General features: G+C 47.1%; 2 protein-coding genes and 1 long non-coding RNA gene across 12 annotated transcripts in view; all 3 read right to left on the reverse strand.

Annotated features, from left to right (window-relative positions):
• Window positions 1-935: 935 nt before the first annotated feature.
• Window positions 936-182,291, reverse strand: LOC135911672 (endothelin-converting enzyme 1-like). 3 transcript variants are annotated; one of them, XM_070533813.1, is made up of 12 exons: window positions 182,219-182,291; window positions 161,456-161,647; window positions 158,777-158,926; window positions 155,463-155,600; window positions 119,322-119,501; window positions 104,629-104,791; window positions 68,249-68,350; window positions 67,134-67,424; window positions 64,723-64,920; window positions 43,277-43,509; window positions 42,374-42,517; window positions 936-1,556 (listed from the first exon to the last, which is right to left on the reverse strand). In XM_070533813.1, exons 1-12 carry the CDS (start codon window positions 182,255-182,257, stop codon window positions 1,197-1,199), a joined length of 2,190 nt encoding a protein of 729 aa, XP_070389914.1. In that variant the 5' UTR covers window positions 182,258-182,291; the 3' UTR covers window positions 936-1,196. The 3 variants fall into 3 exon arrangements, with proteins under 3 accessions (XP_070389914.1, XP_070389915.1, XP_070389916.1); XM_070533814.1 differs by lacking the exon at window positions 182,219-182,291 and adding an exon at window positions 165,912-166,095; XM_070533815.1 differs by lacking the exon at window positions 67,134-67,424.
• Window positions 80,016-89,861, reverse strand: LOC135921094 (uncharacterized). The gene is made up of 3 exons (XR_010570450.2): window positions 89,455-89,861; window positions 84,802-84,860; window positions 80,016-80,297 (listed from the first exon to the last, which is right to left on the reverse strand). It is a non-coding gene; the product is annotated as an uncharacterized lncRNA (long non-coding RNA).
• Window positions 182,292-205,252: 22,961 nt separating the features above from the next.
• The window catches only part of LOC135921082 (neprilysin-1-like), a 103,043-nt gene continuing 19,937 nt past the window's right edge, over window positions 205,253-288,358 (reverse strand). For 3 of the 8 annotated variants that reach the window (XM_070533816.1, XM_065455399.1, XM_065455400.1), the window contains 10 exons: window positions 278,971-279,120; window positions 272,175-272,312; window positions 258,022-258,198; window positions 251,094-251,262; window positions 244,304-244,399; window positions 243,262-243,546; window positions 236,653-236,850; window positions 229,429-229,661; window positions 228,495-228,638; window positions 205,253-205,797 (listed from right to left, as the gene is read on the reverse strand). In XM_070533816.1, coding sequence (XP_070389917.1) covers window positions 205,438-205,797; window positions 228,495-228,638; window positions 229,429-229,661; window positions 236,653-236,850; window positions 243,262-243,546; window positions 244,304-244,399; window positions 251,094-251,262; window positions 258,022-258,198; window positions 272,175-272,312; window positions 278,971-279,120 — 1,950 coding nt within the window. In that variant the 3' untranslated portion in view covers window positions 205,253-205,437. The remainder of the gene's footprint in view (window positions 205,798-228,494; window positions 228,639-229,428; window positions 229,662-236,652; window positions 236,851-243,261; window positions 243,547-244,303; window positions 244,400-251,093; window positions 251,263-258,021; window positions 258,199-272,174; window positions 272,313-278,970; window positions 279,121-288,358) is intronic. The other 5 variants (XM_070533818.1, XM_070533819.1, XM_070533821.1 and 2 more) reach the window with 5 other exon arrangements.

Consider the following 288,358-nt stretch of genomic DNA (forward strand, 5'->3'; position numbering starts at 1 on the left):
ACTGTAGCAAAGACTACTTTGCACCTTACAGATTGCTGCGATGCATCAGCGACGTTACAATCAGGAGACGCCTCGAGTATGTGTCACAATGTTTGAGCATCGGCAACCCACATGCCCAATTTTAAGTGCACTAACGAATTAAGCCATATATTTCACATACACTAGTGCTTCGTCTGTAATGTTGCAATGTGAGCATTTTTCGTTTTTTTTTTTGAGGTTATCTCATTTCTACTGACCGTTTTGTATGCATGACTTTGCCGCATACCCGCCGTGGTTGCTCAGTGGATATGGTGCTGGGCTGCTGAGCACGAGGTCGCGGGATCGAATCCCGGCCACGGCGGCCGCATTTCGATGGGGCGAAATGCGAAACCACCTGTGTGCTTAGATTTAGGTGCACGTTAAAGAACCCCAGGTGGTCAAAATTTCCGCAGTCCTCCACTACGGCGTGCCTCATAATCAGAAAGTGGTTTTGGCACGTAAAACCCCAAATATTATATATTATTATTACTTTGCCGCATGGCCGCTTTGGTAGATATGACCGCGCAAACATTTCAAATGCGTGAGTATTTCTTCGTGGGAAACATTTCGATATCCGAAACTTCGTGAAGGTTACATTTTTTGCTTTTTACTTCTTTCTTTAAACGATAATAATAATAATATATGGGGTTTTACGTGCCAAAACCACTTTCTGATTATGAGGCACGCCGTAGTGGGGGACTCCGGAAATTTTGACCACCTGGGGTTCTTTAACGTGCACCTAAATCTAAGTACACGGGTGTTTTCGCATTTCGCCCCCATTGAAATGCGGCCGCCGTGGCCGGGATTCGATCCCGCAACCTCGTGCTCAGCAGCCTAACACCATAGCCACTGAGCAACCGCGGCGGGTCTTCTTTAAACGAGTGGGAAAATGATTTCAGATAGCGTTCCAAGAGAGCTTTCAAAACAAAACATGGTATATTTGACTGAGTTGGGGTTAGTTGTGTACTGCCGCTATTACCACCAATGACAAAACTATCCACACGTTATTCCATTTTTCGAGCAGCTGCGTTGCGAGAAACGCACACAGGCGAGTGTATGTGCACAGGCGCACAAAAGCTGGGTTGGCAACCTTATCTATTCTACTACCGACAGAACCTACAATTTATATAGAACCACACGTAGAAAATGACACAACGAACGCGTTGGCTGTCACACTTTCAGGTCCAGAACTTGCACTTGTTTGACGGGTTCATGTACGACCCCCGCTTGCAGTGGAAAGCATCCGAGAACTCGGGCATGTTCATGAGTGGCACGATGCACCGAGAGCGGCCAGGTGCGTATTTACTGCGGCCAGAGAGCCAGCGCGGTGGTTTCGTTGTTTGTTCCTCACACCATGGGGTGCAATGGCCGACGAAGAATAGCTGGTTCGCTGTCATGGTGACGCCAGGCAGCGTAGTTTCTCTCTTTGAGGCCGGCAGCGACCTAAACGCGGAGTACGCCATCGTTGTTCCCCCTAAGTCGGCAATGTTTTCAGAGTCTACCGTATCGTTGAGGACCTCTTGCCTTCGCCTTAGGACCTGCGAGATGAACAGCAATCCCGGTGATCATCAGCCATTTTGTTTAGATTGTAATAATTGGTTTCATTTATAACCTACGTGTTCAAGAACTAGTAGTACCAGTAGCAGGAAGTTATGTAATCACTATTTTGGGGGCAATCACCTTGTGAGCTTGAACAAGCAGGCGCTATCCATTGCTTGTCTTTCTCGATTGGAATGCATTATCGAAACTAATTGTATTGTGTCGTTTGCGTTAAGGTTGAATGCTGGCGGTAATCTTTCTGTACCAATGGAGCAAGAGCTACGAAAATAATGTGCGCTCAATTGAGCGTGCTTCTCGAAGAAGAATCACAATTCTATCCGTGATACTTCAATCTGCGGAGGACAAAACATAAGCACTTGATTTGCAACAACAAACTAAGACAAAATACAGAAGTGAGTGGTAAAGCTTACTTATTTTTCGGCATTATTTATCATGTCCGTGATTATGCGAATCCGCATCGAGTGGAAGCTATGCCGATCAGTATCTGCCCAAGATACCAAAAGCGCTGTAAGACGCTCCCGCACTTCATGGCACGGTAACACCCGTGCAGACGCTTAGCACCCATAGATATCTCTTCGTCACCACAAAGTATTGTCCGCGATTATAACCGGGTTGTTGTAGCAAATACTACGCACTATCATTTTCAAGTTATGTAAAGAAAACAACAGCGAAAAATAAGTTTTATGGTTAGAGAATAAAAAATAAATCAAATTGTGACTCACAGTAACGTTTTCCTTTGAAACGCTATATTCGTGGCGTTTGCTTAAGCCCCTGGTCAATCGTACTCACGAGAGGGCATGCACGTGTTCTTGAACTGCAAGCTGATTTCGTCTCTTAAATCCACAAGTGTGTCATCGCACGTTTTTGCCTAGTCATACTAAAAACTTGCATAGGCGGTATTGAGCAGAGGTTGTTGAGCGTAATAAGAGGAAATGCTTTGGCAGACGAAAAATTTGCACACAAGGGAATGCATGGCTCAACAGACATTCGCGCTGTCTGTCGTCTTCCGTGGCATTCGCGAGATTTTTTTTCGCTGAGAATTATAATAAATGATGATGCGGACCTTGTCATAATAAATCGACCCCAGGCGTTCCTATTATTAAAACACAGAAGAGTTTCTTGAATGTGTTTGCACAAAATCTGAATCAGATTATGGGCGCCAAAACGTAAACCGATTCCAATCTGTTTCTATTCCATTCCTGCCACTGGCCCTGCCCTTTGGTCAAAATTTGTCGGGCACCAGAACTTCGCCTGTCTGCCACGCGACGTCACAACAACTTCGAAAATGCCCCATTTGATATGACGTTTATCCACTGATTAGGCATTATGAGACGAGACAAAAGAAAAACATTTATCTCTAGTTGCAAGTCTTTTTTCCAAATAACCCTCCGTTATTGGTAAAAAATTTTAGGGCTGTGCCTATTTTACGTGCCAATCTAGCAATGTCATCGAACTGAGAAAAGCCACGACGCCAAAGTGACGCATACACACTAACGTTGCACTCATAAGCCCCCCAAAAAAACAACCATTTATTTCGCAACAGCTGGTGACTGCCCCGTTCCAAAAAAAAACATAGTTTGGATGACCGCCTATCGCTCTGGCACTGACTATTAGGTGCCGCAGGTGCTAATGGTTTCGCCTGCGCATAATTTTTTCCATAAAGGTATAGTGTTTTCGAGCCCTTTAGGCACGCATGCCCGATTTCGCTACCGAATATAATACACTCATGTCCGTTTTAGAGCAATTTTTACTGTTGCGTTGCACGAGCCACCGGGATGTTAATTATTCACTGTAACCTAAGGAAAAGTGGACCAAGCATAGATGCCCGCAGCGCCCTGCGTGGCGGTTTACTCGAGCAGCATCGCAAGCCTCCGTATACCTGCAGGCCTGCAACATCGTATATCCTGGTCAACCTATGGGCTGCACTTCTAATAGCGCATCATTCTTCGGGCGGCCTTGGCTTTTCTTCCTACGCCGAGCCGGCATTTCGCAATTCCCACTTGGCGTTCAACTTCGCCTCACCGCCAGCAAATTCACCTGGATGCATTGATGGATGGATGCCATGAGCGTCCCCTTTCGAACGAGGGGGTGGCCTGCTCCAACAAGTTCTTTTTACAATATTGACTAATGTCCTTACCATAGGAAAAGCAAACAAAAAAACAAGCGAAATTCCCATAAAGAAAGCTTCTGAACCCCTATTGACAAGTTTATTTTATACGCCTCCATTGTTTGACGCTTCAATACTTTTCTTCCACCAAACTTCCTATTCGCCTCTTAGTAATTTCTATTGGCGACATGTTTAATTTCACCCTGCACTCACTGAACCCTAGAGCTTCAAGGAGGCCAAAGGTCACTAAATTGACCACTGGGCAGATATCTTCACATTCTAATAAAACATGTTCCATCGTTTCCCTAGCTTTACCGCCGCAACCACGTGATTCTCCTTCCTCCTTAAATCTCGCTTTATAAGTGCGTGTTCTAAGGCACCTTGACCTCGCTTTGAAAAGTAATGAGCTTGGCTTTGTTCTCCCATAAAATGTTTCTTTCCTGATTTCGTCTTTCCTCTTAAGTATTTACTCACAACAGGCTTCTTTTTCATTGCTGCCACCCATGAGATTATCTCAGCCTCTCTGACTTTCAGCCTGACGTCCTTTGTTGCCATGTTGCTCACCGTGAAGACCAAATACTTGCTGGCATGCTTCCTAGTTCTTTTCCTCCACTGTGAATCAGTGTTTTTCCTGCGCACTCTCCCAGCCTAATCAATGTAACCTGAACACTCTCCCAGCCCACTTACTTCCTTCCATATTCCTCAGTCGTTCTTCATAATAAATTCTACTGTGCGCTTCCCTCATTTCAAAACTTTTATCACCCGGTACTGCGTGATTTGTAATTTTCCCGGGAGCACCCAATGCGAGGCATCTCAATGACGTTTGGTTAAAGTCCCGATTGTACCCCTGATTTCAAGAAAACAACCACATTTCCAAATGTAAGCGCTGCAACCATACACCTTTTCACATACTATGGATGTGTTTCATTACGACTGCAGTTCCCTGCCCCATTACTTTTATTGTTGTTTCCTGTGTTTATATATACATATATGTATATATATATATATATATATATATATATATATATATATATATATATATATATATATATATATATATATATATATATATATATAAATATATATATATATATATATATATATATATATATATATGTGTGTGTGTGTGTGTGTGTGTGTGTGTGTGTGTGTGTGTGTGTGTGTGTGTGTGTGTGTGTGTGTAGTGCCTTCGTTAATCTACATATCCAGGTATTTATATTATTTTGTGCGAGGAACTTCCTGACTTGTATGTCCGCTGTTTTCATTTAACATCATAACACCTCATTTTTGACGCTATATTGAAGACCTAAATTCTCACCTTCCTGTCCACAGATATCAGCCAGCAGTTGCATATCAGTTTGCTCGTCAGCCAGCAATACAAGGTCGTCCGCGTAACACAAATCAGGAAACTGCTGCTCGACTAGTGTACCTGCCTGTTTGTATGAGGGATTAAACCCTTTATCACTTCCCTCTAGCACATTTTCCATCCTCACCGTAGACATCATAGACAGCAGTCAGGATAAAGGGCACCCCCTGCCTAATTCTATTGCTGATATTAAATTTGTACTCGCTCCTCATGCCGTTTCATACAACCCAAACGGTATTTTATAGGTAAAGCTCTCTCAAAAGCTGTGTGTGATCGTCTCCTAAGCCTTCGTCTTCCAGAATACCCCGCAAAATGTTGCGCTCAACATTGTAGCGCAACATTTGTTGCGTTGTTGCGCTCTACGTTGCTCCTGTAATGTCTGAAAAAGCCGCATATAGCGATATCCTTTCTAATTTGAATATCTTAATATCCCATGCCTATGCAGCATCAGCAGTGCCCTCTGTGACAGGAAAACTAAATCCTCCTAAAAGAAAACTAAGGACAGTGTTCAGGGCGCAGAAACGGCTGGGCCAGCGACTTCATTGGTCCGCACAATAAACTGGTTTAGAATAGCGTTTGCCACAAAATGTGGAGGCATTAGGCACGTTAAGACATAGCATTGTCACCATTGCGCGCGCTCCAAACGTTATTGAGTTTCTGCAGCTTACGTGCGCCTAGATAAGATGCATGAATAGCGAGTTTAACGCTCGTAATGTTTACGCACGCTAATAAATAGTGTTGTCCAACCTGGCCGCACCCCTGTTGCCCGCTTCAGCCTGAATTGTTGCCATGGCTATGCTATCGCTCTCGTTTATCCCCAGTAACTCTTGATATGAATTTTCGCTGCCTCTAAACTAAATGAAATGTTGGCTTCGAGTGCATAGCACATCGTATTTCTGAAAATGTTTGATGATTCCGACGACGGTATGCCTAAACTAGACGTGCCCGCATAGCAGCAACCGCTTGTCGGCTAACGGATTGACTGGACTTCGAGACATTTGCCACAAGGTACCAGACGGCACTCTGTCTTCTAACCCTTCCCACGTTGGCCTTCCCACACGGTAAACTAAATGTCGTGTAGAAGCGCATCGCAATGTCCCACAAGGTTGCGCTTAACGTAAATAGGCGACTAACGCTATTCAAAAACTGTCTAATGAGTGGTTCACACGCTCTCGACAATGCGAGCAATGCACCGATTAGACAGTCTTTAACCGACTTATCCGTGAACAAAAGATGCGTTATCGATAACCAACTGGTCAACATGCTGAAACGCAGCGACGCACAGCCCTCTACTACTTCTTGCGCATCCCGAATTCTTATCTGAACAAAAGAAAGACGATGCCTAATGATTTTGCGTAGATAATCGACGAGTTAACAAAATTGGCGTACGAGGACGTATATCCTTTGACACGTATATTTTACTATTTCGATAGATTACAAAGAGCAGATCTTTCCCCCGTCATTCGACTCATGTTTCGGATACTGGCAGGTACCGTAGTTGGCGCTGACCGTTAAAGGGCCCACTTCCAACACTTCCAAACCACTATTATTATATTTTCAACATTTCAAGTAAACAGGACCGTCAAGTTCAGAATGCCGTCAAGCATGCCGTGAACGCTGCCAAACACAGCAGCGCTACGCGCCGCGTGCTCACCACACACACAAAAAAAGAGAGAAAACAATCCCGTGCTACACTCGCCGTGTTTTTTCGGGGTCCTCAGCACTCGTCGTGATGTCAGCAGGGTTCGCCTGGCAATGTCACCAGGAATAGACACTGCCGTCGGTTGAACTAAAATTGGAGGACGCTTAAGCTTCGCCTTTAAGAGTGGAACGTGACAGCGTTCCCGTCGACCCGCCAAGGGGTGTAAGACAATGCGCTACGGCGCAGCGATCACTTACGAGGCGCCCCGCATCGGAGTTTGCACCCACCAATCACGCGGTGAGCGTCCAGCAACGCAGCGTTCGGCGCAGCAACGAAACGTGCGCCTGAGCAAGCGGAACGAACCAAAGAACTCGGTGTCTCGGAGGGGGGGAAACGATATACGCCAGCCAAACGTTGTGATAGGCACGGGCAGAGAGAGACAGATAGTGATTTAAAGAAAGGAACGACGCTTGATTCTGCAACCCGTGAGGAAGCACGGCGAAGCGTCGTCAAAAGGGAGGGAGTCCGGGCAGCAACGCGCCTCGCACCGGTCCCCGCACAGCCCCAACGCGCATGGCGCGCCACCTGCTGGGGCAGCGCCGTACATAGAGGGGAGGGGGTCTTCTGCGTTTGCCGCAAGATGGCTCTGCGTGTGTGGAAAGTGCAGAAGAAATGTAGCAGTAGCGGAAACACACTTCGCTACTCGTGTAACTGGGACTTCTGTAAGTTACATGTTCATAATTACCCATATACACCGCAGTATAACTTTCTACGGCTCGTTTCTAAGGCAACACCGCATCCACTAGAGCCGCTTTTGTACCGCTTTTTATCCATCTTGTAAGTTATTTTTTTTATTCATGAAGTGCCTCCCATGATTTATCGCTCATGGCCAACGCCACCGACAGCGTCTTTTCTGGGACACGAGCTCCTTAATGCTGTCGCGTTAAAAACCTAACACTTCCGGTCATTCTGCTAGCAGGTACGCGCGCTCCCTACTCTTTTTCGTTACACTGCTCGCTCGTGCGCACTTGCAAATCGGTATCTATTGCCCGCTACGCAAGTGCCATATAGCTCGCGTTCCAACACAGACGTCCTTAGCGCTGCGATTAGATGCGCCAACAGTCAGACAGTGCTTTGCAATAGGTCGAAAGCATCCGCGCGCAGTGCTTAGCTGCAAAAGTGCCGACTGCAAAAACGAAACGATGCGACACCAGCTGCCTGCAGTCATCGTTTCCATTAGCAACGACTTCTGTCACCTCCCTGCAGCAAACGTTCTCCTCAGAATTCCTATTCATTACGCATACACCGCACGCGCACTAGCATTGATGATCCCATTACCGCAAAATAGGCTAACAGCCAGTGCGTACGGATCCATTATATTAAAGAGCATATGTGGACGTGCACACGATATAGCTTGCATAGCAGCACGCTTCGCAGAAGCACAGGCTGGCACAGTACCAACAACTGGTAGCCGAGAAGCGCGGAGTCGCGGTAACTGGAAGTGGACAGTAGTTCAAAAGCGCGTTGGCTATGACGCTTGTTACGTGACATGAGCGTCACTCTGCGAGGAGGAGACACGGCGACGAACGGAGAATATCGAATGCGAGCGAGGGGCGCGTTTGGTTCATCAGACGCGTGTAACTCCCCTATTACGGCACCATCTCGAAAAATTCTCGCTGTTCCGTATCCGTTTCAGACTCGCGCACAACTGCGACACCACAACTAAATCTCGACCTCTGCGTTGTTTATTGGCCGTTTAAGAACCATGCTTGCAACATTAGACACTTTATACGAAATCACTGTTATGCCCTTCGGTCACTGGAATGTACCAGCCACTTTCGAAGAGACCATGAATGGCACCTTGCGCGGAATGAGGCCGCGTACCTTCATGAGGTTCACTTGTTTTTTCTCAGATTTGACGGACCATTTTTGGCGTTTACAATAAGTTTCGACTACTTTGTAGAACGCAGTCCTACAGCTTAACTCGAGCACAGAAAACGAATTTGCAGCTTGAAAATTGAATATCTTAGCCCACTTTATTTGCGAAAAAGGCAATATCCCTGATCCTTCGAAACTCCGTGCCGTATTGAAGTTTCCGAAGCAGGCCACATTCGAGGCAACATGTAGCTTCATTGGTCTATTTTCGTGTTTCCGACGTTTAGTTACGAATTTTCCTAAGCCGCAAGTCAAAACCAAGTTTGACATGGTGACCACGCACATTCTACGTGCCATGTGATGCTCTTTACGTTCTCTCTATCGGCTGCTTACGTCTGTGAGTTTTACGCGATTGGAACCAAGCGCACTGACAGAAGTTCACACTGATGCGAGCGGTATCGCTCTTGGAGCTGTGTTCGGCCTGCGTACCAGTATCGTTGGCGAATACGTGGCCACCCTATGCTAGTCGTGCTCTCACAAAGCTTCGAACTAATTACTTTGTAAGTGAAAAAGTGTGTCTGGGCATAGTATGGGTTCTTTGAAAGAATTCACCGATCTTTCTACGGTCGGCCTTTTGGGATGTTCAAGGGGAATGGCGATGAGCCATCCTGAAGTCCCTGGGCGTCCACTGTCGTGCTGGTCTAAAAGATGGACGGCTCATGGAGATTCTGCGTTGATTACCCCGCACCTGTATCAAAATGTCACAGGTATGAAACAATTTTCACGGTGTATTTACTCGGCGTATATAAACAGCAGCCGCGAATCCCGAGAGACTGTTGCCACTTCGTCGTCATCACCGTCGACGACCTTGTACCCTTTTCCCGCCGTAACAATATACCTCGCCTCCCCGCCACCCCATGCAGTTGCTTCCCTGCCCTGTTCGCGGGTCTGTCCGTGTTAGCACTCATTAATGGGCACCTGTTTCGTGTGCACTTGCTGGGAACCGTTGGATCGTTATCGTCATGGATCATTTCACACGGTATACCGAAAGCACCACTTGCTGCAAAAGGTCGTGACGGCGCTTCATCCATCCTGCGCGAATTTGTTGTCCTCCATGCTGTGCCTAAAAAACTGCTGAGCCATCGAGGTCAGATATTCCTCTCAGTTATTGTGTATAGTCCCTTTTTTTAACGTTATATTATTGGCCTTACGACTACCGCATATCATCCGCAGACTAGTGGCTTGACAGAACTCTTAGCGACATGCTGTCAATGCATCTTGCGTCGGACCTCTCGAACTGGGATTTTGTGCTCCGGTTAATGGCACAGGCCTACAAGGCCGCCTCGCAACCCACTACCTTATTGTAACCGCTCTCTGCTAGAAGGACCGCGAACCATCCCGCCCCACCTACACAATTCTACCATACCGTCCTCATCCTGACGAGTGCTCACAGGCTTTGCGTATCCCTAAACATGCCGAGGAATGCCGACAACTCGCCCATTCTTCAACATCTGCTTATCGTCACCGCCGATAAAAGTACCACGACGTAAACCAACATCCTGACACTCTATCTATCGACTCCCTCTAGTGGCTGTTGGTCCCTCTTTCTGCGAATGACCATTTATCCAAGCTCAATTCTAGTAGCATGGTCTATACCGCCTGGTTGTGGAAATACCTCCATTCAATTACATGATCGAAATCGTTACGGCGTCTTCAGTTCTCCATCGTCGCGAGTGAATGGCTGTGCGCGTTGACAGATTTAAGCCGCGTTAGAATGCGTTGACCTCGTCCTCCCGCTAGATCACCAGGATGGGTACTGTTCAATGGCACGGCAACTTGGAAAGAAAAAGATCGACATGCTCGGAAGCCTCGTCACCATCGCCTCCCTTGGAGTCAGCATGATATTCTTCTGAGCCCTTGGCGCTGCTGCTACATTTCTCTTAGGTGTGAGATGGTCTCAATAAACCCCCTCAGCACCACAGATAGTTTTTACATTATTATCCTGGTGGCGGAAGAGAAATTATGAGGAAAGACGGCCGATGTCACAGTCGTATATTTTACAACTTTTGTAAAGAGTTTGACCAACGTTAGCTGGGAGATCATGTAGAGGGAACATAAATATTACTGTAATCTGGTGAGTACCTATAAAAAACAATTTTCAAAACCTAATATTAGAGCGTACCTATTATCAAAGGTTGTGAAAAATATAAATGTCATTTTTGAAAAAGAAACTTTATAATTTTACGTTACCAATAGCGCACGAAATTATACATCATAACACACAAAATTTATTTTTCTTTTCGATCTGCCCCAAAGACATTATACGGTTTCTTCTTTTCCTTCTTCATGATTAATTGCTCGCTCTAGACCTGTGAAACCTATCTTTGCGAACTCTCTCCTCAAGAAGCAAGTCCAGACAGACCTCAAAGAATACATGTTTTAATGCTAAGAACAGTGCGCACGTTATGTTGCATTTTCGAGATTGTACATTTTGCATGCGATTTTCGCTGGCTGAGGCCTATCGAAGAAAAGAAATAGGCCGGTAAAATTTGGTAAATATCAAGAAAAAAGTCACATCAATAGAATGTGCTACTGTTGACCGGTCAATATTTTTACCGTACACTCTAAAAACAAAGAGGAACTCTCTTTGAGGGAATATGTGCCTGTAGCATATTTCACTCCCTTTTCTAGAGTAGATCGACCCCCTTTTAGAGGGAGTAGAACTCCCCCTGAAAGAGTTTTATTACTCCATCGCAAGGGGGTGCTAGTACACTTTTGGCGAGTGCTAAAACTCTCTCCACAAAAGTATTCGTACTGTCCCAGACGGAGTGGTTGTCCTCCTCCAAACCGAGTACTTCTATTCCTCCAAAGCGAGTGTTTTTACTCACCCAAACAGAGTGCTTTTACTACTGACAGAGGTATTATACTCCTTCAGAACAGAGTGCTAGTTCGCTTCCAAATAGTATGAAACCGCTCACGATGCAGCGCCATGGTCACGTTAAGCCCCAACTAGACGTACGCGCTGGTACGCGGCTGCAGGCGCCGTACCGCGTCTGGGCGCGTACGGCGTCAGGCGCGGAGGCTGCGTCGCGTGTCGACGGGTGGCGGTGTGGAGACCTAGCACTGCTATGATTTTTGCGCTAGCGCCGGAAGGTGCCGTCCGCGCCACCCGCCCGACGCGCCTCACGTGACCAGAGTGAACCAGCATGACTTCACTAACGACTCTGCATCGACTCCGGATCGAGGTGCAGGGGAGTCCGAGCAAGCTGCGTGCGTTGTTATCAGCGTTCCACACGTGTTTTGGCAGTTGATGACAGCAGCCGCTGGTCATAAACCGTAACGGCTGCATCAATAATGAAATATGCGAAGTCCGAGAGCTGACACAGCATGCAGCACGCGTAGGGCATGCAGCAAGCGAGTGATCATGTTTCACCCGGTTCGCAATACTCGTAGTCAGTCGCACTTGAGCTCACTGAAGCATTAGAAGTCCTTCAATATTGCTACGGCACAATATGTGCGATCACGAAAGGCCAGCAGTGTGAAGACGACGACGATGGTTAGAAGCTTGCGCGGGCTGTTGCCTCTTGGCCAAGCGCAGCGTATTTTCCTTGTAAATACATTTGTACATAGCTTTTCGTCTGCGTCTTCCTACGTAACATATCTGGTGGAGGTGGACGTTCCCTTTACCTCGTCACGGAGCTTCGCAGTGGATGGTACGTCGAGCCTTCCTTCATGGCTCCCGGTGACGACAACCCGACTCCGCCGGCTCCGACCCCTGCTGCCACTTCGCCGACCTACATCACTCTCCCCGCTCCCCGTGATCCTGGCGTATTCTCGGGCCAAGATGGGGAAGACGTCGATGACTGGATCAGCCTGTATGAACACGTCAGCCGCAATAACCGGTGGGACCCTACTATTATGCTCGCCAACGTAGTCTTTTACCTCGGTGGCACACCTCGAGTTTGGTATCGCACGCACGAAGATGAGCTCACCAGTTGGGATTCACTTAAGACACAGCTTCGAGACTTGTTCGGCAACCCCTACGGTCAACAACTTGCCGCGCAGAAGGCGCTTTCCGGCCGTGTGCAGACGTCAACAGAGCCCTATGTCACGTACATTCAGGACGTCTTGACTCTGTGCTGCAAAGTTGACACCCACATGACTGAGTCAGACAAGGTTTCCCACATCCTCAAAGGCATTGCCGATGACGCCTTCAACTTGCTCGTTTGCAACAACGTAGCCACGGTGGATGCTGTTATAAAAGAGTGCCGCCGCCTGGAACTCGCCAAAAGCCGACGTATTGACCAGCAGTTTGCCCGTCTGCCCAACACCCCAGCGACATCTTCCTGTGCCGACGCTCCTCGTCCCACTGCCGATGTTACCAGGATCGTCCGGCGTGAGATCGAGGCCGCCTATCCGGCTGCCTTCGACTCCAGTCCCACCAACACATCTGCAGTCACGGTCTCACTGATCCAGGCAGTTGTCCGCCAGGAGTTTGAAAACATGGGTCTTCACACCATCTGTTCGGCCCATCGTCCTGATACCCGCCCGGCTTCTTTGATTTCGCCCCGTCCCGCAGCTTCTTACCCACCACGTTTCCGCAACCCATCTGAATGGCGCACTGCTGACGACAAGCCTATTTGTTTCCACTGCCATCGAATCGGGCACATTTCTCGGCACTGTCGTAGTCGCTGGAGTTCCCCGATCCGGTCTACTTATACTGCCTACTCTCGCCCCTCAGGTGGCCCTTCTCGTCCCTATGCCGCACGCTCCGATAATGCCGCCACTGATTCTCCTGCAATGACCCGCCCCTATTCTCGTTCGCCTTCGCCCCAACGACGACAATCTCGCTCTCCCCAGCCCCGTCGCTCCTACTCGCCGACTCCCTTCGTACGCCGCTCCCAGCCGGAAAACTAGACGATGCAGCGCCTCGAGGTGACGCTGCATTGCTCCCTACGCCGCCAAATCCTCTACTGACTTTGCCACTCATCTGAACCTTCTAGACGTGCAAGTCGACGGTGTTTCTGTGTCTGCTCTCATAAACACTGGAGCGCATTTGTCCGTAATGAGCGCTGACCTTCGTAACCGGCTCAAGAAAATTATCACGCCCGCCACGACGCCTGTTGTCCGTGTCGCCGATGGCGGAACAGCCCCCGTAATTGGTATGTGTAGCGCCCGCGTCTCCTTCGCCGATCGCTCAACAATCGTGCTATTCACAGTCATCGCCCACTGTGCCCACGACATCATCCTCGGCTTAGACTTCCTCTCCGCACATTCTGCTCTCATCGACTGTTCCGCCAGTACTCTCCGCCTTGACCTGCCTGTTCTGGATCCTGCTGAACCCCACCCCAGTCGCCTCAGTTCCGCCGACTTCATTCGCTTGCCACCTTCGGCACTGACCTACGTTGACCTAGCGTCATCCCCACCAGTCCCCGACGGTCACTACATCGCGGCTCCTATGCAAGACGTCCTCCTCACACACGGGATCACAGTACCCCATACAGTTTTATCTATTACGGCGAATTGCGTCTCCCTGCCAGTGGTCAATTTTGCCTTGACGACACAAGTGCTGCCTCGAGGGATGTCTCTGGCCCAACTTTGCTCATTTGAGGATCACTCTGTAGCATCCATTGCAGTAGACGACACTTCATCCGATACTCCTCTACCATCGCAATCGACAAACTGTACCATCGCTGACTTACGGAAAATGATTGCCCCCGACTTGCCCTCCGAGCACGCTCGTGAACTCTACCGCGTTCTCTTTTCCTACCACGATATTTTTTACTTTAACGATCGTCCTTTGGCCCAAACTACAGCTGTCAAACATCGCAATAATACCGCCGATGCCCCTCCTATTCATCGCCGCCCGTATCGAGTGTCACCAGCTGAGCGTCAAGTTATTCACGCAGAAGTTCGCAAAATGCTTGCCAAGAACATTATTGAACCGTCACGTAGTCCTTGGGCGTCACCGGTTGTGCTGGTAAAAAAGAAGGATGGCTCATGGCGCTTTTGCGTGGATTATCGGCACCTTAACAGGGTTACCAAAAAGGACGTGTATCCCCTACCTCGGATTGATGACGCCCTTGACTGCCTCCACGGTGCTCGCTATTTCTCCTCTATTGACCTTCGCTCCGGCTATTGGCAGATTGCCGTGGACGCTCTCGACCGCGAGAAGACTGCCTTTGTAACACCCGACGGTCTTTATCAATTCAAGGTGATGCCGTTCGGCCTATGTAACGCTCCTGCCACTTTTGAACGCATGATGGACTCCCTTCTTCACGGTTTCAAATGGTCCACGTGCTTGTGCTACTTGGACGACGTTATCGTATTCTCCCCAACGTTCGGTACGCACCTCGAGCGCCTCTCAGCAGTCCTGGACGTTTTTCGGCGAGCTGGTCTGCAACTCAACGCATCGAAGTGCCAATTCGGCCGTCGCCAGATTACCGTCCTTGGACATCTCGTTGACGCGAACGGAGTGCAACCGGACCCAGGCAAGATCCATGCTGTTACGCACCTCCCTGTTCCGAAGTGTGTCAAGGATGTGCGCAGCTTCATCGGCCTTTGTTCGTACTTCCGCCGTTTCGTGAGGCATTTCGCCGCCATAGCACGACCACTAACCGACCTTTCGAAAAAAGACGCTCATTTCCAGTGGGGGCGATAATGAAGCCTCTGCATTCTCTCATCTAATCGACACTCTCACAACGCCTCCCGTTCTAGCCCATTTCGATCCTTCTGCGCCTACCGAAGTCCGTACTGATGCCAGCGGTCACGGAATTGGAGCAGTACTGGCACAACGCCAGCGTGGCCACGACCGTGTTATCGCTTACGCCAGCAGGCACCTCTCACCCGCGGAGCGCAACTATTCCATCACTGAGCGTGAGTGTCTGGCCCTAGTTTGGGCGGTTGCGAAATTCCGCCCATACTTATATGGCCGATCCTTTTCCGTTGTCACAGACCATCACGCGCTTTGTTGGTTATGCTCATTGAAAGACCCTTCAGGAAGACTTGGTCGCTGGGCCTTACGCCTCCAAGAATATTCGTTCTCTGTCACCTACAAATCTGGCCGACTACACAAGGACGCTGACTGCCTGTCTCGCTACCCGGTAGCCGAGCCTGACGACGCCGACAGTAGTACTGCCGACGGCATTTTCTCTGTGTCTGCCTTCGCTAACATCGCCGATGAGCAGTACCGAGACCTATCGCTGCGAGTACTCATCGAGCGTCTGCGCTCTACACCTACCGACGCATCCGTTCGCCGATATGTACTCCAGGGCGGCATTCTGTACCGAAGGAGCTTCCTCCCTGATGGCCCTGATCTTCTTCTTGTCGTGCCAAAACATCTACGACAGACTGTGCTCTTTGAGATGCATGACGCACCCACTGCAGGATATCTTGGGGAACCCGCACGGACGACCGCGTCCGCCGCCGCTTCTATTGGCCTGGTCTCGCTCGCTCCGTTCGACGCTATGTTGCTGCCTGTGATCCCTGCCAGCGTCGGAAGACACCTCAGGTGCTACCTGCCGGTCATCTCCAGCCGATCACCGTCCCTGTGGAACCGTTCTTTCGTGTTGGATTAGACCTGTTCGGTCCCTTTCCCACGTCATCCTCTGGGAACAAATGGGTAGCCGTCGCGACTGATTACGCCACCCGATACGCTATCACTCGGGCTCTCCCTACCAGCTGCGCCACTGACGTCGCGGACTTTCTCTTGCGTGACATTATCTTGCTTCATGGCGCCCCGCGACAGCTGCTTACTGACCGTGGTCGAAACTTCCTCTCGAAAGTTATCGCTGACATTGTGCGTTCCTGTTCCATTCAACACAAACTGACTACTTTATACCATCCTCAAACCAATGGCCTGACAGAGCGGTTAAACCGTACTCTTACCGATATGCTGGCCAAGTACGTTTCCAAGGACCACCACGACTGGGACATTGCCCTTCCTTACGTAACATTTGCGTACAATTCTTCCCGGCACGACACCGCCGGATTTTCTCCCTTTTATCTACTGTACGGTCGCGAACCTACCTTGCCCCTAGACACGGCACTTCCTCCTGCTGCGGTCTCAACAAGCGAGTATGCGCGCGACGCCATCGCCCTCGCCGACCATGCACGCCAGCTTGCCCGTGCTCGACTTACGGCCTCACAGACCACTCAGCAGTGTCAGTACAACGCCCGCCATCGTGACGTATAGTTTTCACCTGGTGCGCTCGTGCTCCTGTGGTCGCCCTCTCGTCACGTCGGACTTTCAGGGAAGCTTCTTTCGCGATACAAAGGGCCCTACCGCGTGCTGCGCCAGGTGACGCCTGTGACTTACGAAATTGCTCCTGTGGGCTCAACCTCGTCCTCTCCTGTGGCATCTAGTGATGTCGTACACGTCAGTATATGCTCAAGGCCTACTACACTGCTTCCGAGTCCGATCTTTAGTCGCTCCGGGACGGCGCTTTTGCAGCCGGGGGTAGTGCTATGGCACAATATATGCGATCACGAAAGGCCAGCAGTGTGAAGACGACGACGATGGTTAGAAGCTTGCGCGGGCTGTTGCCTCTTGGCCAAGCGCAGCGTATTTTCCTTGTAAATATATTTGTACATAGCTTTTCGTCTGCGTCTTCCTACGTAACAATATGTTCTTTAAAATATGAAAACTAGTTTTAAGTTAAAACGTCTTGTGTTTTATTGCCATCTTTAACACATTGTTTAACGTGACTGTTACGCGAATGCTAGGCGTCCTCGAACATGGCAACCTAGAAACACTGTGCCGCCGCGAAGAAACGCGCAGCGACGCGTGGCAACGAGTGCATCGTCTGGGTGCGCGCCCTCTTCCGCCATAGAGCGCGACACAACGTTGACTGAGCGCGGCGCGTGTTGACGCGTTACAACGCGTACGTATAGTCGGGCCTTTAGAAAGGATTCGCTATACTTACATGTGGGGAATATTTGATTCCTTCATAACCAACTCCTGCAGTTATGCTTGGTTAATTGGATGTAATCTGTAGTCGCCAATTTACTCAAATGAAAGCTTTCTTTTTCTGAGAAGATCAAAGTCTTTATCCATCACAAGACAAACTGAATATAATTTGAACAACATACTGACATAGACATAAAAAAAGATAACAATGACGCCCATGAACTGCACAACACATCTTCTAACAACTTGAAGTATCATTATAAAATTTCATCAGTATTATAGTAGAAGTATCCTTTATATTCAATTGGCTCCATATATTCAAAAATAAAGTATATAATGGCAAGGTAAGCATAGAAGAAACGAATGAAAATTCACAAAGCATTGACACTAGAATCGAAGAAAAGTATGTCCCACATTAATGACAAACAAACGTATTTCTAGCACAAAACGCAAGCACTTATGTGGCAGAGGCTACCAAATGAGCTGCTAAGCCTGGGTTTGATGACGTAGATGAATTGTGCAAGATCCTTTTTTGTGCCATATTCTAAGACAGCAGCTCATTTAATAATGTCCTGTAGAACGTATGTTTCTTCCTGGCTGACAGTACAGTGCATTTTGAAACGTGTCGTATATTATCATGTGAGGCCGCAGGTGTACCTTTGGTTATAAATAATTCACACAAGTTATTCATGTATGGACTGCACTCCATTGTTTCTAAGCATGTTTTGTCGTGGTTCTGCAGCAACAATATCCCGCCCTGTCTCAAAGCGGTACAGAGGCGTATCATATTTCCCACTTGGTAAGCGTCCTAATCAAAGTAGTTTCCTGGTGCTGTTGGGAGGGATCCGTTAGACGTTTTCACAAATAAATTAGGTTAAATTTACAACATTATCTAGTGTGTAGCAAAGGGGTATAAAACTGCAAAGAGTATTGCCATTAAAATCTTGCACATCAAATTTCTTGTCACATATGGTAGCGTTTCATTCCGCATTACGGTATGAATGCTATACTCCTTACGAGCAGTTTGCGTAATTACATAATCAATTATTTTGAGTGGTTGAAAATGCTATCTAACTAATGTATATTCTGATTTCATATGTGGACCAAAAATCATATGTGATGAATATGATGCATCAAAGGCGATATAAGCATCAGTACAGGCAGAACAGTGCATCAAAAAGACAAACAAAGAAAGAAATAATGAATTGGGAAAGGCACCATGCCGTTTTACATATCCCTTCCATCCACGTCGACTTTGCATGCGGCTATGCATATACTTGCACAATGAACCAACTACCTGATACCAAAGCTTTTTTTTCCTACTGGAGTGGTTAAGCTATGCTAAAGTAAGAAAAATGTTCGCACATCAGAGAATCTTCGTCTCAAAACAAGTATATATGTGTCTGGGGAGTGTAATACAGTGCCTCAGTGTGCACTCCATCTCAAGTCCAGAAATCGACCTGCCGTGTTTAGTGGCAATGATGTTAGGCTGAACAAGGGGTCGCGGGTGCGAATCCCGGCCACGGCGGCTATATTTCGATGGAGGAGAAAGGCGAAAAAAACACGTGTAATTAGACTTAGGAGCACGTTAAAGAACCCCACATGGTCGAAATTTCCGGAGTCCTCCACTACGGCGTGCCTCATAATCAGAAAGTTGATTTGGCACGTAAAACCCTGGAATTTCATTAAATCCGGAAATTTACTATGTGCAAAAACGCTTTAGTATTATTTTGCCTTGTAAATTTATGTCTGCAGAAGCCATCAAGCTAATGGTATTTTGTTTCATTAACACTCTGTTTATATCCGCCTACTGATGAACAAATGTTCCAACTAGATGCTTTCAGTTCTTTGCATTGAACACATTCCTTGCTCCGCTAGCATAGTTTGTTGGCAAGTAGATTGAGTCACCCTGATCAATATCTCAAATACTTGCCGGAATCACTCATGTAACTGCTTCACAGATGGAGAAACCACTATGTTACGTGTGCCAAATTAAGTTTTCAATTGCAAGCGACTTTCTCGCTTCCAATTAGAACGTAAGGTGGGCACCACCGTGTGTACATTTAAAGGCCTTGCTCCTTGTTCGAACTTCGGGCGCCGCGAGCGGTTCTAATGAGCTGGTTTCGTGAGCATGCACGTAAAAAAATAATGACTTATTAAGCCTGGGGTACTGTCTCCTCAATGCTTCCTCGTTCCGAAAACTAAGAGGAAGTCATACTTCTAAAATTAAGTGTGAACAATAAATAAAAAGGGAGGCATGAAAAACTGTCTGCTCCATGCTAGCGTTTGCAATATAGGAGGACCATGGTTTGTATTTTCACCCTTACATTTACGTGCTGTTAAATTATGTCAACAGCTAACCAAGCATGAGGTGTCGCTTTTTATAGTAAACATAGGCACCGTGCTCATTGCAAGTATATATTATGGCACTAAGCTGCTCTGCGATATTATTGTACCACTATTTTTTGGTCACATTCATATATCTGTTGAGAGACAAGACAAAAAGAGTCCCTTCTTACAAAACTAATCAGCTTTTTTTGTAAAACACATTTCTAGCTGTTTAATGACACTTGCTGCAATGTGTTTGTCTACAGAAAGCGTACTTATTCTTGACTTACCCATCAGAGACATTACGAAAAGTATCATGTTAAGATGACTGCCTTGAGCACATGTGAATTTTCAACTTTGTGTGACATAATGTATTTTGAAAGTTTTGGTGATATTTAGTCAAATGGTACTCCCAATATTTCCACATTCCAGTTTTCTCGTCCAAATTGCATAGCAATGTATTTTGATTCTTTGGAGTGCACTCCTCTGCACCACCTAGAGTCATGCTGGACTAGGTCCTTAACATCCTTGTGTCCTTGCAGCTGTCTTCTTGAGTTATATAAAGCGGGTGCATGAAAAAAATTGTGTGCAGTAGTCATAACGAGGACATGGTGTAAAACCACATCAACACAAGAAATACGTTCACAGCACTAGAAGAAAGTCTGAGCTCTTAGTATTGCTACTGAAATGCACGCCAAACATCTAAATGACTGCAATAGACAGCTGCTAAACTAAATTCGATTTTTACACTTGAAGAATAAACAAATAATCAACAGTTCATCCTGGCTCAGCACCAATGTTGAAATACTCCCACTAGTAAATAAAATATTTGTCATTGTCAGATGTCAAAGTCTGTCACTAGTCGGGTGTGTCACGAACATCACTTGTGACACATCCTAAGCAACGTACCCAGTGTTCCACCACTCCATTCCTGGTTGCGCCACTCCTCCCGCCATAATTCGAGGATCATATCTGCAAACATGATGCTCAGTAGGGTTTAAATTATGGTCCTCCAGTTCAATAGATATTCCTGGATGTGGCTATAAGAATGGGCAACAAGGCTTATTATGGCACTATTACCCTCATGTAAGGACTAAGAAGAAACAGTACTCTGCAGCGCGCATCTGAGCTTAATAAAAGGCGCGGACCTATATCCATTGATGAAGTACGCAATGGATTTCATTTTAGTCAGACTCAACTATTGCTGCAGTTTGAAATCTAGCGTTTTAAATTCTTGAACGGGTGAAAGCTGCAGTTAGAGCGCAGGTAATAGTCTATTGCAGAAACTCTTTGTTTTGCGTAGGACGGACGATGGTAACGCAGAAGTAAGGCATGGTCTTATTTTGATAAGTTATTCCTGCACTAAACATAATAAAGCGATAAACTCATTTTGATCTTCCATGCAGTAGCAAAATGCACAAATTACGCTTGTAACCCCCTGAGAAAGGCTGATTTAACTGTTGATATTGCATAAATCTGAAGCGCCAGCTCATATTAGCAAATGCGCAGGCTTGTACAAAACCGTACGCGTACGCAAAACGCCCCTGCGACTGTAATTCCGCACAGTAGCCGTTATATTCGATTCCAATGCATCACTCTCCGCTTGGCAATTCACCGAGTTTGTACACCATGCTCGAAAACCGTAAAATGAGACAAAGTCAGCAATACAATTATACCATTTCAATACATGAGCAGAAGCAGCTGTCCTATTCATCCTAAAATGGGAATTACTCGTGTATTTTAAGTAAGTTCAATATAATTCGTCCAACAGAACTCTTGCAGCGTGCAGCTGAATGCCTGCGGCAAAGTTTCTAACTAGCACAGGCGCTGCACGTATATTCAGTGGTCGCAGATTACCCATGGGCGAAATATACCGTCAAGCGCGCAGCTTAGTGTAACGAAAGTAGGCCAGCAGCAAAATGAGGCCTTTTGTTATGTGACTCCTTACTTCAACAGCGTTACGTACACTGTAGACTGCCAAACTGAATGAATTCAAACAAACAAAATGCTCGTTAGGCGCGCTCCGCGTAGGCTCGGAATCATGGGCTGGTAAACAATCCATGTTATGCGTCCACACACCTGAGGTCATATGTATACCATGGTTGTAGAGGTGTGTCCGATTTTCAAAGCTGTTACGGATTTCGGTAAGTAATAACATCACGACTGGCTCTTTCGACTGAGATCGAGAGACATAGCGCGCTTCCCTAGTTCGTTGTCAGTGGCGTCGGCTAAGCGTCGCGACGACTTCCTTGCGATAACATGTGCACGTAAGTTAGAATTCACTCACCGGGCAGGATTTGTTCTTATATGCAACGAATGACGACCGACTGTCCTGTTTTCACGGCGACACGAGATGTCGGACACACGGTCTCCTTTCGATGGTTTCGTTCCTACTCACTGGACTGACCACCTTTTTCCGGTGCTGTGCTGTTTCACGGTGTTGTGTGCGCGCGGCACTGTGGCTGCCTATTGTGTTATAATCAAAACGGTGTAGTCTTTTTACAGCCTGCATAAGTGATATAGGCCATGTTCAGGGCCAGCTTGCAACAGCTGACGCAGGAGAGCACGCCACGTTTTCTTTTGTATTGCCGCAATAGTTGAAGCGCATTCTACTCTCTCTGGGAAGGGCAGAGAGAAAAGAAGCTTTCACTCTCTCCTTCTTGATGGCGTTAACAGTGCATTTCACTCTACTCCATATTTTGCGAGAGTGAACCAATAGTTTGAAGAACAAATCGGCCCTTTTACTCCTGCGATACTGTCCCTAGTTTATAGAGAGTAACACACAACAAAAATGTCATCCCTCATTGCACCTAGCAATCATGTGGATATTTTCAAGAAATTATGAAAATGCGCTCATAAAAACAGCTAAGACAACTTGAAAACACAGACAGCGACTTTTCCGTGCAAGATTTCGCGGCTTTGGCACCATTTTTAACCTGCTTGTGCGGCCGTTCATGCTCACCGTTGAATTTCCTTGTTCCCAAGGCAGTGTATGTTTTATTGACGATAAACCTCTAAATTGAGTTTTTGGTAGCTTTCCTACACCATTCGACGTCCAAAAAGATGGTGCAATCTTTTCGGCCATTACGTAATCTCATTTAACCCAACAAGAGCCCGACAAGTCTGTGCTCGTGTCATAAATAAGCTACTAAGCCGGTCGCGTATTGGTGCCTGGTCTGACATTCACCTGTACAATGTTGTTTTCTATCCCCGAAGGCGCCCTCTACCATCGAAGGCATGATTTCAACGTAAACACCAACCTCCATGTTGTACTTATCCATGCCCCATGACAAGATTCTGCGTGTGCCTCAATATGAGCCCGTGTCCTGTTGGAGTTTCACACAAACGCTTTCACGCATACGACGTGTACACCACTAGCATCCCTGTGAACCACGAATGTGTCATCGTCTGTGATAGATACAAACGGAAACGTCTAGAAGCCATGTACAATTTATGTCTCGTATGCGTGCCGTTTTTCTAAGAAAAAGCGTGGCTGTTTATATGACGTGCTATCTAAATGATTGTTAGAATACCAGATAACGCATATTTGATCTAGATAGGATATTGACACGTGCACTTATCTTTATCGGGCGACCACGTTTCGCCGCCTAACAAATGTAATCACGCAGCATGGGATGCGCCTGCGTGTATCCGAAGTTTCTGAAAAGTTATCGATGCTTCAATCCGGCTGTCTCTCGTCCCCGAGCCTTGTGTTATCTGATTTCGTCGCGTGACGCGAATGGTGTAGAACTTTGTGGAAGGCACGCGGGTCTGAACGATTAGTCTGAAACATTCGGTGACTGCTGTATAAAAGCCGACGCGCTTGACCCGTTGATCAGATTTTCGACGATCGCCGACCGCGTTCGCCGTTATCGTTGTGCTATAAGTGTAGCCTGTTCTTGTGGGCACAGGTTCGCCCAATAAAAGTTAGTTTTGTCTATCACAGTATTGCTACTGTGTTTTTCAGCGTCACCACCGCGTGACAATGATATTGTCACGTGGTGGTGACGTAATGACGTCACGTGGTGGTGATGGTATATATGTGTGTGTGTGTGTGTGTGTGTGTGTGTGTTTGTGTGCGTCTGTGTGTGTGTGTATTGTAGTGAAGAAGAATGCCCGGCACTGCAGACATGCCGCCAGTCTTCCTGTAGGCGCGAGCTCGAGATTGCCTAAGCTGCTCTGGTTGAGCCGCGCTGCGTGCTGCTCTCTTGTGCCGTATTCATAATAGATTGTGATGGAGCTGCTGCGGTTTTCCCCCACCCGGAATTACGCACCCGAACTCTGCCATTCGTCGTGCCTGAGGAGCCCAGCCCGACATCCCCCCCGGTTACTCTAGCCATCGTATGTGCCGGTGCCCAGAGTCAGTGGGATCCTGATATCTTCAGCGGCAGCGATGAGAAAGACGTTGAAGATTGGCTGGAATTGTATGAACGCGCCACCAACACCAACAAATGGGACCATCCCCTAAAGCTCGGCAACGCGATCTTCCATTTATCGGGCGTCGCCAAGCTGTGGATCACAAAACACGAAGCCAATCTCCACACGTGGGCTAGCTTCAAAACCGGCATCGCAGAGGTTTTCGGCCGCCCTGGCGTGCGCAAACGTCGCTGAACAACGCCTACGAAGCCGATCCTAGCAAACTAGTGAAATGTTCACCAGCTACATAGAGGACATCGTCGACCTCTGCCGGCTTGTCATTCCGACGATAGCGGAGGAGGACAAGGTACGTCACATCATGAAGGGCATTTCCGACGATGCCTTTCATATGCTGCTGTCCAAAAACCCAGGCACTGTTTCTCAGGTCATTGAGCTTTGCCAGAGTTTCGACGAGCTCTGCAGAGAGCGTCTGCTCACGCGACGCCCCCCTTCGTCCGACGAAACCCTGCGTGTCGACCCTGCTGACATCATCGACATGCCACCTAGTTCCATCGCCCCTCATGAGGTCGCCGGAGTGACCTGTAACCTCGCGCCGGATGTTTTACATAGCTCCACCGCGGACACGTTGACTGTTTCTCAACGCGCCCAGCTTTTACGCCTTCTCGACAAGTTCCGTTTGTCTTTCGACTACCAGCATGTTCCCTTGGGCCGCACGTCAACTATTTGTCATCCCATCGACACGGGTACCAGTGCGCCACTGCGACAAAGATCATACCGTGTATCCGCGACAGAGCGCCATGTTATCGACGACCAAGTAGCTGACATGCTCAAGCGCGGCGTCATATAGCCTTCGTACAGCTCATGGACCTCTCTCGTTGTTGTTAAGAAGAAGGATGGATAGATACGATTCTGTGTCGAATACCGTCGTCTTAGCAAAATAACTCGTAAAGATGTTTACCCTCTTCCGAGAATTCCCGACGCGCTTCACTGTCTCCAAGGCCCAGAGTTCTTCTCTTCTATCGACCTACGCAGCGGCTATTGGCAAGTCCCCATGGTCCCCGAAGACCAGCCTAAAACGGCCTTTTGTAACACCAGATGGCCTATATGAATTTCTTGTAATGCCTGTTGGGCTTTGCGACGCCCCCGCAACATTTGAGCGTATCATGGACAACCTTTTGCATGCCCTCAAGTGGAAAACGTGCCTGTGCTACATAGATGATATGGCTATTTTTTCGCCCCGATTTCCCCACCCATCTCTGTAGGCCGGAGGAAGTGTTATAGTGCCTAACTGCCACCGGCCTTCAGCTCAACCTGAAGAAATGCCACCTTGGCTCAAGTCGGCTCACCATCCTTGGCCATGTAGTATTTAAACACGGTATTCTTCCTGACGCCGCCAAGCTCCGTGCAATTGCTGATTTTCCCAAACCTTCCTCCTTCAGAGAACTTCCCAGCTTCCTTGGCCTGTGTTCTTACTTTCGCCGCTTCATTCGGAATTTTGTATCCATCACCGCTCCCTTGAATCAGCTTCTACGGAGCGATCTGAACCACTGCGCCTGGTCGTCCGCTTGTGACGATGCCTTCCAAGAGTTGCGTCGTCTACTGACCGCGCCGCCTATAATGCGTCACTTCGACCAGACAGCTCCGACCGAAGTGCACACCGACGCCAGCAGTGTTGGACTCAGCGCTGTGCTCGCGCAGCGCAAATCTTGCATCGAGTACGTCGTTGCATACGCAAGCCGCACCCTCACCAAAGCTGAGAATTATTCCGTTACGGAGAAGGAATCTTTGGCCATAATCTGGGCACTTAGTAAATATCGACCCTACCTCTATGGCCGACCCTTCGACGTGATTACAGACCACCACGCACTTGCTTGGCTGTCCACGTTGAAGGACCCCTCAGGTCGATTAGCTCGCTGGGCTCTGCGGTCAGCCGGTCTGCCTGCTGCCCCCGCCCGTGATATAGCAACCTTCATCCTGAAAAACTTTATTTTCCGGCACGGTACCCCACACGAACTTTTGAGTGATAGTGGACGTGTCTTGCTCTCCGAAGCCGTAAACGCACTCCTTGCTGAATGTCTCATCGTTCATCGCGCCACCACCACCTACCATCCTCAATCTAATGGTCTGACGGCAAGATTTAACCGCACCCTTGGCGACATGCCCTCCAAATACGTCGCCTCTGATTACACTGATTGGGACCTCATTTTGCCATTCATCACGCTCGCCTACAACACTGCACAACACGCGACCACAAACTTCTCCCCATTCTTCCTCTTGTATGGCCGCGAACCTTCCACTACCCTCGACACCATTCCTCCGTACAGAGACGACTTATCCGAATGTACACGCATCTCTGAAGCTGCCCGCCGCGCAGAGGAATGCCGTCAGCTCGCCCATTCCTTTACAGCTGTCGACCAATGGCAACAAAAGTCTCGACGTGACGATGATCACCCGCACTGTCACTTTCTTCCGGACTCTGTTGTGTGGCTTTGGGTTCCTACCGTTCCTGCTGGACTGTCATCCAAGCTTGTTTCCAAATATCAGGGACTTTACCGTGTTGTCAGGCAGACATTGCCTGTGAACTATATTGTCGAGCCTGTCACGCCACCTACGGACCAACGCTATCGTGGTCGTGAAACCGTCCACGTACAACGCCTGAAGCCGTATTGCGACCGCATGATACTGTGTTCACCATGAGTCGCCAGGATGGCTCCTGTTCCTATGGGGGTGATTGTAGTGAAGAGGAATGCCCGGCACTGCAGACATATCGACAGTCGTCCGGGAGGCGCTCTGAGCTGCTCTGGCTGAGACACGCTGCCTGCTCCTCTCTCGTGCCGTATTCATATAAGACTATATATATATATATATATATATATATATATATATATATATATATATATATATATATATATATATATATATATATATATATATATATATATATATATATATATATATATATATATATATATTGCGATGAGGTTTATTCTCGTTCACGACGTTGTGGAACGCTACGCAAAACAAGGCACTGCAAGGGCTGTCCGAAGCACGGGGTCGCTCGAGATCACGGCACGGCCCTTCGTCTTCTTCTTCAGACGGCACATACACAGGGGCGCGTCTGCTTCATTACAATGCCCCGGGAGCTAAGCGTAGCCATCCTGGCGACTCAGGGCGCGGAGAAGATGAGCGGGTCGTAGTACGGTTTCAGGCGGTTGACATGTACTGTCTCTCGCCCACGACGACGCAGGTCTGGTGACACGGTGAGCGGCTCGACGATGTAGTTGACCGGTGAAGTGGCCTCGATTATACGGTATGGACCGTGATAACGCGCCAGGAGTTTGGAAGAAAGGCCAGGAATGTTGGCTGGTATCCAAAGCCACACAAGTGAACCAGGAACAAAGTTGGGCGGTGGTTGATGAGCACGGTCATGTCTTGTCTTTTGACGTTCTTGAGTCTCACTAGTCAGGGCACGTGCCAGCTGACGGCAATCTTCAGCATATTTGGCGACTTCGGAAAGCGGAGTATACTCTGTAGCGTCAGGTTGGTACGGCAGTATGGTGTCCAAAGGGCATGATGGCTCACGGCCATACACAAGGAAAAAGGGGGAAAAGCCGGTGGTCGCTTGCGTCGCGGTGTTGTACGCGAACGTAACAAAGGGGAGTACGGTGTTCCAGTTGGAGTGGTCGGATGAAATATACATCCGCAACATGTCGCCAAGTGTGCGATTGAAGCGCTCGGTAAGACCGTTGGTTTGGGGATGGTACGCGGTCGATTTGCGATGAATTATCCTGCACTCAGCGAGGAGGGCTTGGATGCCCTCCGACAGGAAGACACGGCCCCTATCACTCAGTAATTCTCGGGGAGCACCGTGGCGAAGGACAAAATTGCGAAGGATGAAAAAACCAACGTCACGGGCGGTCGCTGCTGGCAGTGCTGCAGTCTCAGCGTAGCGAGTAAGGTGATCTACGCCGACAATAATCCACCGATTTCCACGCCCGCTGCATGGAAACGGGCCGTAGAGGTCGATGCCGACGCGGTCGAACGGACGAGACGGGCATGGCAGCGGCTGCAACGGTCCTGTGAAACGCTGTGTAGGTGTTTTGCTTTGTTGGCATGTAGTGCAAGACTGAATGTACTTTTGGACAAAGTTGTACATGCCTCTCCAATAATAGCGCTGACGCAACCTTGTGTAAGTTTTGAGGACGCCGGCATGAGCGCTTAGGGGGTCAGCGTGAAAAGACGCGCAGACGTCAGAGCGCATATGACGAGGTATAGCGAGGAGCCATTTGCGTCCGTCGGGCATGTAGTTTCGGCGATATAGAATGTTGTCCCGCACTGAGAAGTGGGTTGCTTGGCGACGCAGTGCTCGTGTCGAAGGGACATCAGACGGAGCAGCAAGGTAGTCGAGTAACATTGCAAGGGATGGGTCCTTGCGCTGCTCTGTGAGCATGTCAGGGATGGTGAACGGTGACAGGGTGGACGAGGAAGCTGACAACGACGCCAAATCAGGCGTCAGTGGGGAGCGAGAGAGCGCATCAGCGTCGGAGTGCTTGCGACCAGAGCGGTACATGACGCGGATGTCGTACTCTTGCAAGCGAAGCGCCCAACGTCCCAAGCGTCCAGACGGGTCTTTCAAGGAAGAAAGCCAACAAAGGGCATGGTGGTCAGTAACAACGGCGAAAGAACGGCCGTAAAGGTATGGGCGAAACTTGCTTAATGCCCAGATGATCGCTAGACACTCCTTTTCTGTGACGGAGTAATTTAATTCTGCTTTCTTTAGAGTACGGCTCGCATAAGCGACGACGTATTCATCATAGCCAGCTTTCCGTTGCGCTAAGACCGCGCCAAGGCCAACTCCGCTGGCGTCAGTATGGACTTCCGTGGGAGCATCAGGGTCGTAGTGGCGAAGAATCGGTGGTGAGGTCAACAAGTGGCGCAATTGCTGAAATGCTGCATCACATTCAGGTGACCATGCTGCTATGCCGTTACTGGCGGAAAGTAAACTTGTCAAAGGCGCCATGATGGATGCGAAATTGCGTACGAAGCGACGAAAATAAGAACATAAGCCAATAAAACTTCGGAGGGTTTTGATAGACGTGGGCCTTGGGAACTCTGCAATAGCGCGGAGCTTGTCTGGATCCGGGAGGACGCCGTCTTTTGAGATAACGTGACCCACTATGGTTAGCTTGCTTGCAGCAAAGCGGCACTTTTTGAGGTTAAGCTGTAGACCGGCAGAGGCGAGACAGGTCAGAATGTCATGCAGGCGAGCGAGGTGCGTCGGAAAATCGGTTGAGAAGACGACGATGTCGTCGAGGTAACATAAACAGGTCTTCCATTTGTGGCCACGAAGGATGGTGTCGATCATACGCTCAAAAGTAGCAGGCGCGTTGCACAACCCGAAGGGCATGACGTTAAATTCGTAGAGGCCATCGGGTGTAACGAATGCGGTTTTCGGACGGTCAGGCTTGGCCATGGGAACTTGCCAGTACCCGGAGCGCAGATCCAAGGAACTGAAGTATTCTGCGCCTTGTAAACAGTCGAGAGCGTCATCGATTCGAGGCAGAGGATAAACGTCTTTCCTCGTTATCTTGTTTAGGCGTCTGTAGTCGACACAAAAGCGAATGGAGCCATCTTTTTTCCGCACCAATACGACAGGTGAAGACCAAGGACTTTGAGAGGGACGGATGACTTTACGTTGGAGCATGTCGTCCACGTGCTCCGTGATGATTCGGCGCTCTTCGGCAGAGACACGATACGGGCGCTGTCGCAAGGGGGAGTGGGAACCAGTGTCGATGATGTGAGAAACACCGGTGGCACGGCCCAGTGACGTCTGATGACAGTCGAAAGAAGAGACAAACTTGTGAAGGAGAGCGAGAAGTTGGCGGCGATGAGATGGGGAAAGTGCAGGGTCGATGGCCTTGTCAAAACCCACTGAAGGTGATGAGCCGGAGACCGAAGCGATGGCGTCAAGGTGACGGAGGGAGGCGGCAGGAACATCGAAGTGGTCGACGTAGTCGACCGCTTGAAGGTATCCTACCGTCTCTCCACGCAGTAGGCTGATCGGGTACTGGTAGTAGTTGGTGACCAGCATCACAGTTGAGCCAGAGGTTACAGTAAGCACGGCAAACGGAAGAACAATGCCCTTGCGTTGAGCAAACACATCGGACGGCGTGAACACTACGGTGGCGTCAGATGCGGAATCAGACGACAAGACAACAGCCATCGACGACTCAGGAGGTACGGTTGTGTCGGCATCAACAGTGAGTTTGTCGGCAAAGTGAGGAGAGCTGGTGGGCAGTGATTCACATAGTGGTAAAAGCGACACTTCTGCACGTGAACAGTCAATGACAGCATGATGACGGGACAGGAAATCCCAACCAATGATGAGGTCGTGAGAGCACGATGGTAGCACGAAACACTCGATTATGTACAGAACGTCGTTGATGACGACACGGGCCGTGCATACAGCTGAAGGGTGGATTCGCTGCGCGCTGGCAGTGGCGAGCACCAGGCCAGAGCGAGCTGTAGTCACTTTTCGTAGCTTGCGGCAAAGGCCCTCGTGAATGACGGAAACGGCTGCTCCGGTATCGACTAGTGCCACTGCTGGTACTCCCTCTACAAAAACGGTAATTACATTTTGCGGCGAAGATTGAGGTCTTGAGAAAATCGACGTATTTGCAGTTCTTGCCTCAGGAACTGCAGCAGTCAGTTTCCCTCTTCAGTGGGAACTCGACGACGCAGGGGCGAAATCGAACGCCGACGAGGGGAAGGGGAACGCCGAGTTTCCAACCGGCGATCAGTGTCGAGACGTCGCGGTGATGATGGAGGCGTGGCGGCGTATTGTGGTGCGTAGCGGGGCCTGTCAAAGCTGGTACACGCAGTTGAGGCGCGGCGGCGACAGAAGCGTGCCACATGGCCAGCAATGCCGCAGGCGAAGCAGATAGGCCGGTTGTCTTGAGTGCGCCACGTCTCGGTGGGACGAAAAAAGTGTGGTGACGGTCGGGCAACTTGAAATGAAGCCGGATTCATGGGCGATGGAAAGGAAGCGGTCTGCGCAGGTGGCCGTGCAACCACGGCTGCATAACTGAGCGGCAGCGACGTAGGGTGGTTGGCAAAGTTGGTATGGGCCAGCGGCACACTCATAGGGTTGGGTGGGGGGGTTGTAGGAGCTGCAGGAAGCGCTTCAGATATGTGATTTCGGATGGCTTCCAGCAGCGTTGGAGGCAAAGCTGCCGTAGGTACGTCACTGTGAGGCAGCAGCGAGAGCTGCCTGGCCACCTCTTCACGGATAAAATCTTTGATATGCTGCGAGAGGGTCGAGTTGGTGAATTCGGTAGAAACCGCGATGCTGGAGACGGAATCGGCGTGCTGGATGTTCTGGCGGGCGATGGAACGTTGGCGGCGCAGCTCGTCAAAGCTCTGGCAGAGGTTAATGAGGACGGATACGCTAGGTGGGCCTTTGGCCAGCAACATCTGGAATGCGCTGTCCTCGATGCCCTTGAGGATGTGCTTGATCTTGTCATCCTCTGACATGCTGGGATTGACCCGCTTGCACAAATCGAGAACATCCTCGATGTAGCTGGGGAATGTTTCTCCAGGCTGCTGTGCGCGCTGGCGTAGACGCTGTTCAGCGCGTAGCGTACGCACAGCTGGGCGATCAAACACTTCTGCAAACAGAGTCTTAAAGGCGGACCAGCTTGTAAAGTCTGATTCGTGGTTGAAGAACCAAAGTTTGGCTACGTCGGCGAGGTAGAACGGCACGTTGGTCAGCTTAGACTGGTCATCCCATCGGTTATGGGCACTTACACGTTCGTACGATGAGAGCCAGTCTTCCACGTCGTGTTCGGCGGTCCCACTGAAAATGGGTGGGTCGCGCTGACGAGGGACGCCGGCGCAGATGACAGTGGCAGCCGGTGGGGCGGGCAACGAGGTGGCGGGATCAGGCATAGTGCAAGGCGATCTTGTTGGCAGGGTTCGAGTGCGGAGCTCCAGGACGAGGCGAAGGATCTCAGCAACCTCCACCAAATGCGATGAGGTTTATTCTCGTTCACGACGTTGTGGAACGCTAGGCAAAACAAGGCACTGCAAGGGCTGTCCGAAGCACGGGGTCGCTCGAGATCACGGCACGGCCCTTCGTCTTCTTCTTCAGACGGCACATACACAGGGGCGCGTCTGCTTCATTACAATATATATATATATATATATATATATATATATATATATATATATATATATATATATATATATATATTGGCACAGTCGGTAATGTGGAAAGAAGACGACGCTGACGATGGTCTTAGCGACGACGAAGAAGTGTTTCGCAGTATCGATGCTCTACGCTTGTTGGCTCAGCCATTAAAAGCCACCTGTAAATAGACGAACGCTTCTTCCTTCCAGTAACATCATTGGTGGACGTGCGGGGTAATCACTCGAGCAAGACGGAGCTCCGCAGCGGACCTAACCTGGCCGCCATATCATCCGAAGGAGAGAGTTCAACCGCGGCCCCGTCGTCGCCACCGACGGTCATCCTGGCCCAGCCTCGCGACCCTGGCATGTTTTCCGGGATTGACAACGTGGACGTCGACGACTGGTTACAGAATTACGAACGGGTCAGCGCACAGAACAGGTGGGATAACACGCTTATGCTGGCTAATATAATATTCTCCCTCAAGAAAACAGCATGGGTCTGGTTCGAAACACATGAAGAAGAGATTACTAGTTGGGACCAGTGTAAAGAGAAGCTTAGAGATTTGTTCGGCAAACCCGTCGGCCGCCAACGTGCTGCGATGAAGGACCTTGGGACCCGTGTACAGACGTCCACTGAATCTTACGTGACGTATATCCAGGACGTCCTCGCTCTTTGCCGCAAAGTAGATAACAATATGGCAGAGGCAGACAAGGTCAGCCACGTCTTAAAGGACATCGTGGACGACGCGTCTAACCTGTTTGTTTATAAGAACATCACAACGGTCAACGAGATCATTAACGAATGTCGCCGCTATGAAGACGCCAAGAGTCGCCGCATAGTTGGACAGTTTACGCGTCTACCTAATACCGCAGCTTCATCGACGTGCGAAGACATTTGTCCACCGCGTGAGCCCACCTCCTCCGAGAACATCGTACGTATCGTTCGGCGAGAAATCGAAGCAGCGTCTCCTGCCACGCCAGTGACGCAGTGCTTTGACGATTCCCGGCCGCTTGTGTCCCTCATTCAGTCGGTCATTCGCCACGAACTTGCCTATGTAGGTCTTCCATCCACCTGCTCCGCCAGCCGTCCTGACTTTGCTTCGTCTGCTGCCTCTGCCCCTGCTCCACGTAGCCAATACGGTCCATATCCGAGCTATCACAACCCGGCCGAATGGCGCACCCATGACGATAGACCCATCTGCTTTTACTGTGGACGTGTGGGCCACATCTCTCGCTACTGTCGAAGTTCCTGGCCAGTCCACTCTCGACCAAACTTTTTTGCCTACCGCCGCTCCCCACTGAATCCTCGCCCGCCATCACTCTCCACCGAGGTTGAAGACACACCTGACAACGCTCGAGCGACCACGACCAGCCGATCGCCATCACCCCATAGTCACCGCTCCCGTTCGCCTCAGCTGCGTCGCTCTCCATCCCCAGCTTACCGTCGCCGCTCTCCGACAGGAAACTAACTGGAGCAGCTACTGGAGGTGACGCTGTTCTAGAACACCGGCCTGAAAGTCCTCTGCTGACCCTGCCTACTAATCGGAACCTTCTGGACGTGGACGTGGATGGTTTTCCCGTTACAGCACTCATCGACACTGGAGCCCAAATTTCCATCATGAGTGCGGAGCTTCGAACGCGCTTGAAAAAAGTACTTACTCCTGCTCCGACTCGACTGCTACAGGTCGCCGATGGTGGAACTCCGGCTGTGCTTGGAATGTGTACTGCTCGTATCAGTGTCGCCGGTCGCCACACGTCCGTTTTGTTTAGTGCGCTTGAACGTTGCCTTCACAATGTGTTCCTCGGACTCGACTTTTTGTCCGCCCATTCTGCTCTGATTGACTGTTCCGCCGGTGTTGTACAACTTGACCTACCCCTACCTGTTCCGATTGACCTTCCTGCTCAAGCTCCAGCTCAGCTTTGTTCCGCGGATTTTATACGCCCGCCATCTCTTGCAGCAACCTTCATCCCTGTTTTAGCCAGCCCACCTGTACCTGACGGAGACTATGTCCTTACTCCCACGACGTCAGTCCTGCTTTCTCGCTATGTCTCCTTCCCACACACCATCCTTTCTGTTCTGGACAATCAGACATGTCTTCCCATCCTAAATTTCGGACAGTGCCCGCAAGTAGTTCCTCGGGGCATGTCTCTTGCCACGTTGTCACCAACGCACGAGTGCCACATTTCTGCTCTATCTGTTGCGCCGTCTTCGACCACTGCTCATTCTGCGCCTTCTGCACCAGCCCCGACCGACGACTTTACAAAGATGATTGCACCGGACCTCTCAACCCAACAAGCCGCACAGCTCCGTTGCCTCCTAGAGTCCTACTCCGACATTTTCGATCTGAACGACCACCCTCTGCGTCAAACCACGGTCGTGACGCATCGGATAAATACCGGCGATGCAGCACCTGTTCGCAGACGCCCATACCGGGTGTCGCCCTCTGAGCGACAAGTTATCCAGAGCGAAGTTGACAAGATGCTTGCAAAAGGGATTATTGAACACTCTTCCAGCCCGTGGGCGTCCCCTGTTGTTCTCGTCAAAAAGAAAGATAACAGCTGGCGATTCTGCGTTTACTATCGTCATCTAGGGTGCGATCTTGTACGCGTTCCAAAATAGAATGGAGGCGGTTCGTTCTTTACGTCACGAAATAGGCGGTATGTTCCGTTCCGTTCGTCCGATAGCAGACGACACGGAATGACTGACAGCAGATATCACGTCACAATTGACGTCATGGCATTCGGCACGGTTCAAATTGACGAATAGTATTTGGCTTGGTGGAACGAACCGCCTCCGTTCTATTTTGGAACGCGTACAAGATCGCACCCCTAAACACGATCACCAAGAAAGATGTATATCCACTTCCCCACATTGACGATGCTCTGGATTGTCTCCACGGTGCCACTTATTTTTCATCTATCGACCTTCGCTCTGGATATTGGCAAATTGCCGTGGATGAAATGGACCGTGAAAAGAGCGCATTCGTCACACCAGACGGCCTATATAAGTTCCGAGTAATGCCATTTGGCTTGTGCAATGCCCCGGCGACCTTTGAACGGATGATGGACATGCTCTTGCGTGGTTTGAAATGGTCCATCTGTTTGTGCTACTTGGATGACGTTATCGTATTCTCTTCAACTTTTGCGACTCATCTTGAAAGACTTTCATCTGTTCTTTCTGTATTTCGCACCACTGGCTTGCAGCTCAACTCATCCAACTGCCACTTCGGTCACCGCCAAATAACCATGCTGGGACACCTCGTCGATTCGTCAGGAATTCGCCCCGACTCCGCTAAAGTTCATGCTGTGCAGAATTTCCCCGTGCCAACGTGTGCAAAGATGTTCGCAGCTTTATGGGCCTTTGCTCTTACTTCCGCAGGTTTGTGGAAAATTTCGCCCATGTTGCCCGTCCCCTGACTGACCTCCTGAAGAAGGACGTTCCTTTCTGTTGGGGCTCTGAACAAGCGTCTGCTTTCTCGCAGCTCATCACGCTGCTTACCACACCTCCTGCTCTTGCCCTTTTTGACCCCTCCGCTCCAACAGAAATCCGCACTGACGCCAGTGGCTACGGCATCGACGCAGTTTTAGCTCAACGCCAATGTGGGCACGACCGCGTTATCACCTACGCCAGTCGCCTCCCCTTTCCCGCCGAGCGCAATTACTCGACTGAGCGCGAGTGCCTCGCCCTCATTTGGGCGGTGGGAAAGTTCCGACCCTACATATATGGCCGACCATTTACAGTTACAACCGACCACCACGCCCTTTGTTGGCTTTCCTCCCTCAAGGATCCCACCGGACGCCTCGGTCGCTGGGCGCTACGGCTGCAAGAATACACATGCACTGTGGTCTACAAGTCGGGTCGTTTACATCAGGACGCCGACTGCCTGTCTCGTCATCCCGTCGATGTACCGGACGGTTTAGTGGATGTCGCACCGATCTGCGTTCTTTCGCTCTCAGCGTTGAAAGACATTGGCGCTGAACAACGACGCGATGAGTCGTTACGCCCCATTATCGAACGCCTGCTCTCTCCTCCGTCTGACCCATCTCTTCACATGTTCGTACTACAAAATGGCATCCTGTATCGCCGCAACATGCACCCCGACGGGCCCGAGCTCCTAACCGTCATTCCGTCACATCTGCAACAGATTGTACTGCAGCAACTGCACGACGTTCCCACCGCTGGACACCTTGCCGTCACGCGGACCTATGACCGAATTCGGCGACGGTTCTTCTGGCCCCGTCTCAACCGTTCCGTCCGGCGCTATGTTGCCGCGTGTGAGTCGTGTCAACGACGAAAAAGACCAGCTGTGCCTCCTGCCGGACTGCTGCAGCCTTTGGATTTACCGACCGACCCTTTTTTTCGCGTTGGCGTTGATCTCCTCGGACCATTTCCTATATCCAAGGACGGAAATAGGTGGATTGCCGTCGCTACGGACTATACAACTCGCTATGCCATTACCAGAGCCCTACCGACCAGCTGCGCTACAGACGTCGCTGATTTCTTGCTTCACGACGTTATCTTGCACCACGGTGAACCTCGTCAACTCTCCGATCGCGGCAGATACTTTCTTGCCAAAGTCATAGACGACCTACTTCGATCATGTGCTACTAAACACAAACTTACTACCGCTTACCATCCTCAAACTAACGGTCTTACCGAACGCCTGAACCGCACAATAACTGACATGCTCGCAATGTATGTTTCCTCCGATCATCGCGACTGGGACATTGCCCTACTATTTGTCACGTTCGCCTACAATTCCTCGCGCCACGACACAGCTGGCTATTCACCATTCTATCTCCTCTTCGGCCGTGAGCCGACTTTGCCTTTCGAGACTCTCCTTTCGACCACACTCGACTCGCCGACAGAGTACACTCGGGATGTAAGAGCCACGGCGACCCAAGCACGCCAGATTGCCCGCATTCGTCTTTCTGCTTCACAGACACGCCAGAAGTACCGTTACGACCAGCGCCATCACGACGTCAACTACGAACCAGGTGCTCTTGTGCTAGTATGTTATCCAACTCGGCATGTTGGTCTTTCCGAGAAATTCCTCTCGCGATACTATGGCCCTTACCGCATCCTTCGCCAGGTGACCTCTGTCACATATGAAGTGTCTCCGCTGAATGCTACGGTGCCTTCACCTCTCTCTGACATCATCCACGTCAGCCGTCTCAAACCTTACCTTTCTCAGACCGATGAGCCGCACCAATCAGGTGCTTTATCCGACGGGGGTAATGTCACAGTGGTAATGTGGAAAGAAGACGACGCTGACGATGGTGTTAGCGACGACGAAGAAGTGTTTAGCAGTATCGATGCGCTACGCTTGTTGGCTCAGCCATTAAAGGCCACTTGTAAATAGGCGAACGCTTCTTCCTTCCCGTAACAATATATATATATATATATATATATATATATATATATACATATATATATATATATATATATATATATATATATATATATATATATATATATATATATATATATATATATATATATATATGTATATAATTCAAAATTCAAATTATGACATTTATAGATAATGAAGTGCAAATTTGTTTTAGACGCTGTGGCCGGTCGAAGACCAGCCTTCATCGAAAGTATATGTATGTATGTATATATATATATATATATATACTCTAATATTATACTGTATTAATACTGTAATCTATAAATATAATAGTTTGTATATTCCAAAGATTTCCTCATATGTACATATATACTCGTGGATATCACATGGCACCCAATATATTTGTAAGGACCTGAAAAAACGTTTGCGACTACAAATGAGTACTCGTCCTTCTAGCGGCGGTTTTTTTAGATTCACTATAACGAACATGTCTTCTCACTTGTTCAAATTATAGTTCATGACTAGCATGTTTGCATTTCATATTTTTGGATCTGCTCTGCTCTTACTGCTTTCAATTTACTCTTAAAATGTGATGTAATTCAATGATATACTTGTACCGGGTGCGAGGTCCTGATGAACAGGGACTATTCACGCCCGCGAGACGGGCGTGCGTGCGCACTTTGCGTTCATGCGAAGTATCTGATCTTCCTGTGTGGCGTTCGCTCTTGCACCTGCCACATAGCGCCTACTGAAAACGTAATATTCAACATAGCAATGTCAATGAGCAGACTGTCATTTGGGCAACGCAGTTACAGCGCATTCCAGCCATACACTAATATCCCAAAAATGTAGCGAATATCCATCAGATACGTTTATATAACATCTTTTGAGCGTAAAAAATTGGACTTTTGATAGCACCATCAATGTTATTTTCACGTAAACTAGAGCAATCTCAATCTCTACTGGAGGTGTTGAAGTTCTGACACATCTAATGTCCCTCCAGGCTATGTTCGTGGTTTATTGGGCTTTCATGCGCCGGGACGTCAAGCAATGTGTCAAGACATGCCGTGGTTGCCAAAGACCCCAAGACAGTATCTGTGCATTCCACTAGCTGGTCACACCTTGCTCGTCTATACAGCTCAAGTTTCAGAAGACTAACGTAGATTTGCCTGTGCCGTTCCCACTGTCCAGGACCGGTAACCACTGGACCACTGCTGCCGTGTACTACCTGGCGCAATACAGCGAAATCGGTATGCCCGCATGAGGCGCTGCGAATCGCTTTGCAACGTTCATCATCAGTGACAATGTACTATATCCAAGGCGCTTGAGCAGTCAAGATGCCACCGACCGGGGCGCAGCATTTAAAGCACACCTCATCAGCAATAATACGGAGCTCAATGACACTCTCCAGTGAAACGCCACAGCCCACGATTTCCAAACAAACGGCTCACTAAGCGACTTAACAAAAACAGAGCTAAGTATATTTTCATGCATATTTAAATCGACCACAGAACATGGAGCGACGCCATTCCATGCCAATGTTATACTGGGACATCGCTGCAGTTTATCAAAGAATCGGCTTCCGTCCTTCATGCTTCCTGTTTGTGCCCGACGATTCAACAGTGTTGAACGCAGTTCGTTTACCGGATCACCCTACGCCAGTGTGCGAATACTGCTGTGTTCCTTCTACGCACCACCCACCGTGGTGCCTTAGTGACCATAACATTACGCTGCTAAGCACAACGTCACCGGATGAAATGCCCGCCAAGCTGCTATGTTTTGATGTCGGCGAAATGGATGAATACCTGTGTATGCTGTACATTAGGTGGATGGTAATGATCCGGAGGTAGCCAAATTTTTTCTCTACTGCATCATTACGCATTCTTGCGTTGCGGCATTATGGTGCTGGAGCGCAACACCAGCCAATATAATCACTTTAGCCTTATGCACCGATAATTTCGTCAACTTGAGGTGAAACCATACCTGCCGTCAACAGCACAGCGACGCAAACCAGTTCAACCTTCGTCACCAAGATATGACGTGCTACCTTTGTGATAAAGTATGGGTGTGCAGCACAATCTACCAGCGCTGTTAAGTAGTTAATTATTCCTTTATCTGGTTCTGCAATGACATAGAGACATCTCCAACTAGATTCTTATTGAAGGGAAGCGCGCCAACCACTGCTCCTGTCGCTAACATGAATTTCATGTCATTCACGACTTATCATCCCTGCTCACAGCGCCATTCAGTACTTGCTACCTGTACCTCCACCGTGGTCTATTTTCACCTTCTTTCTCATAGGCCTATCGTCTTAGAATTAGGAAGCTGCTTTCAGGGAAGGAATAAATGACAACTACCTGCGTAGGACACCGAACAGATGTGAATGCTGCACAGCGCAGTCAAGCAATGGTGTTGTTGTACCCTGATGAAGACAACGACCACGGCAACGCTATCAGTGGTTTTATACCTTTATGGTATCGCCTGTAACAGTATTTTATTTCGAGCAAACAATTCCGATTCCTGATAGATCACTCAATCAGGAAAGGAAGACAGCGCTTCACAAACGACTCTCCAGCGAAAAACACTTACATACTTGGAGAGCAAACACAGGTTAGCGACTGAAAGTTCTCTCCAACATGCTGGAACGCTCCTCTACTCAAGACTCCGACGCGGCTCAACGAAGTTGATCGCAGCGCCACCCCAAATAGGAGCGGTCACCGCGACGATTATTGAGAAGGGTACCACTTTAAATGGAGGGGCCGCGCTATGCTCATCTCCTTGTATCGTAGGAACAACTTCGGGGTCAATAAATAAGAGGGTAATTTTTCGCATCGGCGCTATTGGCTGGTATGTTCACAGTGCCGTTTTAGCACAGCAGCAGGCCTTCATACGAAAGAGAATACCATGGACGGAAAATGTTCCATGACCACGTCGGTGCTTTCGTGGCTATGGAGCTTTGAATATGACGTGTCGCTTTGGGTTTCTGGCTAGAGAACTTTCCTTTCATCCGCTGGGGAAAGCAGCAGTGTACAGTAGTTACAGTAGCAGTACAGTAGCAGTGTACAGTGTTAAGGAATCCCACATAGTCTAAATTTATACACATGCAGCCTCCCGCAAAACTAAAGTTGCTGGGCTTGCTTGCGACAATAAATTCTACCATTATTATTGTTTCAATGCCGCCCAGAAACCAGAGTATGTGCGTCTACTGCAAGCAAACAACACGAGGCCTATTTCATTCACCAGCGCTTTGATGTAGGACTGCGAGACGACTCAGGTCACGCAGTAGTGGTTTGCTTTAAATTTATTCGCCTATCTCTCAAACCCCCTGTACAACAAAATAGTAGCATCAGTGGCTGCTCTGCATCTAATGTGGTGTGCATGTCACACCACATCAGGACATGCCTGTATTGGTCGAGAGGCGGGCTCCATTCCGTATCTGAGCCGCATATCGCCCGATTCTCGGTTATAAATCAGTTTTCCTCGAGGTAAAAGTTAATCAAGCAGGTTGTACTCGTGAGGTAGACATTTCAAAGTGCATGGTCCGTGTTCTTTGTCCTATAGACCTTGAGACATCTTATCTGGCGTGACGTCATTTTCAGCGCTGCATTTAAACTGCAGCGCCGGATGCCTTCTAAAAAGTCTACGCGGTAGCTCCCATCGTTAGTGCTTATAACTTTCCACTCCTTATGTGTTACCCATTTTACTAGGGGTCATTAGGGTAACAAATGGGAAAATGCTACTCATGGCAGGACACGGTCCGACTTACCTTGCATGCGCTCAAAATTTATTAATTATAAACTCTGGGGTTATACTTGCCTAAAACCTGATATGACAGTAGGCGCATCGTAACGAGCGACTCAGTAATAATCACGACCACCTAGCGTTCATTTGCGTGGCTCAACGTCAAAGCAAACAAGATTTTTCGCATTAGGCCCCCATTAATATAAGGCCTCCGCTGACGGAATTGAACCGGCGACCTCTAGCTAAGAAGCCCAATGCCGCAGTCCAACGCCACAGCCCCTGGGCTACCGCAGCGGGTGCCCTCGGACCGTCAGCTGTCAGAGCTTTCCTGGGTTCACAATAAAACGAAACATCTGCAGTTATGCACTCCTTGTTATCTTCCTTGAGGTCCATGGCTGAGCCCAAGAACACGTACGTTAACGAACGTTCAGCCAAACAACGCGTGCTATAACTAATAAGTGGCATCCCATAATATCAGCGATGAAGGGCTTGGTCACAGGCCGCACACAATAACGTGTCAGAGGTCAGGCGCATGTATGCATGTAACAAACCTTTATGCAGGTGCTACTGCTGAGCGTAATTTTCGCAATGTTTTGCTGACCATGTTAGCTGTACACATCTATGCCTACGAAAATTATCCACATCATACAGAAAACCTACGAGTAAAATAGGTTCATTCAAGACGTCTATGTTGAAGCTTTAGGCTCTTCATATAAGTGGGAAATTTAACAGAAAAGCAATCTTGGTTAAAGAAGTTTAATGTCGTTTCTGCGACGTTTATGCAAGGCGTAAGTTTTACTGCCAGAAATACCGAACCGCTTCTGAAAAATAAGCTGTGCGTACAAGCGCGGTTACTGCAAGCGCGGATTGCAATGGTACTCTCGCGTGGATTTCGATGTAGCTCACTCACATTTTTGTGGAATTGTCGCAAACAGAACGTTTTGTTCGCGTAGTGCTCGGCTGCTTCACGTGAGAACCACTGCCTCTCCTTGGCGTTCTCATCATACTTTGAATTCTCGACGTCATAGCCATGCATCATCTCGTGCCCCAGAATCTGTCAAAAAACGAGCATAAGCAATGGGGAACAATTTTGACCAGTGAAGAATGGTTATACCATCGGCGTATGGCTCTTTACAGCAGTGTAGAGAACAGCAACCACGCGAATGTGAGGCTGGAACATTCGCGTTACAATTACTGTTTAACTATATTGCGGTGGCATTGTCTGCTGGTCAGCTTGCCTTTTCATAGCGATGTAACTGCAGTATCACGAGAATCACAGTCTGAAAACTGTCTAGTCCTTGAAGTCTGCGATCATTTACAGTACTCTCACTGAGACTCTGGAATAGTTCGCTTGTCAAAGCAGTAAAACACATTACTGTTTGAAATTTTCAGTCAGCTGCAGAGAGCCGAGAATGCCGGCACCTCTTCCGAGGAAGTATGAATAATACCTCTGCTCTCTGTAGCTCAAGATCGTCCTACATGTGACCATTGGCGTTCGAATTGATAAAGGTGCACCTGCAGCTAATAATAACAGTAAGGCATCAAAACATCGCGACCTGCATTTGTGCATTCCTATTTCTTTTTGTTTCGCGTTTGTTGAAAAGAGATTCTACGATTTATTTGGCCTTTTGCACGTGTTACACTTGAACGCCACGAAAGTCACCCGGAAACTACAGAAACCGCACCAAGTCATCAGCCTTCTAAAATGTGGAATATTGAACTAGGCATTAGGTAACTTATGCAAGAAAAACTGCTCTTTTTTGTATAACTCACGAAGTAGCGAATATCCCGTCGTACTAATGCGCATACTCACCGTGCCCAGGCTACCGTAGTTGAAGGCAGCAGGACCTTTAGTGAAAAGGATGCTGGGGAGCAGCATCAATGGGAGCACGACCAGCAGGTTGTACTTGCCGTCGTACATCGCGTTCACCTTGTCATAATTTTTCAGCAGGATCGTTGTGTCGGCCCAAGTTTGGCGAATGGCGGCTGCTTTGGCCTGCCGCCAAGCTTTGAAGAACTGGTTGGTGGGCAAGTCGGGAAAGCTCGCTGTATCAAGAGATGTACTACCCGTAAAAATGACGAGAAAGACATAAAAGGGATTTTCTCTTGTTTTTTTTTTGCCTCAACGGAATCTTTGCTAATTGCCAGTAGCCTACAGAACAAGGCTGATCCTTGACTTCAGTGGGCATTGTTTTGACAATCGAAATTATAATCGACGGACAAAGAAACATTTGCTGCGAATATTTGAAGCTAATACCTTTACGACACCTCTTATAGCGTGCCAGATGTAGCTTGTGAGGTTTAAGGACACCCTACTTAGAATAAATTTTGGAAACGACACCAGCTTCGAGATAAATGTTCCCAAAATGCGGCCCAAAATGCAACAGCACTCCAAGCATTATATTTACTAACTGCAAAAAAGAGATATTTTGCCAGAATCGTCGAGCGACATTGTACTTGACTGCATGTTTTCCACAAATGTTGCCAGTTTTGAAATTCTCTCTAAGTGGATGTGCCTTCAAACCTGACTGAGTCCTATTTGGAAAGGTTAATATGTGCCTGAAGCATTTATTTATACATTTTATTGGTAAAAATGACAGAGGATCGTTTTCTTCGGGTCCGACTATCGAGATGCCTGCAAACACGGAAATAACAACCACTGCAATATTTTTAGTGAAATTTGTTGCATTTGCGTGATCAGTTAAATTATCATATTGCGAGAAGTGAAAATGTTTATTTAGAACCCTAAATGTTTACAGAAATCACCCAAAATATTATACTTTAAAAATTAAAGCACGCAATGCGTAAAAATCTGCAAGTCCATCAAGAACAGGCACTGCAGTCCTGTGCATTGCAGTAGTTAGATCATCTAAGATGAGTAAACCTGCGTCGGCTTCGTATGGCGCACCCGAGCATGGTCGCATGGTCACTATTTGATTACGATCCGCGAGGGGTAGAGTTCAGGCGCCCAAGGGTGATTGTTACGTGTGCGTCGCATAGTTGGCATTGATGAGAGAAGCAGTGCGTCGGAGAATTCGCTTGCAGCAGCAGCCGCTCTTTCTCACGCCAGCGTTTAGTGCTAGGGTCCACGGTCCTCGAGTGAATGCCTTCATGTCCGCCTGTGCACGCATGACATGATGGTTAGCAATTTAGTTAGTAAGCAAAAATTTACTAGTTTATACGGCCAATTAAACTATTATACTAACTGCATATGCCTGTCAAATTATTTGCTTTTATTTTGTTCAATAAGTGATGGAGAGGTTACAGTCATGACTTCTTCCTTCGCGCTTTAAGTGACGGAATGCTATAGGGATTTAGTAGTTCTAATTACGGAAAAGGCGCAGTTGTTATAAACAAACCATGCAGTGCACCAGTGAATTTGTTTAAAACTATAATGTAGCGTTCTAGCGACGGTTAACCACAATGGCAGAACGCAAATCATGAAATAAACAACTTATACGGTGAACCTGTGTATGTCCAAACAAGTAGCAGAAAGATAGCGGCGAGCACATTCGTTGAATGCTTAAATATCCGCACGCAAAGCGCACCGGCTTTTATAGATCGCTAGTCGGTGGCTCCAATGCAATCGCTGGTGCTCGACTACCTTTTAAAAGTACAACACTATTCGCGGCCCGCAAACAATAAGATTACTCAAGGTTCGGCGACAACATAGACAGCTGACCGAATGAACGACAACATTTGAGTAAGTTCCCAAATATGCAGGTGCTTCCTGCGCGAAGGAACAACTTTATGTTGTTAACGTTGTTGCTATTGTTATCTGGGTCATCTGTTTTCTTTGTGATACATTTTTACTCAGTCTTTGCAGAGAAGAACACTGCAGCACGACTGGAAGACGGCAAAGGTGATTCCAGTCAACAAGTCTGGTGATATTCATAATCCTTTACCCTAACAACCGATGTCCTTAACTTGTATTCCATGCAAGATGTTAGAACACATAGTCTACTCCAACCTTGTTAGTTTTCTCCAGACTATTAACTTTTTCACGTGACAGCAGCGTGGTTTTCGTCAACATTATTCTTGTGAGACTCATTCACTAACCTTTACTAATGATTTCTCCTCCACTTTAGATCGAGCGTGAGTGATTGGCTGCATCTTCCTTGACTTCGGCAAAGGTATTTACACCGCTTCACATCGACTACTATTACCTAAATTTAGCGCGCTCCACCTTGATTGCAGCTTGCTCAAACGAATTGAATGTTACTTGCAGAATAGAACACAGTACGTTTCTGTTAATGATGATGACTCTAAATCATGCTACATAGCATCCAGTGTTCCTCAGGGGTCTGTCGTTGGGCCTCTTCTAATTTATATGAATAGCCTGCCTGATTCTGTTATTTCTATTATAAGGCTGTTTGCAGACGGCTGTGTTCTGTACCGCGTAATTTCTAATGAGTCAGACTTCTCAGTTCTTCCATCTGACTATTATAAAATTCCCTTTTAGTGTGATACATGCCTTATTAAACTAAACATTAACAAATGTAAAGCAATGAGAGTGTCTCGTGAAATTGTCGAGTCTACGCCTGAAGGGTATGATCTTAACGGTTGCCCTCTTCATTTCATCGACAGCTAGAAATGTCTAGGCATCTATATCACTAAAAACGTGTCTTGGCAGAACCATATCGACCATGTTATCAACAAAGCTAACACTATTCATGGTTTTCTTCGCCGTAATTTCCGCCTCGCTCCCGTTCCATTAAAACTATTACTATATAAAACACTCGAGCGTTCTAAGCTCGAGTAAGCTTCACCCATATGGGACACGCACACTAACTCAATAACACAGTCCTTAGAATCAAGTTCAAAGCGGCTCATCTAGGTTTATCCTCTCTAACTACTTACTATCGCTCCGCCTGCGTTTCTACATTGAAGAAACAAATTGACCTACCTCTTGTTTCTGCTAGACGTAGAACTTCACGCTCATTCGCTCGGCATGCTCTTGAATCACACAAAGATGTAGTTTTCATATACAGCACTTCTAAGTCCACAGCACAACTTATGAGGCGCCCCGTAGCTGACTTTGCACCCACCAATCATGCGGTGAGCGCCGAGCAACGCAGCGATCGTCGAGGCAACGAAACGTGCGCCTGAGCAAGCGGAACGAACCAAAGAACTCGGGAGTCTCAGAGGAAGAAACGATCTACGCGAGCCAAACGTCGTGATCGGCACGGACAGCTGGGCCGCGACGCGCCATGAAGGCGGAAGCGATCATGGGGCTGACGCCTCGATAGGATCGTCCTCTATCTCGCTTGGGAGCACCAGGCAGACGCATGACTCCCCGCCAGCAGCACGGCACACATCGCAGGAGACGCTTTCCGACCAGACGCACTACGGCACAGCGATCACGTGAGAGGCGTCCCGCATCGGACTCTGCACCTAGGAATCGCGCTGTGAGCGGAAAGAGGAGCGACGTCGCCTAAACACGAGGGTTCGAGTGACGCACGCTGGAAGTTGGAAGGGGAGAGTACCAGAAAACTTATTAAACGCAAGTGTATTGGGGCATCCTCGTACCAGTCCCCGCAGGAACCCAATGCGCTCACACGAGACGAAGGGGAGAAGCGGGCGAGTGACGCGCCACCTGTTGGGGCAGCGCCGTACATTGCAAGGAGGGTGTCTTCTGCGTTTGCCGCAAGATGGCTCTGCGTGTGCACCAAGCGCAGAAGAAATGTAGCGGAAACGTACTTCGCTACTCGTTTAACTGCGACTTCTGTAATTTACAGACTCATAATTACCGATATACACCGCAGTATAACTTTCTACGGCACGTTTCTAAGGCAACACCGCATTCACTAGAGGCCCTTTTTTCCCGTTTGGACCAAAGAACTCATTACTGAGTGAAATAAAGAAAAAAAACTCATTACTGAGTGGTTGCGTCTCCGTCTCACACTCCGGAGACCCTCGTTCAATTCCCACCCAGCCGATCGTGCAAGTTGTTTCTATATATGAATTGCCGTTCCCGGATTTTTCGCTCACGCTTTTTTCACTGTCGCGTTAATAGAAGCACGAATTTAGTTAATAAATGCTAGATTTCTTGTAAGCGCCTGAGAGAATGCAATTGTACTGCAATTGTGCCCCAATAATTGAGAAATAAGCTTGTAGTTTCACATTAGAGAACGCTTATTTGAGTTATTACTCTACCGTGCGAAATACGAAAGTGCATATGTTGCTAATACGAAGAATACACGTTAGATTTCTAGTAATACTTACAAGCTAAGTATCTGGTTGCAATTAGTTGCATTTTTCGAGCGGTGAAGAGTCGAGTTTATAAGTAAATAAAAGTGGTGCGTTTTTCCAGAGATAAAGAGAAGTATACACTTTGTTCACGTCATTGTTGTACTTTCTTTTACCCAGTGAGGAAGTCAGTTAAACTTAACTTGAGGTCATCCTGGCAGCTAGAAGAAATTATCTGGCACATCGAAATGCAACCTTCCGGGAACAACTTTAGTTCAACATGCAGGTTGTATACGTTCACAAGATAATGTCTGCGTAATAAAAATAACAAAGGGTCTTTGACACTGCCCTGTGGAACTCCAGATGTGGCCAAAAGGAAGTTCTAGTGCTGCCCCTTCAAATCGCCGAATTTCTCGATATTAGTCGGATGCGTTGAAGTCCGCAAGTCGCGTCTGCGATGGCAGTGGCGCAGTTTGTAGGCAGTGCCCGGTAGATAACATGTCTTTTGGGGCAGTTGGTAGCTGCTAAAATTCACGTGTTTCCCGTAAAGTAAAACAAGTCGGAAATGTCCCAATGAGACCAAGGACAACGCTGTAGAAGGGGACAATCGGAATCTCGATAGGCGAAATTTGACTATCGGGCAACAAGGAAGGGCGCTTCTGGCCCTGGCAGCACTCGCAGGCAGGAAGGTACAGGCTCATAGAACGATAAATGTCTGGAAAGACTAACCGACGCCGCACCCGGTCGTATGTGCTGGACACTCCGACATGTCCAGCGGTTGCGAAATCCTGTGGCTTTAGGAACGCCGTGAAAGGGAGAGTCGTAGGAAGTACAAGCAGAAAGTCTGAGCTCTGTGAGCTAGTGTTGCGTCGGTAGAGAATACCATCAAGGAGTGAAACAGGTGGATGTAAAGGTCTATGTAGTGAAAGCGTAGGCAGTGGATAATGGGGCGCAAGTCTCCATCATTCAGCAGTCCCTCATGGATAACGCTCAAGTCGAGATGGTGAGGAGACCCGCATTGGAATCACGAGCACCGGAGTCGGGAACGTCCTTTTGTCATCCATTTGTCATCCAGTTGTCATCCACTTGTGAGTGTGGAAGGACAGTCGGGGTAGGGTGCTTCCAGCGTAAACACTGTAGAATTGCAGATGTACTATAGCATGTCATAGCACAACTTCCTACAAATTCTTCCGTGCACTGCGATCCAATGCGAGCGCAGCGACAGTGCCAAAAGCTTTTAATTAGCTGGGAACAAAGAAAGCGCGAAGGGGCCTTAACTACGATAACTCACATCGGCGAACCACACGAAAGATACTGCGAGCTATACGTTACGTGGTCCTCGGGGCCGGAACTGAAAGCAAACATGCTTGGATGGATGGTGACGGCGGTGCGTGGCATTTATATCCTCAAATCCAGGCTGTGAATCGCCACATACTACGGCTGCTGCGTTTATTTACAGGTTATTTAACATTACCTTACTTCAATAATGTTAATAAATTTATTCATATAACTGCCATTATCAGACCGTGCTTGTAGCAATGTGTGGCAAAATATTTCGAAAGTTACAATGGCAAAACTGTCTGTAATAATAACATGTGTCACGGTTCAGAAAATATATGCGTATATATATATACTGTGTGTGTGCATGTGCGTGCGCGCGTGTGCGCGCGTGTGTGTGTGTGTGTGTGTGTGTGTGTGTGTGTGTGTGCGCGTGTGCGTGTGCGTGTGTGTGTGTGTGTGTGTGTGTGTGTGTGTGTGTGTGTGTGTGTGTGTAGTCTGCTGACACCATGTGGACGACAAGTGGACAAGCTTGTCTGTATTGTTCGTGTATATATATATATATATACGAACAATACAGACAAGCTTTTCCACTTGTCGTCCACATGGTGTCCGCAGACTACACACACAACACACACACACACACACATATATATATATATATATATCTTAGAAGAATTTCGTTCTTCTTTTGATGTCGGGCAACCTTCCTTGGGCCGGGCGTCTGTTGTAACGCACCATATTGACACTGGCTCCCAATCGCCATTGCGGCGAAGCATATCGTCCACTTGCTCATTAATCATATGACGTTCTGTGGCAGAGACGCGATATGGTCGTTGCCGCAATGGCGGTTGAGAGCCAGTGTCAATATGGTGCGTAACAGCAGACGCCCGGCCCAAGGAAGGTTGCCCGACATCAAAAGAAGAACGAAATTCTTCTAAGATGCGTAAAAGCTGCGAACGCTGAGGTGGGGTGAGGCCATCGGCAATAGATGAATCGAACACACCTGTGGGCAAAGGGCCGGACGTAGGGAGAGAACCGAGCGTGTTGTAACTGGCGCAGGACGTGTCTTCGGGAACATCCGTAATTTGTACGTCGTCGATCACCTCCACGTGGCCAAGACATTCGCCTTGAAGCAGCATCTCAGGGTATGAGAAGGGGTTACAGATAAAAATAGCTGTGGAGCCCTGTTAGATGTTCACAGTTGCAAAAGGCAGCAGCAGACGTTTTCGAGTATAAAAGCGGCCCGACGGAGAAAGTAGTGCGATGGCGTCATAGAGGCTGCTGCAATGCATTGATACAATCACTGACGAGTCGGGAGGAACGCTGGTGTCGTGCCTGACGAGTAGTTTGTTTGTAATAGAAGCATTATCGGCAAGCGTCATATCTGAGATCAGCGACAGTTCTAGTTCGGCCCGTGCGAAATGAATGACGGCATCGTGGCGGGCGAGAAAGTCCCACCCCAGGATAACTTCGTGGGAGCACAAGGAAATCACAATAAATTCGACGGCGTATACAACGTCCTCGATGAGAACACGAGCAGTGCACACCGCAATCGGGTGAATACGCTGTGCGCCTGCTGTGCGGAGGGCGAATCCAGCAATGGGCGTCGTAACCTTTCGAAGGAAGCGACAAAGCTTTGCGTCCATAACTGATACAGCGGCTCCGGTATCCACGAGGGCATATGTGCGCACACCGTCAACTAACACGTCTATCACATTGGTCGGGCTACGTTGAGGACTTCCGCGTTTCGACGGCATCGCATCCCTTGCCTCATGGAGTGCGATGATTAGTTTTCCTCATCCCGAGCTTCGGGACGAGGCCGCATCGGTGATGGGGAGCGTCGGCGTGGAGAAGTTGAGCAGCGGATGTTGGCGGACCGGCGGAATGGTGGTGACGCAGCCCGAGGTTCGTCGTCGTAATAAGGGCGCGGAGAACCCGCCATAGAACTTGGCCCATATGGTGTAGCGCTAGGCGACTGCACGCGACTACAGTGGCGTGCGACGTGGCCTGCATAGCCGCACGCAAAACATATCGGTCGATTGTCCGCTGTACGCCACCGAGTCGTTGCGGCAGGTCCCATCCATGTGGAAGGACGCGTTGGACGTGGCGGCTGGTGAAGTGATTGCATAGCAGGCTGTTGTCGGGGCATAGCGAGGACTTCTGCGTACGTGAGATGTCGCCGTTGAGGGAGTTGTAGAAGATGGGTGACGACTTCCGCGTAGCTGAGTGGCACAGCCGTCGGGATCTGTTGGGGTCTGGCCATGACTTCGGCGTAGCTGGGAGGCGCAGCCGCAGGAAGACGCTGGTGGTGCTCAGGCAAAACCTCTTGCACTTCTTGCGCAATGACACGGCGAAGCGAGGCGCAAAACTTGGCGTAGGCGCGTGTACCGACTGCGGCTGTGCAAAATCAATCAACGAGAGTTGCCGGGCAACTTCCTCGCGGACGAACGCCTTCATTTCTGCGAGCAACGCTGCCTGGTTGGACATAGCAGCCAAACCAGCGAGGTGTTCGTCACCCGGTAGAGATCGACGGGTCAGTGACCGCTGCCTGCGGAGTTCTTCATAGCTCTGGCACAGTGTGACAATTTCAGCCACAGAGCGCTGACTTTTGGCCAGCAACATGTTAAAGGCGTCTTCTATGCCCTTCAGGATGTTTCGGACTCGATCAGACTCCGCCATGGTCGAATCGACTTTCTTGCATAAGTCCAGGACATCCTCGATATAACTGGTGAATGTTTCGCCTGGCTGTTGAGCTCGTTCTCGCAAACGTTGCGCGGCACGCAGCTTGCGAACAGCAGGGCGACCAAATACAGCGGCGAGGGAAGTCTTAAATTCTGACCATGTCTGGAACTCTGCTTGATGGTTGTTATACCACAGGCTGGCCACTCCAGCGAGGTAGAACAGAACATGGCTCAGTTTGGCCGCTTCGTCCCACTTGTTATGGTCGCCTACCCCGTTGTACGCCGTGAGCCATTCATCCACGTCAATGTCATCCGCTCCAGTGTAGATTGGAGGGTCGCGATGAGGAGGCACCCCGGGGCACGCAGTGGGTGCAGGAGGAGGCGTTTGTTGGGAGGAGTCTTGGGGCATGGTAGATGGTACGGCACGGGACCGGAGTTCCAGGATGATTGTCTGAGGGTACCCCGCACACTCCACCAATTCAAAAGGTGTTTATTTGGCAGAGCTCGGAGCAGCGCAACGTCGACGGGCAGGGCAGTCACAGCTTCCAAGCACGAGAGCCGTTGCTGAGTAGGAGCGCTCGACCCACTAGCGTTTAGAGCCAGTAGCGCTGAAACCACTAGTGTCTCCCTTCGCTAAAATATATATATATATATATATATATATATATATATATATATATATATATATATATATATATATATATATATATATATGTTGTCTGCTGAAACCATGTGGACGGCCAGTAGAATAGCTTGTCTGTAATGTGCGAGTCCAGCATATATATATATATATATATATATATATATATATATATATATATATATATATATATATATATATATATATATATATATATATATATATATATATATATATATATATATATATGCGCGCATGAACCATGACACATTTTACCATTACAGACAGGCTTGCCATATTAAATTTCCAAATATTTTGCCACACATTGCTACAAGCACAGTCTGATGCTGGCAGCTATGTTAATGAATTATATAACTCCCAGGGTTCTACTAGGACACATAAATACCCCAAAAAGTGGATGGGGAAACGACGCCGCGGTAGCTCAATTGGTAGAGCATCGCACGCGAAAAGCGAAGGTTGTGGATTCGGTTCCCACCTGCGGCAAGTTGTTTCTTCATCGACTTTAGTTTCCATTAATTTATCGTTTCCTTATTTCATTTATTAAGAACAAGTAAATACCCCTATGTTGTCCTCGGTGTCAGTGTTGAGTGAGTGAGTGAGTGAATAAACTTTTATTTGGTCCAGCAAAGCGCGATAAAACGCGCACCTGGCTAATCCCACGACGGGACTGACAGATCTAGTCTGCCGGCCCGATCGCGGGCGCGCTGGACGGCCAGGATTTGATCCTCAAAGACGGGACTTCGCAGGAGGGCGTCCCACTCTTCCTTGGTGAACTTCGGGCCCAGCGACCCGCACTCCCAGAGCATATGAGGCAACGTAGCTACCTCACCACAGGCCACGCAAGAACAATTGGTATAAATCTCTGGATATATGCTATTAAGGGACGCCGGATTTGGGTACGAGTTCGTTTGCAGAAGTCTTAGTGTGACCGCCTGCGGCCTGCTTAACTTGGAGTGAGGCGGGGGGAAAACCCTTCTCTCTAAGTAGAAGAATTTAGTTATTTCGTTGTGTGTGAGAGGAGCGTCTCGGTGTCCGGGGAGAGAGTCGCCCGACCCGAGGGCAGCGCGGTCGGTAAAGCCACGCGCAGCCTCGTGGGCAGACTCGTTGAGGTTCAGAGGAACCCCCTCAATCGCCCCGACGTGTGCAGGGAACCAAAAAATCGAGTGCATGGAGGTGTTGCCGTGTTTGGCGCCTTTCAGAATTTGAACTACCTGCCGGGCTACCCAGCCTTTCTGGAATGCCCTGATGGCGGCTTTCGAATCGCTATACACCCTGTCTCTCCGACCGTCTTGCATGGCGAGTGCAATGGCCACTTGCTCGGCCACCTCTGGGTTCGTCGTCCGGACGGAAGCACAGTTGATAACTTTACCCAGCGTGTCAACGACGGAAACCGCAAAAGCCTTGCCGTCTCGGTATGCAGCTGCGTCCACGAAGCTTGCTGCGATTTTGTCCCTGTTTACTTGCTTTAGCATATTCAATGCTCTTGCCTTGCGACGACCTGCGTTGTGAACGGGATGAACGTTGCGGGGCAAAGGGGCGACCACGATCTTCTCCTCTATTTCTCTGGGGATTTGGGTGTCTTCAGCCAAGTTCTTGGTTGGTGCGAGTCCGAGCTCCTCGAGGATACGCCTGCCGGCCGGCGTGGTGGACAGCCGAGTTAGCTGGGCCCGTTCCTGAGCCTCGGCTATCTCCTCCATGGTGTTGTGTATGCCGAGCCGAAGGAGGTCCTCTGTATGCGTTCGGACGGGCAGCCCGAGGGCTCTCTTGAAGAATTTTCTTATGAGGGCATTAAGCTTTTCCCGCTCGGCTCTGAGCCAGTTGTGCATGGCCACCGTGTAGGTGAAGTGACACAGCACAAAGGCGTTGATGAGCCGAAGCAGGTTGTCCTCCTTGAGGCCACGATGCCTGTTCGTGACCCTTCGGACAAGGCGAAAAGCATTGTCGGTTTTCGCAATTATCTTGCGTAACGCAGTGCCGTTGCCGCCGCGTGATTCTATAAACATACCCAGGACTCTGATGGTGTAGACCCGGGGTATCGGGTCACCGCTCCGAGTGAACAGGTGAATGTCACTTTCCGAGACCGGTTTCCAGCCCTTGGGTCTGCGCCCTTTTTCTTTTCTATAAAGGAGAAGCTCAGATTTGGTCGGGGAGCATCTGAGTCCGGTGGGTAGCAGGTACTGCTCCGTGACGTCTACCGCCTCTTGCATGGCGCTTTCCACTTGCCCTTCGCTACCGCCGGTGCACCAGATGGTGATGTCGTCTGCGTAGATGGTGTGTTTGATACCTTCAACTTGGGCCAGATTCCTCGAGAGGCCGATCATGCAGATGTTGAAGAGTGCAGGAGAAATGACCGAGCCTTGCGGCGTGCCCCGTGGGCCCAGGAGCAACTCGTCGGAGACAAAGTCGCCGATCCGCAGCTTCGCTTTCCTCCCCGTCAGGAACGAGCGGACGTAGTTATATAGTCTGGGGCCCAGCTCGAGGTCTGCCACGGAGGCCAGAATGTATTCGTGGAGAACGTTGTCAAAGGCTTTCTCGAGGTCGAGTCCGAGCAGGGCCCCGGTGTCTCTGGTACTGCCATCGATGATTTGATGTTTGATCATCTTCATGGCGTCCTGCGACGAGAGGCCGGCACGAAAGCCAATCATGTTGTGAGTATAGATGTTGTTCTCTTCGAGATATCTGTTTAGTCTGTTGAGGACGACATGCTCCGCCACTTTCCCAACGCAGGAGGTGAGAGAGATCGGTCGGAGGTTGTCCACGTTCGGAGCCTTGCCGGGTTTGGGGATCAGGACGACGTTGGCGGTCTTCCATTGCTCTGGGACGCTGCCGTTTTTCCAGGTCTCGTTGATCTTTTCGGTGAGGTATGCGATCGAACCGTCGTCAAGGTTCCGCAGCATCTTGTTGGTGATTCTGTCGGCACCTGGCGCACACTTCCCCTTGAGCGCGAAAATGGCTTGCCTAATTTCCCCCAGGGTAAAGTCTTCGTCCAATTCCGGACGACTTGGGCCGAGGTAGTCAGGAAACCTGTCTTTCTCGTTTCCACGCTTTATGGGAATGTATTTCTCCATGAGCTTGGCAACCAGCTGGTCCCCGGAACAGGATGTGGTAGCTTCGTGCAGGGCTCTGGCGAGCGTGTGTCTCTGACTGGATCTGGTGCTGCCCTCGTCGAGGAGATGTTTAAGCATGCCCCAGGACTTGCCGTTACGCATCTGCCCGTCTATCGAGTCACAGACCTCGTCCCATTGCTGCTTGCCGAGGGTCCGACAGTGATCTTCGATGGCCTTGTTAAGCTCGGAGATATTTTTCCTCAATCTTCGGTTAAACCTTTGTCCCTTCCATCTTAGAAGCAGCGCCTGCTTGGCCTCGATCAGATGGGTCAGCCTACTGTCCATCTTTTCTACCTCCAGGTCGCTGACGATCTTCTTAGTGGATGACTCGGCGTCACCCTTGATTCGCTCGCACCAATCTTCCAGGTCTTTGGGGACGGGTGCGCTGTCGTTGCCGCGCAGCTTGCGAAAAAGGTTCCAGTCCGTGACAGGGAATTCCCTGGATTTACTTCGGGTGACTTCGAAGCGGGTCTCGAGCACATAATGGTCGCTGCCAAAATTTATTGCGGTGTTGCTCCACTCGGCTCCCTCGACGTTCTTCACGAACGCCAGATCGGGGGTGGTGTCCCGGCTCACCGAGTTGCCGATTCGGGTGGGGAACGCCTTGTCCGTGATGAGCGTGAGGTCCATGTCGTTGGCGTTCTGCCACAGACCCCGGCCCTTGCTCGTGTCGTAGACGTAAGGGCCGGGGTCTGTGGCAGATCGGTGTCAGTGTTTGTTGGCTTCTTATGATGACTATATATATATATATATATATATATATATATATATATATATATATATATATGGTAACGAGTCTTCCAAAATAGACGTTCTCTTTAATGGCGGGCCAGACGAAGAGCGTGCAGCTTACGGGCTACATCGTCTTTCATGGCTCTACCTTTGCGCGTGCCGTCCTGCGGTGCGGGAGCCCCACATCATTGTGTCAATACATATATATATATATATATATATATATATATATATATATATATACACACATATATATATGTGTGTGTTTGTGTGTGTGTGTGTGTGTGTGAGTGCACGCACATTACAGACAAGTCTACCTGCTGTCCGCAGGGTGTCTGCAGACATTCTGCCGACTATAGTCTACAGGTAGGTGACAGGGGTGACTGGTGGGGTACTTGTGGGTGACTGAAAAGTCAAAATCATTTTTGTAAGGGCATGTTCCCACCCTGCCAAGTTCCTGTGAACCATCGCAGAATATATAAATATATTTGTTCAATACATTAAATACATACATGTTTGCAAAAGTACTGCTAGTCATACTTTGGTTCTTTTTTCTTTTGCATTTATTTCTTCTGCAGTTTATGTGTTTACTTACACTGTACTCACTACACTCCTACTGGCGCGTGGGCCCTTAAGGTAAATGAAAAATAAATAAATAAATATGTATTGCGATGCCATATCTTGGATATTTTATATTGCTTCACGGTTTTTTACGTCGCTAATGCCTCCTTGTAAATGAGTCAGTTGTGCCCTTTAATATAGTATTGACATACTAACATTTACTTACCAGCCAAAACATTAAGAGCGCACCTCTTAAGCCCACGGATGCGCAGCGCGAGCTCTCATGGCGAACTTCGCCAGGCATAAATAGACGCGGCGGGACGACGCCGATGATTCGCTAGCAATACTTACATTCAGCGAAACACAGGGGCACGCCGCCGTCCGCTCGCCGCGTATTCGTCAGTGTTGCCAGACTCTACGAATGTGTCTTTGGGTTTAAAAAAAATAGTAAATAGGCGTTTTATTTTATTATTTGTTGTTAGTCACCAAACAACTTGAAAAAAAGTTTGATAGAGGCGCTTACAAATGATGTTCCCACATTTCATTGAGCTGTAAGCATTTTAGCGGGTTGGCTTTGCGCCATCTCGCTACGTTGAAGGGTGGCACCGCGAAGGGCAGGCGTTGTAGAAGGTTTTGTGGTTTTTCCAACAGAGACGTTAGCTTACATTGAGTAAAAACACATTGTGGTTATTAATGTTTGCTTCAGTTTGAGTTCCTGTTTTAAAGCCTCCCCAGACAACAAGCGTTTAGTACTGCAGCAGGACAGGATAAAAATTATCTATATTCGGCGTGAAATGGGCCTTTCAGCGGATCTCCTCGATGCTTCATGCATTCCGTGCGCCACCAGGGCCCACACAGATGCAAACAGCCAGAAGCCGTGGCATAGTCGGCTTCTAACTATAATCTGTCGTCGCTCTTTTTCGTCAAGGCACTCCAGCAGAAGGGACCTATTTTTGTAGTAGAGCAGGGTTGATTTGTAACGGAAGAAGCACGCAACCAAAATTTATGAGCACACGTGCGCCAACAGCGAAAAAAAAATGGCTGTGGCTTAGCTAAGGTTAAGCCCAGGATGCGAAGCATACTAGCCTTTATTTTAGTTGTTGAACCACTGTTTAGCCTGGTGAACTGCTGTTGCTTGGCTATATTTGGTTCGGCTAGACGAAGAAACAACTCATGCGTTACTCTGCTTCGCCTTCAAGAGTGGAACGCGACAGCGTTCCCGTCGACCCGCCAAGCTGTGTAAGACAATGGGCTAAAGCGCAGCGACTACACGCCCCGCATTGGACGCGGTGAGCGTCGAGCAACGCAGCGTTCGGCGCGGCAACGAAATGTGCGCCTGAGCAAGCGACGCACGCCTGAGCCTTAGAAACAGCTCGTTTCTAAGGCAACACCGCATTCACTAGAGGCGCTTTTGTACCGCTTTGAAGCATCGTACTCGTGGCTCAGTGGTAGCGTCTCCGTCTCACACTCCGGAGACCCTGGTTCGATTCCCACCCAGCCCATCTTGCAAGAGTTGAGCCAAAGCCACCTAGAAACAAGCGCAGCTGCTTATATACCGCCGCGAGCGACGGCGCGAGTTGGAGCCCCGTTTCTCCTCTGTCGTGACGTCACGGTGTCACGTGGTATGGCATGGGGTCAAAGGTCATTGAATGCGACACCGCCGCGCCTGAGGAGCTGGGTTGAGCTCTCGTAATATGCTTCGCATAAAAGCAGCTTCGGCGCCCCGAGCGAGAAACCGTTTCGTCCCCTATACCCGAACCTATCTGGGCTCCACCACATGTACAACAAAGGACAGTAATAAGAAAAGCACTACTGTGCACACACAATCTTGCGCCATCAAACCTTCGATGGGGTCTGTTGGAAAACTGCACCGCACTAATAATTATGGTGTGTTCCATGAGAACCTCACTTCATTTTGTAGACGAAAAATAAGCTTCCACGAACTTGTACTATTATTTTCATGCTCTCAAACATTCAATATTCCGCTGTAATGACCAACGATGTCCCTTTCACCCGCAGATAGCCGGAAAGTGCGAGGCCAGATTAGCCGAAACGCCCGCATTTCGTCGTTTCAGCGTGGCCGCGCGACGGACTCTCCAATGGAAAATGAAAAATACACAAATAAAACTGGAGGACGCTTAAGCTTCGCTTTCAAGAGTGGAACGCGACAGCGTTCCCGTCGACCCGCCAAGGGATGTAAGACAATGGGCTTCGGCGCAGCGACTACGCGCCCCGCATCGGACGCAGTGAGCGTCGAGCAACGCAGCGTTCGGCGCGGCAACGAAATGTGCGCCTGAGCAAGTGACGCACGCCTCTAAGGCAACACCGCATTCACTAGAGGCGCGTTTGTACCGCTTTGAAGCATGGAACTCGTGGCTCAAGTCGGCAATAAAGAAAAAAAAATGAACTCGTGGCTCAGTGGTAGCGCCTCCGTCTCACACTCCGGAGACCCTGGTTCGATTCCCACCCAGCCCATCTTGGAAGTTGTTTTTTATTCATGAAGGACTTGCTGGGATTTATCGCTCACGGCCGCCGACGCCGACACCGACGACACCGGCTTTTCTGCGACACGAGCTCCTTAACGCTGTCGCGTTAAAACCAACAAGCTTCCGGATATCTAGAGAGGTCGATCGTCGCTACGCATGGTGCGCGCGCGAGGCGCTCTCGCCACTTCTGATGGCAACTCTCGCCACGCGGAGTTCTTCCGATCCGACAGTGTAACCAGCGGGAGTCAAATTTTGTGGACGCCGAGGGGGCGAGCGTTCGTCGCTGGGCAAATTTCGTGGCTTAGGCGGCGGTTTTCCGCTCCATGTATCCCGGGCTTTAGGCGCTCACTCCTGCGTTGAGCGTAGGCGTCCCCTCGTAAACGTGCGAACGTGTTCAGCGAAGAATGAAAGAGCGCATGCGGAGCGCAGCGAGGAGGAAACCGCAGGAATGGGATGCCGTGGAAGTACGAGGAGGAAAGCGGAGAAGGAAAGAATGAGGAAAGCGTGGAGAGAAAAACGTAGTGTCGCATGAGACATGCTTACTTGTTCTCTAGGGAGCATTCTGCAGCAAACACTTTTCAAATCGGCTCATTAATAGGCGAGACAGAAATATTTCAGTGCCGCGAACCCGTGACTTCAGCAGGCGGGCTCCTCTGCCAAGTGAGACTTTATCCAATCGCGCCGTCTAGCCTCCACAAGCGAAGTTACTTCTCTGCGTTCTCCCATTCGGGACCCCGAGGATCGCGTTACGCTTACATCATGGGCCCCGCCTTCGTTTTAACGCGATAGCGTTAAGGAGCTCGTGTCGCAGAAAAGCCGGTGTCGTCGGCGTCAGTGTCGGCGTCCGCGGCGTTGACCATGAGCGATAAATCATGCCAGGCACTTCATAAATAAAAAATTGGCTGTGGCTTAGGTAAGGTTAAGCCCAGGATGCGAAGCATACTAGCCTTTATTTTAGTTGTTGAACCACTGTTTAGCCTGGTGAACTGCTGTTGCTTGGCTATATTTGGTTCGGCTAGACGAAGAAACAACTCATGCATTACTTCTTCGCCTTCAAGAGTGGAACGCGACAGCGTTCCCGTCGACCCGCCAAGGGGTGTAAGACAATGGGCTACAGGGCAGCGACTACGCGCCCCGCATTGGACGCGGTGAGCGTCGAGCAAAGCAGCGTTCGGCGCGGCAACGAAATGTGCGCCTGAGCAAGAGACGCACGCCTTAGAAACAGCGCGTTTCTAAGGCAACACCGCATTCACTAGAGGCGCTTTTGTACCGCTTTGAAGCGTTGTACTCGTGGCTCAGTGGTAGCGTCTCCGTCCCACACTCCGGAGACCCTGGTTCGATTCCCACCCAGCCCGTCTTGCAAGAGTTGAGCCAAAGCCACTTCTCCTCTGTCGTGACGTCACGGTGTCACGTGATTTCATGGTCACCGCCGCGCCTGAGGAGCTGGGTTGAGCCCTCGTAATATGCTTCGCATAAAAGCAACTTCCAAGATGTGCTGGGTGGGAATCGAACCAGGGTCTCCGGAGTGTGAGACGGAGACGCTACCACTCAGCCGCGAGTTTTTTTTTTAAGCGAAGTTACTTCTCTGCGTTCTCCCATTCGGAACCCCGAGGATCGCGTTACGCTTACATCATGGGCCCCGCCTTCGTTTTAACGCGACAGCGTTAAGGAGCTCCTGTCGCAGAAAAGCCGGTGTCGTCGGCGTCGGTGTCGGCGTCCGCGGCATTGACCGTGAGCGATAAATCATGGCAGGCACTTCATAAATAAAAAGCAATTTCCAAGATGTGCTGGGTGGGAATCGAACCAGTGTCTCCGGAGTGTGAGACGGAGACGCTACCACTCAGCCACGAGTTCGATGCTTCCAAGCGGTACAAACGCGCCTCTAGTGAATGCGGTGTTACCTTCGAAACGAGCCGTGGAAAGTTATACTGTGGTGTATATGGGTAATTATGAACATGTAACTTACAGAAGTCGCAATTACACGAGTAGCGAAGTGCGTTTCCGCTGCATTTCTTCTGCGCTTTCTGAACACGCAGAGCCATCTTGCGGCAAACACAGAAGACCCCCTCCTCTCCATGTACGGCGCTGCCCCGACAGATGGCGCGCCACGCGCGCATTGGAGCTGCGAGGACCGGTGCGAGGCAGTTCGCGGCCCCGACTCCCTCTCCCCTGACAACGCTTCGCCTTGCTCCCTCTGCAGAATCAAGCGTCCCTCCTTTCTTTAGATCGCTATCTGTCTATCTCTCTGCCCGTGCCGATCACGACGTTTGGCTGGCGTGCATCATTTCCCCATCCGAGATACCGAGTTCTTCGGTTCGTTCCGCTTGCTCAGGCGCACGTTTCGTTGCTGCGCCGAACGCCGCGTTGCTCGACCGTATGGCTCGGCGCTCACCGCGTCCGATGCGGGGCGCCTCGTAAAGTGATGGCTGCCCTGTAGCCCACTGTCTTACACCCCTTGGCGGGTCGACGGGAACGCTGTCGCGTTGCACTCTTGAAGGCGAAGCTTAAGGGTCCTACAATTTTCTTCTTTTCTCCGCGCTTTCTTTTATTTTATTTTTTTTGCAGCGCTGTGCATTTTCACAGACAGCATTGCGCGCCAGCTGTTGTAACTGGTTTAACGCAGCGCGGACTTTTGCGCGCTGTGCACGAGGATACATGACTTGTGGTATAATTCAATGTCACACGAATACTGAGGCAGAACAAGCGGATCGCAGAGCATGATCATGGCGCTGGAACACGGTAGAAAATGGCGTAATTTCAATACCTGCGCTCGTGGCTGCATGACCGTGAGAACAAGCAGACGAAGGGAAAGTACTGTCTTGCTTCGGTGCGAAATAAAACAAAATGACGCAGACATTACATTCGTGTTTTATCATTTCCTACACTTCTATTTGTCAATTCAACTAACAGATCACGCAAATAACATTTGCTGCCTGGAATAATTCTCGAAGTTACGTGTCACCACGAGCGGCATCACAATGCGGTCACGAGGGCGTAGGCGCAGGGACACGAGTTCGTCACCACCCGGCTTGGAGCGCAGTCACCGCGAGGGAAAGAGAAAACGGCGTTCGGATTGAAATATCAGACCTTCCCGCGGCGCGGAGCGTCGCAATTCTTTGCGTGCACGATCGTTAGCGCGCATTGTATGTTCCGCACTTCTCAGCTCAAAATGGCCAGACCTGGTGAGGGGCTCTGTCACGGCGGCGACCAGGCATGCAGCAGGCGCTATGGAAAGAAAGCGCTGACGTCGGCTTCGGACTTACTGCGCCACCACCGCTAGAGAATGCGCTCCGCACTCGTCGTGCGCTCCCGTGTTTACGCTGTATTTCCGAACAATGAGCGACGCAACCTCGGGAAATGCCTCGTCAGCCGCTGCTGCTAAACGAGCAGATCGAGCAGAATCACGGCGCTGCCGCCGAGAAGACCCTGTCTTTCAGATACGAATTGTTTGCTGCAATATATCGCGAAGTTGAAGCAGCTTAACAGTGGCACTCGAAATTCGCTATAAGGAGTGTCGTAATCGTTGTTTACTGTTTTTATTGGGGAAGTATGTTGTATTGTTAATATCGCTCCCCTAGTGTTTTATTGTTCACAATGACGTCTACCGCCATGGTGCACGCCGATGGTGCTAGTTTTGTATATAAACAAGCTTCGTCATTAAAATATCGGTTTTTGTGTGAGACCGCTTCAGCCTTTTCGCGTTCCTTCCCAATCACCAGCCCTCATTGCAACATTTAGTTACCTCAAGATCTTCTGGCGGCACATGATCGCTAGAAGGAGGTGATCTGGAAGCAGGCGCTCTTTCCTATAAAAAACTTGCCTTGGCTTTGCGGTGCTGTCATATGGCAGCAAAAGAAGCCACACAACCTTTAGGTTTTGCTTTGCTTATCTGATAATCAGGACATTGTATGACATAACTTGATAGGAAGTGAACGCAGTTAACATCAGCTTGTCAGAAGTATGTTCGGACGTGCGGATTAGGCTACTCAGGCACATGCCCACGGCGCAGATGTAGTCGGAAGAAGAAAACAGCCAAGAAGTAAAAAAAAAACACATTACACAGAAAGCCATTAGACTCACCAGCGCCTATTGGTGTGCCAGTTGGATTCGTTCTAATCACAGATGCTAACATCAAAAATGATTTTTCAACACAATAATGCAGGTGTCCGCAGCTTTCCAAATTGGCATTGTGGAAAGAGAGACAAAGCTGCAAGGTCTAGCACGTTTCAGAGAGCCGACATGGATACTTGGGGTACAAAGGACAAGGTGACCACTACTATGAGCATCATGACGGCGATATCCAAGGCCGAAATTGGGCTAGAAAACATTCGCTTGTCTGACAAAATACAGCGTATCATGTTTGATAATGAACTCGTCAAGGTACAGCCCACACCGGAACAGCTGATTTGTGATTGCGAGTCCAATTATCGAGTTATAAAAGAATGTAAACCGTAAGGCAATCTTCTTGCCTGGCAAGTTGATGAATCACGTGATTTAACGCAACAATCAAGAACCTTGTAATTTCCGCAAGGTGGTACAGATGATGCAAAAAAAAGTCGCCGCATTTATTACATGGAGGAAAAGAAAGACAGGACTGAAGAAGCGTTGGTGTGTCTTCTTTATCTGATAAGTACAATAGGAAGGAAAGATGGGTAACAATAACAGAGAAAGCGAAGACGACAACGAAGCGACACAGAACAAAGGGTGGGAACATATATGGCTAATAAAGTTTTGTGTGCAAAGCTGACAAGTCAACATGTTCCAAAATGTCAGTATGACTTCAATGTTGCGCCAACAGAGGGCGAAACCGAAGAGTGTATGGCGCACTGTGTGTTTCTTCTTGATCAAGACGCAGGGAAAGAAAACTAGCTGTACTTTCAAGGTAAGCTTTTCAACCGTCTAAAGGTCACATCGTTTCCATAAAACGCACTCTCCGCGTTGAGGCTTCTCGTAGTAGCAGACGCACTTGACGCAACAACGCACGCTGGATGAAGTTTATCGGTTTGTGCCTCGCAGCTGCAAGTCTCGGTGCGTAAAGCGATGCTATACAAGCGGTAGTAATTCGCTGAATATATAATGGTCCACCAATATTTACAGCTTTAAAACACATAGAAAATGCGTCATGTAGTGAAAAAGAAAGCGGTCCGTATCATGCCGAATGTGGAGCTGTGTTGCAAAAAGATTCACACTTCAGTTAAGGACTTCATTGAAATTTGCGATCATGTAAGACCTCGAATTCTAACAACGAGTCCCACCGTAGTGTAGGTAATGAACAGCCATTGGATCGATGGTGGCTAATTATGTCCCGGGAGTAACCCACAAGACTCAGAGGTCGGGCCACTATCCAGGTGGTTTTAGGTACGAAGAATCGCGCTTTTGCGCGAAACCTGAGAACTTAGGCACTACTAGCACGCCGGTAATGTCCGGAAATTGGTGCCATCTAGTGTTAACCAAAGTGGCGCAGCGACCCAAAAACGTTCGTTCCTATGGGATTTCTATTCTAATCAATGGGCTGGCTAGAATAGAAATGAGTAGAACATGACCTAATGTCAAACACTTACCATAATATTTCTCTACGTGGGCGGCATCAAGCGACGCACCCACGGCACCGATATATTGCCGCATATTCATCATTTTTCGCCGGGCGGTTTTGCGTACCGATCCCGTTATCCAGCTTGACGATCGGAATGCCGCTTGAAAGGCCTTGCGAATGCTGGAAGCCATTTCATTGGCCTCCATGAACGTCTTTTTGTTGACCACTGGATGTTGGATACAAAAGAGGAGGGAAAATAAAACTGATAATGTTCATACGTTCCGGGCCTGTGATTCCTTCACCGCTACAACAAGTAGAAATAAACGCCCGCAAAGATGGCGGAAATCTCGCTCGATTGACTCAATCTTTCGACCTTTCCTCGATGTTGTCCGCATTTTGTGCAAGCTTTTGTACAAGCTGAACATTTTGCAATGTTTGTTCAGCCTACATGTTCTCCCCACCAGTTCTCTACAACACACAATATTACCAAACTTTCGCATGCGATAAGTTCATTTCCTTATATTTTATAAATACATTCCTGCAAACTCTCTCTCAACCATAACCCGAGCCGATAATGTAAACCTTGTCAATGTAGTTCGTTTACTTTTAAGCATAAGTGCGGCCGCCTAGAGCTTCTCATGACCCCTCTTCGGCGTTGTATATTCTCGCGGTGCTTCATTCTCTGCAGTTCACTTTATTACAAGCTCCTTCCGGCATGTTAGTTCAGAACCAAAAGAAAACATTAAGTAGTGCTCTACTAATAAGCAATGGCCTCGTGAACATCAAACCGAGAGAACCACTGCTCAAGAAATATCTTAGTAAATGGCTAGCACTTTCGACAGTGCTATAGAGGAGTGGAAGGTTCGAGTTAGAAACGCCAAGGTTTCATGGCTACTGCTAATAATTCGTTGACGATGCGGGTGCGTTTCGGCTAGTTTTAGGATTTCACAAATTTAAGGGCGCTACGTTACGAAGAGTGAGAGTGTAGAAGAGACAAACATTGTGGACACGGAGGAAGCTGTAGCTTGGAGCGAACTTTCCGACAACGGGAATTTTCTTCACCAACATCAGTTATTGTTAGTTTAAGGACCCGAGTCAGGGCACTGCAAAAGCAGAAAGCGATGGAAAGCTTCCAACAGGAACGAAAAACAGGTCAGCTTCCAACAGGAACACAAAGTATAACAAATATATTTAATGAGGAAATTATGCAAGCACAACACGCAACACTTAAATAAAATTCGAATGTCATGCAATATTATCCGGAACCAGTTATAGCGAACGTCTGCATAATGCGAAGTGTTGATGGTTTGTAGGGAATGGTTATTAGAATAATGTAAATGTTCCGTTGCTAACACTTATGCGGAGATTACTTGCCATAGTGTTTATAGTAGGTAGGACAGAATATTTGTAAAGACACGATGTGCGACAGATAGCAAACTAAAGCCCAATGGCGCATACCCCGTCACGAATGTGGCACAGCACTATAGAGTGCACTACTAGCCGAATGGGCCTACGGAAACAGCAAGATACCTAGCTCCTCCGAAAAAAGTTTGGGTGCAGTCATAAAACAATATTTCGCAATAAAAATGTAAGAAACAAGTACCTGTTTTAACGAATAGTAAGGATAGCTCCAATATTAGCCAATAATGCCCACTGATAATAGGTTGCTCTATTTTATTCCACTCTATTACGACAGTAGGCAAGAAACGGTGAGTAGTGAAGAGGCCGCATACAAAATGAATGATGTAGAGATATATAAGATGATAGGTATGATCGGCGAGAAATTCAATGCGCGTTTCAGTATCTATATTCAGAGAAACATTGCTTAAATGTATAAAGTGCGCTGGAAGCTTTGCAGTGTGCGTGCAAGGTCATACCGAGAGCATTCGCCCAGACATCATGCACCTTTCAAGCTCTCCAAACGCAGCCCTTTCGTATCTTGTCGTGCGCGCACGCACGCGCTCTCGCACAATGCTGTAGTTAATGTGGCACACGCAACTATTATTTCGATTAGTTACTAATAAACTGGAGCGCCACTGGACATCGTCGGACGCACTGAAAATTAGCATCTCGAAAGTGATGCATTCATTCCTCAGTATTCGTTCCAAGTGAATACGCCATGCGAACTCACCGTTTATAACTTGTACATCCAGATATGTGCGGTAAAGTAATGAGCCAAAAGTTGATTAGCGTAATTATGCTACACCTTTATGGAAACAATTTCATTTGTCGTACAATAAATGACCACCATATCGAGTAATTTAGATCAATAGCTAGAAATATGTCATCTACCCCCGGCAATTTTTAAAAAAGCAACACCCAATTTATATATATTTATGCCCAGTCCGTAGTAACCATTTCAATGGAGAATCAACCCTGTACATCGGCGCAAACTGTACTGGAAACTTATCGTCAATTTAAGCGAACTCATCAACTCACCCGAATGGAAGAACCGGCTGTTGACAGCGTACCCCATCAGCCTTTTGGCCTGCCGGTAGCAAAATTTTAGGGGACTTTCCATGGCGTGCTTTGCCATTCCATCAAGATCTGTGTAATTTATGAGCTTGCGAAACAGGCTCCAGGCCATATAGCACCGCATTCCGTTCAAGCCAACGCCTTCGTGCCCGAGCACCTTGGCCAGAAACACCGGGGCGAACTCCGCGTAGCGGATAGTATCATTGCCTCGGTACATCTGTTTCGTGTACTTTGCGATTGATCCGGCCCACGTTTCTGAAAATGAGCCGCTCCACGTTATGCGCCACAATCACGAAGATTACACAACCTGACGAGCTGATCAATGAGGTCACTGCGTCGTCACGCGAAGGCTTACGTACAATGCTGCAGTGAGCTGCCAGGGGTGACCTTGAGTTTTCGTATGATTAACACGGCATGAAAACAGATTAATTTAGGAAGCAAAGATAAGATGACAAGGTGAAAGCGAATCGTTGCAGGACTTGAAACCCTGAAATATTGATTCCATAAATGGCTCATAATCGTGTTACCACTACATGCACAGCGGGCAGTCCAAATGTGTCAAAATATAGTCCAAATACATATATATATATATATATATATATATATATATATATATATATATATATATATATATATATATATATATATATATATATATATATATATATATATATATATATATATATATATATTTATATATGAAGAAGTATTTGGGATATGAGGCGGCACCGTACGTAGGCGGGTGTGGGCTCCACAATAATTTCTGCATCACACGTGCACCTAAACCGCTGGTGTAACCTGGATTTAGGTGGGAGTTGAAGGACAACAGGAAGTCGAAATTATTCTGGAGGCACAGCCGTGAACCCAACTGTTCACATTACGCTAAGCCTAGGAATAGTTTATTGGTGGAAGCATCGATGTGGCAATTTAATATTTAACGCTTTACGTGTGCACCCTCTGAGAATCTAGGCTATAAAACTGTGCGGAGGAGCTTTGTTTGTAAGAGATCGTGTTGCTTACATTACTGACAGACTGTTGCAGCAGAACTACTTAGAGCGAAAGCAAAAAAGAAAACGTACCCCCAGTGATGATGGGCTTTGTCAATTCCCCCAAGTCTTGAATGGTTCCAAGCATATCGTCCCACCTGTGTTCGCTGAGGGACGAGGTAAATGATGAGCTGACTGTAAAAGAAATACATTTTTTATAACCATGACCAATTCTGCTCCGCTCCTAAGTTTTTTAAGAGTGCAGCACAGGACGGCACATGGGGCTCCATTGGCAAATAGGAGGGACGTCCGTTAACCACCGCATTGTCAAGCATTGCTTCGAAATGAAAGTAAGTGTTGGCTAATCAGCCCCTTGCCTGACCACGACCAATTAATCAAACGAATAATAGGTTGACAAATAAATCAATGAGATGAGAGCGGGCAAGGTTGCAGCTTGGCCCTTACTACAAAAGCTCATATTCAGCAAGCTAGCACTCCCCTATGTTGATACTTAGAGTTCAGTAAGCCAGACTCCATAAGTCGAACGCAGCAGGCACTTCGAACATGAGCTGGACTTGTCAAAGACACACGCATGGGGGGCGCTGTCCTGCTCGGCTTAGCCTATGGCGCTTTAGAAATCTTTAAAATGGAGTGACTGATGCTCCGGTGTAAGCTTCAGTGGTGGCACCACCGCTGCTGCCGCTGCTAAACTTCTGCAGGGTTTGGAGTATAGCCCTGCACTTCGATCGACAATTTCGTCGGTCGAAAACAATTTGGTCGGTACAAATTTAGTGGCATAGGCGCAACTCCCTGCTGTGTCTTCAAAAAAAAAGAAAGAAATCACACGAGACACCCAACCTAAACGTACAATGTCGGCTCATAGGCCTCTTTAAAGATTCTGAATTATATTATTTTCTTTGATTGCCCCATTTATAATCATGATAGCATGTCTGTCTATATCTACCCAACGCCGCAAAATGTGTATGAGCCACTCTAACAGAAGAGTAACAGAATCTTTATAAATGTAGCTAGCTGTGTGCTGTTGCTTTTCGTGTACATAACTGCATTTGCCATTCTTCCCTCGACACTCATTACAACTTCTTCGTTCTGGGGACATCAGTGCCTTCTCATGCTATGCATCGGTCTTATTTGGAGCTTATACTTTCGGATAGTTTGCGAATAGTGCAAAGCAATATTTTAAAAATTACATGACACTAAAGTTCGGATATTTGCAGTGAATGATCATAAAACACACTATTAAAATAAACACAGCTTACACGTCCTCATTATTCGTACATGTAATTAGCCGCTTCACAAAAACGTCGCCCCACCTACGATGACTTGCGTACCTTGCTTATAGTTCTATATAAAGAAAAAATTGCGCTTCCCCTTATTTGTTCTGGCTCAATCTTAGCAGAGAGATAGGATTTCGTGTTACGGCTTGTTCAGTGCAACACTTAGTGCAGCTGTACCTGGTCTTGAAGGAAAACAAATGTCGGGCTGCATAGGTGTATAGCAAAGCTTGCTGCTCTCAAGCTAAGCTAGCATAAATGTCTGTCACGGCTTGTCAATACAGGGAAGTAACTGTTCTTGGAGAATCACGAAGAAAACAGTTCTAGCCCCCATGGAATAGTTGAAGGAAGAGGCAACATGTCGCGCTTAAATTGCTCGTTCAGTATTGATTTGCGACGCTTGTCAGTAAGCGTTAAACGTGAGTATTCTTTTTTTCATAAATGGCACATACAATTGCCTCTGTTCTGCAAAATATAAAATGGTGCAACCTGCCTGTATTTTTTATTGTTTTAAAGCAGAGCTGCTAGCAGCCATGACACTTTCGAATGACATTTTCGAACGCTTGAATAAGAAATGTGTTCCAAAGGCCTATATCTCATGCACGAGCAAGTAACATCGCAAAGACATTAGGCATAACGTTCTGCTACTTTAATTTTGATGACATCGGTAGTCACGCCATAGCAGCTAACAAAATATTTCACTGCTCGTAAAATATACTAATAGGGCTCGAAAGATCCCACACACGTAGTCTATTGCGAATGTCATAGCTTGCCCCACATTTAAATTCGCGCGTTCATTATCCGTTGCCTCGCGTGTACTTTCTCCAAATATAAACGATGTGACTTGTAGAGTTCGCAAAATACAGCTTTCTGGTGTATATTGCGACCTATAGAAGTCAAGTCGTTTCTCTCCGATATCAACTAAAATTGTCGTATCAAGCATGAAAATACACAATGCGTTCAATAATTCTTGATCAAGCTCGGTAACAGCCCAGTAATATGCAAATTTCAGCACATACTTCCCTTACAAAGCACTCATTTATGCAAAATGTGAACTTTCTGGAACGTAGAGTGTCTTGGTACACTGGGGAACTAAGCTGCAATCGGCAGCGCTATACATTCGGGCACTAGCTCAAGGATTATATTGGAAAGCAGCTTTATATTCCTAATGATCGTATCTTCACACATAGATTTCCTACGGCGCTGTCCTCCACTTCGTAGTTTATCAGGGATGCATTTGTAGTTACGGCAAAGTCGCTAGCTAAACTTAGCGCTTCTCGTAAAATAGTCTGGTACAGCACCGGAGTACGTGCATACGTAATTGATGCCAAAGGCCCTAATTTACTCCCACACTTTGGACTTTCGGTGCAAGATATACAAAACGTCTCCTAAGTTTTGAAATTATACAGGAGTTGGTTTGTATGCTTCGTCAATAATACCGGAGAACCAAGTGCAATGCTCGTATTCCGCACAAGAAAACAAAAAATTAAGGTTTTGTACTTATTTCTAACGCTTCCCTCTTAGCCAGACAGTTTTAACCACATAGTAGACATAACTGTCTCCCTATTTTATCTGACTTTCATGTTGATGACATTCGTATTTTAATGATCCTGGGAAATATTGTGGATAACAGGTGTTTGACAGCCTCTGACATTTGATAAGTAAATTTCTACGTAGGTTATAAATACCCTACACAGCTCAAACATTTACCTTCATGCGTCACTCACAGCATGCTTCCTAATTCAACGAGATATAAATAGTGTGCCTCGCCTAGTTCACCGACGAGACAGGGAGAAATGCGTTTTGAGCTGTTTAAAATTGCGATACAGGGGAGCATTGAGTAATTGCTCTCAAAACAGATAACGCACTACACTAACTTTCGGCAGACGTCATGTATAGAGCGACCATCATTTCCTGAAGTTAGTATATTTCCCCAATTTTTCTCTTTTCGAACAAGCGGATGCACATTAGAAGCGTTTCCGGCAACGTATCAAAACCGAACGATAAAGAGGGTTGACAATTTTTCACGTAACCTCTTTTTGACACATTGATAGCGGCATGCACTTGAATACTTGCCTCCGTATTGCCCCTATGGTTTGACACGTTTCCACAATATATATACTTGGTAAGCTAGGTATTTTTTCTTAAGAATGGGGTGTTGCATCTGAAAACGGCCATGGGCATTCTCTGGCTACTTCCCACGACGCGACCGTTTCGTCAGGGCATGGCAAGGCGACGATGGGACCCGGCGCTAATTATTGATGTGCCATGAGAGAAGATATCAATTGGTAATCAGTACGAACACAAAAGCAACGCAAGCAAGAAGCTTTGGAGAGGCGACGCGGTAGTGTGAAGACCCCGAAACTACCACTAAGGCATCAACAACGCGGAGAGTCGCTAGACCTCAGCCGCTTCCGAAAAATGACTACAAAATAATCATTCGTCCAAACTAAGGTCTGCCATTAAGAAACGTGCTCACTCATACACTTGCACGAACGATCATCGACGCGTGCCACAACGAGTTCACGGATGACAAATTCATACTGAGAATCAACCCGGGATGCAACATAGCCATCCTATCCACCCAGTATGAAGAGGTCGCCGAAAAAGCAAGACGCATCCACACCTTAACGCGTAGTGGCAGAAATCACGCAGTGCGCGCATACACTGCCCAAGGAGAAGGCGCCCTCAGAGGAGTGGTACATGGAATACCGTTGCACACAACCACCGAAACCCTCATGGCCCACTTCAGAGTGAGAACACAAGGCGTGGAAATCCTTACAGCCAGGATGATCGGTGCCACTCAAAGTGCAGCGCTTACGTTTATTGGTCCCCATCTACCACGATTTGTATACTACTACGGAGATGAACTCCGTTGCTCTCCATTTAGACCGACGCTCCAAGTCTGCAAGATCTGCAGGGAAAAGGGCCACCGTACCGACGTGTGCCCAAACCCAGACAGACCCATCTGTAGATTGTGCGGACTGATTAATCCAACCTATGGACACAAATGCGAGATAAACTGCGCCTCGTGCGGGGAGGCCCACCCAACCGGTGACCATTCGTGCAAGCAGCGACTCAAACCGGTTCGACCCCGACCCACACCATCATCAGCGCCGACGAAGTCGAAAGCCCCACGATGGTTCGCCTCGGAAGACGAAGAAGAGACCTACAGGGCGGACACTCGTGGCCGGCCGGTCAATACCGAGGAACGCTCCCGCTCGCAATCCAGTTCCCGTTCCCGGTCAGCGAGCCGCGAGCATCGGGCACCACCGACACCCAAAAGGAACCCGTCGCCTCCGGCAAGGAAGCAGAAGCTTTCTTCACACGAGTTAAGCTGGGCGGAAGTCGTCTCTCCCAAGCCACGAAACACATCCACACCGATCACACAAAATCCAGAATACCAGAGAGTCATTGAGGAAAATAGAGAGCAAAAACAGCGTCTAATTGACTACGCGCACAAAATCGAAACTTTAATGAAAAGAGTAGTTATGCTTGAATCGGCACACGCTGCGACCTGTGAGCGATCGCCACAATTTCAATTGCCACAGCTATGCACTCTCACCGGACATCCGACACTACAAACACAACTGCTCCCCTCCCCCCAAACAACACAGCCAAAGCAGCCTCAGGCGCACTCCCGTCTGAGAGCAACCTGGCAACCCAGGACCAATTGCAACAAGCACTGCAACAATCACAACAACAAATAATACAACAAATACAGCAACAATTTCAAGAGTTTTCTGCGGAATTCCAAGAATTAAAGAAATACATTAACGAATCCCTAACCAAGGAACCCAAGCGTAAACGAAAAAGTAGCAAAATGCCCTCTCAGACAGATGACGGTAGCATGCTAACTTCCGATACAGACAGCACAATGCCCTATAAGTCCCATCATGGCCCGTAAACCTCAAATGGAAACCGAAAGCATCACGATCTGGTCTTGGAACTGTAGGTACATTAAAAGCAAGCACGCAGCGGCAAACCTTTGTCCTAGACTAAACGTTTGCTTCGTTTTTGGCAGGCTTCGCAAGCTGTGGGACCGTATCGGCTGGAAAACCGCCCGTATCTTCAATGGCTATCTTCTTCGCAACTGTTCCTGGTGACTGATCTACGCATGCGGATCTCGGGGAAGCTGCAGTTTCGACGTAGCAAGCCATCCTTGACTTCATTGGCTCTGGACCTGCCATTAATGCCCCCCTGGCGTCGATCACCGACTATTTAAAGGCCGTCAACTTCGTGGAACGTTGCAGTCAGCGGCAAACCTTTGTCCTAGACTAAACGTTTGCTTCGTTTTTGGCAGGTGAGTGTTGATTACACCTGTTGTAATTCATCAGTTTTTGGGTTTTGCCGCTGACTGCACCATGCCTTCTTTATGTACTTCTTGCTCAAAAGCCATACCGAGAGATGGAAGATTTATGAGTTGTTCTACCTGTGAGGGCGAATTCCACCTGGGGAAAAACTGCTCGTCAGTTTCTGATAGCGCCTACAAGAAGATGAGTACAGTCACACGTGAAACGTGGAAGTGTCCTTCATGCAAGGTTGATTCGGTTAAGCAACCAGACGAGGCATCCAACCCAGGTGATAGTTCATTCTCACAGCAACTGTCTGCTCTGAATATGAAACTAGATTGTTTGACTACAACTGTTTCAACACTGATGGTGAAAATCGAGGAACTATTGGTGGTCAGGGAAGCTAGTGAAAAGGTTGCTTCGGCAGTCGAGGACATACGGTCCGCTATTGATTTCCTTTCGTCGAAGTATGACTCGGTGCTTGCTACAGTGACCACTCATCAGAATGAGCTTGCAGACCTTCGCTCACAAGTTCAATCGCTCTCTTCAACAGTAGCTTCCCAGACACAGGTGATTGACAGGATGAGTGGGGAAATAAATGACCTCGAACAATATGGCAGAAGATGTAACTTCGAGATTCACGGCCTTCCTGTCAAATCTGACGAAAACTTACACTCTTTCTTAAGTACTTTGGCAGGCAAGCTAAACATAACCGATTTTCAACAAGCAGATATCTCGGCAGTGCATCGGCTGCCATCCAGAGGCGACTATATTCCACCAATTCTAGTGCAAACACGCTCAGTTACTGTTAAGCAGAAATGGCTCGGGGCCCGGAAGGGCCTTCGTGATTTGGTGCATGACGATCAGTCTCCTCGGCTGTTTTTCAACGATAACCTGTCTCGGGCTAATCGCGAGTTGTTCCGTCTAGCAAGGTCTCGTGGCAAAGAAAAGGGTTTTGAGTTCATCTGGACCAAAAATGGGAAGATCCTTGCAAAACAGTCCGAAGGCGCGCCTCTCATTCGTGTCAACAAGCTTTCTGATCTTGAAAAACTAACATAACCATGTCTGACATTGGTTTCGTGAAGTGTTCTAATTTTTCTGAAGTCCAGAAGTTCTTTCAGCATCACACAGGCAATTCATTTCAGTTTACTCACGTTAATATTCGCAGTATACGGAAGCATTGGGACCATTTTTGTGCGCTGATTCACCCTTTTCATTCAAATTTTGACGTTGTTGCTCTCACGGAAGTGAACGTTTCGTCAGATGTGTTACCAAATTTCTCGCTGCCAGGTTACCAATTACATTCTTATACTCGTCTACAACGAACAGGAGGAGGAATCGCAGTTTTTGTTAAAGATTCTTGGTCCGTTTCCGAAATTAGTATTCCATTTACTCAAGCAGAAGTAGTTGCGCTCCGCCTAAGTACACCTTGGTTGTCGTTGATTCTACTCGCAATTTACCGCCCTCCGTGTTGTAACGGTCGAATCTTTTTAGCTGAGCTTGATTCTGCAATATCTTCGTTTTCCAGTGAAGACCACGTGTGCATTATCGGGGATATGAATATCGATATTCTACGCCCAACTGTACCAACGGTCGCAGATTATCTTGACACTTTATCAAAGTGGGGACTAGAGACTAGAATCCACAGCCCTACACGTGAGGACTACTTATCTGGGCAGCTAGTCTCGTCTTGCATCGACCACATAAACGTGCGTTCTCAAAACCTGTTGGTGCGGTCTGCTGTTGTTGAACTCAAGCTTGCAGATCACTATTTCGTCTGCTGCTCGTTAACGGATGGTTCCAGCCACCCTGCACCTTTGCGCAGCCACCAAAGCGTATCAGTACTTGATTATAAGCGTTTCGATGAAAGAATAGCAAAGTACGATTGGGCTTCTTTTATTGACAATGTGTCCCCTGCAGACTTATATGACAGTTTCGTCGAGGTTTTTCGTTCACACAAAGCCGAATCTTCACGCATGGTGACCGTTAAGCAACGAAATTTAGACAATAAGTGGATGTCACCCGTAATACTGGAAGCCATCAAAGAGAAAGATCTGCTCTGGGCTCGATCAAGACGTGCTCCAAACTGTTCTGAACTACGACTGCAGTTTAAACATGAACGAAACCGAGTTAATGCCATGATCCGTGTGGCCAAGCGCAATCACTTTAGGTCTCAGTTTAACGACGCACGTTTTAACAGCAAGAAAACATGGTCATTGGTGAATAACCTGAAAGGAATGAGCGCTGCTATCTATAATGATACATATTTCATATCTCATTTCCATAAAGATGGACAGAGCATTGCGAATGACTTTAACAAACTATTTTCTCTGGTCTCTGGTGCATCTCGTACCCCGCCTAATGACTGTCCTATGCCTCCCAGTGTGATGGAATCTGCTTTCCTTCCTGACATTACCGAAAGTGATTTAAGGTGTATACTTTTCAGTCTTAAACGTAGCAAGTCTCCTGGTCATGACGGCCTCACTGTTTCTGAATTGTGCAGAAATTTTGAAGCGATTAAGGGTGTCCTACTAGTTATGCTTAATAGTATCATTTCCAGAGGTATAATACCGACTTCAATGAAAACTGCTAAAGTTATACCTTTGTATAAGGGTGGCTCCAGAAACATGATGAGCAATTATCGACCTATCTCTATTCTACCATGCATTGGCCAAATTTTTGAAAAGCATCTGTTACTTACCATGACTAATTTTTTGAATACGCACAATGTTCTATCACCTTGTCAGTATGGCTTCATACCAGGAAAAGGAACAACAGATCTTCTTGAAGAATTCTCTGACACACTAAATTCAGCTTTTGATAAGAATGAAGTCGTATGCTCTCTTTTTCTTGACGTAAGCAAGGCCTTTGATAGTATCTGCCACGTTCTTCTGCTTGATAAACTTTCTACATTGGGATTTCGAGGTTCGTTTCTACACTTACTTACTAACTTTTTACAAGATAGGCGCCAGTATGTGTCAATTTCAATATTCCATAGCGATTTCACGGCAATTACTTCCGGAGTCCCACAAGGTTCTATATTGAGTCCTTTGTTATTCAATCTATACGTTAATGATCTTGCTGTCAATGTGCCTGTTTCATTGTTTCAGTATGCCGACGACACTGTCATTGTTGCGCGCGTAAAGAAATACACTGATGCTGTTACCGCATTACAGATGGCAGCTATTAAAGCCATGGACTGGTTTAAGTCTAACCTTATCAATGTTAATACTTCTAAAACGCAACTTATATGTTTTCATAACCCTTTAAAAAAAATTGAGTTGAGTCATCCTGTTTATTTGCACACTTCCTCCTGTTCTCATTGTAACTGTGTAGAAGTAAAATATGCGTATTCGGTCAAATATCTTGGCCTGATCTTCGACAGTGATCTGTCTTGGAACTCGCACCTTTCTTTTGTTTGTCAAAGGCTTCGCGCTGTATCTTGTGTCCTGTATAATATTAGATATTTTATGCCTTTTTCTGTCCGTAAATGTGTTACACACGCTCTAGCTTATAGTGTGCTTAGATACGGAATCACTATTTATGGTCACTGCACGGTTCGTTGGCAGCGCAGGGTGAATTCGCTTCTACGTTTACTTTTAAAGAATATTGCCTACGACCTGCCCATTGGTAATAACATTGATATTTTTAGAAGATTAAAGCTTCCAAATTTTAACGCTCTATTAACAGAAACTATTGTGCTTAAACATTTCTGGTACAGTCAGTTCACCATTCCATATGCTCCTGCACGTGATTTAAGACCTAAATACCGTTACTGCATTCCTCGCTCCTCAACCCGATACGGAAAGCGCACGCGTCAATACTACGTACCTGCCTGTTTCAATAGTATGCCACCTAGTGTATTCCGTATGAGAACAAAATACACCCTGAAAAAAATTTTGCGGTATGTCTCCGCATTACTTCCTGCCCCATAATGATTTAATCGAGTGTTACTCTCTTAATTTCGCATTACTGTCATCCTTTTGCTGTTGTGATTATGTTTCTATATCTGTCTCTATGAGTTGTTAAATTTTTCTTTTTTGTTTTGTTTGTTTGTCGAGTTCGTTGCAACCATCTCTATTTTCCTTTGTTTTGCTAATGTTCGCTGTCTGCCAGGCGCTGCCACTCAAGCCCTTGGTGAGGCTTTGGTAGGCCTGATTTTGGTGTACGAGAATTGACATGAATAAAAGTACTATCTATCTATCTATCTATCTATCTCTCGCTATACGTACAGGCGGCGCTAGTACCCCCGGATATTATCTGCCTGCAAGAGGCGGGAGAGCAACCGAAGCCAATTATGGGGTATAAAATACAGTACGACCGCAGCTACCGTAGGGTGGCCACACTGTAAAAAAAATTTCTTCAGTTTACGGTCAAAGTTGCAGGTAAAACGTTGCCGGACACTTTTCCGTTAATGAAAAACGGTGTTTCCGTAAAACGGAGAGGCCGTAAAAAATATTTCCGTTAAATGGAAAATGGTGTTTCCGTAAAACGGACAGGCCGTAAAAATGTTTCCGTTAAATGGAAAACGGTGTTTCCGTAGAACGGACAGGCCGTAAAAATTATTTCCGTTAAATGGAAAACGGTGAGCTCCGTAGTTGTGATCACAGAATTGACCGTATTTTGCAAATAAGAAAAACGGTGAGTTCCGTAAAACGGAAATGCTGTAAATTGAGCCCCGTACTTGTGATTATAGTACATGACCGTACTTTGGTAATGAAGAAACGGGGACTGGAATGCTTGTGTTCTCGAGCCAAATTGTTTCGTTCATTGGTATAAGTTATTTTCGGCAATGAACCACCCAAGTCGTACATTACAACGTGGATAACTTGCAACATCATTTAAGATATAGCTGGAAATGGGGCAGAAATCATAGCACACAGGAAATACACCACACAGAATGTGCTGTGTTTGCATGTTTCCTCCTAGTGTCATTGTTTTCTACACCGCTTATTCTTCGTGTCAGTGTTGTCATGTTGCACTTGGGTTCTACACCCAACATGTACACAGCATACACACAGATTTGTGTTCGAGAAACAACATGCCACTTGAATCTGAAAAAACCTGTGTTTATTCTGCTTTACTGAAAAAAGCAGGGTGAGACCGGGCTAGTTGGTATTCTATGCTGAAGTGACCAGCGCAAGAGTGAACGCGGGACACTAAAAAGGTGACAAGAACAGGTGCGAACTTCCAATTGGTGTTTATTACGAAAAGGCATGTATATATACTCTTGTGCACTTGATCCTAATCAGTTACAAGAGCCCACTAAGGCCGCCCCACATCCTAAGGCGGCCTCCCACATACAGACCCCAGGTATGCAAATTCTTTAATGTCAACGCTAGGGATAATTTGCTAATGCAGTTTCCTTATGCGTTATCTGCCCCCTCAATGATGGGCCTAGTGCTTTCTTGTGCATTGCTTGCTATTATTTCTGTTTTTTCAGAGTGCATGACATTTGCATTGGGAGTTGTGGATTCCAAGGAAATCCTCTCTCCCTTTTGTACTTTTGTGTTATGTTCCTGTAGTCTCATATTTAGGCACCTTCCCGTTTGTCCCACGTAACGCTGCCCACAGAAAAGAGGTGTGCTATTCACTGCTCCCCCTGAGCATTTCGACAAAACCTTTTCTGTGAGCAATGTTGCATGAAATTGATTGTCTGCTGACAGGGCTGGTTTTGGCACATAACTGAGATAACTTGTTGGGTGCGAGAAAAACGACCGAAACTCCCGCCCTTTCGCCTATTTTCTTTAGTTTATGCAAGATAACGTGAATGTATGGGATGACTGCTAGATTCCTGCGAACAGTATCACATAGGTGTAACTAAAGAAAATAGGCCAAAGGACTGCAGTCTTGGTCATTTCTTCCGCGCCCCGCAAGCTATCTAAGTTATGTGCCAAAACCAGCCCTGTCAGCAGACAATCAAAATCATGAAACATTGTGCAGAGAAAGGGTTTCATCAAATGCTCAAGAGGAATAGTGTATAGCATACCTCTTTCCTGCGGGCAGCGTTACGTGGGACAAATGGGAAGTTCCCTAAACTTGAGACTACAGGAACATAATCGGAAAGTACAAAAAGGGAACGAAGGTTTCTTTGGAATCCATTGCTCCCAATGCAAATGTCATCGGCTGTTTGAAAAAACAGAAATAATAGCAAGCAATGTGAAAGAAAACACTAGACTCATCATTGAGGCAGCGGCTATTGTAGAATGCAACTGCGTTAGCAAGCCATCCCTATAGCACTGACTGTTAAAGAATTTGATTATTTGGGGTCTGTATGCAGGAAGCCGCCTTAGGCCTTGGTGCGCTCGTTTATTTGTGATGGCCATGTTGACTTGCACGATTGTAACAGATTATGATCAAGTGTGCAAGAGTACATATACATACCTTTTTGTAATGAACACCGGTTGGAAGTTTACGTCTGTCCTTGTCGCCTTTTTAGTGTCCAGTGTCCACTCTTGCGCAAGTCCTCTCCGCATGGACACTAGAAATTAGCTGACTGGAGGAAGGATTGGTTGAGACTTGGAATGACTGGCTGCTTGCAGAGGCTTTCGGCTTTGCCTGGAAAGAAAGAAACACCAATCAATTAAGGCTGTTCAATTATTTACTATCATCATCACTATTGTTTTTCAGATAAACAATGATTTCGTATTCACAACTGTCACTACAAGTGCTCTTGTCAAAAGAAATGGTTCAGACTCAGCCATGTTGGTATATATTCATTCGTAGCCTTATAGCATAAAACGCTTCAGATAGAAAGGACCCAAGTCAATTGATGGTTTGCTTGGATGTCACGTGCACATTATGACATTCGGAGATTACATCTCCCATATTTAGGTAGAGCTGCCATGGCCACATACTGCAGACCATAGCTTTCAACTTTCACTGCTCCATTGCTCCATTAAACAACCTTGCAGATTTTACTGTTTCCCAAAACAATGAAGTACTCTTGAAGCAAGCGCAAACCATGCATGTTGTTTACTTCCGACCCAGAACAAGCAAGCCAAAGATATTGTCCAGCTGATAGGCTGGTAGAATAGCAACAATAGCAACAATACAAAAAAACCATGCTTGCACCACAACTGTGTCACAACAGCTGTCAGCCCCTTTCGGATATGGTTTGTGTCACGGAAGAAGTATCAATGTGTAATATTCTTTTTACTCAAGCAGTGAAAATTGAAAGTTACGGTCATGAATGCATCAACACACCCTTCCCATCTTCATAAAAAGTTATAATATTGCACTGTGTTCACCGAAAAATTTGCCCTTTTTGTAACGAAGCCTGCAATTATGCCTGGACCCCATACATGGCTCTGGCAGGCAGTACTGTTTATTCTGTCCGTTTCTTGACTTGCAATCCCATAACGAAACAAATAATGCAACATATTTTTCCAGATTGCATTGCTTCATGTGAATGTGCTTAATTTGGGAAATTTCTGAAATGAATCAAGCCTCTCCTAAAAAAATTTAAAGTAGAGTAATTCATTAACGTGCCTAAACATGAGCACTTCCCGTGGATTTTGAGAGCCAATGAGGACAGAGCTATTTGCTCAAATTTCTACGACTCATGGCAACAGGATGGCCAAATTCCGTGCTATTAGTAAATGCAAAGAAAAAAAACTTTGGTAAATTTATGCAATGTTTCTTTCCAAAATTTTTCTTCTTTATACCATAGTGGGGATACTCTGTGATAATTAGTTGGAATTAATGCTATTGGCCTGCAGTCTGGTACAAAATATTTTTAAAACCGCAGCGACAACACTATTTCCTTAAGGATCTATTCAAAATGCAGATTCGGTAAAATCCAGGGAAAATGCTTTTAACTAAACAGGTAATTCTATATAGTTTTTTGCAGAGACCCCTTTTTTTTTCTTGGAAAACTTAGGTTATTTTTATTGTCGCCAGGCTCGGGCAGCAAAATAAATTTTTAAATCAAAATTAAAAGTGATCGCCAGGCATGTCCAGTTGAATTTATCTGAACATGCCCTACTGTCCGCAGTACACATGTTGCCACTTTAAAGGCCCGCAAGAAGGCACCGGTTATATTTTCTAGGGCAAGAAGGCAATGAAGTATGTTACTTAAGGCAATTAGTCACAGGAGTCCTGGATCAGTAGAAAAAAATTTAAAGACTATAAATTGTTTAGAAGACTTAAGTCACATAAAGGTACCATCATTGCATTGTGCTAAAACTAACCTAAGAGACTGAAACCTGACATGATAAAAATGGAGCTTGAGAATGAAGGCTTGCTCAACAAGCAACAGAACGACAAAAAATGATGCATGATAAATTTTAAAAAACGCGCTGATGAGGACGGTAAAGAACTAGGCACCATGACGAAATTTGTAAATATGCAAGCATAGGATGGAGTCAATTGGCGCAAGCCATATATATTTACAGATTACTAGGAAAGGCCTTCGTCCCGCAGTGGACATAATGTATGTGAGAGCACTGTGCCCCTTCGATTATGCAGTCCCAGACTGTCCGCAAACCACCTGCGGCTTCTGGTCTGGCTTGCATTGACAGAAGGGCACATCACAGTCATGTGATCCCGCTGCCTGGGACTGTCCAAGGTTTTTTTTGAAAGCACCGTGATTGGAAGTCGCTCTCCTGGCTGCTGTTGTCTGCTATTAGCTATTTAAATTATGGGGTTTTACGTGCCAAATCCACTTTCTGATTACGAGGCAAGCCGTAGTAGAGGACTCCGGAAATTTCGACCACCTGGGGTTCGTTAATGTGCACCTAGATCTAAGTACATGGGTGTTTTCATATTTTGCCCCCATTGATATGCGGCCACCGTGGACGGGATTCAATCCCGTGACCTCGTGCTTTTAGCTACTTGAAGATAGCGCCCTACCCAGCAAATTCAGTAGCGTGGTCATCAAAATGGTGCAGTCTCAGAGGCCATGCCGCCGACACAACCATAAAGCTTGCATAATGGAATCGCAGCCTGAGCACATTGAACATGTCAACAAAGCTCAGTTTACATCGTGCTCTCGCTCTTCGGGCCCCTTAACCGCTGTATTCAAGCCAGCTCATTCATTTCCTGTAAAATTTAAGTGTCATTGCCACACAAAAATAAGCAAAAACACGGTTGTGCCACATCACTGTTCACCCACAAAGCACAGGCCGATATTCTCTAAGCTCGTGAAACCGTCTACTAAAGGCCTGACGTGTGTCTAGGACAAAGCGCGTCTACACTGTCTACTAATCCTGCACATCCAAAAGCAAAATTTCGAATTTGGGTAACAGAAGGAATCGGCACACATGTCAACGGCAATTGGTGAAGCTCTGATTATACAGGTTGTCCCATGTAACTTGAGCCAAACAATAAAAATATGCAAATGTGACGTAGCTCGACAGAACCAAGGTAACATTGTTTGCTGTAACTTGGAGATACTTAGATATTTTTTCATTCCACCACAATAAATATTTTATCTTCATTAATTAATCAACTTTTCAAATATTATAATTAGATTAGAAGTGTCCACGAGAAAATTGTAAAGCAACATGAAAAGCTCCCCATACAGCTTTCTGTTGTCCGAAACATGCTGCGTAGAAGTGTTTTTTCGAGAAAGAAGCTTGCGAATACACGCAAAGTGCTGCGAATGTGTGTATTTAGTGTGTATTTGCAATTACACGCAAAGTGCTGCGAATGTGTGTATTTAGTGTGTATTTGCAGGCTTCTTTCACGCTAGGAAAAACACTTTTATGTAGCATGTATTAATCATAATATTTGAGAAGTTGATTAATTACATAATACTAATGATTTAACCTGGCAAAATAAAAAAAAATGAGTATCTCGAAGCGAGGGCAAACAACATTACCTTGGTTCTGTGCAGTTACGTGGCATTTGCATATTTTCAACGTTTGGCTCAAGTTACGTGAAACACCCTGTATGCGACGCCAGCTACCAGCATTAAATATCTACATGCAATATGATATGTTTCCTCGTCCACCAGTTTCACTCATCTGAACAGCGAAATCTACCTGTTTACTATGCATATAGCAATGAGCATGACAGATTTAACGAAACACATCAAGAAAAGCAAGCATTTGCACCTGATCACTGTGCTTTGCCCTAAAAAAACACAAGGACTAAGGTTGCAGCAATTCGACCACTCATGAAAACCTCGCATTATGGCACACAAAGCATCGGTTTAACGGAAGCAATAGCTGAGTGCATGATATTTTCTGTCTGGAACGCGCAAAGTACACATAAACACACAGCCTCTTTTAAAACATGGCGTCAAGCCCCATGCATCTTTTTAAGACAGCCGCCGTCTGGTAGCTACTTGCATATGTCTGAACAAATATCTGCTGACAGCTCCGAGAGTACGCAGAGTCTGTGACTTCTGGTAAAACGAATGCGATACTGGCTGCCCTCGGACTGGTGGATGGGGCTTCGGAAGCTGATTGAAAAAATCGAATGCGGGACAGCAGTGCTAAGCAGTCCAGGACTGTCAAGGACTGATAATCGAAGAGGCCCACTAATGCTTTGTGCTCCTATCCTATGTAATCTCTTCATACTGATCAGCTCAAGCTGCATGGCAAAGAAGTCTCTTGTTAGTGCTGTGAAGACAAGGCTCTTGCCCAAACATTGGCTATAGAGACGACCATCGTTTGACAACTGTTGATCTGTTCATAGAAGTGAGAATTCCGCGACAAACTTTTCAATGAAGTAAGCAATATGATGATGAACTTGTTTCACAAAACTTCATAAGTACACCTGACATTTGACTCACTTTTGCATGTAAGTAAATATTATGAAATTGTCGCTGTGAACAATTGTCCCCGACTGCTGTACACTTGTGATAAAAAAATTAACCGTATTTGAAAGTTTGTATAATTAGCCAGGAGAGCCGCACTTGCTGGATGGCTCATCATTTAATTTGGAAAAAAATTCAGCAGTGAGCAGCAATTGTATCACTAATGACCTTGAACATCTCTTATAATTATTAATTTGTAAACACCTGTTGTCGAACAGCCCACCTACTGAAGTTTTGAACACATTGTACACAATTACAGCACATACTACACGAAATAATATCTGTAATAGACCTTACCAAATACAATATTAGTGTGGCGGCAGGTCAAATGGCTCCTTGCAATGCTTGCGTCCTTCCTGGGAGAACAAGAAACGACATTAGGCTTACACTGACAGCACCAAACCACATAATTTAAGTTGCAAACAAGTGCCCGAGAACATAGGAAGTTCTAATTAGATATGGTCAACCTGCTTAACCATGTCACAGACATTGAATGACAGAATGTACTTTTATGGAGCCTCAACTCCACGAAATACATGCTAATACAAACATGCTAGTACACAGAATCAAATTGGATGCATGAAAATTCTCAGTGAACTTTTCTTTCCTAGCAACCACAAGTTGCTCTTTGTGAAGTGCAACAAGTGAGTGTCTAACCTACACTAAGAAGGTGGAAAATTTGGGATCCTTTCTGGTGAATAACTAACCATATCTCTACGGGTACCCAGCAACACAAAGGTGAATTGTAAGTATTATATTGATTAAAGAAACAGTTCAGTGCTACCAAGCAAGTACAATAAATAAATTATTTCAAATTCATCTTCATGTCAGGCTAATCAAGTTAATTTTCTTTAGATCACGTGAGAGAATGGTTCGAAAAAAATATTGGAATCTGTCAACAATGTTGAAGCAATTTTATGACGGCCTGCAGATAGCAGTTGTTGAAATAAGACCTGGGGCAGGGGGAGAAAAGACAAAGTGTGATAAAACAAAATGGGGCCTGTGCTGAGCAGCTACTAAATGCAGTTTTATTAAATTATGATGTGCAAAACAGCAGATGTAAGAGATGCGAGACCCTCAGGTGGCATTTTGCAATGTTGTTATGATAAATTGTTTCAAGGAGCATGACTCCTTAACCCTTCGAGGGTCAATGACGTAAATATACCGCACCGCGAAGTACAAAAATGGTCAATGCCGTATATTTACGGCGCTGTCTGTAGGTTTAAAAAGCGCGACAATTTCCTAACCTTTTCTTTTCTGTCATGTGCTGCCATTATGTGGAAATACAGGGAATTTCTTTAGCACGCCTCGCTCTCTCAGTTTTCGTTGCATGGTTTGTTTTAGAGCTAGTTTGCTCCTGCGCGTCTATGTACTACCGCTAGCGCATTGGCATGCGCGCGGGCGGGTGGCGGTTTGGGTTTTGTTTTCGCAGGCCGTTTCGGCTTCTTGCGCTTGCAAAACTGATAACTATCTCGTTACTAATCGCTGAAAAGGCTACTGCTTGTTTCTCGCTCATTTAGTGCTTGCAGGGGTGCGCATAGGAAGGTTGCTGCCGTGCATGCGCTTCTGTTGCTCCTTTTCTTTTTTTTTTTAGACTCGCGAAAACTAATTGCATCTGGTTGGCGATAAGATGAAGATTAGTGGAAGTTTGTCACACGTTTTGATTTTTTGATGGGCACACAACCGCACAGTTTTCTTGAGTGCGTGCACCTACACAGTTCGATTACGCTATGGATATACTATCATAAGCAATATGAAAGGGAACACAAGAACGCATGGCAAACAGCCTTGAAACAGACTCGGAGCGATACACAGATGGCACTGTGAAAAACGAAGGGGGTAAGGAGAGCGCTCTTCCACTAACTGTTGGCACTCCCACCACGCTGGCATTTCTACAAAGGAGCAGCTTACATCATGGATCGTCCAACAGCCGATAAGACGGTGATCGTCGCCAGTGACCTACACCGTTTCACTTTCTTTTCTTTCATTCTCTTTTTTTGTTCGTGCAACCGCTTGATAGTACCCCGAGAAGTTTGCCCTGTATTTCAAACCAATTCTTTATTTGAATCGACGCACTCGGTTGTCAGTGGCACCTTGAACAGCGGCGACGCTCGAACCAATGACGACAGAGGAATAGAATAAAGAAAAATTTTAAAAAGAAGAACATTGACAAACTGTCTCTCATGCGACTGTTGCACGAAGTTCGTTCAGAAAAAATTCACGTCGCACACTGCAGTGGCCCACGCAGAGCAGTCAACTCCGAATTTGTAGCCTCAAGATGCCTCAAGTGCCTCTTAAAGAGCGGGAAGATATAATAGAAATGTCTAAAAGAGGTTATACGCAGCGCAATATTGCTCTCGTGACAAGCCGCCCATTGAAAACGGTCAACCGGATTATCCAGGCTTACCGAGACGCAGGACGCATAAACGATGCACCGCACTGCACACGACCTCGATCAACAACGAACGACCAAGACCTTTGCATCGTGGCTGCCATCAGCGACAAGCCATTTCAAAGTGCAAAAGACGTTCGAGGTGCTCTTGGCTTGAACAACTGAGCGACAGCACGGTACGACAAAGGCTTAGAGAAGCAGGACTGCAAAGTCACATCGCCGCAGAGAAACCTCTGCTCACCGCAGCCAACAAAGCGGCTCGCCTGAGGTTCGCTATGAACACCGCAGCTGGAGTGAGAGTAAGTAGAAGTATGTAGTTTTCTCTGATGAGTTCACATTCTCGAGCCGTTGGGACCAATGAAAAAGAGTGTGGCGGACCGCTAACACACGCTTTAGTCCGCAGAATATCCAGGAGGTGGCCGCCAGTGGACACGTGTCTGTGAACGTCTGGGGGGCGATTTCCCACGCAGGCCTAGGCCCACTGGTGAGAATTGATGGGAGGTTCACCAGTGCTGCGTATTGCACTCTGCTCGAGCACCAGATGATCCCCTATGTGTTGAACAGGCCGCACCCGGATGGGTGTTATTTTTTCCAGCAGGACTTGTCTCCCGTTCACACATCGAAGGACGTGGCGCGCCTTTTGGAAGAGCGAGGGGTAATGCAACTTCAGTGGTGTGCGAAGGGTGCCGACATGAACATTATAGAGCACGTTTGGGGCCGTATGAAAGTGAACCTTTCGAAGAGCTCACTAGAACTGGCGAACTCCGACCAACTATGGGAAGCAATAGAACATGAGTGGAAGCCCGCCTTCAGCGTGATACCGCATTCATCGAGGCTGTCTACGCATCTTTGCCTCAAAGAATGGAGGCCGTCGTTAAGTCGACGGCGGCATGACGCATTATTAGGACACCAACGAACAAAGCAAAGGACGAGGATAAGCTGCAATAACGCTATTGCCTTATTTCATTTGCTTCAATATCTTTTTAATATTCAGCAAGCGCCAATAAATTTATTTTGAACTCACCCATAAAGACAATTTTTTCCCGGTTTAGAAGATTTACCACAAATCAATATAGAAGTTCGGAACAGTGCTATCTTTTGTAATGATTCGACGCAAAAGGTTACCAGTGACGCAATATCGAACAGTGTTATCGCTGTCTGCTGGCGATGTGAAATTCCGCACTTTGCAGACGCATGGCGGGAGTGTGAACAATTGTTACAACAGCGTCCCCCTTTCCACTTTGTTTCTGATGGTGGCCGCTGCGTATCACCCATATAGCTGGGTCTGAGGGTGCTTTCTACGCGTTCCTGTGTTCCCTTAGATATTGCTCATAATAGTATGTATTAGTGTAAGAGCAGGAACATTTGAGTCTTGCAAAGTATTCTCATGTGCACATTTTCAAAGCCTTGAACTATAACAATGTAACAAATTTTTTACTCTTATAGGTTTATTTCCGTTTTTATTATTGTTATTCATGAATAAAGAGTACATATAGTATACCAACGCAAAATAATTTTTTTCTGGCTTTACGGACACCCTAGAAAAATTACGGTAAATTTTTTTCGAAATAAGTCCCTAAGAATTGGAATCTGCAATAAAAAAAATCGGCCCTGGGCGGTCGAATATGGCGAAAAAGATCGACCCTCAAAGGGTTAATTATATTCATGTAATCTTTAGAAACGGATGGCATAAAGGACATACTTGTTGACAGTTTCATGCGAGTCATGAACGCGATGCACGCGGGAGTTAAGCATCTTTAAAAAATGCTCTAGAAACTTGCAAAAAGCAAGTTTCTATAACCTCTCACAACACCGAGCTTCACCTTCAAGTGTTGTAACATTTCCTTGCAACGTGCAGCACTGTTTTCACAGACATAGTTTGAATCACTGTGTCACAAGCTCTGGAAACAAAAGTGCATACGTAAGTGCTAAACAAGCACATATGATGCCCTACCCCTACCCCTACTGCACAGACACATTTATCTACACCAACACATGTAGATGGATTATGTCATCCATTTGGTAGCTTCTGATCATGTTCCAAAGCATGAATCTCATAACTGCAAATTCTATAAGAATGTGACACCGACTGATTACTTGGTGACAACATGAAAAGACAGTAGGCCAAACAACACGAGCGCAGGCTAAGACTTTTGGTTAATTGCGCGCGCGCGTGCTCACACACACACACACACACACACACAAACAAATATTAGGCCTATTTGTCCTGCCTAGTTGCAGCTGCAGGACAGCGGGATGTTGTAAACAACCACACAGTTGAACTGCTGCATGTGCCTCTTGCTACTTTGCGTCAAGGCCTGGTCTGATTCACCTTTTTGAACACAGATTTTGAGACTATGGCTGACCTTCTGAATGTGATCTAACAGTGGTCACACCACTGTAGGCCAATGTTAGACCTAGGTATAGAAGTTCTCGACTTGTTGAGGATGCTATTTCGTGCTTCTGTGACAGAGCTTCAGTCGAACAGTGCACTGATGTGAAAGGCAGAATTCCCTCCTTAAAAGACAGGGCATAGATGCAGTGCACATGACACTCACCAAAGAAAACAATGAGGTCAAGAAATGGAAGATCACTGTCTAGTGGTAGTTTTCCAGTAGAACACGTTGTGGGGCTACTTGGTGAAGGGCTTTCAGAAGATGAAGCGCCAACAGAGACAACACTGTAAGAAAGAACAAAGACAGGACAAGGTGCTACTTGCAACTGTTTATTGAGGTCAAAAGCAGCTGAATATATAGCCATGGGGAGAAGGGGAAGAAAAAAACAGAAGCATTGCTTGTGTGAAGGTGCACGCGCGAGAACACAGAAGATGAAGGGAATCATAAGATTAGCCAAAATCTAAAACTTATCTATAAACATGCATTCATTTGTGTAAATATTCAGACACAGGCATGCTGACACAGGCATCCCCTCTATTCTTAATCTGGTTGGCCTCCAACAGTTCACGTGCCACAGTGTATTTGCTTTTAAGCACGATCGTTGTATCCTGAAGCCTTGCTTCACATACTTGCTTATTCTCATTCCTGCAGGCCTTGCAATGAAGTGGCAAGTTTGAGCCATAACTATTTTTCAGCGAAAGCTTGTGCTCCCACAGGTGTTCGCTGATACATGAGCCAGTTTGTCCGATATACTCTTTCCCACACTTCCACAGTATACGACCGCTTCTTCACACTTCACAAAAGGATTTGTATGTTTAATAGAACACTCTACTTTTAGAGTCATGAGATCCAATCAGGAGGCACGAAGTAGCAAGCTTTCGGGGCGCAGCAAAAACTACAGGAATTTTATATTTAGCGGCGACGTGTTTAAGATTACGCGCCACTTCGTGAGAATACGGTATCGCCACTGGATGAGGCAGAAATTCCTTGCAGGCATGAGGTCGGTATACCGACCCTGCAATTAATTGTTGCAGTATAAGTCTATGCACTCCAAGACTGTTAAACGTGCGATTGCCACTATGTGCCTTGAATTTACCCTTAAAAATTGTGCTGTCATAAGGCACACAAAACCTTTGACGAACAGATTTTGAAGTTGAAGAAAGCTGCCTTTCCTTGTTTGGTTTTGAGCAAAGTTTCAGAGGCGTTGTTGAAAAAGGTGCAAAAAGAAAGAAACTGAAGCAGTGAAGAAGGTCAAACATTGGAAAAGAAAGCTAAACCAGTGGTGATACCGTATTCTCACAAAGCAGCGCATAATCTTAAACATGTCATCGTGAAATACAAAATTCCTGTGGTTTCTTCCGAGCCCCAAAAACTTGCTACTTTGTGCCATCTGATTGGATATGATGACTAAGAAAGTAGAGTGTTCTAGTAAACACACAAACCCTTTTGTGAAGTACGGAGAAGGGGTCGTATACTGCATACCGCTGAAGTGTGGGAAGGAGTAAACCGGACAAACTGGCCAATGTATTAATGAACGCCTGCAGGAGCACAAGCTTTCACTCAAAAATGGTTATGGCTCAAACTTGCTGCTTCATTGCAAGGCATGTGAGAATGAGAATAAGCAAGTACGTGAAGCAAGGCTTCCTGATACAACAATCACGTTTAAAAGCAATGACACTGTGGCACGTGAACTTTTGGAGGCCAACCAGCCTAAGAAAAGAGGGGACACCTGTGTCGACACCCCGTCTCCGACTATTTACAGAAATGAACGCATGTTTTTAGATAAATTTTTGATTTTGGTTAATCTTATGATTCCCTTCATATACATCTTACATATTTTTGCACATGCGCGTTCACATAATCAGTGCGTATTTTTTTTTCTTCCCCCTCTCTTCATGGCTATATATTCAGTGCTTTTGACCTCAATAAACAGTTGCAAGTAGCACCTTGTCCTGTCTTTGTTCTTTCTGACTGTGCTTTCTCTGTTGGCACTTCATCTATTGAAATGTAGTTTTCCCCCTTCCATGAGCTCATCTAGCACTGTAAAGAAGACAGAAAACAAATCACTCAACCCATTTAGTAGCCTTACTTCACGTCATATATGGTAAAAAGTTTCCAATGAAGCAGAATACCTTTACTACGCTGGTTCTTACAGCAGCTAGTGTTTTACGACTAGCTGACAGTGTTCTCGGCAGTGAAAAGTCGCAATTAAAGTGGTTGAGCAACTTTTTAATGTCTCCTACAAAGTGCCACGCATGTTCAAGTAAGCAATACTACTGAAAGGCAAGCTCCACTATCTGGGCCTGAAGATTTTCTGTGGTGAGCATTGAGCTGGAGCTATTCCTTGCACTCAAAGGTGTTTTTAACTTTTCTATTGGTGCACCTGAACACTGAAGCATGTTGTTTCTACAGGAACACCAGAGAGCACATTTAACCTTTGGTACCACCCCGACGTGGAGGGTAGCTTCCATAACCAAGTACAATGTTTGCTTTTAACAGTGCGTTCGCACTGCCTTTTAGCATGCATTGCCAAGAAGCATTTAATGGAGTTGAACGTAGTTGACGTCTCAGGTCAGACAACTTCGAGAAAGCCAAGGCCTATGACTGTTATGCAATCTGTACACAAAGGCAACCATCAATTCAAGCAAATTGCTCAGAGAGTTGAAACTACCTTTTTATTTTCAGTGCCAAGCAATCTGGGCATGTACAAAATGTTAACCGGACCAGGGCAACACGTGAAGTTTACATCAAAAAGTATGTGCTGGAGTTGTTCATAAACAGCACCACTACGGTTGGTGCTGTTTACAATATCCCACTGTCCTGCAGCCGCAATTATGTAGGACAAACCGGCCGACGACTCAAGGATTATCTTACAAAACATGCACAGACCCTTGACACAACATGGGGGAGCAACATAGCTATTGATGCTGCTTTGTGCAGTTGTACACCAAATTTTTAGCAGTGAAGTATCTTCATGACACATTTTCATAGCAGACATAACTTTCAGAATAGCTCCCATTATGCTAGCGGCCATCACTTAACCTGCTTGGCAAATTGAAGTATTCAGATCAACCTGCCGAACGTTCTGAATTGGGCTGCTTGGTGCATGTTTAGAAGGGAACCGAACAGGGCTACAGACAGGACAAAGGGAATATGTTGCTGTGTACAACACTGTCACTTCATACTGGCAGTAGCACTGTTCGTTCCCTTTTAAATATTCATATCTTTTGGTCGCCTGACCACGCAACACAGCTGTGAGCTCAGGCTATAATTTTACATTGTTACATTGCCTTCTAATGTTGCACTTAATTACATCATCGCATACTCACCTGTTATAGTTAGCTCAACACTAGCTCACAGTGAGCTTATTCGTGGCTAATCTTAGTTACCATGGAGCCCATGCATGACAGTGCTAACGATCAGTGTGCGGTGTTGTTGCATACTCATTAAGCCAACACTAGACAAACAGTTATTTTATTGGTGCATGTTTTATCTGTTGCCTCAAATCTTAAACTCTGGCACTATAAGTGTTTTTTAAACACCACTCATATGTGCAACCAAGTCAGGTACGAAACAATATCCCTTTCAAGTCGACGTGCTCATACTGAACCAATTTGTTGCCACAGGAAAACAAATCATCTATTATCCTTTGAATGCATCTGCAAAAATTACTCTACTTGCATAGGCCTCGTCATTCCACCAACATTTGCAATCACTGTCTATTAAGACTGCATATGCAAGACAGATATACAATAGAATGGCACAGCTTACCAGAACAAAGAGCACTACTCGACAGACTGCTGTGGCACACTTTCTCAGGCCCACTGGCTGAGAAACTGAGCACAAACCGGCACACAGACATCCTTCAGTGGTGCAATAGCTGCAATTGAAGCAAATATCAGGTATTTTCAGACGGTCATCCACAGTAAAGCAAAAACATTTTCATATACAAATACTCTTGCACATAAGCTTGTCACCGAATTACCGATTGCTGTGGTATTGTTTGGTGTCTTCAATTGTATCATTCAGCTCATTTAAAAAAAGACTTCATGAAGCACCTTCTATTCGGCAAAACAGCAGACATTTTGCTCTACATAACTCACAACATGTATTTTAGAATAATTATTGTATTGATGCCTATATGCTGAAAATTAGTCTACGCAACTAGAGACAGTCAGTATTAGAACCAGCCTTTAACATCAGTGTTGACACATCTTTTGATTTTCTTATACCAGTTTGGAACATTTGTAATTTCGGATGTCCATTACACACTTTTGGGCACCGCTATTCTGTGTCAAGGTTACGTTAAAAATTACTTATCACATGCACTTGCTTTACAATTATGGCCGCAGATGGGCAAAATTTACGTGGCAATCCACTCCCAGATTACGTTAAATGCTGACGTATTGCGTCAGAACGTTGATAGTCAGCCTGGTAGCTGTCTGAAGTAAAAACAAAACAAAAACAAAAATTCGCGAGACATCTGATGCCGATTACCAGCTAGCAAAATAATCAATTTCTTCTCCAGCGACCCTTAGTGGGTATCCACGCGGACACTTTCAAGTGCGATCGCGCACGATTGCTCGGGCTCGATCCCAAAGTGTTCCAAGGCACCGTGTTACACCAGTGTTACGTAACACTGCAGATCGCACGAGGTTACGGCAGCAAGCACGCTACACCGTCCATTCATTGTGATGTAGAAGCATCGCATGCAACATGCTCTATGAGGTCTTCATACACAAGCAGACTTTCGATTCCAGAAGCAGTCTTTCAATTACGCATATGAACACAGCGATTATGCACGCCAAGCACACTGCGTCCTAAGCTTAAGGAAAAATAGAATTCCGCTGTGATGCAATGCGTCGCCGAATACGGCTAACATAGTGTTACACCGCGCCGTGAGAGATTGCTAAGGGGAACACTAACTGCACTTTATTTTGGAATGCCAAGAACACATCACAACACATTGCAAAACTGGAATGCCAACGTCAGTAAACCAGCTGGCACATACAGCCGATAACGAACTGCTACAGACGACATCTTCGCTGATGTTGCCTACGCGCCTCAATGTGCTCTATATGCAATCAGCACAACAAATGCTACACCGTTTATCACAGTCTCGCAATGCCGCGGCTTTATCAATCCTCATGGCCAAGCGGGAATGTCGTTACAGGGCATTGACAGGGCATGCTCACACAACACAGTTGAGCCCGTCACCGGCCATCTCGGTGCATTTCGCACGCGCGACGTGCACCAACAACAAAAAAGGACACTTAAATCACTTACTTGCGTAGCAGTCCATCGTCGATTCCTTCTTATTCTTTCAGTGAAATCCCAAATGCAACAGGCATACCACCACCGCACACCGCCATTTCCAGCCGCTGTCCACTCTATACTGTTGAGGCGGAGAAATGCAACCCGTCGTGTAGAAGCGATGAAGGGTGGTAAGCAGCGCCACCGCTGAAACCTCTTCCGTTTGTGCGTGCGTACTACGATTCGCCTATGAATAATGTTCAAGCAGCGTTACTTATGGTGATATTATGTAACTGCTGGTAAACGTGGGTGGTGTCTTTTCTTTATATTCGTTGCGTGTTGATTTTTCGCTCTTAACATGCTCAGTTGCCCTCCACATGAAATTACGGACGGTTCTCCGTATTTCAAAAAACAGAGCTCACGTCCGTTTTTTTACGTAGAATTCCGCCGTTTTTCATGAAACTGAACGGTCTACGTAATTTTTACGGCAGGTTTGACCGTAAAATTACGGAAATTTTTTACAGTGCACGCTAGTCCGCAAAGATTTGGCAACAACCCTCACAGTGCTTCCCGGTGAGGAAATCCCACATCTCATCACCACGATATGGCCTGTCAAGAAGGGAAGACCTAAACAAGTCGTATGCAACGTATACAGTCCCCCCCGCGACAGAAAGGCTGACTTCGCGTCATTGTTCCGGCACCTACAGGGAATGCTGGAACACCACGATCGCCTAATTATAACCGGAGATTTCAATGCAAAGCACAGCACATGGGGCTACTCGAAAGCAGACACCAAGGGAACCAAGCTCCTAGAAGCCATAGAGCGCCACAAATACACTCTAATTACTGTACCAGGTACGCCTACCCGAATAGGAAAAAGCGCCAGCAGGGACACGACCCCTGATCGCACCATCACCAACGATACCGTGGGAAGAAGCTGGAGGGTCCTAGGCGACTCGCTGGGTAGTGACCACTACATTATCGAAATCACCAGCGCCTCGGACAAACTACGCCGACCCCTAGGAAAAGCCAAAATTACAAATTGGTCTAAGTTTAGGGAGAGGCAACAGCTCGATTTGGATACAAGTCCGCCCTTCCCGGAACAACAAGACCGGTTGACCACTATCAAGGAGTGGGCCCAACGCATCAAAGAACTATATGACGCCAACACTAAAGTGTACCGAACAGATACCGACACGCCGGCAATCGACAACCATCTGATAAACTTATGGGAAGCATGCAGAGGCCTCACAAAAAGATGGCGCAAACAGAAGCTAAATCGCAAACTTAGACTTAGGATATCAAACGTCACAAAACAGGCCAGCAATTATGCCCTGAAGGTTCACAGGGACAATTGGCGCACGTTCTGCGATTCGCTTAAAGGCACGCTAAGCACCAAAAAGACGTGGAACATACTCCGAAGCATCATCGATCCTTCAAATACGAAAACAGAAACAAACACAACCCTGCAAAATCTCGTTGGCGAATATCCGGGAACCCAGGATGAACTCTTACAGGAACTACAGCAAACATACATGGGAATCTGGACCGGGCATCCGAAACCATACCCTCGATATCCGGGACCTCCGAACGAGATACTTGATGCACCCATCACGTATGCGGAGGTATACGCAGCAGCATAGAGCTTCAAGAAAAACACGCCACCGGGTCCCGACGGGATCACTAACGCCATCTTGAGAAACCTAAGTGATGAAACCCTGCGAGCCTTTACAAAGCAGCTGAACGAAGAAATATGGACACCGGGCGGAGCATTACCCGAGGAATGGACTACAGCTCACATAGACCTTATACCCAAGCCGGGAAAACCGCGCAGGCTCGATCAATTACGACCGATCTCGCTGAAGTCTTGCCTGGGCAAGCTTCTTGAACGAATTGTACTCAGTCGAATAGAACAACACATGGAAGAACATGGACTACACCCCAATTGCATGTACGGATTTCGGAAAGGCATGTCAGCACAGGATGTCTTCCTCTTCCTCAATGAAGAGGTCCTCAACCCACAACCGGGCAGCAACAACAACATACTCCTAGCCCTTGACGTGGAAAAAGCATTTGATAATATAGAACACGAAACCATCCTAGATGGCCTCGCCGCCATAGGATGCGGAGAGCGAGTATACCATTATACCGTCGCTTTTCTCAGCCACCGCAAAGCCCGCATCGGCATAGCAGGCCTACAATCAGACATATATGATCTACCGCAGAAGGGTACTCCGCAAGGATCAATAATATCTCCTTTCCTCTGCAACATCGGACTTAGAAAACTTGCTTTACAACTGGAAAACATCCCAAAACTCAGATGTGCCTTCTATGCCGACGATACCACCCATGGACAACCAACCATACGGCGACGGAGAAAACACATTACTCACAGCTATCGGACACATCGAGTCATACCTAACCACAGCAGGAATGAGGTGTGCCCCACACAAGTCGGAGTGCCTTCAAATTCGGCCCAAGCAAACTAAGGAACATCGAGCCCCGCCAATACATCTCGAGATTGCCGGACAACCTATAAAGCGCGTCTCGACCGCACGCTTACTAGGTATGCACGTCCAGGAGAACAATGGCATAAAGGTAGCCTCAGAGAAATTAAATCACGTTATAAGAAGCACCGCATCACTCATCGCCAGAGTAGCGCGCAGCAAAGATGGTTTCACAGAGGACGATATCTTACGACTGGTACAAGCCCTCGTCATTAGCCGTGTCACGTACGCACTCCCATATCAAGTCAAGCGCAAAAGCGAGACAGAGCGCATGGACACTCTCATAAGAATGGCGTACAAAACGGCTTTACAGCTACCGTCAAGCACAAGCACAAAGTAATTACTAGCGCTAGGTGTATACAACACCTTTGAGGAGCTAGCAAGTGCCACGCTCATTGCGCAGAGGGAGCGCCTCAACAAGACTCAACAGGGAAGACACCTTCTTCAACGGCTAGGGTACCCGCTGACACCTCAGTACTGCAAAGAAGAAACAAAGCTCTTGACCAACCACATTACAGAGAACATTATAGTAGACCCTATCCCCAAGAACATGCACCCCACCTACAATCAAGAGAGAAGAGCAGCGCGTGCCCGCATGTTGCACAAACGCTGCTTCAGAGACCCAGATACATACTATACGGACGCTAGCCCGTATCCCTCGTCGCCACGTTGCGGGCCCAAATACACACTCACCGTTGTCAATCAGAGGAACCTGGTAGTCTCTGCCTCCATCCGCGCTACATGCAGCGCAGCAGCAGAAGCAGCAGCGATCGCTCTCGCACATCGCGACGCCGAGAGCAATGGAAGGTCTGCCCACGTCCTTACGGACTCGCAAGCGGCGTGTCGTTTATACATGAATGGAACGCTCCCTATACAAGCCATTCGAATCCTGGGTCGCTCACTAGAATGGACCCACGGTATCGTCTGGTGCTCCGGGCACGAAGGCCTGCGGGGAAACGAAGAGGCGGACTGCGCAGCTCGAGGTCTCACTAGTCGAGCGGCAGACCACACCGTTCTTCAGCCCCCGACAGACCGACGAGCGACCCACGAGTTATTAACGACAGGTCGACAAATACTACAGGACCAACGTCTCGGAAGAACGCAATACGCTCCCCCACACAAAGCTCTCAATAAACTCCAGGCAAGGGACTGGCGCCGCCTGCAAACTAACACATACCCACACTTGTCTCGTCTGCACGCAATCTCCCCATACAGTTATACGCCCTGGACATGTCCCTGGTGTAGCAACCACACAGCAACACTCGCGCACATAACACACGAATGTACCGACCATCCGGGCGACGCAATTTCGCCACGAGTCACAACACACACACTCACTACGTGATCTTGGGAGGCGAGACTCTCCGAACTGGACCTGGGAAGCCAACTGGCGACCCTCGACCAGGCCCGGCGAGCCGCGATCGCCAGTGGAGCCCTGTCAGAGGGAACCACCCTGGAATAAACCGCGCAACAGCTTCTGCAATAATAAAGTTCCTCCTCCTCCTCCTCCTCCGCAAGACCAGGCATGCAGCATTCAAAAAGCCGTCCTCGCTACTGGCGTGCAACATGATCAGCATGCCACCTTTGTCGCTTGGTGGGCGAAGCCCAGTTGTCAAACCTTGCCGAGAAGCATCTTTCCGCGTGCTGACGTTCACGTCCCCCCATACTTTGTCCTCTTGTAGCTGGGATTGACGCACGTTTAGACAAACTAGTATATCGGTCTGGAAGAACAAATATACAATAAATATTTTTGAAGCATGTGCTACAAACGCCACATTTTCGGAACACAGTATAAGCAATGACACAATGGGCACTGTTCACCTATTATGAAACAATGCGCAGGGACCACTTGTTAGTGCTACCGAAAAACCAAGGCATATAGTTTATTGCATTGTAAAATTATGCGTGGCTCAGCTATCACAAGCACCAGAGTCCAGCGGAGCTGCAGGAAGGCCACTAAAGGAGTGGCAAACCGCACACTAGACACACCAGCGCCCGCAACTCGTGCCTACGGCGTCCGCCCAATGCGTCTACTGCGGCATCCGCAATTGGCGTGGTCAACACCGTAGTGAACGCCGCGATTGTCTCCACTCTGTACGGAGCGGCGGGCGTGGAGGACATCGAGGCACCATAGCAGCCGCCGGAGAAGAAGGCCTCTCCTCCCTCGCCTGGCCCCCCTGTCTCGCGCGCCCCAGGACAGGGTACGCATTCGGGCCGTGTTCCTCGCTGGGGTGCGCGCCACCCTTCCTCCCCCGCTAGGCTCCACCCACCCTCGCCTCGTCGGTATGCTGCGCAATGCTATTTATATACTTTGCTTTCCCTTTCTCTCAGCTATCCCAGTTCAACGAAGCTGCGAACGTCAAGAGAAAGCCGGCGAGTTTCTGTAAAACGCTGGCCAGTTGAGTGCTGCGAGAAGCATTGCTACCGTCGAAATGCCGCAATGCACAACGTGAGGCTGCAAAAAGCATTGGTAAATACCACTTTATTACAGCGAAGCTCAATACCGCTACCGTCCAAGGAACTTTTCATGTCGTTGTGGTAAGTAAAAAAAAAAACTCCCCATACGTGTGGCCGATCCGGGCCGACCCGCGGCGTAGGTGCAGCAGGCGTTAAGCACTCCCCATATGTGGGCCGATGGCGAATATAGTACAATGTCGGGCAGACCCGCGGCAGAAGTGAAGCAGGCATTAGGACTCCCCATACGTTGGCCTATCCTGAAGATAGTGCAACACCGGCCCTAGCCGCGGCGGAGGTGAAGCAGGCGTGAAGCACTCCCCATACGTGGACCGATCCCAAAGATAGTGCATTGCCGGACTGACCCGCGGCCGAGGTGGAGTTCGCCACTAAGTGGCCCACTTACACAGCTTCGGTAGTGATCCTTTTTCACAAAGTTGAAGGGCACTGACTTTTTGTGTATCCCACTGATATAATGCATGCACAGAATTGGCAAGCAATAACGCTTGTGTTTGTTTCGATCGCGAGCACCGAAAGGTTGTGCGCTAATGTGTTCTTCCTGAAGTGTATTGGGCTGGACGTGACGACGCGTCCTCTAACTGTAGACAAACGCATGGTGTGACTGTTGCGTCTTGAAATCAGTGTTGTCATCATAGGGTTTCTCACTATATTACTAACGGATAAATCTGTTGCTGCTGCGGCACTGTGGTATGTATGGGAATGCGGGTTTATTGTGATTGGCGTTTTCGGAGTGCCATGACGCCTTGGTGATGCGCCTTGCGAGCGTCGGTTCGACTGTCACAATGATTCATTTCCTACTGAAACATTGCGTAAAATGCTGTTTTAGCTTTGTTACTACGCAATGCATCTTTTGTTTAGTTACGAAGGATTTTTATTGGATATGTATTTACATGAAACATAAGAAGTATCAGTGGACCGCTACAGTCGGAGGACAGACAACTAGATCCGAGCTAGCTTTGGAACAGTTTGTCGCGTGTTCTTGCCTTTCATGGCTTGCTAATGCATTCTAGGTGAGAAAACTTCATTGGAAGGTGTAATATAGGGTAAGGAAAACCTTTTAGGAAGATTTTACTTTAAAAACGGGTTATTTGTGTAGAGATATCCACGTTTTAGACGAAGCCTCTTACAACACCAGCCAACAGAAACAAGCCTCGCAGGCACATATACCGTCATTCCCAAGACAGCACAGGGCCCCTTAGGAAACTCCCATTGACGGTGGTGCTAGATTCTCTCTAGGATTTATAGTGAGAAAATTTGCTCTTTTTAGGGCATAGGTCGGTGGATGAATAAAAAAGAAGACTCATTCTTCTACGCACTACTGAACTTACAAAATGGACCAACGCTCGTACCTACTGTTTTTCAGTGCGAAGTTCTCGGAGGATACGCAGGTAGTGCCATCGCCACGGGATGGCATCATTTTTCTCGAAGAGCGGAAAATTTCTCCTCAGTGTGCGAAATGAAAAGCCTATATCATTGAGTAGCCTTTGCATCATTCGCACGCTCATTTTAGGCATGCTCATGTCACCGTCACTGGCCGCATCTTGAGGAAATTTCGCAGCTATCAGAATTCTATATCTGCAGAAAGTACTGATGCACTTCTGTTCATAGAGCTGGGAGGGAGAAGGTGCCATGAAGTTGCAATCTTGTCCTCGTTGTTATCGCACGGGCATTTACGGCTGAGAAACGCAGGCGCTTCCGCTTCATTTACTTCAGGGTGCCACTGTTTACGTCGAGCTTATTCCGGAAGACTTCACGTTCATTAACACCCTGTCCACTATATCGCTATCCCTCAATTTGCGGCTTTGACAGACAGATGCTGGTCACATTTCCTTGCTTGCGCGTAAACGTTGTGCGCCAGTTTTTTGCCTGTATGGACAGCTTTTGGTTTGACAGCTCTTGGTGTGGCTCCGAAGCTGGTCGACTCACGAGAAGCAGCGGACTTCGTAGGCGGCGTCGACGAGGTGCAACTGGGTTACGCCATGTTTGTTTGAAGCTAATGTGAAAGAGCTATGGACGACGGAAAACCTCGAAAGCTGAAAGTGCGTGAAAAAGAATTCCTTCTACTCCGCAAAATTCCTGTTTATTAATTACTAAATAACTAGCATAAAAACAGAGCTACTGGTTATTTTTATTTAACCTGAATAGTCTACATATATTTTCATTAGGGAACAACCCATTGGGGTACAGTAAAACAAGTGCGATTCGGCTCCGTAGCCTTGGCCATGCTGTCACAGAAAGTTGTCGCCAAGTATTGGCGGCGAGCTCCACCACTAGAAAAGTTTACGCATCATCATCGTTTACCCCACAACGATGATGCGCAAAAGCTTCGAAAGTGCCGAAGCGAGCTGAAAACTAAAGTCCCACCTACGCTGCTGTTCTGATTAGGTAGGGCTTATTTCGCGCTTCCTGTGTCTGCTGAACAACACTTGAAAACACTATTATGTATAGTGGCTGCCTTTCAAGGCGTCCAACATGGTTGGCTACTGTCGGTACCATGGTTCTTGACCTGTGGAACGGAGTCCGGTGTTAGCATCCACACGTCCCCGCAGGACAAGAGGTTGCGCAAAGCTTGCTTCGTGAAACTCATAACCGGCAAGCAGCCATCGGCTGCAACTCGGGTGTGCAGCGAACACTTCCGCGAGGAAGGTGTTTGCTGAGTCATCGAGGTTGCGACGTTCGCGGTGAGTAGCAGAAAGCGCGTACTGAGACTTTTGTCCGCGCGCGCTGCCTGACTAGTGTCATGAAGCTTTGGAGTACGAACTTGTTCACGCTAGATGCTGCCAAGTCACTGGAATGAAAAAGAAAGTGTAAGAAGCACATTAAAAAAAAGGCATGACGTATGCTCATGTTGGTTTTACCACCAAGCAACGAACGTACTGGATCAAAGAAAAAAGCAGCCAGAAATTGCTTGCAGAGAAGACCGATAAACGTACATTGTGGCGCAACTTCAGAAATAATGCTACTGAAACGACGAAGAATTTAAAAAGGAAGAAAGATTGGATCGTTCCGACGGCCCATCAGAACTCGCCGTAGGAATTGTGATGCCATAGTCCTAGTTCTGTCATGTGCCCTTAGTTATGCCAACTAAAGTGGAGCTTGTCACCGGGGACATTATAGAGGGAACGCCTGACCTCCCTGCTCAGTTTTTTCACCGTTTTATCTTGTAATTATCCTTATGTACCCATTCCTCTTTCCCCTACAACGCGTCCTTTTTCCAGTATTGGGTGTATTCTGTTTGTTGCCGGTTTCTCCTAAGCTGCTTAATTACCGTTTTCAAGCCTATTATGGGAAGTTGCTGTCATGCCGATGCATATATCTGGTCCAGCGGACCGGCACACTGAGCGACCTGCCTAGGACCTCTGCCACCGACCTCACCAGCCGTCCTGTCTTTTTCTCTTCTTTCATCTTTCACTTTTTCCTGTATTCTTTCCTCTCTCTCATTTTTCGAACTCTCTTTTGCTCTCTCTGTCATCATAAACCACTGGACGGATTGTTGACACGAAACCTGCCGTACCAGTGCAGACCTTTAGTCATGAACTAATACCTAATCACTGCTGTTACTATGTATTCTTTTAATGTCGGCTATACCTCGGTTTCTTTTTTTTTGGAATCGGCTTTTTTATAAAATTGTACATTGGGTTTCCTACCCCTATTCATTTTCATTCGATTGGCTTAATCCTGTTATACTTTTGTGGAGTGGGTTTTCCTCACTTCTATTTAAATTGTTTTTCACATTCAGGTACTCCAAAATATGCCACAGGCGTCGAAGTCTCTATTGTAACGATATTTTTTAACAACTCTAATAGTACACGCAGCATTGGTTGCTTTTGTACAGGGAAGTGCTGCTGATATGTTTCGGGTTAAGGCTCAGGACACGAAGCGAAGCGTTGTCGCAGACATGCATGCAGACGCGCAATCGGTCGCTGCGAGCTCGTGTGATCGCTACATTGAGACTCCATTATTTATGCCCAATTTGTTTAGAAAGACAGCCAACTATAAGAACATATTTACATAGTTTTCTATCAGCGATTGCCGACCTATCACGCAAGAATCAGGTTCGGGGGACTTCACCATGGAAGCCGCGCCCAGTGGACGCTCACTGTAAGTATTCGGTAAAAAAGATGGCGTCTACAAACCATTCTGTACTTGCTGTTTTACCTAAGATTGTTATTTTGACAGCGAAAATCTTCCCCCGTTTCGAGAGTACATACGCGAGCGAGGCGCTACCGACAAATGGCAGCTCCATAAGTCCTCGCCCCCAATACTTTGCGCTGGGCGCCTAGAGATTCGTGTTGACAATGGAGAGGGAGGCTCAGTGCACCCCAGCGCGGAGCACTTCGGGATTCGTGGCGTCATGGTAGAGGGCTAGGCACTTGTATATGACAGGACGCGCGCGTTGGCTTGTCTCTATTGCGTGCTGCAAAATGGATCCAGGCGCAGCTACCTCAGAGACGCCTGCGAAAACACGTTGTCGCCGCGAAAGTACGGCCCGGAAGAAGAAGCAAGGGCCCAGTACAATGAGACTTGGCGCGGAATGTAATTGCAATGCAATCACATTTCAGAGGTATGCATCTACGTCTTTTATGGCCTATGAAGTAATGATCGTTGGCGTTGAACCTCCACTACAAGCAAGGACACGGTAACTTGGTTTGTTAATGGAGTAAATAAAAAAGAGATTCTGATGGTTCAAAGTGTGTATGTCTTCACTTCTAGCAACAGTTCTAGGGCTACTTGAAAGCGCTAAAGGGAAAACATTGGGGGACCACATGGGGTACTACTATGACGAAATAGATTAGAAAATAAAAGCAAATCATAATAGTTTGACCAGTATATAGCCCCCAATGTGTTCACCTTACAGCTTTCGCAGTAGCCCCTGCAAATGTTGCGGGCTCCCCAATTTTTCATTTTTTCGAAAGTCGCGAGAACTACCAGGTGGGTCTTATACAAAGGTGTGACTTATACACCGAAAAAACGGCAGTCACTTTCGTACGAAACAATTTGCGGTGCAGCCAGTCTAAGTAGGTGAAGTGAAGTGACCGAATATGAGCTCTTCATATTTAGCGTTGACAATAAGGGAAGAATAAAAAGATTTTGTTCTTACTGTAAGTCTCGTATTTCCTGATTTCTAAGTACAGCCCTTCGACTCGGCTTCTATCAACCCCGTACTTTTGGAGTGATCTCAAGTGATCATTCTTCACCACTGGTGTATGTTGGTCAGTATCTCCATCCCCCAGCAACAGGAGATCAAATGAGGTGGGTATCAACTGTGGTGAAGCATAAGAAGCAAGAAGAATTTGATATCATTAGAGTAAAAAAGCGTGGATCTGATAACTATGTCATCATGACAGAATACGGATCCACAATACACGGGCACAAAGGAATGTTGAGAAACAGCAACAAAAATTATAGCCTGTAGTCAAACGTATAGAGTCCTTAATCATAAACACTCTTCAAAATTGTACTTTTGAGTTTTGTGCCTCCCGAGAAAAAAAAGCATCTTATCCAGAAATATATTGGACGTTCTACGAAAATCAAAGTTCTTTTTAACGCTGCCTTAGTCATCAGCCACTGACAGAAGCAAGTAAATAGAAAATACAGTTCTTAATTATTTTCATTGATGGCGGAGACCATACAGGAAAAAAAACATATTTTAGAAGTACAGTAATTATACATCCAACTGGTAACCGGGGCTTTCGGGAACTCATTCGCATTCACAATTAAAACAATACAAGCAGGAAGGTAGTGGCAGCTGACGCTTGTTGTGAAGATTGAAACGTGGGTAAGGGCGGCAACATGATACGTCAAACACGAATTGATGAGTGCTTCTGGAAAGATATTCACAATGATAGTAACTAAAGACAGTCGCTGAAAGTATGGTTGTAAGAAGAGATTTTATGAAATAGAGTGAAACGCGAGATAAAAAATTAAATTATGGGGTTTTACGCGCCAAAACCACTTTCTGATTATGAGGCACGCCGTAGTGGACTCCGGAAATTTCGACCATCTTGGGCTCTTTAACGTGCACCTAAATCTAAGTACACGGATGTTTTCGCATTTCGCCCCCACAAATGCGGCCGCCGTGGCAGGGATTCGATCCCGCGACCTCGTGCTCAGCAGCCCAACACCATAGCCACTGAGCAACCACGGCGGGTAGTGAAACGCGAGATATTTAGAAGTGGCAGGTAAGGCAAAACGAGATTGAGTTTAAATGAAGTGGCACTCGCAGTTCTGAATGGCTTCTATGAAAACTGACATGGAAACTGAATAAATGAAACTGACATGAGGATAACAGTAACTGATCTTGGTTATGTACTAAGAATATGCATTGAGAAATATATTGAAAGGCGGAGAAATCACCACCACAAGTTCCAAAGTAGCTGCAGTCACTTGTGTAAAAGCCTGAACGCAACAACATTGCACTTTAACATACGACCGTCTTCTACAGTCTCGTTCTATGTCTCACGCAGTTAGCAGATGGTGAATCAGTACCAAAGAGCCCAAATTAATGTGGTGAAATATTTAGTGCAGAAACATAGTCCCTCAACTTACATACATCTCATTGTTAGTGGAAGTAGGTTTACTATATGAGGCCCGTATATCCAAAAGGAGAGCAGCGGTGAGCCTTTCATGAAATGGTTTCCATAAACAATGCGACCCTATTTGCACAGTAGTGTATTTACACTTGCACGATTCGAATTGTTCCCGCCATCATTGAGACGAATCCACTGTGGGAAAGAGAAACAATGAAGCCGATAGTTAACGAAACATCTTTGTAAATAAAGCAAAGCATAACACAGACAAACCAACTAAACGAGATGTAATAACTAAAGAAAGAACGTCCAACCAGCTTTAGATGGTCTCACACAGCTAAATAATTTTTTAAACAGTAAGGTCCGTGACAGGCCACAATCACTTGACATGCGTTGCGGTGCCGCTGGAAGGCGTCGGTCGCGTGAGTCGTCGGTTGTGAGAGTCGTCGGTTGCTTCTCTAGGATCAGCCGCAGCTCGACCACGTAACCATAGGAGGGGAGTGGAAGAATTTTCTTGCCTTCCGCGCCATGTCACCAGCGTCCGCGAATACCACTGGTTGGAGGTAGGACCGAGCTTGGACCGTCGCTTAAGTGCTGAAGTTAGAGCCCGGAGCCCGCCAGTTTCGCTCCTCGGCCCGGCGCTTCGGACGTCCACTATTCCAATTCGGAATCCCACTATTGTTTTACGTCTTTGAGGTTCACTGGCCATCCGCCGCACGAGACACGTGCACATTAGTCTTTACACATGACAGAACCCTAGTTCAGGTGGAGATTTCGCACTGTGAGTCAGCGATCCTACTTTCTCTAGGGCTTCCGCCCCCTTCAATAAATTATGAGTATATTTGATCTTGATAATGTAATAGAAAAGATCACTGAAATTTCAGTGTCTGGCATTCTTGGGCTAATTCATGCGCTTTCCGGAGGCTGTCCATTCATCTAAGTATGTTTGATTCAAGCCACTGTCCAGCCTGCTTGAGTACCTAGGTAGTCCATGGTCAAACGAGTTGACCATCGGTCTGCTCTCCTAAAAAAACCAGGGCTCTAAGGCAGCCATCGGAGCAACTTAGGTCACTGGGTATGTCGCAATGTATGCATATGTGCCGCTCTTCGACGAACCTCTTTCAGGTTGACATGGGGTACTGTAGACGCGGCACTGATCATATATCGCTGTTCGGAGGAAATATTTGACACCAGTTTGGAGCACAGGACATGTGTGTTTGTCCGACTTTAGTGCACCTGTTTGATGCAACCTAGCTCTCTGGCTATGCGCCAGTACGTGCGTACCGCTCTTCAGTCAATCTCTTTCACCTCTACTTGGGTAACTAGGTATGTTCCTCTCGGAATGTGCCGCTCTGCAATGATGGAAGAGGTCCCTTAGAGTTCTCCAATCCTGAGTAGAACGAAATACGTCACAAAACAGGTCCCTCAATAACAGAAACCTGACGCTTTGGCAGGCTGTGCAAGGAATGGATCAGTTAGTGCCACAATTCTACAAACGGCAACGTCGTCTCGAGCTGCGCTACCAATTCACTGGATGTGTGCCGCTCCTGAATTAAACTGCCGCCATCTTGGTTTGCTGAGTATGTGAAAGTTGGTGTGTGGCAAGGGAAGGAAAATTTTTCAGTCTTTGCTAGAACTAGCACATCATGCTTCTCGTCTCTGAGGCCACGCACGGTTTTCCCGGCAGCTCCGTCGGGTAGGAAAGCGCGTCCAGAAACAAGGGCCACAAAGGTTTCCGGCTGGCGCATGACGTGTTTCTCAGCGTTCTTACGCAAGAACCCGCCACGCAGTTTCGGTTGCCATGCGCAGCCTTCACGGCAGCCGTGTTAGATGGCCTCGTGTCTTCTTTGTGAACAACGAAAGAGGAATACCGCTTCGGAACACATCTTGTACGTAAATTTATTTCGACGGTAGGGATAAGTTGTGTCGCTAAATTGATTCAGTGTGAACCGTGTTCGTCGACAGGGACCTGTAGGTGGGTATGGCCGACTTTTTTATAAGTAGCGCAAAGCGAAATGTAGGAAGTTATTGCAACTATTTGCCAATCTGGTTGATACGTTCGGGTAAATCTACCTTACAACATTATCTTAGAGTGAAGCTGAACATCCCCACTTACCAAAACCTATGCAACTGGACCACAGGTTATCGTATATTAACAGGAAATTAAAGCAAGTATCGCAGTCTGTTGACTTGGTCATGTGTTTAAGCAGTATTTTGTAAATATTACAGCATCTTTATAGGAGTCACTTCAAAGTAGATTAATGAACCTTAACGAAAAATATACAAAATAAAACTTCCATGTCAATCCTTCTGCGATATTTTCAAACATATCTTGTTCACAAAATTTTATGCAAATATGAATTGCCCGCATTAAAGGCCAACTGCAATGTAATTTTCTACCGCAGAAAAAGCCCAGTTTCAGATAATTTAGGCGTGCAGTAGCCTAGGTGCAATATATTATCCATGAGATACTGGTCAATCCGTCACGAAGAGCTCGCAAACACATGTTTTTCATACCGGAACTGCAAATAAAAATGTCGCCATTATCACTCGGTGGAAGTGACGTACACTGGTCAATGTGGAGAACGAGCGCCCATATGCACCCGTGCTGTCTGCTTTGCTCGCTTGTATCTGGTTCCGGTCTATCGGCGAACAGGTCCCGCACGTCTGGTAGCCACAGAGTTTGTAAACTTTGTTAGCTGCTTCATGCGCTGTCCCAACGCCGTTGCAAGCGCAATTTTCTTTTAATGCGAAGCATTCACCGACTCCAGCCCGCTTTACTTATCTGCTTATCTACGTTCAACAGCAGTGCCCCTATGCGTTCGGCCTCCGCTCGAGGAAGAGCGCATTGGGGTCGCCAAGCTCAAGGTGCGATATTGTCCGACTTAACGCGGACGGGATCCACGCGTGGCGCACTTCCACTACATGCGCGAAAATTGGACGCTTTACAGTCTAGATTGGCTAGCGCGGCAATATAGCATGTCCTATCGCAGGCCGGAACATCTGCACTGACCAGCAGCGTGCTGTTCGGGTTCACTGAGGTGAGCGTGTTGCGTTTGCGCCTTCAACAAAGAAGGAAGCGCTCGCTCACTGCGCCCATATCCGCTGGCGCTGCGGCGATAGCTGACCGCCGCGCTGCTGCTGGTCACGTTTAAAGCAATGGGTAAAATTTTCGTGATCTGAGCGTCTGCGTCATGACATGTGCGGCTTCATCGGCCGCTGCCGGACACAGTGGAAGCGCCGGACTTGTCGACAAATTGGACTGATCTATAGTAAATGATGATTAGAAGCTGCTATCAGGCTGATCTGCTTTAAAGGATGAGCATGAGTAGCTTATGCTTGGCACGGCCGGGCTAGAGGGACCCAGCATAGAGTTTCGTATAACCATTACATGAGGGTACCCTGGCGTAAGTGTCTACGGGAGCTGCAGCGAGAGCGGTTGAGCCAGCATGGGAGTTATGGGAAATACATGGATTTGCCTAAGCTTCCCCCTTCTGGCTTCCACTGGCTTCGTGATTTTGTAAACTCGTCATTTACAACTACGTGCTGCGTAATAAATGTTTACACATACAATATTCAGATTGTCTGACGGCAGGTTTACAACACAGGACCTCGAGCACAGAAGCCCGATATTGAAACCATTACGCCATGGGTGCATGCATCGACAAGTGATGTGAAACACCCTAATTAACTTATCAGGGCCATGTCCGCGCCTTGAGACGTCTGAGAACATGTCGATTTGGCCACGTCGACAAGCTCAATCTTTGCAATTAGTAGCGATTGTTCGTATTTGCTGCGTCTTCTGTACTTCGAAGAGTATAAATTGCTGAGAAGTTTAGGATTTAAAGCATATAAATGGTAATAAACAAAGCAACAAGAACGTCTGAAACCACAAGGACGACGATGAGACAAATCCACGCACTTCCTATCATTCCCATGGTGGGTCAAGGACTGCAGGGCCAGAGTTCCCTCTAGTATACTCTAGGAAACTCTGTAGGAAGCAAGCCAGCAGTTACGAGATGGGAAGAGTTGTACGCGAAGGTAATGTAACGTAAAGCCAGGTCCCACTCACGGTGGTCGTCTGAAACATATTTGGATAGCATGTCTGTAAGGGTGAGGTTCAGACGCTCAGTGACGCCGTTCGTTTGCGGGTGGTAGGAGGTGGCAAATTTATGATATATGGAGCAGGCACGCATGATGCCGTCCATGACTTCGGCCAAAAATGCACAGCCATGGTGTGTTCGCAATTGACGTGGAGCACCATGCATCAAAATGATATCATGTAGGAGGAATCCGCAACATCAGTTGCGCAACTGGTTGGAAGAGCGCAGGTTATGGCGTAGAGGGTCGCGTAGTCGGCCGCGACTGCAACCCACTTGTTTCCTGATGTAGATTCCGGAAATGGGCCAAGAAGGTCTAAGCCGACACGATGGAAGGGCACGGCAGGAATTTAGAGCGGCTGCAGGTAACCAGCGGGGAGCTGAGAAGGCTTCTTGCGTCGTAGGCAAACTTGCGGTTGGCAAGTTCACGTTACGTCGCCTGGCGGCGACGTAACGTCCTGCGCCACGGGCAAGGCCCGGCCGAAAAAAACGGCGACGTACGGGATCACAGATTCCAGATACGCCGAGGTGTCCTGCCGATTGTGCGTCGTGAAGCTCTTTCAGAATGGTGGAGTGGAGGTATTTAGGTATTACAAGTAGGAACTCTGAGCCGTCCCGATGAAGGTTACGACTGTACAGAGTACCGACGCGGTGGACGAAGAGGCGTAGAGCAGCATCGGCTGGAGAGTGTTCAAAACGTTCAATGAGTGCTATGATGTAGGCGCCACCACGTTGCTCGTCAACGAAATAAATCAGCTGTGATACAGAGAATACGCAAGAAGCACTGGAAGTATTGGAGGAGTCAGCGTCGCCAATAGGGTAACGCGACAAGCTGTCAGCGTCTTGGTGCAGGCGGTCAGGCTTATACACCACGGCATATGAAAATTCTTGTAGCCTCAAAGCCAATCGACCAAGCCGGTCTGTAGGATCTTTTAGCGTGCACAGCCAGCAGAGGGCATGATGGTCATTGTCTATGGAAAAAGGGTGACGGTAAAGGTAAGGACGGAACTTCGCAACCGCCCAGACAACAGCAAGGCCCTCTCGATCCGTAATGCGATCGTTCCGGCTCGAGCAATAGCGCAATCCTGGCCACGGTGAGGCGGCGCTAAGATGGCGCCAACGCCATGGCCGCTGGCGTCTGTACGCAGTTCTGTAGGGGCATCAGGGTCGAAGTGGGCGAGAATTGGTGGTGAGTTTAGAAGAGTGACGACACGAGATAAGGCAGCGGCTTCTGCAGTACCCGACCAGAATTGTGCGCCATCCTTCAAAAGATTAGTGCGAGGTATAGCAATTGCCGCAAAATCTGGAACAAAACAACGAAATTACGACAATAGCTCTACAAAACTTCGAACATCTGCAGCTGTCTTCGGAACCGGAAACTCTCGGACAGCGCGAGTTTTGTCGGAATCAGGCTGTACTCCGGAAGCGTCAATGAGATGGGCCAAAAAAGTAATTTGCTGTTAGCCAAAACGACATTTGGATGAGTTAATTTGCAGCTTCGCCTTTCGAAATACGTCAAGTATAGTTGTTAGACGCTCAAGGCAAGTGTCGAACATTGGCGAGAAGACGATGACGTCGTCGAGGTAGCAGAGATAGGTGGACCATTTGAAACCTTGGAAAAAGGACTCCATCGTTTGCTCTAATGTGGCAGGGGCGTTGCACAATCGAAACGACATTATTTTCAATTGGTACAGGCCACCAGGGGCGCTATAACGTAAAACTATTCCAAACTTTTCTATTCCAATTCAGCTATCAGCCCTCCACAATTGGTCAGAAACTGTTTTCGACCACCCCCACTTCACCTGTCTGTCACGCGACGTCACGAAAACCGCGATACCTCCCCATCTAATATGATGTGTACACACTCATTATGCATGATTTGACAGAAAAAAGAAAAACAGGCATTTCTGATTCGACCCATTTTCGCCATTAGCCCTCGGCTATTGGTAAAAAGTTTTCGGGCTGCACCCACTTCACCTGCCTGTCACGCGACTTCACAAAACCGCAAGAACTCACCGCGTCAAAGTGACGTGTATGCGATAAAGATGCATTAATATGCCGAAAAAAAACTGAATTTTCTTCGGAATAGCCGCAGGCTGCCCCGTTCCGAAAGGAATAGAAGATGGCTGCCGCCGATCGCTCAGACGCTGGCTACTCGCACCTGCCGGAGAGCAAGGGTGTATTTGCGTATAATAAAACTTCTTGCGTGGCTGTGCAACGTTTTCGAGCACTTTCGGCACGTTTACCCCCTCATTCTGCCAACTCTTCTTTGCTGAGGGTCTGTTTTAGAGTCATTCTTGAGCTTCCGTTGTATGCCGCCGCGATTTTTGACCAGCCACCGCAAGCTGAGTAAGGGAAAGCCGACCAATCGTAGATGCCGGCAACACCCTCTTCATCCGGTTATCGACTTTCAGTGCAGTGGCTCGGCCCCATCGAATCCCTCTCCACCTGAGCGTTCTCCTCGCCTCTTGTCAGCCAATTAGATACGACAAGCCGCTCAGTGTAGGCAATGTTATTCGTTTTTCAAGCAAACAAAAGTGACCTCCTATGAACGAGGAGAGCGTTTGATTGGTCTATTCAGACAACCCTGCGGGTGACCACTCGGTGCTTGCGTTGGTGGTTACGCAAATTTGACGTCAGGAGTTTGGAATAAAAACATATTGGAATAGTTTTACGTTATAGGGCCCCAGGTGTCATGAACGCGATTTTTTCTCTTTCCATATCGTAAACAGCAATCTGTCAGTATCCCAAAGGAAGACCAATAAAAGAGAAATAGCTGGAACCGTGCAGGCAGTCAAGGGCGCCATCTATACGCGGGAGCGGGTAGACGTCCTTCTTAGTAATGTTGTTCAGATGACGGTAGTATACACAGAAGCGCCACGTGCCGTCCGTCTTCATAACCGACACCACGGGTGACGCCCAGGGACTCGAAGAAGGCTCAATGCTGTTTTTATCGAACGTTTTGTTCACTTCACTTTGGATTACTCGGCGTTCCGAAGGACAGAAACTAGACACGGTCGTCGATGAATAGGCGTAGCATCTCTAGTAAGAATCCGATGCTTGACCGCGAGCGTCTCGCCTAAAGGTCGATAGTCGAAGTCCAAAATATCTGGGTAGGACAATAATACTTGGCAAAGGTCTTCCGCCTGAGCAGAGGACAGGTCGATCGCTGCAATTTCCTTTATGTTGGAATCGTGGAATCGGCGCCCGAGGCAGGCGCGAGGGGCCTGGTAAACTTCCGAGAACCATCAGCCTATAACGCTGCCAAGTGAGGGTCGCCGAGACAATAAGTGGTGGCAAGGCAAATACCGTGCGGTAGAATGTTTTTTGCGGTAGTCTGCGCTCTCACGTAAGGCGCTGTATAAATAAAAAAAAGCGCGCTTATTCAAAAGCTAAAAATTCGACATCTGATGATTCCTGGAAATGTTATCGGGAACAATCCAAGTTATGCAAAACAGAAATTGAAGCAGCCAAAGACAAATTTTTCAACCATGATATTTCGAACATGTTAGCCCACAACACAAAAAAATTCTGGAAAGTAATAAACCCCAAACCATCAGCATCAGGCTTCATTTCCATAAGGAAAGACAATGAATTACTTTCATCAATGGAGGTCGCTACTGCATTAAATTGTTTCTTCTGTTCTGTTTTTACAAGTGAACTTCCCGTTCCGGCTAACATTGAACTCGCTTCTGTTACCTCCATCATGAGTGATATCGTTATCACCCAAAAGGGCATTGAAGCTGCTATTGATCGTCTTTCTAACAGCTCGGCTCCCGGTCCAGACGGAATTTGTCCAAAACTACTAAAAATGACTAAACCAGTGATATCTCGCATTTTCGCTGCTCTTTTTCAACAATCTATTGATTCAGGATGTGTTCCTAACGAATGGAAAATAGCTAAAATCATTCCAATCTTTAAGTCTGGTGACCCGTCATCTGTCTCAAACTACAGACCTATTTCACTGACCAGTATTCCATGTAAACTTTTAGAACACATTATATCATCAGCAATTATGAAATACCTAACCGATCACAATCTCCTCTTCACTAACCAGCACGGGTTCCAACGGGGTCGCTCATGTGAGACGCAGTTGTTCGAGTTCGTCTCTGACCTGCACCAAGCTATCAACGACTCGTCACAAATTGACGCCATGTTTATTGATTTTGCGAAGGCTTTTGATAAGGTAGCTCATAACCGTTTATTTTTAAAACTTCGCCATTTTAACATAAATAGTAGGATTACGAAATGGATTAGTAACTTTTTAACTAACCGGTACCAATTCGTAACTACTAATGAATTTTCTTCTCCGCGATCACTAGTTAAATCCGGAGTGCCGCAGGGATCTGTATTGGGACCAATTTTATTCCTGCTATACGTCAACGACATCAGCAATAATATTAAATCTACAATAAGACTATTTGCAGATGACTGCGTAATTTATAGACGAATAATTAACACTTTTGACACTGACATTTTGCAATCCGACCTCGCGAAAATTACCGACTGGTGTAAACAGTGGCAAATGGAAATTAATGTTTCAAAAACTAAGGCTATAGCCTTCACTAGATCCAGTAACCCTAGGGTTACCCGTTACGTAATGAACGACATTAGTATTGCACATGCGCAAACAATAAAATATTTGGGAATTCATTTATCTTCAAACGTTTCATGATATCATCACATCGTTGCGATTACTAGCAGTGCTTGTAAAACCCTTGGCTACATTAGGCGTAACCTTTACTCGGCAAACAAGTCCACTAAATTATTAGCCTATACCACACTAGTTCGTTCGAAAATGGAGTACGCGTCTTTTATTTGGAATCCGCATCAATCGTACCTCATAAACAAGCTCGAGTCGGTACAAAACAGAGCAGCCCGCTTCATCACGAAAAATTACTCACGAAATTCTAGCATCACTAACATAAAGATATCTCTAAATCTCCCCGCGCTAGAAAATCGAAGGCTGATAGGACTTCTTTCCCATTTTCACAAGCTATATCACAGCGGGTCGTCTTTCAGCGCATGCCACATCAGGCCCGCCCATCGTATCTTCCCGCGCCTTGATCATTCCTTTAAAGTGCAGCCCGTTCTTGCGCGCTCTAACTTCTTGAGACACTCGCCCCTCTTTCTCGCGATATATCATTGGAATATGCTACCTCATGAAATCGTGTCAGCTCTAAGTCAGGATGATTTTCTAGCAAAACTAAAACAGTATTTTAACGTACTAACATAGTATTCTCGTGCTCATTTGTTATAGGCATCACTGTGTTGTTGCGCGCCTTGTATTTTTTTTTCTCTCCCTAACCATATTTTGATGTTTGCGCGAATGGTTTTGTTCTGGTTTAGCACAGTGTCACTTGTACTGCATAAAATTTGATACACTTGTGATTTTCATTGTTTATGCAATATGTTATGGTATGTTAACGTTTTTATCAAGTATTTTTCCTTGTATAAATTGACCAAGCTACGCTGATTTTGTGTAACACCCAGTTTAAATCTATATGCATCTTCAGCGTTTAGGACGTGTAGTTGTATTGCTCTTACTGGTTTCTTTTTGTTTGTTTTCCCGTTTTCCCGCTTGTGTTCTTTTTATTGTAGCATGCATTATCTGTTTAAATGCGTGTACTGTATATATCACTAATTCATTGTAACACCCCTATGTAATACCCGCATGGGCCTTTAGGGTACTTGAATAAAAAAAGTCGTCTTCCCCAGGCGAGTCAACTAGGGAATCTGAAGACTGGCAAGCAGCAAATGACAATCGTCAAATCTATTTCGGTACCAGGCCCACGCTGTCGCAACACTCCGTATTAATGAGGGTTGCAATTTGGGCTTGTTGGTAATGCATCTTCAAGGGGTGTACGGTAGCGAGATTAAAAGACGGGACAAAAGAAGACACGCAGGGACACACACAGCGCTAAATGTAGTAATGCTGCCTCCGAAGCCCAATGGTATGGAATATGCGGCAGGGTAGCAACTACCGAATGAAAGGCTGCCGTCATTGTTCGGTAGCATTTCTTATTGCCCTCCGCCCCTGATAATTAGTTCAGGCTCTCAGGTAGTGATGGGGGTTGTGGCCTTTTGTTACCCCGTCAAGAGTCGGTGTCCACGCTGCGTTGACATCTGGATAGGCACTGATGTATATGGGCCGTTCGCTTCGTGACAAACGTCTAATTAACGTCTTTGTGGTTTTGGGACGTAACAATGTGAAAAACTCTTGTGGAACATGGGTTTCTCGTTGAAGGAATACTAAGCAAAGAATGCTTAAAGGGCAATTCGATGATTTCCTATTACAGAAGATCTCGATGAAATTAGCTGGGGACATTCCTCTGGACAATTCAGTCATGTCCTCAAAAATCTAGTTTGAGAGTTGCACAGATTTTTACAAAGAATTTAATTTATCTCCTCGAACACCCTACCTTACCTCCTCATCAGTTACAGGCCACATTGTGTATGACGTCAGGAGTGTCCGACCATCTTATATGAGCTAGTGCATGGAGTGAGAAGTTGCGGTCGCTAAAAGTTGCATTCTCTGTAGATCGGCAGGGGATGTGAGGCAAGTGGTGTTGCGTTGTTGGCTGCAACAACTTTAGCCCTTGCGATCCGTACGCACCGTTTCAGCTGATGCAGACAGCGTTTAGACGAGGTTAAGCCTATATGTCAAAGTCGCGTAGTTCATGCGTCTACTGCTACGGGGCCTGAGCGAATGACTTGAAGCTAATTAAACCATAACGATGAAGAAAACTCCTTCTCTAGTTCAGTTTTGACCATATGGAATGTGAAGTAAAACATTCTTCATTTTGTACAGATGACGCACAAAGAGCGAAAAACGACAACACCTAGCAGTAGCGACATCGGTACGTTGCGGTTTTGGAAGAAAAGCGTCTAGCCGTACCCACCGGCACTTTTCTAAATTAAATGCAACAACGAATATGGGTGTAACTTTAGGTGTTCTCATGCAGACTCACTATTCAGTGTCCGAGGTGCACTGCTTGCTTCGTATCGCAAATGGGCAGCAAACGTAGACTCCTTCGATACAGCAGTGTAAGCAATCACCTGCTTCAGCTGCCAACGGTGTCATCAGCGTTTCCGCGAGAAAATTGCCCGTTCTCTTAACGAATGATGATACGTACAAAGTCATCATCTGTGTATACTTTACGAAACGTATTGTGTGCAAAATGAGCATACAAACATGATAAGTAGGCAGCATAACAATGCTCCAACACTACGGTTGCCCGGTCGCTGTTTTCGAAGGTGTGTGGTCGCCCATGTCAGCGCGACTCAGAGTGGTTCACCGTGACTACATGCATAAAGTCTACCTGTATGGATATCTTGTGACGTTAAATGATGTCGCCGAAGAGCGGCTAACATTTTTTCTCAGGCGAATAAGGAGTAGTCACTCTACCTGCTGATGTAAACAAACGCACCAGTCGGTGTTTTGGACTGTCAGCGGCGTTCTTGCGGAATACACAAAGGGAAAGTCGTGCTCCACATCTTACAGAGAACATGCGTAGCGCTTCCCTGAGAAGCGGTAAATAGCAAGCAGAACGTACAAAATCAGTGATTACGGCTACTCTTGGTCTTCATGTTGCAGCCCGATAAGTAGCGTGTGGGTGCTGGCTATGGTGGTAACGGGTCGAATGCGAACGGCGATTCGTGGCTCTTGAATTCGTCAGTATCATACCTGTCAACATTTGACAGATCCAAAAAGTTGGTGCCGCTGACATTGTCACTGGAAGGTCCGGCGCAGTTGTGAATCAGCTGAGCGTCTACTGTTCGCCGGTTTCGTTCACACAGCGGACAAGACCGGCATGCATTGTCGCCTTCCCCGCTGCGGACAACTTGTGACGTCAAATGAAGAGGTCCGCTTGGTTACTTGGGCAGGTTTCGGTTTTGCTTATTTAAAGTTATTTCCGATATTGTGGAACCATTCCATTATCAGACACGTGACCGGGGGGTCTCGGAAATGTAAATATTCTATTGTCTTAATATGGTAAAAAAATTGCCGGAGTTGTGCTTTAATGTGAGCAATTGCTTCTTGACACAGGCATAGAAGTATAATTTGGTCAGTTACTGCAGTAATAACTATGTGTCCTTTCTGGGTGGTAGCAATGTCAGATGATGGCACCCCCGACGCGGCTGCTCATGTCTATATCTGGGTAACCTAGGTTTCCGTGAACGGTAACTACAGATACGCAAAATCTACAACCCTTTATTATACTACTATGAAGGTTTGCTGATCACTCGTATACCTCGTTTCCCAACCGGCTGCAGCGACATTGCTTATCCCCCCCCCCGTTTTTTTATTGCAAGAGAATTTAAGTCCCCGTGACGCCAAAATGCGCCAACGTCATGGAAACATGGTACTAAAAATGAACGACGACGTAGTAAGTACAAGCACGTTAAGAAATTTCAGATTGACGTCAAATTTCTGAGGATGGTTTCTCTAAACGAAGTACATTAACGGCTCTGAAAAAAATCGTACATTTCGGCTGGGCTAGCAGTCGAACCCGGGTCTCACACCACTTCGGTGTGCGAAGCGAGCTTGCTACACCAACGCCACGGCGGCTTACGGCCCTCGATGACTAAAATAGTGCCTAAGGCCTACATTGATGCCCGTAGAGATTTGATGCTGTGCGAATGGAGCCAACTCGTTGACAACGATTCCATCGCGTGTACTCTCTACTGTGACCACATCGTGAAGGTGATAATGTCCGTTCTGTCCAATACGAAGATTTCCCCATTTGCACCTACTATGCTGTCGAACATTTCAATCCTATGGAGTTTGATGGATGTCAAATACAGAAATCGAAAGCACTTAGCGAAAGCGACTATAATGCTTTCGCAACCCCAGACGAAGCAGTCACACGGGTCTCTGTCGAAATTTTTTTCCTATTGATATATGTTTTGTATATTTACTTTTTTTCTAACTCACGCCTGCTTATCTTTCTAAATATATGAGCTGCATTTATGCAACATTTCCTCTTTTCCTTCACAACTGCTACCACAAACTGCAATTCAGGTTCATTCTTTCTCTATCCCACGCAAAACAATAAAAGGCCCACGAGGTACTGTGGCTAATAAATACAAAATTCCAATTTTTGATATATATGTACTCCTGAGAGATAATTACGAAATAGCTGCAAGAAAGAGATACTCACGCTCATCAAACGCTTGTTGTTGACCATGGCCACGTCTTTAAAGGAGAAAGCAAGCAGGATTGGGACCCCGATGTCGAGCGAGAAGCGCACAACCATGTCCACCGGTTCAAACGGCTCTGAAGAATTCAGATTATTCAGATCCAGGCCTAGCGAAGTCATCCACCCTGTGAGCTCCTTGGTCTGCAACGACGAGTAGTTAGTGCCACCCTGCATCCTGGTCTCTCTTTGAGAAGCGTCTGTTCATTATAAAAATGGCATACAGCGAGGTATGAAGGAACTTGCACTATTCTGCAGAATTAAAACCAAGTATATGTTGCTCGCAGTGGAGCTGCAGCTGCCGTCTGGGAGTTTGTGTTGTCCATTTTATTCAGTTATGCATACTAAATATTAAAACATATGGACTGATTAGAAAATTCTAAGGTCGCCAGTAAGTTGCGTAGATTATTATAAATATTGCATTAGAAGTTTTTCAGTAATACGGGGTCATCACTTCTAAATTCTCTAGAGTTTTTAACTATCCCTTGTTGCAGTAGACATATTTCAGTTCGTTTGGCAGTATTATACAGAGAGGCAGGCATTACATGCACTTAAAATCGAAAGGCACATTCAAGTAATTTAAAATTCATCAATTACTTCCCTAAATAATTACAGTACGGCAGATTGCAATTTACGAATTGTGACGGGTGAGTCTGCAAGGCTTATCCTATTTTCATGAATTTCCAGAATGATACCAGTTTGGAGATATGTGCGGTGTTGCTCTGTTAAGTACGAGGTCGCGGGATCCGATCCCGGCCACAGCTGTCGCATTTTGGTGTGGCCGTAATGCGAAAGCAGCCGTGTAGTTAGATTTAGGTGCCGGTTAAAGAACCACGGGTAGTCCAAATATCCGTAGTTCCCCACCAGTGCGGCGTTCCTCATAATTCGGAAATGTGTGCCCTTAAACTAAAAAGAAAGACACTGTTGTTCCGCTTACATTTTAACACGCATTTAGGCACAAAAGTTCCTCAACGGCTATGTATTTTGCTCCACACATTGGGAAATAATTTCTAGAAGGTGGTGTCCTCTTCGGTGTTCTTGTAAAGTGGAAACCTCCTGCATACTGACCGGCGACAAACAGCAGATTTAAATATCTGCCGTAAACTAATTACATAAATGTTAATTGGTCAATTTAAATACATATTAAAATACAGGTTGTGATTTCTCCTGCTAGTAATGTCCACAGGTTCGAATAATCCAGCTCAGGGGCAAGAATTATGCAACATGCCACAACTGATTTTAATAAATTGAGGGAAACATCAATTACGACTCCTTGCAGTATTTTCATACTTATTTCCTCGGTTAAAGAACCCCATGATTTACGAACAATTAGGCGCCACAGGAGATAATTACATCACAAATATAAAATAATTTTATTGTACCATATCCTCAATGTAAATCTTGAAATTTTATCAAGAAATTAGTGGTGACTGCGCAATTTTGTCAACAAACTAGAGCAGACTGGTTTAATCTTGAAGAGCCAGAACATCGTCTGCTGGGAAAATGTTCGTCGAACAATTGCAGTAGAGATCGCAGTTGCTGGAAATTAAACCGGATATTTAGAACACCTGTATTTGCATGACCCGTTTGACCACTAAAAGGCTTTCATGGGCTTTCTGAAGCAATCTCTCACAAACGCTGTATTTGATCTCCCGCATAATTTCATATTCGCGCTCATCTTCCACAGCCACAAGATAACTTCTACATATTTCGCAATACATACTTAAAAACGCGTCACACAGCTTGGGCTGTGTGACAAGTTACTGCTGCGGCCGTAACTAGTCCTCATCCGTCGACCTTCGGCTACACATGGCCTATAAACTGCTCCTAACATTAACCAAATATAACCAATCTGCCATGTTTGGTTCACCGAAGAGATCGGGGAAATAAACCACGATCCTCGTATAGCGCAAGAAATTACGAAGGAAAATTGAGGGCTCATTCAATATTATAAGCGTTTGATTGAAGTTTACGTATGGCATTCCCTCTATTTCCAGAATGTGTCTTCGGTCCAACCTAGGGAACTTTCGGCACACTCGGAAATGCGATGTAAAATTGCTGTATTACCTTCTCCACACTTTCGAAAGGAATATTTTCGCAAAGATTTCACATGCATGCAATTCCCTTCGCATAGAGGGATTTGTATTTATGCCAATGCAGCAGGATAGCTTTTCTGGCGCTCGTAAAATACACTCATAACATTACAGATGACTTTTAAGCATAATATATGGCAAGGACAGCAATTATTCCACACATTTAGAACTTTGCTTACATCATGTCTAGAACACGCCCCTTATTTTTATAAAACATGGAATGGCGGCTCGTTTAGTTTACTGGGCACGCCGAGGAAACAGAGTAGGATTCTCATATGACGCGTGATATTCCCGAAGAAACAAGCCATTCAGTGGGTATTTGCCACGCACCTGAATAAACGAGAAGCAAATACCGCCCATGTTGTTTTTGTGTTCTCTCCCGCTGTCCCCATTTTTATTTGCGGTCAATATGATATGCAGCAACAGTGATATGCTACACATTAAACCCAACTAGCCAATTTCTACGTAACTTGAACTAAGTGCCATGTACAGCTATTCTACCACACTGCAAAAATTGCGCATAATATGGCACGTCTGAATAATGAATTGTCTACAACGTCTGTAATCAACCTACATTGTAAAAATTTCCGTCATTATGCGGAGGATGTTTGTCATTATACGGAGAACTGCAGGTAAAAATACGGAAAATATGTCATATTTCAAAAATACGGCAAAATCTGCCGTTAATATACGGAAAGTGCTTTCCGTTTTAAGCTTTACGGACATTTTCACTGTAATCATACAACGGCTATACACTGTTTTGGACGAAACAGAGAGAATTCCGTATTTTTGTTATGTGAACATCCGTATATTGTGAGAAAATTTAAGCTGTCTGAAATGGGCGCTCGTACTCAAAGTTTCAGCTAACAATACTTTATTGAACACGCAAACTGTACTTATTATGAAGATGCGTACAAAATGTGAGAGCTAGCCTTCTACCAAAAGCTGCAATAACAGATCGTATAAATATATATACGCATCTTCTATTCCGGTCGCAGTTTGCCGCGCATATGGGCTTTGTAACGCTGATCATATGCGCAAATATATGCGTGTTCTCGCAATGTTCTCAAATTAAGCGCTTTGTAGTTAATAACAGAGCGTATATGTTTAAGTGAATGAAGAGCCGGGGACATACGTGCATACGTAAACAAGCTTGCGGCACTCAGGTGCTGGTGCACTGGTAATGACATTGGTGCTCTATAAGCCGAAAATTGTGCGCACTCTAAATCAGTACAGAAACGCAGGGAGTGGTATAATGACCGTAACTGTGTTTACATTTGGCAATAAATGGTCGTGAAGGAGACTGGCGACCTATAGATCCAAGTACAACGGTCAGATGAAATTTTCGAATGCGGCAAGCAATTAACCCAAGTGTGAAAGGGCATTGCTGAAGTGCAATGTAGTTGATTTAACTCATTCCCATAATATTTACAAAATATCTCGTCTCTGACAGTAACCGCCCATTCATTGAGACAAATCGACTACGCACAATCTTCACTGTTCATGTGTTAATTCTTGCGGTAAGATGTAATCGCAAACATTTGGCGCTTCATCTTGAAACAAGATCGGTAAGCGCGCTCATTGTTGTACGGCAGAATAAAGAATACGAACATGCACCGACATGTATGCAAACTACTGGAAGGTGAGTGAAGATGAAGGACCTGTTACCGTGCTAGTACTGTGTGTACTGTCCAAAAGAATAATAAAAAAAGGCGGAAAAGAATGCCCAGTGCCGAGATGTAACGATTCAAGCTTTATTACTTTTCGACCTAGAATGCAACACCATTAGTTCCATGTGCTTTATACATAGGTAAATGTTATGACACAACTCATTACGTGCACCAACCAGCCCAAATTATCACTGTACTAGAGCTTATGGACGCATCGCAGTGCACTGCTTTGCACTTCATTGTCGAACAGGAGTTTGCTATCCCCAGTAGCGAATGGTTTGGTTGACCTCCCTGCCTTTCTGCTTCTTGCATTCTCTCTCGGTTTGTATAAAACGCACTAACTTGCGGGAGAGAAAGCGTTTTCCTATTTTAGAATTCAATTATTTGTCAAGCAATTATTTTGCAGTTCCAGTAACTAAAGCACAAATGCGAAAACGAAACCGATTCTGTTCTTCGCGCTCACAGAGTGCGGCACCAGGGAGCAGCGCACGCTGCGCGTCCGTTAGGAGTGGCAGACGGAGCTGCACAGGTGTAGTCAGCCGGCATTTTTTGTGTCGTGCTGTCAAAGTTGTTAATTCGCCGTACATATCTCTTGATTTGTACTCAAGAGTGGAGAAAAACCCCAAGGAAGAGAGATTGACGCATCGGGAGCGAAGAACAGAAACGATGGATGGTTACGCTGCTTGGGTCTCGGCACGTTCGAATTGGCAAAGTTCCGAATTTGTCGCTGTGTGGTGTACGCTTGTGCGCTCGTCATTTGCCGTCATCGCGCGGAGATATTTGCGCTGGATGTCTTTCACTTCGTGTACAAAACTCTGCACGCTGCGGCATCGAAGAAGTTGTCCTGTGTTTGGGTGCACGTATGCGCTTGGACACGGATAGCCTGTCTGCTCTCAACGGGTGTTCAACAGTCTACGCGCGCTCGTAACTTGCTCATGAGGTAAGCCCATTTTAATCTTATTTGGTTTGCATAACTTAGGTGTTAAAATGATGTGTGGTAAGCCGGTGTCGCGAACAGAAATATTGTTTCAAAAGACCACTATGGAACGTCTTAAAGCAAAAATGACGCATGAAGGGGAGAGGGATCACCCTATCTTTTCAGATCAATTCCATTGGTAGCGCGATCGGCGCGATCGCAATTTCCGTGAGGTACTTCTAACCTTTTGCTCACTCGCGTTAAAAGCGTAGAATAAAACTGCGTTCAGTTGCGCACTTGTATTGACGCTTGTATTGGCTTGAGAGCATACTGTATCCGATAGAAGAACTTCTGTTAGAATACGGAAATAAACGTTCGAGGCAATAACAGTGGCTCACTACCTGTGATCGTTACTTTCTTGCTTGGGAGCAGGTTTTAATTGATGTCTGGGCAGTCAAGGCATTCGTGTCAGTAAGCAAGCAGTAAACGGGGTATCAGTGCGAAAAAATTTGGACATACAGGAGAAGCGAATGGTATAATCATAGACTTTTATTTTACGAATGATTCAATTGTATTATTAAAGCGGAGATTGGATATGCATGAAAGTGAGATTCTATTGATACTCAGCAAAAACAAGCTAACATATCATTACTAATCAATCCTTTTCTTTTACTGAAAGGCAAGTTGCTGTTGTTCTGCTCGAGATGAGAAGTCTGCTGCCTGCAATGGGTCCACCTCTCTCAAGTTATCGCAGTATTGTAGCTCTCAAAGTGAGTGGATTTTTTTTTTCTCTTGGCTATTTGCTACCTGAATCATGAACATCTACTTAGATGTGTAGGTGATCACTGTTAGTGACATTGGAGTGCTGGTGGACAAGCACTCCTTTATGATTGCAACGCATATGACAGAGTGCAGCTGTGGCAGTATGTGAAGGTGTTAATGTATAAGCCAAATTAGGTTCTTTGAGGTAATATATTTGAGGCATAGACCATGTTCATAAAGAAAAACGTATATTTGCCAGGACTAACGCTTATCAAAGTTCGCCTCTAGTTTTATCTATTGCCGAATGAAATTCGCTACCTCCAAACATTGTCTCGCTTACAGAATCATCATCATTTCATGCAGCACTGCTATCCTTTTTAGAGTGTGTCAACCTGTCCGAACCCATATTTCCTTGAATATTTACTTAAACAGCGTCTTCAAGTGCTTGGCATTGTATAAAATTCATTACGTTTCATCTGATATGTATCTGTGTAGGCTGTTTACCTAAATCATTATTCGATTGTATCCTTGATTGTTTGCATCACATTTTAGGTTCTTATGTGTGCGTCACGCTACTAAACATTGTATAAACTTCATTACCCTTTTCTTTCTGCTAGATGTTTTTTGTGGTTCCTAGTGCCTTCATATATTTACATTGTACAGATTTCACTCATGCTTGAACTTTTCCGTCCGCCCCATGTAATGCCCTAACAGGCCCTTAGGACACTCAAATAAATAAATAAATAAATTGATAAAATTGGATTGTGGTCTAGCAGGCAAAATGCTAAACAAGGAGAAGTAACCTAAATTTGCACTTGGTAAGATGTGCAAGCAACTCAGGCTGTTATACATGAAATGGGACATTTGTAGATGTCTTCTACAATGCTGCAGTCCTGAATAGCTTCAGAGTTAAGTGATACCACTATAATTTCTCTGTAAACCATGGAGCACAGTTTAGCATTGGGGGAGGCTGGCATCAACAGGCGTCTACTTACTGTGAAGTTCAAATGAAGTGTTACTGTTAGGGTGACTATGTATAATTTATGGTTTAATTCTAATCTTGTATGAGGCAGGCATAGTTTACCCACTTGGTTAAACAATACTGATGTAATATCTATGTATACAAGTATTACCCATTCATTTATGCCATTTGGACAATGGCAGAAATGCATGGGTAATACTTGTATACATAGACATTACATCACTATTGTTTAACCAAGTGGTGCCCCTGCATGCTAAATTTTACAGGGCTATTATTAAGTAATGTCAACTTTTGTTGTAACATTAAGGCACCTTTTCTATTATTACAGATTACCACCATTGTGTACGATCATAGTGTGATATTTATACTAAATGTATTTGACTTTGCTACAAAACCCTGCACAGTGGTGCATCATGAAAATTTTTTTATAGTTTCTGGCCTCGGAATGCACTTCACGTTATATTCTTGTTTGCAACAAGACTATAATGCAGTTCTCTCCTTATATTTTGTGGCACTTGAAATTGCGGCGAGCTAAACCACTGGGCAGCAATACTGGAATCGCTACTGCGTGTGGAGCTGTCTTCAAACACACACAAGGAATACATAATTGCTTTTTTTAGCGCAAAACAACGGACACAAGAAAGATGACAGAACAAGGCGCTACTCTCAACTGACATCGCTTTATTGCGTCCCTCCTTTGTGGACAGCAGAATCTAGAAGAACATGCGCTGTGAACACCGTATGCAGGAACCACCAACATCTGATCACAAGAGCACACTCATGCGACAGAATCCAAAAAAAAACATGTTGAGCACTGTACAAGGTTAAAGAAAGCACACTAATGCACTTTGACCCCACTGACTGCATGAAGAAAGCTTCCGATAACCCTCTGGCAGTGGTATCACGGCTCTTTTTCAAAATCGTAGTATCACAAAACATTACGAACATAAGCGATCCATACCAACAGGCACAGGTTCCCATTTGGCTCAACATTGTAAAATATGGAAGTGCAAAGCCACGTTTTGTGATACTACGATTTTAAAAAATGCTGTGATACCACCGCCCGAGAGTTATCGGAAGCTTTCTTCATACAGTCATTGGGGTCACAGTGCATTAGTGTGCCTTCCTTAACCTTGTGCAGGGCTCAATATGGATTTTTGGATTCTGTCGCATGAGTGCGCTCTTCTGATCGGTTGTTGGTGGTTCCTGCACATGGTGCTCACTGTGCATGTTCTTCTAGATTCTGCTTTCTATAAAAGAGTGACGCAATAAAGTGATGTCAGTTGAGAGTAGCGCCTTGTGCTGGTTGTCTTTCTTGTGTCCATTGTTTTGCGCTTAACAAAGTATTTATGGATTCGCACCAACTAGCCTGCCAACACATTGTGTTCAACACAAGGAAATGTGGCTTTGCCTTTTTTGACTGTGTTGCGGTTACTTCTGAAGTGCCGTCCACTTCTATGCATTGCTTTCTTTTTCAATCTGGCATCACATCACATTATAATCATAATGTGTATGTACTTTTCCTAAGAGACCCATATTCCTATCCTTGTGTTATATTTGCTGTCGCATTATTTATGTGCAAATTACCAGTGCTCCAAGTTCCATTTTATTGCAAAGTAAACTACTGGTACCTAAACAGTTCTGTATATCAGAAAACCAAAGCCGAACTGCCGAACAGTACCAAGCAGCAGTCTTAGTGCAGTGTCAAGTAGTCAGATTTTATTGGTCATGCAGAGGCGCACAGCGTACCTCTTTATTACTTGCAGAACAATTAAGCTGTGTGAAAACTGAGTATTTATGTTGCTTCAACCCCATGGTATTGGCCATTGCTCCTGCCCTCAGCAAATGTGGAAGATTATCATGGCATTTCTTTTTCTACCTCTTTTTCCTTACTACAGTGGGATTACTGCATGCGTAAGTAGGAAACGGATCTCATAGGCAATCAAAAGCCAACAATGTGTAAACTTGTAACATTGATTGTACAGTTTGATGACCCAGAATAAGTAGAAATACACCATAAATGATTGACAATTAACTTTTACTTGACACGGAGCTAGAGCATACAGTAAGCATACTGTATGCTCATACGGTGTAGCATCGATTTAAATTTTAGTCTAGCTTTTCAGTGTACGCTTCTATTGTTGCATTCTGTCAGAGGGATGGTAATGTTTCGCATTTATAGCAACTAGACTGTCTATATACAGTAGTAAAAATGTGCGAACTGAATTTTTTAATGATTTGATAGAATGTGTAGAACAATAAAGCCGTACAATCAACGCACAGTGATGTGACTTTTTCTGCACATGTTGCAGGTTCAAAAAAGTATGGCGGAAGCTGTTGCCAAGGTTCCGACCGGAAAAGAAAGCCAGAATAAAAGGGTCCACACCACCGATCTCTACTACAGGGGATGGTAAGTGTAATTCACACGAATGTACATTGATACGCGGCTGCTGAAGGCGAAAGAAAAGAGAGTCGAAGGCAAAGAAAAGAGAGATGCAGAGGCTGGTATCGTTCTGCGTGCGAGCTGCCCACCGTTTTGATGAATGTCCTGCATCTCAATATAAATTCACCCTGTGCATAATCACGCCCTGTGATTTCGAAAAATTTTTGGTGTATGTACGCGTTGTTGCCTGTACTACAACGAAGTCCGCATGAGCGCCTCCTTCGCATTTACGGCCGTGTCTTCCGATGAAAAAATAATCGTCTTCGGCTACCACACTTCCATTGGCTCCTACTTATATACCTCTGCCTCTAGCCCGTGGTCTTGGCGTGTTCTTCGACACAACTACAGACTTCACCTTTAGAAATGACCCGTACACATTACATGGGCAAATTACGAAGAAAGTCTGGTAGGTGATCACTACATCATACGCATATCCATCGAGGAGGAGGAGGAAAGAACTTTATTGTGTACCCTGCGAGTTGGTGGGGAGGGCACACCAGGAGTTCTTGGGTCCTGGCGGCATCCTCGGCCCGCTGGACGGCCCATAATTGATCTTCGAGGGCGGGGCTGAGCAGCGCGGCTTCCCAGCGCGTGCGAAGGCTGCTGCTAGAGGCCGCGTTTTCTTTATTGGTATTTAGCCCTCTGCATTCCCATAATATATGCTCCAGAGTGGTTCTGGATTCACATGTTTTGCATTTGTCCGTAGGATATACATCCGGATATATGATGCGCGAGAGCGCAGGATTCGGATACGTCCTAGTTTGTAACTGCCGCCATGCGACAGACTGCTTTTTTGTCAATTTTGCGTGAGGTCGCGGGAATATGCACCTCTGTAACCTATAATGTTTCGTAATGTCATTATATGTTGTAATTCTGTCCTCCCACTCCCACTCGTTTACCGCACCGTCACGTCCGGAGGGTGTCGGGGCGTCACTTGCGACTGCGGCTCGATTAACCAAAAATTAGAAGAGTAACTGGGACAGTCACATTAACAAATTCGACAGCGTAACGAACTGAACGAAAACGCATGTACCAAGTAGATGACGACGGGGAATAGACACAAAGTCCGCGGCAGATGCACGAAAAAAACTGCACGCACAGCAAACAGAATAGCAGAAAAACCAGCGCTTCAAGCACACCTACTATACTTATAGGAAGGGAGACGTAGCCTAAGTACGAAGTGGAAGAAACAAAGACACAGCATGAAACTGAAAATACGAATAGCAGAACACAACAGGCAAACGAGCATGCAAAGACGTTAGACAGTAAAAATTGGCGTCAATTTTGTGATTTGCTGCAAGGGACCCTCCACACACAAAAAAAGGCCTATCTTGAGAAACATGATGGACCCCACTAACACCACAATGGTAGTGAACACCAGCCTGCAACAAATAAGCCATAAGTTCGGGGAAAAAGAGGCGGAACTGATAGAGCACAACAAGAAGACTTATCTTGACAAAAGCAGGCATCACATGCAGATACCGCTTTACGGATTGCACAGGGGCACCAAAAACTACAAGTTCTACAGCCCCAATGACGCTGGCGGGGCTTTATGTAGCGGCACAGTCATTCAAAAAGAACACCGCCACAGGTAGTGATCCAATCACGAACGCGATGATTTGGAACTTAAATCACGACACACTACCTACACTAACCGCCTTCTTCAACGACAACATATGGAAAACCCAGGTGCTGTGCCCCGGCAATTGAAGGAAGCCAACATAATTCTCACACCTTAGCCAGAAAAAACCAAAAACATAAGAAATCTCCGACCGATATCCTTCTCGTCGTGTATAGGAAAACTTTTCGTGACGGTAGTCCATACGCGGCTTAGTGGGCATATCGACGATTCGGGACTCATTACACATTCCATATTTGGCTTTCTACCGCACACTTCAGCGCAAGACGTCTTCCTACTCTTGAGAGAGAAGACACTCAATCCACCAAAAGGTGGCGAGGGCAGTATAAGCCTAGCACTAAACATTAAAAAAAGCTTTCGGTGCCATCTACCATCACACAAACCTACAGGGACATAGGAATACAGAATGGGAAAAACCAACGCAAATTACATAATATATTTCTTATCGAACAGAACGGTAACAATTAATAAAGGATGAACGAAATCGGCAAACATCGCACTAACCAAGAAAGAACTCCACAAGCTGCCATCCTATCACCCCTTCTTTTCAATATACATGGCTTGCACGTGACGTCACTTCCACTCCAATCAAGCGCTAAAGTCCATGCTGGCGAACCATTCTTCGTTTCGCTGGTTCCGGAGCTGTCCGTCCGTGCGGTCCGTACCGTCAAGTGTGACACCTGATCACTCCGGATACGCTGTAGATTATTTTCTTATCCTTTTGGGCACGAAGCCTCCGCCCGAGAGGAGTGAGCCCTTCAGTGCAAGCTATTACTCCGAACTTGCGGGATCGGCGCGCGCGCGCTATGAAGAAAAGGTGCAAATGTGGGACGGTATGGACTCGTACACGCTGTGATGGGGCGTCGACACGACAATTTACGTGAATGTGTTCCCTGAAGTGACCCACTGGTATATTGTAAACTATGTAGTTTACTCTTCCAGTTTTGTGACTTTGCCAGGAATGAAAGCCTTCCAATTAATAGAAGCACACAACTATTTCACCGGCGGGTGGGTGAGAAGCCTGTCTGCAATGAAAAGGTGCTTCTCCTTGGAGAGGTGAGCTTAGGAGACTTTTCTGGTACGTTTCTCGAAATATAGCCTGCCATTGTTGTGATTTACGCGGAGTGACGAGTAAACCGTGCGTCCGGATGTGGTGGCACGGGTCCGTTTTTAGGTGACGTGCAAACTTCACAGACATCCGGACAGCAGAATTTACCGAGCATGTCAGCAAACACTATGATGTTCAAATTCTGCCCCGATCAGTCTGATGTCCACTGAAAAAATACAGTAACGAAGATAACCAGTGCCGGTTCTTTTACCATTCTTGAACAATGAAAGCATTTTCTGGGTTTTCAGACAGGGCCCACACTGGGGTGCGTGCTATCGAACAAATCGAATGGCGCCCTGCGAAATAAAAACATTCACTTCTTCAGAGTGTAGTCCTCACTTCCTACGTTTTCGCGAAAACTAACTTCGCGGTAAAAGCCTCTTACGTGTCACGAATTGCGCTCCACACACACGTAAATATGGGTTCTGGGGTCCTGATTGGCACGATTAATTGAGCCAGCCACAACGTGCGCCAATTTGTGCTGAGCGTCTTAGAGCGCTCGCATCTGTCTACAACGATCTTCGTAATTCGGAAGAAGTTCGTGTTGGTGGTTTTTTTTTCGCCTGGAGCTGTCGCTACGGTTGGAGCAACCAACGACTGCGCACAAAACCATATTGAAGCAGCGAGTCGTCGCAGACCAACACGATGCGAGCAGACAGAGGCCGCGGTAAGCAAGGAGTGGCCCGGCAGCGGTTCGCCAGCATGGCTGACAGGCATCTGACGGTGACTGGATGTGACGTCGGTGCAAGTCATGTATAGGAAAGCAGAAAATGGTACTAGCTTTCACGAAAGACCAAGACCTGGATTCGCCACATACGCAGACGACATCAGGCTATAGGCACACAGCGGCTCACATGAAGAAATACAGGATACACTGCAGAAGGTGATTGAGAAAGTGCAACACTTTTCTCGAGGGGCAGGCATGAAATGCGCATCGGAACACATGCAATGTATACGCCAAATACACCAGAACTAAGCATCCGGATATAAGCTTACTATTGAACGGGCAGGCGGTTACACAGGCACAACAACTCAATAAAATCGATACAAGACAACGGCAGGGTATCGTACACGCTGGCCACATTTAAGCTAACACAATGAACATGCCCCGAATGTTCGACAGTCATAAAACAACGCATAGGCTTCAAAGAAGCGGATAGAGTCAGACTCTTGCAAGCATTTGTTATAAGCAGGGTGACATATAGCCTCCCCTTTCAAAAACAAATTAGGCCGAAACAACTGAAGTGAACTCCATCGTTAGGGTAGCGTATAAGGCTGCCTTGGGGCTACCAAAGAACACGAGAATCGAAAGATTACAGGCTCTTCGTACTTACAAGACATACAAAGAGCATGCCATGGCGGTCGTCATGGCACAGAGAGAACGCCTGAATTCAACAGAGCTAGGAAGGTGCCTGCTGCAAAATTAGGATATGCTGTGAGAGCACACTACGGTGGGGAAAAACAGTTTTTCTACCGAGACGAACAAGAGAGAAAATTTAGTTTCACCAATACCAAATATTATGAGCATTGAACACCACCAAACCAGCAGAAAAGCGCGATCAATGGCTTTACAAAACAAATACGGAAGAAATACAGATATATATTACACGGACACGTGTATAGTGACAACAGAAAAATTCACAAAAGTATCCCTCAATCAGTCCACAGCGACAACAGCCTCCATTCTTACCCTTTCGACCGGCATGGCGGAGTCAGCAAACATAGCGCGCGCCCTTCGAGGTACATAGTCGAAAAAACAATCTGCGTTGGTCGTAACGGACTTCCAAGCAGCATGCCGTTCGTTCACGACAGGTACGATCCCACACAAAATTCACAGAATGTTAGGCACCACATTAAGATAACATCATGCGATAATGTGGCGCTCGGCGGAATCTCGACTCGAGGAAAACGAGAGAGAGGATCGAACTGCTCGAGGAATTACCATGCCAGTACCGTTGGGACCTTTCGAGGAACCCTCAATCCACTCGCACGGCGACCTCAAAAACCAAAGAGAGACAAGAAGAGCCGCCCACACTGCGACCTTACATGAAAACAGGCAAGGGACTGGTATCACATACAGAAAAACACATATCCACAGAACCAAATACTTCAATGATACACCCTGCACTTTATGCACATACGTGTCCTTGGTGCGGGGAGCAGCCAACTCTTCCCCATGTCACGTGGGCATGCAAACTACGAACTCCAAATTACATGTCGCGCCTTACGGCGCAAATGCCATCTAACAGGCAGTGGAAGGTTTAGCTTGCTAGTCAAGATATCAGAGCCAGAGAACTCTTCTCGATCAAGCCCAGCGACACGGAGAGATCAGTGCAGCCGCCAACTGAGGGACCCACCCACTGTCCAAATCCCATAACATAAACAAAGTTTATGCTACAACTGAATCTCAATTCTTGCTCCGTGATGCCAACGCAAGAGACCACGTGTTGGGCAGCCACTGAGCAAAGGGCTGGCTTCACGGAGCCCTCACTTGCAAACGCTTGAAAGCGTGACGTAATGCTCTGTCCTTTTTCCTTGCTCCATGAAGGCAAAGCAGCACATCAGAGGCTGCCGGTACCACACAACGATGGAGCTCGGTTTTTTTATTGCAAAATTGTATTGAATAGACAGGAAGGACAAGGCAGTGGGAAGGGTGGGTACGTAGTCCAGCACTCTAGTGGCCATACCCAGTACACTTTGCCTAAACACAGAGACTCTTCTCGATCTCCAAGTCAGCTCCACCAAATCGGCCTCCCAAGGCTCCCTGAGTGAGGCCATTATCAGGGATGGTTGAACACATTGTGCGCTATAGTCCCAAGTGCCGATAAGTGTGAGTCTTGATATTTGTATATTTCTAAGCGTCTCCGACTCTGAGCAGCAGATACGGAAACGCGGAGATGTGTCGTTTGCGATTGCTACTGAATTTTCTCGTGCGCGATGTGGTCCTTTGGTATTTTATTCTGGGCGTCGTCTGCTCGGTTCGCTAGTTCGCGAGCTAGTGCGTACGCCCGGTCGTTTCTGGGGACCCCCGAGTGTGCCAGGCACCATCTAATGCTGTGGTATGTGCGGAGTGTTTCGCCTAGTAGCTTGAGGGTTATGCGCGGTAGACGTCGGTCTATGAACATCCGTCACGCCGCTTGCTAGTCTGTCAGGATCGCTATCGAGTTCCCGCTCACTTCTGCTTGTCTGATTGCTAGACCTATTGCAATTGCTTCAGCAGTGACACGTGCAATGGATGCGCACTGACGCCGAGATTTTGATATTTGAATATGTGGGGTAGTTGACTGCAGTTAGTACGTGACCATGGGCGGACTTTGCGACGTCCTTGTAAATGACGTCCGGCTTCCGCCGAGCTTCTCAGTGAGCTGTATCGCTGTGCGTCATGGCAGAGTGGACTCCTGTTTCTCAGAAATGGGTAAACTACTAGTTCTACTTATGAAGTCTCAGGGACAGGAACGACGTCCTACTCGCAGTAATGGGGTCTGATAGGGAAATTTAAGTACGCGAGCACCCGTCTCCCTGCCTTCGAGCGGTTGAAGCGTTGCCTTTTCCCCAGCACAGTCGCTGCCCTGAGCTACTTGAAAGTATTATGAAGTCCGAGCACGTGTAATCTGTCGCTTGATGTGATGGGTGGGAGTATCAGTTCCACATTGTACGCCATACGTACATTACGTTCACTTCTTTGGTTTCGCGAGCGCTGAGCTGTTGATACGGCACGCTATATGTGACCCTTAGTACAAACGCGTGTATAGTAGGATAGCCTCTGTCTCGGTTAGACCTATGCTTTCCTGTTATTCTGCTTATCATGTGAGCTCTTTGTTTGGTGGTCGTTTTTAGCGTTTTGATACTGCAGTCCGCTCCTCGGTTTTCTTGTAGCCACAGGCCTATGATTCGGATTCCTTGTTCTTGCTGGATTTTCGGGTGGCCTAACTATAGGCGAACGTCTTGATCTTTCGATAGTTTTAGCCACGTAGTCTTCGTACCCATTGTGACTTATCTGGCGTACATGACATGCCGATTTGCTCCGCAAAATCATTTACAGTTTCTATTGCATCTTGTAAGACTTGTTCGTTCTAATTTGGAGGTCCTGTTGTCGCCCACATGGTGATGTCGTCCGTATACATCGATAATCTTAAGTCTGAAATTTGCTCTAGTCGCCTTGCTTGTCTGTTTATGGGTAACTTGGTAGGAACAAATTGGTAGCCGTCACAACTGATTACGCCACCCGATATGCTATCGCGCGGGCTCTTCCTACCAGTTCCGCCACTGACGTCACGGACTTTCTCTTGCGTGACATAATCTTACTTCATGGCGCCCCACAACAGCTGCTTACTGACCGTGGTCGTATCTTCCTCTCGAAAGTTATCGCCGATATTGTGCGCTCCTGTTTCACTCAAGACAAGCTGACTATTTCATACCATCCTCAAACCAATGGCCTGACAGAGCGGTCAAACCGTGCACTTACCGATATGCTCTCCAAGTACGTTTCCAAGGACCACCACGACTGGGACATCGTCGCTCCTTACGTCACATTCGCGTACAATTCTTCCCGGCACGACACCACCGGATTTTCTCCATTTTATTTACTGTACGGTCGCGAACTGACCTTGCCCCTTGACACGGCACTAGCTCCTGCTTCGGTCTCAACAAGCGAGTATGCGCGCGACGCCATCGCCCTCGCCGTCCATGCACGTCAGCTTGCCCGTGCTCGACTTACGGCCTCGCAAACCACTCAGCAGCGTCAGTACAACATCCGCCACCGTGACGTACAGTTTTTGCCGTTTTAACCAACCAGCCCCCTTCAAACAGTGTGTATCAAAGGTCGTTGGTACCCTTCACTTTTGCTCGGCTTCACCGGTGTGAAAGCAGAGTAGCGCGAGGCGATAGCTATAGCAGTTAGAGATTTTAATATTCCTAACTAAACACATTAAAGGTCGCAGCCTCACACAGCAGGAGGCTGTTGCCCTCTTACTTTAATTGCCTGTAAATCCAGAAGTCAGTGAAGACAACGGGGACAGCGGAAGCGATGAAGAGTTCGTCCCATAGCTAGCACCTGGTGTACCTTCCATCAGTGTGGCTTCGAAGTGAAATCCCTAGTATTCGCGAAAAACACTCGATAAAAAGAAAAGCAAGCGCAAGTTGGTCGACGATGCTCTTTCGGACGAAGAGGATGACGCTCGGTTAGAAACCTGGACTAGTAACCTCCCCAACGGTATTTTATAGGTACGAAAAATAAAAGACCCACTGTTCTGCTCCGAAGCTCCTTTAACCGCAAAGGAGGCATGCTGCTTTAACTTTGATGAAGAAGTCTTTGGCGTCCTTGTCACAGAGACGAATAGTTATGCCGAGCAGAAGCATGAACCAGGGTGGCATGAAATTTCCAAGCAGGAGCTTGAAGCCTTCGTAGGGATGCTTTTTTTATGAGTGTGAACCCTACTTATCACATGTTCTTGTATTGGAGTAGTGACATTTTTTTTATGTGGAAAAAATAAGTAAAGTGATGACCATTAAGAGATTTCAAACAATCCTCAACTGCCTTCATATTACTGACCTATCAAAGGTAAAGAAAAGGGGCAAAGATGGCTACGACCGACTCGAAAAAGTCCGTCGTCTTGTCAATGCTTTGAATGAACGTTTCATACGGCACTACACCCATTTATCGGATCAAGCAGTGGATGAAAGTATGGTACCATTCATAAGACGGTCCTGTTTGAAAGAGTACATGCCAATTAAGCCGATCAAGCGTGGGTATGACGTGTAGTGCCGGGCCGATTCTGCAACAGGCCATATTCTACAGTTGCAGATTTATAAAGGAAAAGACGGTAACTGGCCTGCTAATCTAGCCTTACGAGAGATGTCTTGTTGCTCTCCGAGGATGCCCAAGACAGTTCTGAGTTGTCTGTTCACCGTTTTTTTACTACCATGCAACTACCTAAAATGCTTTCTGAGAACGGCATTCTTGCAACTTGTACTCCGCGCATCAAGCACAAGGACTTCCCGCAGATGATCAAGAGTGGCTAGAAGCTCAAGAAAGGAGATAATTTGCGGTGATCCAAAGGGCCAGTAACTGCATACCAGTGTGTCACAGTCATGTCAAAGTTCCGCAGTCCGGAAGAACTTGTAGAGGACAACAGTAGACGTTCTAGTAACGCTCTTGTAGGAGTCACTTGCCCGAAGGCATTATCTGCTTACAGCACATCGATGGGTGGCATAGATAGGTTTGATCAGGAGCGCAGTGGCTATGCAGCAGACCGCCGTTCTAAAAAAGCGTTGGCACAGAATTTTCTATTATATACTGGGCGCCGCTGTTGTACATGCTTTCCTGCAGTTGTCTGCGGACCATGCTGCACGGCACAGAAGCCAGTTCGAGCGGGCTTTCTCTGCAAAATGCCAACTTCCACTGTGCGTCGAATGGTTTAAGTCATTCCATAAGTGAATATTACCATTGAGTGTTTAAATATATTTCCTGTTACACACTGTCTTTTCATTTCAATCCGCCTGCGGACAGAGGTACAAATCTGTACCACATTTCATTTCTTGTAGTAAAATCAGTGGTACATATATTACCACTTTTCTTTCGAAAACTGCTGCATCATGTTTCTTGAGAAACGTCTCAAACATTTTCTTTTGCCTTCCTGAATGATATTCTTCAATTTTTGTGAATGAAATTTCAAATGAAAATCGCACCTCACAAAGGGATAAGCTGGAGTTACCGGGAAAGGGACACCATTTGGTCGGTCAATATATAGTGAGCCGCGCGTCCGAGCTCTGCCAGTGGGTGAGGTAATCGGTGCGGTGGCTCATTACATTGCCAAATCAAAACACCTATAGAGCTGACTCAAATTTCACATTAGGGAGCATTGTAATATTTGGCGATTTTTGTCGCTAGTGTGGACGTACCACCGTGATCAATATTCGGGTTCGAGGCGAATAGCGTCGAACCCGACGTGGGGCGATTCATGACAGCCACTGTCTGAAACAAATTGGAAAGGGAGCCGCGCTTTCGCTAACCTTTTGCACTCCCACCTGACTAGCCTTGCTACGAAATGACAGCTGACTGCGAGTCACCGGCTGCTAGTGATTATAAGGCGGTTATAGCACGGGCTTAGGGAATAGCGACCATTTCTGCATGCAGCCAAGAATCATGAGTGGCTTCTGTTGCCCACAGCATATCGAGAGCCTTGTCTTCCGTGTTTTTATCAAGTTCATACGATATGCCATCCGGTCCTAATGTCTTGCTTGGCTTCGACAGAAATATTGCCGCTAAAGCTTTCGCAATTTTGAACTTAGCTTGTCGGTGCCGGCGGGCGTAGGTGGCGTGCCTGCCCCAACGGGAAGGCCGTTTTGAACAAGTAAAGGAGGCTGTGCTGCGCTGTGATGCAGGAAAAAAAAATAGGTGTGGGCGAATGTTTCGGCGAATACTTCAGTTGTCTGGCCTGATCCTAACAGGGTGCAGGCTACGGGTTCTGGAAAGCGCCGATCGCGTTCTGTTACGTGGAACGTGTGTAATATAGAGGCAGTTGACGAGGAAGAACCTGAATACGCAGTACGGTTCATCCAGCGGCCACATTCTAAGCGGAGTTCATGGCAGCGTTTTACTGCAGCAGCTTTACTGCAGTAAAGCATGAGGCCTCTAGCTAAACGGAATTTGATTCATGTTCATATCCTGATGCAAGTTCTGCTTGGTGGCGCGGCGCCCAGATGCGCAGGAGTTGTAAATCTGACAAGGTTCGCTATTCATCAACCCACCATGTACGTGTTGCTTCTACTAGTGCCGCAATAAGGGAATGGGATGGGTCCCTCATGGAGTTGGATGGAGTGCTTTCTGATACCGGTCTGTATCGATCCCAGCCCCCGCTCGACATGGCGAAGGCGGCCTATTCCACCTGAAGATAAGCCAAGATGAATCGCACGAGGTCGCTACCCCAGCAGTCGGATTCACATGACCTCGAGGCGGTCGTACTTTTAGCCATCAAGATAACTCCAGTAAGCGTGGTGGCGTGCAAGACTGCTGACGCGGGCGGGTACGCACTGACACGTTATTAAGCAGCGTGAATTGGGTGTCCGTGAATGTGCCCAGCACACAGGCACCACGCGCACTGGAAATGGCTTAACTCTATGTGATGCGAGCCGGGTTAAAATTTCCTGTTACCATATTGGGCAACCAGGATGCTCTGCAGCAGGTTCGCCAACTAGTTGAGGTAAAACCGAGCCGCACGACCGTTGTAGGGGGCGAGCATAGTACGAAGCGATTATAACGTCCGCGTGCTGGAGATGAACCAATACGGCCACCACTTATTGTCATAAACCGCACCACCATGAAAGATCAACACAGGTTTGAAGAGCTGATTGTACGTAGGCTGCAGCCTTCTCTGGAGGGGCAGCAGGCGTAGCGCTCCTACTTTCCAACAGTGAAGGAAATTAGTATGCCAAAAATCGTAAAATGGGTCGCAGGCCATTGGTTCTTGGAGCAGCAGACCTCAAGCACGCAGCTTCCCATATCTCAGACGCTGGCGCAGCCTTCCGACCTACCTGGCGATGCTGCGGCTGTTCCACTGTTAATGTCTTTGGCACACTTGAAGACGTAGCAGCCATCACGGGTTAAGGTTGAACACTAGAATCTAGGTGACTGGCTGGAGCTGTTGCACAACGAAGTGCAAGTTTCTGGGGTGAAAGAAGTTTTGACATAGATGCAGGTTCGACATAGATGGACATCGACGATTACTGCAGCGACCGCGCTCCATCATCACGAAGCTGGAGCACTGCACAGGGTTCCTTGACACTCTCGATTTTCTTTTCAAGGGTGGCTATATGTGAGTGTCCATCTCGAATTCTTTATTCCCCAAGGGAAGTGGCCTGTAGTCTATCGATTGTGATACCCGCAGTGGTCGTGAAATGGACAACCTAAAAGCTGCGCTGTGTGTAGTTGTGACAGCATCGCTTATCACTGTAGTTACTGTTGTCACCTGGCCAGCGTCTTCTACCAGTGAGGCCAGAGCGGCGTAACGGTTGTACACAGGGACTTGTTTTATCGATGGATTTTGAGGGGTTTTTGCTGGCTGTCGAGAACGACGTTGTCGAGCTTTCTGAGTAGCCTTCAACATCGTAAGGCATGTCAGAGAAATGTTGTAATGATCGTTTATTTGGCATATGAGCATCGAAACGATGCTGGTAGTTTAGGCTGCATGGTGTTGTCCTTGCGTGGGTAGGGACAGGGGGACTTGATGTGTCCCTGTTTAAAGCAAGCGCAGAGAGCAAGAGAAGAGAGCTGATTGTGTGAGGGAACAAACGCGACTTAATGATATCTTAGTTGAAATAAAAAAGAAAATGGGGATGGAAGGAGGGAAGATAACCGGTTGTCATAAGGGTTACGGACTGGGTTCCAATAGAATGGAAGTGTAGCAGGGGGTGGCAGAAAGTTAGGTGGATGGATGAAATTAAGAAGTTCGCAAGGATGACATGGCCACAATTAGCACATGACTGGGGTAGTTGGAGAAGTATGGGAGAGACCTTTGCCCTGCAGTGGACGTAGCCAGGCTGATGATGATGATGATGATGATCAGCACAAGGGAGGGCTTGAACGGATGGGAGCGCCGTAGGATATGTTGGATATGGATATACGTAGGATGGGAGCCGTAATACAAGATATGTTCAGGTCACGAATTAGGACCTTGAAGCGTGGTTAGGCATGCATGACCGCTGCCTAGATAGCGACCAGTCACAGCCTTGTGCGTGGGACACGATTGTCCCTTCGTCATGTTCTTCGTCATGGTCAACGCCATTAAGCACAAAGCGACTTAAGTCAGTATCACTGGCGAGGTACGCCTGGATTTCAAGGACGCATTCTTCTGATACTTCTGTCTGTTGCAGTTCTTCGAGCTCCTAAACTAGTGTCATAGCAGACACCCATACTGAAACAGTACTGATAGGTTTGTGTAGGGTGATACATTGGGGAACCTAGAAGTCTCGAGGCAGGCGTCCATGGTCGCTAGAATGATGCGGTTGGCCCTGATGACCACTTGCACCACGATGTCGTTGGTGGCACTGGAGATGTATGTCTCGGTCGTAGCGCAAGGCCTTGTGATGAGTGACGTCCTTTCGACGCTGCCGAAGCTATATTCTGATGCGATGGAAGTAGCATCCGTAGTTCTCTTGGCCCAGGTCTGCGCCATGGCTGCACGGCTGTCATGCTCCGTGCTAGTGGTCCCCGAAAGGGGGGGGGGGGGGCTCCTGGCTTGAAAGGTGGTTTCATAGGTAACGTTCTGCTTTATCGACACACGGTAGCTTTAATGCTCTGCGCCGACGCGGCGACTGCCACGGGGGCACTCGCACTGGCGAAGCCGCAAATATCTCGGCCTGGGTGGCTCAGCAGGAGGATGTAGATGCTGGGGAATCTTGCATAAAGGCGGCACTAGGGATTATGACACCTCCAAAGCGGTCGTTAAACAACAGGGTTCCAGTAGCAGGGAAGAAACTGACAAACGGGGCGAAAATCCGGAGCTACAGAAAAACGTGTCCGAGCAGAACGAGCCTACTGTGCTCTTTACCGTCCTTACAAGATGGTATTATTTTAACTGTATTCACGCCCCAAATTAAACAGTCCACTTACCACAATATTCAAGGCCTTCCTAGCCATAAAAAAGCAAACGGAAAGGCCCCTCCTACAGTACATCAAGTCAAGTGGTTATCGACATGTAATTGTCGATAAGTAGCATTTGCTAAAATCCAGAAGTGTTTGCACGGGGGCTAGATGGGTGGACTGCCTAAATAATTTAAGGCAGCGCTGCTGGAAAAGAACATGTACGAACACTCGAAACAAGAATTCGAGACGAACACGGATCTGCTAGACTTTTGGCGAATATTTCTGAGACCATTCATAATTTATAAAGGCCATCTCTGGGAGATGGCATAATTCTGGTCAGTGAGTTTACCTCTTCGAATAGGTGGACAATGCTCAAAATAACTGGAAATCAACATGTTACCAGAATAAAAAATTAACTTACTTATATATTAAAATTATTAGGAACCTCTATTATTTTCTGGGACATAACGTTATTTTGCATTGTAGGCGGCAAGTTCGCCTGGTATATTCACTTGGAACGAATTTTCAATATGCCATAAAGTGAGAGATATTTATTTGCGTGGTGTGCAAACAAATTCATAGGCATTCCATTTAATAGGTGCTCCAATTCCAAGAACGCGGCTGTCATAACTAGCATGCAAGCCAGCGCGTCTTCGCGCGCTGTCTTGTATGCAGGAGACTTTTAATGGTGGTGTGCATGTCTCGGTGGCGTGATAAAGTAACAGGTTTCGGTGCTGGTGATAACATCATCGAGTACAACTGGCAGATGTTTACGTGTACATATCCATTTAATAAAATGTGTAAATAAAATTCACGGAGCAATCCAGGCAGCCTTCGCAACTAGGCAGAGGCTAACCGCCTTCTTCGTCCATTGCAGAAATGCGCGTTTGAGGAGCGGAATCCGAAGCTGCTACCGTCACTGCTGGTGGAACCTACACGTGTCCACCGATCCTCCCCCTCCCTCCGTTCTCTACTGGCAAGCCGCACCTGCGCACTACTGTCCGATATCAACGGCGTCCCCTATATAACCGCTGCACGACGGTCCCCACATCATTCACGGAGCAATCCAGGCAGCCTTCGCAACTAGGCAGAGGCTAACCGCCTTCTTCGTCCATTGCAGAAATGCGCGTTTGAGGAGCGGAATCCGAAGCTGCTACCGTCACTGCTGGTGGAACCTACACGTGTCCACGGATCCTCCCCCTCCCTCCGTTCTCTACTGGCAAGCCGCACCTGCGCACTACTGTCCGATATCAACGGCGTCCCCTATATAACCGCTGCACGACGGTCCCCACATCATTCACGGAGCAATCCAGGCAGCCTTCGCAACTAGGCAGAGGCTAACCGCCTTCTTCGTCCATTGCAGGTGTGTATCCTGTATCTTTGATTACATCGATCTTAGGCTACTGGATTGCTCCGTTCGTGTTTGTGTCCAGCATGGGTGATAAGCCTCCTTCAACTATAAAAGAACTTGTAAAGGCTATGACTGACTTGAGTGCACAGTTTAACTCTAAGCAAAGTGAACTAAAGCAAGATATAAAGCATGTGATTGAATCTGAAATGGAATCTGTCAAAACTTCAATGGGCTTTATCAATGAAAAGTTCGAAGAATTTAGAACAGAGATCTCTGAGTTCAAAAAGACCCTGTCTGACGTGAAAAACGTAAACCTGGAAATGAAAAAAGAAAACAACCGACTCACAAATGAAGTGAAAACTCTCAGGCACGAATTGACTGAACTGCAGCAGTACAGTAGAAGAAATAACCTTGAAATCAAAGGCATCCCTCCAGCACCCACTGAAAATCTGATTTCAGTGATGACATCGATCTGTCATCTCTTGAGCACCAAGTTCGATGAATCCGATGTTGAAGCTATCCATCGTGTGCCCCCAAAAACAAGGACGAACCCAACATCATTGTTAAGTTTGCTTCCAGGAAAGTGAGAGACAGCATTCTGAAAACAGCGAAAAAGCAACGGCTGAACACTACACTTCTGAGCTTTGACGATCACGAAAATCCCGTGTTCATCAACGAACATTTGTGCCCGGCAAACAAAATTTTGCTACGTAAAGCACGGAAAGCCAAAAAGGAAAAACAGTGGAAACACGCATGGGTATCAGATGGCAAGATCCTGATGCGCAAGACAGATACCTCGCATGTTCCACATATAACCTGTGACGCTGATCTTGCTCAGGTAGCCTAGAAACATGGCCTTTTCCGTCGAGGAAATCAGTGCTAAGTGGCACAAGAGCGAAAACCTTTCCATTTTTCATTGCAATGTTCGCAGTATAAATAAAAATTTAGACCAACTCACTGTACATTTATCGCAACATTCTTTCCAGTATGATCTTATCGCTGTAACTGAAACCTGGCTTAAGAAAGGAGAAATACCGTACATACCGGGTTACACAACGCTATCTTTACCAAGAGATAGCACCGCACGAGGGGGTGGCGTTGCTCTTTTTATAAAAAACGGCATAGATTATCAACAGCTCTCGGATTCCTCTCTGAGCTCTAATACCACAGAAGCACTTTTTATTCGCCTTAAGACAGACGTCGTAATAGGCGTGGTATATCGTCCGCCAAACACGTGCACAAGTCAGTTCATATCTGATATGGAGTCCATTCTGGTTCCTCTGATGTCTTTTAATAATCAGTTAGCAATAGTTGGTGATTTCAATATCGACTTATCAAAGGATGACTGTCCAGATTATATTTTCTTACTGGAATCGTTCAACCTCAAGAATGTTATCAATGTGCCCACTAGAATTACACATCAGTCTGCAACAATTATTGATCACATCTTATGTAACCGTGATATGGATGCCTGCGCTGGTGTTTGTAACCAAAACATTGCTGATCACTGTTCAACTTTTCTGTTTCTGCCACGGTCGGGTATCGATTGTATTTGCCCTACCCATACCAATGTATTTTCACGGGTGGATTACGCGCATGTCAGGCGTTTGCTCGAATCTATTCATTTCGAAAATCTGTGTCACAGTGACGTTCACACAGAATTTGCTAACTTCGTATCTGCTGTTTCCGATGCAATTACTAAGTCAACACTGAAGTTTTCTCGGCGCAACTACAAACATGCCATATGTCCTTGGATTACTGAGGAAATACTCACAGTATTGAAAAAGAAGGATTCATACTATAATAAGCTCAAAAACAACAGAACAAATGCTTATTACTTGAAACAGTTTAAGTATTACAGAAGCAAATCCGTGGCGCTGATGAGAAAATCAAAGAAATTGTATTATACTAATTTGGTTAATCGTCAAGGAAATGACACAAAGCAAGTATGGAAGATTGTAGGAGAACTTACGGGAACAGCTAAAAGAAAACAGATTGTTCCTGTCAACTTGTCAATAGAGACTGCAGACCAGTTTAATCAGTTCTTCACAACACATGGTCAGAACAGTGCGCAACCTACTCCCTTAGCTTCAGTGACATCCGACATACCTCGATGTATTAATAATGAATTCAGTTTCTCGAACATTACTAGCGATGAAGTTGCAAGTGTTGTGGCGAACATGCCCACGAATAAAGCGGCCGGGCCAGACGGCATAATGGCTAAGGTAATCAAGGACAACATTGATTTGTTTTGTGTTCCTTTGTGAAGAATATTCAATCATGCGATACACTCTAGCTTATACCCCGATACTTTAAAAGTTGCAAAAGTTGTTCCGATATTTAAAACTGGTGACCCTAACAACCCGTCTAGTTACAGGCCAATATCTGTACTGAGTGTCGTCAATACCATTTTTGAAAAATTAATTGCTTTCCAACTGAAAACCTTTCTTGATGTTAATCATATTATTTGTCCTCAGCAACACGGATTTGTTTCTAGCAGGTCCACGTCCACGGCTGTAGTTACTCTATCACAGCTTATCCTATCTGCTCTTCATAACCATAATGTTGCTGTAAGCGTATTTATAGACATCAAAAAAGCTTTCGACACAGTTTCACACTCCATTCTTTTAATGAAACTGGAAGCATATGGTGTGCGTAGCGGGGCCCTTGAATTCTTTAAAAGTTATCTTTCTTCACGACAGCAGCAAGTTGTCCTCAAACAGTTCAAGTCTGCATACCAAACTGTTACGTGTGGTGTACCCCAGGGGTCAGTTCTGGGACCGCTTTTATTTTCGCTCTTTATTAATGACCTCCCCAATGCAATACAGTGTTCTCAAATTTTGATGTATGCGGATGACACTGCACTTATCTTTACTGGCAACTCACTTGAATCAATAGAAAATCCTATTAACAATGAACTCCAACGTATCTCGACCTGGTTTCGTAATAATCATCTAACTTTAAACACTGAAAAAACTAAATATGTTATTTTTCGTTCAAAACAAAAGTGTATTGAATTAAGTGATTTTTCTATATGTGTTGGGAAGAAGAAGAAGACCACGGAGTGCAGGCGTGCTTCGTGTCGGCTCCTCTATTTTCCTATGTTTTTGGCGGATTATCGAGCTTCTCGTGGTAATTCTTCTTACCAGCAATCGGCGGACTCATCAGGACTCCCACGACACCAAGTTTCGCCAGGTGGGCCCATCTTCTGGCCGATAAGCAGCGCCTTTTGTCCCGCCACGCAGGCGGGGCAAGCTAAGCCTATCTCCACGTATAGGCCACTATTGCCCGGCCGCCGCGGCGGCAGGGCGTGCCAAGCCTACCGTGTCGCCGGACCTCATTAGAGCTCCCAGTCTCCGACGGCAAAGTGTCAGGCTTTTCCTGACGTTAAATGGAAGTTGTCCAGGTAGACGGAACAGATATTAGGCCGGAAGATTTCCGCGAAGGAGCGGGGTGGTGCAATGTCAAGAGGAAGAAACAGGCCGACGGTGCGACCGAGTCGGCCCATAACCAGCATGGGCACATGCAGCGACGGACGGTAGCCATGTCGACAGCGGGAGTCACTACAGCGCTGTACAAAAGGAAGTACGCCCGTCAAGTGAAGCAGATTGCCATGGCAAGCCGAATGCCAGAGTTACCGCCGGACGATTACAAAATCGTCGTACGCCCCCGAGGCGGCTTCAACGTGCGCGATTACGGGACGGATCGCATTTACTGCTGCCTACGTAACGCGGCGGGTGTAAGCAGAGAAGCGGCCGGGGAAGATAGCATCTGCCTCAACGTTAAGCAGAACGTGGTGGTGCTCAGCACGCCGTCTGAAGACAGAGCCAAACGCTACGGAGCCATTAGCAAGCTTTGCATCGGAGACCGAGAGTTCGAGGCGAATAGCTATCAAGCCGCCCCGGAGAACACTTCCAAGGGCCTGATTAGGAACATTTCCAAGAGCGAGAGCCCGGCAGACATCATCGCTAATCTAGTGACGAAGCGCAACCCCGGAGTGCTGCACGCGAAACGCATGAGCAACACGGACAACATAATCGTTTTGTTCGACGGATTCCACGTACCGAGATACGTATATTACGGCCCCATGCTCGTCAGATGCTCCCTCTACAGGAAGCAGATTGACGTGTGCTACGAGTGCGGAAGGCTGGGACACCGCGCCGACGTGTGCCCCTATCCCAACGACAAGATTTGCCGTGGATGCGGATGCAACAATCCGTCGCCTGACCATCAATGCGAGCCGCGCTGTCGACTGTGCGGCAAGGGACACTTCACGGGAGACCGCAGGTGCAAGGCGAGGTACAAGACCCCATACATAGTCAAGCGTCGCCAAATAGAGCGAAAAAGACAAGAAGAGGAAGAAGCAGCTACAGCGTACGGCAGCGGTTACAACAGCAGCAGCGACTGTAATGGCAACGCCGGCTACTACCTCAATTTTCCGGAGATAGACCGTCATTCAGTCACCGACAACCGAAGAGGACGATCGACTAGCCGTGGCGGGAAGGGCGGCGCGGGAAAATCCCGATCCCGATCCCACTCTCGCAACCGAACACAGACGCCGAGAGGTACGTCGATGACGCGCGGTGGCGGCGGTTCGGGCACCGCAGCTGTGGGCCACATCAACCAGCAAAGTCAGCAGCAGCAGCCGTGGCAGCAACAAGGTCACAGGAGCACTGGGCAACAGGTGAGCTGGGCGGCTGTCGCCGCTTCTCCCGGCGGCGGAGGCGCTTCGGCGGGCCGCTCTGGCGGGCCTACCGTCGGCGGTGGCGGTGGGAACGAGCTCGAGCGAGTGATAGAGCGAGTCCTAAAACAACGTTTAGAACCACTAGAATCATTAATTGGCGAGCTTAAACGCGAAAATGCGCTCCTTAGAGAGGAGAATATCAAATTGAAAGGCGAGGCTCCACAACCGCAGCAACCATCGCAACGTCAAACGACGATGTCGCCGTCCTCGGCGCCTCGATCACCGACTCCATCACGGCCTGAGCCGGCCGAGATGGACACGGACAACGAGGGCAGCTCGAGGGAGACGGCGGATGAACGCGACGATCGTCCCGTTACCGCGAAAAGGATCGCACTAGATCCCGCAAGACCCGAGAGCAAACAGGGATGCGGCCGTTACGAGAAACTACAGAAACGTGTAGACAACATCGAGAAGAGCCTCGAGGAAAGTTTTACAAAACAGACGGCTCATATGAACGAAATGTTCAGTAATGCGCTAGCTAAGCTCTCTGAACAAATAACACAAATGTTCGCCGCGCACTTGGCGCGCATAGACGACATAGAAGCGAGGCTATCGCCAGCTGCAGGCAGACCAATCAGAACAATGAGCAAGCCGTACGCTAGACAGCAACAACACAATCAGCAGCAGCAAAACACACTTACAGACGTAGAGATTCAACCGCAGGTGCAACCGCAGCAGCAACCAAGTCGCCTCGATGGTGACGGGTTAAATTAAACGCAGGCATCACCATGGCTACACACGCAACGAAGCACACTAACACTGGGAAACAACAATACACAATCTGGCAGTGGAACTGCCGGGGCTACAGGAGGAAGCGGGGTAATCTCCAGCAATTCATACGCAGCCGTGAGACTAAACCGGACGTGATCCTTTTACAGGAGACAAACCATCCGGTTAAACTTGCCGGCTACAAAGCCATAGACGCGACCGCGACGGAGAACAGGCAAAGAAGGAAACGAGCTACACCCCGCGTGGCGGGTGGCGCTAGGCCGGGGGCGATGGTGCCGCGCCGGCCGTCTCCCCCGCCACGCCCGTTGCCGGTCGCCGCCGTGCTCGTTCGACGTAATATCACTGTGGCGCAGCGAGAGCTTGCCTGCGTAAATGTTCCTCACGTGTTCGTAGAATTAATCCCTAAGAGCGGCCGAGGACTCTTCGTCCTTAACGTGTATAGTAAACCCACGCTGCAGCACAGATTCGGGGAACTACTGCGGGGCGCACGCGCGGCTTCCGGCGGCGAGCCTCTACTTGTTGCGGGCGACTTTAACGCACCCCACGGAGCCTGGGGCTACACCCGAGAAACACCCAAGGGCAAACACCTTTGGGAAGACTCGCAAGACCAAAGGCTTGCACTGATCGCGAATCCCGCCGATCCTACACGCAGAGGGAACAGCGTGAGTGCCGATACGTTACCAGACCTTGCGTTCGTTTCAAATGTTACAACAGCGCACTGGCAAAATACGCAGGAAGATTTGGGGAGCGACCACGCGCTGATCGAGATCACGATAGGCACGGGCCCGAGCGGTCGTGGTACTAACCCTGAGGGCAAAGGTCGTAAGCTCAAACTCGTGAAGTGGGACATGTTCCGCAAGAAGCGAGAAGAAGCGGGGCGAGGCGACGAGCCGATTACGGACATAGATGAGTGGACCGAGACGCTCAGAAGGGACGTAGGCGCAGCAACTAGCGATGTTCCGCCAGAAGCGAACCTCGAAATAATTGACAGTAGGCTCCTACACATGTGGGAAGCAAAGCGAGCCCTCCTAAAGAGATGGAAATGCCAAAGACATAATAAGGCGTTGCGCAAACGCATAGCACAATTAGACAGAGGCATCGAAGAACACGCACTTCAGGTATGCAGGGCACAATGGGAAGACACGTGCAACGGCCTCGAGAGGCAGATGACCGGGGCGAGCGCTTGGCGCCTTTTTAGACACCTATTAGATCCGGAGGAGACTCGGTCCGCTCAAGGCCACAAGACTCGTAGACTAGTCAGAGATTATAGAGGTGATAACTTCCTCGACGCACTACGTGACCGTTATTTTAAGAAGGCTGAAAGCATCCAGCACGCCGAATACGACGGCGTCACAAACGAGAAACTGGACGCGGAATTTAGCGAATCGGAAATTCGGATAGTCCTGTTCGAACTCAACACTCGATCGGCGCCCGGCCCTGACCGGGTTACCAACAAGACTCTCCGCAACCTAGACGACGAGTCAATCTCCCGACTCGCGGCCTACGTCAATGAGTGCTGGCGAGAGGGTTCGATTCCCGCAGCGTGGAAACGGGCCCGCGTTATCATGATTCCTAAACCTGGCAAGCAAGTTACGCTCGATAATCTAAGACCGATTTCCCTTACCTCGTGCGTCGGCAAAGTCATGGAACACGCAGTTCTCACCCGCGTGACAGACTTTCTCGAAGATCATGACGCGTTCCCGCACACCATGCTAGGATTCCGCCGCAACCTCTCCGCACAGGACGTATTGCTTCAGCTTAAACACCAGATCGTAGACGACACTACCAGCTCCACTAAGGCAATTCTAGGCTTAGACATTAAAAAGGCCTTTGACACCGTTAAGCACGAATCGATCTTAAAAACAATTAGAACATTAGGACTAGGCGAAAGAATGTATAATTACGTTAGAGATTTCCTCGCGGGCAGGCGCGCATGCGTCGTCGTCGGCGACGAGGAATCGCCGGAATTTGAGACGGGTCCGTGCGGCACGCCGCAAGGATCCGTCATATCGCCATTACTCTTTAATTTAGTTCTACTTGGTCTACCCGAGAAATTAACAGAAATAGAAGGATTACATCACAGTCTCTACGCGGATGACATCACCCTCTGGGTTCCCGGGGGAGGATCTGACGGTCACGTCGAGCGAACGCTACAGGCAGGAGTAGATGCGGTTCAGAATTACTTGCGTGGAACGGGCCTCGAGTGCTCGGCTACCAAGTCCGAACTCTTACTCTACAAACCCACAAGGAGAGGTCGTAAAACCCTGCGCGAAGAGGAACGGGAATATTCGAAAATACGCATCACATTGGCAGATGGTACTCCCGTACCGCACGTAGAGAAAATTAGAATACTAGGGTTACACCTGCAGGCAAACGGCCATAACGGAGAGACGGTGCGAATACTTCGTCGTTCGGTAGATGACACGATCCGACTCTTGCGTCGCATCACGAATAGACGCAATGGTATGCGTGAAGAGTGCGCGATCCGTCTCGTACAGGCGTACGCGATAAGCCGCATAGCGTATGTTGCCCCCTACCTGAGGTGGATCGGGTCCGAAAAAAACAAACTCGAATGCATGATCCGAAAGGCTTTCAAGAGGGCGATCGGCGTTCCACTCAACGCGAGCACCGACAAGTTTCTTGAGCTCGGAGTTCACAACTCCCTTAACGAGTTAATCGAGGCGCACGACATTGCACAATACGAACGCTTATCGAGGTCAAAGGCAGGTCGATGCATCCTCGAGACGCTCAGCATCGCGTACCACACCCAGCATGGAGAAAAGACGGCGGTTCCCGCCTCTGTTCGCAACCGCCTGATCATCCCGCCGCTTCCCAAGAACATGCACCCTACGCACCACACCGGGAGACGCAACAAACGAGCAAGCGACCTACAGAAGAAGTTCGGTAACAGCAACGAGGCGGTATACGTAGACGCGGCTCCATATGGAGGAGGGAGAAGCGCACACGCGATAGCGGTTGTAGACCGCTCGGGTAAGTGCCTCGCGAGCGCCACGGTGACCACGGGACACACGGAGGCGGCCGAAGAAGCCGCGATAGCCCTAGCACTCGTCGCGGTGCCGAACGCTGCGATCGTGATCAGCGACTCGCAGGCGGCAATCCGCGGCTTCGCGCGCGGTCGTGTCTCGCGGGAAGCGGCCCGCATACTCCAAATTTCTGACGACGGCGACTCGTCATCGCCCTCGCAACGCCAAAATTCTACGGTCTTCCTCCTCTGGACCCCGGCACATACCGATGTTCCGCTCGCGGGCAACGAGGCGGCCCACGCCACGGCTCGAGGTCTCACACGCCGAGCCGCCGCTGATTATGTGGCCGCCTCCGCCCCCGAGAGCGGGGCATCGGATCTGCCGGATCGGGACACTACAACAGAAACACAACAAGAAGCACACTGGGCGTGGGGCGATCGCCTAACCACGTTCAGAGACCTCACCCAACACTACAGACTCGAAAGACGCACATTCCCGCCACCGCACGACAAATTGAACAGGAACGAGGCCGTAACGTTACGCTTGCTCCAAACACACACCTACCCTAGCCCCGCTATCTTACACCACTGCTATCCGCGTTTATATTCAACAGACGCGTGTAAAACATGCGGACAGAGAGCAACGCTGCGACACATGCTCTGGGAGTGTGCCGGCAACAACGGCAATCAGACCAGCTCCGTTGGTGACGCGTCCATAATCGCGGCCGTTGCCAGGGTGGGAGAAGGCTCGAGCTCCGTTCTTCCCGACGCCGCCCCGGATGCGGGAGCCGCCGGGGACCTTCTCCGTAGGCGTCGCCGCCGCTGGGAGGCGGCTATCAGAAGTTCAGAGCTGGCAGACCAGCTCTGGGCCGTCCGGCAAGCCGAAGATGCCGCTCGAGTCCAAGGACTTCGAGCCGTCACCTGAGGTCACCACAGCAAGCACTGCCGGACTATTCTTTATTAAAGTTTCTTCTTCTTCTTCTTCTTCTTCTATATGTGTTGACAACAATGTTATTGATAGTGTGTCTTCTTTTAAATATTTACGGGTCATGTTCGACTGCCACTTGTCTTGGAAGGAACAGGTGCACAGTGTGTGTAAAAAGGTTGCGTACGGTTGTTTTACCTTGTCTAAGGCACGGCGGCACTTTCCACCTGCTATTCTTAGATCACTGTATTTTTCATTATGTCACAGTCATCTCAGTTATTGCAGTGAATCATGGGGAATCACATACAAAACGTATTTAACACCATTGCTAAGACTACAAAAACGTGCCTTGAAAACCATGGGATTACCTTCTTCGAATAGTTCTAACAATAACATTTTTGACGCAATGCAAATCATGTCATTCACAACCTTACGCGATTACAAAATAGCTCTTATGGTTAATAATATTATAAATACCAACTACCCCTTACCTCTTGGTGCATTCAGTATTCCCGTCCGCAACACTAGACAAGCCAGCAATGGCAATTTTAACCTTCCTATTTGCCATAATGCGTACGGAGAAAGACGAATAGAATTTACAGGAGCGAAAATTTGGAACTCGTTGCCAATTGAAGTAAAGCAAGCTAGGAATTTCAAACTGACATGCAAGAAACATTTTTTGGGAATGGAAGCAGGGCTACAAAGTTAGTTTTTCTTCAATGTGTTTGTGATTGCTGTACTATATGTTATTTTGTATTGGACCGCTTACTAGCCTCATTGGCTATCGGTCCAAATATCTGTGTATACATTTTGTTTGTGTTACTCAATAAAGACTTCTTGATTCTTGATTCTTGTATGTCACAGTGACAGTGATACCCAGGTCACATATACCAAGTAGCGGGTGTCGTGTCATATGTCTGGCTGCACAATCTCAGGGATCACCCAACGAAAAAAGGCTAGAAGCATACCCAATACGGAAAAGTGATTGCAACTTGCTCAAACACTTCGTGTTTAAAATGCCTGCCGATCCGAAATATAGTGGAGTAAAACGAATTACGACGTCTTCATACACCCTTACGCAATGGGTGACGAGCTACAGTGCCTTCTGCAGTGAGACTGGCCATTTTAATCCCCAACTCGCTCAGGAAGATTTAAAATGCATGTTCAATCACCTTCTAACTTTTTTACTTTTTACAGGTGGTAGTTTCTTACCGGCTTATGACAGTAATCGCCTTATGGCTCAGCCAAAACTTCTTCTACTGTATTCCATCATTTTTCATTTTGGTTACAGAATCTACCGCGAAAGCGACCTGCATGATTATATTGGGCGGACGCCGCGAACAGCGTTGTATATCGCAAAATTTACGCGAAACTGAACGATTACCTTGGAATATTCTGTGATTTCTACAAAAGTAGCAAACACACTTGACATTGACTTCGGATTTCGGCGGCCAGTGAACGTGGCCGAAGCTATTGTGACTTAATCGTTGAGTGTCTTTCAGCGCGTAAGTTAGAAAAATAAACAGCTGCATTCGTAACTCAAATTTACAGCAGAGTTCGCTTCTTCATCTCCACTGAAGAGCGACAGAAGCCATACGAGCGAATGCATTGGTGGTGGCAAAGTCCACTGTGCAAGTTATGGCAGTAATGATGGCGCGCCCACTTCAATCAAGTACTAGGGGAGCAAGGATGCAATAACGACGCGTTATGTATAGAAGAGTCTCTCCGTGAAACGAGCTCCTACTGACTAGACTGCAGTGCAATGCAGCTTACTTGACTAGGTCAGGATGAATTTTCAGAGATGGATTTCACAAACCTTCATTTGCTCGAAAAGTTTCTGGAATAGGTTTTTACAAAACAAGGGAAGACGGGGTTGCGGGATGGTGTGGAGTCTATCATTCTAGTGAAAGGCACAATGGAGTGCGCAGTTTATTATCTGCGATAAATTTAGAAGAGAACATTCTTTCTGGAATATATAAAGGGCCTTTATGAAAACACCGCTACATTTTTTATTCTTTTCACAGTGTAGGATTAGTTCTATGATAATATACAGATTTTTTGAGGAATGCAAATTAACCCAATTTAATTTTTATGGTTATATTATACATATATGTACACAATAATTCCCAAAATTACAGCCTTTATTGTGGAGGGGAGACGGAAGAGCATGCAGCGCGACCAAACGGAAATGCAGTGCTGAATTGAGGGCAGAGAAAAATTTTATGCTTCAGCCGAGACAAGCTATCGGGAGGTTCAATTAGGCACCGCCATGTACAGAAAAAAAACGCACATTTTCGCTGCAATTGGACGATCCAAATAAAATGGTCCTCCAAGCGCGTACTTTCCACTATGTATGCTCAAGAAGACACCTTCATGGTACCTTTGCAATATCTTAGGACACTAATTTCACACTTCTAGAACCGACCTTACTAGAAACATTCGAGTAACTCCGCTTCTTCGAAGTGAACCAGATAACTGTCACGGGCACACTTTTATTGAATAGGTTTTATTCACTTCTTTCAGCATTCACTTTCATGTTTCTCTCCGCCACTTGCGTGAGTGTGCGTGAGTGCACGCGTGTGTGTGTGCGTGTGTTTGGTGCAACTTATGATGGTCTGCGCCGGACCACCGTCCGCTGAACTTCACTCCTCAAAGAGGCAGGACGTGTCTCGAGTGAGCTCCTGAACAACACTCTGCAGTGTTGTGAACGCGGTTGAAATCATGGATACATAACCTGCAATGTGTGGGGTGTAATGATAATGAATACGTCTGGCAATCTCCGCTAAATGTCCAATGAATTTGTGTGCGTGTGTCCGGTGGCTTACTCTATTCATATTCATAAGTTCTATTCACAGAGAGGAAAACAATGCTTGAGATGAGATACCTTAAACGCAGGCAAATTTAAAGAAATGTAAATCTCCCCACCGTTCTTTAGTGCATCTGTTAAAAAGCAATCATCGAGGCTTAGTAACCAGCAAAGGCATATCCTTTTTGAGATTGGTAACCATGAATCACCGCTATGGAATGCCAAATAGCCTAATCTATATTCTACATTTGCAGCACGTTAAGCCATACTACAACAGACGCGTGTGCGCGTGTGCGGCGAAAACAGTCATACGTGCAGCACACGTGTCCTCACATCTGCAGCAGGCATGCAAGTGGCATGTGCCGTGCTCACCTCGTCGCGCTTGGAGTCGATCGTCGTCAAGCACGCCTTAATGAGTGCCATCGCTTTCTGCCAGGCGGTCTGTCCTGTGGCCGGGACATTGCTGGTGTAAGCGGCATATATGGAAATCTGTTCGACGTCCAATTGAGTCTGCGCACGAAGTGGGCAAATTGATATACTTTTTTCTTGCGATTGATCAGATCAATGTGTATTAATTGATCAAGGTACTGAAACACTAAACATAACGGTTGGGCTCAGGTTCAAGTCGCTCCTATTTTGTTTGTTAAGTTGTGGTTAGGAGAAACTTCTGTTCGAAGAAACAGTTGCGGCTCAGAGGACTGAAACTTCAGCAGGCTAATTTGATCGCGCAACGAGTGCCGCCTCATCCCGCAAGTCCTTGCGAGGAACCACTCTTGATCTCCAGATTTTAGGTCAAGCATCATTTTCAGTAAGCAGAAGCAGTACTACTTCTTTTCACTTTTCGTGTAAAAAAATCTACTTTCGCTAGTGTTTCCCAACTCAACCACTCGAATTTCACATGTAGGATTTTGCAGAGAGGTTGCATACATATGCCGTACATAAAACTAGCCTTTATATGCTATAAGAAGTGTTTTTCGCAGATGCCCTTTAATTGAAATGTGCTACGTTGACTAGGAGTGGGGTGTAAACAACACGAATGGATCCTATGCATTTTGTTGGCTTTGTGCACTAAATGTGCACTGCAATACCTGCTAGGAAGTATGTCTTATAAATGTTGTGGTAATAAAGAGCATTAAATTTATTATTTGAGATCTTCGAACTCTCAGCTCAAAGTTCTATTTTTGCAGTATGGAGATTTTTCAACATCAAAACTTTGGCAGACACAATTGTAATTTCTATGTGTGCGATAATATTTGTGCTTATTTTTCAGCGCAAGCATCTTCTCCGAATAAGGAGGAAGTTCCTGAGTGAGGTGGCAATAACTTGCAGAAACAACGGCGTTATAGTTATCCTCAGGGCCTCACCATCCTGTGGTCATGCGAGTACTGCCCAACATGCCGACGTCAGCTCCCTGCCTCGAAAGTTCTGGCCCGATCACCGTCCTCGGCATCTCGCCCAATTTCCAACCTCGGGGCCCTACCTAACCCAACATCATTCATTCACCTGCCATGACGGGAGATGTCTCTTTGGCCCTTGTTCGTATATAAACACCCAGTGTGCCCCATTTATCTCCACGGAAAATGCCTCTTTGTTTTCACTAATTTGTACATAAACTGTTATGGAATTATTTCTCAGTTTTCTTCTACTACTGCTTTCATGTGTGTGGAATTTTTGCTTCATAACTAATATACGTCTCTCGCATTTTCCTAGCTACTAATCGATGCAGACACTACGGGGACAATTGCTATAAAAATGCCACTAGCCAAACGTTTGCCCTAATAATGACAGCGTACATCAGAGCAAGCGTACTTAACTGTATCCTCATGGAAAGAGCTTCGGTCAAACGATGACAATAATGGAAAGGATATGACTCAGCGCTCGTCCTGCCACACAACGACTACTGCATTGGCCTAGCAATCGGTCAATCCTGGCTCTAACTCTGGGTCAGCGTTGGATTAGGTTGGACTTCGTCCATATGACAGTGTTGGTTCAGGGCTGTTGACAATTTATGCCAAATTTGGGCCATGAGTGGTTCAATACTGCGGTGCTGCCTGGGTGCGCATGCGCAGCGTTGTTAAAGGGGTCCTGTTCCCGTTTTATAGCTGCCGAGTTCTACATCACAACGCGTTCAATGTGTTATATTGAGGTAAGTGCAAAAAGTAATTAGAAAAGTTCACCTCTGCGAAAAGTCCTTTAACTTACAATTTCGACATAAATGTAAAGGACCAAAAGAGGCAGACCCATTCGCATTTCGCTCTTTTAGCGAGGACTCCTGCTGCTTCCGATCAAAACACGGGTTACATACCGTAGTACCGGATATTTTTTCCCAATATTGCATTCCGTTTGTAGTCTCGCTTATTACGGTGGTGCCGTCTAGTTAACGCACTTGCAAATGCACCTTCTCTAGTTCAGTAAGCTTTATTAACAGCGATCGGATGTTCGCCGAAAAACAAAAAAAATGACCTTTATACACTGTTCATGAGTACGTGCTACGTGCAAATACTGATTTATGCATTATATTTCATGTGTAGACCTACGGGAAGCGCACGTGATAAATTGAGTGCCGGAATGAATTTGCATTGCATGGTTTACGATATTAATAGAAATATTTCACAGAATCTGCATGTTGTAGCACTTATCAGGTCAATAAATCGCACCAACTATGAAATGCAGTCAATAAATAACCATATTATTGCACTGTGCAATAAACATCCTGAAATTATAAAATACGCAGACGAAACCACTAGAATTTAATAAAAAAATTAACCAGGTGCTTAAAAATTTAACTACCTCCATGTACATAGAACCGAAACTACAATGCTTTCCTCATACTATATATGTATCAAATTAGGTGCGAATTCATATTGTCACGTTTCTGGATGTTACGTTGGATTTTTCTAATTGCTTGCTTTTATGTAGATTTGTCATATGTTAGACAGACATTGTTGTATAACTGACACGTGTATTGTGTATGACTCATGACTTGTGCGGTAGATTATTTATTTTGTTGATGATAATATACCTAATCTTGTGTGTACATACTGTATTGTTTGTTTTTTTGTTCTGCTTTGCTGTACATGGTCCGACATGCAGCACGAAGAGTAGGCACAGTCAGGAGACATACTGTCTCCTTTTGCCTCTATTCGTGGGCATTTCTTGAAATGTCCGAATAAAAACACAAACGAAAACAAAAACAAACTCGTGCCCACTTCGTAGCTTTAAAAAGGCTAGAACAAATATTTATTTTTAAGGTTTCTTTGAATGTAAAGCATAAAAAAGCACAACGTATTATCTTCGTGCCTGGCCTCTGCGTCATATTCGCTGCAGAACTTTGTAGGTGCAAGACGCTGCAGTCTGCGTGAAAAGTGATTTAAGATGCAAATTAAGATGTCAAATGCATCGATTTTGGCGTCTTCCCTGGCGCTGGAGGAATCGCCAATTACTATACTAAGGAAACATAATTCAAAACAACATGCATATTGTTGACGCAAGGCGCCTTAATGCATCGTAAGATGCGCTAGGAAACCCCGTTCTCCAGTCGAGTAGACGTAGGTACATTCTTGATATGCGGAGGCACAGCGTGGTCTTATGTTTGGTAATTTTCGCTGTTTCCCCATCATTTCGCGCCACATTGCAGCCGTACACCAGCAGCTGTTACCGTCAACCTTGCGACCTTTAAGACTTACCTTTGATAGAAGATCTAGGCGCTTGTAATCATCGCAGACGAACTGGTAGAAGTCATCGCAAGGGTCGACTGTCTGGTCCACTTTCACCCTCAGCCACTGCGCCAGGAGCTTGCAGTCATTGGTGTTGCATACGAGTGGATTGGCTGTGCTCTGTGGAAAGAATGAAAGCAAAAAAAATGAAATATTATTTAGATGCAAAATTTGGACTGTTCGACAGCCTTCGTGAGCGCATATACGCCCACAATAAATGCTCATGGAAGACACACACACACACACACACACACACACACACACACACACACACACACACACACACACACACACACACACACACACACACACACACACACACATGTATGTAGCCAAAACGGACGTGCAAACACGTCCTTTTTTGCTGTAGATGGTTTGGGCTGGTGAGCCTGCCTTCGTCAGTGACATGCAACAAGGTGCACATGTCACTGACAAAGGCTGGCCCACCAGCCGGCATGTTAGAGAGTAAAAAAGAACGTATTTCGACGCACGTCGCGCTTATTCTTTGGCCTATTAGCGGAGCCAGTGTGCTTTTTTCGTCACCACAACAACACACACACACACGCATATATATATATATATATATATATATATATATATATATATATATATATATATATATATATATATATATATTAACGCAACGTCAAAAACAGGGGTCATAAAGCGCAATTCAGGAGGTCGTCTTTTTAATACCAAGCGCTACTTCGATTTCTTCTTCAGTGCGCCTTGACAATACGCTCACGCACACTCGCACGACGATGCATGGGCATTGCCGCGAAATCTAGCCTGAGTTCGCAGTTTTCGCGGTGAGATGGCTTTTTGAGCGTGAAAAAGACCGTTCTAGACAAAATCCATAATCATTTTCAGCGCCGGGAGTTGCTTTGGTCGGCGGTGCATACTCGGCGCGAAAAAATTTCGGGAGCGGGGGGGCTGAAACTCCATAAGCACCCCCCCCCCCCCTGGCTACACTCCTAATTGCATGTACTATGACTTTAGGAGATGAAATATAAGCGGAATAATATTTGCTTCCAGTGAGAAAAAATCAAGTTGAGCAGCTCAAGATTTATACATTCAAGATCTCCGCATTACTCGTGCGTTGCACTGCCGATTGTGATACGATGGCGGGAAGAGCCCGCTAACCGTTTTGGTTGCTACACGTCTCTTGCTTGCCATAGATGGTCGTGCTGTCCTTGGGGAGGGTGTGCTGAGGCTGTATTTTGGCTGACATTAGCTAGTGCGCGGTGCCCTCCCTTCAGTGGGGTCAAGTGCCAAAGCATTTTTTTCATGCATTCTTACCACTTGCTCAAAGAAATCAGACAAAGGGCGTCATACAGCCTTCAGAAGTAATTTTATTATACTGCTGCAAGCCATGTTCCATCCTCTCGTACTGCGTTTCTATTTAATTTACCCTCTATGCTTTGCCTTCAGTTCGTTCTAATTGTGACCTCTCTCCCAACTTCTTGTAACGTGCAGCAAAACATGAGGGCTAAATACTAGGCAGACCAGAAAAAGGAGCAAAGAAAATGACGATGTGAATACGGAAACGCAGAATTAGTATCACAATCACAGCCAAATGCAGTGCATTGGTCCTTGGTGTAATCGAGTCGTTGCAGTTGTCTGGCAGCCGCGCTACTCAAGCTATGTGTGATTGCGTCAACAGCGCACATGACGAAGTGACTACGACGCGGAACACGAAGAAGCTGGTCAATGGTATGGCCGTACCTTCGAGCAGCACCGGGATGATACCCCCTGAAAAGCTACTGAATGCTTCTCTGTTCAAGGGCATGATATCTCGGGGCGCCTAACGAATTAAACGTGCACGTCCTTTGTTTGCCTAATGGGTGTGACAACGGGCGAAATGCGCATATGCTGAGTGCATGAATTGATGACTAAACAGTGAAGCTCCTACTGAATGCGCCGCTTGCAGAATATGAGGACTTCCACTTACTGACACTAGACCTGGATAACTGCTATAGAGACCCATCTCCACCTTTGATTCGCTGCGTCTTCATGCGTAACTGCCACCAAAGTATGGGAGAGAGGCGTGGAATTGTGCGGCTCACGATAAAGGTGCTGCCAGGAGTCCTTTCAATTCTGCTGAATATAGTGGTGCCTGACGCCTTCAACGACACCGCCTAGGACCCAGAGATTCCTTGACAGTTATAAATCATCTCGCCGCTCTCAATCTGGCGGCTGATACGTACCCTACCCTTCACATCATTTGATAGTCGCCTATTGCAGTCGTCGAAGTAACAAACCCGCTGCACGTTAGAAATAACATAAGCATAAATCCATCATTTACACGCGACTAACGCGTTCAATTTGCAAGCCGCCTCGATGCCAAGAACGAGCGTGTTCTTAAGGCGAGGGCAGAACTAGTCTTTGCGGTGACTACTGCGAACCGCATGCGCGAAAAGAAATTAAGAGATATCACGGATCCCATCTAAAGTACATATAACTATTTAAGGGCATTAGATGATTCTGTGTACCGCAACCTGTTGCTTAGCACCCACGATCGAAGGCCAACAAGGAGCCCTTAAATGGAGGGCGGAATGTTAGCAAATAAGAGGCTACCGCTTAGTATGACACGTGGTATACTAAACAGAGGACTAGGCACCAACAGGTTAATGAAAAAATCGCACTTACGCCGTTGGTCGGTGGAGAGACGCCGTTTTCCGGCGCAGAGACGGTTGACCGCGAGGCTATAAGCAGCGCCGTCACCAGCCCAGAAGCCAGTGCTCCCGGCACTACTCCGATAAGGCACAAGAACAACAGCGATGCCATATAGCGCCTGTCATCGTCGGGGTCTTCCTTTTGTGAGCTCTTGTTAGAATCTCCCTGTGGAGGCCGGAACAATTGGGTGTCAAATCTCTTGCTGAAGGATGCAGTCGAGAACAGCTATCCTGAAATGTCGGCTCTGCTCTTTTTAATGCATTTTATTACACTCGATTGTGTACATAAATTTCGTCGCATGTGTTGCGTGGTTTACGAAGAGGTTAATGTGTACGCCGCTTGCACACAACTAAGAATTGTTTCAATAGCAGACAAACAATAGCGGCATTCATGAATTGCGAATAAAGTCCTCCGGAGAGCACAGCAGCAATCATTTTATACCTGAGGTGTTTTAGCGCACGAAAAGGGACAAAAGACAGTGGCAAGACGTGGACACAGCGCGTCTTGCCACTGTCTTTCGTCCCTTTTACGCTACAAACCGGAACTTTCTATAGTCTACACATACTAAGTAAAATGTACCCGACACAATACAGAAACTCCTGCCCATGGTGCAGAGAAATACCAACTCTTTACCACATAACATGGGAATGTAAGCATAACTACACATTCCATAAACATAAAAACCCGAGTGCGGAGCAATGGTAGGGCCTGCTCACCAGCAGCGAGCTCACCGCCCAAAGGGCAATGGTGCAGCACGCGTGCGAAGTGGCCAGGCTCAGTGGAGCCCTGGAATAGGGGCACACCCGTGCTGAAGAGCCACGCAGCAAGCGCAAGACGGCTCACCGCTCAACCCCTTGATAGAATTAATAAAGTTATTCTTTCTCTCTCTCGTGCGCTAAAAAACCTCAGTTATGGAATATCAACACGCCCTAACCTGCGCTCTTTCAAGCAATTGTTTGTTTACCGGTCACTAGAAGAAGCACACAGACAGTATTCGACAACCATGAAACCGGTGAACAAGCGCCAATATTCAGGGAATATTAGTATGAAATAATCTAGTTGCATGAATTCATAAATTGCGTTATTTCAAAATGCTTATTGCGATATTTTGCGAAAGCCTATTTAGCAGTGGAATAAAAATGCAAGGCCTCACATTGACTTCTCTAGCTCGTCTAACAGGCTAGACGGCTCTTGGAGCACAGACTCTTGGAGCAGGGCGCAAGCAGCAACTGCGTACTGACGATCCGGCAGCCTACCAAGCTGTCTAGATTAACACCGGGGCAGCACGTTTGGGCTTCGCTGGCTAACCAACTGTACGGAGTGCTTCGCCGGTGATTTTTGATACGAAACTACATTACGGCGGCACAAGCGCCGCCACAGTCACCGCACCTCCCGTGCATCTCCTGCAACAATTGTTGTAGCCAGGCAAGCAGGGGGGCCACATTCCGTATGGCTCCCATTGGCCGCTTTCGAGCAGACGCTCTTTCGACGCTTGCGCCAAGGTCCCCTTCAGTTACGGCCCTAACCAATGGGCGACGCAGAGGCAAAATGGCGGCGCACATGATTGTTTACGTTTTCATGGCAACAGCAACAGCAGCCGTGCCGCACCTCCTCTCCCAAACGTCTTTCTTTATGTTTTTATTGTGCCTACTCGCTCCACTCCTTTTCCCACTTTCCCCCATGCCGCGTGCGCCGCTCACTTTTCTTTGTTTTTACCCGTAAGCGGCACGTTTCGTTTTTTTTTATTGGCGGCGAAGAGTTACAGAGTCGCCATCTATTGGAAGCGCCTCGCTGGCGGAGTATGAGGGATCACGCGGCGCGCTCATCATAGGTTTTGCTGTCAGCGCTCACAGAAAACACCACGCGCTAGCTCTCTCGGACATTTCTGTGAGTACTTTCGAATCGAGAGGTTTTTTACTGTCTAAATAATAATCTTGGGCAAACCGAAAGCACCGAATCATCTACAGACTCTATCTCTTTACCGAATACGTACAGTGAACGCCACTGCGCGCGGTCGCCGCAAGGGAGTCTCTCGAACCGGCTTCTTGCATGAAAGGTAGGCAAACGCTGAGCGCAAAGTATGTGAAATATGTCCTTATAGTGTTTGTATAACTAAATGGAACGTAATAGAATGGATCCTCAATGCAGCGATCGCACAGATTCACTGCGACCGACTGCGCGTCTGCATGCTTGTCCGCGCACTGTGTCGCTTTCTCCACGCGCGCGTTTTCGCACCATGCCATGAGCTTTAGGCCGCAGAATATGAGCATTTGACAGTATACAAGCAGCCATTGTTGCGTGGGCGCTATCAGAGCTGTTCAAAAATAATTTCTTTGTAGAGACTTCGACGCCTACGGGGATGTGCCATCGCGACGATTCAATCTTATTTTTCTTCTTCTAAATTCTACGACATTTCAATAGTATTTCTGGATTTGCGTCGCCCTGTATGTTTATCGGTGTAGAGGGATCGACATTTGGGCGAGTTGGTACTGGTTGAACATCTTGAAGGGGCAGCGCAAAAAGACGATGACAGAAGGCAGGAACAGACAGGACAGCGCTGTCCTGTGTGTTCCTGCCTTCTGTCATCGTAGTTTTGCGCTGCCCCTTCAAGATGTTTATCGGTGTCCTCAGCGTGCGATTTCCCGCTGTCTCTTTTTTTGTAATACAGTGCAATTATTCATAAAACAAACATGACCTTATGTCATACTTTGTAATTTTGTGCGTCTTATGCTCCCTTTCCAGTCCAGTGCACTTGCCAGTATCAATAGCATCAACAAGTTCATCGACCAAACCGTCATGACATTAGTCGGGCAGCGCACTCGGGCGAGCGTCTCAGTGAGCGCGCTTTCTGAAGATCGCAGACCCGGCGCCGTAGAAGAAATCATCCTCGCGTCTGTGCTTGCTGCATACCCGAGTTGTAGCCGATGACTGTTTGCCGGTTTTATGTTTTGCGAGCCAAGCTTCACGCAGCTTGTCCTGCGGCTACGTGTGAATAAGGTTGACACCAGGCTCCGTTGCGTACGTCCGGCATTGCGGCACCGAGCAGTAGCCTAACATGTTGCGCGCCTTCAAAGGCAGCCACTACCCATTGTAGTGCTTTCAAACGGTATGCGTTGGCAGGCACGCAGTCTTGCCCATACTTATATTATACCAGCATGTGCCGGGACATCAAAAACATTCCACTTCCAACACAACAGATCTTTTGGTCTCGCTTTATTGACTTCGTTTCGGAAAACAGATTTTTATTATAATGTGGTGGTGATTCACGCTCAACAAAATGAGCAAAGGTTAAAGGTGCATGACATATACAAGAATGCTAAACACAACCGTTCACATACGGTGAAATAACAAAAGCAAGCGCTAGAAAACGCGAAGGCCGTTTCATGTGCACACACATAAAAAAAAACTAGATTTTTATATAACGTCCTCAAGACCAAAATGTAGACGAGCTTCTGATATATGCACTAAGATATTGCACGAAACTGGACCACATGTATGACATAGTCATGACAACTATAAAAAGGGAAAACTCACTGGTAATGGCAAAAACAATGACACTCAAAATACCTAAAAAATAGAATAAAATGCTAATATTGTTTGATTGAGAGCCATACCAAAAGAAAGAGCTTACTAATAAATCTGCACGAAAGTATAAGAAATGTGTGATATGTTGATTACTGCTGAACGAATTGAAAAAAACATGGCAGAAAAAAATAACATTGTACTAAAAACAGCAACACACATTATCACATTACTTTGCACTTGGTCACAACTTGAGTAACGGTGGCAAGGGGAGCAGAAGGTAATCGGCTTTTCCAGCAGCACATAGAAAACCTTCGCACAAAGGCTTATTCCTCAATCAAAGACCAGGTAAAATAAGCCAACAACACGACTTTTCTTTCGACGCGAATGCAATGCTTAGCAATAAAATTACGTCACTTAAGGCACTACGTCGTACCTACTGGGCTCTGCTGTGTATAATAAGCACGAACTGCAAAAATATGCATGTAGGACACTTGCAATGCTCATGCTTTCCAGAAGAAAAAAAAAAGCGTATCATGCCTACACATGAAGGTTGTTCGCGCGGTTTCCCCATCGGGGGTTACTGCGATAGTACACAAACAATAACAGTTATTTTTCAGCTGTTAGCACGTTTGTAGAACGTGATACACAGAAAAAGCACTGAGGGCGGTATGGAAAGCTGGGCAAGTTACTGAAGTTGCAGAATGAGACTTGACACAGAAAAACAGATGTCACAGCCCAGGTGACAATGAGGAGGAACATCTATTTGTCAGCTTTCTCTACCGGGAAGAAACAACTGTAGCACAATCAAGGCGCAACGACGTCCGGAGCCTCATGGAGCACACAAATGGACAGGGCTGTGTTCGTGTACATGCGCCTTCTGATGACCTTGGGTCTGAGCGCTCACCTGTTGTCTTTAGGCACCCGGAACAACCTTGCAGGGCTGGTTTTTTAGGTATTTGTGCACCACTGCACAATACACGAGTGGTACGAGTCGTGAAACGGGTGAAACACCGCGGATCACAAGCACACAGGTACGGAGGACCACGAAACTGACGAAACTAGCCACGCCGGTCAACGCACAGCAGAGCACGCTTCGCGATAGCAGCAGATAACGAAACATGAATCGTCATGCAGCGGGCTGAGCTGGCTCCGGGCCGGCGGGGCCGCTCGGCGTGCGCGCAGAGACAGTCGAAGGTGAGGGAGTTTCGAGGGTAGCAACGAGGGAGGGCGATTGGAGAGGAGTTGGGGAGGGGGAAGAGCTAGGCCACCTGGATCGGCACGCGTGCGCACGACGATCTATGACGGTCATGACGATCATGCAAGGGAAACGGATTTGCGTTCGCCCATTACAGGGATGGCGCCAATTACCTCTGCCACCGAAAACGGGGAGTTTCCCGCCACTGACGCCGGCACTTTTTTGACGCGTGACGTTTAAACACAAAAGCGCATGCCACGTGCACAGGCGCAATCGCAACGCTCTTTCGCCTTCTCCTCCTTCACGTCTCCATTGCTGCAGGGCCGTCGCTACAATCTTTCTCCCTCTCCCATACCGGTATCCATTCCTGTCCACGCGCCGTGTCCCCGATATGGAGATAAGCCGCGCAGGTTACCAAAAGCCCTTCTGCCATCGGAAAATAGCACTATCTCCTCTCGCCCACACCTTCTCTCCTGGGCCACTTGTTTTCTTCTTTAGTTTTTGCTTGCGAAAGCAAGTCGATGGTTGTGCCCTCTCGAAAGACCCCCTCGAAAGAGAGATGGTGCGCCCCAACCAATATATGGCGGAATGAAAGTCCTTATAGAGTGGCGCACAAATCTCACATTAGGGAGCATCGTATTGGTCTGCGAAACAATTTTTTGTTTCTTTCCAGAAAGACCAAAAAGTCAGGATTGTTTTTAACAAGAATAACGTTAACAACCAATTGCCTACTACACCCACTCACACTCAGTCCACGCACGTTCAACGTGACGACGTAAGACTACTCCAAAAGTAAAGTGCAATTTCATCAATAGAGAACCTAAACCATTAAACTTACATTGTTCGCCTCACATCTCCTGCTTCGTTGATTCGACGGTATAGTGACGGTATGAGAAAGCGCGCAGCCTGGTACACTGCACTCGCATGGTATGTGCCTGATGACACTGCATCGAAGGCAGCTCTGCCAGGAACGTGTACGAGTGAACCATCTTCAGCAATTCGCAGTTGAGTGGGCAAACGCTGGTTGGCGAGGCCCGCCTTCAGCTTCTATATAACACAATGGGTGGTGGGCCCTTTGTCAACGCATCTTTGCGGCTGCCATTTGCTCTTACTGATTTCAGCGATATTTCCAAACGGTGACAAAGCAGTACTCCCGTGACAGCGGTGACAAGGGTACTCCGGGAAGAAGCCACTAGAGCTCGATTTATTAGCCTCGGTCACATGAGTAGATGACTATACAGCGCTGGTCGTTCACGTCAAACAAGCCTGCAGCAAGAATTTTTTTTCCCCTTCTTCATCCTTCAAAGTCACCGTCCACAGTGTTCATGTGATATGCAGTGGCGTGACCATAAATTTCGTTCGGGGAGGGGGGCGCGGGGTGAGGGGGCTCAGGTTGCAGTTTGACCTGCTCTTTATATAATTTGTCGAGAGTTCAAATGCGTGAATAATACCTGCATCGCTATTGCCAAAGATGCCGCAAACGAATTCCGGAACGCTACACACTGTCCAGGCATGTGAAATATGATTTTTTTTACAAAAAACTATATTCGTACGCCCCAAAAAATTGTGCCAGAAATAAGTGATATCAGTGCTCCCACCTCTTTTCTCTAGTTAATAAGTAAAGAAAACATCACGTGAACTTTAGAACCATATCAGTTCGAAACCCGTGAAGCAGTGCATGAAGCTCATATGAAAAACGTGAAGGCCATGAAATGAATAAGTTGAGGACAAATGTTTAGTGAAACGGTGTAATTCAACAACCTTGTTTATACGAGATGAAGTAAAAAAGTAAATGGACTTGTGAGAAAAGGTACATGTATTTTAATGATTTAAAATTTAATCATACGCTATTTCTCTTTATAACCTCCATGCACTTCAACGCACTGTGCCCAACGTGTCAACTTTTATGCGAAGCATATTACGAGAGCTCAACCCAGTTCCTCAGGCGCGGCGGTGTCGCCTTCAATACCACGTGACACCGTGACGTCACGACAGAGGAGAAGTGGCTTTGGCTCAACTCTTGCAAGATGGGCTGGGTGGGAATCGAACCAGGGTCTCCGGAGTGTGAGACGAAGACGCTACCACTGAGCCACGAGTACGATGCTTCGAAGCGGTACAAAAGCGCCTCTAGTGAATGCGGTGTTGCCTTAGAAACGAGCTGTTTCTAAGGCTCAGGCGTGCGTCGCTTGCTCAGGCGCACATTTCGTTGCCGCGCCGAACGCTAGGTTGCTCGACGCTCACCGCGTCCAACGCGGGGCGCGTAGTCGCTGCGCCGTAGCCCATTGTCTTACGCCCCTTGACGGGTCGACGGGAACGCTGTCGCGTTCCACTCTTGAAGGCGAAGCAGAGTAACGCATGAGTTGTTTCTTCGTCTAGCCGAACCAAATATAGCCAAGCAACAGCAGTTCACCAGGCTAAACAGTGGTTCAACAACTAAAATAAAGGCTAGTATGCTTCGCATCCTGGGCTTAACCTTAGCTAAGCCACAGCCATTTTTTTTTATTCCGTCGGAAAAAAAAATTGGGGTCGCGCCTGCAACCAATTTTCCGCCGCATGAACGACATCTGCATCGGCTGCGAATCCTCTTCGCCTGAGTGCTTTCTGCAATGGTCCAGACACATGGAAATCTCTTGCAGCCAGCTCTGGACTGTAAGGCGGGTGTTATGGCGGAGTACGGCGGGTATGGCGGGCCAATGGAATCACAATATGATTTTTTTTATTGTTTCGGCCATCCGTTTGGCAGAATGTGGCCGAACTTTATCTTGCTGCAGCATGACACCTTTTCACAGTTCTCCGCGATGGTTGGATCTGTATGCAGGTTTTCTGTTTAATTCTCAACACATTAAAATTGTTCTCGCTGTTCACCGTTAAATAAAAAGTCCTCCACATCTTCCATGTCCCAGAATAGTGTTAGCATAATCATACCAGCCGATGGTGGACGTTTAAATTTCTGAACTTCTGGTGATGACGAGTGTTTCCACAGCATGCTCACAGCTTTACTTTTAGGTTCGTGATAGTCTACCCAAGTTTCATCTACACCAATATGTTGCTGTAATAATGCTTCTCCCTCACTACGACAACGGGCCAAACGTTTCCGAGAGATGTCCAACCTTGGTGCCTTGTACTGCGCTTACAGTTCTTTAGGTTGCCACCTTGCACGCACTTTCCGAAAATATAGCCAGTCGTGTAAGATCGAATATGCTCAACCATGACTAATATGTAGAGTATTGGCGATTTCGTCCTTTGTGATGCGTGCGTTCTCCATCACCATACCCTCGACTTTCAAATTATTCTCAGTCATTGACATCGATGGTCTGCCCGATCTTTCCTCGTTGCGTAAAGTTCTTCCCTATTTGAAAAGCTCTATCCATTCCAAGATCTAGCTTCGTGATAAAGAACTGTCACCATACTACGCTTGCATTCGACAAATAATTTCCGTAGGTTTAACACTTTCCGCAAACAAAAACGAATCACTGCCCTCATTTCCTCCGTGGTGCAGATCGACAATGGAGCTGCCATGTTTAAACCTTATAACGCGGGAATAAAACTGACACGTTGAATACAAGTATTGCAGACTTCAGTAAATAAGCGCAGGATACTAGCAATGTTACCAAACCCAAATGCGAGAAATTGCAAAAGTCCCTCTGCTTTTTGACTTCCCCTCGTATTTTTGGACGGATGCAACGACGAGGGCAAAATCTAAATAACGCTGTCCTTCCTACCAACGCATTGCGCAGGAGCAGCTGTGACCGGTCGTGTATTGCGAGCAATTGTACCAAAACTACAGTCTCAACAGAGAGCACATATAGAAATAAGGACTTCTGCAAAACACACATTAGAAATGCGAGGATACAATGGAATAAAGAAATGTGAATATACTGCTTGATAAAAGGCAAGAAAGTGTCCCTGGAAACAAAGTTCATTGCATTTACACAAAAAACCTCGCAACAAGATGTTTATATACACGTATAAGTCTTCAATAACCTACGTATCTAAGAAAAGCCAGGACATATAATGCGTCAAACAAGACAAATAAACATGTTGCGCAATCACAGATTCACATACTCCTTATGCCCGCCTCACGCCCTTCCTCCACTCCCTCCGATGCATCGCGCGCGATCCATGGTTAAGGAGCCCGTGTCGCTGAAAATACGATGTCGCTGTCCGGCGCCGGACGTCGGTTCCACAAAAATGTTCCCACCACCCATATCCATGTGATCAATGTGACGCAAGGAATTTACTAAGATATTTAAATTTATCAAGCTAAATACTTAGAAAAATTGTAAATTCCGACATATACACAACCGACTGATAATATAGCCCTCTGCTTGTAAAATTTAAATCATGGGGTTTTACGTGCCAAAACCACTTTCTGATTATGAGGCACGCCGTAGTGGAGGACTCCGGAAATTTCGACCACCTGGGGTTCTTTAACGTGCACGTAAATCTGAGTACACTGGCGTTTTCGCATTTCGCCCCTATCGAAATGCGGCCGCCGTGGCCGGGATTCGATCCCGCGACCTCGTGCTCAGCACCCTAACACCATAGCCACTGAGCAACCACGGCTGGTTCCTTGCAATTTCAACTGCACGAGAAAACGTAATTCTGTTACGGGAAAACTCAATGGAACCCCTTTCCAGTGTTTCTTCATGTCACAGAACGGCCGCGGCGTCCGCCATTTGCGCATGCGCGCAGGTGTCTCGGGGGCCACGAAGCGGCGCGCCTGGTTCCTTGCAATACCCCCAACTGGCGCTCTCCTGCGCCGTGTCGCGACCCACACAAGAGGCTGCGTTTCTACCACAAAACCCGCCTGTGTGCATAGCGTTCGCGGCTAGCGCTTCCCGGTAAACAATACGGTTACATAAGCTCCAGTTGCCGGAAAGGGTGACAAGCAGTGGCAGACCACTAAATGCTATCGCGTTCCACTCTTGAAGGGGAAGCTTAAACGTCCGCCAAATTTTCTTGCTTGCTGACACAAGACTGAGCACCGCCGTTGGCTAACCCATCCTCACTACCCCCCTACGCTTCCAATCGCGCATAACGATGTTTTCGCCCTTGGAGCTTATACGGAACAGGACAGCGACGGCCGGAATACGTCTGAACTGCTCGAATAATTGCTATCGTAAGAATAATAAGAATCTCCAGTAAATGAAGACCCCCGTGGCGCATTACTTTCCGTAAAAGAAGAAGTAAAAAAATCGAACTGTTGCCATGCGACAATTTGCTACGCTGCAACAATCTCCTTTTTCTTTTGTGGGGGGGGGGGGGGGGGGGGTGGCACTGAAATGAAAAAAACACAGACACACACAGGAAAGCATGTTTGCCACAATCGAATGACTACTTTGGCCACCTAATGTGGCTACCGAGGGGATTTCGAAGAAAACGTGAGAAGCTTGGTCCACAGAGACCAATATGCATACTGCTGAGTATCGTACACCAGCGAGACACAAGACTTTCCGGAGAGGTTGCAATAACATCGAAGTCAAGTTGATTCCTTCAAGAGCGCGCGTTGCAATTCGTCGAATCTCCACAGTGTTGGCGGCAAGCGACCACTGTTTATTTTTCTCATGTGTTACGCGGAAATCCTCCAAAACTATTTCAGGCCGAAATCCACTTGGCCAAACAAAAACGAACGCGCACCGAACTGCGCTGTGCGGTGGTCAGGGCAACGTGATAAAAACGCATGCGCTCTGGCTGGCTCTGGCAGCACGCGGGTAGCGAGAACCAGAAAATTGAAGAGGCTCAATGTCTTCTCGCAAATTAAATTCAAAGTAGAAAAATACTTAAAAACGTAGTTAATCTCGCTGGCTTTATTGTCTTGCCGTGGGGCCTTTGACGCAGGTGAAAAAAGTGCCCACATTCTTTTCTATTACGGCACAAAGGAATGACCGCAACGCTTCGTCTCATCACACCTTGCTGCGTGCTTTGTCAACTTTTCTGATAGTGTGTTCATTTGGCTTGTCTCGTTGTATGGTCAGATGTACGACGTTAGTAAACTCAATGCACCTTTGGCATCAAATGTTTATCTGAACATGGAGCCTATAGATTTCCAGAATTCAAAATCTAAAGCGTGACTTTGGAAATAATGCACCTTTCGCATCAAATGTTTATTACAACTTTATGGCCATAAAGTTTCGGGATTGAAATTCATGCGCTTCGTAGATTCCGCGGCCTCCGCGAGATGCCGCGACGAGCGCGCTCGCCATCTAAAATTTTGCCCTGGGATGAGGCTCCTTGCGTTATGTGACTCCAGGTGCATGGGCGTTGCCATAAAATCCAGCCCGAGTTCGCAGTGTTCGCCCCGTTACGACTTTTCGAGCAGGAGAAACGACGTTCTAAACGAAACCCAGAATTATTTCCGGTGCTGGGGTTGTTTTCGTCAGCGGTGAATGACAGCACAAAAAAATTCCTGAGGGGGGTGGGGTCGCTTAAGCGCTATAAACACGCCCCCCCCCCCCCGCCCCTGGCTACGTCAGTGGTAATATGCCCCGGCTTTTGGCATCAGAGACAGTCGTGTATTTAGCGTCGCGAAAATATTCTGCTTTGTAAGGCCTTGTATTCAATCAATCAATCACGCAATCAATCAAATGTTTTATTTCCAACAAAACTTGTTGGGGGTCATCCAGGCCGTAAGCAGCGACATGCAGCTTGAATGTGCTTGAAGGCCCTCAGATGGCAGCAGTAAGTCAACATATGGAAACACTGGTCTACTAGGGTATACAAATACAATGGACCATATTTACATTAATTACGAGAATCACATTTCAAGAACACGTTAACCAAAATACGCTCTAATCTGTTTTCGAGTCAAGGTACTTATGCCATTCTCCATCCCAAATTTATTTGATAGGGAAGGTAGCGTGTGTCTTAGCGACTGCATGAGGTAATTTGTACGCCTGTATGGTACTAGCCACCTGTCTTTGCTGCTGGTACGCGCATCACTACTTTTATGTTCCAGTCATGGCATATTTTTTTAAATGTTTGAAAATTTTCGGAGCCGAAGGAAAACGAATACAGTAGCCAGTATTCACAAAGGTTAGTTACTCGTATTATGTTATAACTGTCGAAATGTTGCGCAGTAGAATGGAAACAAGATACATTCGCTACATGTCGAAGGGCTCGTTTTTGAAGTTCAAGAAGTGCATGAAGACTACTTTTCATGGTGGTAGCCCATACAAGCGCACAATAATTTATATGCGATTAAAAAAAGGCATACTGTATCTGCAACTTTTCTTTCTCTGGAAAAACTTGGCAGCAACGGGACAATGCACCTGCGGCAGATAACAATGGTTTAGTAACTAGTTCAATGTGATATGTCCGCTTGATATCTTCTGAAAGTGTAACGCCCAATACTTTGTATTTGGTTAGAATCTCAATGGGCGCGCCATTCAACAATAATTATTGATTTAAATCGGACTGCCTGCCTCTTGCCTTGAATAACATGGCCTTTGATTTGGTGTTATTAATTGTCAGAGCATTATCGCGAGACCAAGTCGACAAATTGGAAGGGATACTGCGAGATCTCCGTAAAAGATCAAGATCATTGCCAGAAAAAAACAGGCTCATATCATCAGCGTATAGTACAATGGATGTATCGTTTAATATTTCAGTAATATTGTTCACGTAGACATTAAACGAAATAGCGCCCAAAACGGTGCCCTGGGGCACACCTGATTTAATTTCTCCATAGAAAGAGCAGTATTTTTCGTTAGCAACGCACTGCGTTCACCCAGACTGATAAGATTGAAACAACTTATTTGCTTCACCACGGATACCATATCCTTCTAGTTTGCTTACTAAATTTGATGACTTGAATGATCAAATGCCTTGCTATAATCAATAAAAATACCCAACGTCAGTTTTCCCCCATCAATATTATAATTTATTAGCTGTTTTTCGCGTAACAAAGCTGTTTCGGTTGACCTGCTGGGCGATATCCGTGTTGACAATGAAAAAGAATGCCATTCTTCGCAGAGAAATCGTTAATGCGAGCAGAAATCAGTTTTTCCAAACCCTTGAAATGCCGATAAAATAGAAATAGGCTCATAATTCCCCCGGTCATTTCGGTTCCAACCTTTGAAAACAACTGAGACCCCTGCTTTCTTTATTCATACTTGTTGGAAAATGGCTAGATTCCATAACAAGGTTAAACGCAAATGCGAGATGGACTGCGATGACATCGATTACACATTTTATAGGTGTGATCTGAATGCTGTCTGCATCAACAGTATTGGTGTTTTCAAGGTAAAACATTTACGGCAAATTTGAGCGCCGTCAGTCGTCCCGGGAAAAATGCTGTGCGTACATCTATTAACAGTAGCACCACTGACCGCGGTTTTTGATGATGCCAGCATGTTCACAAAACATGCATTTAAATACTTGGTTAATAGGACGCCTGACACCATTTCGCTGTTCACGGCTATTGCACGCTAACTGCGCTTCACATGCTTGACATGCAATGTTACACCACCCCCTGTAGGGTTTGGAGTACGGACTTCGGGATGAAAACCCACAAACTTGGGAGGAATTTATTCTACATATTATGTACAGGGACGAGAGCGTCAATTAACCGTCGTACAGACATTACGGGCCGGCAGCAACTCGGACGCTGCGGCCCGTGGCAAGAAGTTCGAGAGAGGTGAATCAGGGAATCAGGGCATGTCCCAGAAAGTCAGGTCTCTCTGGAAGGCTTCTTATAAGCCCTTCGAGCACTGCAAGTCACGTCATGTTTGACCAATGGGAGAGTCCACTCCGATGACGCCACTTGCAACCAATGGTAGGCGCCCGTGTCGCGGGGCACACCTGTCGGGGCTCTCTGCGGTCTTGCCACGCAGACTGGCAATCACTTCTAGGCCGGAGAAGGAGGGGGGCTGCACCTGCTCCATTGTCCGACGCCCACCTGCAAATCCCGGCGACTCGGCTCCGCAGCGGTGGCAACAGCCTTCTTCAAAGACGAAGGGGGTCGATTGCGCTCCATTGTCCCAGGCCCCCTTCTAATCCCGGCGACGCACGAACTTGTTGCCTTAAACTTGTTTGCTCGGCCGCTTCTCTGGAATGCGCTTTCCTGCTCCTGCATTCCTCAATTAGCTGTGCTGCAATCCGATGTGGTCTGGGGAACTCGAAGTAATCGCAGGAACCAGCTCCATATCTAACAGCTCGTCCTCGCCCCGGTTGTTCTGAATGGCCGGTGAAATCAATTCGCTGGCCATGAGGAACGCTGAAAGAAGCTGCAGGGTACTGGGGTCGAGCCTCGTTTGACGAACTTCGGGATCCTTGGCCCTGGAGGACAGACGTCAAACAAACAAAACAGCACAGCGCTGCACCACGCGTAAGCGCAGGCTCTTCACCCCTGACTCGCCAGACTATTACTGAGTCAAAATCAACCCTGATCTTTTATTTCCCCAATTTCGACAAAACAGTTCCAACCACCCCTCCAAACCGCTATCCATTTCTCCTCGATTGCCCACAAGACCAGACTACTATTGTTGTTGCAAACAAAAGGGTCGCCGACGATGCAACCAACAAATGAAAACAGCCGAACATTACATAAGTGGCCTAACTACACGAACAGCATGTTTCCAATCTATCGCAGTGGCGTACTTATCGCACGTAATGGTGCCACTGAACAATCTGGTCAACTTCACAAGTACGTAATCACAAGCGCACTAGCCTTGTGGTCACTAAACAGAACGCGTACTTGTGTTGTAGGCAAACTTTTCATTCACGCTTACTCACGTTTCTTTCCTGAAAGTCCTACAGGACACGTGACATAAACGAACAATTAAACTCGCGGGACTTACACACTCCGCAGAACTCTTAAAATGATGCGTCTTCTACTAACTCTTTCCACGCACGTTCACTAAAGAAGTCAGAATACACGGCTGCCCTCACACACACACTAGCAACCCAGTCATAAAGTCTGCTTCCTTCCGTCCACACAGGACACGCGCTAATGGAACTAAGAACGCTTCTCCGTGCAAATCATGCACTCACTCAAATCTACGCGCTTAACCTTACAAAATTCAAAAACGCTTAAAAAGAAAGAAGGTTAAATAACACACACGCGCGTTACGATAGGCCTCGCAACAATAACCTTGACCCTCAGGTTACTCACACACACACACAAAAAAAAACCTATCTACTTATTAATGAGCATCTCGCGAGACTACAAGTTTACTTAAAACGCATCTTTCAAATCTCGAGCTTCTCAAACGAAAACACAAAGCTCATACCTTTACCTTGAAAGAAATCCTAGTCTCAAATCGCGAAAACATTCCGATGCTCAAAATAGCAAAATAACATTTCACTTCTACGGAAGCGCTCTTGGCCTCCCTTTGCAAACGCTTACGTCTGACTCATACTTTGAGTCTAACCCGGGGTGGACGTGGTCTGAAAGCTACTCTGGCTGCCGAGAGACAACAAAAGGGCTGATTCACTATCAGCTCCCCCAAGACGTTACGGTCTACTGCCAATTTGCGTCCCCGCGCCCCGCTTTCAACACGAACTCGATTGACCGCGTCGCTACTCCCCACCTGGTCTCGTCCTGCCACCTTGCGTTTCTTCGAACTGCACGCTGAGCTATGAAAAGAACTACGGAACGACGAGGAGCTTAACTGCCTCGTGCCCTTTGTCCGCGTCCGTGCAGAACATTCTTCGCGGTCCCCCTTTGACCTGTGGCTCGAACGTTTTGGATGCGTCAACATCGTCCTAGACGACCGCACCTTCTTCCTCGCGCCCTGCCCTTTCGGGTTTCTCGCCATCTTTGGCGGCGCTACATTAATTACCGACTTTCGGTTTTTACCGCGCTTCTTTTTAAGGCGCTTTCTCTTTGCACTCGCTTTCATGTCGCCTCGTGCCTCGTGCTGGCCGGTACACATTTCGTCGGCCGGGATCGGCCTCTTACCCGCACAGTCTGAGTGATTTACATTTAAATCTACTCTCACTTTGCCTCGACTGGCGGACAGCTCAACCGACTCTGGCACAATGCAGTAGGCTTTACTCGAGTAAGACAACTCGCACTCTTGCGAACTGCCCTCTACTACATTGCCCAGCTCACGCTGTGAATCGGCACACAGCCCGTCGGTATCGATCGCTGTCTCACGCGCACAGTCCGAATGATTAATAACTGAACCATCCCTATCTAGGCTATCTAGACTGGCGGAGAGCCGCACCGATCCCTGAACAATGCAGTTGTTCTCTCGTGAGCTACGGAGCTCGCCATCCCGAGGATTACCCTCAACTGCATCGCTCAGCTCGCACTTCACTCCTGCACGCACATCTGACCTGACATGGGTGCTCGCGTCTGTCTGGTCAGCAGTACCCTTTTCTTCGCTAGCAACCTCGCTAACATTACCAGCGACGCACACACGCGGTGACTGTGCCAAATTGTTCGCAGCTGGCCTAGCTGTCTCTACAGTCATCTGTTGGCACAGCACCTCGTCGCTCTCCTTGCGGCCTTTAACGGCCTCTGTTGCCACTAAGGCATCGTTAGCAGCTAGCCTTTTCCCTTCACTTATCAATCGGCAGCCAATCTCACAGGCACTAATCTTTTCCTCGGCTTTTGGCGAAAATCTGCTAAACACTTCCACATTCTTTCGCTCTCTACTTCCTATAGACTTCTCAGACAGCCGTTGTCTCTGTGCCAATAACTGATCACAATCCTGTATCGCTTTGATCAGTGCTGCCTTCTCTCTCTCATACTTTTCCTCTTGCTCAAGCTTACGTTGATTCTCACGTTCGCGTGCCTTCTCACGTTCGTGACGCTGACACCTAAGAGTAAGTTCTTGAAGCTCCTGCTTCCGTTCATTCTCGCGTTCTTCACGCTTAAGCTCACTCCTAAGTTCACGACGCGCTCGCAAACGTACACGACGCTCTCGCTCCCGTGGCTCCTGTATCACTTCCCAAGCAAGCTCAATGCTTTTGTGATCATTGCCACTATCATTAATCGCCTTTATGATAGCTGGCGTTTCCATCCGTTCGTCCGCCTCAACTCCCAAATCGTCGCACACCAACAACAAGTCTAACCTCGTCAACCTTCTAAGATCCATGGCAGCTGCCCCGACAGGTGGTTAAAACTGTTTTCCTTATTTAATTTGTGCAAACACACAATGCAACAAACTCCCGATTCCCAGAACTATCAAAATTGAACACACAACCTTTGAGTCTGGCGAATCATAAGGAAAAAAACCACGCGCTCACTTACGGTTGCAGCACCCTGCCATCCGGTTCATTTGTCCGCTGTTCCCGGTTCCTTCCGGACTCCCTGGGTCGAAGGCTCGCTCCTTCTTCGATACTCCCAGTCTCTTCGGACCTCTTTCGACGAAGGCTGATCCGTAGCGCTGCCACCAGCTGATGCACTTGGAGGCGATCCTACCGCTGCCAACCAGATGTAGGGGTTGGAGTACGGACTCCGCGGATGAAATACCACAAACTTGGGAGGAATTTATTCTACATATTATGTACAGGGACGAGAGCGTCAATTAACCGTCGTACAGACATTACGGGCCGGCAGCAACTCGGACGCTGCGGCCCGTGGCAAGAAGTTCGAGAGAGGTGAATCAGGGAATCAGGGCATGTCCCAGAAAGTCAGGTCTCTCTGGAAGGCTTCTTATAAGCCCTTCGAGCACTGCAAGTCACGTCATGTTTGACCAATGGGAGAGTCCACTCCGATGACGCCACTTGCAACCAATGGTAGGCGCCCGTGTCGCGGGGCACACCTGTCGGGGCTCTCTGCGGTCTTGCCACGCAGACTGGCAATCACTTCTAGGCCGGAGAAGGAGGGGGGCTGCACCTGCTCCATTGTCCGACGCCCACCTGCAAATCCCGGCGACTCGGCTCCGCAGCGGTGGCAACAGCCTTCTTCAAAGACGAAGGGGGTCGATTGCGCTCCATTGTCCCAGGCCCCCTTCTAATCCCGGCGACGCACGAACTTGTTGCCTTAAACTTGTTTGCTCGGCCGCTTCTCTGGAATGCGCTTTCCTGCTCCTGCATTCCTCAATTAGCTGTGCTGCAATCCGATGTGGTCTGGGGAACTCGAAGTAATCGCAGGAACCAGCTCCATATCTAACACCCCACGTTTATCGGTGCGATTAATAATAAAATGCGTGTGACCAACTATGATCAGCATTTCACTGAGTTCCTGATACCACGTTTCAGAGAACATGATAATGCCAAATGGAAAAGTAAACCCGGCTTGAAACATGATATGTTGTGCTCATAGGGAAGTGAACGTGAATTCACGTGAAGCGCGGAAATGTTTCTTGCGTGTGCAGGCCGAGCAATTTCACTTGGTAAGCTTTACTTACGATACATCGTGCAGTCAAGAGAGAGCAAAGTTCAACTTATTTAGACACTGCAACTTAGGCGATCTTTTAATGTAAGTCTCTGAGGCAATGAAGATGACAATACTGGCCTCAGTCTTGCTTGCAAGTACATTCGCATTTCGCGTCCAGACAAAGCGCCACTGATATTCGCGCTTTCTTGCTAATGCCAGCGAAAGAAGATGTTTCAAGTTGGGACAGCGGTGTTCATTAATGAATACTCCGGTATCATCAGGAATTCCTACCTGATTGTTTCGCAACCTAGCCTTCCGCCATGTGTCAAGAACACTGTCCCTCTTCTGTTTGCTCTTAAACTGGTCAACTATATTAGATTTGCCAGCTTCTCAGGTGGGCACACGGTGACAAACTTCAATGTCAGAAGCAGTTATGGGCTCACCTAGCACACCGCCAATTTTCCCAACAATTTGAATACCGCGTTCATTGTCCTCTTGCACAAGTCCCTTAATTTCTGTATTGGACCTGCGCTATTATGGCTCCGATTGAACGACCCTCTTCTGAAGTTCTTGAATAACGTATTCATTTTCCTTGCATTTAGCACATAACTCTTCATTCGCCTTTCTCAAGGCTTCGCTATCTTCTGTGGCTTCTTCAAGCTTCTTTTTCATGTCCTCAAATTTATCGCTCATAAATTTAACATTGTCCATGAGAGACTTCATTTCAGCACGAACTTCTCGGATTTTGCATCGGCTTTTTCTTTCAGTTGTAGATTTGGTCATGTTTTTGCAAAGGAGGAACAGTACCAGTGGAAAGAAGGTATAAATATATACAATAGATACACAGCAATACAGAAAGGCAGCAGTGACAGCATGAACTATCTCGTTACAAAGCATCTATAATTTGCACACCAACCTGCAGTACAGGGATCATGTTTCTAGCGTTGCGCCCATCAGCTGTCACTGCTGCCAAGTGTCGGTCCAGCGAAGGCAGCCGGCTTTTGTACCGCTTCTCCTGATGACGTCCTCAGCGGAAGAGCTGTGAATGAATTGACGCATGCAGACCAAGGCTCCTGGTGGTAAGCAAGATTCGTGATACCTGCAGTGCAGGGAACAACTTTTTAGCGTTGCGCCGATCAGCTGTCACTGCTGCCAAGTGTCGGTCAAGCGAAGGCAGCCGGCTTTTGCAACGCTTCTCCTGATGACGTCCTCAGCGGAAGAACTGTGAATGAATTGACGCATGCAGACCAAGGTTCCTGGTGCTAAGCAAGATTCGTGATACCTGCAGTGCAGGGAACAACTTTTTAACGTTGCGCTGATCAGCTGTCACTGCTGCCAATTGTCGGTCCAGCGAAGGCAGCCGGCTTTTGTAACGCTAATCCTGATGACGTCCTCAGCGGAAGAACTGTCAATGAAGCGATGCAAGCAGACCAAGGCTCCTGGTGGTAAGCAAGATTCGTGATACCTGCAGTGCAGGGAACAACTTTGTAGCGTTGCGCCGATCAGCTGTCACTGCTGCCAAGTGTCGGTCAAGCGAAGGCAGCCGGCTTTTGTAACGCTTGTCGTGATGACGTCCTCAGCGGAAGAACCGTCAAGGAAGCGACGCAAGCAGACCAAGGCTCCTGGTGGTGAGCAAGATTCATTAAATCTGCAGTACAGGGATCAAGTCTTTAGCGATGCGTCGATCAGCTGTCACTGCTGGCAGCGTCACCATACAAAGAAACTGCGCAAAACGGACGCATCTATTGACGTTGATGGCAAAATTAGTTAGTAGTCCATGCCTTGTTTTCCTCTTGACCTGATATCGCCGTTCCACCGAGCAGCTACATTCCGCTCCTTTTGAGCTCAACCTACTGACGACCGTTCACCACAGACACATAAAGGAAACCCTTGACGTCACAGCGGCTCCACGGTACTGGCTGGCTTAATGTTTGCGTAGTTCGTGCGTCGACGTCCATAGAGACTTTAACGAGCGCAGCGACACTCCCACCACATGCGCTTTTTACTGGCATTCCACCAATGCGACTTTAATGTTGTTGTATTGCAGCACAGCCGTATTAAATGTCTGTTACGAAATTTTTTGTTCCAAGATCTACTTCAAAACAAATAATACGCTTACATAGGAAAATGATTTCCCTTTCTTCCTGTTCCTATATTTGTGGCTTTCTGGTGTCAATCGCTAGCATGTCTGGTTTTCCTGGTCTTGCAAAACGACAGCAAAATGTGAACACTATGTGGCGTAGTAAGACAAGACCGGAAGCTTTGAAGGTGCGCGTTCGCGCGCGTAGCTGTGGCTGTGCTGCCGCAGAAAATTCTCGGTTATAGCGAACAGCTCTGTGCACGTTGCACCGTGCTACATACAGTGGTCTGTGCAGATCGGACGGCACACTTCATGACTTCCGACGCTAACGGTTTTAAGTCGGTCTTCTCTGAAGTGCGTCGCCTGAAATGCGTGGCTTGCAGCACCGGCGGAGGCGTGTGGCACTCGACTCGCTCCAGCAGACACCTCACCGTTGACAAGACGCTGTTTCTGGGCCACAGTAGCAAACATCGCGGACGCTTTGTCTGGCAGCATGTCACCCTTGCGGATTCTTATAAAACACGATCTGAGCGTGCACAGCGGAACGCTAATGCTTCTTGCTGCTCTTTTTCTGGGATCATTTCACAGTATCATAGACGCTTCTCTCTAAAGTAGTGAAGTAAAGAAAAGTAAAGCTGCCGTGCAACTTCTGTAAAGACTTACCGCTGTTGCGGCAGACTGCGATGCGGGCTCTGAATTCATGCTGCCAATCCTGTCCTGGCCTCCCAACGGTGCAGTAAATGATGATGATGATGATGGCCTCATTCTATGGCTCGTACCCACACTGGGGGATTGCCAGGTATTGTGCGCTTGGACATTTACGTAATGTTTTGAAGTAATACATATTCGAATAAAGCAAACATTAAAATACACAAGAACAAAGCAAAAATAACCTTCAAGAACTTATTCGTTTAGCTGAATGTATGTAACCACAAACTGCATGAAACACGCCCTTGTGGCTAAAACCGTGAACTGACTCACCGAAATATAGCATTATTTCTGATCAAAATATTAACCTTAATTAACAAGCCGAATTTCTAATTTAACACGGCAAGCTGGGCGAGTTGCCCACCCATAGCAACATGCCAAATTTCTAGAAGTCTTTCTTAATAATTTCTAGCTGGCTCTACTTTATTTTTCCTTAACTGCTGCCTTCCTGACTGCATATGCTAACTCGATGATGATGATGATGATGATGATGATGATGATGATGACGATCTACATTTATTGCAGTTAACCAATAAAGGGTATAAACCAAAAATCGAGTGAAGGTGGCAACTAACAGAAAATTCATATTTCATCAACAGAAATGAAAAAAAGAGGAGTCTGAAAAATCATCCGGATCCCACGCTCTCTGGGAATCAAGTGAAGCTTTCTACGCTGTTTGCTTTGATTGCCAATTAGCGGTGATGTTGGCAACGATCGTTCGATTTTTTCACCCTTTAGTGCAATACGAGAGTGGTGAGGTGTTGGTAAACTTTACCATTCGTGCACTACTGTAATTTCGCTGCGCAGTACACAGACCAGACTGCGAGACGTGTTTTCTTGGGGCGTTATTGTGCGCCATTCTTCAGTTACCTCCGAGATATAAACGACCTCCTGAATGACCACACGAGTGGAGCAGGCGCCGGATGGCTCGACATACCGCGCGCTGGCAGTCCGAAGGAACAGTCCAGAAAGCGTAACCTTCGCTTTTCCTATCTTGCGGAAAATACCGGCATCTATCGCTGAATATGCAGCGCCGGTGTCGACAAGTGTTCCTTCTACTACGACTTCAATAACGTTTTCCGGGGAAGTGTGAGGCCTTAAGCATTTCGTTGAAACAGCAGTTCTCGCCTCCTTGACTGCGATTTTAATTTTCCTGGCGCAGAGGTCTCCGCCGATGGTGCATGGAGGAAAGAGAGCGGCGGCGAGGAGAAGGTGAACGGCAAGCGGAGAATGCGGTCTTGAGGGCAAGAACAGATTAAAAGAACAATGTGCCGCATATGGACGCACATTGTTGGGGACGTTAGGTGTAAGTAGGTGACAGTGACGTAGCACGTTCCAGCACAGTCACAATAAAAACAAATCGGACTATTGTCTCCAGTGCGCCAATGGTCTTGAGCTCGTGTATACTGCACCACTGGTCGGGCTGGAGGGGATACGGGCGGTCGCAAGCACGGGCAAAGGGGACCGTTGGTATGTGGTGCAGGCCTCGTAGCGACTTCGGCGTACGTCAGGGGAGCGGAAGTCAGAGCCTGCTGTAGAGAAGGTGAAATGTGGTCGGCGACATGCTCCTTGATTATATATTGGAGAGTGGGGGCCAACGGAGAGCTAGACTGCCCGTGTGTAAGTGGAATGAGAAAAAACTGATGAGCCACCTTCTCACGGACGAACTCCTTGGTCTGTAGGAGCAGCGAAGTGTTATGCGGGGCGACATCCAAGCTCGACATAGAAATGGCCTAAGGAGGAGACTGGTGGGTGGCTATGCGTTGTTTGCGTAGTTCGTGGAAGGTTTGACTGAGACTGACGAATTCAGACTGTCGCCGGATTTTTCGCCAACAGCATTTGGAAGGCGCCGTCTTCAATGTCGTTTGACATGGCGGATCTTCTCGGCATCAGTCATTACACCGTTACCGTTACAAAGGTCGAGAACATCTCCTATACAACTGGTAAATGTCTCCCCGCGCAGTTGCGCAAGACCACGCAAACATTCCTCCGCGCGAAGCTTGCAAACGGCGCGAAGCTTGCAAACCACTGGAACGAATCAGCAAAACTTGCTCACGTCGCCTTCTACCTAACCGGAGTTGCGAAAACATGGTTTTACAACCATGAGCTCGATTTGGTCAACTGGAGCATCTTTAAACACCAGCTACGCCAGATTTTCGCGAACTCCTCTGTCCGCTCCGATATCGCTACGAAGAAGCTTGCTGAGTGTGTACAGCACTCAGGCGAGTCCTACACTTCGTACATAGAGGACGTCCTCGCCCTCTGCCGCCGCGTGAACACCTCGATGGCAGAGAGTGACCGTGTACGCCACCTGCTCAAGGGTATTGGGACTGCGGCATTCAATGCTCTTGTAGTGCTGAATCCCACTACCGTCGCCGACATCATCAGTACGTGTCAGCGTCTCGATGACCTTCAAATGCTCCGCTTACACCCTGACACATCTGATTTCAAGGCGTCCAACGACAGCGAGCTACGTGCTTTGATTCGCTCCATCATCCGTGAGGAACTGCACGCCCAAGCTTCATCAAACCCTCCTGAGGTCCATCTGACGCCTCCTGGTGGCGGCCTACGCCATATCGTGAGGGAAGAGCTAGCTGCCGTGACCTGTCCGCAAATCACGAGCCCGCATCCTATCCATACGCCAACGTACGCTCAGGTTGCCTCTATAGCGCCACCCCCCCCAGCAGCCACCACAACAGGCACCTGCACCGCACATGTCCCTGAATCCTATCACTGCAAGACCATCGCCTGTTCCGTCTTATAACGCATGGAGCCCACCACGACCGGTTTGTTACTACTGCGGCATCCGTGGCCACATTTCCAGGTTTTGCCGACGCCGTCAGCAAGATGAAAGACGTGGCTATGACGGCTTTGGAAGGGATCAGTTTTCTGACCCTGTACCACGACGTCGACGTTCTGACCACGTTTATTATCCACCACGTTCCCCATCTCCACAGGACTTCAACACTGCCAGTTCATCGCGTTTCCCGCGTCGTCGCTCTCTATCACCGATGCGGCGCTCTTCTTCTCCTCTACGACCGGCTACTTCGTCCTCCGATCACCGCCCGGAAAACTAAATGGTGCAGCTTCAGGAGGGAAAGCTGCATCTTTTGGACAACGTGAAACGCCTCCGGAGCGCCCGTCAAATGTAATTTTGGTGTTTGTTGAAGGTGTCCGAATCGAAGCCTTGGTTGACACAGGTGCATCGCTTTCCGTTGTTAGTGCTGACTTGTGTTCTCGATTGCGAAAAGTGAAGACACCGTATAATGGCCCTCCCCTTCGTTGTGCTAATGCAGTTCTTGTTCAGCCCTCCAGTGTTTGCACTGCGCGCGTTTTCATTGATGGCATCCTACACCACATTCAGTTCGTCGTGCTGTCTTCGTGCACTTACGCGATGATTTTGGGATGGGACTTCCTGTCCTCCGCCTCAGCTTTAATCTCTTGCCGTCAGCGAACTCTTCATATGACAGAAACTGCATCTTCGTCTTCTGTCAATTATCACAGCCTGCGTTTTGTCACGTCTACCGACTGTTTCATTCCCGCGGGCAATGAGCATATTCTGACGCTGACTTCCGACACTATTATTAATGGTGATGTGTTCCTTGCACCGAGTGGTTACTGCATTTCTGGTGGGCTTAGCCTTACTCCTAGCCTAGTACGGTTTCAGGACGGTAGAGCCTCAGTCGCTGTTCATAACCCTACTTCTTCGCCAGTTGTGCTCTTCCAGGGCTCTACTGTGACATGCTTTACTCACACCGAACCTCTTTCGCTGGTACCGCTTCACACCGAATCACCACCTTTGTCTACCACAACTGATTATCACACTGCTGCCGCTGCTTTAACGGCCGCGATAAATCCCGATTTGACCACTGCGCAGAAAGAAGACCTTCTGGCACTCCTGCACAAACACAGAGCCTTATTTGACGTCCACTCCAAGCTTCTGGGGCGCACTTCCGTCGCAGTACATCGCATCGAAACCGAAGGCAGTTCGGTTGTACGCCGCCGCCCGTATCGCGTGTCTTCCGCGGAACGGAAAATCATTGCGGATAACGTTGATGACATGCTCAAAAGAGACATCATTCGGCCATCTTCCAGTTCTTGGTCGTCTCCTGTCGTGCTGGTTCGCAAGAAAGACGGCTCCGTACGATTCTGCGTCGATTATCGAGCCCTTATTAAGATCACGCGCAAAGACGTATATCCGATGCGAAGAATTGACGATGCCATTGACTCCCTCCAGGGTGCAGAATATTTCTCGAGTCTAGACCTCCGATCCGGATACTCGCAAATCCCCATGCACGAAGCGGACAAGGACAAGACAGCCTTTGCAACGCCAGACGGACTTTACGAGTTCAACGTCATGCCATTCGGTTTATGTAATGCCCCTGCAACATTTGAACGCATGATCGACACAGTTTTACGTGGCCTTAAGTGGAAGACCTGTCTGTGCTATTTAGATGACATAGTTATTTTTTCTACAACTTTTAGTCAGCACCTTAAGCGCTTGGACGAAGTTTTCACTTGCATTTCCAACGCTGGACTCCAACTCAACACAAAGAAATGCCATTTTGCCAGAACGAACATCAAAGTATTGGGCCATCTTATCAGCAAAGATGGCGTTCGACCAGATCCCGAAAAGGTTGCTCGCGTGCATCACTTCCGTCGCCCTGAAAATCAAAAGCGATTAAGAAGTTTCTTAGGCCTGGCATCCTACTTCCGCCGCTTCATCAGTCATTTTGCAGCCATGGCGTCGCCGCTACACAAGTTGCTCACGTCGGGCACTGCTTTCTCTTGGACAGATGAATGCGAACTTTCTTTCCAAGCCCTCAAGCAGGCATTAACCAGCGACCCTGTCCTCTGTCACTTCGATGAAAACGCACCAACTTGCTTGCACACCGACGCTAGTGGCCATGGGATCGGTGCTGTACTTTTACAGCGTGATACCACCTCACGAGAGAGAGTTGTTGCCTATGCCAGTCGCGCACTAACACCTGCCGAAACTAATTACTCGATCACAGAACAGGAATGTCTCGCAGTAGTTTGGGCGATCCAAAAATTTAGACCATATCTTTACCAACGCCATTTCACGGTCATAACCGACCACCACGCCTTATGCTGGTTGTCGTCAATCAAAAATTTGTCCGGACGACTTGGTCGCTGGGTGGTACGCTTACAAGAGTACGACTTTGACGTTGTCTACAAGTCTGGGAAAAAGCATCAAGATGCCGACGCTCTCTCTCGCTGCCCGCTGCCATTATTAGCTTCGCGTACATCTCTCCATTGCTCGCCCCTTGATGATGAGACTGAGTCGTCACTCCCGTTATTACCGTTATTACCTCTCTCGGTTACTGACACGTTATCTTCCAATCGCCTCACTCACTTCGCCTCGTGTCAACGTTCTGACCCCTGCTGCGACAGCATCATCCAACGCCTGTGCGGAACTACATCTGCACCAAATGCCCTTTTACGTCGACAACTGCGACTATTTAAGATTGACAACGATGTGCTGTACCGCTACATATACAACTCCGACGGACACAGCCGGGTATACCTATTCTTCCACGCTCGATGCGCACACAAGTCCTTGAAGCCTTGCACGACGACCCATCTGCTGGCCATTTGGGATTCCACAAAACATACCACCGCGTTAGGAGCCGTTTCTTTTGGCCAGGCATGTCTACCTTTGTGGCCAAGTACGTCGCTTCTTGCGTTCAGTGTCAACGGCGGAAACAACCGACTTCGCCTCCTGCTGGGCTTTTACAGCCCATCCCATGTTCCGAGACACCGTTTGCCATCGTTGGAATAGACCTAGTCGGCCCTCTGCCCATAACGCCAGCGGGTCATCGATGGGTCGTGACAGCTGTTGACCAGCTCACACGTTACGCAGAGACAGCTCCTCTGTGCTCTAGTTCTGCCTCCGACGTTGCCACCTTCTTTCTAGATGCCATTGTGCTGCGCCATGGTGCCCCTCGTGTACTGTTAAGCGACCGCGGCAAGACTTTCATGTCAACAATGCTCCCAGAAGTACTCGGAGCTTGTGGCACAGTTCATAAGACGACATCCGCATATCACCCACAAACAAATGGCTTAACCGAGCGATTTCATCGCACACTAATAGATATGATGTCGATGTATATCGGGCCAAACCACGACAATTGGGACAAACTTTTACCTTTCGTGACTTTTGCTCACAACACCGCTATCCAACGAACTACGGGATACTCACCTTTCTACCTAGTTTTCGGCCGTTCACCGACATTCACCATCGACGCCGCTTTCTTCAATGCTCCAACTAACACCTCAGACAGTACACCCGAACAGTTCGTTTCGAGACTTGAGGAATGCCGTCAACGTGCTCGTTTCAACACAGAAGTCAGTCAGCTAGATCGCAAGCAACGTTACGACATCTCTCGTCGCGACGTCTCCTTTCGTCCCGGAGAGGAAGTGCTTCTTTGGACGCCCATTCGTGCACCCGGTTTGTGCGAGAAGTTTGAATCCCGCTTTCTTGGATCCTATATTATTAACGAACAAACATCCCCCGTGAGCTATCGCGTTACTCCCGTAGACGTTTCTTCCGACCATCGTTGTCGTGGTTCGGAATTCGGCGCCTAAAACGATTCGTTCGGCGTTCCCCTCCTGGCTAAGTCGCGGCCTGGCTGGCCGCTTGCGCGTGCGGGGAAATTAGTGTGAGCATTATTCATACGCTTCATATTCTCACCTGTACATACTCATCATCACCGTTTTGGGGCCTGGTGGTGGGGCTCTGTCTCGGGAAAATAAAGAAGAGACTGGCTGCCTAAACCTCGTCTCACAAGATATATATGTATATATATTTATATATATATATATATATATATATATATATATATATATATATATGTATATCAGACGATTGTTTCTCTGGATCATCCGGTCGTTTGATATGCATACAAAAGGACCAAAGTAATGTGCTAAGCATTTATTCTTCTGCGACGTTTTGGCCGGGGTCCGGCTTTCGTCACTGTAACCTCTCTCTCTTTCTCTCTCTCTCTCTCTCTCTCTCTCTCTCTATATATATATATATATATATATATATATATAAATATATATATATATATATATATATATATATATATATATATATATATATATATATATATATATATATATATATACACTGACGAGACCGTCTAGGTAAATTCCGGGTGCTCGCCCTTTGGGCTTGTCTGTAGTCCATTGAAAACAGCCAGTTACCAGTACTTCAGCAGAGAGTACTGTCTTCTAGTACGAAATAAAAAGTTGTGGTAACATTACCGACCTCCAAACGACCTAAAAATCGGATACTGTTGCCAGGCCTCTAATAGCTTTTGCATGTGGTTTTTCTAAACGAGAATTCTGGCAGCCTCGTTAAGTGATATTCATACCAGTTTATGGAATAAAACAGTTCTGTTGTTCATGTTATCACGTACGCTGAATTGATAGAGGGAAGGGATGACATTGGCTTGCTCTACTCTTTTCGGGCCAGCGCTCTATCGAGTAGAACAGGCAGCAGCGTCTTAATCAGAGTGAGCTCATGAAGAGCTTGCGGAATTGAGGAGAGACTATGTGGCAGCTAGTCTTCCATCTTTAAGCCTCTTGTAGCTCCAGCTGCACCTAAACGTATATACAGTGATGACTTTAGCAGCTATTGTTGACCACTGTTGTACTTGGGTCGCAAGCCCCAAGGGTAGCGTTGGCCTGGCGGCCTGGGGCACAGCTGGAAGCATCCGAAGGTCATGGCAAAGCATGAGTCGACTGCAAACAGAACAACTTGTTTATTCTAGCATCGTAAAAGAGCAGCTGGTCAGCTCGACCGAAATAGGGAGACGGGAGAGCACGTTAGTCGACGGAAGAAATTGGAGCCTCCCTCGGCGTCCGGGGCAGCTGCTTTTATGCTCTCGGAGTCGAGGGCAAGAAGGAACGGCTTGCGAGAGGCGCCCGTGACGACGGCGGGGCACGGACACGCTGAGAGACACGTTGAGACAAGAAGTGACGCATCCGCCGGGCCGGCGCCGGTCAGACCTCCTCGCTTCACAGTTGGGGGAGCTCCTCTCCCCGGCTGCCGCGCTTTGACAAGCGTGGGCACCAACATGCACACACACTCACACACACACACGAAGATACGTGGCATTGAAACATGCGTGGACGCGCTTGGCAGGAAGCGTTACGGCAGCGCTGAACGGGCCAAAATGTTCGCCGCATTGAATGAATCCCCGGCGTCCGTTGCATCCGCGCCGGCTATACCGCGCGTCGTAGGCGAAGCGTAACAAACCGCCCCGCCGTGAGAAGGAGGTCTCGATGGTCAAGGGACTGCATCCGCTGTCCGGAGGGATGTCGCTCGATGATGCTCATAACCAGTCAGTCGTCCTTCGGCGTTTCTTGAGCGCAGCGCACAGAGAAGGCCTAGTTCTCACGTTCAGGTTCACACGGGACACTGCAAATTGACTTCGGGAGAGTTGCCATTTTTGTTCTCGTTCCCAGCAAGCGTTACAACTACGCCGAAACTGAACCGCTCAGTCAGCAAGCACGACGCAACCCTCACTAAGCCCTGCCAGGCTCTTTCCCCCTTTGTACTACTGTCTAGTTCCTTAGAGTCTAGCAGCACTCAAAACGCGTCCACAAATTGGAAAATTGCACTAGAAAGCACATGATGACTTCGAAACACTAAACAAAAGCAATATGTTAAAAATCCTGCCTCAGGAAGAAAACATCAGTAACAAACAACTTTGAGCCTGATTCCTACGTTGGGGGCCTCGACTTAAGCCATCGGCGTTACCGTTGAGACTCCCCTTTTTGTAACGCACCTCAAAGGAATACTGTTGCAAAGCGAGGCTCCAGCGCAGGAGGCGGCCATTAGTGGGAGATATGGTCTGCAGCCATTGGAGAGGGCAGTGATCCGTCTCAATGATAAACCTCGAGCCGGCTAGGTAGCATGACAATTTCTGGACGGCCGACACGAGACACGCACACTCTTTCTCGGTGGCGCTGTACGCCTGCTCACGAGTGGTCAGCTTACGACTAGCATACAGGATGGGGTTTTCCACTTCTCCATTTTCCCGTTGGCACAGTACAACGCCCATGCCTGGCTCACTAGCATCGCACTGAACAACGAACCCTTTTGTGTAGTCTGGCGATCGTAGCACAGGCTGGCTTGTAAGGGTGCTCTTTAGGGCGCTAAAAGCTCTTTCCTTTGTCTCGCCCCAGACGACTGTTTGGGGCTTTGTTTTTCTTAGAGCATACGTCAGGGGAGTCGCGATATCAGAGTACCTGGGGATGTACCTCTGATAGTAGCCGGCGACACCTAAGAACGATCGAATATCGGTCTTCGTGCACGGTTGCGGGAAGTTCGCACAGCGGCCACCTTTATTTCAGAGGGGCGGCGGCGACCCCGACCAATCACGTGACCGAGGTAGACAACCTCGGCCTGTGTTAACTGGCACTTGGGAGCCTTGACTGTCAAGCCCACTTCGCGCAGGCGGGTTAGCACTGCCCGCAAGTGTGCCACATGCTCAGACCAGGATGCGGAGAATATCGCTACGTCGTATAAATACGGTAAAGCGAATTCTTGCTGTCCCCGCAACACTTTATCCATGAGGCTTGAAATGCAGTATGGCGCGTTCTTCAAACCAAAACTCAACACTTTAGGACGGAATGTTCCCATAGGTGAAATGAACGCCGCATACTTACTAGCCTCTCTTGTAAGTAGAACCTGCCAATAACCCCTGACAAGATCTAGGGTGGAAATAAACTGAACGCTACTAACTTTCTCAAGGCCCTCCTCGATGTTAGGGATCGGATAAATTTTATCCTTAGTGATGGAATTAAGCCCGCGGTAGTCGACGCAACGACGAGGTTCCTTGCCCGGTACCTCAACTAAAATCAAAGGGGAGGTATAATCGCTCTCACCCGCTCCAATAACACCAAGCTGTAGCATTTTATTTACCTCAGCCTCCATAATATCGCGCTGGCGGGGTGACACCCGGTACGGCTTGGATCGTACTGGCTCTGGGGAGGTTTTTATTTCATGAGTAAGAACAGAAGTCCTACCAGGCCTCTCAGAGAACTCACCTTCAAACTCTTGTAAGAGCTGGTGTAGTTCGGTTTTCTCCTCAGGCGACAGCGGTGCTTTACTGATTAAGTCACTAGTGACTTGATCGGTGTCTTCCCTGTTCGTCACTGAGCCTAGTCCCGGAAGCTCGACCGGCAGCTCTTCGGGAACGTTTACCATCATACACACCACTGCTTCCCGTTCTCTATAGGGTTTGAGCAGATTACAGTGGTAAACTTGCTCTTCTTTCTGTTTTCCTGGCAGACTCACCACGTACTGGAAAGATTTTGCGCCAAAAAAAACACAACACACACAAGAAAGACGACAACACCACGGGCGCTTACCACGTAGTTGACGTCCGACAGTTTCTGAACAATCCGTGCTGGGCCCTCCCACTGCACGTCGAGTTTGTTTTTTAGAGATGTGCGCAATATCATTACCTCATCGCCCACCTCAAAACGACAGGCCCTGGCTGTCCGATCATAACGAACTTTGGCCCTCTGCTGGGCTTTTGCCATTGCTTCACCTGACAACTCCTGTGCCCTTCTTAAGCGCTCGAGGAGCCTAAGCACGTACTCCACCACGATAGGGTCGTCGCCCCTGCCTTCCCACGATTCTCGAATCATGCGAAGCGGAGACCGCAGCGAGCGACCGTACACCAGCTCAGCTGGCGAAAACCCCGTAGCCGCATGCGGCGCGGTCCTTAATGCAATCATCACCCCAGGCAGACACAGCTCCCAGTCAGTTTGTTGTTCAAAACACAATGCTCTCAACACGCGCTTCATGACCGAGTGGACCTTCTCAACGGAATTCGACTGTGGGTGGTACACTGAGCTGTATAACAGCTTTACCCCACACCTTTCGAGAAAGGCTGTCGTCAAAGAGCTAGTAAACACTGTGCCCTGATCTGACTGGATTTCCGCAGGAAAACCCACTCGCGCAAATATGGACAGTAGTGCATCTCAACTGAGCTGAGTTCTTTAAGCGGCACTGCTTCAGGGAACTTTGTCGCTGGGCAGATCACATTCAAAATGTGTCTGTACCCCGCGGCTGTTACTGGCAGAGGTCCCACTGTATCAATAACGAGCCGTCTAAAAGGCTCCGTAATGTTAGGTACCAACTTCACCGGTGCCCTCGATTTGTCCCCTGGTTTGCCCACCCGCTGACAGGTGTCACATGTCCTCGCAAAGTGGTCTGCGTCCCGAAAACACCCTGGCCAATAGTACTCTTGCAAGAGACGGTCCTTAGTTTTCTTAACTCCTAGGTGTCCGGACCACGAACCCCCATGCGACAAGCGCAACAGATCCTGATGGTAGCACTGAGGCACGATCAGCTGATCGAACTCTACTCCCCTGCGGTCTAGATACTTCCGGTACTGGACCCCACCTCTTTCCACAAAACGAGCATTTTTCTTGGCGATGCCTTCCTTGACATTGCAGCGTATGTTTTCTAGGATGCCATCCTTTTTTTTGCTCGGTTATCAAAGCCGACCGGCTGACTTTCAGCAACCTATTAAGTCCGTCTGACGTATGCGCGATGAGCAAATCTGCAGATAGCTCTTCTAACTTTCCCGTGTCGGGCATTTCCTCTCCAATATCTGGTGCCTTCAACGCTACAAGCTTAATTTTATTCACTTCGGACGTGCTCTGAATATCAGCTTGCTGCGCCTCTGACCCTTTCTCATTGTTCGACAACGTCGGCCCCGCAACTACCGCATTTGCAGCGAGCTCCCGAACTTTCGATTTGGTTGAGGCCTGAACGCTAGCCTCACCAAACAAAAGCCCCTTCTCGCGCAGGAGGTGATCGGACCTGTTCGAAAATAGGTACGGGTACTGGGGGCGGGGGCAGCATAGATGACACTGCGGCCTCCGTCTCAAGTGCTCCGAAAGGTCCTTCAATAAGCACTTTTGCTACGGGCAGACACACGCTATGAGCTTCCACGGCTTGCCTGATCCATGCGCACTCGCCCGTGAACATATCGGGTTCTACGTAAGAGAGGTGAACTACATCCATTGTAACTGCGGAATCGCGAAGCACTCGGCACTCTTTCCCCTTCACGAGGAGGTCTCGCATGTAAGCCTCGAGAAGCTTCATGTTCTCGTCAGTGCTGAATAATGACAAAAACACGACTTTAGTTTTTGTTTCCGGACACTGCGCCGAAAAGTGACCCGGCTTCTGGCACGTATAACAGACGCGCGCTTGCCTCGTCTCGAAGCGCTTTCTGCGTTCGGCTTCGGCTGCCACCGTCTCGTTACGTTCGGTCGGACTGCTTTCACTCGCATCCGCACTACGTGTGTCGCCCCTTGCTCTCCTGGGTTTGAACTTCGGCCTCTCAAACGTGGAGCTAAATTCACCCTTTTGACCGTCCTTAGCTCCGTGAGTCCGACGCGTCACAAACTCTTCGGCTAGCTCAGCGGCTTTAGCCACCGTACCAACGTCTGGCGTATCCAAGACCCAGTACCGCACGTTCTCAGGTAACCGACTATAAAACTGTTCCACCCCGAAACACTGCAGAACTTTCTCGTGGTCACCAAACGCTTTCTCTTCTTTGAGCCACTCCTGCATGTTTGACATAAGCCTGTAGGCAAACTCTGTATACGACTCACTTTTGCCTTTCTCATTTTCCCGAAACTTCCGACGGAACGCCTCCGCTGACAGCCTGTACTTTTTTAGCAGACTCGATTTCACTTTGTCGAAACCCTCTGCCTCCTCTCTATCCAAGCGAGCGACTACGTCGGCTGCCTCGCCGGGTAACAAAGTGAGCAAGCGCTGTGGCCACGTTTCCCGAGAGAACCCCTGCTTCTCGTACGTTCGCTCAAAGTTAACCAGGAACAAACCAATGTCCTCTCCAAGCTTAAACGGCCACATCAGGTCAGCCATTTTGAACGATACTCGTTCTCCTGCACCGTGTGCCTGACTTCCATTACGAGCGCGTTCCATCTCTACCTCGAGACGCTTCATTTCCAAAGCGTGTTCGCGCTCATCTTTCTCTTTCTGTTCTTTAAGTTCGCGCTCCTGTTTCTCTTTTTGCTCTTTAATTTCGCGCTCATCTTTCTCTTTTTGCTCTTTAAGTTCGCGCTCCTGTCTTTTTGCCCTCTCCTCAATGGTCTCAAGGCATTCCGACAGCTCGTCATCCTCAGTTTCTAACTCAAGAATAGCCCTTAGGAGTTCTGGTTTTCTGAGTTTGACTGAGACATCCAGACCCAACTCTCTTGCAAGCTCCAGCAATTTCGGTTTGCGCAACCACTTCAAATCCATGGCTGCTCCGAATGCTGCTTTCACTACTGCCTACTATTGTCTTGTCGCAAACTAACCCGGCAGCAACGACAACCACAATTAGCAGCTCTGTTTCTGACACTAACCAAAGCCTGGGAAACTCAGAAGAAAGTCCTGCACTCACCAAACCTCGCAGCCAAGAATTCAGCGCAGTCATTCCGCTGCTGGCAACCAGTCATCATACAGGGCTCGTTGCACTGCTCCCGGATGGTCGTTGTGCTGCTTAGCATACAGTCAACCGCATTTCTTCGCTGCTGGCCTCCATTGTCGCGATCTCACCGCTAGCAGCCAGTTGTTGCACTTGGGTCGCGAGCCCCAAGAGTAGCGTTGGCCTGGCGGCCTGGGGCACAGCTGGAAGCATCCGAAGGTCCTGGCAAAGCATGAGTCGACTGCTAAAAGAACAACTTGTTCATTCTAACATCGCAAAAGAGCGGCCGGTCAGGTCTACCGAAGTGGGGAGACGGGAGAGCACGTTACTCGACGGAAGAAATCGGAGCCTCCCTCGGCGTCCGGGGCAGCTGCTTTTATACTCTCGGAGTCGAGGGCAAGAAGGAACGGCTTGCGAGAGGCGCCCGTGACGACGGCGGGGCACGGACACGCTGAGAGACACGTTGAGACAAGAAGTGACGCATCCGCCGGGCCGGCGCCGGTCAGACCTCCTCGCTTCACAGTTGGGGGAGCTCCTCTCCCCGGCTGCCGCGCTTTGACAAGCGTGGGCACCAACATGCACACACACTCACGCACACACACACGAAGATACGTGGCATTGAAACATGCCTGGACGCGCTTGGCAGGAAGCGTTACGGCAGCGCTGTACGGGCCAAAATGTGCGCCGCTTTGAATGAAGCCCCGGCGTCCGTTGCATCCGCGCCGGCTCTACCTAGGTATACTTTGTGGCGCAAAATACATTTCTGGAAAAGGGACAGAAGAAAGGGAGACAGTGAAGTGCCAAGCCCACTGTACGAGAAAGATGTTCCAAAAGGACTTCTTCTTGGGCAAGTTGGTGCTTAGATTTCCTAGGTATACTTTGTGGCGCAAAATACATTTCTGGAAAAGGGACAAAAGAAAGGGAGACAGTGAAGCGCCAAGTCCACTGTACGAGAAAGATGTTCCAAAAGCACTTCTTCTTGGGCAAGTTGGTGCTTAGATTTCCTAGGTATACATTGTGGCGCAAAATACATTTCTGGAAAAGGGACAGAAGAAAGGGAGACAGTGAAGTGCCAAGCCCACTGTACGAGAAAGATGTTCCAAAAGGAATTCTTCTTGGGCAAGTTGGTGCTGAGATTTCCTAGGTATACTTTGTGGCGCAAAATACATTTCTGGAAAAGGGACAGAAGAAAGGGAGACAGTGAAGCGCCAAGCCCACTGTACGAGAAAGATGTTCCAAAAGGACTTCTTCTTGGGCAAGTTGGTGCTTAGATTTCCTAGGTAGAGAGCATCTGTGTTTTCGGCTGTTCCTTTTTTCTGTAGCTTTTTAATATTGTGTGTACACAGTGATCGCGTCGTCCTTCGGGATGGCGGGCACACGTCCCGTGCAGCTTCCCGTCGACGCAGTTGACCCAGCGGCTGCTCGGCCGGTTGGTGCCCTCTGTGCTACGACCGTCACCGACGTGGAGCTTCCAGATTCGGCAGATGACTCCACGGTGACTGAGATGGATTCCGACAGTAGCAGCTTCACGCCTGTTGAATCGCGCCGCCTGAAAAGGAAGTTGCGCCGGACATCAACAGCTGGTGAGTCGACTACAAAGACTGTTGACAAACTTGGCGCGTTACGCCGGACATCAGCAGCGAGGGAGTTGCCTGCAGAGAATGTTGACGCACCTGACGGGTTCTCTGTGGCTTTCGTAGCCACAACAGAGACGGCTAATTTGAATACAATCAACAGACAGCGGCTGTCCCAATTCTTCGACCAGCTGATTCCGGGACAAGTCCAAGAGGTGAGAATCAACGCTTGGAAGAATGTCCTAACGGTAGATGTGAAATCTCGGGGGTCCGTGGACAAACTGAAAGAAATTGGAGTGTTAGGCGGTATGCCGGTCCGCCCCTATCTCTCTCACGGAAAACGGACTTCCGCTGGAGTTATTACAGACGTAGACCCTGAAATAACAGACAGCGACTTGCGGACACTCATCAAATCTACGGCCAAGATAGTCGACATTCATCGTTTCGGCCGATCACAGTGTGTTAAAGTAGTTTTTGAAGCCGACTCTATCCCATCCCACGTCAAGGTGGGCTATGTGCGGCATCCTGTCCGTCTGTATGTTCCCAAGCCTGTTCAATGCCACAAATGCAACAGGATTGGCCATGTGAGTGCTGTTTGCAGAAACGAAATATCCTGCCGTCGATGCGGTGGATCGCACCAGCATGACACTTGCAAGACGGAGACAGTCAAGTGCACCAACTGCTTCGGCGCTCATGAGGCGACGGCTAAAGACTGTCCTAGGATGAAGAACGAGAGGCTTATCCTGAAGAAGATGGTAAAAGAACACTCAAGTCACCAAGAAGCGGCCGCGTCTATTCGTCGCCGCAAACGTCGTTCCCGACACCGACGCCCACAGTCACACGTCACTAGTCTGTCTCAGCCGACGTCACAGCAACTCTCAGCTCCGTTGCCTCTACGTATTGAGCTGCAGAATGATAAGACGCCGCCTGCTGCAGCGCCCCATATTACCACGGTGGTTCAGAAAGATGCGGGTACATTATCCACCTCCTCTGATGTGGAATGGCCTGCTCTGCCATCCAAATTCGTCGAACCAACGCGTCCATCAATCCGTGCCGGTCCAGTGGACATTAAGGACCAGACAGAAGACCAGCAGGTGAACGTTCTTCTGAAACAACTTTTACATTCCATGCGAACGCTGCTTTCCGGCCTCAATACGCCAACAGCAAGGGTTGTTGTTCAGTTTTTGGATGCAATTGAGCCGCTCTTGGCGGCATTGCAGTGATTCATTATGGCGCTACCACACAACCCCTCCTCTGTGTCGATGCACATACGTCGTAGTGTAGTGATGCAGTGGAATGCCCGAGGCCTGCGTGGTCGCATAAGTGACTTCCGACAGCGCGTCCAGAAATACCGCTTCCCCGTGATTGTTATATGTGAGCCCAACATGCCTTCTGCTTTCCGCCTTTCTGGATATGTATTGCTGTGGTCTCGAGAAGCTGATGAAACCAACAAGGTATTAGTGTGCATACGCCGAGATATTCCACACTACCGCCTTGTCCTCCAGCACCATAACACGAACCACTACATTTGCTTGACGTTAACGCTTAAAGGGCGGGTCTTCTCGATACTCGGCGGCTACATTCCACCCAGAGATCACATTGATTTCTCGTATCTGTCCTCAGCAATCCATAGTTGCACAGCTCCCCATATTATTGTGGGCGACTTCAATGCTCATCACCCCCAATGGGGAAGTACAGTAATGAATAACCGAGGCAAAGCCTTGTCCGACTTTATGCACTCACATGATTTCGTCAATATTAATGATGGCTCTCCTACGTTTCTGCGTGGCACGTCCTACAGTAGCTCGTTGGACCTGACGTTTGTTTCCTCACGACTACAGTCTTCTATTAGCTGGTTCAGTGATGTGGAAACACATGGCAGTGATCACATACCAACGTATATCTGCGTCAAGTGGTTCGCACCTACCACTTCGTCTCATGTGCGGTGCACGGACTGGCCCACTTTTAAGACATTCGTGGAGAATTCCTGTGCGAATCTCGAGTCACCAACGCAAATAGAAGACTTGATCACGTCCGCCCTCGGTGAGGCCACGCGGACCATATGTGCACCTTCATCGGGGTCTCCTATCGACGTGGAATTCGAGAGGTTGCGCGCAGTCCGACGGCGCGCTGAAAGGAAATATAGAAGGACGAAATCCACGTACGATCTCGCCCTTTGTCGCCGAGCTCAACGACAAATAAAGCGCCATCTCGATAAATTAGGAAGGAAGCGCTGGAGAAAGTTCTGCTCATGACTGGATCCTCGCAAGCCGCTGTCACGTATTTGGCATGTAGTCAGGAGCCTACGTTTTCCCCCACAAGAAAGGTACCCTTTCAGTGCTCTGGCCCTTTACCAACGCCGCAATGATGTAGAGGTAGTGGACGACTTCTGCAAAATGATTGTGGGCACAACTCAACAAGCCTCTATCCAATTCGAAGTTTTTGCGCCACCTTCCTCAAGTGACCACTACGACTTGCTCTTTACGATGCCCGAATTAGAGGCTGCTCTTGCGTCGTGTCGGCATTCATCTGCTCCTGGCCCTGACGGGATCTCGTACTCGTCTCTGTCTCACCTTGGCAGGGCTGGTCGCACTGCACTGCTCAATTATTACAACGACACATGGGTCTCCGGTATTGTTCCGCAGCAGTGGAAGATAAGCCGCCTGGTTGCTCTCTTGAAGCCTGGAAAGACTCCTTATGAGCTTACCTCATACCGCCCAGTTGCATTAGCCAGCTGTGTTGGCAAGGTTATGGAACGAATGGTCCTGGCGAGGCTCGAATGGTTTCTGGAAAGAAATGATCTCTATCCGAACATGATGACAGGTTTTCGGCGGGGTCGTTCTTCAATTGACAGCGTCATTGACCTCGTTACGACAGTGGAACATGAAAAACGTCAACGCGGACTCGTCGCCGCTGTTTTCTTAGATATCAAAGGGGCCTACGACAACATCCTTCATGAAGCCATTCTCGATGCCCTAGATGACTTGGGTATTGGCGGCCGGCTCTACCTGTGGATTGTGAGCTACCTCAGCGGCCGTTTCGTTTACATGTCCACGCCTGACGGAGACACTAACCGTCATCAGGTATGCCGCGGAGTTCCTCAGGGAGGAGTTCTCAGCCCAACATTATTTAATGTGGCGCTGATTGGCCTGGTGAGCGAGCTTCCACCTCACATCCACATCAGTGCATATGCAGATGACATCTGCATCTGGGCTTCTGGTACAACACGCCCACAACTTCGTGCGAAATTACAACGGGCTGTGTCATCTACTTCACGATACATACGGCGTCAGGGTTTGCGCTTAGCTGCCGAAAAATGTGCTGTGGTTGCATTCACGCGCAAATCCGTCTGCCGCTACCAGATCTCCATTAACGGTGTCATAATATCTTATGTCTCCCACCACAGATTCTTGGGCATTATCATCGACCGCGATTTGTCATGGACGAGGCATGTTAATATGTTGAAGCAAAAACTTAATATGTTTTGCCATGTTCTTCGCTTCGCAACAGGCATGAAATGGGGCCCCACGGAAGGCTCATTACTAAGACTCTATCAGTCTCTTTTCGTGGGCTACATTCGATACAGCCTTCCGATACTCTCAAACTTGAGCATTTCCTGCTTACGGACATTAGAGAGCGTCCAAGCGCAGGCACTCAAAATATGCCTCGGGTTGCCACGGCGTGCCTCCAACAAAGGCGCAATTGAGGAAGCCCACGTATGCCCATTACCGATATACCTGTCCCACGAACCACTTCGTGTGTATTTACGCTTACTGACGCGACACCATTGTCATCCATTGACGTCGGTTCTACATGAGCGACCGGATAGCAGTTTCACAAGTGCACTCCGTTGCCATCTACCCCACATAACATCAGGCTATGCCCTTCCATACCACCCTGTCAAACCACCATGGGTGATGGTTCAACCTTCCGTATGCGTACATGTCCCCGGCATACTAAAGAAATCATTGGTTCCCGTCAGTGGACTACAACAACTTGCTCTCGCGTACATCTGGTCAGAATACCAGACATATGTTCATGTGTACACAGACGGCTCCGTGTCACCTAAGGCATCGACAGCAGCTGTGGTGATACCAGCCCAACAGATGACTCGAGGTTTCATACTAGACCATAATTCAACATCAACCGCTGCAGAGCTTGTGGCTATTCGAGAAGCGATTCGCCACATCTGCGGGGAAAGACCTCAAGAGTGGTGCATTTTCACGGACTCAAAACCCGCGCTGCAAATTTTGGGATGCTTCCTGCGCCACACCGCATATCAGGTTCTGGCCCTGCAGATCACCGAGCTACTTTCATACGCTCAAGAAAAACACCACCGCATAGTGTTCCAATGGATCCCGGGACACTGTGGGCTCAACGGTAATGAGATGGCCGATGCTGCAGCAAGGCGCGCCCTCAGCAATGGCATGCGAACTGTAGTGCCATTCTCCAGACCGGACATCACATGCCTCCTGTCGGAATCAATGAGGAGTGCGACGAGAACATACTGGGCCCAGCCAGACGCTCGTCACGTCCGCCTTAAAAGCCTGGATCCCGATATGAAATTTCCTATTCTGCGTGGAATTCCACGCCCTCATACATGCCTGATACACAGACTGCGATTAGGCGTCGCCTTCACGCGCAAATATTTGCACATTATTGGATGGACAGACTCCCCGGACTGTTCAGTGTGTGGCGCTGTAGAGACTATAGAACATGTGCTCGTGGTGTGCCCTGAGTATGCGCGAGAAAGACTGACATTGGCAGATACATTGAGACATTTCCACAATGGACCACTGTCGGAGGACCTCTTGCTAGGCGCGTGGCCACAGAGCTGGCAGACGACAGAGACAATGCGTGCACTTTCACGTTTCCTAGGTGACACGGGCCTGGAATCACGCCTGTGATACCAGTTGTGTAATGTGTCATTCACCTTGTTCCTCCCATTATCATCCATCATTGTGACCCCTTTTCTTCCCCTCTTCCCCCTCCCTTACGTAGAGTAGCAGGCCAGATGCTCCATTATCCGGCCGACCTCTCTACATTTTCCAATCATTAAAATACTTCTCTTCCTAGGTATACTTTGTGGCGCAAAATACATTTCTGGAATAGGGACAGAAGAAAGGGAGACAGTGAAGCGCCAAGCCCACTGTACGAGAAAGATGTTCCAAAAGGAGTTCTTCTTGGGCAAGTTGGTGCTTAGATTTCCTAGGTATACTTTGTGGCGCAAAATACATTTCTAGCCGGCTATACCGTGCGTCGTTGGCGAAATGTAACACCACGAATCTAAGAAAATAGAGTGTATATGAGAAATAAAAACTATTAAATAGGACGCATTGCTTAAGTAAAACATAGTGGTGGCACTAACGTGTTATTGAGTTGACAGAATATTTTGGGTTGGTGCATCAACGCTCATTAAACGTACCCTTCAGTGACTTGATTACAACTAACTCTAAGTGTCTAGCCCAGCTTAAAGATACCAAATGTTTTGTGCACAAGCTCAGATGAGGTGCTGTGGTTCACTTTTGCTTCCAGCGCAGCTATTTGCTTAACATGTGACTTCATAATTTGTTGATGTCACTGTTACCTTTTTACTTGCCTTTCTGTCGCGGCTATTTTTGGTTTTCGTTCTCCTCTTGTGGTTCGCTCATTTAGGTTACCTAAAAGACAAAAAGACATTATTTCATTCGATGATAGCTTGGGTGTTCCACGCGGCTTCGCTTTCAGATCTGTAAGAATTAACTGAAGGGGCTCGGTCGCTCGGGGATGTTTGGGAGTAGGCACGCAAATTGTCTATATTTGCGTCACTGTTGGTCTCTATGTCTGAACCTGCCTGGCAACTTACAAGTATGGTATGAATGAAGCAGCATTTTATTGCGATAGCAAGCATATGGACACCCCAGGCGAATTTTTGCTGTCGCCATCGCCATGCTGTTCCGTGTAAAGTCCAAGGGCGCTACCACCGTAGCTGCGCATCGTATGCTGTGTATGCGAGTCAAACCACGCGAGGATGCGGACGATTGCAGCTCAATATGACGGGCGCGAAGGAAGAATTCTGAGAGCAAGCGCGCAGTCTACAACTGCGCGCAAGGTCATGGGGAGATGAGAGGCAGGAAGGAATGGAGGGGGATCGTCGTTGGGCTCCCGACGCAACTGTGCATTTCGCAGTCGTGTGCAAGGAAAACTGACCAACGTGGCTCAATCTCGCGTGTCATGTATGGAGCAAAGCGGAGAGGCAGCATGGAAGGGAGGGAGGGCGTCTCCGATTCCGCAAATAACCGCGTGCTTTTGCTCAATCCTGCGCGGTCACTCTCCCCGTATATTGAAAGATCTGCAGACGGCTCATACATTTGTGCACGCTGTGTTCTTGCCGCTGTTTCCTTAAAGCGTTAGACCGCAGGAAAGTGACTTCACTTGCTGCTGCTGCCACGCATGCACGCACCATCATTTTCACAGCGGTTGTCCACGCTTAACGAGTGTTATAATTTCGTTTTTACTTGTGCACGCTGACACCGTGCTTGGTATTTCAGTCAGTAAGCGAATGTATCCAAGTTTATGCGGCCAATGAAGCTTCTGTCCTAACTTCATATAGCTGTCTACTAATTTCCTATCTTAACCGATTCTTCACCTTTCGGACAAAACTACGACTTCTTTTTTCCTATGGAGAGTTCATTACACCGCTAAGCAATTCTGGTTCCATGCGGTCGTCTCTCAAGTCCTCATTCCTTCTTCACTTTGTCATGTTTTTACAGCGTGCGTGACGCTCAATTCCAGAGCGCTGTGGGCCCAAAAACCTATTCATGCAAATTCAGCTCGACAGTTTCAAATATCAATCTTCGCCACGGAATCTCTTCAGTAGACCAACTTGAGGAGCGTAGCGGGAGCTGACGGGGAACGTACGTAATTATTAGAAGGCAATCGCCAGGTAATTTAATAAAGTATTATTTAAAAAACAGCTTCCAGGCATTCACAAGCTATAAACTCCTCCTAACCGTATTATTTAACATGTAACAACAGTTTAGTACATGTGTTCTGTCAAGAATGACTTAATCGGACTAGATGTCTGGGCATAAGAAAGAAGCTTGAACATAAGCTACGGACTACGCAATGAGGGATGTATCATAACCTAATGGGCGTAACGTTAGGAGACAGTAAGTCGGCATTATGTACTAAAATTGAAGCGGGTACATGCCTAAGTAGATGAATTATGATTTTACTTGCGTAGCTGTCGTCATTGTTATCACTGTGCTTCCACCCAACGATGACGACAAGGTGGCTCCAGAGTACCGAGCAACATGCTCATCGCGCCGAACTAGTCCGTGTACTAGACCGCGTGCACATCATAGTGATAAACACAGTCCCAATTATACAAGTTGACAATCTTGTGTGGCTTCTACAACGGTGGTCACAAAGACGTAGCGCAATATCTTGGTCCCAATGTCTGAGCTTAACAAGTCTTGTCTATCTCGGCCTGAACGAGAAACTGGTAAAGGCGCTGTTTTAAGCCTTACAGAATGCTCCGATGCATCAGAGACATAAAAATTAGGAGGTCCTTCGAGCGTATGTAGCGTTCTCTAAGCGTCGGCAGGTCACAGGTTCAATTTTGCGTACGGTAACAGATTAAGCCATATTTCGCATATGGAAATACTTGGATATTTTTGTTCAAAAGTGCGCCCACTTTCCGTTGTCCTTTTTTTAAGTTCTCACGTTTCCATTTCGCGTGCTTGTGCCGTTAAATTAGCTGCATTGCGTTTTGGCATATAGCCAAAACACCAAAAAGACAACTTTTCTTAACTTGTATGTTCTTTTCCGAAAACAAGCAGGACAATAGTATGACGTATTGTTGTATGCGAGATTTAATATAAGACAGCATATTTCACTGTGCTTGGACTAGTTGTGTACTGGCGCTATTACCAACACACAGCAAGATATCAACACAATATTCCTTTTTTTTAGAGCAGCTTAGTAGCAGGAAACAGAGGCGAGTGTACGCGCACACACGCGCGAGAAAGCTTAGGTGGTAAGCTTATATGTTAGATTGCAGATAGAACGTGAAATTTTTATGCAGCGACCGACAGAGAACTGCACAACGAAAGCGTCGGCTGTACCGCTTTCAAGTCCAGAACCTGCACTTCTTTGCCGGGTTCATGTACGACCCCTGCTTGCAGTGAAATGCAGCGGAGAACTCGGGCATGTTCATAAGTGGTACGATGCACCGAGAGCGGCCAGGTGGGTAGATGGAGTTGCCAAATAGCCAAGGCGGTGGTTCCGTTGTTTGTTTCTCACACCATGCGGTACAATGGCCGACGAAGAATAGCTGGTTCCCTGTCATAGCAACGCCTGGCAGCGTGGTGTCCCTTTTTGAGGGAGGCAGCGACGTAAACGCGGAATATGCCATCGGTGTTCCCCCCAAGTCGGCGAGGATTTCCGAGTCTATCGTATCATTTGGAGCTTCTTGCCGTGGCCGGAGGACCTGCGAGATGCACAGGTGGTCATCAGCCAATTTGTTTGCCCCATAATAATTTGCTTAACTGATAAGACACAAGATCCGGAACTAGTCGTGACGATAGTAGGAAGTCATGCCATGAAGATTTTGATGATAATCAGCTTGTTACATTCTACTACACATAGGCACACAGCCCTGCTTGTCCGTTTCCTTTGGAAAGAGTTCTCTAAATTGACGCTATTGTGTGGTCTGGGTTTCAACTCAATACTCACGGATACCTTTCTGTGGCAATAAAGGAAAAGCTGCGGAGGCTAATCGTGTACAATTGAGAGTGCTTCGGACAGACGTCCCACATTTTTGATCCACAGTAGTTTAATCTCCAAAACAGAAAACATCAACACGTCATTTTCTACAGCAAAATAAGAGAAAATAGACAACTGAGTCGTAAACATGACCTATGTTTCATCCTTTTTATCCACATTCTGGCAAATTCGAAACCGTGTCCAGAGTGGAAGCCACCCCAATCTGTATCTACCCTCAAATGCCAAAAGCGATGTCATACGGTGTTGGAGTTCATGGTGCGGTAACACATGTGCAGAAGTTCAACCCCTGTAGTTTTCCCTGCGTTGCCACAGAATACTCAATGCCAATACAACCACCTAGTTGTATCAAAAAGCGCGCACCATGGCTTTTAAGTTCGGTCAGGAAAATTACATAAAAAAATATTCTCAAAATTTCAGATTAAGACATAAAAGCACAGTGTGACAAACACAAACGCTCTTCTTTCAATTTTATAGTCATGACTCTTGTGCTGAGTCCGTGGTCAGTTGTACAGAGGTGAGAGTAAGCATATCTTCTTGAAGTGCAGGCAGCTTTCGTCTCTAAAGCTCACAATAGCTTCTACGCACATTGCTTCCCTAGTGATAGTAAACACTCGCTGTCGTACTTAGAATAGATAGTTCTGTATAAGTAGATAAGCGATTGTGGTACAACTACGAAGATATAAGAAAAAATCACGAGAAATAGTTGGCAAACCAGGGGTGGTAACCGGAGCGTCTTCTGAATGGCCGAATCAAATGCTCTCTTCGTTTATAGAAGGTCACTTTTACTTGCTTTCAAAATGAATAATGTTGCCTACATTGAGCGGTTGTTCTTATCTAATTGACAAACATGAATCGAGGCGCATGTTTAAGCGTAGGGCGTTTCGATGGGGCCCAGCCAGAGGAGTGAATATACATAACCGGATGAGGAGGATCGTGCTGGCATCGTTGACTGGTCCTCTTCCCCTTACTTAGATTGTGGTGGCTGGTCAGAAACCGTGGTGGCGTGCAACAGAAGGTTATGGATGCCACTAAAACGGATCCTCAGGAAAGAAAAGTTGACAGAGTGCGCGATTGGGGTGTGCTGCAAGGCAAAAAGTTTTATTATACGCAAATACATGCTCTCCGGCAGGTGCGAGTAGCCAGTGCCTGAGCGATCGGTGAGCAGCCATCTTCTATTCATGTGGGAATGAAGTAGTCTCTAGTTCGGAAAAAAGTTTTTTGGCAGATGAATGTATCTTTAACGCGTACACGTCACTTTAACGCAATGAGTTTTCGCGGTTTTGTAACGTCCTGTGACAGAAGGTGAAGTGGGGGTGGTCCGAAAGTTTTTTGCCAATCGTGGATGGCTGATTGCAGAATTTCAAAAGATTGCAATAGCCTTAAGTTATAGCACCCCTGGTCATGCTTCACTCAACAGCCTGTCGCGGTGCGTGCCGCCTTGAATGGTTTTCCAAGAACTCTCATTGGATGAGAAATCAAATAATTACGTGCAGCTTGTCACTTTAAAGGAACGTTTGTTGCGCTACTGTTACGAAGTAAAAAGTATTTTGATAACTAAACACAATACGAATCAGACTAAGGGCGCTATAACATAAACCTATTCGCCATTTTTTTCTATTCTATTTCTGTCACTGGCCCTCCAAATACCATCCGCTGGGCCCTTGGTTCCGGGGCTGCGTTTGTCGCTCCTGTTAGACAACCTGAATAAACCCCGTTACTTGGATAAACAAGGAAACCTGGAACTTCACAACCGACCACATCCAGCTGCAATGGTGCCTTCCGTGGTCTTGTCTAGCCGCCCATTCCTTTAATGTGAGCCAGCAATTTTCAGCAGCACAAAAGGCCAGGACGCCGAGAACTGATTCACCTCCTATGAGCAGGTCAGCACCCACAATCATTGGGACGGCTTAATGAAACTGATATTTTACTTTAGCAACGTTGCCAGCTTGTGGTACTGCAAGCACTAACATGATTTCATGAGGTGGCTGGTCTTTAAACCAACCTTCACGACAGTATTTTGGCTCCCTGCCGGTAGCGAGCTTCGCCAGTAGCAATGCTTACGTGATGGTGCGCAGCAGAGCGGTGCGACATTCACCTGTTACTGTAGCCGACATGTGCAAGCGAGTCGATTTTGCTAAGGTGCATTCCGAAAAGTACAGGGAAATTTTCCGGGTACTGCTGGCAAATGATACCAGAACAGTGTCTGAAGTCATCACCCTTTGTCATAGCTTTGGCGAAGTACGCGAAGAGCAGGTTCCCACCCGTCGACATGCTCGGCAGTCCAGTTTGGTGACGGCCTTGGCCCTTGTCCTTGATGAAACTTCGCTGTGCCATCAGATTAAGGACTTTATTAGTGGAGAAGTTGCCTCTCAATTTTCGCTTGTGCCTTTGGCTCACGGTCAGTCGGCATCTTCATCGAATACGTCATCAAGGAGCAAGTCTCTGACTGCGCTCCAACTTCTCTTCACTCAGCTCCGATTTCTGCTCCCTTGATGTCCGCCAAGAAAGTTCGGCAACTTAGACTGCCGACCCACCTACCAATTCACCCGCCTCTGAGCGCTCCAGTATTCAACTCCCAACCTTCCCTGTCCCAATAACGCCCATCTACCCAAGAGACTTCGCGTGCGGCGGTTAACCACCCAATTTGCTGCCAATGCGGCCTTGTTCAACACGTCATTCGTGACTGCCACCTCTGTACGCCCGCAGCCATGCAACAACCTATGTCCTATAGTCAATCAACGGGCGACGCTCCTAACAGCGTCGCCATTCCTCTGACAGCCTTGATTTTGCTGCCGTCGCCGAGCCCGTATTTCCCACTCGTTGTTGCCCTTCTCCTCGATGCCACCCCCTTTCTGCCAAGTAGCGTCGACAGAGCACTCTGCGACAAGAAAACTAAATTTTGAAGTTCAGGATGCAAGCACTGTTGGTCAGCAAGTTGACTAGCCCGCACAATAGATAGTTGTGGAGTAATGTTTGCTACTAAAATGAATCACGAAAGGTAAATATACCTGGTAGCGGAGCTTTCATAGAAACTCATACGTTCAAAACATGGCAGTTCATCGCCGATTCATGGGACTTAGTGCCATCTGTGTAGCGAGGGAACTCTTCTGGCGGAATAAACAAATAATGTGACTCCATAGCCGTTAAAAACAAAAGCGAAGTCATTTTGTTCTCAAAGGCGCGAAATTTGTTTTGGTGGCCTACAATTCGAATGCCCCGCCCTTCGATCTGATGGGCACCTCGAACTTCCAGCGAGAAAGGCGATGCAGCAGGAGGTCCGCGCACGAGTGTCAAAATCGTGACCCTGCAGAGAATATTCCTTTTTTTTTTGGAGGCCAACGACAGCTTTAGGTGTAGAGTGCTGGTCTCATCGACAGATGCCAAGTCCGTCGGCCAGCACAGCTGAACGAAAACAGCTAGAGTAAACAATTACCTGGCTGACGTAAGTAACTACTTTTCACTGAAAATGTTAAGAGACGATGAAGCTACCCGCGCCACAAAACTCCGACAAACACCGACAAGCAAACAAGACAACTTCTGAGGAGAGCGTATTGTGACAGGTGAACTTTACGAGTGCGCCTTTCTGCACACTTTAAGTGCAGCGTGGCCGTTAAAGAATCCCATAAAGTCCAAACTTCCGGAGTCCCCCACTACAGCGTGCCTCATAATTAGATCGCATTTTGGCACCTAGAACATGATAATTTAATTAAATTATTCAGCCGCATGATATTACATGTGGTCGTGGTGAGTGATATTATGGCAGGCGCTAAAACAAGTTTTATTGATAATGATAAAACAAAAGTTTTCTCTTCTTTTCTTGCCACGCCTACATAAATTTTATTGCGCATTTTATTTTCGTTTAGTGAATCACATTTTTGTACTGTTTTATTTAAAACGCTTTTTTCTTTTCCAGTGTTTGCTCCCTCCTCACATAGCTGCGCTTAAACCGCTGCTTGCATACCAAACCCTGCTGATGTCCGTGGCAATTTGTCCAGAACCACCTTTCGCCCGAGGCTTCGCGACCTATTTAGATTTACCTTGCATCACGTACGTAAAGAAATACCCTTGTCATCACAGCGCATGAACCGAGCCTTGTTTGATTTCTGTTGTTTACGTGCGCTGTGATAACGTACGTTATTTGTTGAGCTGAACGTTCCTAATGCTTAGACACGCAAAAAAAAGCGTTGTCCAGCATAGCGGAACCCATTACTTCCGCTGCAGCATGAATATTCGTCATGGCTATGCTCCCGCTCTCGTTGGTCGCCAGTATTTCTTCAAGTGAGCTTTCCCTTCTTCTAAGCTCAACTCAAACGTTCGTTATGAGTGCGCAGCGAGTCGAATTTCTGAGGTGATTCGACGATTGCGGCGTCGGTACGTCTATACGAGACGCGTCCGCGTAGCAACAACTGTATGGTTGCTAATGAACTGCCTTGACTTGGATACGTTTGACTCATGGCACCAGACGGCGCTCTCTCTTTTAACAGTCTTGTCATGTTTACGTTCCCGCACGTTAAACTAAACGTCTTGAAGGGATGCGCACCGTAACGTCCCATAAAGGTACCGGCGTTCAACGTACATAAGGGGACAAACGTTATTGCACAACTGTATAATGACTGTCGCATGCTTTAGACCACGCAAGCCATGCACTGATTGGGCAGCTATTTTACCGACTATTAGCGAACGAAAGATGTCTCCCCGATGATGACGTGACTAAGAAGCTCAAGCGCGGCGTAACACAGCCCATCACAGTCATTTGGCATCACGTGCTGTCCTAGTATAAAAAAATGGAAGGAAACTAGCAGGTGTCCTTACTTATCGCATATGAGATGCAAAGGCTAAAAAACAAGCTATGGAAGATGACGACGACGAACGCGGCAGCAGTGGCACAAGTTTGTCCCTTACCCCACGTGACTTTGGTGAGTGGTGTCGAAACCAGCTGTGGAAGAAACACTGATGCTAGCGGTGTCGGCCTTGGCGCGCTGTGATCGGCCAGCGTAATATCATCGTTCGTGAATACGTGGTCACCTATGCCAACGGCACCCTCTCAAAAGCTGAGGCTAATCACCACATAACAGAAAAAGAATGTCTTGCCATCATACGGATGCCTAAAAATTTTCACCAATATCTCTACGTTCGACCTTTAACACGGTAACCTGGCATCACGCCCTTTGCCGGTTGCCCAATCTCAAATACCTGTCTAGCCACGTCGCTCACGGGGCCCTCCAACTTCAAGAACATAATACTTGCGTCACCTGTCATTGTGGACGCCGACATTCTCGACGCATATACCTTCTCACGCTTCCCAGCCGGTGCAGGCAACGAAGTAGCATAAATCTCCAGTCGTGGTATCTCAGCACTCGATATCTGGGACTGGGCAACAGAAAGATCCATGGATTGCGTCGCAATTCGATTTACGTCCGAATCTCCAGCGGCTTCGGCATGCATCTCGCGCGTTGCGCCGACAGACGATGCAATTCGCCATTCGCGATGGATATGAGTGCCGCCGCAACTGTCATAATGACAGTCAAAGATTACTTGTACTAGTGGTACTATATCTCCACAAAAATGTATGCCCCAATTTTCCCTCTGGCCTCTAGTGTAGTCACAAGCAATTTTCAAAAAAGTCAGTTTCACCCGAAAGGCAAAGAATCGATTGCGATAGAAAATTTGTAGATTGAATTAAGGATATCAGTTTTATTGGCAGTACAAACTTGGGAACATTTGAATTTACTAAGTGAATTAAGAATTTGGTGTCAGCGCACACAAGCAAACATGAACGCATCGCTGTCAATGAGGGTCGGCACTCGCTGTCAAAACGCTAGTTTGAGCAAACGCGGTAGCAGCAGTGAGAGAACTGAACTTCGTGCGGTCTTTCGCAACAACACCACAGCGGCAAGAGCACAGCGCGCACCAACGTGTGAGCCGTCTGCAGATTCTTTACAATATATGGCACATGCGATCGCGCGCGGCCGTGCAGAACACGTACTTGTTGGTAAGTCGAACTGCCCCATTCTTCCCGTGCTACCTTCCCGCTTTCCTTTATATATGGCGCTCGAGACTGAGCCGTGTTCGTCAGTTTCCTTTGCGCCCAGTCGCTAAATGCGCGCTTGCTGCCGGAGCACACTGCCGCCCCCCTCCCTGCCTCCCCCCCTCCCTCGTAGACCCCCACGTTCTTTCGCGCGACGAAAGACAGCACGCTACTCTCAGCTTTCTTCCTTCGCGGACGCCAGATTGAGCCACCACCGTCTGCTTCTCTACCGTGCTTTAACTCGCACAAGTAGCATACAACACCCTGTGACTGTGCTATCGCCCATGGACTTTATACAGATCATCACGGTGACGGCAAAGGCAGAAATGCACCGGGAGTGTTCATATTGTCACGCGAGGAAAAGCCAGTCAGTCAGTTCTAAGCGAACGGCCGTTTACAGTTCGTTTTCGCAGCAGCTACCACGCACACTTCTTCCTCGACAGCTAGCGTAACTATCATGTGCCATTACCCCTCCCTCCAAAAAAAGAAAAAAAAAACAAATAAATAAATAAATAAATAAAGTTGGGGAGATGTTAAATGCCACAAGGAAAAAAAAATAAAAGAAATGAGAAAGACAACGGACGAGACGACAGGGGCCGAATCACAAATTTTGTGGATGAGAGTCAGCGCGAATGGTAGGGCTTCATCCTGGTAACGTGAACAATGTCAGAGGAACGTGGTCTACGGGAGTGGTGTGAACTGTCGGCTGGAATAACTTCGTAGTTGACAGGACTTAGACGACGCAAAACTATGTAGGGTCCAAAGTATCGGCGCAATAATTTTTCTGACCGGCCTCTTTGACGTATAGGGGTCCAAACCCATACAAGATCTCCCGGGTTGTATGTGACGTCTCGATGAGATATGTTGTAACGACGAGCATCTTGACGTTGTCGGGATAGAATTCGTTGCCGCGCAAGGTGCCGCGCTGCTTCGGCACGCTGAACAAAGGCGTCTGTATCTGGTGCGGTATGTTGCGACGAAGTTGGTAGGAGCATCACGTCGAGCATAGTGGTGACGTCGCGTCCGTAGACCAAACGAAAAGGAGGAAACCCTGTGGTTTCTTGTAGGGCAGTGTTGTACGCGAATGTCACATACGGGAGCAGTTCGTCCCAATTGTTATGGTCCGTGGCAACATACATGGAAAGCATATCCGCAATCGTTTTGTTGAGACGCTCAGTTAAACCGTTAGTCTGCGGGTGATACGCAGTTGCCGTACGGTGCGTTGTCCCGCTCAGCTGCAGGATATTTCGGACCAACTGGGCAGTGAAGGCCGTACCACGGTCTGTGATGACGACAGCGGGAGCACCATGTCGAAGGACGATATTTTTGATGAAGAAGTTAGCAACATCTGAAGCAGTAGCTCGCTGAACGGCTTGTGTTTCGCAGTATCGAGTGAGGTAATCGGTGGCGACGACGATCCAGCGGTTATCAGCCGAAGACTTGGGAAATGGGCCGAGTAAATCCATCCCGACTTGTTCAAAAGGTGAGCAAGGAGGTCGGACAGGCTGAAGCAGACCGGCTGGTTTCAGAGGTGGAACTTTGCGACGCTGGCAATCTCGACAACTTCTGACGTACTGCTTCACGGTTTTTGTGAGGTTTTGCCAATAGTACTTATGCTTGATCCTCACGAGAGTACGCGTGAAACCAAGATGCCCAGACGTTGGTTCGTCGTGGTACCGACTTCGAGGTACCATAGTACTTCGAGGTACCGACGCCAGTACCTCGGGGACGGCAGAAATCTATCGAAGCAGCCGTCGCCTCCAAGGTCTTCCACCGCAATACAGCCCCCTGGCAAGCTCCGTGAGGAAGATGACAACAACTACCGCAAGCCAAACCGAGGGGATCCCAAATGCTGCCGTACCATGCATTCTCAACGCGCCTCGCACGCCTAACCCGTTCCATGGCGACGCCTTTGAGGACGTTGAAGACTGGTTGGACCATTTCAACCGGGTCGCCGCCTTTAACGACTGGACGATCGCCGTAAGTTGAAGAACGTCTACTTTTCCCTTTTAGACGCGGCGAGAGTATGGTACGAAAACCACGAAGCCTCGTTTACCAGCTGGCAGGAGTTTTACCGACTGCTTTGCGAAGCCTGCAGCACTCCCGAAAGGAAAGAAAGAGCCGAACAGGCACTGTCTTCGAGGTTCCAAATGCCAAACGAAACCGTCGCCATGTTCGTCGAAGACATGGCGCGACTGTTCCATCGGGCCGATCCACTAATGCCAGAAGACAAGAAGGTGCGTCTGTTAATGCGAGGCCTAAAGGAACAGCTTTTCGCGGGCCTCGTGCGCAATCCTCCTACAACAATCTCTCAGTTCATTCGTGAGGCAACAGTCATGGAACGTATGCTTCGGCAGCGGCTCTCGCAGTATGAACGCCAGACCAAAATGAGAAGCAGATGCTCCTCACTCTGCTATCGTCATTTAGCGACTGTTTCGCCACCACGTCGAAGGTCAAACAGACTCCTTTAATCAAACACAGAATCATCACTGAACCGACCGTCCAACCTGTTCGCCAACACGCTTAGCGCGTGTCGCAAAGAGAACAGGATGCTATTCGTCATCAAGTTAAACAAATGCTCGACGATGATGTCATTCAACCATCGACAAGTCCTTGGTCTTCACCTGTTGTATTAGTTAAAAAGAAAGATGGTTCACTACGCTTCTGCGTCGATTACCGCAAACTGAACAAGGTCACGAAAAAAGACGTTTACCCACTTCCTCGAATTGACGACTCCTTGGATCGCCTGCGACATGCCCGTTACTTTTCTTCAATGGATCTGCGTAGTGGGTACTGGCAAATTGAAGTTGATGAACGGGACCAGGAAAAAACGGCGTTTATAACACCCGACGGTCTCTATCAATTTAAGGTCCTCCCTTTTGGATTGTGTTCCGCTCCGGCCACATTTCAACGCATGATGGACACAGTTTTATCTGACCTCAAGTGGAACTCGTGTTTAGTCTACTTAGACGATGTAGTTGTTTTTTCCACCACGTTTGAACAACACATCCAGCGGCTTGAGGCGGTTCTTCAAGCTATCCGCACCACCGGCCTCTCCCTGAAGCCCGAAAAATGTCACTTTGGCTACGAGGAGCTCAAATTTCTAGGTCATATTGTCAGCAGCTACCACGCACACTTCTTCTTCCTCGACAGCTAGCGTAACTAGCGCGTGCCAATATGATTGCTATCACAGTGAATCATATACGCGACTTCGCCTACGATACTATTGGCGTAGGTGACACAATTCACCTGCAAATACGTGCGCTCCTTCTTTGAATGCTGCAACCCTGGAAAATCTGTCTCGCCTCCCTGCCACCCATCTGCAGCCGCTTCCCTGCTCTGCTCACCAATTTGACCATATTCGCACTGATACGTACTAACGTCGTTCATGTGCACCTTTTGATCGTCGTCGCGTTGGCTCATGTCACCCAGTGTGCCGAAACCAGTGCTTACTTGCCGCAACAGCACGTGCTGTGGCCTCATTCATGCTGCGAAACTTTGTTCTTCGCCATTGCATGCATAGCGAACCCCTCAGAGATGGAGGTTGCGTATTCCTCTGAGATGTTGTGCAGGCCTTCCTCTATGAATGTGATATTATTGTCCGCACCCCTACTGCTTATAATCGGAAGATCAACGGCTTAACAGAACTCTTAGCAAGAATCTTTCAATGTATGTTGCGTCAGACCACTTCAACTGGGATCTTGTGCCTTCGTTTTTCAAACAGACCTACAACACCACCAGGCAATCAACTATCGCATTCTAACGATTTTTTTCTTTGCTAAAAGGGCCGCGAACTATCCCGACCAGTCGAAACACTTCTCTGAACGGACCTGACCCTGACGAGTGCTCAAGTGTTTCCAGAGTGGCTCAAGAAGCCGAAGAATGCCGTGAACTGGCCCGTTGTTTGACGTCCGCTGACCAGCGCCGTTCTTAGCACTACCGCCACGTAATTCAACGTGCTCACGCTTTCTTCATCGACTGCTTCTAGTGACTGTAGTTCCCCCCGACTGCTCCTGGCCTTTCATCTAAGCTCCTTTTAAAGTGCCACGGTCTTTAACGCGTGGTTGCGAACGAACCGGTTATGCCTTCTTCAGATCTCCATTGTCGCGGCTGAGAGACTGCGTGTTGACCGACTGAAGCAGCATTACGACCCGCTGATGTCGCCCTACCAGAACATCGACAGGATGGCTACTCTTCAACAGCGGGGTTGATTGTAAGGTAGATGAGCCCATTCGGAAGCCCCATCGCCATCGCAAGGAGGAAAGCATGTTCGCCTTGCCGTTGTCCCTTTGGTGCTGGTACTACGTTTGTCGCTGGTATTAGGCAACCTCAATAAAGCACCTTAACGCTAGCCAAGTAAATAGTGCGTGATTATTGTGGTGGCGGAAGGCGATTGATTAGAAAACACCACCAATGTCACAGTCGTATATTTGTGAGACAGTGTACAAGCTGCATAAGCTTTAGTCTAATCTGGTGAGTACTTTTACAAAATGATCGTCAAAGTTGTAAAGTATAGTAAAATTGTCAGTTTTCAAAAGCGCACCTTTATATTTTCTCGTTACGAAAAGCGTTAGAAATGCAGTATCATATTTCGCAGAAATTCTTGGATTCTTTTTAGATCTTTTCCAAAGCCTCTAATGAGCTTTCTTTTCGTTTTCTTGAGTCATTCCTCACTCCAGAGCTGTAAACCACATTTTAGCAAACCATCTCCTTACCAAGGGAGTCGAGATAGACCTTATAGAATACACGTTCGTTTAAGGACAAGAACCCTGAGAAGAACTTTTTGTGCTCTATTGTCACGATTGTTTACTTTGCGTGGGGTGGTCGCATGTTGAGGCCCATAAAAGCAAACGAATAAGTTGGTAAAACTCGGCAAATGTCAAGTATTGGCTACATCGAAACAATGCACTGCAGTAGCCTGCTCAATATATTAACGGTGACATGTGCCACAAACGTCATCCCCGGTTATACCTTGGAAATGTAGCGACGTTTTCAACAAAACATGGAAATAGACTGGTGAAAACAGCTAGGAGGACATGCACACTTAAAAAAAAATGTAATTTTTTGTACAAAGGTAGGCGGCTTTGGCGCCATTTTAAATGGCTAGGAGCGGTCGTCTATGTTCACCGTTACATTTCCTTGTTCCCCAGGCGGTGTGAGTTTGTATTTTGTCTCTGTCTGTGTAAAGCCGCTTCATAGAGCCCCAGGTGCTCACACTACACAGGCCAAGTGGCTGTGCCCTTGCTTAGCGGTACGGTAGCGGGATTAAAAGACAGGACAAAAGAAGATACAGGGAAACACACCGTGTCCTGTGTCCACACACCGTGTCCTGTGACCCTGTGTGTCTTCTTTTGTCCTGTCTTTTCATTGCGCTGCCATGCACCTATTCAAGATGCGTTACCAACAAGCCCACATTGCAACCCTTGTGTGCCCTTTCGTTTCGCTCTTCTACTCTGCGAAACGGCCGGCTGCGCCTCCATTCTGCGTGGTCGACAGTCACACGTGCTGCCAAGTGTCACGTCATGGAATTCTACTGCGCTCTATATAAATCGTGCACGCCTGCCGCATAGCTTAGTCACTCCTCCCGTACGCCTCGCGTTGTGCGTAATGCCAACCACAGAAAGTCGCTCATCGTGCGCGGTGATTTCACCTAAGATCCGGACAAACATCCATACTTTATAAAAACGTTGCGACACTACCTAAACTTGGTTTTTGCAAATCCTAACAAAATGGTTACGACGCTGAGGAACAGTTGTACAGATTTCGTCTTCCGAAGAGCTAGACTCATTGGAGACATCAAAGCTGTGGCAATTTACTACACGGACTACCCAACGGTTTTGGGCCACCCTGAAGTCCTCCTCTTCCTTGGTCTACCGAATAACTCTGTATACGATAAGCCACCCAGTGTTCATGACTACGCGTATCACGTATGCAATAAGCAACAGTTGAGCAACGACGTCACGACTCCAAAGGATTTCTTTAGCAGCCGTTGATACAATTGCTTAAGAATCTTTAACTTGGTGCAAGAAAATAGCTGAGTTGGTGCAAGATAATGTGTTCTCGAATGACACTGCGTGGTTGGCGCGATAATGTGTTCTCGAACGACACTGCGTGGTTGGCGCAGCCAGCCGTTGGTGTGTGTTTTTTTTTTTTGGTGATGTAACTTTAAACCGAGTTATTGGTCGAATTCCATACGGCACCATTCAACGTGGAGGAAGACGGCACATTCCCTTGCGCCATCACAGCATCTGACGCAACCGGCAACCGCGCGACGAGTCTGAACTCGGGTCCCTCATCAACTACTTTGAAGACCTTTTATTGGGAGTCGTCTGAAATCGCCTATATTCTAACATTTCATTTATATGCCCGACGGCATCGTCTACAGTCTGAGCTGCGATGCTTACGTAACCACCAGACTCATTGCTGCATCACTGATGTTTCGTGGCGAGAGTCTGTTTGCTTCTTACGAGGGGCCCGCGTCCGGAGGTTTGGGCTTCACACGCACGCTGTCACACATAAAAGATATGTGTATTAACAGCCGATCATTTCTATCTACGTCAAGCACTACCTAAAAATGCCACAATTGCCCAATACTCAAGACACTGCACGTGCTTCCAATTAGCTGGGTACAACGTGTTGATCACTACAGCTGTTGTTTGCACTTGATTTGCCTGGGCCCTTGTCTGTGCAATGGAACGCTAACCACTGGTCCACTGTTGCCAACGGCTAACTGATGCTATACAATGAAATCGGGGTGCTTCCGCGATGCACTACGAGTTACTATGAAACTATCATCGTCCATGGCTTTGTACTCTACCGAGTGTTCTTGAGCAGTGATACCATACCACAGAATTTGCAATGCAGCTCATGGGCACTAATATAAAGCTCAGTGACACTGTTCACGGCATAGGCACTGCTTGCCATCTTCAAATGAACGGCCTCACATTGCGCAAGCAAAACCAATCCTAAGCAGAATCTCATGTATGTTCAGATCGACCAAGAAAGCTGAGACGACGTCATTCGGAACAAACGTCAGGCTAACATCACGGCAGTATTGGAATGGACCGGCTTCATTCTTTTCCGCTGGGTGTATGCGCGCCCGGCTACAACAGTTTTGAGCATTATACTTTTCACTGCTTACTCCTACTTCATTATACGAATGCTGCCGAGTAGCAGTGACGCACCACCCGTCGTGGTCGCTTCATGGCTATGTCATTACGCTGCTAAGTACGGAGTTGCGGAATCCAATGCCAGCCGCGGCTGCTGCATATCGAAGGGGGCGAAATGCAGAAATGCCATAAGTCGATTTAGAATAGTTGGTTCGTTTTCCCTGTAATTTAAAGCAGCGTGAAGACGACGAGAATCGGACATGTCCTGGTCAGTGCTCGTCCTGTCGCTTTTTTTTAATTCTCTCCTCGTCTTCTCACTGCTCCAAGTTATGCACAGAAACGCCTGTTTATGCTGATATTGGGTAGACGGTGAAGAAGCCCAAATGGTCGAGTTTATTCTACAGTAGTGCAATGGAATCTAATTTAGTTCGTCCGATGAGACGCAGAGCATCGTCAAGATCAACCGCAGAACGACGCAAACCAGTCCACCAGCGTGGCTAAGTCATTAATTTGACCTTTGTTTGGTTATGCAACAACTGAGCGACGTGACCTACGAAATTCTTTGTGAAGGGAAACGCAGCAGCCGCTGCTCCCGTTAAAGACATGAATTCTATGTCTTAGACGCCTCACCATTCCTGCTGACAGCTCCACTCGGTGCTTCGCTCTCCAGATACCTGTTACCCCTTGTGGTCGACTTCGACCTTCTTTTCTGGTAGGCCTATATCAGAGAACGCTGAAATGCTAACTTCCTGAAAACACCTCCGAACACATGTGAATGTGTTCGGAGCGACTGGGCATGGAAGCAAAGGAAAAATGAGAGGCTCAAACGCGCTCTCCTTCGTTCTGCAGTATTTCGCCTTACCAGCTGCTGGCTGCATGGGCTGTGCCTCAAAGCCCGCTATCACTGCGCTCGCCTTTGACGCTACAACTTCAGCGGTGCCCACTTCACCCGGAATCAAGGGATCGACTTCCTGCTTTTATGACCAGCTTCACCGTCTTCTGCTCAATCACGTCGTACCACAACCTGTAACAGCCACAGGAACGTCGACAGTCTCAACAGCGTACCATTTAAAACTGAGTCCTGGTCCATTGCTGCTCATTGGGCATGGAAGCACAGGAAAAAATGAGAGGCGCTCACGCATTCTGCTTCGTTCTGCAGGACAGTTACCTGTCCAAACTACCTTATTATTGTTTCAAATCTGATTATGCCATTATCGTTGTGCTTCCATGCCCTGGAGCCTTGTTTGAGCCTTTTTGTTCACTGCTGCTGGTTTTGTGTGGGGATGTTGAGTGTGATCCGGGTCCAAATGAATGAGCCCAAGTCCTTGCACAAGTTCCTTAAAACAGTCAAAGTTTTAAACTAGCAATCAATCAGAATGGAAACTGTACAAAAAGAAACAGTTGCCACAACGGTGACTGAAGTGAAAGCTGAACAAAAAAACTTTCTTCAAGCCATATTAGATATAAAGACACGCTTAGAAGCTATTGAAGGACAGACTGGAATATTTCAGGAATGGCAGGCCGATGTCAGCGAGCTCATGATCAAGTTGACCGCCCTGAGTCGGATGCCTGCGCACTATGCCATCGGCTAGAAAACGCGAAGGACTGTTCTCGACGTGACAATATCGTTTCTTATGGAATAACAGACGTTGAAAATGAAGCATATTCCGATTCTGAAGCAAAAGTTTTGGCGTCATTACCAATGCTCCCAACTTAGTCCCAGTTTAAACAGTGACAGCACATTACAGACTCCCCGGAACGGATGGTTTATCGAAGGGAAAATACGGCCGATAATTGCCAAATTCGCAACATATAAACACATAAAATCAGTGTTTGTTAACTGTTCCTCGCAAATAAAGAGTGTCATTGCGCTAAGTGAGAACTTCTGTCCATTAGCGCGCAACATAAAAAAAAGAAGAAAAGCTAGGAGGGCATGGTAAAAGCCTGCGTAAGCCAAATAATCTTCGATACAAAAAACTGCATGTTCGCGGCAAATCTTTGGTTTATAATGACATGACTGACAATGTTTTTGAGATCGGCCCCTCGAACGCCATGCCGAATTCACACGGAACATCACCTCGAGCACTTCGCTCTGGTCGCTTCTACTATCCAAAGAGCAATAGGCATACGCGAGAGCGAACGACGCTTCGCGTGCAAAATCAGAATTTTCTAGTTTATATACTAATATTTTGATTATCTTCAGCATAGGGATGAATGCGACACCCTAATTAACGATCTGAAAGCCGAGTTAATTGCTCTAAAACATGGCTCAATGGCGAAATGCTAAAATCGTAATTGTTTCGCTGTGATAAAAAAGTATGTTGTCTACCATAGTGAACGCACCGATAGAATAGGGGGTGGTGTTTTTCTCCCAATCGACGACCGCTTTGATTGCTACTGCATACCCGTCATTTCGAATATTGAATCATTGTGGTGTTGCCTAAATTCAGGTTTCAAGAAAGTGATTGTTGGTGTCTGCTATTGCTGCCCTTTCAGTGATACCTCTTTCTGCGATAGCTTGCATGACTGCTTAAATAAAATCATGGTTCGCTATCCCAATGCGCAAGTCATACTTATCGGCGATTATCAATTATCCTCACAATGTTTGGTCGCACACGTGCCCCCTTTCACCCGCCGACTGCTGAACCCCACAAATATATCGCCACCTGCATGGCTTTTGGTTTAGCAGAAATCGTTACTTCACCCACACGTGTTACTCCGACTCCTTCTTTTTTTCTAGATCTAGTACTAACATCATCAGACGGTACTACGTCATCCGTAATACATATGACTGGTCTGAGCGATAAAAATGCCTTGCATTTAACGTTCAAATGGAACCATACACCATCATCAAAACGATCCAAGAAATTTAGATAATATAACCAAACTAATTTTGCAGCCATTATTAACGAATTGGGCTCCTTTTTATCTATTTTCTTACCAGGTTCTCTCGAGCACTCAGTGGAAACAGACTGGCTTATGTTCCGAAAAAGTGTCTGAATTGATCAAGCGTCATATCCCTCTTCTGCACGTGTACTCCGATAACCAAAGTCCATGCTCTAACTATTTAGGCCAACTTTTTAACAGAAAGAAAATACTTTTTCGAACTGCAAGGCATTCTTTAAAACCTGCCCACTGTACAGCATACAAGATAGCTGCTTGAGCATATTCACGAGCATTAATAAAGTAAACCAAAACCATCTCTTTTAATTTAACCCTCCCGAACTTCCTCAAGACCAATCAACAACAATCGTGGAGTATATTTATGCCTGGCAACACCAATAAAGTTTCATTACATGCCCCACCGGCGACCCTGTTTCCGACCATCTTTGGGCTACTGTACGGAATACTTTTGTTTGCTTAGTTTCTTCTCCCAAAGACATCCAACGTCCCGAGTTTCAATTGTGGAATCATTTTGCCATGAATCCCATCATGTTCGACTGGCATGGCGTCGTACACATTATCGACATATTCATGCTGAACATTCGTGGAGTATAATTAAACCTGGTAACAACAATAAAGTTTCATTACTTGCACCTACCAGCGACCCTGTTTCCGACCATCTTTGTGCTACTATACGGAATACTTTCGTCAAGTTGTTTTTTTTTTCTCCCAAAGGCATCCAACGTCCCGAGTTTCAATTGTGAAATCATTTTGCCATGGATCCCACCATGTTCGACTGGCGTGGCGTCGTACACATTATCGACAAATTCAAGCTGACGTCTTCTAGCGGAATTGATGACATCCATAGCAAATGTTTGACGAAACACCAAAGAATATAATTCTATGATCCTTAAATGCATTTTTACAATCGTATCAGGATGGCATACTACCTAAAGAGAGGAGGACTGCACTCGTCATACCACTACATAAAGCCAGAGGTAAGCACAACCCATCTGACTGTCGGGCCAGAGACCTGACTGAATTAATGTAACATATATTTGCTCATTTGTTAATTTTATAGAGGATAACAATTTCTTCTCTTTAAATCAGCATGGCTTCCGAAAGTTTTTCCCTTGTGATACTCAACTATTTTCCTTCACTAATGACTTGCACTTCTATTTGGACAGCGCTTTTCCAACTGAGTGCATAGTTCTTGACTTTCCTAAAGCTTTCGATAATGTTAACCACTCACTGCTTTTATATAAACTAAGTCTTCTAAAAATTTACCCTGCAGTTCTTAACTGGATTAGGGCACTTCTATCTTCCCGTCTTCAAATCGTCAGCACTAATCACGCTGGTTCCTCTACTGCACGAGTTGGTTCTGCGATTCCTCAAGGATATGTTCCTGGCCCCCAACTATTCCTAAATTATATAAATGACTTACCTACTGCTATTACCCCTAGAATTTATTCATTTGCTGATGATGGTGCGATTTACTGTAAAATAACTAACGATTCCCATATTCACGCGCTCCAGGTCGATATCAGTCGCACACATGATTGGTGTCACGACTGTAAAATGGAACTAAACCTTATAACACGTAAGTCTGTGAGGGTTTCTCGGTCGAGTGCAACTTGTCCAGGGTATTTACTTAATAGTCATCCCCTTGAAAGCGCAGCATCTTACTGGTATCTCAGCATCCGTATAACTAACACTCATTCCTGGAAATTACGTACAGAACATATAGCATCAAAAGCAAACCCAATACTGGGTTACCTCGAAACTAAGTTTTTTCTTGCCCCGCCATCCCCAAAAACGTTATACACCACCTATATGCAACCACAAATGGAACATGCTTCGTCTGTATGGGACTCTGGACAGGCGGCACTAGCACTCATGTTGGAAACTGCAGAATCGTGCAGCTCATTTTATCTTGGCTACATATCATCATTCGGCTAGTGTTACGAAAATTAAGACGTCTTTAAACCTGATCCCACTAGCTATACCCGCCAAAAGTGTACCCGTATTTGTCTGTTCCATAAGGCTTTCTACCATAACTCTAATCTTCATTCCCAATGGATTCAACCAGCACCTTTCATTTCCCATCGCCGAAATCACCTACAAGGAGTCTCAGCAACCCATTGCAACACCGTAAAATGTGCCCAATCATACTTTGCAAAAACTTGCAAAGAATGGAATTCCCTGCACGCATCACTGATTCAATTCAATTTAAAAATATCCTTAAAACGCTCATTACCTAATTACCGCTTTTGTGTATTGTCCATTATCTGACTTTAGTATGCTGTTTTGGTTATCCACCTAAAATTATTGTTGATGAATAGTTTTATAACGTTGTAAGACATTTCTTAGCATGTTTAATCTTTTTTACTCTATTGTTTTATATTCTTGTATGAAAAGTGCTCTGTGTTCTTTTTTAATTGCTATGAATTGCTCTTCCCCTCTGAAATAAGTGCTCTGTATCTTATGGGTAACATAAATAAAAAAATAAACAAATAAATAAATAAATAAATAAACGCCACATACCTCAATCAAGCAACCACGTTGTACCCAGATAAAGATGACGACGATGACAACGATATCAGTAGTTCAATGACTTTGTACACTGCCTCCAACAATATTTTATTTCCTACCAACATTTCTAATCCTTGATAGATCAATCAATCAGGAAATGAAGAAAGCGCTGCACAAGCACGCTTCAACCAGAAAACGCTGACATGCAAGGAGAGCAGGGTATTAGGCACACTACATACACTAGTTTAGCGATTTGGCGTTCACTCCAATATTCTGGAACGTTCCTGCACTCAGCACCGCAAGACGACTCAACGAAGATCATGGCAAGATCACGCTTAAATAGAAGTGACCAACGCGTCGATAATTGAGAAGCGCTGCACCTTCTTCAGCCGAGTAGGCACGTTGTGCACAACTCGTTGGACTGAAGGAAGAACTTCGGGTTGAGGATGGTGTGAGAATACCAAAGCAAATATTTGCTTTGTCGCTGTAGGCTGGTATTTTCACAGTGCCGCCTTAACACCAAACCAGGCGGGTGCACAAAATAGAATACAAGTGACGGAAAATGCTTTGGAACCACATCGACGATTTAGTGGCAATGGAGCTATGGTGCTAAACATCGTGTCTCCTGTTAGGTTTCCGGCTGCGGCAGCTGCATTGCTATAAGATCGGCAGGGCGAGAATGCATGCGTGAGGAAATTTAGGTGCATGTTAAAGAATCCCAAATGGTTTAAATTTATATACGTCTAGGCTCCCGCAATTATATTAATGGCTTGCTTGTTGACAATAAATTCCGCCGTTATAACTGTTTTAATGCCGTCCACGCACCAAAGTGTACTGCTCTATTACAAGCAAACAACGTGGCACTAATTTCGTTTGCCAAATCTCTGACGTAGGGTTACGGGAACACTCACGACAAATAGAGGCTGTGGCTTGCAAGGGTCACGCAGCTGCGGGTATTGTTAAATTTATTGACCTGTGTCCAAAAGCCCCACGTACAAGAAAAGAGAAGTCTGGGCGACAGGTCTGCATTAAATTTACTGTGCCAAAATAGATGCCTGTATTGGCCAAGTGTTGGGTTCCACTCGGTATATGAGTCGCATATAGCTGGAATTCTAGGCTAAAAACGAATTACCCTAGAGGTAATAAAATCAAGCACGTAGTATGCTTCAGCACATTTTTTTAGGTGCAGCGTCGTAATTTGTTCTTTATTTCTGGAAACACTGTATCTCGTGTGACGCAGCGTCTAGCTGTGCATATAATTGACGCTCAGGATATCCTCTAAAAAAGGCGTGAGGGGCCCATCCATTCGACTGTAGTGCAAGCTTTTCAACCCTTATGTAATACTCTTTTCATTGGGGATCTTTAAGGTAACGAATAAAATCGAATGAAACTGCTGTTGATTGCACGGTAATGTCGGAGTTCCTGTGCGCGCTTTAGCAGGTTTTATTGCGAAATCATGTGGTTATGCATGGCAAGATATACGGTATGATACCAGGCGCGCCGTATATAATGCGGCACTGTGTAATAATTTTGGCAGCCTGGATTCGTTACTGTGCCCCTAAATCAAAGTACACGATAGTTTTTATGCGTTGCATATTGCAATCACTCAGTTCAGCCCTTGGGCGCGGCCGGGCAGCCACCATTGAGGGTATGAGCCATTGTTCATTGCTGCGCGTCTCATATGTGGGTCTATTCTCTTTTAAGTTTGCTATGTTTGTTATTAGGTTCCTTCTATTTTTATGCGTTGCACATTGCGATCACTCAGTTCAGCCCTTGGGCGCGGCCGGGCAGCCACCATAGACCTTTAGCGCAACCGCGTGACGTGACGTCACGACAGCCGGAGGAAAAGCTGTGCCCCAACTCGCGCAATATGCAACGCATTCTTGGCTTAACCAAGCTAAGCCTGGTCATTTTGCATCTTGCGCTCATTTCGATGAGATCAGCGCGGCTGGAGTTGGAACGCTGACCTCTAGCTCGGCAGCACAACGCCATAGCCACTGGGCTACCTGGTGGCTACGCACGAAACGATAATGGTAGGAGCTCGTCTGGGTCCACCGTAAGAACATGAAACTTCGGCAATTGTGGCCTCAAGGTCTCTTTCTTGTGGGCCATGGCTGAGTCCGAGAACACACAGGTTCACGCTCGACTCCCTAATCAGAACCGGCCTCAAGCGCGTGCTCGGCCTTCCGCAGTCCACAAGCACTGAGAAGCTGCTGGAGCTAGGACTCCACAACGCCATCGATGAGCTGATTGAAGCTCACACAGCGGATCAGATAATGAGACTTTCATCCACTAAGCCAGGGATTAAGATTTTAGAAGAAGCAGGAATCCAACCCAGACATGAACCGGCGACGAAAGTTAGCTTGACCCGGGAAACCAGAGCTCGCATCATAGTTGACGCCCTCCCGCGAAACATCCACACAGTGCATAACCAAGGTAGAAGATTCGCGAGAGCCAAGTCCATCCTTAAAAAGATCAATCAGCAGAAGCTAGATGCCCTCTTTGTCGATGCTGCAAGATATGACAGTGGGGATAAGTTCGCTGTCTCGGTAGTAGACGCGAGGGGCAACCTGGTCAATGCAGCCTCTGTTTATACTAAGTTTGCCCATGTGGCGGAGGAAGCGGCGATCGCTCTGGCTTTTCACAGCTCAAAAGTTTCCGCTATCGTCTTCTCGGACTCGCGCACAGCGTTTAGATCCTTCTCGTCCGCCCTCATATCTGAACAGGCGTACAGTATTGTGATCAAAGCACTTCAAAGGACTTGGGAGAGTACCGAAGGAGGATACCAAATCTCGTGGTTCTCAGCCCATCTAGCTAGCTCAATTAACCCGCTTGGATGTAATCCTAACGAGCAGGCCCAGCGTGAGCGCGCGATTTCACACACCGCGCTGTTGGGGGTAGTCAGGCTGGAACGAGGTCAACATCCACAAAGATCCATTAAGTACATTCCACGAAATTGTTTCCCGTTATCGACTAGGCCGGAGGACATTTTCACCCCCTCACCCTAAATTGAACAAACTTCAGGCTACCACACTAACGCTCCTGCAAACCCTTTCATATCTCACTCCTCAGTCTCTTAACAGGATAGATCCTGAACACTCAAAGTCATGCCCCAAATGTGGTCATGACTCATGCTCCTTTGACAACATGCTCTGGCTATGCCCAGCGCTTAACGCCTCTCCACACATCACGAAAGAAAAATGGCAGGAATCTCTCACGAGCTGCAATCTCCACATTCAACACCAGGCTGTCTAGAGGGCCCACGACATTGCTGCGGGACTTGATCTCCCGGTTCCATCGCGGGCGGAGCCACCGACTTCATCTTCTGGACCCTTCGGTTTTGGCTCCCCGAGGTCTCAGTCCCTCAGGACTCAAATAAAGTTCTTGTCATGTTATGTCACGCTCGCTCAGCCAACCAACGCATACAATAGCTAATAGGTGGCATTACACTAAATCAGTGATTAAGGATGTAGGAACAGGTCGCACGCCTTAGTGCGCCACATGTGTGGTGCCTGTTTGCTTCTAGCCGCCGTTACCAACTATTGCTGCATTCTGGAGCTACTGCTGGGCGTCATATGTGCAGTGCTTAGCGGCTCATGTTACCTCATCTATTTACAAACAAAAACATTTTATTCAGTATATCTATGTTTAGACTTTAAGCCCTTGAGACAAGTTTATTTCAGAGAGCAGAGAGTTCTTTGTCAGTTTACATAGGAAGTTACATCGCAACACGGTATTTGCCTGCAATACCCTGCCACTGCTGCAAAGTGGGATGCGACTTCGAGTGTGACCACTGCAAACGCGTAATGCTACGGTACTCTCGCCATCGTTGCGAGGGAGTTCACTCACGTTCTTGTGGAAGTGCCGCAAGCAGAGCGTCCTGTTCACGTACTGCTCGGTTGATTCACGCGAGAACCAATGCCTCTGCTCGCCGTTCTCGTCAAACTCTAATCCCGTGACGTCGTAACCATGCATCATCTCGTGAGCCAAAACCTGCCTCAAAACAAGGAACAAAAAGATTGTAAGCAATGGTGAACAATTTTGAACAGCGAACAAACGTTGCAGTATTCGCGTACCACTCATCACAGCAGTATGGGACCTGACATTTAGGCCTAACAGCCACGCGGCTGTCAGGCCAAAATTTTTGCTAACCAAGTAGTTCGTAAATGTTGCGCAGGCATTGTGTGCTGGCAAGCTTGCCTGTTGAGAGCACTGGAAGTGCGGTATCAAGCGAATAATTGAGTGCGAAAATTGTGTATTAGTGGAAGTCTAAAAGCATTTAGAGCATTGCCACTCAGACTCGGGAATGATCCGCTTTGTCACGAAAGTAGTTCAACAGGTTAGTGTTTCAAATTTTTAATCAGCTGCAAGGAGCTAGGAAAGCTTTTCCGCCTTTCCCTTGGGAATATGAACAAGAGCACCTCTGCTCTCTCTAGCGAAGGACCTCTTCATACGGGAGCACTGGCACTCGGAGTGATAAATGTGCACTTACAGCTAATTATAAGATTAAGCCATGAAAGCATTCTGACCTCCGATTGATCATTTCTATTTGCTTTTGTTTTGTGTTTTAGGAAATATGGCATCGTTTATTTCACCCTTTGCACATGTTATACTTCAACACTCCTAAAGTAACACCGAAATGGCAGTTACCGCGTGATGCCATGGGCCGTTTAAAACGTGAAGTAGTGAACTCGGCATTAGGCAGCCTATACAGGAAGAGCTGCTCTTTATCTGCAGGAGCACGAAGTAGCGGATGTCCCACCGTGCCGAGGCGCATGCTCACCCTGCCTAAGCTACCGTAGTTGAAGGCAGCAGGACCTTCAGTGAAAAATATATTGGGAAGCAGCATCGATGCAGAGATGACCATCGTGTTAAACACGGGAGTGTAAAACGCGTTCGCCTCGGTCTCCATGTGCAGCAGCATCGTTGTGTCGGCCCAAGCTTGGCGAATGGCGGCTGCTGCGGCCTCCCGCCAACCCTTGAAGAACCGGTCAGTGGGCAAGTCCGGAAAGCTCGCTGTGTGGAGAGATGGATGACCCGTAAGAAAGAAGAGGAAGAGGTATAAGGTGTTTTTTTTATGTTTGCTTATCAAAAATTTCCGAAATTGCCTCTATTATTTAGGACAGTTATACTGCTCCTGACCTGAATTACTTTAAGAGGCGGATGTTCTTAGGGCGATCTAAATTCATAATCGAATTATTATGAAAATTTTGCCAAGGAGCTTTCAAACTAATATCTTTACGGCAGCTGTTGTAATGCACCAGATGCAGATGGCGAGCTTGCAGGGCAGTTTCGAGATATACATTCCCAAAATTCACCCCGAAATACATTAGCGTTCCAGTTATAATATTTGCTGAATGCAAAAAAAAGAAAACACTAGACAAGAGAAGGGCAGTAGCATTGTACTTCACTGCATGTTTTTTCACAAGTGCTGCCAGCTTCAAAATGATTGCCATGTGGACGTGCTCTGAAATCTCAAAGGGTTGTGTTTGAAAACATCAATATGTGCCGGAAATAGTTACAAAATTAATTAATAGAAAGAATAGATGGCGTTTTGATTTGTGCACAGCTATTCAGATACTTGTGAAAGACAGGTGTCAAGCGAATATTTATATGAGACAACCACTGGGCCACATAGAGTGAAATTTGTTGAATTTGAGTCGAAAAGGTAAATAATAGAAATTCCAGAAAGCAAATTGCTAATTTATGACGCCGAATGTTTTCCAAGGGCAACTACCACCACGAGTCTGATCCATCTCGCTTGCCCTAACAAGCAAAGTGATGGATACCGCGCTCGTTAAGTTGCACGCCGCCGCAGCTGCCACGACCCGACATCTTCCTGAAGAACGATCTAATTTCGTCGCCAGAATCGGCCATTTATTGCATCTGCGCACGAATGGACGAAATAATAGCTGCGACATACCGCCGATACAGCATGTCGTTCAATTACTGCTTCCGACGTCAATCCCAATCTCGCCGCGCAACCGCCTCGACACAGCCGCTGGCGCGAGCGCGGTAACGCACCAGGCGTCTCTATACCCGTCGCCTCGGCACAGCCGCGTGCCACTACATGCTACAGTGTTGGTGGCAGGCGAGCTCCTTAGTCCACCTCTAGGGGCAATAAGCGGTTATTGCCTCAACCACTGTCGCCTTATATTCCTAAGCATTGGGAGTGTCAAAGCGGGAAAAAGTACTGTACGTCTGTGTGTATTGCGCGAAGCCGATATCACGCGTTAAAAGCATATCTATGATTATATATATATATATATATATATATATATATATATATATATATATATATATATATATATATATATATATATATATATATATATATATATATATGAATACAGCAACTGACGGGGGCACCCACCGTGGTTGCTTAGTGGCTATGGTGTTGGGCTGCTAAGCACGAGGTCAGGGGATCGAATGCCGGCCACGGCGGCCGCATTTGGATGGGGGCGGAATGCGAAAACAACCGTGTACTTAGATTGAGTTGCACGTTAAGGAACCCCAGGTGGTCGGAATTTCTGGAGTCCCCCACTACCACCTGCCTCATAATCAGAAAGTGGTTTCGGCGCGTAAATCCCCATCCAATAAATGACGGTGGTATTTTGCGGAACAGGGTGAGTTCGCTCTTCTTCTTCGCTCCTTGAAGAGGCAGGTTTGTGTGTCGAATGAGCTCCCGAAGATGACTGCAACGTGGTGAACGCGATTTAAATCATGGATTTGGGAACTCAAGCAGGTGCGACCTAATGCTCCCGCATTTCTACACAATTTAGCACTAAATTGTTCTTGATTTTTTTTCATCTGGCCACTAATTCCACCTCACAATTCCTAGTCGACACAGGAACCCAGGCTGGATTGATGCGATAGTTGTCCCCATTGAAAACAGGTGGCGTGAGCGTACGCATTCAAACTAGGTGGTGGGTTGCATCCTGCGAGTGAAACGCGCGGATCGTACTACGCAACGTAGAACATAACTGCGTCTGTCATCGATGGTGTAGCCCGAAAGTGATTTCTGGTGGCGGGTTTCTACCGTCGCTAGTTAGCACTTCTTCCCCTACTTCACCCTATCTCTCTCTCTCTCTCTCTCTCTCTCTCTATATATATATATATATATATATATATATATATATATATATATATTATTTATATATATATATATGTATATATCTATATGCACGTGTGTGTGTGTGTGTGTGTGTGTGTGTGTGTGTGTGTGTGTGTGTGTGTGTGTGTGTGTGTGTGTGTGTGGAGGTTGTACACCACGCAAAGAGAAACTCCTAGCACTCCTCGAACTAAAATCTTTTAACAACGAGAATGCACGTTCTGCAGCCTCTTCGCATCAAATTATGCTATCATGCTTTTGCTGTCATTATAAATGATATCAAAACTACAATTTTGTTTACGAATTACCGCATTTATATAATGTATGTCAATGACCTAGCTGGTTCATGTCTTGGGAAAACGAACAGCGCTAAAAGCGCGGCCATACAGAAGAGACAGCGCTCTATGGTGTGTCTTCTCGTTTGCAGGCTAGACGTGTTACAGGCCAGGCAGCAGTGGAGATCACTGCTGTTTTCCAGCCAGACCTAGTGAGTGGTACGGTCGGGGCTACGTGCCTGAAAGTGTGGACAATAATTTTCAGGTTTGCTGCCTATCACTCAATCGCGCTTTCAGCGTTGTGGGCATGTGATATTAACCTAGATTTCAAAATAATGAAACGAAGCTTTGCTCTAGGGCTTTAGTATCATATGATGCAGGTTTCACTCATTTTCGGTGACTTGCTGTACAATTTGTTTGGAGAAATGTTTGGAAGTAAATTGTAATCATGGTATTGTAGTCATCACACAACGCATATCGTTATTTGATTACACTCGGGAACTGATGAGGCAGACAGTACGATACTGGGCTGCTTCCTGTTTAGAAGCCTTTGCGAAGATTACGGCATCCGTTGTTCACAGTAAAATAAGGGCCAGTACATCTAAGATATTTGAAGGCATCATATCCTCTGACACCCGTCTATTCCGAAAATTTCCGAGATATTTAGTTAAGATGTGCTCTGCGCAGCAAGCAGCACGTGCGACGACGTGGTAGGTGAGCCTCGGCTAGGCTGGTGGCCACGGCTGTCTGGTGTTGAGAGAACGGGCAGTGACGAGACGCTCTCCCTATGTCCACGTTTATCCGCCACCTTCGTTCTTGAGGCCTTCTATGTGCGTGCCCCCTCCACGTATCCATCACTCCAAGCCCCTTTTCAACATTCTTTTCCGTTAGTCATGTCATACTCTTCAACTTTCAGTGGCATGTGAAACGGCGCGGCGGACGCTAACATTCTTATATTTTTGTTTCTGTGTGAAATACGAGCCCGTTTTCCTACCTGCCTTCACATCTGTTTTTTGAATCGGTCTCCTAGCTTCCCTGGCCCAGAAAGCCGGTCCTTGATATATTTTGTCATGCGCAAATCCGCCATGCCATGCGCATCAGTTTCGCCATGCCATGCGCAACTTTTTCAGCGCAACTCTTTCACCTAAACTTCCCCTTCATAAAACCTTTGAATATGCTGCCTCAGTATAGGACCCTAGTACTACAACCTAAATAAATCTCTTGAACTTGTTCTGGGTAACTTCGTCAGCTTTGTACTCTCTAATTATTCGCGTGCAGATAGTATGGCACAGACGAAGTCATGCCTCAATCTACCTACCCTATCGCTTTGACGTAAAATTGCACCTTTTGCCATGTATCACAAGTTCTTTCGCCATCCAGCACTGCAATGTGATCTCATTTCTTCGCCGCACTACGTCTCATCACGCGTTGATTATGCTTATCTCGTAGACATGGTTTTACTACAAACACATTTGTTGTCATTCCTGCCTCGTATGTCGCAAGGGTGGAACGACCTCTCAGTCGATATTGTATTCATCCGTAAAAATGTACATCTTTATGATGCATGAGCTAATATTAGTACGAACATTTGGAGTGGAATCCTAATAAAGAATTGTACTATTTTTGTAGTCATTGGTTTTGATGCATTAGCTAACACTGTATAAGCAGGAACGTTCTATATGTACTCGTAGTTACGCTTTGGTATTATTTGTTCTGTACTTATTCATTCTGTATTTCACATTTTTTACGTAAGCTACACACACTCTGCTCTTTAGTACATCTTGGGCCCTGATTTAACTGAAATAAATGAGTAAATGTAATTGCAGCTATGTATCTTGGTTTACTTGTATTTTTAATTATCTTTATATGGTGAGCGCCTTGTGGTAAATGAGTCATTTGTGCCCTTTAAGAAAATATTACCATGCTAACACTTACTGACAAGCTAAAGATTACTATTGGGGAAATATTTTGCATAGTTAGTTTCGGTTCTCTATTGCTTTCTATTGCCCATGTCGTCTACCACCACTGTACAGGCAAATGGTGCTGGTTTTGATGTGTATATAAACAAGCTTTGTCGTTAAAGTGTAGCTGTTCGCAGAAACTTCTTCAGCCTCCTTGTGTTCCATCTGTGGCGCTATCCCTCAGTGCCACCATTTGTAACCTTGATGACCTTTGGCGGCACATGATCTCAAGAGGGAGGCGATTACACACCAGGTGATCTGTCTTATAGGAAACGTACTTGGGCGTTCCGGTGCTGCCGTATGTGCAGAAACACAAACGATGGAGCACATATCTGTTGCGAGGCTTATAAAGATAGGGATAAGGAGGTTGTACGTTAGGAACAGTTCAGGAGCTAATACATAAGGCAGAAAACTCCCGTCGCATGCCGAGAAGAAGCACGTGTGTGATGCTGCTTGTCAGAAATCGGTTGAGACATGTGGCTTCGGCGGCTCAGGTACATGCCCACCGCACAGATGTAGACATAATAAGGAACCAGTAAAAGAGTAAAGAAACAATGAAACGAAAGCTAAGGAGACCACCGGCGACGATCTGTGTGCATGTTGGCGTTTTTTTCTAATCACATTTGCACTCAAGAAGAGATCACGAAACGATACAGCAGGGACCAGTGGTTCTCAACCCTGGGGTACTATATCGTAAAACTATTCCAAGCCATTCAATCCCAATTCTGCAATCAGCCGTCCACGAGTGGTCAAAAACTTTTTTCGACCACCCCCACTTCACCTGTGTGTCACGCGACGTCACGAAAACCGCGACAGCTCCCAATCTGATATGAGGTGTACACAATGATTATGCATGATTTGACTGAACAAAAGAAAGTATAGCGATTTCTGATTCGACGCCTTTTAGCCATTATCCCTCCGCTATTTGTCAAAAGTTTTCGGGCTGCATCCACTTCTCCTGTCTGTCATGCGACGTCACAAAACCGCAAAATCTCACCGCGTCAAAGTGACGTGTACTCGTTAAAGATGTATTATTATGCCGAACAAAACTGAATTTTCTTCTGAATAGCCGCAGGCTGCCCCGTTCCGAAAGGAATAAAATATGGCTGCTGCCGATCACTCAGGCACTAGCTACTCGCACCTGCCGGAAAGCATGGGTTTATTGCGTATAATAAATGTTTTTGCTTGGCTGCCTAACGTTTTCAAACACTTTCGGCACGTTTACAACCTCGTTCTGCCAACTCTTCTTTTGTGAAAATGCGTGTCAGCGTCATTCTTAAGTTTCCGTTGCATACCGCCGCAATTTTCGGCCAGGCACCGCAAGCTGAGTAAGGGAAAGCGGACCAGTCGCCGACGCCGGCACCACCCTGTTCACCCGGTTATCGATTTTCAGTGCAGTGGCTCTGCCCCATCGAATCCCTCTCCACTTGAGCGTGCTCCTTGCCTCTTGTCAGCCAATTACGTAAGACAAGCCGCTCAGTGTAGTCAACGTTATTCGTTTTTCAAGCAAACGAAAGTGACCTCCTATGAACGAGGAGAGCGTTTTATTCGTGTGCTCAGACAACCCTGAGGGTGACCGTCCGATGTATGCGTCCGTGATTACGCAACATTTACGTCAGGAGTTTGGAATAAAAACATATTGGAGTACCTTTACGTTATGGGGCCCCTGAAACTGGAGAAAGCAAGCCCGAGAGGCAAGGCCACGGTCCAGCACGCCTCAGAAAACCCACGTTGCCTGGGTTTCAGATGACAAGTTGACCACTTCTATCAACACCCAAAGGGCCATATTTAAAGCCAAAATACTGGCACCGAACTCTCACCTGTCATAAAAAATACAGCTTATCTTAATTGACAGTGAGCTCCTGAAGCTACAGCACACCACGGAATGCTACTCTGTGTTTTCAAACGCTAATTGAGCTTAGAAAAAAGGCAAACAACAAGTTCGAGTTCTTGCCGGGCAAGCTGATTAATCGCAAGGTCTGCGCGAAGACCATGAAAGCTGTCATTTCGGCAATTTGGTCGGTGCATCTCTGGACAGACGAGAACGAGGATAGCTCAGATTCGGCGTTAGTGTGGGTCTGCGTTGTCTCCGTTCATTTAAATTTGCGCAGTGTTTTCCGGAACCTTTCACGATAAGACTGCACCTGTGCTAGTGGGCATATGTAGAGCGCTGTATGAGGTGGCTGCCAAAAACGACGAGGCACATGACCATGAAGCCAAATGAAGTGAGGCGCTGAAGCAATAAGAGAAAAAGGCTTTGAAAGAATTATTCGTATAGCAAACAATTTCTAAAAGCTGCTCATAAGAAATGCCTTATCCGAAGTATAAATTGGCAAGTAAACTGACATATAGAGAAAGCGTCCGCGAATTTGGTCACTACCGAACGCGGGAACGAGCGGGCCTAGTGACAGAGCAACAGGTGCAAGTTGAAGCAGAGAATCGAAGGCCGGCCCACTAGTCTGGTGGCTTTAGGTGCGATGAACAATCTCATTTTGAGGCAACATCTGAGAATTTTGGACGCAAGCAAGCCGGTATTCTGAAAACATTTACCTCATCAACTACCAACCAATGTGGCGCAACAAGCGAAAAATCTTCGTCCCTATCGGATTCGGACTTTAAACAAGCTGGCGTATCACATGAATTATAGGCGACACACTTACCGTAATACTTCTCCACGTAGGCGCTATCAATAAGTGCTCCAACAGCACCGATGTGATGCCGCATAGTCATGATTTTGCGTAGGGCGGTTTCGCGTACAGATCCCGTCATCCACTTTGACGACTGGAATGCCGCTTGAAAGGCCTTGCGAATGTTGGACGCAATTTCGTTCACCTCCATCAATGATTTCTTGCTGATCACTGGTTGTTGGGCACAATTAAAGGAAGACAAACAAAAGCGACATTACGTTGATTCCTTGTGAGCCTGAGATTCATTCGCCGCTACGGGTGGTCGAAATTAGGGCCCGCTAGTGTGATGGAAATCTCGCTCGATTTATTCAATCTTTGGGTTTTGTACAATATTATCCCTATTTTACGCAAGCTCCCCCAAACATGTCGCAATATTTTTTCAGCCTACACGTTCTCCGCACCGCTTCTCTGCAACATGCTATGTTAGTGAACTTTCTGTTGAGATGAGGTCGCTATCTTCTTTTTATAAATATATTCCTGCGATCTTACTAACGTAATGTAAACATTGTCAACGTAGTCGTTTTTTTTTTGTTTTCAAGAATTACTTCAACCGCTTCGAGTTCCCATAACCCTTCTTCGGCGGAAATATTCTCGTGCTATTTCACCCTCTCCAGTTCAGTTTACACACATGCTCATTTTGGCATCTTAGTGTGGAACCAAAAACCCATTACGTAGCTGCCCACAAATGCGTGATTCCCTCGTGGCCACCAAGCCATTTGTGGAGCCCTGCAAGAGAACCAGCAAGAGAAAGTGCCCTAGGTGATTTCAAAAGTTCTAGTTTGAAGCGACCAGGTTTCATGACTATATTTACCAATTTGTTGACAATTCGGGCGCATTTCGGCTCCTTTTAGCATTTCACAAAGGTAAGGGCGCTACGTTAGTGAAGCTTTATAGGCTTGAAAACAAATGCGGATGCGAGAGAAGCTGGAGCTTGGCGTGAGCGTTCTGGCAACAGGAACTTTCTTCACCATCATCGGGTATCTTTAGTTTGAGGATCGCAGTCATGGCACAGCAAATGCAGATCGCAAAAGTAAGGCGAATTTTCAAGGACATTGACACTATCGACTAATGTATACGGCTTCTATTTAATACTCACTATGCTCGTGACATTTATATTCAGCATGTGGACATCACGTTCAGCAGTGTTACTAACGCCATGGCTGCTAAGAAAACGCGGCAGGTAAATATAAGGAAGCATCAAGTATAATTTGAGCGAAACTACAACGCGTAAGTGTGTTATATAACACATATGTGTATGTATATTGTTATGGTATTATACGGTCTCCGGAGAGAGTTAAGGCGCTGCTTTAACGATTACCAAGGCACAGACAACCGTCAAAATTGTAGGAACAACGTCGTCCTCCTCTTTCTCCACTCTCGCTTCCTGTGTATTGCAGTGACACATTGTAACATTTCGCCTCTCCCAGACGAAGCGCTCCGGGTGAATCACTCCTGCTTGCTGTGTGTGAACGGCTTCAGGCGGGCAGCAAGTGTCACACCTCAATATTGCGTCAACAGCGGCAATGGGAAGTGACACGTGCAATCGTGTAGCTCGCCTCGCTTGGACGATCGAGTTTATCGAACGGCCCCGCACAGCGGGCAAGTAGCTTTTGGCTCAAGTCACGTCTGCGTATTGGAGTCCACAGAAGACACGAGGTCGCCAGGAACATAGGTAACATGTTGGTTGTGACTGTCGCAGCGTGTTTCAGAGTAGCCTTGTGCGGCCAACGTACGTAAGCAAGCAAGTCGACGAGCCTCTTCTTCACGACACAAAGTCTCCGCCATAGACAAATCATCGTGGATGACGAAAGAAAAGATAGTGTCCAGCGTATGACGAGGTGGGCGCACGTAAAGAAGGAAGGAAGAGCTGAAACCGGTCGTTTGGCGTTTCGCCGAGATGAAAGCGTACGTCACGAACGGCAATACTTCATCCCAGTTCTTGTGGTCCGAAGCAACGTAAATTGATAGCATGTCTATCAATGTTTGGTTTGTGCTCTATGTGAGCCCATTATTTGGTGGATGATAAGCGGTGGAGCGTCGGACCCGGGAGGCACACGAACGCAGTAATTCTTCCACAACATCGGCAATAAATTCGCGACTACGGTCACTTATTATCACGCGAGGCGGCCCGTATGGGAGTATGATTGAATGCAGCAAACACTAGGAAACTTGGGCTACAGTGGTGGAGGATAGAGCTGCCGTCTCACAGTACCTCGTCAGGTAGTAACCACACACAATGATCCACCGGTCGCCTCTTGAAGAACGCGGAAATAATCCGATTAGGTCTATGCCGACTTTTTCAAAAGGGGAACTGGGGTGCTTTACTGGCTGCAGGTGACTGACTGCAGCTGAGGCAGGTCGCTTGCGGCTCTGGCACTGTGTACAATTTGCCACATAGGTGTCAATTATTTTGCGAATTTGTTGCCTGTAGAATCTTTCTTTGGCACGAATAAGTAAGTGTTCGCGTGGTCGCTAAGAGATCTGAGGTCGGGTCATCGTGCTTCGCGCGCAGAACAGGTGCGTAAAGAAACTACGGAACCATCAGTAGAAAGCGGGCGCCTGTCGTTGAGAAGTTTCTCTTGTAAAGAAGATCATTTCGGAATGAAAATTGACCTGAGGTTATAAGGCCTAGTGTGACAAAGAAAAGAGCATTCAAGCTTCGGTCCTTGCGCTGCTCTGCGGCGACTTTCAAAGCATAGGGAAAGCCAGGCGACAGGGAAGCGATAAGGTGATCAAAGTTGTCGGTTTCACAATACATCGTATGTATTGGCATCCTAAAAAGCAATCCGCATCAGCGTGTCGACGGCCACTCTTGTACGAAATAGTGAACACATATTCTTAAAGACCAACGCCCATCGCGCGAGGCGACCGGACGGGTGACGAAGATTGACAAGCCAGCACAGAGAAAGGTGATCTGTGACGATGGCGAACTGGCGACCGTATACGTACGAGTAAAATCGCTGCAGTGCAAATACTACTGCTAGACATTCTTGTTCTGTGACAATGTAGTTTATTTCAGGCTTCCCAAAGAACGGCTTGCGTACGCCACGACATGTTAGTTGTTTGGAGACCGCTGAACGAGGACGGTACCGTTGCCGACGCCACTTGCGTCTGTGTGAATCTATGTTGGTGACGAAGGATCGAAGTGCCGGAGTATTGGCTGTGAAGTTAACAAAAACTTCAGATGGCGTAAAGCGGCTTCGCACTCAGAGATCCATTGAAATGGAGTATTCTTAAGCAGAAGACTCGTCAAAAGGTAAGCGGCATCCGCAAAACGGGGTATGAGTCACCGGAAATATGAGCCAGCCCTACGAAGCTACGAAACTGTTTGATAGATTTAGTTTGCTCGATTGATTCAATGTCTGCCTTCTTTAGTGGGTCAGGTCTAATGCCATCTCTATCGACGAGATGTCCTAACACCACAGTTTGGCGCTCGGCAAAATGGCACCTTTTGGAACTCAGCTCAATACAAGCCTTTTCGATAAAACCGAGTACAGTAGCGAGACGAGTGTTGCGCTCCTGAAATGTGTGTCCAAAAATTAGGACATCAAGGTAGCACACACAAATCTGTCATTTCAAACCGCGCAGAGTAGTATCCATGAATGTTTCGAACGTTTAGAATGTTTCGAATGCACAATCCGAACGGCATGACGTTGAATTCGTACAACTCGTCAGGTGCAACAAATGCCGTCTTTCGCTTATCAGCTGGGTGCATGGGAACTTGCCAATAACCTGCTCTGCGATCCACGGAAGAAAAGTAGGAAGCGGAATGGAAACAGTAGAAGGCGTCATCAATACACGGCAGCGGAGAGAATTCTTTCTTGGTAACGAAATTCAGTCAGCGGTAATGAACGCAGAATCTCCACGTACCATCTTTCTTTTTCACAAGAAGGACGGGTGCAGCCCAGGGACTTGCCGATTCCTGAATTACTCCCTGTCCTAGCATTTCTTGCACTTGTTCGTTGATGATGCTGTGCTCTGACGGTGCCACTCTGTAGGTATGGCATGCGCCGAAGCGGTGTTGATCCGATGACGCATTCGAGACGCTGAAAATAAAGGAATTTTGATGCTTTTCTGGAAGTCGAATACTTTGAAGTGCTTAGAATAAATGCCCACGAGTGTATGACGTTCGCTTTGAATAAGTGACTTGCTGATAATTTGTAGAAGTTGTGAATTTTTTGAACCTTCACGATCTAGATGCTCATTCTCGCCTGTAGCAGCAACAAGCGCAACCTGCCCCGCAGAGGATTCGGGTTTGAATACAAACAGTTTCATGCCACGAGGCAACACTGCAGGCTCCATTGAACCATGCATGTCCCACACACTTGAGGGTCCTTCGATTACAGACACCACGCAATGGAGAACTAAAATGTTTTTTTTTTTCACACAAGTCAACTGAATCGGTTCCAGCGTGGCATCGAACATGGCAAGGTCGTTACTAGAAGAGGTCACTGGAATGCACACAACAGGAAATGCAGGAAAGACAGTGTCCTCAGAGACGACAAAGATGAACTCACCACGCAATGAAATCTCCAAGAGCACAGCTGGGAAACTACCGCGAATGGAAAGGCGAGCAATTCTACAGTCAACAGTTGCCTCACACTTCGGCAAAAAATCGATAACTAAAATACCGTCATGTGTGGATCGTGTAAAATCCACGCATTCTGTGGGAGACACTTTGCCGCACAAAGACACATCCGAGGTACAGATTTCCACAGGACACAACGCATCACTGCTCACACCGCGGAATGTCGCACCACGGCTTAAAGGAAACATCACTTTAGGTCCAAGAAGCCTCTTAAAATTTACACTCTTCACAGGTATTGTCGCGCCTCTACCCACAAGTGCCATAGTAGGTACGTAATCAACAAGTACATGTACAATGTTCGTGAGCATAAACACTGACGGTGGTATATCTGTTGATAGTGCGTGGAATCTTACGGCCTCACCCCCATTGGCCGCACCGACTAGTTTGCGGGCGGCGGTGACGGCGTGCGTCGCTGCGGCGATGGAGATCGTGGAGCACGGGGAGCTCGTGGCGGCGTTAAGCTTTGGTCAGGGGCTGACAAGGGTTACTGTGAACTCGAAGGTGTGCGTGGTGGCAATGGCCTAGAGAACGGGCGGTTGAAAGACAGGGAAGACATGTTCAAGAGCTCTCGCTGGTATGAAGGGTGGTAGTTGCAAAAGCACGAGATGGGACCCGGGACGCCACAGCTGTAGCACACCGGAAGGGGTAGAGACACCTGCGGCATCTCAGAGTAACCAGGCCTCTCAGAAGGAACTGAATGGTAGTATTGGAATACATGGCAACGGCCACCGGCCGACATTCGTGGAGAGAAGCGCGACGAGCGAGAACGGCGTTCGTAATTGGAGAGCGGTCGACTTGAATACCGATATCGCAGTGTTCCTTGATAATCGTCGACGACATCTGCTGCATTAACTGACGGCTACCATGGGACCGGAGCCGCCGATGTTCGCGTGCGTTCTGTTCCTGTTGCAAAGCCGTCCTGAAACTACCGGGGCAATGAGAGATTTGCTGACATCGAAATAATTATTATCTTACAACCTGCCGTATTGTCGACAAAAGGTCAATAGGCAGCATTGTATCGACATTGGCCACTGTTGGGACGTTGGACAGATGGCCATACTTCTGAGCTATCCGTCGCATCTTCAGCGTTTCAAATGTGCGACAGTGCAGCATTACTGAGGACGCGGAGTTTGGGTTCTATTTGCCAATCAGGAAGTTGTACGCGTCTTCGGCTATCCCTTTAACAACGTGTCCAACCTTGGCCTCGTCAGGCATCCTGGGATTCACTATCTTGCAAAACTTCGAAATTTATTCTGCGTATGTGGTACATCTCTCGCATAGAAGCTGTGCAGTCTGAGCCAATGACTGTTCCACTCGCTTTTTCTTCGCGTTAGGATCGCCGAAGAGTTTCTGTGCTTCTTCAACGAAACGATCCCAAGTTGTGAACATGTAACCGCAGTTTTCATACCACATGGGAGCGGTGTTAGCGAAGAAATGAACAAGACTCAGCTGCGCTGCCTAGTCCCAGCCATTGCTTATGCTCACCCGGTAGTAGTTCTTGAGCCACTCATTTACGCCTTCTCCTCATGTGCCGCCGAAGTTCGGCGGTACTCGATAGTATGGCAACGAATACGTAGGAGTTGCCAACACCGCATCAGTGGTCTGGACTTGGGACATCATGTTTATCAGTGAAGGCGAAGTGCGGCAAGGCGGCGGCTGCCGCGAAGACCAGAGAGTAGAGCTTCCGTCGTTGCGGTCATCTTCGTCTTACGCAGCACCTCCACCAATATGTTACGCTCTCCGGAGATGGTTAAGGGGCTGCTTTAATGATCACCAAGGCATAAATACCCGTCGAAATCACAGGGGCAATGTCATGCTGCTCTTTCTCCATTCTCGCTTCCCGCGTATTGTTACTTGCAGTGAGCCTTTGTATCAATATATATATATATATATATATATATATATATACATCGAGTTTTTGGTAACCATTGCTGTACTAGGTCGCAAACTATAGTGACCACTTATCAAGATTTTTATTGAGCCCATCAACTCACCCGAATGGTAGAACCGGCTGGTGATAGCGTAACCCATTAGCCAGTTGGCGTGCCTGTAGCAAACGCTTTCGGGGTTTCTGTGCTTCGGCAACTGACCGGGATCCGCGTAGTTTACGAGCTGGCGGAACAGGCTCCAGGCCATGCAGCACCGTATTCCGTGCGAGCCAACGTATTTGGAGTCTAGCGCTTTCACCAGAAACACCGGGACGAACTTCTGGTAGGTGATGATATCATTGCCTCCGTACATGGTTTTCGTGTACTTTGCAATTATTCCGGCCCACATTTCTGGAAATGAAAGCGCCACGTAATGCGCCACAGCCATGGATACTACACGACGTGGTGACCTGACATGCGTCAGGCTGCTGCATCGTCACGAGAAGAATAACATATATTGTTCGAGTGAGCATCCTTGGGTGGCCTTGGGATTTCGTAATGTTAACACGGCTGGCAAAGAGACTTAATTGAGATGTAAAAAGCTGCAGATTGGATGACAAGGTGAAGGTGAATTGTTGGAGAACTTTAAATTCTGCAATACTGATTTGATAAAAGGCTCATAAACATAGTAATCCTGCTAGATAAACGCGCAGTCAAACAAAATGAAACATATATAATTATGGAGAGAAACGTTCTGAAGAAGCATTTGGGCTGTGAGGAGACACCGTACTGAGGGTCCAGGCTCCGGAATAATTTCAACGTCAGACGTTACGCGGGCTGTTTTGTATTTCGCCACCATTGTAATGCGAGACCACATGCTACATTAGATTTAAATGCAGTGTAAAATGATCCACACGAGCTCGAAACTACTCCAGAGCCACAGACGTGAATCGCACTCGTGACCTGAGGCTAAGCTTTGGAACAATTGAATGCAGAAACCACCGAGGTGGGCATTTGGATATCAAATTCTTCACTCTGTGGCAATCTTGGCACTAAAGCTGTGCGGATGCCGTTCTTTTTTTTTTTGGGGGGGGGGGATCATATTGCTTTCATTACTCACAGACCCTTGCCGTAGAACTAATTACAACGAAAATGGAAAATAACGTACCGCCAGTGATGTGCGGTTCTGTCAAGGCGCCTATGTCTTCAATGGGTGCATGAACTTGACCCTTTACTTTTTGCGCACTTTTACGTATTGCAGAAACTGCAAAAGAAAAGAAAGCTTTTTACACCACCACAGCCAAAGCTGGTCTGTTTAACTGTTCTTGCGACTGCAGCAAAGCTCAGCACATGGAGCTCCGCTGTAAGAAAGAATGCACCTCTGTCAAACAGCATATTTTCGAGCATTGTCCCCAAGGGAAAGTAAAGATGTTCTAATCAACACATTGCTTGAACTCAACCAATCAATAAATAAATAACAGGTTGATCAATCACCCAATCAACAGAGGGTTGGCATGCTCTCGGCTTTGCTCCTAACTACAATAGCCCATATTCAACAAACTAGCACTGGCCTACGTTGATACTTAGCTCAGTAAGCCGAAGGTACCATAATTCTATAAGTCGGACGCAGCGAACACTTTGAACGTGCACTGGTCTTGTCGAACACGCACGTGCGCGGACGGCTGTGCTGCTCGGCTTAGTATGAACTTCTATGTCAGTGTAGAAGTTTTTAAGGTGGAGCTTGGTTGACTGACACCCCAGTGCATACAGCAGCGATGGCACCGTCACTGCTACTACGGGTAAGACTATACAGAGTTTGAAGTAGCACTGCCCTTCGACTGACAAATTAAAGGCAAACGTGCACCGTCCTTGTGTGTATTCCAAAAATAAAACGCGACCAAAAACCTGGACGTATCATGTCGGCTCATAGGCATCTCTTTATGAATTCTTTATGAACTAGCGCATAATATTCCATTGCTTCGTTGATATTTTTGATTTTATTTAATTTCGCTATTTGGTATGTACCAGAGGGTATGTGTCCATTTCTGTCCAATGCTGTGCAATGGGTAGGAACCAGTATAACAGATGAGGTACAGAATTTTTATATGTAGCTGGGTGTGTGCTGTAGTTCTCTGTCGATTTCACTGCTTTCGCCTCTTGCCTTGACACACATTACGTCTTCGGTCTGGGGACATCACTGCCTAGACGTCTCAAGCTGTGCATCGGCCAGATTTCGTGCTTACACTTCAATGTAGTTTCGGAAGAGTGTAGCGCATAATTTTAAAGAAATACAGAAATTAAGTTGTTATCTTTTCAGTGTGTAAGCATATTACACGTTGCGCTATATGACAATAGACACAGCTTACGCGTCACCGTTAGTCGTTCAACAATAAATTAGTCGCTTCAATAAAATTTCACTCTACCTTCGAAGAAGTACGTCCCTTGCTTAAAATCATAGTTATATTATTTTTCGCTTACACCGTTTATTTTCTCTGGCTCAAGTTTCGCAGAGAGAGAATTTCATGCTACGGATTGTACAACGCAATACTTAGTGGAGCTGCACCTGATCGTTAAAGGGCGCCTCACCAGAATACAAAAAAACGCCGGTTATGCGCTTAAAGTCGTTACGTGCTCACTAGGGAGCATTCTGCCCAATAATATTTAAAATTGGTGTATTGAAAGCCTAGACAGAAATATTTCATTGCCGCGAACTCACGAAATCAAGTGGCGTGCGCCACTGCGAATAGAGGCCTCTCTCCACTGGCCCCGTCTAGTGTCTGCAATTAAAATTCTTTCCCTGCGTTCTCTCATACCAAAGCTAGAGGATACATACATCACGGACACTGCCTCCATTTTTTTCTTTCTTTTTTCTTTGCTGCACGGCGCACTTCCGCAGACAGCATCGCGCGCGAGCTGTTTTGTTTGCCTCGTTTCGCGCAGCGCACGATTTTGCGTGCTGTGCACGAGAACACTTGACTACCGCTTACAAGTCGTAGCCACACGAATACAGGACAGACAAAAGCGGGACACAGAGCATGATCGTGCGCTTGAACACGCTAGAAAATGACATAGTTTTGTTGTCTGCGCGCGCGTCTGAACGGCGTTAGAAGAAGCAGACGAATCGGAAGTACATCTCGGTTGCTGAGATGCGAAGTAAAAAATTATGCAACTCCCAAGCACTAAGGGAATCAATGTAAGCGAACCTTTCTGTGCTGGTTGCTTTTATTGACGATAATTAGCGGATTTGTCAATGGCGAAAGCCTAATTTCTTCAAAGTTTACGCTAACACGAGAGTGGTGAGTTGACGTTTAATGTTACCTTTCGTGCACCACTGCTGATTGTCTGCGTAGTACACAGAACACACAGGGAGTGGTGTTTGCTTGAGGCGTTATTGTGCGCCATATCTCATAGCATCTGAGAGGGTTGAGCACGGTCATTGCCTCACATGGCACATAACATCATGGCAGAAGTATCAAACTTATATTTCAACATGAGTCTGTACGTGCCAAACCACAATGGGATTATGAGGCATGCCGTAGTGGCGAACTCCGGATTAATTTTGACACCGTGACGCTCTCTAACGGGTCCGAAAATCTAAGTGCCCGTGCCTTTCCTATCTCGCCTCAGTCGCTAACGCATCAGTTTCGACTTTCTTCATGGAACGCGGATTAGATTACGCGCCACCCGAAATCATAAGTAAAAGATCAGATAAAAGGCAACATATACCAGACAAAACATTTTTCGTCTGTTGAAGCAGATCAGTCTGACATAGTGGTCAGACAATCAGTCAGACTTCCGACAACCAAATTAATGAAAACTAATTACTCTTGAATATGTTATTCTTACCTAAAATATTTAAGTTAACCTGACTATGCTTAAATACGCTTAACTCTTCAATAAGCTAAAGTTACTTTCACCGTAATTGCCGTTACTAGACTTTATTAGCCTTAATTAGTCTTAATGTCTTTCCGCACTCTCCACATGTAGTCATAATCGTAAATAGTATTCATTCCTAGTATTAAGGCATTCTCATATATTCTCCCATAGGACCAAACGTAAGTCAATAGAGTGCATCTTGCCGCTTTTTACAGACAGGCGGAAGAATGCTTGCGAAATAAATTTGTGAACATGTCGTGTCCCCTGGCAAAAAATACATGGAGGGTGTTTTGTTCTTTCGTTTATTGTAGGGCTCTTGCATGAGCAGCTTACGCGTTCGCTGATTTTTGGCGCAGCCGATGACCGCACACACTGCCGCTCAGGCGAACAACCATTGTACATCCCACTCAGAAGAACACGTCTAAAAAACACAACATGCAAACACACACCACATGTCCAGCAATTTTCTCGTGTCCCGCGCAGTCCTGACCAGAAGTCAGCACCTTGTGTAAAGAGTAGCGGCGTGACTGACATCCGCGCTACGAGGCTATAAAATATGTGGTCTGTAGACCGCTTTATCGAGGGCGCCGCGATGTTGCGATAACGGCGTCCGCTATCGTCCGTCACCATGCTGTCACGTGGGATTTTAATGGATGGTGCTCAGAGAACGTTCTGTTGACTACGAGTGGCAAGTTCCTGCATCTTCTTGAGAGATCACTACAACTTCTTCCGATTGGGCAGCTTCATATCGGGGGGTTACTAAAGCTGTGAGCTTCGATATAACCACATTAACTAAAGGCAACAGGCCTACAAGAGTTACCACAGCTCAGCCCGCAATTGAAACAGCAGGCGGGTCAAATCTGCACATTGTTGATACTTACGTATAATACGTATTGTACGTGCAACGTGTTATTATTGTATATCAGACCTTGAATACTGTTCAAGTCTCACTCAGATGACAACAGTCCGGCGTGTCTTCGTGTGTCACGCGGTGTGCCGCAGTATTCATCGCAATACACGTAACAACGAACATTGTTTACCTTGGTATATGGGCATTGAATTTTACAAAATAAACAACTGAAATCTGGTGACAGTGGCCGTGATAATGACAGCGTCAACCAGACACACGCGATACGTTGAAAGTATGTGGGATCTCTTAGATCTTGGGGGGACGCATGGGCAATGTCACCTCGGCAACTCGGGAGAGCTGAAATATGAACTACACTTTGCAACTGCAGCTTTGTTGCCTCATGACATAAAGCACGAGATGCGCACCATCGGCTGGACAGCTTGCCGAAGAGATTCAGAAGCTCTCGAGAGCCTATATGAATATTGAACACATTCCGAAAGAATAACTTCATTGTACATGCACAAAGAAATAGCTCACTTCGTCCAGTTACACCTGTTGACCGCCACAAATGCGCATCTTGTTTTCGTTCATATCACAGTTTAATCAAGGCTACCCAGTTCGTCGCCGTACGCGCACTGGAAACAAGCGTCTGAACATATAGAGGACGACACTGATGACGTAAGTCCCTTCTGTTAATGCTGGTAATTGAAAGCTCCCACCTGTATGCAACTGCAGCAGCAGCGGAGTCCACAGAGTCACCGCGGCTGTAAATGATATTTGAATTCTCTTCCGAAACTTATCTGTGCAGCGGAGTACAGTACAAGAATAACCCGTCGACCTTGAGCCATGTGGCACCACAGTAATTACACACAGAGCGTGCTAGAATCGCAGTATTTCGGAATGGCACTGCTAACGTTCCAAGCGGCAGCTGGGAGGTGCCCAAAATGACACTCGTTGAAGAATGGCGATCCGCATATACCAGTGCGAGGAGGAGAGCGGCGCGGCGTGTTGGTTCGAGGCTATGCTTCTCCTCGCCGATACAACGGTCTGTATAACGGCGCGTCATAGATATGCATAAAACCAAGCGCTCTAGTGCGACCAATACACGCTCATTTTTTCACGAGTAGAAGAAATCGTTCGCGGCAGCTCTATAGAAATCCAATCATTTTTTACCCGTAGACCAACCATTGTATTGAATTTTGTGGTTTTAGGAGCCCAAAGCGTGGTCTGATTATACGGTACGCCGTAGTGGGGGACTCCGGAAATTAGAACCACCTGGGGTTTTTTAACGTGCGCCTAAATCTCAGTACACGGGTGGTCACCGTGACAAGAATTCAACCCCGCGACCTCGTGCTTAGCAGCTCAACACCATAGCCACTGAGCAACCACGGCGGGCAACGGTCTTTGTCAAAAAGGTCAGATAAGAGGGCTTGCCGTGTAGGCTGCGCGGCTACCGTAGCCCGACGAACATGGTCTCCTTGACAGTTGCCTGAGTAATTGGGGGTAAGTGGTACTGGTAGGCTGTTAGAATGCATTTTCTTTATTGCGATAGCAATTATATGGACACTCCAGGCGCATTCCTGCCGCCGGCGGCATCGTGATGATCCGTCCAATGTCCAAGGGCGATAACGCCGTCGCCGCGCGCCGTATGCTGTATGTGCGAGTGAAACCACGCGACGAAACCCAACGACAGCGCCTCGATCTGGCGCACGCGAGGGAGGAAGGCGGAGAGCAAGAGAAAGCGCGAAATGCCGTGGAAGTATGGGAGGGAGAGAGCGGGGAACCTCCGGCAGCAACAGCGTATTCAGCGACCGGGCGAATGAACTGACGATTGCGGCTCAATATCGCGTGATAAACGGAGGAAAGCGGGGAGGCAGCGCGGGACAGAGTGGGGAGGAGGGCTTCTACACCGTCAGCCACTGCGTACTTCGCACGGCGGCGCGCGGTCCCGCGCGTTTGTACCTCGAAAGCGATCTGCAGACAGCTCATATCTTGGTACGTATTGTTTTCTCGCCGCTGTCTGGTGAAAGCAATAGACAGCACGAATGTGCTGTCGCACTTGCTCAGGCCAGCGTTTTGACAACTAGCGCCCGCGGTCATCTAGCGTGATGTGTTCAAGTTTGCGTGTGCGCGCTGGCATCAATATCCTTACATTGTGTAACTGTCAACTACGGGCAAAACTCCCATTTCTTAAAGACATCTTTTAACACCCTGGAATAACAATAAATGGGAAAAGGGCATTACATCATTTTTTTTTCGTTGGTACCCTGGGACACCCGGCATTTACCTTTAAGAAATACACTTGGCTATAATCATCTGCAGCCGCCTAGGTGAAAAGTCTTGTTTAGCGGTCAAGCAGTAGTTGCAGTGTTTCGAGTTTCCAGTCACCATTTTGCATTTGTATCTTTCTGAGACATGGTTTCAGGCCTTCAGGCACACGATTCTGGTTCGTGTGTTCGGCCCGAGTACGCCAAAGGCAACACACAAAGCCACCGACGTGGTTCAAGATGCTCAAAACGTCGCATACAACTTATTTAGATGCCAAGATTTTAGCCGAGTGATTCTGCCGGTTGAAGTGAGTGAAGATGTAGACGAGCGTAAAGCCTGCGGTGCAGTAAATGTTGGTTTTCTGCGCCTAATCAAGGCGTTGGTTAAAACTTCACTCTCCTAGAATGTACAGTTCGTAAATATTTTGTTTACATAAAAGCTTCGCGATGAGCCTACAATCGCACGTAATGATGTTTGACCACTCCAACCGAGCTAACATAGGTGGGTAGTATACACAGCTATGCCTTTATACCATCTCTTTTTGGGAACTCGCGAGAAGTAGCGTGAGCGTCTTATACAAACGTTTTACTTATACACATGAATATACGGGAGTGATTGTTGTAGGAAACTATCCGCATGCCAATTCATTACAGATCACTGGCTTACGAGCAGTGTCAGCATCTATCACCTCTATCAGTCTATCTCTCCTGGCATTACTTCACGCTTAGGATTCATGTATAAGATTTCGTGGTTTTCGGTGAAGAAACTGTACGAAGTTGGCACTCGTATATGTCATATGCGTATAACTTCGTCGTAGTGTGCTTAGCGTTGTAACCTTTTTTTTTCAGTGTGCACTGGAGCGAGGCAAAGGCGGCCCTCTGAACGACACAAGCTGTGAACCGCAGATCAGCTCATAACATGTAAGGTTAAGGAGAAGGGAACATTAAAAATATTTTATTCTTACGTCGAGTCTCGTATTCGCTGATTTCGGAGGACAGCTTTTGGATAGTTTCGTTATCAACGCCATACTTTTGGAGCATCCTCAAGTAGAAGTCATTAATCTTCGCCGGTGATGTACTCAAGGCCTTTTCTCGGTATTCAAACCAACTTGCATCAGCGTCATTTGTTTGTAACTGCAGAAAAGCAAAAAAGCGAAAACAGTGTGATATTATTAGGATAAAGAAAGCTTGTTGCTGACACCTATGTTATCACTAAACACCACATATCCATGACACACGTCTAAAAAGGAACACTGAGAAACAGCAGCAAAAATTTATAGCTAGTAATGAATCCTATATCATATAGAGTCTTTTTTACATACATTCTCTGCTAATATCTACCCGTGAGTTTGCTGCTTCCTGAGAAAAGAAAATGTATTTTATCTCAAACTCTATTGAATGCTTCACAGGAAGTGAATCTCTTTTTTACGTTAGCTGAATCATCAGCCACTGACAAAATCAGATAATGGAAAAAAAAGGTCCCAGCTCTTCTTATATAGAGGTGTTTAACACATTTGGGTCATCGTGTGGTCAAGTCAATATCAGGCGATGACCTATATTTTGAGCCTAGCTATAATCTAGTTCATACGGTAAGCAAGCGGCTGCAGTGAAGGAACACAATAGTGAGCCCAGGAGGCTCATGCCTTCCAAGGAAAGCAGAGCGTTGTCGTGGCTGTGCTTCAGAGCTAATTGAGCGGAGCGCAAGTATAAGTCAAGTTAGCCTAATCTTCTCTAATACAAGAGCACTGGTCGTCTGTCACGTTTCTGGTGATGTTGTAAACCTCCCCGCGTGCCTACGTTTGCAAGGTCGATAGCAGGACAGTACGGGAGCAGAGTCACCAACGGGGCGAGCGTGCCTTCAATGTCCACGTTAACTCGCATGCGGTATTTCCGGTACCCGCTTTGGATTCACTAACCATTGCTACAATGTCATCGCTCCGATATAGACGCGTCTACATGTATCAAAACGTTTCCCAATTTTGACATTGATTACACAGCGAAATAATCTTTTCTAATGAGACGTGCATAGCGTATTATGATCGCTCGTGATGAGTTCACGTCATCAAAATCGATTAAGAGATAAATGAAATTTCTTTAGTCTCACCGATCGCAAAGGTTGCAGTGGCGTGACACTTAATAATAGCCGCCAAGGAAGAACGCCACGTGGACATTCGTAAGCAGCGTGGAACACCCCAACGCACCCGTCATGAACACTCGCATCCACTTGTCACTCCACGATGCCATCACCATCATGGCAGGCCGGATGTAATGAACCGTGCCTACAGAGGCCCTCCTCTCACCCTCCTACGCATAATTGGTGACTCCGGACGACCGAGCCAGCCATGCCCGAGATCTAGGGACGGCGACCATGAGTGAAACAAATTTGTGTCGGGAGGCGTCCCGCGCATCTATGATCTTTAGGAGTTTCATATTAAAAGCTCAACGCTCTGGTTTATGCCGTTGGCCAGCGACTTCTACATTAACTACATGGCTGATCCACTGCTTCACTACCACCACAAACAATGGGAGCTTCTAGAGGGCCTGCTCGCGGAACTGCGACTGCCACCTCCTGGGCCAAACGTGACAAGGCTCTGCGGATCGCCTACTGTGGCTCTTCAGGCTCCGGCGTTGTCCTCGAGAGTTCCAATACGGTGTGTTGCAAACCTTCGCCACAATACCAGTCCCGTCATCCCGCATCTTCGCGACGCATACCATCAGCCAATCTCCCTTCGACCCGGATGTGATGGCTTCAGCACATCGTAAACGTGTGCCTGCTTTCGAGCGCAAAAAGCTGGGCGCACCACAAACACTCTCAGATTCTTCAATGCGTCGAGCACTTCTTCCTTGACCTCTGCCGCAGCCTCCCAAATATTCGTACCGGGTGCTCTCTCTAGCTCTCTAAGTATCGCTTCGGGGGCTGCGTCAAAGGCTCTACCGGGCGTTCTTACCCTACTCAGTGGCAAGGCGACGCCACGAGTGCTCACATCGCGGCACTACGGGAGTCGGACCTTTATAGATGGATTTTTAATGCGTAACGATCTTAGTCTTGGTGGGCGCGAACATATTTTGTTCCGTCTCGTGCGTCCTTCCGTTTCATGTCCCGAAAGACCCGTTATGCCGTCTAGGCTTCAATAGGTGAATTTATATAACTGCAGAAACTTTTTTACACTTGCCGTCATCCATTTGTTGTCATCCACGTTCAGGCGCAGAAACGTCCCACGCGATATTTTGTCAGAAAACCGCCGGGCACTGACACACATCCACCCAAATCCTCATGCACGGAGTTCAGGAAACAAAATTATGGAGTTTTACGTGCCAAAACCACTTTCTGATTCTGAACCACGCCGTAGTGGAGGACTCCAGAAATGTTGACCACCTGAGGGTTCTTTAAGTACACGGGTGTTTTCGCCTTTCACCCCAAGCGAAATGTGGACGCCGTGGCCGGGATTCGATCCCACGACCTCAGATTTTATTAAACACTATGGTTCAGCCACAATAATAATGATGGTTAGTACATGAATATACCTATACTTTGTCCTTCTGGCTTCAACTGGCTTCGTAAACTTATTGTTTAAAGAAATTACAGTAATAAACGAAACTTAAAAAGCTGAATGGCGATTCAGCCTCCTCTTGAGGTTGATGAAACAAGTTCTTTCCAAGTAAGTTCGATGTTAGGTAAAGTTGGAGCATATACTTGTATATTAGCTCTAGAGTAAAAGTTGGGCAGAAAAGTGGCAACCGAGAGGGTGCCGCCACGCTGCTACTTCTTGTGTTTATAATTGAAAGAAATTCACGCAGAAACTACTGTATGAGTGGCCTAAGTATGCGAAAGTGTTGTGTCGTTGGTCCATCTCCACGTAGCATGTTGCCATAATATGACGGTGATGGGCAACGAGAAAATGCGTCGGCGTCTTGGTGCTTTCTTCTGGACTTATAAACGACATCGAAATGATGTGCTTGTAATATGAGGATCCAGCGGCCAAGGCGTCCTGACAAGTTTTTGATCGTTGACAACCAACATAAAGTATCATCATTGGTATCACCAGTTAAATAGACAGCTTTAGTTTAGCGTACGTAACTATAGGGTACGCCATACGCCATTATATAGCGTACGCTAAGCAGCGCACGTTTTCTACAATTTTAGTTGGCCGGCGATATCTTCGGATCTCAGAGGCCATATACCGTCGTTGCAGCTATTTTGCGCGTGTAGCGATAGGTGGCGCTGACATCGCGAACGTTTTATAGAACGTTTCTTTCGTCAGGCTTCGACTCGTTCGAAACGAGAAGCGATCTCGAAAACACTACGAGGTTATCCATAATACTCTGTCGTCGAAGCGGCCTGGGACTAAGCGAAAGCCGTTCACACAGTCATTTGCTACGAACGAAGTGCATTTTAGAAAAGCAACGCCGAATTCAATTCGAAGCGGGCAGCCGGGACCGCCGCCATGTTTCCCGCAAACTCCGCAAAAACGCTAACGCTAACTCGTTTGCGTTGCGTACGCCCGCTTTACCCGCCATTTCGTTTAGCGTTCAGCGCATGCGCAGTGACGACCCGCTATTTTTTAGCGTACGCTATACTAAAATTGTCTAATCGCGACCATGGAGGTATGGGTGAAATTTCTCATGGACTGTACAACAGTCAGGCCCTCCTGTTCGGTAATGGTGTAATTCTTTTGCGCAGAAGTCTAAAGCGCCTTGCGTATGCGACGACTTTCTCGTGAGAAGCGCGGTCGCGCTGCAGCAGCGCGGGGCGAATTCCTTGGCTGCAAGCCTCAGTGCGCTATTAAGTGGGAGCCTTACCATCGAAATGACAAAGAACGGATGGCGAGGTTAAGGTGCGCTTAAGTTTCTGAAAAGCGGGTTCGCACCAATCGCACCAGTGAAAGGAACTCGCACTGGCAAGAAGTCTATAGAAGGGCGCGGCAATAGTGGAAAATCCCGGATAAAACGTCGGAAGTACGAAGCGAGGCCTGAAGAAGCTACGCAGTTCTCTCGCACGAGGCGGTCGTGGAAATTTAGCACAGCAGAAATCTTATCAGGATCAGGTTGAACACCGTATTTGTTTACAACATGACCCAGAACTTTAATCTCTGTACTAGGTACGCGCCATTTCTTAGTGTTTACTTGAAAGCCAGCACTTGGAAAGCACGTGAGCACTTCGTCGAGACGTTGCAAATTTTCAGGAAAAGTCGACGAAAAGACGACAATGTCGTCGAGAAAAGATAGGCAAATTCTTTACTTGTGGCTACTAAGAAAAGTGTCAATTGATGTTTCAAACGTGTTTAACGAGTTCAACGTAAGGCATTACGTTGAACTCGTGAAGATCATCAAGAGTAGAAAAGGCGGTCTTTGTTTGCCAACTTTTCATGCATTGGAATCTGCCAATAGCCTGAACGAAGATCTAGGCTCGAGAAATATTGCACCCCTCGCAAGGAATCAAGTGTGTCATCGATACGCGGCTTAAAATAGACGTTCTTGCAGTCATTTTATTGAACGCGCGGCAATCTACACAATAACGCACCGATTCGTCTTTCTTTTGTACTAAAACGACGGCTGATGAGAAAGAAATTCTAGAGGGCCGTATGATGTGCTTCTCCAACATGTCGGCGACGTTCTCCTCGATGATTTGGCGTTTGAGTAAGGAGACGCGGTAGGGACGACGACGCACGATAGTTTTGCTATTGGTGTCGATGCGGTGGAATGCGACGGAAGTCTGGCCAAGTAAAGACAAATTGACATCAAAGGATATCTGGTGCTTTGTCTGTTGCCTGAGTTTGCGAAGAGGTAAGTTCAGGGCTTATTGCGGAAGCAAGTCCAGATAGAGTGCCAGATTTGTCCGGTCCACGGGTAGCTTGAGAAGCATCAAGGGTATGAACGGAAAATGGTTGAGTGTTCAAGCGGTAAGTGGCAGTCATGCCTTGAGGCAGAAGAGACTCTTGGGTTGTATTCATATCGGTGATGGACGCACAACCATCTTTCAAACGCACCAGATTTGAAGCGAAGCAACCCCATGGTAATGACAACGGCCGTATGAAGTGAGGAATACATCGTCGCCATCGGTGACGGCAGAGGACGAGAGGATAAGACATTACTCATGGTTGGGAGGCAGCACAGAATCCGCAGCTACGAAAAAAGGCCCTCGTCCTTTGTCGACATCAGTAGAATGGTCGGTCTCGGTCATTTACCCGACGCATTGATGGCAGGAAATTAACGCAGGCACCGATAAGAGAAAGTCCCACCTTAATATGAGTTCGTGAGCGCACGGGAATAAAACCGCAAACTGAATGTGGTGACGGATACACCAATAATGACTCGTGCAGAACATTATGCGGAAAGTCGAATAATTGCGTCATCAGCTCCACGCAGGGAAGGTGCAATGTAAGGGGTTTTCACTTCCTTCAGGCGAGAGCACAAGTCCGCATGCATAACAGAAATAGTAGCTCCCATGTCAACCAAAGCCAATAACCGCACACCTTCCACAGACCCCGATAAAATGTTTGCCGGGTGCTCAGGAAAATTTAGAACAGTTTGCGAAACTGCAGTTTTGCCTCCAAAAACTGCACTGGTTAGTTTTCTGGAGGCTGGACAGGGAGTTGAGAAGCCAAGCGAAGCCGAGAAACGAAGCTTCCGAATGGCGATGGGGAGCAGCGTCCCAGTGTACGTGAACTCGGGTGCGTGTTGCAGAAGCAGGCCCTAGAAGGAGATCGGTGAGAGGACGGATTATCGAAGAGTCGGTTGCATGACCGAGGAGGAGAAAGCGCATCATGCTCACAGCCAACGCAGCCTCGTCATTCGTCTTGTTGGCGGCGTCTGCAAGACAGGGATGTGCCCACGTATGTCGCAGTAGTAGCAAGTCTGACGCCAGACAAAAGTCAGGCGGGTTGGGCGTTCGTGTAACAGAAGGTGCTAGCTGACCTTCAACCGGTACAGGCGACGTGGCGCAAGGAGACGCGGATGGCGTTGCAGCTATGTGGGCGTACGAAGGCGGTGACAGGCAAAGAGAAATGGTTATATCATTGGCGCTGTTCACGAAGGCCAACGCCTTTTTAACGATGCCACATAGGCTGTTAGCAGCAAGGTGAACGTGAGCGCTGGAGGAAGGTGACAAATCCTAAGCTTCCAGTTCTTCACGAATGAGAGCTCGAATGAGAGCTCCGAGATCAGCACTGCTGGTCGAGGGGTTATCGGTTGAGTCGGGCTGCAAACAGTTTGACTTGTGGAAATTGGCACCGCAAGAGCCTTCAAAGCGATAGATACGATGCCTTTGAGCAGGTGGTGGACACGTTCAGTTTCTGGCATGGCATTGTCAGTGCGACAGCAAAGCGTGAGAACATGCTCAGTGTATGACGTGTAGTACTGGCCATAATGTTGCACGTGTTCAGAGAGCTTGTTCGCAACTTCATTCCCTACTGTGGGCGTGCCAAAAATGCGCCGAAGATGCTCTTTGAAAGAAGACGAATCACTGAACTTTCTCTCGCGATTCTTAAACCATGTCTTGGCGACCTCACCGAGGTAGGAGGCAACGTTCCGTAATTAAGAATCATCATCCCTGTGGTCTAGCCAGTCTTCGACGTCATTGCCAGGCAGGCCAGCGAACATATCAGGATCTTGGTGACTGCTGCTTACAGACAACGAGGGTATGGTGGCTGGCACTTGAACGGGGCGAGTGGGCGCTGCTGGCTCGGCTTGGGACATGTCGGTGGGCGCTTGGCGAAAGCGGCGACCAGAACGCAGATCCAGGAGAGAAATTCGGAGAGGTCAAGGCTATATTAGAGCACTTCCACCACAATATATATATATATATATATATATATATATATATATATATATATATATATATATATATATATAGCGCTGAAAGATAGAAAAAAGCGGCAATACATAGGTACTCACAATCATCAAACGCTTGTTGCCAAGCGCCACGTCTGCAAAAGTGAAGGTAAGCAGGACTGGAAGGCCGAAGTCGAGAGAGAACCGCACCACCATGTCCACCGGGTCAAACGGGCCAGACGGTGTCAGGTTATTCAGATCTAGGCCTAGCGAAGTCATCCACGCTTTGAGCTCCTTGGTCTGCAACGACGATCAGTTAGTGCCACCCTCCATCCCTGCCTTATTTCAACGCGCGTCTATGCATTACACTTGGTGTCCCAAATATCCTACAACTAGCTTTTAAGAACTTTATACCATTTTGCGGAATTAAAACCAAGTAACAACAACGTACTCCAAGTAAGTAGCACCGTGTTTCTTTCTCTTCTCTGTGTCATTTAGAATCATTCTTTTCTGTTTTTTTTTGTTGGCGTTAGAATACCGTGTCGTAAAAGTACATGTTGCTGGCAGTGGAGATGTGCTGCCATCAGAAATTGTGCTACTCATAATATTCAATTATTTAAAGTATATTTTAAATCTGGTGAAACATTTCTCAATTATCAAGTTGCTAGTATGTTGTGCACATTATGAAAATGTTGAATTTGAACATTTCAGTAGCCCGTGTCGTCGTTTTAAGTGTACCTGATTTTTCTAAACATTGCCTGTCGCAGATAACGTATTTCTATTTCGTTAGGTGAATTATTCTGGGAGGTGGACTTTACTTGCACGAGAAACCGAAACATGTCTTCAACTAATTAAAAATCTCCTATATGAACCCCCAAATAGTAAATTTACGCACACATTTCAATTTACGAAGTGTAGCCGGTGAGTTTGCAGGACACCACTTAGATTTAACTTCCAGGATAATATCAGTTGGGAAATATGCGCCATCAAGCTCACATAAATGCACTATTGTTGTACTTACTTTTTAAACAAAACTATCTTTTATACATTCAAGAACAAGTTGAACTACAGCGGTTGCGTTTTTTGTCCACACGTAGGGAAATAATTTGTCGAAACTGCTTTCATCCTGGAGACCCATTTCAATGGATACGTTTTGCTTACTCACCGGCTACTATTCGTAGGTTGCTGTATGTGCCATAAGCTAAATTAAAAAATTTCATTACTGAATGCAATGGAAATTTCAATACTTGTTTTGATTCCACGCCCTGCTAAATTCCCCTTCTTCCAATAACGCAGCTCAGGGGCAAGAATTATGCAATCTTACAGAGGCAATTTTCTAAATTTCGGGAAACATAAGCATGGCATTTCTTCTAGTGTGTCTCAGAACTTCGTCTTTCCATTTCATAAATACCCTTGCGGTATATAAACACACACTCTTTATTGCAAGGGACATCACAAATTATGAAATATTTGTAAGTTATAAGATTATAAAATAAATATTCAGGTTTGACCAAGCAATAACTATCGACAACTCTTTAACTTTAGTGACACCAAATAACAACAAACTTGTGCGATTTTCCAGAATTAGAACCTCGCTTGCAGAGAAACTGTGCGGTCAAAAGTGGGAATATGAAACACAGTTCCCTGAAATTAAAACATAGATATGATACGCCTTAGTTTGACTGACCCGTTTCACTGATATAGCCGTTTCTAGGAATTTCTCAAACCTTTTTTTTCCTTTTTTGCTTTTTTTACAAACGCTCCACCAACTCCCCCACCATTAACTTCGCATATTCGCTTGCGATAGTCTTGTTGCTATGTTTCCTAAATTTCATGTTGGTGGCCTTTATTAAAATTGCAGAACATCCGGTTAATATGTGCATCATTCGCAAGACACACTTGGGACGCTTCGCACTGATTGCATAGTCAAAAAAATGGCTGTGGCTTAGCTAAGGTTAAGCCCAGGATGCGAAGCATACTAGCCTTTATTTCAGTTGTTGAACCACTGTTTAGCCTGGTGAACTGCTGTTGCTTGGCTATATTTGGTTCGGCTAGACGAAGAAACAACTCATGCGTTACTCTGCTTCGCCTTCATGAGTGGAACGCGACAGCGTTCCCGTCGACCCGCCAAGGGGTGTAAGACAATGGGCTATGGCGCAGCGACTACGCGCCCCGCATTGGACGCGGTGAGCGTCGAGCAACGCAGCGTTCGGCGCGGCAACGAAATGTGCGCCTGAGCAAGCGACGCACGCCTGAGCCTTAGAAACAGCTCGTTTCTAAGGCAACACCGCATTCACTAGAGGCGCTTTTGTACCGCTTTGAAGCATTATACTCGTGGCTCAGTGGTAGCGTCTCCATCTCACACTCCGGAGACCCTGGTTCGATTCCCACCCAGCCCATCTTGCAAAAGTTGAGCCAAAGCCACCTAGAAACAAGCGCAGCTGCTTATATACCGCCGCGAGCGACGGCGCGAGTTGGGGCCCCGTTTCTCCTCTGCCGTGACGTCACGGTGTCACGTGGTCAGCCTTGAAGGCGACGCCCCGAGCGACGGCGCGAGTTGTAGCCCCGTTTCTCCTCTGTCATGACGTCACGGTGTCACGTGGTATGGCGTGGGGTCACTAAGGGTCATTGAAGGCGACACCGCTGCGCCTGAGGAGCTGGGTTGAGCTCTGATGATGATGTTTGAGGTTTAATGGCGCAAGGGCCAGGTATGGCCAAAGAGCGCCATGCTAGTGGTAATGAATATGTCGTGGTCTGATGGGCTCTGTGAATTTAATGTGACTTGGCTGTAGAGGGGCCTAAGAAAGTTTGTGTAAATTGCATAAAAATTACCCGTAATAAAATTATGGCAATGATTAAAGACATGTACTATGATCACTAAAATACATTAAAAAGAATGATGGATTATATAAAATATGCGAGAGACTAAAATTGTCTAAGAGCACTACTGCCTCGCCAGAGCCCTTGAAACTCAAGGGCCTAGAGGCATGTGCTATATGAAACAGATATCACAGCAGACTCCTCTAAACAGAGGAGACGCTACGAGTGTGTGGGGCTAATAACATGTAGTACAACATCTTTCAGGAAGCCCAGGACTGCGCTGGAGTCAAACAGCGGTTCTGGGCCTAGTAACATTACTGGATGAAGGGGGATGTGCTGGCGGTATGCTACGGGAAAATGTTTCTTTCGTTCAGATTCGGCTTTCCGACACTCCAGTAGGACGTGGAGGATGGTCAGCCTCTCCCCGCATCTATCACAGGTTGGAGGCTCGCTTCCCGTGAGTAAAAAGTTATGTGTGCCGAAAGTGTGTCCTATTCTTAGACGGCAGAATAGGACATCTGTCTGGCGGGATTTTGTTACGGGAGGCCAGAAACCTAATTGTGGCTTGATTACATGCAGTTTATTGTTTGTTTCCATGTCCCACGAGCGTTGCCAGTAGTTCCGCAGTTTTCTGCGCAAGTAGGGCCTCATATCTGTGACAGGGACTGCTGCGGTAGGATTTACAGAATACGATGCAATTGATGTGGCCATCTGGTCCGCCAGAACATTGCCTTCGATGGCCCTATGACCGGGCACCCAGCATATGATGACATGCTGGTTACATATATACGTTTTACATAGGACGGAATAGAGTTCGTTGATGACTGGGTTTTTGTGCTTAGAAAATGACATCAAGGCCTTCACAACACTGAGGGAGTCCGTATATATAACTGATTTCTGGAGTTGTGATTTATTTATATGCTTTACGGCCGACAGCAGTGCGTAGGCCTCAGCCGTAAAGATACTAGTTTCCGGATGCAGTACGTCGGATTCCGAGAAGGATGGACCGACGGCTGCATAGGACACCCCGTCGTGTGACTTCGATGCGTCTGTGTAGAACTCCGTGCAGGAGTATTTGTGCTGGAGTTCCCGGAAATGCATTAGGATTTCAATCTCTGGAGCGTGTTTTGTAACTTGCATGAAAGATATATCACATTGTATGAGCTGCCACTCCCACGGAGGCAGTAGCTTGGCTGGATGCATTAGGGGAAGCTCGAGGAGTGGAACGTGCATTTCTTCACTAAGCTCCCTCACACGCAGCGAGAAAGGCTGTCTTACGGAAGGACGATTGCGAAAGAGTGTAGCATATGTCATGTCATTAATGGTATTAAAACAGGGATGTTGAGGATTTGAGTGGACTTTCAGAAAATATGTTTGGCTGATGTATGTTCTCTGAAGATGAAGTGACCACTCATTTGATTCTGCATATAAACTTTGTATGGGACTTGTTCTGAAAGCGCCTGTGGCCAGTCGGATTCCTAGATGGTGGACAGGGTCTAGCATCTTTAGTGCGCTCGGGGCGGAAGAGTAATAAATCACAGCACCATAGTCTAATCGTGATCGAATGAGGCTTTTATAGAGTTTCAATAAACACTTCCTGTCACTACCCCACGTAGTCTGGGATAGAAGTTTCATTATGTTCATTGTTTTGAGACATTTTTCTTTAATATGCTTAATGTGGGGGACGAAAGTGAGTCTGTAGTCAAGTATGACACCTAGAAATTTGTGTTCTTTGTTTACAGGTATCTGTTGTCCACACACTTCTAAGCAGGGATCTGGAACCAGGCCTCTCTTCCTTGTAAACAAAACACAAGAACTCTTGTGAGGATTGATTTTGAATCCATTTTTCTCTGCCCACCCTGACACCTTGTTCAAACCATGCTGTACCTGTCTCTCGCAGACTGCGAGGTTACAGGATTTGAAAGCTATTTGAATGTCGTCCACGTAGACAGAGTAGAAGATGGCGGGTGGTAGTGAAGCACGAAGCGTGTTCATCTTCACGATAAAGAGCGTGCAGCTGAGCACGCCTCCTTGTGGTACACCCGTTTCTTGCGTAAAAGGACGTGAGAGTGCGTTGCCGACTTTTACCCGGAAGGTTCGATTTGACAGATAGCTTTTTATTATATTAAACATATTACCGTGGATGCCCATTTCTGACAGGTCTCTTAAGATTCCGTAACGCCACGTTGTGTCATACGCCTTTTCCATATCGAGAAATATCGATAGGAAGAACTGTTTATGTATAAATGCGTCCCGGATATTCCCTTCAACATGCACGAGATGATCGGTTGTGGAGCGCCCTTCTCGGAAGCCGCACTGATAAGGATCAAGCATTTTGCTCTGTTCAAGGGAATGAATGAGTCGCCGATTTATCATTTTTTCGAACACCTTACAAATGCAGCTTGTGAGGGCTATCGGGCGGTAACTTGTCACCGAGGAAGGGTCTTTGCCTTGTTTCAAAACAGGGACTACAATGGCTTCCTTCCACGTGGTTGGAAGGTACCCTGCATCCCAGATGGTGTTGAAAAGTGTAAGTAGTGTAAGTTGCGTGTCATTGTGTAAGTTTTTGAGCATTTCATATAAGATTCTATCAGATCCTGGTGTGGAACTCTTGCAAGCGCTCAAGGCCGCTTTCAACTCGGCAGCACTAAATGGGCAATTATAGGGTTCATTCTGTCGGCATTTATTGGTGAGTGGCTTACATTCTTCTGTTTCTTTATATTTCAGGAATGATTGCGAATAATGGTTGGAGCTTGATACACTCTCAAAGTGCTCCCCAAGTGAGTCTGCTTGTTCAAGCAGGGTATCGCCTTGTGGGTTTACCAGGGGGAGTGAATAAGTTTGTCGTCCTCCTATCCTGTTAACCCTGTTCCAGACTTTCGATTCCTCTGTATAAGAGTTGATGCCCGATAAAAACTTTTGCCAGCTTTCTCTTCTGGCCTGCCGGCGGGCTCGCCTGCCTTGTGATTTTACTTTTTTAAAGTTAATAAGATTCTCCGCAGTGGGGGAGGCGCGTAGCAACCCCCACGCTTTGTTCTGATTTTTACGTGCGATCCTACAATCGTCGTTCCACCACGGGACACGCCGTTTGCAGGACAGACCATTTACTCGTGATATACATTTAGATGCGGCATCTATTATGAAGGCTGTAAAATATTCGACAGCAGCGTCAATTTCTAGCGAGGACATGTCATCCCACGAAATACAAGATAGAGTTCGAAATTTTTCCCATTCGGCAGTGTCAATTTTCCACCTAGGAGCCTGTGGTGGATATTCCTTGTCTTCAGGTGTTCTAAGCAGTATTGGGAAGTGGTTGCTTCCGTAAGGATTGTTGTTAACTTGCCATTCGAGTTCATACAGTAGTGACGGGGAGACTATAGGCTAAGATCTATTGAAGAAAATGTTCTGTTTGCAAGAGAATAGTATGTCGCTTCCTTCTTATTCAGTAGACAAGCACCAGAAGAGAAAAGGAACTGTTCAACAAGACGTCCTCGTGCATCTATACGAGGGTCGCCCCACAGGTAGTTGTGTGCATTGAAGTCGCCAAGAACCAGATAAGGTTCTGGCAATTCATCTATAAAGGACTGAAATTCATGTTTAGTTAATTTGTAATGTGGGGGTATATAAAGCGAGCAAATAGTGATGAGTTTGCTTAGCAGAACAGCTCGCACCGCCACTGCCTCAAGGGGCGTGCGTTGCTGTAAAGATTGACATGCTATACTTTTATGAGTGAGAATCGCCACACCACCCGATGATGCGACGGCATCATCGCGATCTTTGCGAAACGTAACATACGTACGGAGAAAGTTTGTGTGTTTGGATTTTAAGTGTGTTTCCTGTAAACACAGCACTTTTGGATTGTGTTTGTGGATGAGTTCTTGCAGATCATCAAGGTTTCTAAGAAGACCTCGGACATTCCACTGGATTATTTGTGTATCCATTTTTAAAGTAAGTTGGTGCTGTGTTTACGGAAACTGAAAGATGTCTTAGATTACAGAGCTCTTTCGAGGCCCTGTAATCGGGGTTTTGCCCTTTCTGGAGCGGTCGAGGGAGCCTCGCCGCTCCTTAGGCGCTTGACGCGCCGTGAGGACAGATGTAGTGTCCATTGCCTCTTGGGAGGCGCTGGACACATGCTCTTGCGAGCGAGTTTTCTGTGAGGGTCCTGCCTTGGAAGGCAAGATCCCTGCGCCCACCAGCCCGGAGGTCGATGGGGCTCCCTGATGGATATGGCTGCGCCGGCTGTTGCCAGCGCTGGATGGGGCCGGGGAGGTTGGGGCAGCCTCGGCTGCGCCCACCTTCGGGGTCGATGGCCCCGTCTGCTGTGTTGGCGTAGCAGCGTTAGCTGCAGCCGCCGAGAGGGCGGATGGCGTCACTGCCGCCTCACTGGGTGTGGGTCGGACAGCCGCCGGAGGCCGTTGTGGCGCTGCCCCCTGACGCGCCACTTCGGCAAATGTGTTCTTAGGCAGGTATGCCACCCGCCTACGTGCCTCCTTGAATGATATATTTTCTTTCACTTTGATCGTGACTATTTCTTTTTCTTTCTTCCAAGACGGGCATGATCGCGAGTATGCGGCATGCTCGCCATCACAATTTACACAGTGGAAAGCATTCTCACAAGCTTCAGAGGAGTGTTCGTGCGCGCTGCATTTCGCACAAGTTTGGCGGCCTCGGCAGCTCTGCGAACTGTGGCCAAAACGGTGGCACTTGAAACATCGGAGGGGATTTGGGATATACGGTCTTACACGGAGCTTGATGTACCCGGCCTCGATTGACTCGGGCAAGACACTTGAGTTAAAGGTGAGTATTAGGTGTTTGGTCGCAAGTTCCTTACCATCTCGCCTCATCTTGATTCTCTTGACATTTATAACATTTTGTTCACTGAAGCCCTCCAATAGTTCAGCCTCAGAGAGCTGCAGCAAATCATCGTCCGAGACAACGCCGCGGGAGGTATTCATCGTGCGGTGCGGGGTTACTACTATTTGGGTCTCCCCAAATGATTCAAGTTTAGGCAGTTTCTCAAATTGTTTGTGATCGCGGAGCTCCAGGAGGAGGTCACCGCTAGCCATCCTCGACGCCTTATATCCTGGACCAAAAACTTCGGTAAGGGACTTCGATACAAGAAATGGAGAAATTGGGTTGAGCTCTAGTAATATGCTCCGCATAATATACTGCTGAGGCTGTAACAAGTCTGAAGACGTTGACCTTCGGCTACACATTATTTGCAACCAGCCTCTGACATTAACCAACATAAATACCAATATCTATGTAGTGCATAACTGACATATAAAGATGTATTTACAAAACTTACAAGAGCGCTAGGCAACAATGCATCAAGAAGATAGCTGTCGCGACCAATTCCACCTCCACCTGTCAAATCGTCTTCTTCTGACTGGCGCCGCTCTTGGTTGCGCCGTAACAAAACTCCCGCCTGTAAAGGCGCCGTCGCGGGGCTAACTATAAGGGAAGTGAATTTGTGGGAAAGTAAGACTTCAGCCGGGACAAACGCACAACGCCCGTGGGGACACGCGAGTCCAGTGGAGCGATCTCGTTGTTCTAATTGCCAAGCTGACGCTATGTCGTGTAGGGCCCACTGTAATACGGCGGCAGCTTTTGAGACAAGCCGACGCGGCGACATGGGTGTCTATAGGAGGACAACGGAGCCAGGAGAAAATCGAACGTGTCGATGTCGGCTGTCCTACCGGATCTTCTGCGTGGCCTGAGACTCGGTGAGCCGGGAACCGGCAATCAGCGTGCCGTACGAGCCCGGGCAAATACGTCTTGAGGATATTCAGCAGGAGTGTTCATCGAGGAAGGAAGCGAAGGGCAAAGGGCAAAGGACAAGGGCAAGTGTGTCTAAGGGCAAAGAAAGGTGACGGCCGAACAAATGGTAAAACGGTCAAAAGCCAGTGGTCTCGTGATGGGAGGAATTATAGGCTAAGGTCACGATGGGTAACGTGCTGTACCAATCACAGTGATAGTCAGAAACGCGCATAGAAAGCATTTCTGTCGACAGGCGATTCAGCCGTCAGTACGTATGTCTGCGAGTGGTAAACGCTGGAAATCTTGTGCTCGGCAAAACAGGAGCGAAGTAGGTCTTCAGCTGCTCGGGACAAGAAGGTGCGCCTGGCATCAGTGAGGAGCTGCCGGGATACGCTGTGATGGAAGAAGACGTGATGTAAATCTACCACCTCACTTGTACAGCTTGTGCGCAAATAATGCGGGATCATGTATCGAGTCGCGTATGCGGTCGCGACAACGACCCACTTATTGCCAGATTTCTACGTCAGAAAAGAGCCGAGAAGGTCGAGGCCGGCACGAAAAAATGCTTCATAGGGTACTTACATGGGGTGAAGACGTCCAGCGGGCAGCGCGGCAGGTTTCATTTTGCTTTTTGTTCTGCGGCGCTGACAGAGCGCACATGCTGCAAAGTAGCGGTGCACAGAGCCCTACAAGCCTTGCCAGTAGAAGCGGTGCCGTACGAGATCTTGAGTACGCAAAACGCCGAGTTGGCCTGGAGTAAGGGCGTCATGCAACTTCTCAAGAACTGATGTACGACAAAGGTGTGGTACAACTAGCAAAAATTCTGGTCCTTCAGAACGTAAGCTGCGACGGTACACAAACGTCGTCGCGGAGCAAGAACATGCGCAGCGGAGGGTCTGAATGATAAGAATTGAGACGATCGATGAGAACGCGTAAGCAGTCATCATGTCTGTTCAGCGCGGATGTCGTGCAGATCAGAAATGGCCCGGACACAGGAGTAGGTGTTATGCGCATAATATTTAGGGCGGTCGGCAGGATCACAGCAGAGGCAATCGGCGACCTTGTTGCAAATGGCCTGACTTGTATAAAACAGCAAATAGATATTCTTGGAGCCGTGGTGCTCACCTAAGCAATGGTCTAGTGGGGTTGTTAAGTAAGGAGAGCCAGCCCAATGCGTGGTGATTGGTAACCACGTGAAATGTGCGGCGGGACAAGTAGGGGCGGAATTTAGCAACTGCCCAAAGTAACGCCAGGCACTCCCATTCGGTAATATTAAAGTTCCTCTCGGTGGGTGACAGAAGGTGGCTGGCGTATGCTATTACGCACTCTGCGCTACGTTCCCATTGAAGGGTCCAGTCCCAATTCCATGGCCACTGGCATCTGGGTGAAGTTCAGTGGTGGCAGATGGAACATAATGAGCCAGCAATTGAGGAGTCGTGTCCAAGCGCTCTAGGGCGGAGAGGGCTTTGGTTTGAGCAAGGGCCCACGTGAAAGCAACGTCCTTCTTGAGTAAGTTGGTGAGTGGGTGAGCGGTTTCGGCGAAATTCTTGATAAAACGACAGAATAACGAGCATTGGTCCAACAAATCTTTGTTTATCTGCGGTGGAAGACGGAACACGACAATTCTGGACAGCGCGAATCTGTCAGGGCCGGGTTGAACGCCAGCGCCACTGACGATATGGCCAAAAATGGGAATTCGACGGCGTCCAAAGCGGCATTTGCATGAGTTCAATTACAGGCTATACTGACATAAGGAAGTATAATATGGATAGAATTGAACATGCTCTCAGGTACGGAGGAAGCCTAAAAACAGTGAAGAAGAAACTAGGAATTGGCAAGAATCAGATGTATGCGTTAAGAGACAAAGCCGGCAATGTCATTACGAATATGGATGAGATAGTTCAAGGGGCTGAGGAGTTCTATAGAGATTTATACAGTACCAGTGGCACCCACGACGATAATGGAAGAGAAAATAGTCTAGACGAATTCGAAATCCCAAAGGTAACTACGGAAGAAGTGAAGAAAGCCTTGGGAGGTATGCAAAGGGGGAAGGCAGCTGGGGAGGATCAGGTAACAGCAGATTTGTTCAAGGATGGTGGAGAGATTGTTCTAGAGAAACTGGCCACCCTGTATACGCAATGCCTCATGATCTCGAGCGTACCGGAATCTTGGAAGAACGCTAACATAATCCTAATCCATAAGAAAGGGGACGCCAAAGACTTGAAAAATTGTAGACCGATCAGCTCACTGTCCGTTGCGTACAAACTATTTACTGAGGCAATCGCAAATAGAATCAGGAGCACCTTAGACTTCTGTCAAGCAAAGGACCAGGCAGGATTCCGTAAAGGCTACTCAACAATAGATCATATTCACACTATCAATCAGGTGATAGAGAAATGTGCGGAATATAGCCAAGCCTTATATATAGCTTTCATTGATTATGAGAAAGCGTTTGATTCTGTCGAAACCTCAGCAGTCATGGAGGCATTACGGAATCAAGGTGTAGACGAGCCGTATGTAAAAATGCTGAAAGATATCTATAGCGGCTCCACAGCCACCGTAGTCCTCCATAAAGCAAGCAACAAAATCCCAATAAAGAAAGGCGTCAGGCAGGGAGATACGACATCTCCAATGTTATTCACAGCGTGTTTACAGGAGGTATTCAGAGACCTGGATTGGGAAGAATTGGGGATAAAAGTTAATGGGGAATACCTTAGTAACTTGCGATTCGCTGATGATATTGCCTTTCTTAGTAACTCGGGGACCAATTGCAATGCATGCTCACTGACCTGGAGAGGCAAAGCAGAAGAGTGGGTCTAAAAATTAATCTGCAGAAAACTAAAGGAATGCTTAACAGTCTCGGAAGAGAACAGCAATTTACAATAGGCAGTGAGGCACTGGAAGTCGTAAGGGAATACATCTACTTAGGGCAGGTAGTGACGGCGGATCCGGATCATGAGACGGAAATAATCAGAAGAATAAGAATGGGCTGGGGTGCATTTGGCAGGCATTCTCAGATCATGAACAGCAGGTTGCCATTATCCCTCAAGAGAAAAGTATATAATAGCTGTGTCTTACCAGTACTCACCTACGGGGCAGAAACCTGGAGGCTTACGAAAAGGGTTCTACTCAAATTGAGGACGACGCAACGAGCTATGGAAAGAAGAATGATAGGTGTAACGTTAAGGGATAAGAAAAGAGCAGATTGGGTGAGGGAACAAACGCGAGTTAATGACATCTTAGTTGAAATCAAGAAAAAGAAATGGGCATGGGCAGGACATGTAATGAGGAGGGAAGATAGCCGATGGTCATTAAGGGTTACGGACTGGATCCCAAGGGAAGGGAAGCGTAGCAGGGGACGGCAGAAAGTTAGGTGAGCGGATCAGATTAAGAAGTTTGCAGGCACGGCATGGCCACAATTAGTACATGACCGGGGTTGTTGGAGAAGTATGGGAGATGCCTTTGCCCTGCAGTGGGCGTAACCAGGCTGATGATGATGATGAATTACAGGTCGGCGCGTCCGAAAACTGCAAGAATATCCGACAGGCGCATTAAATGACTTGTAAAAATTGGTGAGAAGACTGTGACGTCGTCTAGACAACGCGGACATGTCAACCATTTCTAGCCGTGAAGTAAGGAGTCCATCAGTCTTTCGAACGTTATCGGGGTATAACAAAGACGGAACGGCATAATCTTGAGAAGATAGAGGCCGTCAGGTGTTATGAAGGCAGTTTTCTCACGGTCCATGTCATCTACCGAGATTTGCATATATGCGATCCGGATGTGCTATGGGATAGCCTCATTGGAGGTTTATCGATGAAAAATACTTGGATCCGCGCACGCAGTCCGAGGCGTCATCGATATGCGGCAAGGGGTAGACAGCTTTAGCATTATTTCGCTGAGGTATCTGTAATCGACATAAACGCACCAATCGCTGTCCTTCTTGACAAGGACAACAGGGGAGGCCCGGTGACTGCAATATATTTTGATAACGCCTCTATTCAACAACTTATCGACTTCTCGCGCTATCACTCGTCGTTGAACATGGGAAACATGGTACAGCCGGCGGCGTATCCAATTGGCGTCTCCGGTGTAAATACGATGGGTGACCATCAATGTCTGGGCTAAAGGGTGGTCTTCAAGTTCGAAAATGACGCCGTAAGTTGCCATGAAACGGCAGAGGTCAGCAGCTTCTGCCAGAAGAAGATCAGGTGCATTCATCTTGGTAAGTTCCTCTGTGGGTGTCGGTGAATTGGAGGTTCCTGAACAGGTCGAAGGAATTTCAACGTCAACAGCCAATATGTCGCAGTCATTCACAGGCCAGATGTCGCCCAAAAGCATCTCTCTGCCGAAGAGTTAGCACATGTATGCCACTACGTGGCGCACATGTCATATCCCTTGAACTCTAGTACGCTGCGTTGCTGTTCTTGTTGATAATGATGATAATGGTTTATTGGCATCCCCTTCGAAACGAGACGGTGACAAATAGCTACATAACCCCGCTCTCGTTAACTAAGTCAGGCTACATGCAGCGTGCAACTGCTATATGCACCTGCTACATGGCGTGCCACCTGATGTATTAATATGTAACTGCAGTACAAAGGGCGCATGTGGCAAGTAGCACGATACAATAATGAAGGCGTTGATGGTGATTCATTGGCATCATCTTTGAAACGTGATGTTGGCATAGTCACCTAGCCAGTTGATTTAATCAAATACGCATTATATATTCTTCTATCATTGTTGTATACATCTCCTTAAACTTCTTTTTCCTCCTCAAACCTTTAACTGTCTTGCACCGCTACTTGTCAATCTGCGAGATGGCGTGCCAGCTGGTGTATTAATATGTAACTGCAGTACAAAGGGCGCATGTGGCAAGTAGCACGATACAATAATGAAGGCGTTGATGGTGATTCAGTGGCATCATCTTTGAAACGCGATGTGGGCATAGTCACCTAGCCAATTGATTTAATCAAATACGCATTATATATTCTTCTATCACTGTTGTATACATCTCCTTAAACTTCTTTTTCCTCCTCAAACCTTTAACTGTCTTGCACCGCTACTTGTCAATCTGCGAGATGGCGTTCTACCTAGAGTAATAGAATGCAAGTGCAAAGCAAAACGTGCACGTATCGACCCTACGCAGCGCGGTTGTGAAATCCCGTGTCTCCTCGTGCGCTAGGAAACGTCCAGAAGGCATATTTCCGCGGCACGCTTGAAAGCGCTGGCGTTGCTCAGTGGTAAATTTGCTGAGTCCCACACAGCGCACTGGTTCTATCCCGGCAAGAACTAGGCGATAGGATCCCGGCGATAGCTGCTACAGCCACCGGATACCGGCGGCGGTGGTGGCAGCCGACACCATGGCCAACTGAAACGGCTGCTGGAATCAGCCCATAACACTTTACACTATAAGAAGCTTCAGATGAGGCTCGTTCAACGTAGGCAACATAAACTGGATTTAACCCCACCTTTCAATAGGCACCTGTTAATAAGCAATAACCAGCTAAAGGCCTATGCCTTTTGACACTGGCAACATGAAGCACCAGCGTAGAATGCCAAACTAAGTATCACATATTTAATAATAATAGCACACTTAGGCACACTACAACAGTCGTGTGTGTGTGCGTGTGAAAAAAGCAGTCGTATTTCCTCGCACGTGCAGCCGGCACGCAAGTGGCATGTGGCGTGCTCACCTCGTCTCGCTTGGAGTAGAACATCGTCACGCAGGCCTTGAAGAGTGCCGTCGCTTTCTGCCAGGCGCTCTGACCCGTGGGCGGGACCGTGCTGGCGCGAGCCGCAGATAAGGCAGCTTTCGTGACGTCCTCTGTAATCTGGGCACGGTACGTAAGCTCTGTAATCTGGGCACGGCTATTGCCGATGGGAAAACCGCGCGAACAATCTTCATGTGTAGTCATGATTAGCTTCTTTTTCTTGAAAGAATCAGCTTGCACTTCGTGTTTACTATACAAAGGAGTGTCGAGTGGGTACGGCCTAGTGCCTTAAGTGACATAATAAACGAGTATGACGCTAAACCACACAGAGAAGAACGGAGTGCAACACGGACGCTTTCTTGTGTGCATATTTTTGCCGCAAAAGTCGTTTATTATATCGGACAACTAAATAACCTGGCCGTTCACTCTCCTTAAGTGACGTAATTTTACTGCTAAACATTGCATTCGTAGTGAAAGAAAAGCAGTGTTGACTTATTTCACCTGGTCTTTCATGAAGGAATAGGCCTTTATGCGAATGCTTTCTATGTGCTGCTGCAAAAGCTGACTACGTTCTGCTTCCCCTTGCCGCCGTTACTCAAGTTGTGGCCAAGTGCCAAATTATGTTATGTGTATTTCCGTCTTTTGTACTTTGTTAGTTTTGTTCTGCCATGTCTTTTTCATTTGGTTCTGTAGTAATAAGCATGCCACGCATTTCATATACATTTGTGCAAGTATATAAGTAAGTTCTTGTTAGAAAGATCTGTTGTGTTGGAAGTGGAATTTACACATGTTCTGGCATATGCTGGCATACTCAAAGTATGGACAAGGCTGCAGGCGCGCAAACGCATAAAGAACCTACGCCGCATGACGCGCCAGTTCACAATGTCAATGTCTGGCGTAGATCGCGCGCGCGATGAAAAAAAATATGCGCGCTGCGGACAGGCACAAAGAAAGCAAAAGTGCGCGGGGCATGGGGAAGGGCTGAAAGGGAGCGGAGCGCGTCGTCATAATAAGAACGAAACGAAAAAAACAAAGAGTGCTAGCGTGACGAGGCACCGCGTGGCTGCTGTTCCTGTTCCAATGGCAACTTAAACAATCGTGTGCGCCGCCATATTACGAATGTATCGCCCTCCTGCTAGGGCCGTAACTGAAGGGGACCTTGGCGCTAGCGTGGAAAGACCGCCTGCTTAAAAACAGCCAATGGCAGCCATGCGGAAATTTAACCCAGGGCTCACTCTGCATGTTAGCAGCGTCCATATGCTTGCTGGGAATCCGCCTTCACGAAATCAAACGTCGCTGTATTTTTTTTTATTTTTTCTCTGTACAGTTTGGTTGACATTAGGTGGACCACACGGCCATTTTGTATGGAAGGCCCCTCCATTTATCTTATAGCCGCTTGAATAAGGTTAGCGGCTATTCGCTACATAACGAATGTATAAAGGCATGCTTAACTTCCACTTCCTCGGAAGGGGAAAATGTGAATTTGCTGTCTCTTTCAGTGTTTACCTAACGTAGAGCCGCGTAGAACGCCTTGTGTCTGTCCTTTCTTCTGTTTTCTTAACCGTGCTGAACCCACTGGCCGATGCGAAAAAATCCGACGACACCTAATCACTTCTTATGAGTTGTGAATACAAAAGCATTATTGTCCAATTGAACACCGCTCTGTGGTCGTTCTAGATATGAACTACTTGAGGGTAAATGACAGCATTAAGACGCTTGACCAAGGCCTCCTAAATAGCAGAAAGCAGATGCACATCGGTCAGTGATATCATGTTACATGGTACGACGGTCATGCAATCTAATCGGCACGGCCCCGAGGAAGCCGCGGTGATTTTGCCGTCACCGCTTTCGTCACTACAGACTTCGCACTGGGAATTTCGGTGCAAGTAGCATGATGTTGTAAAGGAGAGTTCACAGGCCTTTTATATAGGAGGCGCTGGTTTAGCCCAGTGCGTAAGACACTCGGCATCCGAGCGTGGCGTTTTAAGTTCGAAAATCGCTACCGCCAACGTTTTTTCTTTCGAATTTAATAACGCGTTAGGATAAAAGGCCCCGTGTGGCAGGAAATCTGGCGTCGGAGTCCCGCGTCCCGCGTCGACCATCGTTTCATCAAAAATCATTCCGTGCCATGCAAACTCAAACACGCCTACGCAACCACGTACGCAGCGCAGAGAAGTTACTGAACTAATTCAATTTCTTAAAGTTGAATGCGTCAGAAAAATCTCGAAGTAAGTATTACACTACCTACAGACATGACAGCGTCGAGCTAAAATTTGAATATACGAGAAAACAATTCTGTCACGCAAAAATTCATACTTAAACCACTTTCTCCCAGCGTTTCAGGCATGCGTAAACCAGCCACGGCGTCCGAGATTTGCGCGCGCCGGCGCGCACAAATATCGGAGCCCACGGAGCAACGCGCCCGGTTCCTTGCAAAACCTCCAGATGACGCTCGCCTTCATGCATAGCGTATCAACAAGGCACTGGGGCAGGGGTGCCCTTTATCCCTACTGCTGTTTATGATGTACATGATGAGGATGAAGGGGATGCTAGAATGAAGTAATATTTGTATTATCCCTCATACAAACAGGACGATACAGTAGTAGAGCAGCAGCTTCCAGGTTTATACTATGCGGACGACATTGTGTTGCTAGCTAACAAGCAAAGTGATATGCAACTTCTGGCTAATATCTGTGGACAGGAAGGCAATTATTTAGGTTTGAAATTTAGCGTTAGAAAATCAGGTGTTATGGTATTCAATGAAAACAGTGAACAGACAGTGGCGATACAGGGCCAGGAAATACGTCGGGTAACAGAATATAAATATCTTGGTATATGGATAATTCATATAGGAGGTTGTGGCCAAGTACCAAATCCCAATAAAGAAAGGCGTCAGGCAGGGAGATACGATTTCTCCAATGCTATTCACAGCCTGTTTACAGGAGGTATTCAGAGATGTGGATTGGGAAGAATTGGGGATAAAAGTTAATGGAGAATACCTTAGTAACTTGCGATTCGCTGATGATATTGCCTTGCTTAGTAACTCAGGGGACCAACTGCAATGTATGCTCACTGACCTGGAGAGGCAAAGCGGAAGAGTGGGTCTAAAAATTAATCTGCAGAAAACTAAAGTAACGTTTAACCGTCTCGGAAGAGAACAGCAGTTTACAATAGGCAGCGAGGCACTGGAAGTCGTAAGGGAATACATCTACTTAGGGCAGGTAGTGACTGCGGATCCGGATCATGAGACGGAAATCATCAGAAGGATAAGAAGGGGCTGGGGTGCGTTTGGCAGGCATCTCAGATCATGAACAGCAGGTTGCTATTATCCCTCAAGAGAAAAGTGTATAATAGCTGTGTCTTACCAGTACTCACCTACGGGGCAGAAACCTGGAGGCTTACGAAAAGGGTTCTACTCAAATTGAGGACGACGCAACGAGCTATGGAAAGTAGAATGACAGGTGTAACGTTAAGGGATAATAGAAGAGCAGATTGAGAGAGGGAACAAACGCGAGTTAACGACATCTTAGTTGAAATCAAGAAAAAGAAATGGGCATGGGCAGGACATGTAATGAGGAGGGAAGATAACCGATGGTCATTAAGGGTTACGGACTGGATCCCAAGAGAACGGAAGCGTAGCAGGGGGCGGCAGAAAGTTAGGTGGGTGGATGATATTAAGAGGTTTGCAGGGACGGCATGGCCACAATTAGTACATGACCGGGGTTGTTGGAGAAGTATGGGAGAGGCCTTTGCCCTGCAGTGTGCGTAACCAGGCTTATAATGATGATGATGATGATGATGATGATGATGTGGATAAACGAAGGCAATAGAAATATGGAAACACAGGAAAAGACAATAACAGTGAAGGGGAAAAGAAATGCAGCCATAATGAAGCACAGAGCGCTATGGGGATACAACAGGTACGAGGTGCTCCGAGGTATGTGGAACTGTGTAATGGTTCATGGACTTGCTTTTGGAAATGCGGTTATTTGCTTGAAATCAGGGGTACAATCATGACTCGATGTGAACCAAAGGTCAGTGGGTCGCCTTGCATTGGGCGCTCACTTGAAGACTACAAATGAAGCTGTGCAGGGTAATATGGGCTGGACTAGTTTTGAAGTGAGGGAAGCTCGCAGTAAAATTGAGTATGGAGAACGACTGAGGAATATGGAAGAAAGTAAATGGGCTGTGAGTTATCTGTACAGGAAAAAACATTGATGCACAGTGGTGGAAAAAGACTAGGAAGCTTACCAGCAAGTATGCGGCGTCTAGGGTGGGCAACACAGCAACAAAGAACGTCAAGCGGAAAGTAATAGAGGCCGAAATAATCTTATGGGTGGCGGCAATGGAAAATAAACCTGCCATGAGTAACTACTTAAGAGGGAAAAAACGAAATCAGGAAAGAAACAATTAATGATAACTCAAAGGGAAGCTGATTACTTTTCTAAGCGAGATCGGGATGCCTTAGAACACGCACTTATAAATCGAGATCTAAGAAGGAAGAATAAGCATGTGCTTGCTGCGGCAAAGTTAGGGAGAGTATGGAGCATGTTTTATTAGAATGGGAAGGGGTCTACCCAGCGGTTGATTTAGGCGCCACCTGGCCTTGTGTTCAGCGAGAGGAGTGGAAAAGTAAACTTGTCCGCAATAGGGATTAGTAAGAGGCGATTGGAGGATTGGTGGAATAAAAGTAGGGAAACGACAAAAAACGGAAACGTACAAAAGCACAGTTCGCACTAAGGGATCAGAAAATTTGGGTATGGTAATTCATAGTGTTTTTCTTTTTTTTTACTATTTAACCTAGGTAGGACATTAGGCAGTATAATAGCAAGAGCTTGGCTGCGCAACGCACCGCCCCGTTCGAAACGGGGTGCTTATAACTTCCATCCGTCCATCCAGTGTTCAGCGCCAGTGTTTCCCAGTAAACATTACCTTTACGTAAGCTGCAGTTGGCGGGAAACGTGAGAAGCAGTCATGGATATTTGATTGCTATCGCATTCCACTACTAAAGGCAAAGCTTAAGCGTCCACAAAATTTTCCCATTTTTTTATGCATTCCTTTCTACATAGCGATTGCCGAGCTGAAGTTAGAACGCAGGGGAAAGCTTGCGCGAATAGCAAAGGTTTCCGAGAGCGTGGGCGACGTGGCTTTGAAGCGGTGTCCTCTCCTTTCACGCAACACCTGGCCCGCTGGGCAACAGCGCGGTAGCAACTGTGCCCTTTCGCCTACTCTTTTTCGTCAAGGTGCGCACGTCACGTTAGCGTAGCAGCCAATGGGAATTTAGACGCCGTTTTGCGGCTGGAGAACGTGGCTTTTTCGCTAAATGAGCCATTCGATGCTTCAGTATAAATAAAATCTTGCAGCGCGCAGTGGGCGGCGAAATCGTGGACGCGCTCAGAGAGCGCGCGGATCACACTAACAGTATGACAGCCGAAGCGATAACTTCCACAGCGCCGCTCGCTAGCGCAACAGAGGAAGCGAATAAACATAAAGGTTACGCTAAAAACACAAGGAATCGAATTTTTTTTCTTCACATTATTCCGCAATTTTACTTATATTATTCGTAGGTACCGAAGTTAGTGCATAATATGCAAAATGTATTTAATTTTGCGTCTGCCACCTGAAACATCGCCATGCTATTTTCCATATGCTGAAAATAGCCATGTTGTCCGCCTAGTGAACTTAATGTCCTTTTTCTTTACCTCAGAATTTTTGAAATGTGGATAATTAAATTTAACCAGCAATTTCTCTCTAAACCATTTAAAATAATTTTTTTTTTCCTTTTGCGCTGTGCCGATCATAAATTGCGGCAAGACACCGGCAACAGGTTACCTGTGCGCGTAAGCAGTATCCGCAAATGGGTCCTGCAAGGATTTTATGTCCGCGAAGTTCTGCATTGCAGCGCATTCATTGTATTATGCCGAGGGGAATGAACGGATGTTCTTTAACTTCCACTTTGGACGTAAATGCAGAAATCGAAAGAGACACACCCACCCCGTTTTGCTCATCCAGTGTTCACTCTTGCTCCTTCCAATCAAAACGCGGCTTACATAACACGGTACCGGACATTTTTTTCCCCCTATTGTAGCCTTGCATTCGTAGTCTCGCTTGATACGATGGCGCCACTTAGTTAGTGCCCTCGCGAATGCCCCTTCTTACGTCCAATAAGTTTTACAAATAGCAATCGGATGTTCGCCAAAAAAAAAACACACAGAAATATCTTTAGATACTGTTCGTGCGTACGTGCAATGTGCAACTGCTTGTTTGCCTTGTTTCATCTGTACGCCATTGCGGCAGCGCACCTCGTGTAGTTCCTAACGTAATTATACTGCATTGCACAAATTTTAAAGTATTATTTGTGTGCGTACCAAAAGCACGAAAGATTTCGCACTAATGTTGATCCTATAAAAACGCACAGAACAAGGTTGCGTGTTCTTGCGTCATACTCGCTGCCCAAATATGTTGATGTATGAGGCTGCCGTCGGCGCGGAAACTGATTTCAGAAGCAAGTTGACTGATAAAATGCGCCAATTTTGGTGTCTTACCTGGCGATGGAGGAATCGCTAAGTCCCATGGTAAGGAAGCGTGAAATCAAAAACATGCGTATTGTTGACGTCGTTAGATGCGCTAGAAAACCAGGTCTAGCAATTCAGTAGACCTCGGTACAGCTTTATTGTACGGGAGCACCATGTTGTCTTATCTATTCAATGTATTTCTCTTTCTGCATTATATGGCACCACTAGCAGCTACCATCGGACTTGCGAGCTTTAATACTTACTTTTGATGTAGTAATTGTGCCCTGGTAATCATCGCAAACGAATTGGTAGAAGTCATCGCAAGGGTCGAATTTCTGGTCCAGCTTCACCCTCAGCCACTGCGCCAGGACCTTGCAGTCATTGGTCGTGCACATGAGAGGTTTGGCTGTACTCTACGGATAAATATGTATTTGTGGAAAGAAAGAGACGCCGAAAAAAAAGGCCATTGAGATGCTGAAATTTTGGCTGTGGCGCAGCCTTCGTCAGAGCGTACACGATCGGATGCACAATAAATGCTCTTAGAAAAAAAATATATACGTCAGATTATATCATTTGTTCCGTAGTGTTAAGTAAGTATTGTGAGGGGACCAACGATAGCAAGAAAGATTCGTTCCACGCAAAACGTCTCGAACATTCATCTCGACCACCTCAGATTCCTCCCTTAAAATTTATGGCAGATCAATGCATCATGATAGCGTGTCTTCGAAGTTATTCTCTCGAAAAAGTATACACCGTGTGATTTCTTTTGAGGGCTTAGACCACCGGTGACAGAAATCCCTATGAAAAAGTGAGCTTCAAGTATGCACACTTGTCAGAATATATTTGCATGATCTATGTCAAATGGTCCATTGATACCTGCGTGGACCTATTGTAATCTGCTGTTCCTGCAGCCATTTTGTGCCATTTTATGAAAGAATTGTGTAATAAGTACGATATTATATTTCAACATTTTTTCCCCTCTGGTAGCTAGTCTTCTCAGAATATGTGCATTCACCTTCAGTATAGTGCATAATATGCATATTTTTTTTTGCCGAAGAACTCGTTCACCTTCCTGAAAAAAAAGATCATAAATTTGACAGAAATTACAATAGTATGGCAATTCAAGCGCATATTTTTCACTGTAGCGGTTAACTAATAGTGTGTGAGCAAGTGTTCGTTATATGCATGTTGTGTGAGTTTAATAGAAGAAATATAACTGAAATAATATTTCTTCGATGTGGGAAAGAAATCTTGAAGTTGAATAACTCGAGACTTACACATTCAAGGCGTCCACATTACACGTGCAATTCACTACCAATTGTGCTACTCTTCGAGCCTAGTGTCTTGTTATCGGTCAAATTTATCCAGTGCCTCCTCCATTGCAGTGAACCGTTCTTGCTTCAGTTCCTACATTACTTGGATTCCTACCACTTGCCGCCAAAATCTTAAAACAGTGTCAGACGACCTCCGCTATGCCGTTAGTACTGCAGCTAGATACCATGTTTTATCAGTCGGTATAACGTACAACTATTCCGTTCTGCTTTTATTCCAAATCCGCGATCACCGCTCGCTCATTGGTCCAAATGTTTGAGGCCGCGCCCATTTTGCCTGCCTGTCAAGCGACGTCAGGAATGCTCAAAAACCGACACGTCAAAGTGACGTTTTCGCACTCATTATGCCTAATTACGCGGAACAAACCCGCCAAAATCGTGGAATAACTGTCGACTGCCCCGTTCCGTTTGGAATAGAAAATGGCTGCCTTCCTGATTGCGCTGGCGGCGGCGGCGGCTCGTCAGCCCGGGCGCGGGAGGAGGGACCCCGAGGAGGCGTTTGACATGCCCGACGATCTGTTTCTGCGGCACTTTCGCCTGAAGAAAGGAACTGTACGGTGGCTGTGCGACGAAGTGGCGGAGGAACTCGGAGGCGTGAGAGCAACAGCGCTGTCGGTGGAGTGACAAGTGTTGTTTACGTTTCGATTTTTCGCAACGGGCAGCTTCCATGCCTCGGTAGGGAGCGAGGAGGCGATCGGCGTGACCCAGCCTGTGGTCAGCAAGTGTGTGCGACGCGTGGCGGAGGCAATCGTCCACGCCGGGGCCAGCAACAAGTGCGTCCATTTCCCGAGGACGTCGGAGGAGAAGGCGGCCGTGAAGGAAAGGTTCCTTCGACGTGGCTCCATTCCCGGCGTCATCGGATGCGTGGACGGCAGCCTTATCGCCATTACAGCACCGAAGAGTGAGCAGAAGGCGGCATACATGGGCCGCAAAGGCTACTACGCCCTCATCACAATGCTCGTAAGTATCTTAATTTTTTGTCTAATTTGCCCGTTATAGCAACTCGTTGCTTATACGTGCACGTAGCGAAATGGATTGGATGCGAAATTGACGCATGTGTGGCTATGACTCGAAAAATGAATATATTTGCGTTCACTTTCAGGCGCGCTTCAACTTGCGCCAAAAGGTTATAAAACAATTTTGCTGTCAGGGACATACAATTGTTCTTTTATTAGGCGTTTATATCTAAATTTTAGTTGCTATACGGTCCCTTTGCAAGTAAAAAACAAGCAAAACATGCTTCCGCCAACTATGGAGGCTGCTGTTTGGGCAGATTGAAAAACGTCCCAGGTTCCCGCTCCCATAGGCCCAAACAGTCGGGTCAATTTGACGTCCAGAGTTTGGAATACTTTTCTTTTGGAATAGAGTTACGTTATCGCGCCCGATCCTCTCGCATTGCCTCTTTTTATTTCTAACCCACGGCGTTAGCTAAGCGGCTATGGTGTTGCGCTGCTAAACACGAGGTTGCGGAATAGAATCGCGGCCGCAGCAGCCGCATTTTGATAGAGGTGGAATGCAAACACGCCTATATTCCGTGCATTCGGAGCACGTTAAAGATCTCCTGGTGGTCAAAATTAATCCGAAATCCCCCTACTACGGCAAGTTTCATAACCAAATCGTGGTTGTGGCATGTAAGACCTTGAATTCAATCCTTTCCTTTTTTTCATCTCTGCTATACCTTCATTTCGCGCATAGCTGTGTCTTCTATCAGAACACCTTGAAACGCGCATCTTAATATTGAAGGCTAAATGGTACACATACCACAATTTACAGCAAACAAGAAAATGACTATGTGAATACGGGAAGGGCAGCCTTAGAGTCAGGTTCAGTGCCCATTGTGGTGGGTTTGTCCTTGGTGTGATTGCTTCGTAATGTTTTCCTGTCAGCGGTGGTATACAAGGCATATGAGAAAGCATCAATTAGCGGGAGGACCATGAAGCGAAGCACGAAATACCTGGCTTACCGTGCGTTCGAGTAACATCGGTTGATACCGCCTGGATGCTACTGGATGCACCTCTATTCAATGGCATACTATCTTGGGATATTAAAAAAAAGTAAGCTGGACACAGTTTCTGTAGTCAATGTGTGGCAAAATGCGCAATGAGAAATGACTGGCGAAATGCGCAGCTGATTATTGCAAGCCTGAGTGCTGAAACAGCGGAACTCCTACTGAATGCGCTGCTCGCGTAACAAGAGAACTTCCACTTACTGATACAAGCCCTGGCTAATCACTTCAGAGAGGCGTATGCACCTCTGATTCACTACGTCCGCGGAAATGAGACACAATTGAAATTCAGCGGCTTACGATGATGGTGTTGCCAGGCGTCCTTTCTAAGGCGATAAATGTAGTTGCCGCGACTGACTTCATCATGGCTACTTGGGATCCAGGGTACCATTGCCAGTTATAAAAATATGCAACGAAAGTTCCACTTGCCGCTGTCCATCTCGCACTTAACCCGTACCCTACCCTTCACACCACCTCATATTCGCCTTTTGGAGTCGTTGAAGGAACAAACCACCAACACATTACATATACCAGAAGCTTGAATGCACCAATTAAATGAATGAAAGCGCTGAATTTGCAGGTCGCCTCAAAGCGCATCAAGAACGTCTTTTCAAAGTTATGGCAAACGTGGTCCCTTCAGATACTACTGAGCAACGGACAAAAAGAAATCGCACAACCTGTTGGCAATGGTGGCAGCGTAGTGGTCAAAGCATCTCACGCATCCACATTTGCCTATTTTACAGCTTGTTTCCGCTGCCATCTTCAGCAAGCAGCATACTGCAAGGTTTCAGGATACACTTCGGGAAATTTTGCCGCTGCTCTCGGTTGCGCTGATTTATCTCAGCGCATAGGTACGACTGCTGCTTCTGCGCATTTCCAGCGTCTGGACACGTGTGGTTCATCGGTGTATCTAGACACTGCGGCCTTTGGCGCTGTCAGCATCACCGGACTGCATAATAATAGCTATCCAGCGGGCGTGCATTTCTTTAGCAGCAGTGGCAGCGTAGCGGTCAAAGCATCTCACGCATCTATATTTGCCTACATTACAGGCTGGTGTTTTCAGCACGGGTGCCATTTCTTGATCCTTGTTGTTTCTTTTTACTCACTAGCTGTCAGTGCTGACCTTGTTAGTTTTTACTTCGCACCTGTCTTTTGAGCGTGTTTTTTGTGTGCGCTGATACTGCTTTGAGTCATGCAGAAGTCAATCAATGATTTAAGAGAAGAACTATGGCAGGAGGCTGTAGAGAGGGAGCTCCGAGCGCAGATGAAAACACTGCGAACAGAACTTCGTGACGATGTTCGCAGTATGGATCACATGAATGGTGTCTTCGAAGACATTCGACAGAATTACGAGGCCATCAAGGCCGAAGACGCTGAGGTGAAGGATGAAAATAGTAAGCTAGCCGCTGAACTTGATGGAATCGATAAACGCCTTGCAGACGAGGGGTCTCATTTACAACACTCCGAACAGTATTCGAGGAACAAAAATATCGAAATTAAAGGTATCGTGGAAAGTCCCACCGAGCACGTAACTGCTGTTGCTTGCAAACTTGGACAGCTTTCAGGAGTGAGCGTTGCACTAGATGACATGGTCATGCAAGAAATAAGCCCGGCTGCATTATTGTACAATTCACGCGATGACAGAAGCGGGATGCCCTGCTTGAGAAGGCAAAAAAACTGCGTCTTAAGAACAGCGATTTGGCAATTACTTAGTGTCGCCTGTCTACATGGATGAACACTTATGTCCAACACTAAAACGTCTCCTTGGAATGGCTTCGCTTAAAAAGCGCGCAAATGGCTGGAAATACGCACGGTGCCGTAATTGGAAGATATTTGAGAAAAATTCGGACGGATCAGAGGCACTTGCCGTAAGGCAGGAGTACGATCTGGAAAAGACCCAATGAACCGCTCTGTATGCTTATCGAGTACACTTCAGAATGGAGCAATACGAAGACAACGAATAACGGCGACACATTAGTAACAAAAGCAAAGTGATAACAGAAACTGCTAGAACCAGTTAGGCAGTCCTAAATCATACACGAAGGCACATACTGAGACGTAAGCCTCGCAATATTTTTACATTTACTTTCGTTGAAACATTCTCTAACGGATATGAAATCGGCACTTGGCAACGCCTGTTATCGTGGGTGCATTCAAACATTAGGACAGTTTCACAGGCTGTAATGTTGCTGATGACAGGTAAAATCAATGAACTGAGAGAGTCAGTACACTATGAAGTCAGATATTCTATTTTCTTTATCGTTTTTATGACGAGAATGCAGATAACCATTTTCATAAATCGGCAGATATGACGTGTCGCTCATGCGCGTTAGTAGTGGCCGGGACATTCTGGTCAATTTGTGTTTTCATTGAGCAAATGCTAGACCAAAAGTGCTCTTTTTCTCGTCTGTGAGGGCTTCGTCGGCAAATGAACCTGCAAAACTGATGCAGCTAAGGGGTTTAACGGTGAATAAATTTCAGCAGTGCTGTAGCTGTGTCCATTTCAACTTGAGATGCGGTCGCAATACGTACGACGACGTTGAATGTTTCTTTAGCGAGGTTAAATTATCTTCGATATTGTAATGTTTACGGAAACGTGGTTTACTTGAGAAGAGGATGTGGTTGTGCACTGATCCAAGTCTAACGTTGTGAACCGCTCTCAGAAGCGTGGTGTCCATTTTAGCCTCAAATGAAGTGCATTGCAAATTACTATCTGAATATTGTTGTCCTACTCCTCACTATGAAACAGTCGTTCTCAAAGCAGGAAAATTTTTATTCTGTGTCTGTTATCGCCCACCTCGCGCTGACGTTTCCTCTATTCCCAGCTTTTTAGAATCACTCCTGGAATTTGTCAACTATTACAAATATCAAGTAATTTTAGGCGGCGATTTTTTTATTAATGTACTTGCAGATAATCATAGTAAAGCTGCATTTGAGTCTCTCTTAAATATACACAATTGCCACAATGTAATAACTTCACCAATGAGGCTGGCAACCTTAACAGAAACTGTTCTTGATCTCTTCATTACAAATGTTGATTTGTGCCGTGTGCATTTTGGTGTTATAAACTACTGCCTCAGCGACCATTTTTCCAATATTTACTTCTGTAAATGAATCTTCTAAAGTTACTGACCACTCTACGCCACTGGCACACATTTCTTAAAGATCAATTAACTCTCTCACATTTACCACTTTTCGCGAATCTATTGCACTGGTAAGTTGGGATGATGTTTTTAGTGAACGTAATACGGATATCGCCTACGACAGGTTCTTATAAAAGTTTACAGCTATCTACAATTTATGTTTTCCACAAAAAACATTTACCCGACCAAAGAAAGCTCGTAAGCCATGGATAACTACTGGCATTTTGCATTTAATCAGAAAACGAGAGCAGCTATACAAAACATTCATTCAAACTAGATGTCCTCAAACGCTTAGGGCTTTCAAAAAACAGAAATCATGTCACTAAAAGACTTCGTACTGCTGAAAACAGGTACGATTATAACCACTTAATTTCTTCGAGCCAACGCTCTGGGAAGATGTGGCGCCAACTAGATACAATATTTGGCAAAAGTACTGAACGGCAACGTGGAAATTTCTGAAGCCGAACTAGCAAACGCATTTATTGATTCTTTTCTTTCTAATCTCCCATCATCATATGAAGGTGACAGTCTGTCTTACATGCAGCCGCGCTGCGAGCATACAATGTTTCTGCGGCCAGTATCTGATTCGCAAATTACTACAACGTACACGAGCTTAAAAAACAGCAAAGTCACAGATATGATGGATCTGCAGATAAAAACGGTAAAATTTGTGATTGACCTGATCGCACATTGCTTAACGCATAAAATTAACAATTGTCTTTCATGTGCGGTATTTCTTCTTTCAATGCAGTGCTTAAAACGTACAGCAATCTACAAAAAAGGTGATAGGAACGACCTTACCCATTACCGTCCAATCTCTATTCTACCTATCTTTGAAAAGGTCTTGGAAAAATAATTTTAACGCGTTTAATTTCATTTACTGGTCGCTACAACATGCTGACTCGCAGTACGGCTTCAGGAAAGATCAACCTACGGAACTGGCACTGCTCATGCAAAAAGAAATCATACTTGAAATGTTTGAAAGTCAGAGCTTGGTCCTTGGTATCTTTCTGGATTTCAAAAAAGCTCTCTATCATATTAATCACAACATACCTGTGAAAAAATTGGAGCACTATGGCATTCGAGGGAAAGCTGTCATTCGTTTCATCGTGCCTACAGAATCGGACGCAGTTTGTGGTGATTAATGGTCACTCTTCTTTAGTCAAACCACTTAATTTAGGTGTTCCACAGGGAAGCATCTTGTGTTCTTTTCTCTTTGTTCTTTACATTAACGACGTTGTAAACATTGATCACACCGCCAAGTATATATTATACGCTGACGATACTAGCCTTTTTTTACCGGCTCGGATGTTGCATGTCTATCTCTTCGCGCAAATGAAACAATTCATCGCATTCACTTGTGGGCTACAAATAATGAGTTCAAGCTAAACATTAGCAAAACCAAAGCAGTTTTGTTTCATCCACGAAACAAGTTCTGTAAAATCCCACGACTACTGCCAAACGATTCCGAAATGGAAGTTGTAGAAAGTTTTAAAACGCTTCGCGTGATTTTCTCCAATAATTTTTCCTGCGATGCTCACATCTAGTACTTAACGAAAATACTGTCCAAAGTTATTGGTCTCATGCGTCGACATTGCTTTACGTTCCCTCTTTCCACTAAGAATGTCTTGTACAATGGCCTATTTTCTTCTACGCTAAACTACGGTGCGGTAGTTTGGGGAACAACAACTAAAGAAAATATGAAGAAACTTCTTTAGCTTCAGAAGCGTGCAATACGCCTTGTTTTGCAGCTCCTTACCTGAGTCACACACTGGACATGTTTAACAAGCATAAGCTTGTAAACGTACAATCTATGTACAATTTCAGACTACTACGACAACATAAACTGGAAACAAACAAGAAAATTACCTTCTGAAATCACTGGCGCGATTACAGAAATATTCCCCTGCATACAGCACACGCTTTCCCGAAACATAGAAAGTTGATAGATGCCTCACGACCTACGGTAAGCAAGTGTTCAAAGTACACATTACGGACCTTGTTAAATGAGTTGGCCAAAAAATGGCTGTGGCTTAGCTAAGGTTAAGCCCAGGATGCGAAGCATACTAGCCTTTATTTTAACGCGACAGCGTTAAGGAGCTCGTGTCGTGTCGTGTCGTCGGCGTCGGCTCAGGCGTGCGTCGCTTGCTCAGGCGCACATTTCGTTGACGCGCCGAACGCTGCGTTGCTCGACGCTCACCGCGTCCGATGCGGGGCGCGTAGTCGCTGCGCCGTAGCAAAGCCACCTAGAATCAGTCTCTGTAGCACGCCGCAACCTCCGCTTCTCATTCCAACGAGCAGCTCTGTCTCCAGGAGGCATCTCACCTCGTGAGTGTCTAGCAGAGGCGACGCCGCGAGCGACGGCGCGAGTTGGAGCCCCGTTTCTCCTCTGTCGTGACGTCACCGTGTCACGTGGTATTGAAGGCGACACCGCCGCGCCTGAGGAGCTTGGTTGAGCCCTCGTAATATGCTTCGCATAAAATGGCACGGATATTTAATTGATCTCTTTGAATCAGCTACTCAACATATTTGTATAACTCTACAAAGTTCTATATTTTGTTGAAACAGCACTTCTATTGTCTGTACTTTTCTACTCGTTTATGATACAGTGTATGTCCCACGATGTTTTTGTATATTCATGGATTTTTCATGCACATATTTTTCTGTTTGAATAGTTTTTTTTTTGCCTTTTCTGTAGTTTCTGAATTTTCCGCAAACTGATTTTCTCCTCTACATCTAGTACGGAATTGATGCCACTGTGGGCCATGGTATGGTGCACGAACCCGGTCAAGTCTTTCCAGGTTTTTTGTCCGTGCTGCAAACATCTACCAGATGTTGAATAAAGCTGAATTGAATTGAACTGTAGTTCATTATGCAAAAAAATTAGGCGTGCAGACAGGACACAAAGAAGAGAAGTGGACCACACGAACGCATACCGCGCCATTTTTTCACAATGAATCCTTACAAACTAGCTCAGCTTTCTGTCGTTCTAACAGTTTGAAGTGCATGTTTTAAGTGAAGAGTGTGTGACAACTACGGCATCGGAGCCAGCAGTCGAAAATGTAGAGGACGAAGTGACTCGTGAGCGCGAGCGGTGGTGTGAGGCTCGGCTGGGCGCTCTTGTGCGCAGTGGGTCAGGACTTGGGCCTGCTGGCATGGACTGAGAGACCGC

The sequence above is a fragment of the Dermacentor albipictus genome, chromosome 2 (genome assembly GCF_038994185.2).
Source record: "Dermacentor albipictus isolate Rhodes 1998 colony chromosome 2, USDA_Dalb.pri_finalv2, whole genome shotgun sequence".
Taxonomy (NCBI): Eukaryota; Metazoa; Arthropoda; class Arachnida; order Ixodida; family Ixodidae; genus Dermacentor; species Dermacentor albipictus.

Bases quoted from the DNA above. Each gene is read 5' to 3' on its own strand.
- LOC135911672 (XM_070533813.1), bottom strand. From the start codon at position 182,257: ATGAATTCAGAGCCCGCATCGCAGTCTGCCGCAACAGCG. The intron at 43,510-64,722 runs GTAAGTGTTTGA...CTCTTGATACAG, and splicing joins CCACGTAGAGAAATATTATG to CGAGCTTTCCCGACTTGCCC. The intron at 1,557-42,373 runs GTGAGTGAGCTA...TTCATCTCGCAG, and splicing joins TGCGACAATTCCACAAAAAT to GTCCTAAGGCGAAGGCAAGA.